The sequence below is a fragment of the Rhinolophus hipposideros genome (genome assembly GCF_964194185.1).
Source record: "Rhinolophus hipposideros genome assembly, chromosome: 9".
Taxonomy (NCBI): Eukaryota; Metazoa; Chordata; class Mammalia; order Chiroptera; family Rhinolophidae; genus Rhinolophus; species Rhinolophus hipposideros.
The window spans coordinates 3,878,167-4,124,117 of NC_138055.1; the positions used below are offsets into that span (position 1 = coordinate 3,878,167).

The window sequence follows — 245,951 nt, forward strand, 5'->3', positions numbered from 1 at the left end:
CCCTTTGCCCCTCTCTCTCAGGGACCTGGCAAGGCAGAGGCCCCTGGGGTGTTTTTATTTTCCTGGAAGCTGAGAGTACTAATGTGGGCTATGTACTTCAGTGTGTTTCATAAAACCCATAACTGTGTTATTTAAAAACCAATTTCATTTTCTTTTAAACATGGCAAAGTCACTGGTCTCAATTCAAGGACTCCGGCGTCTGAGGTTTGACGTGGCAGATGGGTGGCAGGGAGAGAAAGGAAAGATGAAATGCTCTTTGGACCACTGCGATCATAGGGAGACATCTCGGGTGGCAGGGGGAGCTCAAGGGGTGTTTAGGTTTAGTTTCAGGCTAGGGAAACTTGTGTGATGTCACTCTCAGAACTCTGTGGGCAAGGACCCCACCCCAGACCAGAGCAGAAAGGTGGGGGTCCAGGCTCTGCGGTTCCCTGGGATTTGCTCCGGAAGCCCCCACCCCTTCAACCCAGTAAATGCCTCTAGAGGCTCTTCTAACACTTACCACGGAGTCTGGGTCACAGCCAGGTATGTAACGTGACCGGAACTTGTAGAATCTGGACGCCTGGGCTAGGAAGGCAGAGATGTCCTGTCACTTGCCTGATTGGCAGCCAGCCCCTGAGCAGGACCTTATGTGCTTACAAGACCTGGAACTGGATTTGTCCTTCCTGGTGCCCTCTGATGCTCCGCACGCGTCTCTCCCCAAACACGAGGGCCTCTGTCACCTGCAGTAGGTATCCACCACCCGCGGGGAGGGCCCAGGCTGTCCCTTTCTCCCCCACCCCATGCTTCCACCATCCCCCTTGGTTGATGATCTCCCATCTCAATTTCACTTCGGGGCCTTTTCAGTCCCTTTGCTCAGAACTTCTCTCCCTATCGTCTCATATTTCAAATCTCGATGTAAATGCCACGCCCTGGGGAGACTGCCTGTCTGTGGATAATACTGAGTCTCCAGGCCAGGGGCTACAGACACAGGACAAGAAGCACCGTCCCTGGGCTCCAGGGGCCCACAGACTGGTTCATCTGACCGACCTACAAGCACGCAGTGACAGGACAGTGGGAGAAGCCCCTCGAGAGGGGCACGAAGCGTGCCCGAGTGCCCAGAAGGACGGGGGGGCCCTCCCTGGGAGGTCATGAAGGCAGCCGAGGAGATGGACATGGGCGTTGGTGCCCAAAGAATGGCCCTGAGTTGACTACACAGGAAAGAAAGATGAAGAGTATTAGAGGCAGAAAGTGTGGGATGGACGTAGGCAAGGAAGCAAGCGATCTCGATTTGGGGGCCGCTCCTGGGAGGGGGACAGATGACAGCTGGCAGGTCTTAGGGACATGGGATTCCACACCAGTCATTCATTCAACAGACAGTTATCCCAAGCCTACGGCACTCCAGGCCCTGTGCTAAGCGCTGGGTCCTTGCAGGGTCCCAGCCCGGGTGAGCTTCCATTCCGAGGGTGTGAACAAAACGCAAACAGCCAACCTCGGGCACTGCGTTGGGGAGCGGAGACAGGCTGGCTTGCCCTGGGTGCTGGGGTATCCTCCTGGAGGAGGCTTGAGGAAAGAGCCTGGCCCCCAGAGATCTGGAGGCTGTCCTGCTAGAAAGGGGAGGGACTGCATGTGGAGATGGGAGAGGAGTCAGGGCTGCCCGCCCAGGGCTTTGCCCCAAACCAGCAAGTCTCACCCAAACAAACAGGGGCACCATGCAGGAGCAGTTTGGGGAGAGGGGAGCTGGGCTGTGATGTGAACCTGAGATACCCACTGGGGCGTCCAGCGGAGGTGAGGGGGAATGGAGGTGTTGATGGCTGCACGCAGAGCTCAGGCTCAGTTCAGGTGGAGAGTGTTAAAGCCAAGGTGGTCGCAGGCCGGGCAGCCCCACAGGGAGGAGAGGCTCAAGCGTGGATTAGGGCAGCAACAGAGCCCACGCAGGAGGGCAGGGAGGCGGGGACCCGAGAGCCGGAAGAGGAGGAAGGGTGACCGACGACACGGTGACCCTGAAACATCCTCTTCGATTGCATTCCGTGACATCACAGGAACTTTTCCACAGTACATTTCTGGGGGACATAAGTAGATACGAGGAAACAGCAACACTGATTAATTATATCTGCATACAGCTCTTCTGTTATCTATTATCCTACCTGACAGCCTCCTGAAGGTGGATGGTACAAATACGAGAATGTTTGTCATGCCCATTTTACAAATGAAGAAACTGAGTCGCAGAGAAGTCAAGAGACCTTCCCAAAGTCACATACTAGCAGGGGCAGGATTTGAACACAGAGAAAAGGGTCCCTGAGACCAGATCCGTTTTCCCAGGACACTCCCCCACCGAGTTCCTGTATGACAGCTGCAGAGCAGGGACCCTGAAAAGGACACCCCCCCCTCCCAACGAAAGGCTGTTATTGATGAACACGTGGTTTCCATCCTCTGGTGCTCAGAGCAAACCAACTGCCCTTCCGGCCCCTCACTTTGCAGCCTACGCTAAGGACACAGTGCCGGTCTCCTCCCGGGGCAACACAGGGCTTATAAGCTGTGAACTGACAGACGGAGCCTTTCATGGGTCTGAACACGCTGCTGTCCTATGGAGAGGAGACTCTGAACAAAGGTGACTTGGGGGGAAGATGCTGGCACAGCCAGAATCCTCGGTCCATGGAGGAGAGCAGTATTTTCTCAGGACGTCTTTCCTCATTCGTAGTCTTGCCTTTGTCCCAAATTGCAGGACTCCTCTAAGCTAGCCCCCCTCCCCTTGCAATTGACCCTGACCCCTGCAAATGCAGGAAATAGATCTTCCTAGGTGAACAGAGAAAAATGGCACCTAATTAAGATTAGATGTGCTTTTGCTGTTCTTTGAAACTTTCTTCCCTCTGCAAGTTAATAATTTCTATGGATCACCCCTTTCAGGGCAAATAATTCACTGTGGAAAACAGTGGCAGTGGGACTCGTACCTGATTTACCTTAAATGGCTTTGAACTTTAAAAATACCTCCCTTTCGCTGTGGAGTTGAGATAACTCACAATTCTTATAATGACTGTAATTACAGCTGCTGTGTAGTTAGTACCAGGGAGATACTAGACACTTCACATCCATTCTCTCAACTTCCCAGAAAAACCTCTGCAAGCCAGGAGTTATATCCCCATAGAGAGATTAAAGATGGATATCTCAGGGGTTAGATTACTTACTTAAGGTCACACAGCTGGTCAGAGTTGACCTAAGATTTGAACCAGGCCTGCCTGCTCACGCTTCCTTCATCCCCCCCCACCCTCCCCGTGAGGTGTTATTCAAGGATACTGAGGTTAAGAAGGCCCTCCATTTCATCCCCACCCCACTGGCTTTGCAGGTGAAGATACCCACCTCTGCGGGGAGATGACGACAGCTTCCGGATTCTTAGACGCTGGGGGAGGGGCTCGTTTTCTTCCCATGTGTGCAGGATGAGTGAGGGGATGGGACGCCTGTGCTCGGTGGATGGGGGCAGGGAGGAGCGTGGGGGGTGATGGCCAGACCTAGGCAGGCCTGAGACCCACGCACAGGGGGCAGCAAGGAAAAGGAACGTGCCTGGAAGGAGACCAGATTGCTGTCAGGCTGAAAGAGCAGGCTGGCCTGGGTATCGTTCCAACAGTTTCTGTCACAAGACACCCCTTCCGGCCACTTGCTGCTCTCACTTGCCTGGATGTTAGGAGTTTACAGCTCTTCTAACGGGTGGAATCGGTTGTAGATTCAGCTCCTGCAACCCCCTGGGTTTTCCAGAGCTCTGTTCTCTGCACCTAAATCACTCTTCAGCCAGAAATCAAATAGAAGCAGCAGCAGTTAGGGGGCAGGGAGAGGGGGCAGGGAGAAGACTGTGCAAAGGCCCACTCACCCCTGCCTTCATGGGCCGCCTTCACCAGCGTCCTTAGACCAGCTGGAGAACGAACCCCACACCCCAAACACGCCCTTCCGCCTTCCTCTGCCCAGACAGATGGCCGCCTCCTCCTCCTTGCCTGGCTACGATGCTGCCTCCTGAGCTCACTCTCTACTCGTTCCTTCATTTATTCATTCATCCATGAACTCGAGGACCACTTGCTGGGCCCCTAGGGTGTGCCAAGCCAAGGACCAGGGCCCCACAAGGGAATTGGGCCCACATCCCTGCCCTTTGCAGAAGCCCTGTGGATGGTGAGCAAGAGAGGTAGGCAGACCAACAGGTACAGGTGAGGGAGTGAGTGTGGTTAAACAGGTGTGCGTGGTTCTGAAGGTGAGCTATGGAGGGGTGGCCATCTTCATACCAGGGGAGGTGACAGTGAAGCTGGGTTTTGGAGGCTCGTTTAGAATTCATCACAAAGTCTTCCTGCAAGTACTTGGTCCACTCAGACCCCTCTCTCCTCTCAGGGCCAGTGACATCCACCATTATCCACAATCTAGTGTGGAGAGCCACAGAGTCCTGACTTATAGCCAGGCCAGGACTCCTCTCTGCGGGCCCTGGAGGAGGGCTTGTGACACCCCAGGCCAGGGCCAGCTTCACAAGTGTGTGACCTGGGTAGTCACACAGTGTCCAGTGCTCAGAAGGGCCCCAGGCTCGGGCGCTGCCTTGAGATTCGTAATCGCTTGGGAACAGGGAGCCCTGCATTTTCACTTTGCATTGAGCCCTGCAAGTTATGCTGCTGGTTGGTCAGTCGTGGCCCAGCCTACCCCTTACCTCCGACAAGAAAGCCTGGGAATGGACTTCACAGTTTCTTGGACACTTGACATAATTTTAGTGAATATTTCACTGTATTTTCTGGCCTCACCATTCATTGGTGTTACTGCTGCCCCGGGAATATAATTCCTGGCAACAAAGAATGTCCTTGTAAGATGTTCTTTTTATTGAGACGTGCAGTATCGTCAATGAAGTTTCAGACACGGGCACCGTGTGGATTCGGGAGTGATTATTCCCATTAAGGAGAGGTTCTCGTTTTTAGAAAATGATTCCTGGTGGAATTCTTTAAATAGCCAGCTTTCCCAGTGCGTTGTTAATGTGCTTCAACATATTAAAAATTAGTTACACGGTCTTCTCAGGTTTGTTTGTGTAACCAATCCGGCCTGCAGAGCGCCTGCTCTGTGCCGGCCTGGAACCAGTGGGGGAAACGTGGTCCTTCCCAGAGGATCCTGGGAAGTTTTCCCAAAGCACGGGGACATGCAGATGGGACAAGACAGGCGGCCCTGGAGATTGCCAGGCAGGAGCGGCAGGAATGGGAATTCCTGGGAGAGGAAGCTTATCTGAGGTGCCTGGGACTCTGGGAGGAGACCAGGCCCTGCGGGGAGGGGTCTGTCGGGTGAGGAGGGGGCGGGTTTGGTTGTTGGTAGAGAGCAAGGGTTTTTGTGCTAGTCTGAGGGCTGAGGCCCCCCTAGGCAGTGGGGAGCAGGGCGTGTCACCCTCAGCCCTGTTCTAGGAAGATAACTTGGCCCAGCTGGGAAGACATCAGACTTTATCAGCCTGGAGCTGTAGTGTGGCCAGGAGATGGCTGTAAGGACCCAGGGGCAGGGTGGCGCCTGGCGGAGGCGGAGGTGCAGGGAGTGGGGGAGGGGCCCAGATTCAAGAATCATCTCCCGCGTGGTACCAGACAGAGGACTGGGGATGGAACCAGGGGAGGGTGGAAGTGACAACAGCCATCTTGTTTCCATCTCGGGGCCAAAGCCAGACTGAAGGCGAGAGCATTGAACGTTCTAGACCAAGAGAACTGCTGAGGACACAAGGATTCGGGAGAGAAGACACAGCCTAGCACAGGTCAGCTTCCTAGTGTTTATTCTTCCGGAAGTTCCCCATGTGGGGGCGGGAGGGGAGAGAAACTGTCCAGAAGGAAAATAGGAGAGAAAAGTCAAAGATGGAACTGGGCTGGGGAAGCCTGGCTGAGAAGGGGCAGAGATTGAGGCTGCAGGGGTGCAGGGAGCTTGGTCTGGGAACACGAGGCAGGGTTGGCCGTGGCCAGAGGGAGGGGTGATGCAGATTACCTGCCAAGGACCCCCCACCCCCCATTTTACAGAGAGGAGGCTGAGTTGTGGAGAAGGAAAGGCGTGTGTCTAAAGTCACTTAGCAAGATGGCTGCAGGGATAGGAGAGAGCGCCCAAGCTTGGGGGTCAGTCCCCTTTCCCCAGCCATGTTCTGTGGTGGGAGGTAAGAGTGGCCTGGATTTGGCAGAAGTTGTTGTGGTTCCGCCCTGCACCTTTTACCTTCTGGGCACTCCGCACGTGCTTTCATCACCTGGAGTCTCAGTGTTCTCACCGGAGAGCAAGGGCCATCGTTCCCTCCGGCTCTGCCACCCTCCTGGGGTCCATGTGAGGGTCAAACCAAGTGACGTGCGCGGGCAGTCTTCTGTGCCAGCTCCAGACGCAAACCCAGGCAGCCCGCTTCCCGGGGCTGGCTTGTGTGCTGGCCCATCTGGACGGAACGCGGGGACTGGCCACTTCCCCTGCTGGAAGTGACTGAACCAGAGAGGACGGGAAGACCAGGGCGAACACTTGTTCCCAAGGGAACCGGGTCTCCCTGGCAGATTGGAACATTCTCTTCTGCTTTCACACCACACTGGGTCAAGGAGACCTAGGATGAGCCGCCAAGCGAGACGCTCGTGTCACAAGCCTCTGTGGCCGACGAGGAAATCAGCATCTAAGTATTGTCCAAGATCAAGGCTGTTCCCTGGAGGGCCCGGAATGGGGGCAGGTGTGCACCTGTTGAGAAACGTTCTTCCAAGCAGCTCAGACTCAACAGTGGTCGTGCCCATGACTGAGAGGGACTGCATGTGATCGGAACCTTCCGGCTTCTATTTAGGAAATGTGCAGCATGTGAATAGGACTGATTTTCCAGAAGAAACTCTTTTTCTTCTGTGGGCCAAGCAAAAAGAGCACTGGGCATGGAGCCTGGCAAAGGAGGCGCCCGTCCCAGTGCCTGTGTGATCCTGGGCCGGCGGACACTTGGCTCCCCAGGTGCCACCCACAAGGGATGGTCAGGATGCAGTCTTCACGCGTGCCCGTGGACGTCTTTAGGGCAGGGCTCAGGGGCACATGGCCCACTGCTGCCTGCCTCAGGCTGCTCTGACTCCCATCTCACCCCCTATGGGGCGGGGCGTCAGGAAGTGGGTTCAGTGTCTCCTCAAGAGCTTTGACTGGGGGGGGGGAGTCGGCAGCCACTTCCTCCCCCAAAGGGAATCAGGCTTACTTTTCATGAGCCCCTATTGCGATCAGAATCACCGCTCATTTACTTTTGTTTTGCAGAAGTGGCATGGGGACTCAGGAGGTTAAATAACTTGCCCAGATGTCATCCCCCCCACGAGGGAAGGCTGATGGAGGAAAGGCTGGTGTGTGGGCCCAAGGGTGAGACTGTGGGCGTGGGGCCCAGACTCCACCATCGGCTGCCTTTGAGGGAATTCCAGTGTCTGCGGGTTTCGGTGCTCTTGGCAGGAAGAAGCAAATGACAATTCCAGACTCCCCACCTCACAGACGTAATGAGAGCTTCTAGTGAAAATAGGGTCACTGCTATCTCTGGACTTCTTGGTTTCCAAAGCACTCAACCCTCATTATCAGCTGTGGGTGGGAGGGGGGCAGGAATCACCCACCTTCAGAGGTGAGGGCCGTCAGGGCACAGGTAGCCGGCTGGCTAACCAAGTCCAGAGACAGTTGCAGCTTACCTGACCCTGAGTGCAAGCCCCTTTGTCGGGTCCACGTGACCCACTGGGCACATCCCTTCCCCAGGGCCTTACTGTCCCAGAGCTAAGCCTCTGGAGGCAGCGCTTTGTCTCCAGCTCCGAGCCGTGGTCCTGACGGCACGTGTGCTCCTGTGACCTCGGTCAATGACCTCTTTGAGCTTTGGTTTCATCATCTATAAAGTGAGGATAAGAGCTCCAACCTGGCAGTGCTTGCGGTGAGAGATGATGACTTCCAAGCCCCCAGCCCAGGGCCTGGCAGACCCTTGGTGCTCAGCTAACAGCCATTTGGGTTGACGTTTGCAAAGGCAACACTTGATGTGAACACGAAGGCTCTCGGCCAGCATCTCGGGGCTACTCACGGGATGTCCGCTGCCTTCCTCAGGCCCTTTCTTCTCCCTTCTTTCTCTCCTGCTTCCATTCCTGCCTCCCTCCCTCCCTGCCTCCTGTCCTTCCTCCTCTCACGCATGTATTTGGAATTATACCTTGCCAACTTATAACAAGTATAACGCAACTACTAAAATGGGGACAGGAAAGCGAAGCCAGATGTCCCTGGGGGCGGGGGGCAGTGAGTGACACTGCCTTCCTTACGAAGAGCCTTGTGAGGCATGCAGCCTCGCCTTTACACGTAAACTTTGAACGCAGGGTCGAGCTGCCTGCGTCTTCTGTGTGGAACGAAGTTGTCAGGGCAGATCTGCTGAAGGGGCCTCCCAGGTGGGTGCTGGAGCTGGGGAGACTTGTCAGGATCCTTCCCATCACCCATCCACCCTTTTATTTCCCGGCGGGGAAGCTGAGTCCCGTGGTCAATGCATGCTGGGAGGAAACATGAAAGTCACGAAGGCTGTACCTGCCTGGCTGGGCACACACGTGATGACAGACAAAAAAGCACGCGTTCTTGGGTGCTGTTGCCTCTACGGGAAATCTGCATTGGTGAGAATCATCGTTTCAAAGTCCAGAGACATGTTGTCAAGACCCAGTAATTAGTGGGTGTTCATCCGGCAGTTGTTCAGGGACTCGCTGCTCTGACCCACAGTCGGGGCTGGAATGCACATCGACGCCACCACTTCCCACCATCACCCACTTAAAATCAGACTTTGGCTAAGTCACACTTAACCTGAATCTCAGTGGGGTGTTTTTTGTGTGTGTGTGTGCGTGTGCATAATTATAAAATATACATAAAACTTCCTCTGTCTCCTTACAGGACTTCTTTTTTGGTGACCTAATAAGGAAGGATGTTAACGTATTCCCTAAAGTATAAAAGTGCTGCCTGGTGCCTTTGCCTGTGGTTCTGAGGTCTCCCCTTTCCCTATCGACCGGCTATGAGTGAGAAGGCCCAGAGTTCTGGGTTCCACTTTGCAGCGCTTCAGCCCCGGGTTCGTTTTGTGAGTCTTCCGTCTTCATTACATGCCTCTCCTTGGAAACCTAGGCACACGGCATTTTGTTAATAAATTCTTCCACTCTGGCTGTCTTCTTGGGCGATTATAGCAGGAAGTGGCTTTCACCCGACGGCTCTTCTCTGGTTCCTCGTCGTCACATGTCCAATATCATACAGAGACCAGACCATTAAGCAGAAGGAAGGGCTTTAAATAACTTAAGAACTACCAAACAAACGTCCCTGTTTTCATTTCTTTTAATAAACAAAAGTTCCTCCCTCTCTACTAAATATAGGCCAGAGACTGTATCCACTCCTGCTCATCATGAGTAAGGGGGGAGAAGGCAAAGCTGTCATGTGGTTCTCCTTTTAAAATGTTCCATCTTGTACTTTGGGGTCCTCACGTTTTGAGCACAAGTCTCAGGTTTAGCAATAATTGTCCACGAGGTAGGAACAAAGCTGTGGGGTAAGGTTGTCTCTGCTTGGCTTAGTGTCGTCGCGGATACCAGGCACGAATCCCTTAGCACAGCACCCACACAGGACAGGAGTTCCTTACATGGGGTTGCCACTGTAACACCCCAGTTCCATTATAGCACCGGAGTTCTTGCTCCACATACGCACTAGTGTCTGAGGGCTGCTCTTAACAAATTACAAACCCGGAGGCTTAAAACAACAGAAATGTGTTCTCTCACAGTTCTGGAAGCCGGAAGTCTGAAGTCAAGGTGTGGACAGGGCCGCCTCCCTCTGCCGGCTCCAGGGCAGGTCCTTCCTGCCTCCTCCAGCCCCTGGGGGCCCAGGAGTTCTTTGGCTGCAGATCCGTCACTCGAGTCTCTTCCCCGGCCTTCCATGGCCTCTTCCCTTGCTCTCCCCTGGGTGTCGCTCATGACACTGGTCATTATATCCAAGATGCTCTCCTTTGAGGTCTTTAACTTAATTCCATCTGCAAAGACCCGTTTTCCACGTAAGATCACATGCACACGCTCTAGGCGTTACAATGTGGACATATCTTTTGGGGGTCATCCTTCAGGTACAATGTGCACGTATAGTAGCAGGTGTTCACCTTTCTTTCTTGGGCCTCCGTCTCCCAGGTAAAAAGGGGGAACAGTCCCCAAGAACCCGAGTCTCTGGCACTGTGATTTCGAGTACTCCCAGTTTGGCCTCTGGAACCCTGGGAATATTGGCCAATGGCTGTTCTTCTGTGCCTTGGTTTCCCCATTTTTTAAGGTAAGAAGTTGGTTGAGATCAATGAGAGAGAAGTGGAGAGTGAGAATCACTTGGGACATTTTCAAAGCCTAAATGGCCAGGTCCTGGGTCTAGTCAATTGGTATCTGATGGGGAGGGGGTGAGTGTCACTGGCCGGTGCCGAAAGCTTGTCTGGGGTTAATATTCCCTGGGTTTTACTCACTTTATCGAAGCAGAGGCAACACAGCAGTCAGCTGTTCACTGGTTGAATTGGTTAGTTCTGTCTCCCCCCCACACACCCCATTATCATATCACTGAAGGTAGAGCTTTGGGGAAATGGAGGAGCTTAATGGGAAGACATATCAAAGTCCCAGGAACATAGAGACACTAGAGATGGGCTAGGTCATTTAGAGCTGTGATTATCACCCTGCAGGTATGGGGCATGGAATCAACTTAGTGGTGGAGACCAACATGTAAAAATATAGAATAGAAACTATGAAACTGCATAACTATTTTTTTCCATGAAACTCTGATTCAGTTGCACGTATGTACACCCATGTCTGCAGGGCTTGGGTTTCTGTGTATAATTTGTTTCTTACTGTGGATCAAGGTCAAAACAGTGTGGAAGCCACTGCTGTGGGGGTAACCCTCAAAGGCAAGTGGTGGGGTCACAGAACTGTCCTTCCTCCTATTGGCAGAGGACCCACCGAGTGGGTACCCTCCTGAATCTCTGCTGTCCTCAGGAGACCCCCAGGCTCTGGTTTTGACTGACACTCGGCCCCCGAGAGAATAGGTACTGGTGGGGACAGTGGGAAGGCGAGTGGGACCAATCCAAGTTGACCAGTTGATAGTAGCTGTGTTGAGAAGGATTTGCAGAGCAAGGTCAGGCTCAACCAGGAAGAGAGCTCGGATGGATTACTCATGTCTGCCTGGGAGCAAGGTGGGGATGGGGGCACATGTGCCTCACAGTTGCTCTCTGTCTGCGGAGAAAAGGTGGGGCTTGGGGTTAAAATCTTCCTCCTGACACTGACTTGAGATATAATTGAAGTCCTCTGAACCAGTCTTTCTTCATCTATAAAGTGAGAGAGTGGGTGAGATGAACTTGAAGATCTCTAACTTTGAGATTTCTATTGGATTAATCTGGCAGGATCTGTCTCCATTGGATTTTGCTTGAAGTTGGTGTGTGTGTGTGTGCGCGCGCGCGCGCAGGGGGCAGGGTACTGGGAGAGGAGTCCCTTCAGCTCTGGGCACAATGGATGGTTTCCTCTGACTTGAAAGTGGGAAGGGACTCAGAGAACTGGGTGGAGCCCCTGAGGGCAGGCTCCAGTCTCCTTCCTCCCTGCTTCTGCTCACAGGGCTTTGCACACAGTCAACCTTGGACCTGCACTTACTGAATGCCTGCTGTATGCCAAGGACACCTGCTTAGGACCTCCCCAAACCAATCTATAAACCACCCCTGGAAGACTCACGGGGCAGAGGAAGTCTGGAGCAGGCGTGGGGTGTGGCTGGGGTCTGGGGCACACAGCAGACTGTGTCTGCTGAATTCATCTCATGCTTCTGGGTAACAGAGTGACACAGTTCATGTCAATCACCTTAGTCACCCCAACAAGGGAAAGTAAACTGTTTCTGTTCTATCTGCCTCATGTTCTCCTCGGATATATTTTTACCCCTCAGACTCTATTTATAAATGCCGGGAGCCAGTTCTGTGCCCAGTGCTGCAAACATGCCCACCCTGGGATTCTTCATCTACCCCCTCTTGACCCAGGCCAGTCCAGCACGGGTTAGAGGGTAGTGTGCTTACAGGGACCTGGGCTGAGCTCCAGGACACGGTGTGGGCAGGGTGCTGTCCCTGACCCCAGGGCACTTTCTGTGGTGGAACAGACAGACATGCCCCCAGATCCTGGTGAGTTTTAGGCTTATTGACATCTCTGATTTCATCCCCTACATCCCTCCCACCCTACTCACTCGCCTCTAGCCACACTGGCCTCCCTGCAGTTCCTGCCCCCGGCCCTTTGCACAGGCTCTTCCTCCAACTGTACTGCCCTGCCTCCACAGCTTACCTGGGGGCCTTCCTCCCATCATCTAGGCCTCTGCTCAGATGCTACCTCCTCAAAGACCTTCCAACCTCCATAACAGAAACATCCCCTCCTGTCACTCTCAATCCCCTTAAGCTTTCCCCACTGTTTTCTGCCTAGTGTTTGCTATGGACTGAATTGTGTCTCCCCCCAAATGTGACCGTATGTGGAGATAGTGCTTTTAAGAGGTAAAAGGTTAAGGTTAAATGAGGTCATGAAGGCGGGATCCTAATATCCTCCTGACACTGACTTGAGATGTAATTGAAGTCCTCTGAACCAGTCTTCATCTATAAAATGAGAGAATGGGTGAGATGAACTTGAAGATCTCTTCTAACTTTGAGATTTCAATTGGATTAATCCGGCAGGATCTGTCTCCATTGGATTTTGACTGGAGTTGGTGAACTGGTAGACTTTATAAAAAGAAGACAAAGGAGTTTTCTCTGTTTCTCCACATGCACGCACTCAGGAATGTGAAGACTGCGGGCACAGTGAGAAGGTGGCTGTCTGCTCACCAGAAATCGAATTTTCTAGCACCTTGATCATGGACTTCCAGCCTGGAGAACTGTGAGAAATAAGTGTCTGTTGTTGAAGCCCCCCCAGGCTGTGGTATTTTGTTAGCATGGCCCGACCTCATCACTCTCTCTACCTGTTCCGTGTCTGTTTCTATCGATTGTTTCTTACCTAGAAGGAAGCTCTGTGGAGCCTGGGACTTAACTTACCTCGTTTGTATCCTCAGGACAGTGCCAGGCTCAGCTGGTGGTAGGCACTGAGTGTATAGATCAAAAGCTTAGTCTGTCCGTCAGCCACATGGCTATTATTTCTGTCTAGCAACGCTAGGCGGAGTGTGGGGATGGGATGATGGCAGCTTCACAGACGCAGAGGCTTGGAGGCAGGCCACGAACCCGGCAAACAGGGGCAGAGGGTCTGGAACAGAGAGGGAGCAAAGGGGTGATGGGGACGCAGAGGCCACATCCTGGGGGGGGGCAGGGAGGCCCTGCACTGGGCCATCAGGGAGGGGCTAGAAGGAGTACCTGGGGCAACAGGGAGCCATTGGGGGGGCCACGGGCAGGTCAGGCCAGGTCTGCCTGCTCTGTACAGGCTAAAGTCACGGACCCCTCCAAGACGCTAACCTTCCTTGGAATGCGTCAGGACAGCTAGGTCCCAGGGCTGGGGGATGCTTCTTACGTAAGTGCAAGCTTGATTGTGCTTTTGTTGTTTTTAATAAAAGTTTATTGGGTAACAATGGTTAGTAAAGTTACGTTGATTTCAGGAGTACAATTCTGTGTTACATCATCTGTATATCACACTGGGCGTTCAGCACCCAGAGTCAGTTCTCTTTCCATCACCATATATTGGTGCTTCTTGAGCGAGTCCAGGGGGATTCTTAGCCCCTAGGATTCAGTGGGCTTGGGGGTGGGGCCGGTGGGGAAGTTGGATTAATGCCACTGAGATAAGCAGCTGTCTGGCATTGCATGTTTTAACATCCCTTCCTGACTCTGGCTCCGGATCCATCCTCGTATCTTCGTGAGACAGGTGGGCCGAGGCCACAACCCTCACATTCACAAATAAGCAAGTGTCTTTCAGGTGTTGCAACTTGAATCTTGTCCAGTGCATGATATCAAGTTGGAAATTTAATGCCAAACTGCAAGTTTGCATAGCTTTCCAATTTTTAGCAAGTTTATCTAGTGCCAAGTTGAATCCCTATTGGAACATAGAAGTGCACAAATAAATACACATGGGTGTGCACACACATACACCTGCACGTGTACATAAACTGAAGCCTCCATTGCTGTGGGAGGAGTGAGGGCCAAGCCAGTGATTGGCTGAATGAGACGCCCCAGATTTGGTGTTCATGTAGGATGACACACTACCAAATATAACAGGCATGACTTTTGTAAGCACTCACCCTGTGGGCCCCGTGCTGGGTGCTGGGAACAAGGCAAGGAAGGCACGGACCACGTTCCCCTCTCTGCTCCCCATCTGCTCCTGGGTTTAGCTGTGTTACAGGCTTGGTGTCTAAATAGCTGCCATCTTAGACTGGAGTCTTAGAATGGTCCTAGGGGCCAGTGTGTCTTGGGGTTTTGTTTGTTTGTTTGTTTTTGCATTTTCAGGAGATCTGATATATCCTACCCTGGGGGGTATATCCTTGGGTAAGCAATTGTCTTGAAATTCTTTTCTGGTCACTGTCAGGCAGGTATTCAGAACTTCTAAGTTCACACATTTTCGCCCATACTTCCCTTTCCCCTTCCTCCCTGATTTACAAACCTTGAACCATCTTCGAATTCTCCCAACAAATTCATAATTATTACAATTACCACTAGTTCATGGCACCCCTCGTTGTTATCATAATGATTCTCATTTCATTATTATAAATGTTATTGATAACTGCTAACTACTTGACTACAATTCTCGCCAGTGATTGCCACGAGGTAGTTGAAAGATTTTTTTTTTTTACCTGTGTCCTCCCCAGCGGGTGAGACAACTGGGGCTAGAAGGCTGTACTCCAGCCACCCAGCCTATAATTTGTCCACAGGCCCCAGTGGTCAGCCCTCTGCTGGGCGTCTTCTCCAAGGTCAGCAGAGCTGTGAGGTGGAGGTAGTACAGCGGCCTTGGACCTGGGTTAGTTTAGGTCACACAGAATCACTTACCAGCTATGCTTCCTGAGATAAGGTAGGTCTCCGAATGTAGGCTGGCCTCAGTTTCCTCATCTACACAATGGGGTTAATTACCTGCCTCCTAAGGATGAAAATGAAACACTACGGAAAGCCCTTAGCATAAGTCTTGGCATTTAACATGCACGCATTCAATAAACATTACTATTGTTGTTACAACTTAAAATGCCTACCGTGGTCCCTGATACATGGTGATGCCTAACACGTGCTCTTTAATTTGGAACCTGCATCGATGTGAAGCAGGGAGGCGGGGGAGGGGTGAAGCAGGAAGCTCGACTGATTCTGTCCTGCCGCTCTAGTGTTCAGCTAACTCAGCTGGGCAGCGAACAAAAGGGATTGCTTTCGAAAGTCCTTGAAAGTTTTCCAGGAACTATGGTAAAAAATTATGTGCTGAATATGGGAACAGATAATTAAACTCTACTTTCTATCCCGCAAACACAGGGCACGGAAGGAGGAGCAGGAGTTGAGAATGACAGTAGAGCATGAAGGCTGAAGGTGGCATTTCCCATTGTCATGCCACAGGGAAGCCATGATGCCCAACCCGCTGGCGGGTGAGGGAAGTGAAGTCTGGAGAAGAGGCCATGCTCGTGAGAAGACCAGGTCCAGCCTCAACCCTCCCTCAGGGTAGGAGCTGACGGACTGACGGATAGGCTGGCTTGGAGAAGGAGGTGGAGCTCCATGAAGGAGGAGGGCTGGCTGAGGAGCGGAAGACAGGGAGTGTGTTATCGTCAGGGGCCGCTGTCACAGAGCTCCACGGTGGGCGGCTTTAAACAACAGACATTTATTACCTCCCAGTTCTGGGTGCCAGGAGTCTGAAATCAAGGTGTGGGCAAGGCTGTGTTTTCCCCAAAGGCTCTAGGAAGCAGGCTGTCCCCTGCCTCTCTTAGCCTCTGCTGTAGCTGGCAGTCCTAGCTCTTCTCTGCGTCCCTTGTCCCACAGCAATCTCCTCTGTGTGCGCCTGACTCTGTGCCTCTCCTCTGCTTATCAGGGTCCCAGTCATACTGGGTTAAGGGCCCCCTACTTCAGGATGACCTCATCTTAGCTTGATCACATCTGCAAAGACCTTCTTTCCAAATAAGGCCGCATTCTGAGGTTCTGGGAAGGATTTAAATTTGGGGGGACATATCCAACCCCATCCAGGGAGGGAAATGAAGGGGAGAAGGAACAAGGGGAGGGCTGATCACAAACCTCGCTTCTACCTGCCTTCCTGCCCCTGCACTTGGACTCGGCCCTTAATGTCTCACAGTGACCCCCAAACAAGCCTGGGGGCGGGCAGGGCCGTAACACCCCAACCTCATCATCTCCCAGCCTCCCCGCCACACCCACCGGATCCTGCTCCACTGCCCAGTCCCCAGGCCAGAAACCTGAGGCTGCCCTAGACGTCCTCCTCTTCTTTCCTCCCTCCGCCTCACCTGTCACCCTGTGTCACTTTCACCTGCCCTACCCCATGGGTCCCACTACTTCCTCCATCCTGGATCACTGTTCCAGCCTCCAGGGTCGGGGGCTGCCACCCCTCCCTCAAGTAGCAGCTGAGTAACCACCTACGACTGGCAGGCTCTTGCCCCAAAACTTCTTGACCTCTGATGCCAAGACCTCTGCCAGGTGGCTGTCTCCCAGGTGTGCCACCTGCACTTTGGGATCCAGGTGAGCCCAGGGCAGCATTCCAGGGGGTGGACTGTCTCCTGCCCACTGTCCCCGGGCAACGGGTCTGTTCTAGCACCCACCGCACAGCTCACGTGGCTGTGCCACCCAGAGGAGGGCTTCCATTCACTCACCTTATGTCCCCACTGGCACATAGCCTGTGCTCTGGGACTGTCCACTGCATGGATAACCCCCATCTTATAGGAGGAGAGACGGAGACTCAGAGCAAATAACTTGCTTTACGTCATTCAGCCAGTGGGTGACAGCCAGGTTTCAAAAGTGCCCAATCTGAGGTGGCTGGGCTGCCCCACTCCTTTCCCCACTCAGAAAAGACAAGCACAGGGCCCCGAGGGGCGTCCTGGAGCCTCGTCATCAGCCCCCCGCCCCGAGGCCAAGGTCCAGGGCATGTTCAGGGCGGCACACTGGGGCAGCCGAGAGTTACTGAGCCTGTTCCTTGCGCTCCAGATCAAACTTGCAGCTGGCTTCTCCAGGTGCGGCAGCCCTGTGACCTAGCCATCAGCCTGCCCTGTGGCCACTGCTGCTCTGGCCTGTGGCCCCTGGTTGTCCGCCAGCCTCCCTGCCCACTAGGGCTCACAGGTCAGAAGGCAGAAGAGTTGGGAGCCCTGTCTGGCCCCAGCATTCTCCCCTGGTTGGCCTCAGCTCTCAGTCCCAGCCAGCTGCTCGCCCCCCCTGCCTCTCCCGCCCGTGCCAGGCCACGTCTGGACTGTCCTCCTAGGGCAGCGTCCTAACCATCGCCCTGCCCCCCGTCCCACCACACCTGGATTCAGTTGGTACATGGGTACGGCTCTTTAAACGTCAAGGATTCTCATCGCCTGCCAACCGTTTTCCAACTGCTTCAGGAAGCATTTGGCCTCTGCCTCCGTTTAATGCTTTCACTGGGGCAGAGGATTCATCCACCCACCTTCTCGCCTTCCTCCCTGCATCCTGAAACTTCTGTGACCACCTGCCACTCTCCAGCCTCGGGAGCAGGCGTGGCCTGGGGATTCCGACCTGATGAGACAGAACGTCCCCGAGAGCAGCCTTTGACCAACGAGGGGCAGGGAGTCGGGAGAGAAGTACCCCAGCTCTCTCCTCTTGAGTGGGACAAAGGGGAGTTGAGGTCCACTCAGTCCCCCAGAATTATTAGCGCGGCTGAGCCGGGTGGCCACTGTGGTGCCCTGCTTGGTTTCCTGCCCTTCCCAGCTTACCTTCCACACCCCACAAGTGTTTCCTGGGGTCGCCTCCTAGGGTCATCTTCTAGCTAAACTCTCACTTGAATCCTAGCTCACGGGTGGCTTCTGGCTTAAAACTAAGCTAAGCCACCACGTCCCTCGTCTCCCAGCATGCCTGTGTCCGAACCCCGCTGTGCTTTCGTGCCTCCACACCAGGGCTCCCTCGGCCCCTGTCCTGAAGTGCCCTGTCCCCCACAGCTGCAATCGGAAAGCAGTGGAGCTCAGTCTCAAGCCGCACTGCCATCCACCAACTACGTGACTTGCAAATAACCTAACCGCCTTGAGCCTCAGTGTCCCCATGCAGAGTGGAGGTGACAGCAATCCCGCCACCTCACCTCAGGGTTGTTGCAGGAGTCAGTGAAAGGATGAGGTGAAGCCTGTCAGTGAGAATAGGGTCTCCCCGTGGGCTCCCAGCCCCTGTTTATATCTCTTGCCGGCATCTGTTCTGGACCCAGCTGCATAGCAGGACCCCACGATGCTGCAGTGAAAGCCAGTTCTTCCTCACTCTGCTCCCCAGTACTTACCGCACTCCCCCCACCCCATGCACTTGGCTTTGTCCCCTGAGAGACAAACCAGGCTGCTGGGCCGACAAGTGCAAACTAACGTTTACTATCACTCTGCAGAAGGGTTCCAGTGTCAGAATCACTGCTTCGCCAGAAGAAGCCTGGGAGTGACAACATCAGCAAGTGTGAGACAGGAAATCAGAGGACCAATTCCACCCTGGCGGGTCCTTGGGCCTTCCAGGCGTAAAGGTGAGACCGACATAAGGGCTTATGTCGCCCCACGCTCCGGAAGAAGTTTTTTCTCCTTGTAAAGGCCATCCTACATACTTGTGTAGCCGCTGACTCATTCTCCACAGAGGATGGAACGGCTGGCTTAGAACCTGTGATGCTGTGGGTGGGAAAGTACTAATTAGGGTGCGTCAGCTAATAATAGAAGCTTTGGGACAGAAATATTCTCAGGTGGTGAGGGCTGGGCTCCCGCTGGGGACTGCATGTGTCTTCATGGGGCTCCGGGTGGTGCGGGTTGTTCCTGGGAAGCCCCTGTCCCCCCCCTGGCCATTTTGTCACTTTACGTCCACATCAACCTCTTTTACCAGAAAGAACCCCAAAGTCCCAGAGGTGACGCCAGGAGCCCATGGGTATCTGTGAGGCCTTGAACCCACAGTTTCTGACTCCAAGGATGGTCAGGTACCCACTCCTTCTCCCCCTGCTCCCCAAAGGTATCGTGCTGGGCGATGGTATGGGGAGGCTTTCCAGAGGCTCGAAGACTGAAGATGATGCGGGGAGGGGGGGGGGGCGCAAAAAAAATGTATCCAAGTGGATATTTCGGTCAGCGTTGCTCAAGCAGTAGTTTGCGGTAATCGGAAGTGTCTGGACACTGATGGGAACCACTCTGAGCACCTCTTGTCATTGCAGAAGTCAAACGTGACTTGTGTTCATCTTTTGTTATCGGTACATATTGAGCATGACAATTCTAATACAGTTTTCCTTTCTTAAAATGTGTCTACATGTTTTTGGCACCCTCTGTGTATGCACAGCTTTTTGTATGTCAATCATTCCTCAATGGTTTCTCTGGGTTTTGAATTCTGCCTTTGCACAGTGCACTGTTGTTCGCTGGGGAGGTAAGAAAACGTATTGGGGGATAGAACCCCTCCCCAAAGACTTTTGGACCATGAACTTGTAATAATGCCAGGACGGAGACCCAATTAGAAGGGGGGGTGGCCAGAGGGGGTTGAAACATCCCGGGTTTGGAGTCAGACAGTCCTGAGTTTGAACTCTGACTCGAGCCCGCGGCCAAGACCTGGGACAAACTATCAGCTTCCCGGGCTTTTCAAAAGTCCTTTAGAAAAAATGAGTAATGGCATCTGCCTCTCGGGTGGGCAGGAGGCATGAGATTTACTTACACGATGACATGACAAAAGTGTCGAGTTAGACTGGGGTGGGCACATATGGTGATGGGTCCCCCGTCCTCACATGCCATTTCCGTCCTCATCCTGATCCTCTTCAAACAGCCCTCAGAGCCTTGCCCATCCCGTGAGCGGTGCCACCCTGCCCCACGGGCGTTCACTCAGCCTGCAGAGCAGGGTTTGCCTCTGAAGGGATTTGGGATCGAGGACCGGGCTGGTCTCCAGTCGGTTGTCAACATGGCATCCATAACACGGAGGGTTTGTCTTTCCTCTTCCGCTGGTTTAGAAATGCAGGTGCACAGCAGCATACGCTTTTCCAGGGAGAAACTTTCAGACTTCTGGAAATCGCTGTACTTGAAACAAAAAAGTCAGACGGTCGTTGACTACTGCGTGGCTGGCTATACCGGAGGGGGAGCCAGGAGGCCGGAGCTGCAGTTCCAGGGGCCCCTTGACCTGGAGCAAGGGCTTTCCGTCGAGTTCGTGCAGGAAGGGCCCTTACAGGTCAGAGAGGGAATGGGCCTCCCTGGGACACCCCCACCAAGGGGTCTGCCAAGAGGGCTGCCAAAGTCTGCATTCAGCCTTTCCTTCTCTGTCCAGCGGCAGGTCTCTAGGGTGCCGGGGAGCATTCTGTCTTGTTCTGTTTATAAATCAGGTGAAAAGTGTTGCTTCGGAATAGAGGGTAGGGGTGTGGGGTGGGAGGCAAAAGAGCAGGATTCACCCCAAATTAGCAAAAGGTCCAAACTAAAGCATGATGCGTGGGACTAGACACTCAACTGGGGAATGAGGACCAAGAGCTAAGATGAGGTCCGTTGGTGTAGGGAGTGGCATGACTTCAGCGCGAAATATATACACAGTGAGTGAATGAGAGGGGAATGAATGACAGCTGAGTGGCTGCCAGGCCGTCTTAGAGAGAGAAGCTCCTGATCGGCTCTTAGGGTTGAAATCTGTCCCCCAGAATTCATATGTTGGAGTCCTAAGCCCCTTGACGTCAGAATGTGACCTTATTTGTAAATAAGGTCTTTATAGAGGCCACCAAGCAAAAGTGATGTCATTTGGGCGGTCCCTAATCCAATATGACTGGTGTCCTTATAAAAAGGGGAAATTTGGACACTGAGACACGTCCAGGGAGAACGTCCTGTGAACATGGGGGCAGAGATCAGGATAAATGCTGCAGATCACCAGCAGAGACCCAGAAGTTGGGAAAAGGAGCGAGGCTCTGGGGAACTCCTGTAAGGTCACAGAGCTGCGGGCAGCGCGACTGGGCGTCCATCTGGCGCCTGACCCCAAAGCCTCGGCTCGTCAGTCTGCTGATCAGAGCAGAGGGCTTGGGCTCTGTCGGGGTGGAGGGCGGGTTCCTGGGGCTGTTGTATCAAAGCACCTCAGAGGGGTGGGTTGGGGGGCTCACAACACAGCCGTATTCTCTCACAGTCTGGAGACCAGGCGCCCAGAATCAAGGTGTCAGCGGGGTTGGTGTCTCCTGTGGAGGAGGACAGCCCTTCCCAGGCCTCTCTCCCAGCTTCCAGTGGCGCCGACAATCCTTGGGCTTCCTCGGCTTAGAGCCTCCATCTCTGCCTCTGTCTTCACACGGCATTCTCCGTGTGTGTGTGTGTGACTTCTCTCCTCTTCTTATAGGGACACCAGTCGTATTGAGTTTAGGGCTGACCCTGACCCCATAGGACCACATCTTAACTGTTCCATCGCTGTATGTGATGTGGGGCCCGAGAGAGGAGAGGATGACTCCAGGAACCGATGGATTCTCCCGCTTCCAGATGGGGCTGCTGAGCGGAGATCAGGGCCTGTTGAGGGAAGGTGCCCAGGGACATCCAAGGAGATGCGTAGGGGCCGCTCGTCACACTCTGAGCTTGTCTGTGTCTGGCAGGTGTTTCCCAGATATACTTACTGTGTGGTCTCCGAGTGACAGGACGGGGCCTGGCCACCCATTTGGTAGGAAGCGGAGCGACTGGCTGTGATGCAGCAGCTGGCCCCACGGCTTGACCCTGCTGGGATCTTGACCTCTGTGGCCTGTGTCCCAGACTCCATTCCTGACCTCCAGCCACTCTAGACCAAGGGACACTGTGCAGGGCTCAGACAATGTGGGGTACTGGGAGGGCAGCAGGCTTTCTGGGGTCATGAAAACTGGAGGGTGAGTTCTGTCTCAATCCGTACAGCTGGAGAACCATATAACTCCTCATCCAAGCTGGGGCACGTTTGGGAGGCAAAGAGGGCGTTATTAACTATTACCCAGGACGATAGACATTAAGGGAACCATCCTAAGCCCCTGACACACCCCAGGCATTTAAGCCCCCTTCTGCCAACCCCCAACACACGCGCTTCCTCTGTGCTGAGGCTGTGGGGGCCCCTGGAATCTGCACCTGTCACCTCGTGTCCTCTTCCAGGCCAGGTGTGGGCGTTTCTCTCCTGAATCGTGGCCTCCACTTCCCAGCGGACCCCACCTTTTCCTGCATCCTTCACATCACCACGCAGTCATCTCAGAGCACAGACTTGCTCATGTCTCGTCCCTGTGCAGAATTGTTGGGCAGGTCCCCTGCCCGTGTAACCTATTTCAAACTCCAGCCAGGCCTCGCAGACCAGGAGGTTCCGTTTGTCAAGTTCTCTTCCCAAGTCTGCTCTCGTCCAGGAGGATACATTTTAATCTTTCTGATCTGGAGTTCAAGTTCTCGTCCTTAAAACAGCCATCATTAGGTGTTAAAGTGAAAACCAATGTCATCTCCCAAAGCTCCACGTTTCATACCCTGTAGGACAGACCATGATCCCACCATCTCTTCTGTCCTGCTCTCCACCTGCGCCCCAATGTGGCCTGCCTCAGAACCTTGGCTTCTGCTGCTCCCTCAGCCAGAATATCCTTTCTTATCTTTGGAAACCAATTCATCCTTCAGCCAACTAGCCCAAGATCACGCAGCTGCAAAGTGGAAGCCTAAACACCTGCTCAGGTCTTCTCTGCCTCCACCTGTGTCTCCACCCCAGGCAAGCTAGTGCCCTGTGCATCAGTCTTCCAACCTATAAAATGGGAGCACATGACCCACCTCCTGGAACTCTGGTGAGAGCCAGCAAGATTGCAGATATGGAGAATACTTTGGTGTTGGACGTGGTGCTGGAGACACTGTGGCCTCCCAACCCCCGTGGCAGGCATGCACGGAGGCCATGCTAAAGGCTGACCCTCGCTTTGGGTGGGTTAAGCCAGTGTAGACAGTGATTAGGGCTCTCCACTGTGCAAACAGCCAAGGCCTGGGGCCAGGAGGAACTGCATGGATCTGGGGGTAACTGTGGTTTGTTGGACGATTCCCATTTTACATTCGAAAAAATGGAGGCCAGGAGAGATGTTGAGTAACTTGTCCAAGGTCACGTGGCTGTTAAGGGGTGGACCCACATCTCAAACCCAGATATTCCATGTTCCAATCCAGCCTCCCTGTCCACTTGACCAAAATGCAGGTGAAGAGAAATGTGGACACTGGAATGAACTGTAGCCATTGCTCCCTTCTGTGGCCCACCTTTCCCAAACCAGAATGTATCTCTTTCAGCATTCATTTCTTCATTCACCTTCTCACTCACTTATTCATCCATTAAGCGTCCACTTGGCTCCAGGCATACCATGCCTTCCTTCGGCACACACATGCTGGGCGCTGCCCACGTCCAGACTGGAGTCGGCCCAGGCTCCGTGGGGAAGTAAACAATCACCTTTATTATGGGACAGAACACCTTCCATTCTGAGAAAGCTCTGTGTGGTGAGTCTCCACAGGGAGGAGTAAAACATTTACTTGTAGAACTTAGGGGAAGTTTCCCAGAAAAGGAGGCATTTAAAGCGAATCTTGGAGAGCGAAGAGGATTTTTAACAGGTGAGTTATGAGGGAAAGGGCATTCCAGATGGAGGGCAGATAAGGGCACAGGGAGGGCGGCTTGGACTGGAGTGCAGGATACCCTGAGGGAAAAGGGCATCTGCAGGGCAGCAAAGTTTGCTTAGAAGCACTTCGGCTGGGTTTTCCTTTGCATAACCACTGCCCCCACCAGGCCCCAGGCTTTGTGCTTGCTCAGGAATTAGGAGACTGTGAAAACAACAGACAGCTGATGGCAGCTGCGGATGATGTCTCTGTAATCTGAAGTAATGAACAGAAACTTGCAAACAGTATTTGAACATGTCTACAGGAGGAGCCCCTCTCCTCCAGCCAGCATCTGCCTGGGTCCGTGCGGGGCACAAACAACCTGAATATCCCCGCTGTTGATTTCAATACATACGTGGCCCATGAAATTATTATGAACTTTTACCCCAAAGCCAGTGACATTTACAGAGATTACAGTAGGAATCCTCTCGCAAGCTCTCTCTCTCTCTTCGGCTCTCTGAATGCTGGTCCCCTGGGCAGTCCACTCTACCAGGCTGGTGTTCAGGCCAGCAGAGGCACTAAATGGGGGGGCACCACCCTGAGCTGGACACCACTGGGCTGAACCCAGAGAGGAAGCAGCCAGAGCCTCCTTAGGGCACCCAGAATCAGCCTTTTTGTTTTGCATTTGGTGAATTCTGCATTTCCCTGGTGGGTGCTAGACGGAATGGAACAGGACCACTTAAAATGAATATGTGTTAGTTTTGCACTGGATAACAAAGCTCATGAGCTAACCAGTGATCCCTCACTGAGTGCTTCCGAAAGGGTCAGGGATGAGAGGTCCCTGGTATTTTGGGAGCCCAACGACAACACAAGTCACTTGTGGCAAAAGTCTTAATAGAGGCCAGAACAACACCGGTCCCCTGCTGAAAAAAAGTCCAACACCTTCTGCTGACCCTAGATGTAATTTGTGGCATGTTGGTATATGTTGAAAGGAGCACTTCTTGATTGAGTGTGCCTGGGATATTCTTTGTGCTGGGGAGGAATGAGAAGTTATAGTGATTTATCAGTTTAAACGTTTACTTTGAAGTCCGTTTGCACCATTCCTCCCCCGCGCCTGTCAAACACACCAGGACGCTAGGGATAGGCCACAAAACATTCCGCTGGTAAGGGACGATGGTAACTCCATGACGGTAATGTCGACTAGGCGACGTTAACCTCCCAGCTGCGCGGGCCTGGGAGTTCTGAAATGCGATCCCCGCAGCTGAAGTTATAATTGTTTTATGTCACATTGACCCGGCATGTTTACGATGTTTAACAACAGCCTTAAAAAGTCCAGTGACATCTGTTGAGAGTTTAATTGTGAGTGTAAAAAAAAAAAAATCATTAAAGGCACAGTCAAGAGATCAATTTTCATACTGTTTAAGCAACGCGGTGGCCATCAGGCGGTGGGGAATCTGGCGACATGACGCATTTCATCTCCCAAGTCACAGCGCTCGCTCGCGTACAGGAAGGCAGGAGAGGATGGAGACAATTTAAATAAAGTAGGAGAGGGAGACCGACAGGGGCAGGGGAAGCGGGAGCAGGGAAACGAGGGATCGGCGAGAGCAGAGAAGAGAAACATAAAATGGACATTTTTCCTCCCCCGGGTAAGTATTTTTAACCACGGCCCTAGGCTGGGTGCCCCAAAGAGGGGGGTGGGGGCACCCCGTTATCCTCGGGTTTGGCTGGGGGGACGGAGAACAGGCTCCCGGGCACCCCACTCGGAGCGCCCCACCAGAGTGATGCCAGGGCGAGCGCCCCACGCCGCGGGCCGGCGAGTTTGCACCCTCCGCGCCTCCACTTTTGTTCTGCTTGGGGCGGCAGTGCGCACGCGCGGGCGGGGCGGGGGCGGGGCGGGGCAGGGGGCGGGGCGGGGGCGGGGCGGGCGGCCCCGGCGCCGCCCCCTGCCGCCCCGGCTGGCTCCATCCGGGCACTGCCGAATTAGCATCGGGCCGAGGCACAACTTTGCCGCGGCCCAGTGAGATCCAGGCGCGCGCGCCGGAGGAAATATAGTCCCTGCCGGCCCGCGGCTCGCGCAGGCGGGGGCGGGGCGGGCGCTCGCCGGCCTGCGCGGGGCTGCGCGGGGCTCCCGGCGCCGGGGGGCCATGCGCCCGGAGGCGCCGGCAGCCCGGGGACCCGGCGCAACTTGCCGGGCATCCTGAGGAGTTGGGGTGGCCGCGGGCTCGTCGCCGCGGCTCCCGGCAGCCTTTCTTCCTCTTCTCCAGACTTCCCCCATCCTTTTGGGCCGTGGGGGAAGGGGCTGCCTCCGCGAAAGGCAGCCTCCGGGGAGGCCCGGTCCGCCCCCGCCCGCTCTCGCCCCGGCGGAGCCGCGCAACTTCCCGGGAGCCGGGGCCAAAGTGAGCGCAAAGTGGTGCCCAAGTTGCTGGGATGGAGCTTCAGAGCCGGCCCGAGGCGCTCGCCGTGGAACTCGCGCGCCACCAGGTAGGCGGCCCGGGGCCCCAGGCCGGGGGGGGGGGGCTCCCGGGACCCGAGTCCCGCGTCCTGCTCCTCGTCGCGGGCTCTGCTTGACTGGAGGTGCCGGGAGGGGGCTCCTTCTTTGAGCCGGCCCCAGGGGGGGAGAAATGGGGACGTGCAGGACTCCCTTCTGGGCTTCCCCTCTACCCTCCTCTCGCGCAATCCTTCACAGTTATTTTCGCGGGGCGTGGGGCGGTGGGACCCGTGGGACCCGAGCCCGGCGTCTTCTGTTTCTCGACACAGGGTGTGCACACTGAGGGTGCCGGGAGGGGGCCCCTTCCTGAGCTTGCCCCGGGGTGTGTGAGCGTGTGCGCGCGGCCCCCCTGCGGCCCCCACCTCTTTGCAATCCCGCACAGTTTGCAAAAGTAGTTTCGGTGATTGTTGCTCGGCTTGCAGCGGCGCAGCGGCCGGAGCCCGAGCGGTATTGCGGCGTGCGCGTGTGTGTGTTGGGGAGATTAGGACGCGACTTGAATATTTATGAGCTTTGCTCGACACGGACTCGCCGTGTTTACTTGGCTCTTTGTTCCTCCCCCCTCCCCTGGCACACACTCACACTCACACTCATTCGCACACGCACCCCGGCCTGCAAACTTGCACGGCTCGGGGCGCGCCGCCGGGTGGCCTCGGCCCCCGCCCCGCCCCGCGAGCTGCCCCGATGAGGCGGCAGCCACAGGTAAGCGGCCCCGCGCGGCACTAGCCGACCGCCGCGCGTGCGGAACGCGGCCGAGGAACTTGGGGCCCACGGGCTGCGGGGCGGGGGCTGCGGCCCGCGGGGCTCTGGGCGCACCCGACCCCCCGGGCGGCCTGGCTGAGCCCGCTCCTTCGTGTTTCCGCAGAACGGCGACCTCAAGAAGCAGCTCCACGAAAGGCAGCCGCGGATCGCCGCGCTCAGCGACAAACAAGTAAGCGAGCTGGAGCCCGTACCCACTCCCCTGCCGAGGTGGGGACAGGGGTGGCGGGGCACTTTGGCAGCACCCTACAAAGTGCGGGCCTCGGCGCCGCGCGCGCAGACTCCCAAAGGACTCCGTGTGTCATCCTTAAAGTTACCCGCCTCCCCCCTTTTCTGGAAAGAAAGAGCTGGGTTCCTGGAGGCCGAGGGGGGAGAGCGCAGTGGCCGAAAGATCGAAGCTGCACTTAAAAGGCGGCGAGCCGCCCGGCGTCCATTTTGAGTTGGTGGACATGTTTTTGGAATGTGGGCATTTCTCCCAGTTCGCTGCCCCCACTTCATGCTGGTGTGAGGGTGGGGGTCACGGGGGCGATAATTCGGGCCTGGACACCAAACTACTTGGAAGCGATCTCTGGGTTCCATCGCAGATCTTATTTACAGAACAGTTCCCCTGGGCTCCCCCTCCCCTCACTTCTCCAGCATCACTTTTTATTCTTGGAACCTGACGCCAGCTCTCGGGAACAAAAGAAAGGAGCCCCCGGGACCCCCCAGTTCTGCCCCAACTTTGGTCTGCGGGCATCAGGTGTAGATTGGGACCCACGAGAAGCTCCTCGCGGTGGGGGACATGGCCGCCGACCCCCTCCGGGCCCCTCGGGGAGGAAAAGTTGTCCATTGTGACTTAGTTGCGCTGAGCTCGGCGCTCGGGGTTTCAGCACCACGAACAGATGCCGCCGGAGCGCGGCCGGCTGCGCGCCCCCGCCCCCTTCCTCCCCGCCCCTCGCGCCCCTCCCCCTCCGCTCCCCCCTCCCTGCACACGCACTCCCGCCCCTTCCCCGCGCCGCCCGGAGCCGAGAACTTTGAGCGGCGCAGCCAATGGCGCTCTCGGGGCTCCGAGGCGGGCGGGGGCGGGGGCGCTGGCGCCCCTCTCGGCTGCCCTCTCCCCTCCCTCCCCCGCGCCGCGGGCCCGCCCCCGCCCGCCCGCCGCGCCCCCTGGCCATCGATCGCGCTTCCTTAGGAATGCCGGCCTCAGTCGTCAGCACCAAACTTGGACAGCGCCGCCCCCGCCCCCGCCCCCAGCTCGGCTGCTGATCTGGTCGCCTCCTTTCCCCAACTCCTGGCCCGGGCGGCGGGATCGGAGGACCCCTCCTCCGAGGAATTTTTGGTGGTGGTGGGAAATGTGGACGAGCCGGCGGCGGTGGCGGCGACCCCGGAGAGGGAGAAGTCGGAGGCCGGGCGTTCATTTCGAGTCTTTAAAGTTGAAAAGTGGTGGGAGGGGGCGTGCGGAAAAGGAGGGGGTCGGGGTTGCGGAAAGAAAGATGGCTGTTCCCGCGGGTCTGCGCCTGGTCGGGGGCGCCGGGCTGGACGGGAGGGTTGGGACCAATGCATTAACCCCTTTCTGCCAGTGCTGCGGCCCCCTCCCCGGCCGCGCGCGCCCGCGTGGCCCACGCCCCCATCCTGGAGTGGAAGCTTCCATTCCCGCCGGAGGGGGGCCCGGCGCGCGGCCCCGTCGAAGTCGGGGAGTTCGCGGGGGGAGGGGACCCAGGCCCGGCATTACCATTTTGATTGCTTTGATGCCATTTTTGGAGGGGGAGGGGTTGGAAACCCTTCTCAGCTGAGCACAAAGATATTTAATCACTGCGTAGAATCAAATCAGATACTTTCCTTACAAAAAACAAAACCCACCAAATCGGGTTCAGTGTGATAGCTGAGGGTTCCTAAGCCCTTTTTTCACTGTGCAAAACGGCAAGTTGTTGACTCTTATGCTCCAAGTAGAAGATTTAAAAGAGAGAGAGAGAATCCAGTAATCCCGCAGCTTTTATTGCAACAATGTCTCTTTATGTGTGTGCTTCTATGTGGCAATAGTTTTACTATTCCGAGTGGCTTTTCAAAGCTTAGATTTGATCATTTCTGTATTGTAGCAACTATTTCAAGGCTGTTTAAATTTTTATGATGATAGTAAATGAGTAGCTATTTATTATCTGTCATGCCGGAATTTAGATGAGGCTGAGAGAAACCTTGGAAAATCCTGTTAGAAGAGTGTGGTGCAGCCTCGGGAAGGAGCTGTCCTACTCCAGGCTGCCTCTGTTTTTAAATTTGAATCGGGGAAGGATGCTTGCGAAGGGAATGTACCTCCATCTTTTTGTGTGTCTGAGTGTGTTTAAAAAGAAAGACAACGAGGAAAACTTTGGTTCTCCAGCCTTTTCGAAATGTTTCTCTTTAAATGACTAAAAATAACATCTGGTAAGCAGCCAGGGTTTGGCCTGGCCATAGGAACTTGTGTTTGTAACTGTAAGTGTGTTGTTTTCCCTTTTCTCTTTGTGGCATTTTATGTAACAAGGGCTCATAAAAGAGGGAGGGGAGGGGGCTGAGGCCGAGCTGCAGCATGCTAATAAAGCTGCCTGGTCTCTCCCAAGCTCGGGAGGTGAAATCTTCGCCTATGAAATGAGTTGGGTAGACTTAACATTTACTCGCCTCTCCTTGGGAGAGTTTGGTGGTGATTGGCAGCTTGGCGGGGGAAAGGTCGATGAACTAGCTCTTGGAGGTGAATCCGGGCCACATCCCAGGTCTTGAAGACGAGGCAGCGGGGCTCTGGGGCTCTGCTGGGTCACCCCGGAACCTGCCCAAGAGGAGCTGAAATGCAGGAGCAGGGATGCAAAAGCCAGTATTTCAGAGTTTGTTTTCAACTCAACATAAAATTAAAGGTAGTGTTCATTGATAGATTTGCTTAGGGAGAAATTAGTACCACCTGCACCTACAGAGATGTGTTCTTGCGCTTGGAATATGGGATGTAAAGGTTAAGTTTCAATTAAAAGTGCACACGTGGATGATGAACTAGAGTGAAATGAACACATGACCCCATTAGCCACATCTGTTAGAAATACAGTAGCAGCCGAGTAATATCTTTTGGTGTACAGCCATCAATTTCCCATTCATGCCCTTGGCACTGGGATTTTTTTAGTTACTTGTAGAAGCATGGACAAGTGTTTAAAAATGTTTACTGAGGACTCCTAGAAGTAAATAGGTTGGTTGTTGGTCCGAAGTAGAGACCTACAGGTTCTTTATAACGCCCCAATGTTTCTCCCGCCATTGGTGGACTAGGGGATAAACAGGAAACCAGCTTCCATGGGACCTTGCTATTTGAAAACCAGAGTTCCTATTTTTCCTTTGAAAAAAGAAGGAGGTGTGGCGAGTTGGTCAGAGCTGAGTTGTGGCCCAGCCGAAGAGGCCGGGCTGCGTTCCCAGGTGTGGCTGCACCCAGCTGTTGGGTTGTGATTTCGGTGGAGCCAGGACCCCTCTTCTTTAACGAGATACGATGTGTGAAGACTCCATTAGTTGCTCCAGTGGTTTTATGCCATGAATTTGCAGCACATGCAGAGAGGCCGTAACATTTTTATCTAAATTGTCAAGCAACAAGCACTTCTGTGTAAATAACAGACCCATCATAAACACTAGAGGGTGTTTTTTTCTCCCCCTCCTTCTTTGGAATTCTCAGCACAACATTTGGGTGCCACATATAGTGGGCATCTCCAGGCCTGAACTTCAGGTAAGTTCAGCTTCGCCAGAGAGTGAGAAGAGCCTGCTGTACAAGCTGCAGTCCATGCTGGTGTGGCACAGACAGACAGACAGACAGACAGACACCGAGACTGTGGAGGTGGACGGGGGGCCTTGCGCTCTGCTCCATTTGTCGATTTGATGGACTCTGGATTCCAAGGGGCTGTCCTCAAGTACAGCAATAAAGATATGTCTTCTTGAGAGGTCTTATGTATGTGGCATGCATATGTGGGTGCTGAATCATGTCCACTGTGATTCACTGGCCACGCTGGACACCATCGGGATTCCTCCTCTGAAGTGTCCACCAGGCGAGAGTGCAAGGTGGAGTCATTCCGAAGGCTCCCCGACTGCTTGCCTTGCTGTAGTACCAGTAGGTTCTGTTTGCCAAGTTCTCTTCCCAAGTCTGCTATCCTCCAGGAGGATACATTTTAATCTTTCTGACCTGGAGTTTAAGTTGTCACTCTTAAAACAGTCATCGTTATGTGTTAAAGAGAAAACCAATGCCATCTCCTAAAGCTCCGCGTTAGAAAACCAATGCCATCTCCTAAAGCTCCGCGTTTCATACTCTGTGGGACAGACCATGGGACCGAGACCACAGCGCCCCTTCCCCCCCATTGCTGCCCCTTGCACAGCCAGTCTCCTGGGCCCACACTTTTATCTGAACCATATTCCTGGGATCCCTCTTCCCCTTCATCCTTCCGCCACCCTGAGCCTTCCCATCGTCATCACTTAAGAAAACCGAAGGCTCAGCTTGAGATACAATTCTCATATCATATAATTTACCCACTGAAGTGTACAATTTAGTGGGGTTTTTTTGGTGTAGTCACAGATACTTGCAACCATCACTGCCATCAATTTTAGAACATTTTTATCCAAAAAAGAAACTCTTTGTATCAGTTCCCTCCCTCTTTCCCCTCTCCCCACCCATCCCAGCCCTGAGCTACCACTCATTTCTTTTCGGTCCCCATAGAGTCGCCTGTTCTGGACTTTCCGATGAATGAAATCGTGTGATAGGTGGTCTTATATGACGGGCCTCTTTGGCTGAGGTCATGTTTCCAGGTTCACCCAAGCTATAGCCTGTGTCAATACTTCATTCCTTATGGCTGAGTGCTGTTCCACTGTCTGGCGAGACCACATTCTGTCTCCAGTCACCGGCTGGGGGACCCTTGGTTGTGCCCACCATTTGGCTGCTGTGAACAGTGTACTGCCTTCACCCCGGCCCCCTCTGCTACGTTCTCCACCAGTGTAGTTCTCCACCAGTGTAGCTACCTTCCAACCTGCCCGGCATCACGGCGCTCCCTTGCTTGAGACCTGCCGGTGGTTTTCCACTGCTCTCAGATGAAACCTGAGGTCCCACGGGGTGGGCCTGCCCACCTGCTCGGACGCTGCTGGGGCGCCCTCTGCCTCACTTGTGCACCTGGCAGTGCAGCCCCTTGGTGGCTTTCTGGCAGCTTCTCCTCGCACACACGAGAGTGCTTGCCATGGCTGTCCCAGCCCTCTCAAGTCTGCTGTGCTAGACTGTAAGCGCCATGAGGGGCGGGGCTGTGTCTGCCTTCCCCCTCCCCCTGGATTCTCAGAGCATGCTTCCGAGGGGCAGATGCTTATTACTGACTTTGTAGAAAGATGCCTTAGCAGTGACGTGCTTAACTGTCCTGGCAGAATCCCCAGCTTGTAGGAGGCATGCAATAAATGGTAGATTTTTAAAAACCATATGTTTGAAATGAGAGGACACACAGATGAATGAGACCAGCAGCTCCCTGCCCTTGGAAACCTCACAATACAGTGAGGCGTAGAGAACCGTGTTTCAAGGAAATTTCAGAGAAGTTCTGGGACAGTCTTGCTGTGGGAGCCCCTGGGTCACATCTGGCCTGGAGATTGAAGACGGCTTCCTGGAGGAGTTTGGGAGAGGGGTCCTCGAGGGCACCAGGGGTTGTGGGCAGCAAGAGCTGGTGGCCACGCCCACTAAGGGGAGATGGCCTGAGGAAATGAGGTGCTGGTGGGTTTCTGTAGAAAAACAGTGCGAGAGAGCAGGAGACAGCAGCGGAGGCCGGCTGGGGCTGATGGCGGGATGAAGGGCCTGGATTTTATGAATAGGAGTCAGGATGATGTAGGACAGGGCCGAGGGCAGATGGGGAGGCAGGAGAGCGAAGGAGACCCGAAGACCCTCCCTGCTTGGCCCGGCCGGATGAGCTCCATAGGTGTTTGTCACCTGCATGGAGCCCCTGCAGGGACGGCGGGCCCATGTATGACGTGGGAGAGGAGGCTGGGAGGTGGCTGGACCCATAGCCCTGGGTGACCAGCACATAACATACTGGGACAGCAGGAGCCGCATGTTGACCCTGCACCTTCTGCCTTCACCAGGGATTCTTGGAGCTGAGAAGTAAGGGGGGAGGGCACTCTGGGAGCCTCCAGAAGCTGACCCGGTAGGCAGCTCTACTCAGTTGGTTTAAGGAAAAGTGTGTGTATGCGTGTACTTATACACATGTTTATATGTATTGGTTGCACTTTTATTCTTGATTTTAGTTTGACTATAAAGTATCTAATGTACTGATATATACCAATAAATATAAAGTTTACGTAACATACATAAAATTGCTTAATAATTTGTCCAGGGTTATGTTACTAAAATGAGAGGATCTGTTTTTGAAGTAAGAAAAATAACGACCATTCTTCTGCTAATGTGAAGTGTAACTTAGGAAAGTGGTGATCGACAGTCTTTCTATCATTTCTGTAACATTTAGGAGACAAAGAAGAATTCTACTTTTAAAAAAGTTTTTATGGGCCGGTCCGGTGGCTCAGGCAGTTAGAGCTCCATGCTCCTAACTCCGAAGGCTGCCGGTTTGATCCCCACATGGGCCCGTGGGCTCTCAACCACAAGGTTGCCAGTTCACTTCCTCGACTCCCGCAAGGGATGGTGGGCTCCGCTCCCTGCAACTAAGATTGAACACGGCACCTTGAGCTGAGCTGCCGCTGAGCTCCCGGATGGCTCAGTTGGTTGGAGCGCGTCCTCTCAACCACAAGGTTGCTGGTTCGACTCCCGCAAGGGATGGTGGGCTGCGCCCCCTGCAACTAGAAACGGCAACTGGACCTGGAGCTGAGCTGCGCTCCCCACAACTAAGACTGAAAGACAACAACTTGACTTGGAAAAAAGTCCTGGAAGTACACACTGTTCCCCAATAAAGTCCTGTTCCCCTTCCCCAATAAAGTCTTTAAAAATTTTTTTTTTATTGCAACAGAAATATATTCTTCTTGGGGAAAAAATTCAGTGTAGTCTTGAAAATCGTAAAATGTAAACACCCCCCTTCTTCCCGCCCCTCCCCCCAGTTTGTGGTTTTGAGGTGTGTCCACAGGGTATGTTCTGTGCACACACAAACATCTATCACATGGGTAAACATGCCTCGTGGATGCCCTAAACATACGATTCCGAAACTTACTTTTTACGCCTGACATTGGACTATGGACAACTCTTGGAGGCAACTCAGTTGAATTCCACAACATTGAACGCGTTCCTGCCAGGTACTGGGGGTATGTGAGTGACAGTGGCATCTGGTTTTATAAGGCTTTACACTTACAGAGTGCTGTCCCTTGGTCTCTGCTTGCAAACATTGTCACATAAAGTTGGGGGGCAGGTTATCACAGTTCCCCATACTGTGAAGCCCAGTGAGGTATCTGCATGAGGTGTGTCCCCACCAGGTTCATCCCGGACGCAGATGGGGTGATGTGCTGTGATGGGGTGTGTGGGGATCGCTCCGAGGAGGTGATGTCCACGCCTGTACAGGAACGTGGAAACAAACTGCACACACAGCGCCTTGGCGGCCTGTAGCTCCGATACCTTCAGTGGGTCTCTTCCTTCACCTCCCTGAGGCACGTCTGTTTATTTGATTGTCAGGACAGTCCCAGGACTTGGGTCAGGCTGGGCAGGGGAGTCCTCCCTGCTGGACAGGTCAGAGAAGGGCGACGTCCCAAGGTCAGAAGCTGGGGACCATCTCACCGCGTTGTTGAGATGAAATCAGATAATAGACGTGAAAGGGCATCGAAACTGCAAAGTGAAGGGGTAGGTTTGGAGAGAACTGTGGTCTCTGTGTCGGGCGCTGCTCTGCCCTGGGGGAGCTGCAGCCTTGGCACTGCAGCTGGTCCCCTTTTCGGGCAGCCCGTTGCTCGTCACTCCTGGTAGAGGTGCACAGTGACTGCCATCTTCTCCCTCCAGTCCAAGGAGCTCCCTTTGATATTTTAGCCTCTTAAAATACCTGCTGTTGGAGCTCTACAGTTGATTTCAATTAACTTTGAATTCTTTCAATGGGATGACTCTGATAATAATTTCGGTAGTCCCACGACGCCTCATTAGAGCTGCTGGCCACGCGGATTAGCCCTGTGATCTAGCAAGTGTTTCCTCCAACACCTTTGTCTGATCAGGAACCGAGTCATGTCGGTCCCGTGTCTGTTTCACCTGTGTGAGCCGCTGGTGACTGGCCGCCGCAGCCCGCCAGCCTGAGGAAGCGCGATCGGTCACTCTTCAGCGGTGGGGGCTCTTGACACAGAGCAGTGTTATCTCTGCACACACTGGTCACTCGGAAGGTGGGGGACAAAGGAGGCTCATTTGGGGGTGTCTGTTGGCTCAACCTTTGGCCTTGCAAGAGGTCAGGTCTCCAGAGGAGGGCGTAGCATGACCATGCGGCATCTTCCCTCCACTGTTTGGAGTTTGCAGTGTTTAAGGGAAAGGACCCTGGATTTGATTTGAGTGCCACTAAGAAGGCTTTTAGAAACGGGAATAACTGTATCGCCAGTCGGGCGGCAGAGTGCTGGCACGTGGTACGTGCTCGGGAAATGACAAGAAGGGCTCTGGGAGGATGAAATGACAGAGACCTTACGCTCTGGGCCCATAGTATGTCCTCGTCAAGTGGGACTTGGACAGCGTCTGTTCTCCCTCAGCTTTCCTGTCTGACGCTAACCCCAGGCCCCTTCTCATGATCGCCACAGGCCTCATCACTCAGCACGCACACAGATCTGCGGAGAAAGCCTGCTCTTAATTCCCGTTTTGTTCAGGAGGTAGCTGAAGCCCAGAGAGGTTGAGTGGCTTGTTGACGTCACACAGCTGGCCAGTGGAGGAGCTGTGGTCCAGTTCTGGGCCGCTGTGGCTTCATGGTCTTAACCCCTACACTGAGTGTGTGGGCGAGAGATGACACCACTCTAAAGCGTGGATAGCAAACCTTCGGTGTGTCTTGTAACTCCAGGACATGCGACCAGAAGAAAGTCAGTGGAGTCAGTGTGTCAGAGGCGATCACTGGCAGATGGATGGCTGATCCGTGACACTGAGTGGGAATTTCACTCTGAAGTCGAAAGTCCTAGAACTCTGGAGGGGGTCTGGGTCTGCATCCAGTTTCTGCATCTCCCAGAAGGCTGCCTGCTGGCTGGCCCCGGGGTGGGGAGTGTGCAGCTGGCTGCGTGCGGGCCGGGGTCTCTGCAGTGTAGGAGCCGAGCCAGCGGCAGGTGGGAGGTTTGGAGGGACCCTAAAGCCAATTCCTCCCACCATTCCACGAAGAGTCCCACGTCCATCAGCCCACCTTGGCCTGAGCCCCCTCTGGCATGGTTGCCACTCTTGTTCTTACCGTTGTTGCTATTTTACACTTTAAGGTGGAGGCATATTCTCACTTTGAAGTGGCCGCTGTTCTCCAAAGGAAACCAGTCTGCATCCTTAAGATTGTTTTTTATTGGCAGTTACTTATTGTTTGGTGGGAGCGGATTCCAGCGTGCAGTGAGGAATTGCTGATGCAGTTTCCTTCTGGTTACAGCCTCTGCTGCCCACGGCCGGCGTCCCTCGCAGTCTCAGATAGGCTACACTTTTGTTTTGCTTGGCACCTGTGTTGGTCTGGTTAAAACACAACCGAAGGAAGAATATCCATGGGGAATTTTAAATTTTTCTTGGTCCAGGGTTGAGTGGAGCTCTCAGCTCCCATGTGATGGAGCAGGGGGAGATGGCTTATCTTAAGGTGGGACAATGCTGCTGCCCAGGGTGGGTTGTCCTGCCCATTCGTGAGGACGCGTGCCCCACGAGCCGGGCGCGATTCCCGACAAACAGCAGGCAGCTGAGTTGGAGGGAGCTGTTGTCAGTATTACTTTGTTAACAGTAATACGAGAAACGGAAAACTGGCCGTGCCCCAGAGACGTTTTGCCGTGGACGAGTAGACAAGCACCTGTAGTTTTCTGACGGGACGGAAACGTCTGCGTTGCTTTTTCTCTCCATGGACTGGTATGTCCACACCTGGGATTGGGCCCTAAACCTGGGATTCGGTGGAAAGTGAGGGTGTATGTCCCTCAGACTTGGCCTGGTGGCTTAAAGCATAGTACGTGAGATGCTTGGGGTGTTTTCAGGGCACGTTTGCCAAGCTCCCTTCTTACAGGTGGGAAATGATGGCCCTGAGTGGGGGACGGGGACGACACCCAGGAAACCCCAGAAGCCCCAGGGGACTCCAGGCTCCTGACCACACACCACAGCCACACAAGAAGCCTGTTGTTTTGTTTAAGCAATTAAATTCTGTTCACAAGCGTTTTCTTTTAGAATCCGCTGCCCGGAAGGGCGTCCGCTGTGTGGAACGTGCTGCTAAAGTCCTGCACTAAATGTCCTCGTGTGGCAACAGGGCCACCAAGAAAGGTCCCTGGGGCAGCACCCTAGTGGTTTTCTGAGCGGCTGTGAGGCTTTCGGAGCTGTGGACTTCCGATTTGCACAAGGAAAGGACAAGCAACTTTGGCAGGCCCCACTGCATTCTGGAACTGCCCATCTTAGGAAACTTACGAAATCAAATTGACTGTAGATCTGTAGGTGGATGTACATTTCAGAAAGACAGTGCAGAAAGAGCAGGGGCTGTTTGTCATTCCGCCTGCCTGCATGCGTTTCTGCTCTCAGTCTACACAGGGGGTGCTGGAGTCACCCTCCGAAATAGAAAAGGTGCTAAAAGGTGGTAACTAGGGGGAGGGTCATCTTTAGGGGCAGTGATGACTGCCTTTTAATCTTCTGAGCGGAGGCGGCAGAAAATTACTGGGAATGGCAGGTGGGGGTCTGTTGGGTCCTCCCTGGGGGTCGCCAGCAGGCTGCCCAGGGGTGATGCTGTCATCAGTTTGGGGAAAGGCGTTTTGCTCCAGGAAAGAGAGAAAGGCAGGGATGGGCAGGGGAGAGAGCAAGAGAGGGAGATGTGTTTCTCTTTGATGTCATTCAGGCGGAAAGCCAATCTGCACATGTAAATGAACTTGAAAATGCGATTAAAAATATATACGTATTAGAGACTGTGATCCAGGGTTCAGTGGGAGATGCAGGTTGCGAAGTGACAGCAGCACTGCGTACAATCAGCGGCACCAGCTCTTCTCCGTGATTAATGCGTCTCCGGGGTAATAAATGCACCATAGACAAACGCTGGGGTTACTTCTCAAACTACACTTTGGCAGTCCCGCCGCATGCCGAGTTCTCTTTCCCCCCATCGCCCACATCCTTCTCCCTGTTGCTTCTGCTGGGGGGACACATGCTCAGGAAGGTCCCTGCAAGGAAGGGCTGGTCCTGGTTTGACAGGTGAGGGGACAAAACAGAGTTACGGGTGTCACTGTGGATGCAGTCCCAGCTGCAGGGCCTGGTAAATGGGCACATCCAGGGGAGCTGCAAGGAGCCGCCCTGGCCAGTGTCTTAAAGCAGGAGCTGGCCTGTGGGGCTCCCCGGGTATTCAGCGTAGGGGACTGGAAGGGAGCAAGGTGGCAGAGCTCCCTGTGTCTCAAGCCCTTTCTTCTGGGTGTGCCCACGGGCTTTGATAGCTCGCGTGTGTCCAGAAGAGGGCGCTCAGATGGTGAGGGCACCAGCAGTCACTGCTGGTTATGGTCTTGTACCATTCAGCACATGCCTACTGTGTGCCCGCTTTATGCCAGCGCTGTGCTCGGTGCTGGGGACACAGCAGTGGACAGAATAGGCCCTTGAGATGTGCTCACAGTCTTAGAGGGGGAGACAGGTAATAGGAAACAAAAAACGAATTACGGAATAGATTAGAAGGTGCTCTAACCAAAAGTAGAGCAGGGTAAGGTGTGTGTGCGTGTGTGTGCGTGTGCATGTGCGCGTGTAAGGTGGCTGTTAAATAGGGGCGTCCAGAAGGCAACATTGGAGCAAAGGCCTGCAGAGGTTGGAGGAGTGAGCCCTGGGACTTTGCAGGAAGAGTGTTCTAGACAGAGAGAACAGCCTGTGCAAAGGCCCTGAGGTAGGGCCTGCCTGGCGTTACCAGTGGAGCCAGTGTGGCCAGCAGAGAGTGAGTGACAGGTGAGTTGAGGGAAGACAGCCAGTGGGATGGGGAGGCGGGGAGACTGTCCTCTCCAGCATGACTGACCCTGGCCATACTGTGTAAGGGGGCAGACTGTTGACTAGAAGCTGAAAGTAACTGGAAGGCCGACTTTAGCTTCCAGTCTGGAGGGTTCCCTGAAAGTGAGAGCTGTCTGAGGGTAGACTGGTGGTTCTAAGACCTGTGCCCACCAATTTGCACCTGGCCAGTGGAGGCAAAGCCCCACCAGCGGCAGTGGGATGGGAGGCCAGCTGGTTCTCCCTGAGCTCAGACTCTGGTTCAGAAATGCTAAGGCTTTTCAAGTATTTCATCACTGCCCAGTCACAGGGAGCAGCTCTGACTAATGCTCAGAACGGCCGACAAGTGGTCCTGGGAACACCATGGCCCACAGCGGAGGGCAGTGTGGCCCAGCACCAGCCGTCCTCACGTGGCTGGGGTGCCAGTGCCCCTGGCTCCTTTGATTTTTCAAGAGAAGCCAGAAACCCGTGCTTAGGTGACAGCTCCTGAGGCTTAGCTGTGGGCCGTGCTTGAAGGCCTTTCCTGAATGCTGCCCGCCCAAGGGGACACTCTGATGGCCCTTCTGAGTTCCCTCCCCCGCCCTCGTCACCTGACTCCTTCCTCTTCACTGTCCAGGCCCAGCTGAGGAGGGCAGTCGCCCTGCCCTGGCCGACAGGGTCTGATGTCCCTCCTGCGGGCCAGTGGCCTTCACAGCTCTGTCACACTGGGTTGTAATCTAGTCATTTCCCGCCTGCTTCACCTCTGCGTCCCCATTCACCATCTAAGTAGGGGGGGGACTGACTCAGTCACAGCCTGAGTGCTCAGATTCCACAACCTCAGGATTTGAAGGTGGCACGCGCCTCTGACTGGGAGCCCGAGGTCCTGGACACCCCAACTCCTGTTGGGGGCAAACTGTCAGTTGTGTGGCTAGAGGGCCGCCGAGGGTTTTCAGGAGCATTCATCTCTCATTTCGATAAGTGAGTGGGGCTCAGAGATGTGTCTGTAAAGAAAACAGCCCCACCGCCCGCATCCCCCGTGACAGGACCAAAGTCGGTGCCTTGCTGAAGTTATTTTATTAACGGGTTCTGCTGAGTGGGCGTGAATGCGGCCCCAGGCTCATATTGCGGACCTAATTATGAACACGAGTGACGGTACCAAATAAGCAGCCTGTAAAGGGAGAAGAGTGTGGCAGCCTGCTTTAAAGTGTCCTTTAATGAACTTCTTTGGTACTTGTATCTTAGCAACACGTTTTATTACATCCTGGTGCAGCTGGACTGGCCACACAGTAATTTATCCCCCCAGCTCCCCCGATTCGCTGTCTTTGGTGGTGGATGGAGGAATGTACCGACCCTGCCTTCCCAAGGCTGTGTTTGCATCTCTTTGCTTTGTTTAGTTGATGAAAAAGGCACACACGGTGCTGGGAGCCAGGGACCCGACTGGCTGGCAGGGGCTGGCCCGGAGGGGACCACGGTTGGGGCCCGGAAGGTGGCCGGGCGGCTCTCCTGGAGCTGGGCTGCCCACAAGTTCAGATGCCGGCACCGCAGGCCGCCTTGTTCCCTTCCCAGCGCTCCCTGGGTTTGGGTATTTTTATCTGGACTCCTTTCCTGCATGACACTGATCTGGATACCGTGGAAGTAGAGACGTCGGCAGAGCTTTCATCGCAATCAGCAGCTGTAAGTGGGGTTGGGAGCGTGTTCTAGATGAAGTGGCCATGGGGGTGGGTGAGCAGCGCAGAAGAGGCTCCAGAGTGGGGGCTGTGGGGCGAGGGCCCTTGCGGCCCGACCGCGGCGCGTGGTGAGCTTGGGGACCTCGGCCAGGCACCTGGCTTCTCTGAGCCTTAACTTTTTTGTCAGCTGAGTTCGTGTCCTGTGGCTGCTGTGACAGATTACCCCGCACTGGGTGGCTTTTAAACAACAGATATTTGTTCTCTCACACTTGGGGAGGCTAGAAGTCCAAAGTGAAGGTGTTGGCAGCGCTGAGCTCCCTCCAGTGGCTCTGGGGAGGGTCCTGCCTGCTGCTCCCAGATTCCGGGGGCTTCGGGCTCCTTGGGCCGTGGCCGGACTACTCGAGGCTCTGTCTCCGCCTGTCTTCACTTGGCCATCTTCCCTTGTGTCCGTGTCTCTTCCCTTGTAAGAACACTGTTATTGGATGTAGGACCCGCCCTAATCCAGTACGACCTCAATTTGAATTACATCTGCAAAGCCCCAATTTCCAAATAAGGTCCCATTCTGAGGTTTTGGGGGGGACACGATTCAGCTTCCTACATCGGCCAATGGAAGCTAGTGGCACCTACCTCAGACCGTGGCTTGGGGTCCCGAAGGTGGTGGGTGCTCAACGCTAAGCCAGGGCCCGGCGTTTTGTAGGCTCTGAGAGCGTCTGCCTTGCCACCTGTTCCCACAGCCAGGAGCTGAGATGGAGAAGGTGCTGAAACCGTGCTCCGTCGGCAGCGGTGGGGCGGCCGTGTTTTCTGGTTTGAATGTTTGCAATCAGGACCATGCCGGAAAATCTAGGGTGCATCATCTGGTATCATTTGTGGCTCACCAGAAGTAGAGTTTGACGCGAATTTGCATGTGCAGCTCTGAAAACCAGCCAGCAGGTGGTTCCACCCTGATTTGTTCTCATTCAGGAGTGGGGAAAGGACGCTTGAGAACAAAATAGGTGGTCGGGAAGAGTGGGCACCTGCTGGGCGGCACATACAGCCCCTGTTTGCCCCGCAGGAACCGGGGAGCCCCTCTGCTGGAGGCAGAGGCCATTCTTCCTGGCTCGCACCTCCCAGGCGCTCCGTGATTTGGCACAAGTCACTCATCCTCACGGGCCTTAATTTTCACATCTGTCAAGTGGCCATAATGAAGGACCTTGCCTCCAAGACCTGTGGGGAGGCAGGTTTGTAAAGTGCAGATTGCCGTGTGTGTGTGTGTGTGTGTGTGTGTGTGTGTGTGTGTGTGTGTTTGGAATTGCTGTCTTGTGGCTGCGGCCTGTCCTCCTGGTTGAGCAGGAGGCTCGTCCACTTCCTCTCTGGGCTGCTATCGATCCTGGCAGCACTTCCCTGTGACAGGTGAGTGTGTGCCGCGCCCCACCCCTTCATTTCTAACAACGCTGAGTTCTGCTCCTATCTCCGATTTACGTGGCAGGAAACAGGCTCAGAAGGTACAATTACTCGTCCAAGGGCTTAGCCCTGGTGCTGAAATGTGAACCCAGGCTGGCCTGAGTCCTGAGCCCCTGCGCTGTCTGTATATCAGCTGAAGGTGGACCCCCGGCCTGCCCAGGGGATCAGCAGTGCCAGCGTGCTGCCAGTCCCAGCCTGGGGACACCAATCATGTAGGCTCTGAGAGCGTCCACCTTCACACCTGTTTCCTACAGCTTTCGGGGTTCACCCAGGTCCCCGCTATGCTCCGTGTCACGTGGTCCTCAGCGTCTCAGGCCAGGGCGGGCTGGGTGGGGTTATCCCTGTCGGCCTGAGCATGGAGAAGCAGAATCCTCTCTGGTCCTCAGGGCCCTGGGGGGTGAGGCTTTGATCTTTCTGAGTCAGTTTCTGCATCTGTAAAATGGGATGAGCCTTCAGTGTCCACTGCATAGAGTAACTGTGAGGGTGAAATGAAAAAGCAGGAGGGGGATCGGCCTGCATCTCTTCCTCCCTTTCACTGAACCCTCTGCACAAAGGCTGGAATCCGGAGCTCTGATGTCTGAAGCGTGCCCGTGCCTGTGCCCGAATGGAGCCCAGCTGCAGGGCTCTGGATGGTCACTGAGCCTGTCTCGACCCATCATGGATGGGACCCTGGTGACAGCCCAGAGCGCTGGGCGGGTGGGGCTTTGACTTGCGACTCACAGGCCTAAACAGGCTCAGGAAAAGGGACCTGCATCCAGTCCCACCGCTGGCTGACACAGCTCTCCTTCCGAAATGTACAGAGCTCGCCTCCCGCGGGCAGTTAGTGGACTTCTGCCTGTTTCTTCTTGTTAACACATCACAGATCTATGATGTGTTAGAGTATGAGTGGTCAGAGTTTTTTATTGTGGTAAAATACACATGACGTAAAGTTTACTATCTTAACCATTTTTCATGAACAACTCAGTGGTGTTCAAAGCACATTCCCAGTACTGCGCAAACACCACCACCGTCTCACCCCAAGCTGATACTGGGCCGGTTAAACCTCCCCCAGCCCCGGCGACCACCCTTCTTTCTGTCTCTGTGAATCTGACTCCTCCTGGGTCCCTCACAGAAGTGGAATCCGCCACGATTTGTCCTGTTCTGACTTATTTCACTGAGCGTGATGTCCTCACGGTTCGTCCACGTCATGGCAGGTGACACTGCTTCATTCCTCTGTGAGGCCGAATCCTACGTAGCCCATTGGACGGACCACATTGTGTTTGTCCACCATCTGTCAGTGCACGTTTTGGCTGCTGTGAGTAGTGCGGCCGTGAGCGTGGGTGGCAAGTCTGTCTGTCTGAGTCCTTTCAGTTATTTGGGGTCTGTACCCAATTGCTAGATTGGACTTTTGCTTTTCATCCTAGACAAACCCATGTGGAGAGGAGTCTGAGGGCTGCTGGGCCAGCTCGTGGGGAGACAGTCCAGGGGTGGCCACCTTCTGTCGGACCCAGGGGTCCGTAGTTTTGACATCACCGTCTCCTAGGGAGTTGGGGGTCTCCCTCTGGCTTCCCAGCCCCTGGCACATCTCCGCCCTGGGGAGGTGGGCATGGAAGCACCATGAAGGCTGTTGGCCGCTTCTGTGGGCACGGAGGGCCGTGCATGTGTCCTCAAGGATTCCTCTCACTGGAGACTTGCCTTGGCGTTAAAAACGCAGACATTAAAAGGGTAGCCTGGTTGTGGTCTGTCCACACTTTACAGTAAGTGATTCATTCTCCTTTTTTCCCCTCTTACGATGATTAGTCAGCGTAGGTGCAGGGCCGATTCTCCGGGGTCGTCTCACTCATCAAAACTAACATCTGTACAGCAGCGTCTCGGTGTATCAAACATTAACCCGTCGGAACGTCTCATTTCACGGGCGAAAGGGCCGAGGCCTGAGGGCTGGTGGGTCTCATCCAAGGCCCCCGTGAGTAAAAAGCCAGAGTGGGGCGACCAGGTGGGGTGGGACGCAGCCTCCCAGAGCCTTTGTCGCCCAGCCCCAGGCCACGGCCACTTCCCACTCATTCCTTGAGTCCGGGATTCAGGAATGTCACTATCGAAAGGTGCCCCAAAGGCTGTCGATGGCATGTCTCTTGAACTGTTTCTTCAAACTGTGTTCCTGAGCTGTGGCCTCCGGCCTAGGCCAGGTTGAGGTCCCGCACTGCCCATCTCAACAGTGTAATCATTTGCCAATTGGCTAAAATTTGGAATTTGTAGCAATCTACAGTCCTCTCTCGATTAAACTTCTTTTTCTGGCCTGGGTATTTCTTAAACTTTTGGTGTTGGGCTTTAGCGGAGGACAAAATGACATGAGAAGTAGCAGACAAAAGAAGTAGCAGAAGAAATTTATGGTTAGTTGTGGTTATTTTTAAGACATGGGAGGACTTTGTTCTTTTGTTTTTATGTGTTTTTGCATGCACATAAATGCAGTTATATTTTCACCATAAAGTTTTTCCTGGATGGAATGAAATGTGTCAGTAGTTCATGGTGTTCTAAAAGCGATTATCTCTAGGGTCTGCTTCCCAAATAAGTTTGAAAGACGCCGACCCGATCCTCCGGGAATTCCCTCTACATCATTCCCCCTGGTTGAGGCCTTCCTGGGACAGGGAGCTCGCTACCTCCAAAGCAAGTCCATTCTAGGCCTGGACAACTGGGCTCCAGAGTTGTCTCCCTTATTCTGAGGTCCGTTAGTCCCACCCTTTCATCCATCCATCCACCCACTGGGAGAGACCTTTATGGTCCATGGAGTGTGTGTGTGTGTGTTGGGGGGAGGGAGCTCCATAGAATTAAGAACTATAAGCCTTAGTCTGTCCTCAGGGAGCTCCCCATCACCATGGAGAGCAGTTATGTAGAGTCTGGGGATTGGGCACGCTGACCAGAGACGGCAGCCGCCAGTGTTCCGGGAGGCCAGAGGACAGGGAGATTGCTTGCTCCAAACCTTGACTCTGAACAACTCTGGTTTCAGCTCTCAGATCCCACCTCTGGCCCTTGTTAGTCCTGCAACACTGAGCAAGTTATTGACCATCCTTCCACTTCTGCCTACTTACCTGTGAGGTGGAGACAATGTGAGCACTTGCCTCGTAGAACTGGAAGTGTGAGGTCAAATGGTGGGTGTTCGGAGCTTGGCACGGAGCCTGGTGCATGGTGGGGTCTCAGGAGAAGCGACTTCTCTTATGTCTCTGGCCAGGCCGTTTTCTTCCGATGCCGAGATTCCGAGGCATCCATCTCCCTCGGGTTCCCACTGGCCCTTCTGCCCCCAGCTCACCACCATCATCTTGCCAGTTTCACCACGTAAACATTTCTCTCACTTCCTGCCTCTGCTTTTCTAGTTCACCTCTCAGCAGCTCTTCCGTGAATTATCCCAGTAGTTGCCTAACTCCTCTCTCTGCCTCAGTGTCTGTCCTCCACACTGTTACTAATGTTTCCTAAAGTTCAGCCTTTATGTTACTGCTCTGTGCTTAAAAACGAACTCCCTCCCTCCCACCCAGCACCCCCACTGCCCACAGCGATCCCTTCCAGTGCTCTCCTAGCCTCTGGCCCAGGCCTGAGTCAGACAGAAGGGCTGCCCTGCTTACGGCTGGGCTGGAGCCTGGTCCCCCCCAAACAACCTGCCCTCTGCCCCTGACTGCGGGAACACTGGCCCGTGGGAGGCCCCTGGGACTCCAGGGAACACAGTCTGGAAGCCGGTGACTTGAGGAAGAAGATTCAGAACTTCTTTGTCATTGATAGACAGGCCTTTCGTTATCTGGCCTTAGATCACTTCTATGGCCTGATGTCATGACACGGAACCATCAACCATTTCCCAGACATTCTAAACACCTTTGTACCACCAGACCTTTCCCCAACGCAGCTCTACTGCGTGGGTTGCCCGTTTCTCCTGAACAAGATCCTGCTCCTGCCCCAAGGACGAGATCAGCTTCCCAGCCTCGAGAAAGACACCTCTGGGTTCATCTGGGTTGGACCATAGTGGCAGTAATGATGGAGATGGTGGTGGCGGAGGTGGTGGTGATGATGGTGATGGTGGTGATGGTGATTATGGTGATGGGGGTGGGGATGATGGTGATGGAAATGACGGTGATGGTGGGGATGGCGGTGGGGATGGCAGTGGTGACGGTTGTCACTCCTTGCTCAACTCAGGGAAAGATTGTGGAGACTGGGGCATGAAAGAGGGGCCAGGTCTAGCTCCTCAGATCATTCACTTTGCACACTTGGGTAAGGTATGGGAGCCCCTAAACCTCAGTTTTCCTACCTGTAGCTTGGGAGAATAATCTTTATAAGCTATAAAGGTCTATGCAAATATTCGTGGTTTTATTACCATTCAGAGGACTGCCCTCGATTTTGATCATGTGACATCTTTATGTAAAGGTGAAAAAGAGGGAAGAGGGTATAAAATCGTCTGTGAGGTTAGACTGTTTCACTTACATTTTATGTCCTTGGTACTTAGACATTTCTGTTCACCTGCATTGTGCTTTCTTAGGTGAGTCTTAAAACTTATTTCTTTAAAAAGTTTTTTTAAACAAACACAGGAAGTACAAAAGATAATCTAGCAAGCCTCGTTACCTGCCCTCGGGGGGTGGTGTGCTGGTAGGACGGAGTTGCGTGCCCCAGGTCCCAGCCCTCGCAGGCCGCTCTCCCATGTAAGGTGGCTGGCCCGTCCTTATAGTCTCCGCTCTGGTGTCCATACTGGGGGCCTTTGTCACTCAAGGTGATGCTTCTGGGCCTCCACCTGCGTCAGTACCACTCCCCCAAGGCACATGGCCCCGACAGCTTGACATCCCTGAGAGCCAGCCTCTGAGGCTGGAAGCAATAGGTGCTCAGCTCTCGTTTCCCATTTGAGGTCCTTAACTAGACACCCCCCTCGTTTGCCCTGGCTCCACTGGGGCTTCGTCTCATGATTCTCCTGGCTGTGGTCTCTTGGTCGCGGTGTGGACACTGGCTTCCCCTCTAGCCCAGGTGCTTCCTTCCTGACATAGAACCTGCTGCTCTTCTAATACATACTCACCCCTAACGAGCCACTTAAAAAAATAAGCATTGATTTCTAGATAAAAATTGCAATTAATTTTAAATGCCCTCTGTAAACCTTGTTACAAATACTTGCCAGAAACATACAAAGTCTGAAATTAATTAAAATCGACAGCGTCATTTGATGCGGGACGCGCCTCTCATTTTTCAGCGATGTACGTGAGCCGTGTGGGTCTTGCTCGAGCAGAAGCAGTGACTGCAATATGCCAGGCAGAGGCCAGTGAGGACTAGCTGAGCTGCCTGGCCCTGTGCAGGAGTGGGCAGAATGTGGGTTCGGAGGCATGCAGCCATGGCTGGCAGCCCTGCGTCCTCTTATGGTAGTTGGATGACCTTCTGAGCCTCAGGCTCCCCATCTGTGAAATGGGTGTGGTAATACCAGCCTAACAGCATCTCTCGAAGGTGATGGTGAGGCTGGTCCTGCTCAGAATCAGTCTCCCCGCTCTCCCTGCTCCAAAGCCGCCTTGCAAAGGCTCAAGCTGCACAACAGTTGTTGAGTTGTATGGATTCATTTGTTCACTCACTCCTGCCATGAGAGAAGAAGAAACTTGACAGGAAACAGAGATGGCAGGGATGCCACCCTCTCGTCTGGGCAAAACCTCGGCGGCTAAGAGGGGGCAATGACCTGGGCTAGGCCCGGCCGGGCCGAACCAGGAGAGAACCTGGATATCTATCCACCAGACTCCCATCCTCTCGAGGCTGGGGGCTTGGCGTTGGAGCGCGCTGAGGGCTGGCTGGGGAGCTCTGTGATCCCCCGCCCGCCCCAATGGGGGCCCCTTTCTCCTGTGCTGTGGCTGTGCGGGAGTGCGGAAGTTCTTCAGCAGGATTGCTATAGTAACTGGGTGCATTTACATTAAGTTGCATTCATGGTCAACCTTTTGTCAGTTTCCATTCCAGAATTCTCAGAGCCACTCCAGGGTGTCCTTGAGCAGAGCGCCCTGTAGCCCTTTTCGTTTCCTTATTGGTCCCTGTGTGGCTGTTGTTCAGGGCCCCCCCCCTTCTGAAGAAGCCCAGGTGGGGGCCAGGCCTACCAGACTGGCTCCTAGGGCCCGCCCTTTACTCACCACGAATGTTAGCAGTCACTTAGCATCTCTTAGTACCTCGGCTTTCCCGTCTGCAAACAAGGAGAGTCGCAGGTACCTGATCCTTGGGTGTGTTCATTACCCATCGAGCTGGGAGTCCTGTTGAGTGCCAGGCCGTGGTGCTGTGCTGGGGACCGACAGCACAGGGTCCCTGCTCTTAACAAGCCCACAGCCAGGCCTGGGAACAGCTCAGAGCACCCCAAGTGGATGAGTGAAAGCGGGGAGCTCAGAGGCCTGAGGGGGTGCTAAGAAGCCACTGGTCCAGCCAGGGGGTACAGGAGGCAGCGTCCCTGACAGGGGGCAGCGACACAGGAAGAGGACTTAACAACAGATGGTGGGAGCGCGTTATGACAGTTTCCTGCCTTCCTCCCTCCCTCCCCCCTCCCTCCCCCCTCCCCCTCCCTCCCCCTCCCCCTCTCTCCCCCTCCCTCCCTCTCCCCCCTCTCTCCCCCCTCCCCCCCTCCCTCTCAGTCCCCAGGTATCTCTTCCCCTCTGTCTCCACCTCTCTTCAGAAGCTTTGGACAATCAAGGCCAGTTCCTCATAAGATTCCTTCTGTGTCCTTGGTCCCAGATACAAATAAATGGCACCCCCCCCCCAATGTGTCTGCAGGACATTGGCTACAGAGGAGAGAGAACAAAGCCGGGAGTTATTTATTTCTTTCTCACTTTGCAGAAATGTTATTTGAAAGCCGCATGGCAAGGTGGAATGGTTTGATTTGATTAGCAAGTCTAAATGTATTAGCAGCAAGACAGAAACGATATTACAATTACTGGTAATTAGTGTGCTGATGACTCTGGGTGGCAGTGCAGTGTGACAGATGTGCTCCCTGGTCCCGGGTTAGACTGGGAGGGCACGTTCCCCTGGTGAAGGGACTCGGCTCCCTGGGGGCACAGGACCCGGGCCCAGTTGTCCACAAGTCTGACTAACAGCTAATTAGTCACTTCACAGAAACACGTGTGCAACACCCGCCTGTGTTGTGTAATGTGACTTCGTGGTGTTCGGAGGGCAGTGGGCTGACCTTCGGGGAGCCAGAGACCTCCGCTACCCTGAGTTGGTGACAGCAGCAGTGGATTCCTCCGTCCTCCACTCATCTTTCCACCGGTCTTTGTCACAGCCCAGCCTGTCTGAGTCCCGTTAGCTCAGCTTGTGACCTGTCTCCCCGACAGCAGGCCTGTGCTGTGTCCAGGGCTCAGCCAGGACCGCAGCAAGGACACCCCCAGTTCCATCTGTTGATCTATGCTGGGTGCCTGGTAACACTGTACGGTGCCCCCACAGACTTAGGGGACACCGGGAACTATGTGACCGTGTCTTTGTAAGTTAGTTCATCTCAAGATGTCTTGTCAGAGACTCTGAACAAGGGTGGGGGATGGGATAGAAACGCCCAAGACTCTACCTGTCCTCTAGGAGGTTCCAGTCTTCCCACGCGGCCCCAGACATGAAAATATCCTGCAGAAAAGACAGGTGCTTCCTGTGGAGTGACGAAAGTGTTTGGAACTAGGTAGAGGTGGTGGTTCTCCTACTTTGTGGATTTAGTAAATGCCCCTGAATTGTTAACTTTAAAATGGTTATTTTTTATCTCATGTGATTTTCATCTCAATTTTAAAGAGGCCTGGTGTTTAGGGAGGCTGGAAGCCCAAACACTGTAAACTGAGCATATCACAGAGGCTTTAGTGAGATAAAGTTTCTGAAAGCACAGAGCCAGTAAATGGAGAGGAGCCTGTATGTCGAGTCAGCATCTGAGGTGGGAAAGAGCTGGAAGGGTGAGGAGGGGAGCGGCAGGCACACCCCTGAGGCGTGGGGTATGGTGAAGACCAGAGGAGGTACAGTATGTCCTCTGGATAAGAGTGAGAAAGAGGTGGAGAGAAAACTGAGCAGACGTGGGACCACATTTCCTCTCTGCCTCCCTCCAGGGGAGGGAGGCGCTGTGGGGAGGGGGTTGTGTGTGCCAACTTGATGGCTGAGAGGAGGCCACCTTGCTGCCCCACCTGTCCTAAGGCAACCCCTTCCCTCCTCCTCCCCTCCAGCTGCCAGTGCATATTAGAGACCATAGCAGCCTCTGGAGCGTGGCTGCCCTTTCCTGGACATCACGAGTGGACTTGGCCTCAGCTGCAACAGCTACCAGGGCCACTAAGAGGGGCAGCCCCCAGATGGCAGCTCCTCCCCATCCCTCATGACCCCCAAACTGTCAGGAAAGTCCTCTGGGCTCCAGATCTGGACCAGGCACTGCAGGTGCATCAGAGTGAGACAGTCGTGGGCTCTTGTTCCAGAGCAGCCCCAGGCCACGTGGTGGGTGTCTGAGGGACAGAGCTTGAGGACATGCTCTCTGAACTCAAAGTGTGATTTCAGTTTAAGGGATTATTATTATTATTGGGAGTGTGGGGGTGGCAAAGAAAATGCTTAGCTGTGAGCTGTGAAAATGTGCTCTCCTGCCAGGGGAGGACCCAGGAATGGGCAGGCCTGCCTCCCTCAGGGTTCCGGGCAGGGTCCACAGAACAGTGACCCAGCCAGTCCCCCGGTGGCCCATGTTTGGTTCCTTGGAATAAAACCATGGTCCCGAGGCTTCCTATGGGAGGGGTGAGGTGGGTGGGATGGGCAGGCCTTCCTAGAAGAGGAAAAGAACAGTCGATCAACATGTGAGCAGATGCCCAGTCCTGCCCACTGAGAATGCTATCCGTGCCCAGGGCTGGTGAGTACAGGGACCAGCAGGACTCTTACGAAGTACTCGTGGGCCAGAAGTTGGAGAATTCAGAAAACAATTTGGAGTCATCTGGTCCAGCTGAAGATAGATACTGACGTCCTCTGACCAGAAATCCCGCTGCTAGATAGATGCCTCAGGGGAATGATTACACAGGCAGACCAGGAGACCTGCAGATTCCTAGCGGCCAAAACAAGCAGAAGCGGTGCGGACTGAGGTCCCACTGATGGACGTGGATAAGCAGGTCCGTGCATGCCCTGTGTGGCGGTGAGAGAAGAGCCAGGCCGTCTGCAGCGACACATGAGCTTAGGAAGGTGCAGTTGAGTCCAGGACGGAAGTTGCAGAAGAAGACTTTGGTTTGATTTCATTTATATAATGTTCAAAAACATGCAAAACAAAACAGTGTGTTCTTGACAAACATATTTGGTAAACCAAAACAAAAGTCATGGAATGACAAATACAAAATTGTAGTTACCTGCACGTTGCGGGGAGGGCACTCTGGGGTATTTCAAAAGCTAATGTCTGTTTTCTTTGGTTAACTTGGGTACTATGTACACAGCTGGTATTGTTATTTTTTAAATGTTACTTGTATTTTATCATTTCTAGTATCTCTTTGGTACTTAGTAAGCCATGTATACATTTTTAAAAGTAAACCGGGTATGGAGTGTCCTTCCTCAAACCCACAGTGAGAGTCTGGGCCTTAGAGCAGGCTGACCGTCAGGGCTGCCATTGGCCACACAGCCCCAGGGACAGGGCAACTCTGGCTTCTCAGAGGAAAAAAAGTTGTGCAAACAAAACGGAATGGTCAAAATTGCATGAGCCGTGTAAACTGTGAAACGTAAGTCAGAGATTTGCTTCCCCCCCCCCACAAAGTAGCATAAAGAAGCCACATTAAAAAATATATATATTTTTTCACCAAGATAAATTCTGGAAGTGAATCAAAACTAATCAGCGCCCTCTGCTGGGCAAGGCGGGATTGAGGCGTCCCGGCTGCCCGCGTTGGTTCAGCACCACGGACAGCGCCGGCGCCCGGTTCCCTGGGCTCGTGCAGGTGTGGGCAGCTTTGCGGACGCGCGACGCCAGCCCAGAGACCTGCGCTGCAATCCTGCCTCTTGCACTTCTTACCTGTGTGGCCTTGGGCGAGTCTGTCAGGGCCCTGGGTCCTCAGTTCCCACCTGCCTTCCTTGTAGGGGGAGATGAGGCAGGCGAAGCTTTGCTCCGTGCTCTGAAAATGGTCGTCCTGGTTAGAAAACGCTTTGTGCTATGGAGGGGCAGGGGCCCCTTTACACAACACAAGTGGGTCTGGCACACGTGTCTCTAAAGCGTCCAGTTAGCTGAACGTGATCAAGGGGCCGGGGTGAGCAGGGCAGGGCAGGCGGCACCTGCCCAGTGCTTGTTGGAGCCATGTGACCAGACTCTTGACACACTTTCGAGGCTGGCTGGTAGGGCTGGGGGCGGACAGGAGCCCCACGGTGGCCCTGTGAGGCACCTGCCCATCCACCACCTGCACTTCCCGCTCAGCACCAGCCCCACGGAGACGAGAGGAGTGAGGCCAGGCAGGTGCCAGCCTCACCTTGGCCTCATCCTAGTGGTGGGGCCGGTGGAGAGAGGAGAGGGGTCTCGTCCAGAAGCGTGGACCACTGACCCTCACTCCTTGGAGAGAAAGGTGTCTAAATGCACTTTGGGGGGTAGGCAGGTGGTGGTGGCTTCCGGAAGTGTCGCTACTCCCTTTTCTTAATGAAATGAGAAACAGGGCCTTCGGCCGAGCATGTGGAAGGGGGAGCAGAGGAGAAGGTGGGGAGTCATCGCCCAGGAGAGCCGGCCAGGCCGTGACTCTGTGCTGGAGGAAAGGAAAAGACTGACGGAGATGGCCGAGTTCCCTCAGCTTTCAGTTCTAGGGCACCTGCTTCTAGTCGCAACAACACCCATTTGTTAATTCACATTTCTTTTTGATGTATCTGTTCAGTGGCTGGGCACAGAGCGGTGTTACATGAACTAGACTCCCAGGGAACATTATGCCGTTAATTGAAACAAATCGGTTGGCATCTGTATGTCTCCATACAACACTCTGCTCTTATTCAATCTAAATCATATCCACACTCGCATTTGAACTGTCAACCCAGCGTGGGTGGAAGCATGCCTGCTGTTTGGAGAGTTATCTTTCTCTCTCCTCCCATCTCTCCTTTGATTTCACGTATGCTGTTCAACGTGAGGCCACATCTGTGGGACTTGGTGACAAGGGCCTGGGAGTGACCGGCTGTGGGCAAAGTGCATTTGTCTGGCGTTAGAGCTCATGTAAGTGGTGTGGATGCAGGACTTGGTGCCCTACGGCACTGCACATTCGGGTGTGTGCGTTGTGCACATGAAGTCACGAGCCCGGGTCCCATCAGGGCGTGTTGACACTGTCCTCACAGACGCATGCGTTTACCACATTGCACACCAACGCCCCAGGGCCAAGAATGGAACTGAGGTTTCTCTCCTGTCTGTTGTCATAACTGCTGTGGCTCCAACCCAAAGCTTTAGTGCTTCTGAGCAAGGAGGGGTCAACCTGCTCCGGGGTCCAGGGACACAAGCCCCACCCCCCAAGCTCCAGACTTGGCTGGCTCCTCAGTGTCCAAAACATAGGCACCTAGCTGTGTTTTTGCATTTAATTCTACCTGTGTTATCCTTTCCTGTGTCCTCCTAGCTTATTCCTGCTAATCCTTTAAGGACTGGCACCTCCTCCTCCGAGGAGCCTTCCCTGACTTCACAGTGCTGGCCTAGGTCTTCCTCAGCTGGTTGCACAGCTCTGGGAGCAGGAGCCATGCAGCCCCCACCCATAGTGCCCCACCCCACCTCTCACCATGTCTTGCCAAAGCTGGGAACACAGTAAACGCTTGATATCTGTTAATTGTTTCAGATTGGTTACCTTCCCCTTTCCTTAGCCACACAGGAGAGGATCTTCTCCAGTCCTCACTGTGAGAACCTGATGGGGTGTTTGGAGTTAAAACCCACGAAACTGTGGGGTCCCCTTAGAATGGTCCCTTAGGCGTTTTTAACTCTCAAGCTAGACCACACAGTGCCCTCAGCAATTCGCTGAAGTTACCACTTGAGCATTCCTACCAGAACCTGGTTCTTGCGGCTCCCACTCACCGTAAGCTCTGATTCTCTGTGGCCGCCAAGGAACCTCTTGCCTCCTCCCGCCTGCCTCCCTCCCTGGCTCCTCCCAGGCCTTCCTCCCCCTGCCTCCCTCCACCTGGCCTGCCAGGTACCAGGCCTGTGCTAGTGCCGAGTTGTCTGTGGAAGGATTTCCCTGCCTCGGGCAGACACTCACGCAGCTCCTGTACACGCTGCTATGGGGAGAGAAAGGGCTGGGATGGTCCTGGTCGCAGGAGAAGGTCAGCCCCCCCAGAGCTAGGCACGCCGAAGTGTCTGTCAGTGTTTGGTGACTGACTAAGTGAGAATTTGTGAGTGTGGGGACTGTGCCCTGCTCTGCCCAGCACATCCGAGCTGCCCCACGCGGAGGGGTCTGGGCTCAACCGGGTGGCCCAGGAGAGCCGCCACCATCCTCCATTTACTCGGGAAGCTAGGAAGCCGTCTCAGCCAGACTAGGTTCCGGACTTCTTTGGCTTTTCCAGTCTTTTCCCCTTTACCAAAAGGATAAAAATGCACAATGGGCCAAAATGTCCAAATCTATAACTCATTGTACATTTTCCCCAAAATAAAAGAAGAAATATTAAAGAAAGAAAAAGTGCTTCTTAATCACCTTTCATATTTTCATTAACGACATCAAAGTGATTAGGTCTGGAAAAACCAATCTGAATCATAGTCGTGGGGAAGAAGGTGAGAAGGCGTGTGGAGGAATTTGAATTTCAAAGGCAGGCCTTTATCTCGCATTACTGTTTTCTGCTGTGAGGGCTCCCCCAGGACCCAGCTGTGTCGGCCACTAGGGGAGCGGTGAATCAGAACAAACGTGCCATCCCTGCTCACTTGAAAGAGCTCAGTGCCTGCGGGGTGTGGGCAGCCCCACTGTGAGCCCACGGTACCCTCTTCCTCTCGCCCACCCCGGGATTCCCGTGCTTAGTGCCGCTGAGCCTGCTTCCTTGTTCATTTATTTGGCAGCAGTTGTGGGGCACCTGTGGCCGCCTGGCTTTGCACTGGGCCAGGTGGGGACAAGGTGTGTAACGTGGAACCCACGCTTAGGACGCTCTCTGTCCTGCGGGGAGGCAGACCCAGCCCTGCATGGGAAGCACGCAGTGACCCAGAGGACAGTGTCGCCTGGGTCCATCTGGGGGTGGGGGCAGGTGGGTCTGTTCTCCAGTGGGTGGGACAGTGTGGGGGCAGAGCCAACCGAGGGCCAGGCCCTTCTCAGCTGCAGAAAGGCACCGGGAAATCCTGGAGTCAGTCAGAGCTGTGTAGGGTCATTCAGGCATCTGCAGGTAGCTGGGACATAACGGGTGGACGCATATGATGGCTCCACTTCCGCCAAAGCTGGGCATGCCAGAGTGGAAATGAACAGCTTCTGCCCATCTTCCTGACTCGAGGGTTTACTGTGTGCGCGTGTGTGTGCGTGTGTGCATGTGCCTGTGTGCACGTACGTGCGTGTGCATACGTGTGCATGCGTGTGCATGCATGTATGCATGCGTGTGTATGCAGGAAGCCTCAGGCACCCCAGCCACCGAGTCCAGCCAGACCTGATTGGTCCCAAAGGGAGCTGAGATCCTGCAACCAGCTCGGTGCATGGAGTGGGGCTGTGCACCAGGCATCTGCTTTCTTTTATTACCTAGAAAATAGCAAAAACAATTCAAGGGAGGTCATCTTGCAGATGGCTCGTCAGGTGAGAGGTGTGGCGGGGGTGTCAGAGGCACGACACTGAACAGGCTTTGTAGGCGGGTGACGGTGACTTAGGTTATGAATGAGGGGACACTGGGAAGTGATTCTTTCTGCAGGTGTATTCGAACCCCCTTCCTGTCTGGCCGGGCCCTGGAGGCAGGGAGGGGACACTCGGAGGGAGGCGGGATAGTCCCCGGAGCTGATCTGAGGAAGGGTTGCGTCAGCGTGGCCAGGGGAGCTTCCACCACATGGGCGCCCAGCCCCATCTTTGCCCACTGAGCCCACGACTCTAGGGAGGGCTTGAGAATCAGGCCGGTGGCAGCAGTGCCGGGGCTGCTGTCTGCGCTGAGACCTGGCCTGCCCCGCACAGGTCAGAGGTGAGTCAGCCTGCACGTGTGGCTGGGGTCACGCCAGCCTTGCTGCTATACTGACTTTCCTTAAGGGGTAGTACGCCTTGGGGGGCCATTGGCAGTTGTGCAGCCGCAGATCTGGAGGGGTGGGTGTGAGGCTCTCGCCCGGCATACCTGGGCCTGCCTGGCCAGCCCTCACCTGGCACACCTGCCTTTGGTGTTGCCGCTCTGCTTGACTAGCATCTGCTCAATGGCTCTGCTGAATGGACTAGGAGTGGCTGGAGTCTGCCCTGGCGAACGTGTGCAGAAAAGGGTGCCCCTGCCATCCCCGCAGAGCAGATCACGTGGCCAGCCCTGCTTCCAGGGGTGGAGAAGGACACAGAGTCGCATTGCCCGACTGGTTTTGCCATCAGGCCCCTTCTAATCTTTTCCCCCAAGGGAAGCATGTTGGGCTGGGAGGCAGAGATTCCATCCAGCTTTCTGCTGAGCCCGGCGTGTGGTCTTGGGCTGGCTGCTTAGCCTCTCTGGGCTCTGGTTCCTCAGGTATCAAACCCTGGGGTAGGGCTGTGAGCTCCAGACCTTTCCAGAGCTCAGCTCCGGTGGTTTCATGAGGTGACCAGCTTTGGTAGGACAAGGATGACAGAGCGATGACCCTGAAGGCTTTCCAGAGCTCATGGAGGAAGGAAACAGGGTTCAAGTCTCAGCTTTAACACTGAGTAGCTGGATATCCTCGGGCCAGTTACTTAACCTCTCTGTGCCTGCATTTCCTCATCTGTAAAATGGGGACAACAGATACCCTTGGAGGATTGTGGCAGGGAGCAAGTGAGATAGTGGGGATTCAGCACTGTAATAAGCCCCGCACAAACGTTAGACTTTATTATTTTTATTAAGCATGAACTGGGTCCTCAGCCTTTCTCACACCTAACCCGTTATCAGGAAGCAGCTCCACTTTTCAGTTGGTGATGGATGTCCAGCCCCTCCTGACACCACAGCTCATGCAGCTTTCCTGGCGTCTGACGACAGTGGGCGCTGCGGGCGGTGGGGAGCCTGTGGGGGAACCCACAGTTGTTTGTGCCGCTGGCTGTGAGGTGGCCTTATGCTGGAAACAAGCTTTGTTCTGGGGATCTGCTAACTGGCCAGGCTGGCCCATCATGCTCTGACTCTGCGTCACTTAGCTCCATGAAGCCACAGGAAGTGTCCATGTCCGGGTCCTTTAGTGCAGCGGGATAAGGGTATGTAGGAGCGGAGTTTAGTGCCAGAAACAAACGAACATCACAGCGATGGGAACGTGTCAAAGGGACACAGAAGCCAACTCAGCGAGCTCCTGTGGCCCCAGTGGGGACAGTCGGAGCAACAAACGTACTATTGCGTTGTAACCCAGAGTATAAAATACCGACTGGTCCATCCTGATATAAAGACGTGATTAAATAACTTAGGGAGAAGAGGCAAGCCTCCCACACAGGATTCCACATAAATCACGTAGATACTCTGCCCTCCGGGAGGCAAGGTGTGACGCCCACGCCGTAGACGTGCGAGCTGCATGTGGTGGCTTCCTTGCAAAGAGGGCAGTGTGGACAGGAGGGAGAGGGGAACTTGACGGTGGAGAAGCCCGGCGGACACACCTCAGCCAGGTGATCAAGGTCAACGTCACAGTGTTCAGGCTTATTGACAGCTCAGTGTCTGAGGTGATGAGAAGGGCACTTCCCCTCCGCGGTCTTCCTCCCAAACCCATGACCCTGGTCGAAGCCTGAGAAACACGCCAGACAAATCCCAGCTGAGGGGCGTCCTGCGACATTCGTGCCCAGTCCTCAAAACTGCCAATGTCACCCAAAACGGGCAAGCCTGAGAGACTGTCACAGCCCGGAGGCGCTAAGGAGACACGACAACTAGATGTCACGTGGGGGCCTAGATGGAAAGGACGTTAGGTACAAACAAAGGAAACCTGAATAAAGTGGGGACTAGAGTTAAAACAGTGTATCGGTGACGTTGGTTCCTCGTGGAGACACGTGTGCAGATCAGGAGACGTTCACGGCAGGCGAACAGTGTAGGGCGTGTGGGAACTCTGCGGTGTCTCGGCAGCTTCTCCTAAGTCTAAAACTAATCTAAAGTGAGAAGTTTTTCTCCAACGCATTTTTAAACAGTATTCAGGAGCTAGCAAGCATCTTTGCTGCTCTCTGCGGTGGCCAAGCGTCTGCTCCTGCTGATGGTGCCTGGGCAGGGCGTGTTGACGGTGACCCCTGAGCAGGAGGCACTCCCACTCCAGGGGACGCAGACCGCACGTTCCCGTGTTCCCCTCCCTGGGGAAGAGAAGGGGGGTCCAGTTTTCTTTTGCGTGCGTGGAGACGTGGTCACCTTTGCTTTTGTACTTTCCGGGTGTGTACAGACACTGAATGTGCGAGGGGCAGGGGAGGGTGGCTGAAGCCTGGTGCGTCTGGTGGAGGGCATGCTGGCACTCCGTCACACAGTGGGCGCCACTCCCGGTCCGCCTTTGCACCTACTGGGTTGCCCGGCCACCCTGGTCCAGAATGACCATAATTTTATTGGGTCTTTGCTGGTGGCTGTGGCAGGTGGCAGCAGTGTTCCTATGCTAGGTCCGTAACGCTCACGCGGAGCTGGCAGGGTCAGCGGCTTGCCACAGCTGCTTTCCCCTTGGGCCCCCAGGGACAGGGTGTCAGGGTCCAGGCTCAAGGGCACAAGATCCCTTTTTGTCTCCTCCCTCCCACCTGGCCTTGTACCTGTGGTCCTCCCCACCTGCTTGGGCGTCCTGAGGACAGTGGCTGGGCCCATCTGTCTCCAGTGCCCAGGCCAGCCCTTCCCACGTCGACGCAGGTGCGACCAGAGACTTTTGTGAGACCGGCCTGTTCAGGAGCAGGAGCCAGCTGGTCCCCCGCCCCCGCCCCTACCCCTCTGTGGGTTGTGTGGCCGTGGGCGAGGGACTGCCTCTCCCTGAGGCTCAGGCTTCTCTGTGAGGGGCTGAAACATGGCGTCCACAACCGCGCTAGGCCCACCGGAGTTGCTGAGAAGGGCTCCCGAACTCAGCGTCTGCACGGTGCTGGAAAGAGGCGGGGGCCTCTGGGGTGAGCGCACGTCCTGCGTCCAGGGCACGTCAGTACACAGCTGAGGTCAGATTCATGGACTTGGACTGCGCTTTGTTTTTCTAGAAACGTGTGTATTCGGCTGGCAGGTTTCCGGTCTGCTGAGCCCTCACCTGCCTCAGGTGCTGGAGACCCAGAGGAATCCTGTCCCTGGCTCTCCGTTGACAGCAGGAGGAGGCAGGGCTCTGCCCTCAGTGGGTGCAGGGATACGGGGAGGCCAGAGATCTGGCAGCTTTTGAGGACGGAGGTGGAGTTGACGTGGGTCTTTGAAGGGCAGCTGCTGGAGCAAAGGGCTTTCCAGGCTGACGGGACTGTAGGAGGGCCCTTTGGAGTTTGCAGCATTGCCCCAACCCTGCTCTGTGCCTTTCTGTCTTGCTTAGTTCCACACAAAGACACAGCCGTGCCCTCCATGAGGGGCAGGTGAGCAGGCAGGTGGAGGCGAGGCCTTTGGAATTTGGATTTCTGGATGGGGCTCCATCTCCTGTGGGAAGGAAGAGATGTGTGCAGGGGGTGGGCTGCTGTGGGGTGGGGGTGGGGGCACTGGAGTCCTTGGTGGTCTCTCAGTGCCCCTCAGGTAAATGGCTGGTGCTGGCGCCCAGGCTGCTGAGACGGGCTCGTCCACCCCTTGGCCTGGCATCTGGCTGGGGCTCCCAGCTGGGGGTATTGGGGTGGAGGGGCTGCCTCTAAAGATTGGCCAAGGTCACACTGCTCCAGGGACCGTCAGCTGCCTCCATTGCCTAGTCTTTTTAGCCCCCACCTTCCCCAAAATAAATTAATTGAGGAGACCCGTTTCTTGTCCAAAGTCACATTAGAACATTTGCTGCAGGCAAGAACTCCCCCCAAAGATTTCACCCTGGGAAGTATCTCCCTTTAAAATGTAGTGATTAGTCACTGTGGCTGAAATTAGCATAAACAGTTCCTGTGGAATGGGGGGAAGGGGCCGTGGGCCTGCTGGAGGTTGGAGGCGGGGACTGGACGGCCCAGTGGTCAGGCCTGAGCTCTTAGTGGGAAGGGCCAGTCCAGGGGTGTGGGAGTCAGGGCCATGGGGGCTGCCGAGCCCGGTGGGGCCTGAGGGTGGGACAGGCAGTTTATGGGGACTGAGGTGGACCACATGAGGTCCCCATCCTCTCGGACCTGGGGCTCTCAGAAGAGTAATTTGACTGTTGACTGTGTCTCCGGGGGTCTGTGTTTTGCGGAAGATAATGGTAAACCATTGTTCAGGGCAGGCAGAGGGCTGGGACCTTGATCAGTAATAATATTGACCAGTATATTAGCCCGTGCTGCATGTTTGTACGCACATGCAGCCCTGCGTTTGTTTAATCTTCCCAACTGCCCTGGGAAACACGCATTCTCTTTGGCACGTTGTGTTCAAGGGAATGTGAGGCGGACAGGACGCCTCCCCCAACACACACAGCTGGAGAAGACGGGTGTCCACCTGTGAGCACAGGCCGCCTGGCTCTGGAGCCGCTGCCTGCTGCCCGCCAGGCTTTTCTCCATTACAGGGGATTCAGGGATTTGCGTTGAAGGCCGGTCACATGTGTTTATAAGTTAGTATTTAAAAATGCCCCGTGGGGCTGGCTTTGGGTGCCGTACTTGGAGAGAGAAGCCTTGAGCAGAGGGCTGGGCTGGGCCCCTTCTCTGAACTCTGGTGGCCTCCCCCTGGCGAGGGTTTCCTGGCTCTGCCCCAGGGCCGGGCCTGTGAGGGCGTTAGCCAGACACACCCCCATGGCACCCACAGGGAACGTCTGAACACCGCTCTGACCTTTGAAAGCACATTCATACCCCTTCTCTCCTTGAGTGGCACCTTTCACTTGGGGTGATGATGACGACGGCCGTTACAGTGGCAGCCAAGAAAGGCTCGGAGAAACTGTGCTTCGTCATCTTGGGGCCATCAAACCCAGCTCTCTGGTGAGGTCTTCAGAGCAGGCACTTTCTTTCCGGGTAAAAACAAAAATCTGTTGGCATGGGGACAGCAGGAGTCGCCGTGTCCTCAACACCCTGCGTGTCGTGTCCTGAAACTGTCGAGTGTGACAGTCACCTTTACTCATCAGTGTGTCTCCTCTCTGGGCCACTGCCAGACAGTGTGAAAATAGGCTCGGTGCCCAGGCTCTCAGGAGAGGTCACTACTCATTGTCAGATGACGAGAGGGCTGGGAACCCATTTCACAGCTGGCAGTGTCCCCGTGCAGGGGGCACTCGGCTTTGAGTCAAGACCTTGAATCTGTTGCAAGGTGAGACCTGAGGCCTGGGGCCCTGCACCCCCAGACCACGCGCTTTCCTCATCTGCAGAGTGGATGTGGCAATGGCTGCTTCCAGGCTTGCTGAGCGAACCAAGTGGCCATGACAACACTTCGTAAACCACGCAGCCCGTGCGCTCTAAGGAACCACGGTTAGCGTTGTCGTTGTGGTCCCCTTGGTGGTTGGAAGCAGAATCCCACAGCGTGTGATCCATGCTGGTGCCAGTAGGGGGTCCTTGGGAGGCCGGAGTCCTCTGGCCACATGGCGAGTGGGCTGTCTTCCTCTGTCCCCCCACCTCTGCCCACACCACTGTTCTGTGAAGTACTTCACCCATTTATGTACCCATCCAATGTCAAGTGTCCCCAGTGAGCAAGACACTGGATCACATGTGACCCAGCTGGTATTACGCTTCTCAGGAGAAACAACCAATAGGATGGAGGCTTCACACACACACACGTGTGTATGTTTCTATGAGAGATTTATTACAGCGAACTGACTCTTGCAGTTATGGAGGCTGAGAAGTGCCAAGGTCTGCAGTTGGCAAGCTGGAGGCCCAGGAGAGCTGCAGGTGTAAGTTCCGGTGTAAACGCCGGAGGCGCGAGACCCTAGAAGGGCTGATGTTTCACTTTGAGTCCGAAGGCAGGAGGAGACCCATGTCCCAGCACATGCAGTCAGGCAGGAGGCGTTCCCTGTTCCTCAGCCTTTTTCTTTGTTTAGGATCGGATGGGGCCCACCCACACGGGGGAGGGCAATCCGCTTTACTCAGTCTACAAATGCGAATTTTAACCTCATCCAGAAACACTCAGACACACCCAGAATAAAGCTTGACCAAATGTCCAGGCACCGCTCAGCTCAGCCAAGTTGACACATAAGATTGACCATCACACAGCCTTTGAGGAGACAGACCTTCAAAAGAGCCAGCAGCTCCAGGCCACGCAGGGCACATTTCCTCGTAGGGGCTGGAAGCCTGGAGAGCCACAGTGAGTTCCAGCGGGCGGAGGAGCCATGGGGGCAACTGGAAAGGGAGTGGCCTTAGGCCTTGAGTGACAGGAGGGCGGGCTGTGTCTGCATGATGTACCGCGGCTGCCGGCGACTCTAATTTAGGCAGTGAGAGAACAAAACAAATATGTGTTGACATAATCTTTTGAAGCCAGCGTTTGACACTGAAGTTAGTTAGCTGTGGAGGCAAGGTTGAGGTTAGTTAGCTAGTTAGCAAGGTTAGTTAACAAGGTCGAGGTTAGTAGGGTCAGGACAACTGGAAATAATCAGCAGGACATGGAAAAATACATCCGGGAAGTGGGCCCCTTGGCTCGTGGAGGACTCGGCATCCAGGGTTTTCTCGGAAGGTGGGTTTTCGCAGGCAGATGTTTGTTTAGCACTGACTATATACCAGGCCTTGGGTGAGGCATGGGTGCACAATGATGGATAAATAGTGCCCTTGGAACTCAGGGTTGCCTGTGGAGGGGTGTGTGAAGCTGGGCACACAGCGCAGCCTCTGAGACGCTGGTCGGCTGTCCCTGCACAGAGCCCCTGGGCCTCCCACTTCCCGGAGCTGCCCTGGCTTACTTCTGACTCACCCCCACCTGCCTTCACCCCACTTACACCCCATCCCTGCGTCTCCCTGGACACCCTGGCCTCTTTCCTACCTCCAGTCTTAAACCATTTCTCTCCTGGGATATCTTTTTCTCCTGTTCACCTGTGGGCCATCCATTCATTTTTTAGGGAGCTTTGGGGGGGGGGCGGTATCTTCCATCTGGAGCACAGTTAGAAGAGCGGAGAACGGACTCAGTGGGGTCATCAGGACAAAGGTGTGGAGGCAACAAGGGGCTCAGAAATGAGAGGCTCCATAGCTGAAGCATAAACACAACGCAGGAGCGTGAAAATTGGATCCGGACAAAAGGCCACCATTTGTAGACTGATGACCCGGCAGAAAGATTCTCGGTGCCTTGTCCTGAAAGGGAAGCAGATAGTCAGCAATCATAGTACATTCAGGGGGGCTTCTAACAAGGAAAAGACCAAGACAGAGAACAGATTGAAGAGGATGAGGAGGCCATGCAGGAGGCAGGAGAATCTTCCAGAACCTTTTGTCAAAATCCTCCCAGAAGTCAGGCAATATCCAGTATCCAGGAGATCAGAACAGGCTCTGGAAAGAGGAACTGCCAGTGACCAGCAAAAACCACTGGAAAGAGAACACATGATGGTGGAATTGAATCATCAACAGGCGGGTTGGGAGAGCCCTCAAAAAGTAGAAAAAAATGGTCAATGGAAGGGAATGGATAAGAGAAATTAAGAAAATTGGAGGATCTCTAACTGACTGCCAGGAGTTCCAGATAAAATGGGGAAATTTGTAAAGCAAGACCGAAGAAATAGGAATGTACTCCGTAACTGCAGGGCACAGGTTTCCAGACTGAAAAGGCCTTCAGAGTTCTCACCACAATGAGGGGTCCACACCACACATCACCTTGAAATTCCAGACACAGGCTTTGAATATGGGGAGCGGGAAAGCATGGTCACTAAATGGAATCTGGAAGCCAGAGCTGCGTGCTCAAAATGCCAGCAGGTAACCCAGAATCCTGCTTTAAGACATGAGGCGCCTTGGAACTGTGTGTTCACCGGCTGGCTGACTCTCAGAAAGCTCCTGGGTCAGATGGCCCACCAGAACAAAGGGATTAGACCCAGAAAAAATGGGATCTAAGAGTAGGGGAGCGGCCCAGGAGGTTCAAGAGAAAGCCATTCAGGTTGGAGCAAGAAACAAGCTTCTAGAAAAAAAAACAACTGGCACCTGGTTATTTATACAGAAGAGGGCTTTGTAATTCAATCAGAGAATTGGGGGGAAATTAGCAACAGGATATTCAAAAACAAGCCAATGAAAACTCAAGAAAGAAAAAAGTTTGTGTAGGGGAAGGAGGGTGGACTACCGTGTTTCCCCGAAAATAAGACCTAACCGGAAAATAAGCTCTAGCATGAGTTTTCAGGATGACATCCCCGGAACATAAGCCCTGATGTGTCTTTTGAAGCAAAAATCAATATAAGACCTGGTCTTATTTTCGGGGAAACACAGTATTGATGTAGCTGCATCATTTAAATACAAATAAAAATGAATTTAAATGCTCCCCTTGGAGGCAGCCTGGAGGATGAGAAGCGGTAAAGCACCCATGACGTCACACACTAGGTCTTCCACGCAGACTAAACAGTGAACTGTGTGTGTGACCGTGCTTTTAAGGTTTATCATGTAAATAATCGGGAAGAAAACTTCTAAGAGTCAATACTTGCAGAGTACACAATCCGGTTCTTAACCCTCAAAAGGGCTCAACACATACTGGTCGGCTGTGTTCTCAGCCTGGTGTGTGGAAAGGGTGGTCCCTTTGCACCAGAGGCCAGGGGCCAGGCCAGGCGGCGGCTGTGGGCCAGCGGAAGCGTCCTGGGAGGTGGGCCTGTGGGTTGGGGGCAGACCAGGGAGGAGTGAGCGCAGAGGGGAGGGCTGTGCTCAGCGGTGGCTGTGGACCGCGGTGGGGACAGCAGCAGCCACCAGGTCCAGTGGCCCCCGGGGTACAGTTCCCACCGGTGGAAGGAGGACATGGCGTGAAGCTCTTACATGGGGTGATGCCGTTCTCAGGAGAGCCCTTCCTCCAGTCCCAGCCCCCGGGAGACCAGGGAGGGAGGTCAGAGGACCACTGCTTGGCATGACCACCCTTCTCTTATTTCTCTGTTTCTAAAGAAGGCCTAGTGAATTCCAAGAGTGGGAACCACGGCCCTGGGTGGGCCCAGCAGCCCCGGGGCAAGCTCCCTGCTGCCTGCATCTACCCCAAGCAGCACATGGGGGTCCCCCCAGGCCTCCACCCCAGACAAATCTCAGTATCTCTGCCATTAAACAATGGCTGAATTGCCACCTGCAATGAGTAAATTAAATATTGACGATTTCATTGACTGTTAGATTTAATTTGGAGCCATCTTGCTGGGCTGTAATGGGGCTGGAGATGACTTACTCTTTAATCCTGGCTGTCATCCCGTTAAGAGTTGAGTAATGAGGAAAAGATGTACTTGTCGGGGCGAGGAAGCCCTGACTCTCGGGCCCGGGTCAGGCCTTCGCCCCATAAATTTGGCGTGGGGCGGTTGGGGCTGCTTGCTGGACAGCCCTCCTCTTTGTCCTTCCTACTCAGCTCCTCCCCCAGGTAACATTTAGAAGCCTTGCTTTGTTTCCCAGGGGGGAGCCTGGGTCTCTGGCTGTCCCGGCGGCCCTGGGGACTTTGCTTCTCGTGAGGTGCAGGCCGCATGTGTTCAGTGCCGCTTGCTGGTGCTGTTGGGGCTAAGATGCTCGGTGCCCTTCCTTGCAGGCTCCTGATGCTGCGGGAAGGAGGGGCACCTGGCACCGGCAGGAGCTCGTGGAGCTTCGGTCACTCTCCTTATCTGCAATGTTAACAAATAGTTGTTGAGTGCTGACCATGGGCCAGTGTCAGTTCCAAACACCGTCCATGTATCTTCTTGCTCAGTGGTCATAACCGCTGTGTGAAAACAGGTCATGATTGCCCAGATGGGGAACTGAAGACCAGAGAGGTTCAGGGACGTGCTGAGGTCACACAGCCGAGGAGTGGTGACAGAAATCTGAGCCAGTGCTGACCAGGGACCGAACCACCACCCTCTGCCCACTCAGGCCTGACCCAGCTGGGGTGTTGGGCTGTGAGTGGTCCACACTGTGGGTGCTCTGGCTTAGTTGTGGGCTGGAAGCGCCATCCAGGCCACCCGCCCTCCTGCCCCTCGGCACTCTGTCCCCATGCTCCATGCCTCACACCTCCTTGCCTGGACTTCCCTTTTCTTCTCCCTGGGGAGCAGAACCCCATGCCGTCAGTCATGTTCTGCCCCATTCCTCCAAGGCCCAGTGCCCGGCCTCCAAGAAACTGGCCCCGCAGCTGCCCCTGCAGTCAGGCACGATGGCTCTTCATTACTGTCCCAGGGCACATGCCTGGGTCCAGTGGATCTGGTATCTGAAGGCTGGTCTAGCCAGTGCAGCCGCCTTCTTGCTGTGTGGCCTTGAGCAGGTCACTTCACCTCTCTGAGTCTATTTCAAAAGATGTTAATATGGGTAAGAATCCTTAGCCCACACTATTGCTTGGTGGAGTAGCTGAGAAGGACTAATAGTAATAACAGCAGCTACCACTTACTGAGCCTGTGCTCTGTGTTGGAGTTTGTCCTGGCTGTGTCACATGCCTTCTCTCTAGTCCTTACGAAAGCCCTGCCATGTACACGGGGGGAAATCAGGCCCAGGGGGTTCTGTGTCCCTCGGGTATTGAAAGACAGTGCTGGGTCTGTGGGATCGCTCAGCCCAGACCCTGAGTTCCATCGCCGCGTACATGGTCCGCGCTGCCCTCGTCTAAAGGTCCCAGCCCCCCAGATGGAGCCTTCTCTGTTCCCAGCTTCCTCGGTGCCACTTAGGTGTTTGCATTCACAAAGCGAGGCCCCCCTCTGCACATCCTGCCCAGGACGTGGCAGCCAGCCTGGGTTCTGACTTCACTGGGTTTCACAGTAGCTGGTCAGTGGGTGAGCTGCCCCTCTGGCTGCCCGTCTGGGGCCGCCTCTTCCTCCTGAATGCGGTGGCTTTGTTTGACCTTCCAGTGGCCCCTAAATCACGACTGGCCCCAGAAAGAAATACACCCGCCACACAGGATACATGCGATGGAATGCTGGACACTTCATTCTTGCTTAGCTGAGGTGTTGACAGATGTTCCTGAAAAAGGGCCAGAGAGCATGTCTCCTCAGCTCTGTGTCCCTTGGGGCCCCTTTCGTAGCTCCGTAACAGCCAGTGCAGGGGACAGCAGCCGTGGACAGTACGGGAAGGGTGGCAGCACCGTGTCCCAATACAGCTTCATTTGGGGACACTGAAAGGTGACTCGGAATTTCCACGCAGCACAAAGTATTATTCTTCCTTTGACCTCCCCCCTCTCCCCATTTAAAAATTCCTAGCTGTGGGTCATACAGACCATGGGCCAGAGTTGACCTGGGGCCATAGAACCAGACCGGCCTTCCAAGGAGCTGAGCCGTCCTTGTTAAACACAAAAGGAGCAGATTCTGATTCAGGTTTTCTCATGTTCTCTCCCTGCAGGGTCCACAAGTGTCACAAGTGTAGTGGGGGAGGGTGGGAACTGACGGGGTGACTTGAAAAGGGGTGTTGTGGCCTTTGGCTCATGATGGTTTTGTGATGTGCGTCATCATATCCCGGTTACTCTGTAAACCTGAATAACCCAAGAGAGGCCCAACGGATGTCTGCAGTGAAACGGGGGGAATGCAAGACAGCAAAGTGTGCCAGGACTTAACACAGAAATACAGCCTTAGGTAGCTCAGGTAGGCTGGGTTGGCGGGAGGGGGCAGCTGGGCGCGGGGGCCACAGGGCTTGTTCAATCACTGTAGCTGTTTATCGAGCGCCTCCCTGGATGAGAATTCAGGGCTCAGAGCCTAACTGAGCCCCCTGCACACAGGTGGGATTCAGAACAGTCACTGAGCATCTCTGACACGAAGGTGTTCAGGTCCAGAAAAGAGAGGGAGGGAGCAGTGTGTCGTGGTAGCCACAGATTCTGTCCGACTGGGAAGTAGTGAGCAAGCACTGGGCTCTTGCGAAAGTATTTTCCGAGGGGATTTGAAAAAAAAGAAACGATAGCTATTCAGTGCACTCAGAAGAAAAACACCTTGACAGCACTCTTAAAGACCCCTGTTGGCCTCCCAGGAAAATGGACCCTTTCAGGGGCGGGGGAAGCACTGTGGGTCACACGGCTCTGCTGTCGGGTCCTGAGAAGAACCTTGTTGGATGGACTGAAGCTGAAGGATCCCTGACTCCTGGGAGGAGTGATGCGGGGAGGGTGCCTGGCTGATGGGGGAGGTGGCACCTTCAGAGCCTTTGCTCCAAATTCAATAAGACGGATTCAGGGATGGGAGCCAGCCCGACCCAGTGCCAAATCCACACACCTGGAAGCTGCAGGTCTCAGGAGGTGGCTGGGGGCCTCCCCGGGGAGTCTCCTCCTTCGCAGGAAGCCCTGCTCCAGTGCCCACCAGGACGCACTGGAGGAGAAAATGTTCAGAGATATTGACTGTGCTGAAAGATCCACTCCAAGGCTGGCATTATGTTGTGAGCAGAGAGACGAATTAATAAATTAAGCAGGAAAAATAAAAAAAAAGGGAACATGGGAAAGTGAAGTGAGCGCAGCTTAAACCCAGTGGAGCCTGTGACTGGTTGGGTTGGCATGAGACAGTCCCACGGAAGCTGCTGCCGTGACATTTTCCAGTTTGGTTTCTAAATTGGTGGAGCTTGTGCTTCAAAGAAAACAAACTGGGAAACCACACCCAGAGCTAGCAAGTGCCTCCTGTCCCGGGGTGGGCCGTCAGACCCACCGGAGCGTCTTTGGGGTCCTCTGTCTACATGGAGGGTCCTGTGGGGACCTTCTCGTCTGACTCCAGTGTGTGTGGGCTCCTGGCACCCTGCCCTCCCCAGGCTGCTGGAAAGGAAGCCCTAGGTGTCTGGAATGGGGAGGAGCTGAGTCTGTAGGGCGGCTTCCCGAGGGCTGACTGTGGGGGGCCCTGAGAGTTTGCAGTGTCCCCCAGACTTCAAGCTCACTGTGTCATGGAGTGAAGGAATGAGTGAGTGACACAGGCCGAGGGAGGGCAGTGATGGGCAGAAGGCACAGCACCTGGTGACCAGGAATGCAGCGCCTTCCCACCCCCCTGCTGGCACTGGAAAGTTCTGGTCCCATTGGGAGGCCACAGCCCTCTGGGAACCCCAGGATTTGGGTTCATCCAGGCTGGACCCCTCATGCTTGTCACAGCTGCCAGCCGAAGTCCAGGAAAACGGGCCGCTTACACTTCCCATCCTGCCAGCAGTATTTGGGGGGATCTCAGAGCCCCATCACTACCTGTCCCCTGCCCCCCACTCAAGCCCTCCGGATGGCGCTAATTTCCCTGAGGCTCAGGTGCACAAACCTAAGTGGGGTTTGGGGCCAGGGCCTCCAGCGGGGAGCCAGAACCATGCTGCTGGCTGCTGTCCTGGGTGCTGGCCTCTGTCCTGGGTGCTGACCGCGGTCCTGGGTGCTGACCGCGGTCCTGGGAGCTGGCCCACATTCATCCTGGGAGCTGGTGATTCCCCAGGAAGAAGAAGCTTTGTAAACTCGGCTCATATTCGAGGGTGGGAAGGGCTCAGGTTCCAGGTGTACGTCTGCATGCGAAGCCCTGAACCTCACATCGAGCTGCCCAAGTGAAGTCGCCTCATTTCACGGGGGGGAGGGGTACAGGCCCCAGGTAGAGCCGCAGAGGCGCCTGGGTCAGGCCCATGTCCCCCACTTCCACTGGCTCCTGTGAATGCCAGGTTGTCCATTCTTTCTGGGGACAGCAAAGAGCCTGCGGGCTTCCTAACATAAGGAGAAAGATGAGGAAATAATTTACAAGTGAACTAGAGCTTAATAAACCCCAGGACTTCCGAAGCACCGCACATGCTCTGGGAGCCTTCCCACTCGTTTTATTTAAGTGCAGTAACCCGAGGAGCTAGTCACCTCATGGTCACCAGCAATTTACAGGCAATTCAGTCAGGAGAAGGGAGGGGGACAGGCTGTTCTCAGCACCTTCTAGATGCGTAGTCAGCCCCTTATGCAGAAATCTTCTACAAGGTCAGCATACTCTCCAGTTTATGGAGGAGGAAACTGAGACACGGGGGGGACACGGACCAAGGTAAGAACAAGTGTGTGACATGAGGGTCCTGCTCTGCCTGACTGCAGAGCCTGGACGCTGCCTTTCCCCAAGTCCTTCTTTCCATGTCCGTGACTTTATTTCTAGCTTCAGAACATCCCCGCCAAGTGGGCTGGCAAGCGGTTTGTTATTCCTCGAGTCACACTCATCAGGAGTGTGTGACCACCCGGCCCTGTGGACGGTCTTCCCAAGCAGACATCCCCATGGTGTCCCATGATGCACGGTTATTGATGGGGGACCCAGAACGTGCCGGCCTGACCCCGTCTCACCGGCTTGCTGGTTGGCAGCAGGGTTCAGAGGCCGGATTTGGGGCCATGTGTGGCCGCACATTTTACGTGATGGTCAGTGAATTTCCTAGCTCTGCTGATGCCTGCCTGTGAGTCCCCAGTTTGTCCCCTCACTGGGGCACTAATGCAGACGTGCTGTTCATGGCCGGGTCTTAGCCAGGTCCTCCCGGCCGCCCACATGATAGCTCCCAGAATCCAGAGGGTCTTTAGATAACTGGGGAGGAAGCACGGCTTGCGATGGATTTAGAGGTGAATATGACGTCAGAGGCTGGAGTCTTGGTGCTTCCCAGTGTGGGTGACCAGCCCCCAGGAGGCCACCCGGGCACCTCACACCCCAGAAATGAGATGCATGTGGAAATGAAGCTTATTTCCCTTGAAGAGGTTTTCAGCTTCTGCACAGAGCACATTCGCTGTCAAAGTTCTAACAGCCTGATAATGCAAGCGCTCTATCGACACTCCCTGATGCTTTGGAAAGACGATGGTTGGGTGCACAGCCCTTCGCAGTCTGCAAAACGTCCTCCCAACCCACACTGCACTTGATGCTTACTGGACAGCGGTGGTGTAATTCCCATTTCACAGATGAGGAAACAGAGGCTCACGGGCTCAACAGGTTAATGACAATGAATAATAAGTAAGGGGTCAGAGGACCCGGAGCCCTGCACACCCACCTCCAGGGCTCCCAGATCGTTCCTTCATGGAGTCAGACCCTTCACATCGGACCTCAGTGATCGAACACTCCAGCCGCACCCCCATCATACATTAGAGAGCTGAAGTCCAGCCAGGGTAAAGGGTTTGCTGGACTTGAAGCAGGCCCCTGCACACCCACCCCCTGGCTGTTCTAAGATGTGTGTAGCTCCCTGGGAAGCTCGGGTGGTCCTGCCGTCCACATGGCTGCCCCTTGGGTCTCAGCCTTTGGGTCTCAGCTCAGAGGCCAGGCTTTGTCCGAGCTGTGGGCACCTTCCTCCAACCCTGAGCCTTTGAGGAGGGTTCTCTGGGCCACGTGCCTCTTAAAACAGTCTAGAGCAATCACAGTCTTAGGTCAGGCTGCCTGGTTCAGACTCGGCTCCCTCCACCTTGCAGCTTGGGCATGTCTCTAACCTCAGTTTCTCCATATGTTGAATAGGGATGAAAACAGTACTTTCTCACAGGTAGTCATGGGAATGAAATCAGCTGCACCTGTCTTGGGCCTAGACCAGGGTTGGACCCAGGAGAATTGGTCAGAGTGCCCGGTGCCCTGGTGGCTCTTCTCTTGTCCCTGGGTTCTATGCTCTGGGGTCCTGGTGCTGAGGGTGGCCCTCCGAGGCCCTGCCAAGCCTGGGAAGCTGGCAGGTCAGTCCTCTTCCTTCAAATGCTGCTAGCTCACCCTGTCCAGAGACTGGACTCTGTCACTAAGCCCCCATGGCCAGACTTGAGAAGATCTAAGCCCTGGGTTGTCTGCCTCTTTACTGAGTCCAGCTGGGAAAAGGAAGCTGACCCCTCAGATGGTGCCTGCACAAGTACAGGTCCTGAGCCGGGCCTCCGAAGCCCTCCTGGCCCCTGACTCGCTGTCCCTCTGTCGGCTACTCCCTGGGCCCCCAACGCGACACTCAGTGCTAGGCCTTTGCCCATGCGGTGCCCTTTTCTTTCATGGTCTGGCTCACTGTCACCTCTGGAAAGGTGACAGACTCCCTCTGCCCCCACACACAGAGGGCGGACGGATCTGTACTGCACTGAACGGAGCTCCCGGAGGACAGGGCTTCTCCTAGTTCATCTCCACGTCCCCTGTGCCTGGAACAAAATGCTGAATGAATGAACCGATGGAGGATTGTCCCCATCAGCAGGTCTGTCCCCAGATCGATCGAAGGCCCACCTGCCGCCCCTGTGCCTGGCACACAAGTGAGCAGTGCAGTGCTTTGAACGAGGGAAGGCATCCAGCTTGAGGCTTGGAGCGGTCGTGCTCGTGACTTTCGTCCCCTCCTCCCACCCCGTTAGCACAGGTAATGGAGTTGGCTGCACGTCACCATTTTACATACTGTGTCCATCCACCACAGGGTCAAAGAAATGAGGCGTTCTCAGCTTCAGTGGGGAGCTGTGATTTTCTGGTCTTTCCACCCCTATGATAAGCAACTGAAGTGAAACCAGAGCCGAAGGAGAGGGGTGGGGGCTGAACTTCCCCCCGGGTGCAGGAGCAGGACGCTGAGTCACAAAGGTCAGGCTGGCCGGACCCACTCCTGAGCAAAGGCAGCGCCACAGCAGCTGAGGTCACCGCGGAGCCCGGCTGGCACGTGCCCAGTGCTGTGCCACTCACAGGGAGGCCAGGACACGGGAGGGAGCCTGGGTGCCCTCCATCTCCCCTGAGGGTCTCTGGAATTTCCTTCCTGTGTATCACAGGCTCAAAGCCGAGGGACCCTGGGCAAGTCACTCAGCCCCTGTGGCCCTCTGTTGCCTCACGTGTGGAAGGGAACAATAATTGTGAGCACACAGGGTTCCTGGAGGATTAATCAGGTCTGTGTGATACACGGCAGAGGCTCAGTAATTTGTAATTGTTACCATTCAATAAACCCTCTATTCATCAACACATATTTGTTGAGCCTTTAAACATTAGAACAGGCTGAAGTTTAGAAATCAATATGTTATTGTAAATTAAAATTAAATTCCACAAATGCCAATAAGTTGGCTGCCCCTCGCCCCTTGCAGGTGGAGGTGGTGGCCTCCACCACAGCCCACGCTTGTCTTGTCCACCTGGAAGGGTGAGGGCACTGGGGTGCCTGCCCCACACCCAGCCTGGCTGGAGCGAATGCGCCGGAGAGGTTGGTCCCAGTGGTGGGGGGAGGCCCAGGAGCCCTGAGGGCCGGGCCCGCCAGTTCCCTCAGCAGGTGGTAGGGAAGCATGGGGTGTCCCACTGTGCCCACTACGCGGTCCTGGCCAAGGGTGGGGATCATGGCCGAGGGTGACCCCACTTTGCCCCCAGGGGCCTGAGTGAGGGCCAATCTGATGGGGTCCCTCTGGGCTGCCCGCCTTTGTCCACACACTGTATCCCTGTCTGCAGGAGTGTGCAGGGACGAGCCCACGCAAGGGGGGTGTGAGGAGCCTGTGCTTCTGTTCAGCTTGAACAGAGGGACCCCCCACGGGAGAGCCGGGGCCCCACCTCCCCGCCCGTCCACGCTGTCCTCAGGCAGCCCCACTGACCCGGGTGGCCTCCTGGCTGCCTTGCACCCCACAGCGCTTCTGCCTGCGTCTCCCTCCGGTTGTCCCTCCTAACTTGAGACCCCAAAATCTGAAATTAAAATGTCCCTCCATCCTTTTGGGCCCTGCTGCTCAATGTGGCCTCACGATTCCGACTTATGAACACGAGGATGCAGGCGGACACACCTCTGCAGTGCTCGTAGCAGGGAGGAGGAGGAAGATTGGAAACGTGGGTGCTGGTCCTTAGAGCTGTGCCGGCTGCGCTGGGTGCAGGCTCGCCACGGAGTTGAAGAGCTGGGCTTCGTTTTGGAGCGTGGCCAGAGGCTTGCAGCAGGCCTGCTGGAGGCTGGCTGCGGGACGGGGTCCTCTTGCCAAGAAGGGCTGTGAATAATTTCTTAGTGATCTAAACGCCCGGCGCCGGCCAAGGCTGGCCGTGTTTTAAGGACCTCTGCATCTTCCCTTGACTGTTCGCTTTTACAGGTGGGGAAGTTGAGGCTCAGAGTGACAGTGGCTTGCCTGCACCCCACCCCTCAGCCCCTGCTGTGCCTTTCTTGAAGAGGGTGACTTGTCTTTTCATGTCTTTGTCTCTCCATCACCCAACTCTGGGCTCGCTCTGGGTTTGTTAATGACTCGTGTCACCCTCCTTCTTAAACCCCCCGGAGCTGCACAGGTCTCCATGCCTTCTCACTCATGTCACCTGTGTCCCCCCAACCCCCAAACCCCTGTCACCTCCTCCTTGGACTCCCGGCCTCCATTTGTGCAGCCTCTGGTCCGTCTCACAAATCCCAGCTGTCCCTTCACTGCCCTGCTCACACCTCCCCCCAGATGCCCTGTCACCTGCACCATCACACCCTCTCTCCCCGGGGTGACCTCTGGAATGCTTGGACCCTGTCCCCACGGTCCTCCCGGCCCCGGCCACGTCCCAGCCGCGGCCCCTGTGGCCCTGTCTTCTCCTGGGTGTCCCTTGCCATCGTAATCTGTGGCAATCCTGCCCTAGAGTGTCCTGTCACCTCCCCGTGGGTTCCCACTGAGTTCTGCACCCAGTCCTGTCAGAGCTCTGTTTTCTCCTGGGACGTCCTAGGAAGAGGCAGGAGGCTGCAGGTGATGGGAGCCCGCTCTGCGAGGTGGCCTCCTGGAGGTGGCACCCTGATGGACATAACTGGGAGTATCCACTCCAGGGGCAGCAGGTTAGCCGAGTAGTTGTGTCGCTGCCGAAGGGCTGGGGGTGGGCAGGGGTATCAGCGTCGCCCCCTCCCCCGTGGGTGCGGTCTGCACACCGCAGGCACCCCTCCCACTGCCCCCCTTTTCGTTTCTCTCCATGAGGCTGGAGCTGAGGCTCTTGCCTTTCTCTTAATATATAATTTTTTTCTTTGAGGTATAATTTACATACATTGAAATTCACGGATCTTAATTGTACTGTTTGATGCATTTTGACAGTTGTATATGCCAAAGTGACTTACACCCCACCCGAGATACAGAACCTTTCCCTCCCCTGGTGGCCGTGGGCCCCTCCCCAGGCAGCCCCTCCCCCAGGCAGCCCCTCCCCCAGGCAGCCCCTCCCCCAGGCTGCCCCTCCCCCAGGCAGCCCCTCCCCAGGCAGCCCCTCCCCCAGGCAGCCCCTCCCCCAGGCTGCCCCTCCCCCAGGCAGCCCCTCCCCAGGCAGCCCCTCCCCCAGGCTGCCCCTCCCCAGGCAGCCCCTCCCCCAGGCTGCCCCTCCCCCAGGCAGCCCCTCCCCCAGGCTGCCCCTCCCCAGGCAGCCCCTCCCCCAGGCTGCCCCTCCCCCAGGCTGCCCCTCCCCCAGGCTGCCCCTCCCCCAGGCAGCCCCTCCCCCAGGCTGCCCCTCCCCCAGGCAGCCCCTTCCCAGGCAGCCCCTCCCCCAGGCTGCCCCTCCCCCAGGCAGCCTCTCCCCAGGCTGCCCCTCCCCCAGGCTGCCCCTCCCCCAGGCAGCCCCTCCCCCAGGCTGCCCCTCCCCCAGGCAGCCCCTCCCCCAGGCTGCCCCTCCCCAGGCAGCCCCTCCCCCAGGCTGCCCCTCCCCAGGCAGCCCCTCCCCCAGGCAGCCCCTCCCCAGGCAGCCCCTCCCCCAGGCTGCCCCTCCCCAGGCAGCCCCTCCCCCAGGCTGCCCCTCCCCCAGGCAGCCCCTCCCCAGGCAGCCCCTCCCCAGGCAGCCCCTCCCCCAGGCTGCCCCTCCCCCAGGCTGCCCCTCCCCCGCTCCCTCACCTCAGGGAGGTCTGCCTGCTCCTGCACTGTCTGTCCTTCCTGTCCATGGACCTGTTCAGCCATTGGCCTTTCAGTGTCGCTCTGTTTCACATCGGGCTTTCGAGGATCCTCCCTGCTGCTGGCTCACAGGGGCGCCCGGCGGAGGGGCACACCTGGCATGGACGCACCTCAGCGCGTTTGTCTCCAGTTGACGGACATTTGGGGTGTTTCCACTTGCTGGCAATGCTGCTTAATGCTGCTCTGAACACTGGTGCGCACGTCGTTTTGAAGACGCGTTTTCATTTCTCTTGTGTCAATACCTGGGAGTGAAATTGCAGGGGAAGGGCGAGGGCTCAGGTGTATGTTCCTGAGAAACGACCAAACTCTACTCCAAAGTGTCGCACCGCCCCCACCCGTCCCCTCCGGCAGTTTGTAGTGAGCCTGAGCCGCTGCTCCTGGGTCCTGGCAGAGCCCGGCCCCCTCACGCCCTCTGCACCTGAGCTCGCTGGGTGTCCCCTCTCTGCTCAGCTGTCAAGCCTCCTTCCTCCCTGGCACTTGGTCCTTCCCGGTTTTCTCGTAGCCACCACTTTTCTCCAGTCCCTAGAAAAGTCTGATTTTTATTCTGTCTGGGTGTATCTCCTTGTTGCCCGGGAGGAAAAGGTCTGCACGCAGCTGCGTCCTGACCAGGAGTGGAAGTTCACGGCTTTTGTCTTTCACTGGGATCGTTCCTGGAGCACCGCTCGTCCAGTGGAAACGGAATGTAATTTTAAATCTTCCAGTAGCCTCGTAGCCCAGAGTATCCTAAATGTTATCCTTTCAACAGGAAACTAAGTTTGTAAACTCTGAATGGGGTAGTTTACCCTTTTTTCATACGAGTCTCTGAAATCCCACATGCATCCTACACTTACAGCGAGTCTCGGGCCAGGGTACGAGCCCTCGCCCGCAGCAGGTGGCTGTTGGAACGAGAACGCAGAGGCGGCTTTGGGGCTGTGGAGAACGGAGTTCGGATTCAGACTCTGCCTCTGACAAGCCCCTCCACCCGGCTGAGGCCTGGTTCCCTCATCTGTGGCGTGTGTGTGTGCGCCGAGGGGGGGGGTGCGCAGTGAGAACACGAGCATCACAGGCCAGGGAGAGCGGTGGCCCTCGCGGTGGCTGGGGACCAAGTGCTTGTGTCTCCCACCATGTGACCTATGCCTGTGGCCACATGACAACCTGCCCTCCCCCCACCTCCCTCAAGAGGACGGACCGTCCTGGGGACATGGGGAGGCGTAGGTGGGTTCTGGGTGGCAGTCAGCGTACGTCCGCACAGCACCTGCTGCAGCCAGCCTCGCTCATGTCTTCTCACCTGTGCTCAGGTGGGTCTGAGCGAGGCCGGGACACTTCCCTGAGGTGCACGAGCAGAGCCCACTCAGCATAAAGTGGGCCTGGCGTCCTGTTGTAGAAAGCGAGGCTGAGACAGGGGCTTTCTCTCCTGCAGAATGAGCTTGCTCGCACAGTGCTGGCTTTGAGGTGCAGCGGTGGGGGCCACCAGAGCACCTGACGTGCAGTGTGCTCGTGGCCAGGCTGTCACCACTCCTGTGGCCCCGCCATGCTCCCTGCCTTCGCCCTGGGTCACCTCAGTGTCAGGTTCAGCTCTCTTCCAGTGACCTGCCTAACCATCTCCCCTGGGCACTGGTGGCCCCGTCACAAACGTCAGGAAACTGAGTCAGGAGATGAGGACACTGGTCCAGAGTGACCGATGTGAAGGCAGCATGAAGACTGTTTCCATTTCGCCCGAGGGACACCTGGCTCTGCGGCCCCTCCCCTCCTGAGCTTGGTGTGGTTCCTGCCGCACGGGGCACGTGCACAGAAGAGTGACATCTGTGATCCCCCAGCCATCATCTCCCAGTCCCTAAAGTGCTGCCACCAAGTGTCACGATTCCCTCTGCCCTTCAGGGGACAGGCCGGTGCAGGGACGCGTCTCTGAGAGGGAGGTATGTTTATTAAATGCCTCCTGTGTGCCGGGCACTGTGGTGGCTGGGACATGTTACCCTGTTCTGTCCCAGCCCCCCTGCAAGTCTGAGATGGCCGTGCTAACCCCGCAGGGAACAGGAGCTCCTCTCTGTGTGTCCTCCTTTCCTCCCCGAGTCCCCGTGTCCTACTACAGGACGAGGTTGGGAGGGGTAGGGTTGGGTCTTGGGAGGACTGTCCACTAAAGCTGGAGGGCCAGGTCACTTCCCCTCCCTCGTTGTCCTGAGCTGCATGTGGGGGTCCTGAACTCATCTCACAGAACTGTGGAAATCCCACGGACACACAGGCTCTGTCAACATCAAACACCCTCCCCTTCCTTGTCAGCGGGACCCTCCCGTCCACTCCGTCCCCACTGGCTGAGTGCTGTCACGGGTTCACAGCGCAGCCCAGCACAGACTGGATGGGGACCTTGCCTTGCTTCCATCTGTCCACACGGCCTGGCACGGGGTGGTCGTGCAGTCAACAGCTGGGGAGTTTTGATTGGTGCCAACGGGTTCAGAAAATAGTGGGGATCTAGTCCTGTTTTCCTGCCTGCTCAGGTAATCAAACCAGGAGCCAAACCTTGCGTGGGCTGCAGGCCCTCCTCTGGGGGCGCCAGGAGCCCCCAAATTGCTGGGATGTTCTCCCTCTTGGTCTGGGGGGAGACGTTTGTCACAGTCCATTGAGCTGGACACTCAGCCCCGCGCCGTTCACTGCAAGTAAATTGCACCTCAGTTTTACACTGGGGGGTCCCCTTTGGAGAGCCAGGACGCTGGGGAGAAGGGCTGCCCTCCCCGTCACCGCCTCTCCCGAGTGAGGAGTGCGTCATGGACTGTTAGGGGGCTTCCCGGGGCGCCGTGCTCATGTGTGCCCCTAAATTAGATTCCGGGCCGTCAGAGGAGGCAGGGTGACGAGGACACGGCCAGTGGGAGTGCGTGTCAGCCGCTCACACGTGGAAATTAGATTTCCTAAATGACTGTTTATTTTGCGGAGGTCCAGAGGTCTGTGGGGGCAGAGGCCGTCAGAACCACTCCCATCGACTGCATTTTATAATCACTGCTTTGCTGTGAAGACGTGTGCCTGGGGGTAGTGGCCTTGGGACCCCAGGGCCCAGGCCGTGGCTCCGGGGCCCCTGCCGAGGAGCAGACACACGCTCCCCAATCTCGGATAGCGGGGAGCATGAGGTGGGGGGGCAGGCAATCTGTGGGGACCAGGGAATAGGGAAGGGCATGAACCAACCATTCCATGCTTTCCCTTGCCCCAGGCCCCAGGGAGGCAGCCCCTCTCCTCTCCCGGCAGCCCTGGGGACAAGCCCACACCCTTCCAGTACCAGCTGCATGTTCCAGGGGACAGATTAGAGGGATGGAAACCAGCCCCAGGGTCTTCCCAGTGGCCTGTGAGGTTCCAGCCCAGCCCCTGGGTCGCTTCACCCATCCTTCTCCAAGACTAGAGGCTGCCTGGCCTCCTCCCAAAGGGCCTGGGTTTGAAGAGATGACCCCTTCAGTGGGGGTGGGGCAGCCGGCTCTCCTGCCTAGCCAGGGGCTACCACCCAGAACACCCACATGACTTTGGACATGCCTTGGGGGCAGGGCCAGCAGCGAGGTGGGTGGTACCTCCCCCTCGGGAAACTGGAGCCCCCCTGCCAGTGGCCTGGATGGGGGATTCCACAGGGGTCCTGACTGGCCCCCTACCTCCCCCAGGCCAGTTCTCTCTCAGACATACAGTATTTGTTTCTCAGTTGAGTTGATGTGACGTGGCCGTTTTAGCTGGTCTCATGGACAGTTCCACCACAGAACTCCGAGGCTGCCGTCTGTGGGGACGTTTGCAGCACGCCCCCCGCCCCTGCCCCACACCTGTGGTTGTCAGACATTTGTGGCGTTTTTTGCACAGCCCCATGGTCACAGACCCGAATCCTTAGAGCACGATGCCATTTAGAGTGTGTGTTTCCTACTAAATAGCGTAAAATTACACCCTTTCAAGTTAATTAAACCACTTTGCCACACTGGGGCCTGCTGAAAGGGTGTTTGAAATGTCAGCGCAGGGTAGCCACTGTGTCTTCGGGGGCTTTCCGACTAAGAACGGCCTCCCCCGCAAAGACTTCTGCGTTGGTTAAGTGACCCTGGGCAGCCCGCCTCGGCTGGCCTGCTTGGCCAGGGTCACTGGGACCCAGCTGGGCTGGAGCACCTGTGCCCAGCAGCCGGGCAGCGACCACCTCCTACCGTTTTCCCCTCAGTGCACTCGTAAGTGGGTTTGCTTTGAGCGGGGCCGTGTGCAGCCTCCCCGGGGCCAGAGCTTCAGAGAATGATTCCCCTTGTGGGGCTTGAAGAAGCCGATTTTGGAAGAGGACTCTTGTTTTAAAGACCCAGCATTCGGGTCTCCTGAGAGACCCCTGGGTGTGTTCCCTTCTCCCAGGAACTGCCATGACTGGGGACCGTCCCCGAGACCCTGGGAGAGAGCAGGATGCCCATGGCAGGGCCTGGTGTGGGTGCCATGAGCAAGACCCACAGCCCATCCTGGGAGGGAGGTTCTAAACAGACCTCTGCACCTCCGGGGGTCAGTCGGGCATCCTGCTCCTGCAGGGAGACGGCCGGCCTGCAGTCCATCCTGTCGGAAGAGGAGAGAAGGCGCCCCCGGCCCCCCTGTCCGATTGTCACCACATTCAGTCCTTGGTGTGCATTTGGGAGTAGAGAAGCCAGCCATTGGGCTGACTCACAGGGCCCCTGCGCCAGGCACCCCCCCACACCCCGTCCTTGGAACAGGGAGGGTGGTTCTTGCTCCCGCTGCTTTAGAGGTCAGGACAGGGATGTTTGGCGTGCTGCAGCCTCGCCAGGGATGGGCCCTAGGGACGTGCCGTGCCACAGCTGTAGACACAGACGTGAGCGGGGAGGAGCCCCTGCTCCTCCCAGGGGACGGGGCAGCAAGGCTGGTGTGCGTTTCCCTGGGGTTTCCTGTGCCCCCCAAAGCGCCCCTGATAGTCCTTGTGGACGTGCATGGGGTTAGTGGGAGCCGACGCGGGGCACTGAGCTGGGCGTCACGGCCGGGCCTGCAGGAGCACGCCCGCAGCACGCGGAGCTCTGTCGTTCCCACAGTGGCAAAGGCGGCAGGCGGGTTTCATCTGTGAATAATAAACGGGCTTCACACGACAGTAAAAGTGGTGCTTACGTTACATTAATATTTATGGGCCCTGAGTGAGGCTGGAGTGTGGTTGTTGTCTGCCCCACACTGCAGTGATTCTACAAAGACGCAGTCGCACAGCCGCCCGGCTCATGCAGGGCCGAGCGTGGGGGGACAAGGCCGCCTGCCCCTCGGGTGTCCTGCGTCCTTGGAGGCCTTGGGTTGCTGCCCCACTTTCCTCATCCAGGTTGGAGGCGGGAGCCTCGCAGGGTGCGGGACGCAGGAGCCCCCACTCTGGTCAGCTCAGCAAACCCTTTCCCAGCCAGTGGAGGGCTCCCTTCCCTGCTGTCCTTAGACCTGAGCCCAGCACTAAGGACCCCACAGTGAGCGGTCCATGCCACAGCTGCCTTGACCAGACCCCTGTCCAGTGTCCCCCTCTGGACACCAACCTCCCAGACAAGTTTAATCAAGGTCACAGGGAATGTGCGTGGATACAGGGCACTCAGGAACGGGGTCCTGTCCTCCCACAGTCAGGCTCCCAGGTAACTCCTGCCTCATTGTGCATCGTGCAGGTGGGGCCCCGCCCCCGAGGTCAAGTGAGGAGAGCGACTCGCGTGCCCTTAAAAATGCTTGCCTCCCTGTGGTGTAGCCTCATTCCACGGGACCGCTGTTGTGTGATGGTGTCAGCCCCTTAAGAGTCGGTGACCCGGCCTCCTCTCCCCCTGCACAGCCCGCACCCCCTCCTCCTCCCTGAGCTCCAAGTCCTGAATCCTCTCCTCTGGCTCAGTCTCAGCCCAGGACTCACCTTGAACCACAAGGATGTGTGTGGGCACCTGGGCAGGGAGTGATGCCAAATCTGCAGGGACATTGGGGATTGAAGGCATGGGAGCCCCAGGGTCACGCCTCCCCCCACCCAGATGTCTGGCCTTCCCAGCTGGTGGCCCCGGGCTCAGGGGTCTGGTGAGAGCCAGGCTCTGCCGTGGGCTGCCCACTGGGCAGCGGGCAGGACCTGCTACCCCGGGCCTTGGTGTCCCTCGGCAGAGTGTTCAGTAAGTGTGACCGCACCCCATGGCTTCATTTAACAAAACTCAATTTCCACTGCCTTTCCCATGGGCTCCGCAGAGACTCAGCAAAGCCAGGCCGAGCTCCCGCCCCGGCAGGCGTGGTGCTAAACCTGCCGGTGGACGGTGCCTGAGATGCGGTAGAAGGTGTGACTGCTGCTGTCGCCCTTGGAGGGCTTTAGGGGCTGACCGTCAGGGTCAGAACGGACTGGAACAAGGCAGAGTGGACTCTGGCTCAGAATGCCGCGTGGGGGTGTCCTGTCCTAGAGGCCAGCCGTCCTGAAGGCTGGCTTTCTGTCCGCATCAGGAGCACATTTACATGGGCAGGACGAGGCCACTTCAAAACCCCTCAGGTTTGTTTACACCCATGCCAAGAGAACCACTGGGAAGGTGGCTCTGGGAGTCTGGGTCGCTCAGCACAGGAGCTGCAACCAAGGCAGGAGGTCAGGGGGCAGGTTGACACGTGTGTGGGGAGTGGGCAGCGGTGGAGCTGGCCCTGGCCTGGCAGCCTGTGGGGCAGTGGGATACACTCCTACTGTGTGGAGTGGCTCTGGGTGACCTTGTGTGCAGGTAAGCAGGGGGAGCCCTCACCCCTGCCCCTCTCATTCCTGAGCTTCTGCTGAGCAGGGTCCCCAAGTTAGACCCTGGCCCTCCTTGTCTGATGGCGTCCATCAGATATTTCACTGGCCTCCTGCTCCGACCAGGATCTGGGCTGGACTCCAGGACACAGGGGCCTCAGACCGGGCCCTGCCCTCCAGGAGCCACCGTCTAGCAAGAGAGCAGAGAGTAAAAGGCCAGTTCTGTTCCACTGGGTCAGGGGCTGGGCTGGGAGCAGCCGTTTTGATGCTGGGCGCTGCCCGTCCTGCTCACCACCCCATTCCTGGGCCAAGACGAGAGCCAGCCGGCCACTCGGGCTGCTGTGAGATGTTTGCTGGATGAACGATGGAGCGAAGGGATCAGAGGAGGGCATCTGTCCTCTGACGGGAAGAAGCCGGACACACGGTGTCGCCGGTTTCCTTGCTACCCCCCTCCCGGAGCACTTTGAGCACCTCGGCACCAGAGCACTTTGATTTTGGGGAGAGACAAGTCCGTACGTTCCATCTTAGAGATGGGAAGTGGGCGCTGCAGAGCACATGGGACTCCCCAGACCTGCCCCACAAGCAAGGGGCCACTCCAGGATTGGCACCTGGATGGGCCGAAGCTGAGATCCCGCCTCGTCCTGCCCCGAGAAGCGGGAACTCTGTCTGTGACAGATGAGGAGGCTGGCGCCACACGCAGCGGGTGTCAGCCAGAATCTGAGCCCACCCCAAGCCCCGCTGTCCCCACCACAGGTACAGTCAGCCCCGACACCTGTCCCCTTAGCGCCTCCCACCTGCCTCGCCGTGTCTGAGGTCTCCGAGGCCACCCCAGGGATTCCACCGATGCAGGAAAAATGTGAAGTTATCTTTGACTTTTATGGCCCTTTTTCCCCCCTGTAAAAATGCTTAGAGCTGTAAATGTAGTCATAAGGAGCTCATTTATCTTGACAAAAGTGCAGCCATAAACTATCCGGAGCTCATGAAATAGCCTGAGATGTTTTCTGCTGCTATCGATAAATTCCAACACGGAGCAGAGAGGTCAGCCCCTGCCAGATAAAGTGTCTTCTCAGCTTGTTAATTAGAGGCTTATAAGGACGCAGAAGAAGAACACAGTCGGGCGTGGGCCTTTGAGACAAGAGAAGCTAAAAGATGGAGATCGGAGGGTGTCCAGAAACCCATTTAGCACAGACGGAGAAGGGACAGTGGCTGGGAGGCGACCTCGGTGTTCCAGGAGGAACCCCACCATTCGACCCTAAGGCGAGAGGCCAGGGGACCCCACGCGGCAGCTCATTCATAGCAAATTCCTCCCCAAATACTCTGGGCTCTGACCCGGGGAGTCACCCCGTCTTCCATGCTCCTCCTAAGATGCTCCTTAAAGCATAGTGGGGCGTCTGTGTCCTGGGCAGCGGTGGACATGCCGGTGTCGGGTTGGGTTGGAGTCAGGCAGTGTTGTACTTCATGGAGTCAGCTGTTTGTTCTGCGGACGTCCCACAGGCCTGGCGGGTTGTTTCGTGGTGACTGACTGTTGAGAACAAGGTCAAAGCAAAGCTCCCGTCTTTTTCCCCCATTGGTGGAAACGCCAGTACGTCTGCTGAATGAAAGACTCAGCAGCTATGGGAGTGACGTAGGAAGATACAGCGACATCGGGAAATCCTACATGCAACCTGAAGTGAAAGTAGAAAAACGGGTGACAGAATTCTACGTATAGCGACATAAAATTTTCACTGTAAAAAAAGGAAGCTAATGTGCATTCTTTTTCTTTCTCTAGTTTCCCAAATTTCTTGTGTGAGTATGTGTTACTTTTGTGAGTAAGAGCTAAGAATTAAAAGTGCAGAGCACTGTTAGCTGCCCCAGCTGCCTGCCCCTGCTCGGCCAGGCTGGTGGCCGACTGCGTCCCGGCCTGGGTCCCGTCTCAGCACTGCCCTCCCCTGTCTTCCAGGCTTTGGGAACCATCACTGCAGTGCCTGTCACGGGTCCTCAGGTCAGCTCCTTGCAGAGGTTGGCCGGGCAAGGAGCGGCAGTGCTACCTCAGGTAAGCCGCCCATGGGTGGGCCCCAGGCTGTGTGTGTCCGTGTGTCCTGGCGGTCTGGGAGCCCAGACCCTCAGCACTGGGCTGGGCAGGACCCCCACGCTCTAGGAGTCCCTTCCCTCTCCCGTCTCCTCTGCCCGTCCTTCAGAGACGTTCGGACCAGACCCAGTTTTTCACACAGTGAGGAATTGTGAAATCAATTTAGTGGGTAATGACCGGGATTATTTTTTAATGGAGTAAACTAGGCTGGACTGGAATAGAACAGAAAATAGCAAGACGCACCATAGCTTCGTCTCTTGAATAACTCATTTCTGGACTGGGTCCTAAGGTAACGAAGATTTTACACTATGGGGTCACGGTCAAAAAAGTGTGAGAAACTCTGGACGAGATGATTCATTTCGGGAGGCAGCACAGGTGCTGGGCCAGCTGCCCTGGGTTCCGCCCAGGGCCCCTGACCAGCTCTGCACTTTGCACAAGTCACCTGGCCTCTTACGCTCCTGGGCTGAGTGCCCTGGGTCAGTGCTGTTTTCCTAGGCGTTCTCACTTGCACACGCACCCTTCACTGGTGACAGTCCGAGGCCCCACACGCCTCTCTCCACCCCAGCATGTGCCCATACACACAAACACGCACACACAGGCACATGCTACCTTCACAGTCGCTCATCAGGGCCTGTGTACCGTCCCCCCAACCTTCTTCCTCTCACCTTGCTGACCCCCTCCCAGCAAACATCTGGACTTGCCGTTAACTTGGCGGCCTCCAGGCGGGTCAGCTCAGGCCAAAAGCTGCCCAGTGCACACCTGGTCCGGCTGCTGTCTGCTGCTGTCACAGGAGGCCACACGGGGAGCAGAAAAGCAGCCTTTGGGTTGGGGGGCAGCCTGGCAGGGACCAACCACAGCCCAGAGAAAGAGGGGGCACAGGGCAGAGGGCAGGGAGGACCCCTGGAGGCTCCGGCTGGTGGAGGCCCACTCAGGTCTGCCCATATCTCTGATGGCGCAGGCTGAAAGGTCATGAACTCTGGGGTCCCTCAAATATGTTTTCTCCATGAGGCCCACACATTTGGGCCAAACCTTGAGCCCCTGGTGAGCTTGTGGTCACAGTCCAGCCCGTGTTCTGGGCCCGGCTTCCCTGCAGTCAGAGCCGATTAAGTAGCAGTAGCGGCCGGTGCAAACCAGGGTGTGGACAAACCCAAACCACCGGGGAGGAGCTGGCAGAGCACCGAGCGGCCCTCCCTGGACGTGAGCCAGAGGCCACAGCTGCGGTCCTGCTTGACCACCACTCACCCCATCTGCCACTACTCTTCAGAGGCTGGGAACAGCAGTCCTGGAGTGGGCCACCATTGGCAGCCGAGGCCGGCAGAGGCCAGAGTCTCTCTGAGGTCTTCCACACGCAGACACAGCGTTGGCGTCGGGCTCTGAGCCTGTTGTCAGAGGGAGCTTGCTGCTCTGCGATGTGATGTGGATGGAGTCCTACTCAGACTCTCCTGGGACCCATCCTCGCCTGATCCGCCAGTGCCCTCCTCTGGTCTGCGCCGTGTAATCTGAGTTGAGCCTGGAGGGACTCGGACCCAGAGAGGCCCCTCCTGAGCCCCGTGGCCAGTCAGTGCCCGCTTAGGGTGCGGCAGCCTTGGCTCTGAGCCAGGTTATGTCAGTGCCCATGCTTTGTCCTCCCCGAGTCCTGGCTCTGCTCAGGGCTGCCCCTGCACCATGCCTGGTGTCGCCCCGCCTGTGAGTGTGTCTGACCGTGCACATGTCCCTCTCTCCCCAGGTTAGGCCAAAGACTCTGATTCCAGACAGCCTCCCCGTCACCCCGGGCAGGGATCTGCCCCCCAAGCAGCCCCCAACATTCCAGAAAGCCACCGTGGTCAGTATCAAGAACCCCAGCCCAGCCCTCCCCACTGCCAACAACACCGTGAGCCATGTGCCAACGCCCGGCAGCCAGCCCCAGGCCCTTGCCGAGCCCGCCGCCATCACCTCTTCTCTGAGTAGTGCCGGGGTGGCCTACGCCATCATCTCCACCGCCCCCAGCAATGCCGCCGCCATCGCCCCCAGCACCGCCGTGTCTGTGGTCAGCGACAGCGTCAAAGTACAGCCCCTTCTCATCAGTGCCGACAACAAGGTGAGGCTGTGCCCTTGGCCTGGCTTCGGGTGTGCCCACACACCTGGGAGGGGAGGCAGCTTCTGACGTGGGCGGGGCAGGAAGAAGGACCGGGTGGCAGAAGGAATGAATGGGGTATGTGGGAGCAATCGAGGGAGTGGATCGACGCATGAATGAATGGGGGGGGGTATAAGGAAATGATCAAGTGAGTGAATCAGTGCATGAACGAATGGGGGTACAAATAAATGGGTATGTGATTGAAAGAATATGTGGCTGAATGAATAATGCCAGTGGGAAAAGAATGATTGGTCAGTGAATGAAGTAATTCGTTATGAATAGTTAATGAACTGACAAGACCTGTGGCCGGACGGCTGGCTGGAAGGGAGCCCTGGATGCTGATGGGTGTCTCCTGCTGGAGTCAGGGGGCCAAGGACTTTTTTGGACCCCAGGTGCCTGAATGGAAAATCTGTGACTTCTTGCCAAGATTTAAAACTAAAACTAAGATCCTCTCCCTGTTTCCCTCCAAGCAACTTGTGACTGCTTTTTTGGGGCTGCATAGAAAGTACCACTTCCTCCCTTGTTCCCAACTTGGGGTCCGCCAAGCTGCCTCCCTCTTGTTTATGGCCGGTGTTCCTCCTACTTCCCAGCCTGGGGATGTTGGCACTCCTCTTTGAGGCAGCCGTATGTTTATTGCATACAGTATGTGTCTGGGAGTATTATGCTCTCGAGCCCTCCCACGCATGGCTGGTATCTCCAGGGATTCTAAAAGCCCAGAGTTATCACTGCTGGGGTCAGATGGCAAGTGCCCACGAGGAGACGTGCACCCCAGGACAGAGCCTGCTCCAGAGGGCGTGCTTAGCAGATGTTCGTTGGATGAGTGGACCCATTTCACAACAGCCTCCCCAGCATTTAGGGTTGTCATTTTAAACACTTTTTGCTCATTTAATTGGTGCAAGCAGTTGCTCATTCTTGAAAGTTGAACTATTCGGTTATTATTAAGCTTCCGTGTTTTCCCTGTGCTTTTCGAGAATTCTGACTCCCGTGTGACTGACTCATTTGAGGATATTTTTTCTACTGGGGCTCTTAATGTTTTTCTTCCCATGAATATAAAAAGGGGCATTTTTTTTCCATCCAGGGAATTCTTGGGCTTTAAAACTGTGGTACAAAGAAGAACAAAGAGCCTGCCCTTAAACCAGCAGAAAAACAGGAAGTTTTTTTTTTTTTTTGAGGCTCCTCAAATTCACCAGAGAGATGCCACACGTCCTTAGGGGAGAAAACCACAGGTTCCAGTTATCCCTGTCTTGGGCCAGACCCTGAATGGCTGATGCTGGTGAATCCCCTTTCCTGGATCCATGAAAGAGCACGATTCTTCCCCAGTTCCCTGTCTAAGAAAATGCATGAAATAGTTGAGCCACAGATGAGGAGATTCCGGCCCAGGGCGAGGCTGGGCTGCAGAAGTCAGTTTCAGACTTCTCGGCCTCCGACCCTTCGATCACACCCGTGATAACCCTGACCTCTGGTGAGGGCTGGCTGAAGTGGGGCCACTCTGGGTGACGCTTAGCGGGGTCTGGAGCCCACCTCCCCCTTCTCCACACTCCCCACCCATCCCTAAGCTTGGCAAGGTTCCTCAGAGTGAGAAAACATCATTATTCCTACCTGCCCTCCCCCCAGGCCAGGTTTGAGAGCCTCGGACACAGTGGCCTGGGGGCCCACGCGGCATGGTGGGGAGTGGACAGCCGGGCAGTGCAACCAGACAAACCTGGGAAGTCCCTGCCCCTCTGCTCCCTAACCTGGAGACCTCAGGCAAGGAGCACGTCTGAGCCTCTCAGCCTCAGTTTACCTGCATTTGAGCTGGGTAAAGAAACCAGCCTCTCTTGTCCTTGCTGCCTGAATCTTCCCAGCTTCCCTGGAGGTAGGTATTTCAAGGTTGCTGAGGTTCAGAGAGGCAAAGTGGCCTCCCTGAGGCCACACAGCTGGAACAACGGTAGCACAGGATTGAGCCTGGGCCCTCCTGGCTCCCAGACAAGGCCCGTTCTTGTGCAGACCCTTCTCAGCATGGAAAGGGCTGTCGGGAGGCGCACGGCCTGAGGGCTGGCACCCATAGCCTGGAGAGCCCGGTGCAAGCCTCCTCGTCCCTCTGCGATCTTGCCAGTCGAGGCCCCGCGCCCTCTGGGGTGAATGCAGCCGTGGACCCTGCCCAGCCAGGGCCCTCCCGACTGCCCACCCCGCCCCTGCTCACCCCTCCTCCCCTCACCCCCCCACATCTTTCAGATCATCGTCATTCAGCCTCAAGTGCAGACCCAGCCCGAGAGCACGGCAGAGGCGCGGCCGCCCACAGAGGAGCCGTCTCAGGGAGCTCAGGCCACCAAGAAGAAGAAGGAGGAAGACCGGCCCCCGAGCCAGGAGAACCCTGAGGTGGGACGGCCGTGGTGTGGGGGCCACTGCAGGACATGGCACTGTTGGGGGGGTAGAGACGGGCCTCCCTGGGGATGTGTGACAAGCCCAGGCCACAGCCGCCCTGTGCAGTGGGGGCCCCAGTGGGGACCCGCCCAACGAGCCCAGGTTTCAGCTATTGCATCTCATGGATGTGTTCTCTGAGCGGCAGCGTGGGGCCGTGCTCTGCTCAGCACAGGTTCTAGACCCAGACTGTCTGGATTTGTGTCCCAGCGCTGCCGGTTTCTGGAGGTGTGACAGGGGCAGGTCACATCTGATTCCTGTCTGTAAAAGGACAGATGCACGTCTTCTCTCCTGGCAGTGTTGTTGGGAGGATGCCAGGAGTCGGTGTCTGCCCAGCTTGGCAGACAGGGTCATGACCAGCAGGGACCAGAGGAGCAGGCAGGGTCTCACCAGAGGGGCAGGAAGCAGGAGGGATGGCATGTCAGCGGAAGGGTACCGCCGTGGCAACCATACGGAAGCAGGAAGGGACTCAGCGTGCCCAAGAAAGTCAGCTGGTCTGTGCGGACTACGTGAGAATGTCTACACAACAGGCTTCAGTAGACTCCAGAGCGCGACCCTGAATGTCCTGGAGGCACCTGCCAAGATGAGCGTCGGTCCGGGGGTAGTAGGGAGCCATAGACTATCTTGGAGCAGGGCAGGAGAGTGACTGGATCATGTCTTTTCCTGGGGATTCGTAGAGTCAACTGTTCACCGAGGTTGAGATGGAACCAAGTCCCCTGTGGCTCCAGGCCCAGTTCTGTCTCAAGAGAGACAGTCAGTTCGGTCCCACAGCACCACGTGAGGTCCAGGCTCGCAGCCCAAGGCTCCCTCGAGCTCCCATCCGTCCGCTGTGGGGTTTTGCCACACCCTGAACACTCAGGAAGGTTTTCTGGGTGGATTCGCTTTGTTCTCTCAAAGTATATCTTGGTCAATTATTGTGCATTTATACAATTAGTATAATTACATATAACTACATAATTAGCATAAACACATGTAATGGTTTAAATTGAACTTGCAATTACCACATGTCCTGGTGTAGAAATCCTTATTAAAGTTTCTCTTTAAAGAGGGCTAGGAGCCGTTGTGCTGCAGGACGAGGGACTTGGTGGCACCTTTGGACCTATTGGTGACTAGTCCAGGTTCCAAGCACATGAGGCCAGAGCAGCCCCAGAAACTTCGTCAGATGCGCCAGTCAGGAGGCCGGGTTGGTGGGTGGGGGCACAGAGGTTTTGTAAAGAAGCAGTGACTGGTGTCTGTCTCAGCTGTCACCGTGGCTTCGGGACAGTGGTGTCGAGTTCCCCGTGCCCTGCAGGCCTGCTGTCGGGGCCTCGTGCAGCCTGGCGTGGGCCAGCATGGTGGTCACCCGGCGGTGCTAAGACAGCACACGAAGGGCCGCAGAGGGGATGTCGGGTTTACCAGAGCCCCAGAAAGGCTCCTGGGCATCGGAGGAAGGAATATTTCAGTAGCTGTTGGACCCCAAGAGGTGTGTGCGAGGCATAGCAGGTGGTGAGAGTGACCTGGGAGAGCGCTCACTGCTGGCTAGGCGGGGCTCAGTGTGGGTCAGTTGGTCCTCATAGTGACTGAGTGACCTGTGCACTAGGACCTTTTGTGCTGATGGGGAAACTAAGGCCCAGAAGTAGTGACGGTCAGAGCTAGAGCCACACCCAGGCAATCTGGCCTCGGCACTGCTCCAGGCATCCCAGGCCCTGTGCCATGCTGGCCCTCCCCACCTCGGTCACGTGAAGGGGGATCAGGATCTGGAGCAGAGCTGAACTGCCAAGGTTAGTCGTGGAGAGGCCGACTGCTGTCTCAGGCTCTCTTCCCGCCCTGATTTTCCCACAGGCAGCTCCTAGCCTTTCCTCCCAATAATGATTATCAGTGTGAAAGGCTCCCTATTACGCACCTTCCCAGGTCGTCACAAGGCTGGCCTCACCCTCCTCCAGGGCCCCTGCACTTCCAAAAGATTCCAGAGGGTCAGTGGACTATGGGACCTATCACCACTCTTATACCCCTCTTTGCTGTGGCTGCTGGGGAGCTCACAGCCAAGTTCATGACCTACCTCCAGCAATTATATAGGACTTCTGACCTGCAGTATGAAGCCAGATATTATCTGCCTTCATCTTATTTCCCTACATTTATTCTCCCTTCTCCTTACTTCCTTGTTTATTTTGTTTCCTATTTCAATGTGTTGTATGTATGCACTAAAAATCCTTTTTCTGGGATCAGAATGGATATCAGTAATGAGTGCTAATCTCAGGTATGTCCTGCTCTTCCTGTGACAAAGGTCAGAACTTTCTCTGAGATCCATCATAGTTTCCTTTTACATGGTTGCGATTACTCCACTCAGTTCTGAAGGACACCAAGTGACCGCACACCCAGAGGTCCCTGGGGCTCTGGGGTATCCTTGTACCAGGTACGTGCGGGACACACACGTGGATGGCTGTCCTATTGAGCCCACACAGCCACTCCCCAATAGGGGAGATGGGATCACGTCCCCTATTTTAGTATGTCCAAACCCCAAATGCCTCACTCGAGGTCGTAGTAGGAGCTTAGAAGTTGAGCCTAGTCTTCGGCCTTTCTGCAGCCCCACCTGATTTCAGTGTATGTGAGTACACAGATGACAACTATTGGAATAGTTAGAAAACACTTAGCATAGAAGGTTGAGTCTGGGCAGAGTCGGTCACAGTCAGACCGCGTTGCTGTCAGGTGATTTCAGCTTGGTCTGAAGCTTGCGTGGGATTTTCTGCCGTGCAGTGAAATGGCAGGGTGGGCCGTGGTTCCTAATGAGGCTGTTCCTGTCTGAGACAGTTTGTGACATCCATTCACGTGCCATGCGTCTTCTGAGCCTCACGGTGGCCCCTTGAGGTGGGCAGGAAGCGGAAGCTTGGGCATATGAAGTAACAGTGCTCACCTGAGGCATCGCAGGGACATGGGCAGTCACCCCAAATCTCTGCCGATAGCCAGCAGTGCCTGCTGTCCTCCTCTCCCACGTCCTCAAGTAGGTGGGGCAGGAGCCACAGTGCTCGTTTTAGAGATGAGGAGACGAAGGCCCGAGAGGCGGCCATGTTTGCTGTCACGGGCTCCTGGCTCCTGTGACCTGGACTCCTGGCTCCTGACCTAGGATCTGTCAGCTACTTCTCAAAGCCCACGGCTTCTTTAGGACAGCTGTGGCCTGTGCTGTGCCACCCGTCATCCTGGCCTCAGGAAGCGTCTGACCACCGTGTGCCCCGAGGAGGCCCAGCCAGAGCAGGCTTTCCAGCCCTGTAGGAGCCCTGACTGTCACCCCAGCCGCCTCTCTGAGCAAGACCTGTGCTCACAGAGGCTCCTTCGTCCACGCCATCCCTCCTGCCTCGTCTCTCCCCGGGCTCTGGTCTCCCCGCCCATAGACGCTTGATCCTGGTCTGTTCACTCTGCAGCTAGAAGAGCTTTTCCAAAATTCAGAAATGACCAAGTCACCCCCCTTCCTGGATCCCTCCAAACACACCGCCATCAGGATGGTTCATGAATGTGCTTGTCTGCCGCAGACCTGCAGCCGTCACAGGGAGAACGGAGATGTCGTCGTGCTGCACTCGGGTGCAGAAACTCCCGCAGGGAACAGGACAAGTGCCGACTCCGGGCTCAGCCTCGGGCGAGGGGACCAGGAGGGGGCGCAGCGCACCTGGGCAGTGGGTCCCAAAAGTCCTTCGGGCAAGAGAGGCGTGGAACCAGGCTTTTGTGCTCATCGGGGAAACCACCTAAGGGAAACCACCTAAGCCCGGGCCGCAGCTGCACGGGGGTGGGGGTGGGGTGGGAGCCGGGAAGCCACGGCAATTGCAGACTTCCTACACGGGAATTGTGAGCAGGAGGGAGAAAGAGCAAAAAATAAAATAAGCAGGGAAAAAAAGAACTTGTGCCCCAAATGAGTCTGTTGACAGAATTCAAGAACACACGAAGAGATCCAGTTGTAAGAATGACAAGAAAATCAATATTTGGAACCTGAATTTATTCCAGATGAAGCTAATATTGTGGAATACTCGCCTCACGACGACTTTTACATAAGGTTGTTTAGGATACTCACAGAAGTTTACAAAAGGAATAACATCCGCTTGAAATACATAAGGAATAATGAAGGAAAAAAATTACGGAAACACGGTAGGGCAAAACCACAGATTACCCAAATAAAACAAGATCAGATGAATATAAAAATATTTGAAAATCTGGTAATGAAAACCACAGTGATTAGTGGAATTATAAAAACCTTACTAGACAGGATGTGCAGAGATAATTAGTGCTTTGGAATGTGGCACCAGAGGTATAGCACAGATATGCAAAGAAGTTAAAAAAAACTACATTCATAGATATGTGAGCAGGTAAGAGACGGGCGGGTGGAGAAACCTCGACGTTCATCTCATGGAAGAGTGGATGGTGGGGAAGGGAAGAAGCAAAAACTGGAGAACGGAAGCTAAAAACTAGGACTGAGGTGCACTGGTGTGAGTTCTTAGATCAAAAGTCGTCTCCATCTATCAGGCGGGATTAACAAAAGCAAATCTAGAAGGCGAGACATGTATATCAAAAGATACAAGAGAGAAATCATGGAAATTACTACCGTGTTTCCCCGAAAATAAGACCTAGCTGGACAATCAGCTCTGATGCATCTTTTGGAGCAAAAATTAATATAAGACCTGGTCTTATTTTACTATAATGTAAGACGAGGTATGATATGATATGATATGACATGATATGACATAATATAATATAAACTATAATATAATACCGGGTCTTATATTAATTTTTGCTCCAAAAGACGCATTAGAGCTGATGGTCCAGCTAGGTCTTATTTTCGGGGAAACACGGTAGGGCAAAACCACAGACTACCCACGAAGGAATGACAAATGCACGGGGGGCTTCCAGCAGCAGTAACCCCCAGAAGACAATAGAGAAATATCTGCAAACTGCTAGGAAGAAATAACTGCCAGTCATACCCAGTGAAGTCATTTTTCAAAAGCAAAGGCAGAACAGAGACATTTTTAGACATAGAAAGATTAATGAGAATTTTATCACCCTCAAACCACTATTAACACAATTGTGTTTCAAAAACAAACAAATAAAACCCTGTGCTTTAGCAAGAAGATGGGTGAGGCCAGGGCAGGGTGGCAGGTGTGAGAAGCCACTGTGAGCACAGTAATTATTAAATGAAAGGTAAATTTAAGCATAGGCTGCAAAAAATACCCAGTTTTGTTTTTCAAAAAGGGAAAGGGAAAATTCTAGGCAACAATAACATGTTGGTCAGAGGTGATGTTTTAGAGGGAATTCGAACGTGCTAAGGTCAGTGTTGTTTGGAGAAGAAAGATAGAAATGTTGACTAACCTCAGACTTCATTAGAAAAATGTATGGTTAAGAACGTATGCTTAAAACACCTAGGCTAATCACTCAGTATAATAAAATGCCACCTACAATTTTTAAATCAGCAAAGGAAAAAGAATTTAATGGGGACTTTTTTTTCCAAGAAGACAAGGAAAAGAAGTAAAAAGAAAGGATGACAAACTGAAAATACAAAATAAAATGGAGGAAATAAATCCAAAGATAACCAGTAACCATAATCAAATGAAATAAGGTCCTACTCTTTTTTTTTTTTAAGTTTTGTTTTGTTTTGTTTTGTTGGGGAACAGTGTGTTTCTCCAGGGCCCATCAGCTCCAAGTCCATTTTCAGTCTTTAGTTGCAGGGGGCACAGCCCACCATCCCATGCGGAAATTGAACCGGCAACCTTGTTGTTGAGAGCTTGCACTGTAACCAACTGAGCCATCAGGCTGCCCTCCCATCCAGCCGCCCCTCCGGCGGCTCAACGGCAGCTCGTTGTCTTCAATCTAGTTGTGGAGGGCACAGCTCACTGGCCCATGTGGGAATCGCACCGGCAACCCTGTCCAGAGCTCACGCTCTAACCAACTGAGGCATCCGACTGCCCCAGTAAAGTCCTACTCTTAAATAGTAGAAATAAAAAGAAAACAAAGACTTCAGAATAACAAGATCCACTTATATGTTGCTTATTGTGGGTCTACCTAAATAAAAACCACACAGAAAGGTTGAAATACAGCAACAGGAAAGATGTATTATGTAAATACTGTAGGAACATCCATCAAGATGATTTAACAGTCCAAACTTGTATGCCCTATAACTACATAGCTGTACGGTATGTAAATAGATGGCCAAATTATAAGGCAAGTTTGACAAATCCACAAAATGCAGAGTCTGGAACACACGTCCATTAGAAACTAATAGATCCAGCGGAGCAAAGACTTGGCTGAGCTCCCGGTAGAAATAAGACAATGACTTAGAGTTGAATCTCCCCCTGCCACCACTGCGAACTAACACTGAGCAACAAGTAAAAGGGTTTTTTCTAATTTTGTGAATTTCAAACTCTACCAAAAAAATCTACAAACTGAGAAAGAAATACGTGTGAGTGTGGTCAGGCCTCTGAGATCAGAGCCCTGTGGGGAGCAGTGGCTGGACTGGTCACGCACCACAGGGCCGAGGAGATGCAGGTTGCAGAAAGAGTCAGCCACACATGCTCCTTGTGGGTCCATTCATGAGAAACTGGCTGGAGGCTCGACCTCGACACAGTGGGGACCACTGGCAGCAGCAGTGAGGCAGGCACCTCATAGAATTAACTAGCGTACAGCCGAAACGGGATAGGGATGTGGGAAGAGAGTTTAAAAATGACATGCTCCCATAATGTACAAAAGACTCGTCTAAGGAAAATTGAGAGAAGGAGGGAGAGAGGGTGGGAGGTGGAAGGAGCTCTCCAGTGGCTCGTCTGCCATAGTTGGGACTGTCCATGAATCAGAGACTATCATTTAAAACTGACAAATCGAGGAGAACTGTATTTAACAGCATAGAAGTAAAAATTAGAAAGGGGGAATGAACAGTCACTATTTGAGCTGATGTAGAGGGCCCAAGAGAATTGATGTAAAACTCCCTCAGACAGGAAGAGATTCGGCACGGTGGGCGTGTAATCTTAAAGTACAAACACCAATAGCCTTTACAGAGACACATATCCACCTGTTAGTAGACGCTTTACATTTACAGAAAACCCCATTTACAATAGCAACCAAAAGATTAAATGCTTAAGAGCAGTCATAATATTAGGTTGATACAAAAGTAATTGTGGTTTTTGCAATTATAACCTTTTAAACTGCAGTTACATTTGTACCACCCTAATACAAATATTCAATACCCACTTGAATTGCTTAAAACCCCTGAAGACAAAAAGGGATATCCATGGCACGGATAGGAAATTTAAATATTATCAAGTTGTCGTTATGCCGTAAGTTAATTTATAATTTTAATGTCATCCCAGTAAATATACCAACTGTTCCCTCATTCTCAGAACTACTTGAGATGGTTTCTAAATTTCCCATGAAGCAATGAGCAGAGCCAAGGAAATTGAACGGGAAAACAGGGAAGGGATTCTGGCCCGACCGGACTACTGTAAAACCTTCATAATTTGAGTGCAGCATTAGCTTGTGAATAGATAGGCAGATTTAAGGAGTAGCATAGAATGTACAGAAATAGACCCAAATATACTACATGCATATGATCATTTAGTACATGATTAAATCAGCTCCCGAAATCAGTGAAAGGTGGGAAGATGGAATTTTCAGTAAGTGGGACCAGAACAAATGAGTGGTCATATAGAAAAAGTGAATCGGCACTTCATACCATATACACCAAGATACTTTCCAAATGGATCAAAAATTTAAATGGGAAATGTGGAACTATTGATACTAAGACAAAACCCAGGCAACTTGCTTTATAACCTCAGAGTCTGCAGCCAAGATTCAAAAATCCAAACGCTGCACAGGAAAACACTGATAAATTCCACGATATACAAATTTTTTAAAGTCTACGTGGTTCAAAAAAGCCCCAGTGGAGCCTAATTCCTAACTCTGTATGTGTGAGCTGCATAGTGACTTCCTCCCAAAGAGGACAGAATGGAAAGGGGGGGAATCCCAGTGGAGAAGCCTGGCAGACACCTCAGCCAGGTGACCAAGGTCAATGTCACAGTGATAATGATGTTGACAGCCTGTGCCCCTCTTAGGATGTGATGAGAAGGGCACTTCCCCTCCGCGGTCTTCCTCCCCTAACCCATGACCCTGTCTAAGCCTGAGAAAAACGTCAGACAAATCCCAGCTGAGGGGCGTCCTACGACATTCCTGCCCAGTTCTCAAAACTGCCAAGGTCATCAAAAACAAGGACAGTCTGGAGGGGCTAAGGAGACATGACAACTGGATGTCACATGGGAGCCTGGATGGGATTCTGGGACAGAGAAAGGCCATTAGATTAAAACTAAGGAAACCAGAATAGATAAGCCAGCTCCATAAGCAGGTGCTGAGCAAATGTTTGTTGAATGAGTAAATGGATGAGTGAATGAATGAATGAATGAATGGGGACGGTGGTTTGTAACGCTTCTCTCTTTCCTTCTCAGAAAATCGCCTTCATGGTAGCGCTAGGCCTGGTTACAACGGAACACTTGGAAGGTACGGTCTACAGGCTGGGCCGGAACTGGCCCACAAGATGGGGTGGGGGCCAGGCCGTCCGTCTGCTGAATTGGCGTTAGACAGAAGCAGCGGTCAGAAGGCAGTGCCCGAGCATGAAACAGCTTCTGGGAGGCCTGCCCCACGTGCCAGGCGTGGTCGTCACAGACGGAGAAACCCTGCCCGCTCTCCCTGGTTCTGTGACTGCACAAAATCCAACGTGGCAATTTCTTATTTCAGTGGAGGGACCGTGTGCATGCCCAGCACCCCATTTAATGCCTACTCAAGCTTGGGCAAGTTACTGAGCTTCTTCTCTGTGCCTCAGTTTCTTCATCTGTAAAGTGGGATAATGACCAAACCTTGCTTGTGGGATTGGTAAAGCACCAAGAGGAGTGCTCAGCATGCCACCTCCCGGGCCAGCGAACTGGCCTGTGGGCTTACCCGTATGTCTGCCTCGGTCGAAATCAGAACCTTACTTTATTTGAGCAGGAGGTCAGCGTGACTCTGCAGGGCTGTTTGACTTACAGATTAGCTGTAAACACCGTCACAGAATCTTAGGGCCAGGAAAGCACCAAAACCAATCCTCTTGTTGTACGTGTGGGAAAGCTGAGGCCAGAGAAGTTGACTCACTTGCCCCGAGTCACACAGCCAGTCAGTATCAGGCGCAGCCTGGGATCCAGGTCTCCAATCGCCCAGCCCAGTTTTCTCCACGGCTCCAGCCTCACCAGCTAAAGTCGTTTTATAAAGTGCAGTCACCCACCCACATAAATCTGGATTCCAAAAGGAAGACTAATGTGCTTTTCCTTCGTAAAACTGAGGAGAGGAAGGGAATGACCTGAGTCCCACGGTGCCCGAGGCACTTACAGTCTTTAACCTGAGGTAGAGGCTGTCTGCATTGTGGTAGGTGAGTAACAGGCCCAGGGAAGGGAAGAACCTGGCGAAGCCACACAGCTCTTCGGGGGCCACCCCTCCCACTGCACAGCTGAGTTGATGTGCGGGGGACGGGGGGCCCAGGCCTGTCCACAGTGGCCTCCCTTTGTGTCTGTCCCCTGGGGACTTGCTCTCTGCAGGCAGCTGAGGCATGGATGTGGGTGGGGAAGGAGAGGGACGCGGCGCAGCCTCCCAGACCCCAGGCCCCACTGACCTGGCGCCAGGTGAGGCAGTCCCGTCTGAGCAGCCCCTGCTCGTGAACTCCCTCTCCTTCTGCAGGGCAGCTTCGGAAGGCGTTCGCTGAGCTTTCCATCTCCTGTTTGAACTTGAGTGTGAGGAGTCCAGCTGTGCTTGGCTGCCTTTGAGAGCTGTTTATGCTCTGACTTTGGAGCCATGGAGCAGCGTGGGGCTGGCCCAGCAGTCATGTCAGAGGTGCTGTGTCCAGGTCCCAGTTGTGCTAAGCACTGGGTGACCTTGGGCAAGCTCCTTGCCCATTCTGACCCTCAGTGTCTTTATCCACGTCTTCAAACTTGCAGAGCTGTTGTGGGGACTGAGCTCAAAGGAAATATATTTGTGATGTTATGATTTATATAAATAGTCCTCATTTTGATTACTCTCCCCCCACCCATCTTACCATAAATAGTTATTTGGACTTTTTCTTGTTCCATAGAGGGTCTGAGGTGCCTTACAGGAAACGCGCGAATAATATTTTAAAAGTTCCGAAGGAAATATCAGGTTCAAGTGGCAGAGATTAGAAAATAACATGAAAACAACTACACAACAACAGCAGGTCATAGGTCCCACCTGGTTGTCACAGCAGAAGGAAGAGACAGACAGACAGATAGTCACGGGGAGAGAGAGAGAGAGGAGACACTCTGTGTGTAGTGGTCCTGCTCACTGCATGGACACACCAGCCTCTTGGAAGAATTCTGGGGCTTCGCGGGGGCACAGCCTACCTGAGCAGCAGGTGTGCTTCTGGTCTCCCCAGGAGCCCTGAGCCTTACTCTGCCCCTCAGCCAGGCCAGCCTCTGACCAACAGGCATCTGTTGTCCCTAGGGTCCCAAGAGAGACAACTCTGGGCCACGTGGTGGCACACAGGGGACCTTGTACTGAGAGTGGGTACCTGGATTCCAGGTACCTGCCAATGGTCCTGCAGCCTGAGGCCAGCACATCTGTCTTGCCTCCGAGTGAGTGATGCCTGGAGGCCCCAACCCCCCTGGGGCTACTGCGGGGAGTGGATGCTGTGCAGACAGAGAGGCCCCGGGACAGGAGGGGACAGTCACGCCCAGGGCTGCGGAAGAAGCATGCAGGGTTCCCAGGGCAGGAAGGATCCAGTAACCGCTGCGTCTGTGCCTTTCCAGAAATCCAGAGCAAGCGCCAAGAGCGGAAGAGAAGAAGCACAGCAAATCCTGCCTACAGCGGCCTCCTGGAGACAGAGGTGAGGCCCGGCCTCACTGCCCCAGGGAAGGGGAGGCTTCCTGGGGCTGGCCCCCCTCACCTGCCCTTCTGAGGTGGGAGTCCAGGGGATGACAATAACTGAAGTCATTCTTAACCCCCTGAGTTCAGAATTAACAGAGAGACGGTGCAGGAGATCCAAATATCTGTCATATTCCTCACACGGGCTGCATGGGGCACAAGGCTTGGCTGCAGGGTACAGCGACTTCCTGATTCTTCACCTGATGATTAGGCATGTCGTCCGGCCACAGGCAGTGGGGAGTGACACCCTGGAATTGTCCCCTAGATTGGAAGCTACATCAACGCCGGGGGCAGCCTCCCTAAGTGGAGTGCCATTCTCCGCTTGCTGGGGTGTTCGTCAGTCTGGGCCAGTTCCCCCAAATCCATGGCTGGTGAAACTGGGAAAGGGGCTCTCCCACAGAGCAGTAACTCCTGCCATTGCTTTGTGGGGAGAGCTCACGTGTGCCAGCGTCCTCTGGCTTCACGACCCGCCCACCTTGTGTGGCTTGTACCCTCCCCCTGCTGCTGCTCAGAGAACACGCTGGAAGTGTGTTTTCAAACCCGTCCACTTCCTCGATTTTCTGGGCGAGCCCTGTTCCTGAGACAGTGCCTCGAGCCTGTGCCCCATTTGTAAGAATGTCTCTGAGTTGTCTCTCGACGTCCACCCACCAAGGAAATGGTGGGTTCTTTGTGTCATAGGGACCCTGTTCCCTTTGCCATGTTCATTGATGAAACCATCCCCTGCTCCCTGGATGTGTAAAGCCATAGCCTAGTCTCTGAAGTCTGTGGCCAGGACCAGAGATGGCCTGATCAGCAAACCCAGGCCCCTCGCAAAGCCTGTGACCTTGGGCCCTGGGTACATAGTAGTCTCAAGAGTAGCCCTTCCATGGTTCCTCCCGTGGCCCACAGCACAGCACAGCCACACCAGAGACAGGTTTAAAGCCAATCGCACACCTCTAGAACAATCGGAACAATCACAGCCAAAGCCACCGAGAACCACCAAGGTCTAGACCAGCATGGTCTGAGTGGTAGAGCCACCCTTCTGGAAACTTCCATGTACACATGATGCTTTGGCTACTCTTTGTCTAGCACCAAGGTTCCTGGGCCACATGCCAGAAGTGGGGTGTAGGGAGCCAATGCATAACACCCCTCATTTCCCCACCTGACTCCAGAACCAGCTGAGAAAGAAGACGCAGGAGACAGACAGGTGGACAAGCAGATGTCTGCTTTGTTACTGATTTGCGCCAGCGTGGGGTTGCTAACACGTCCTTGCTGAGTGTGACCGATGTCCCCATGAGGAGGGCAGAGATGCATTCCGCCCTGGTGAGGGGCAGAGCCTTGGCTGACTTTTGCCCCCCGCTGACCCGCCTCTCCCCTCTCCTGCGTCCCCTGTTTCTGCCTCTGGCCGGGGGTGGAGTCCCGAGCCTGGGTGGGGAGCCTGTCCCAATGAGCCCTGGGCAGGGAGTGGAGCCAACGAGGGCCCCTCACACTCACGGCTGGCTGGTTTGGTGTTGTTTTCTGTCCCCTGCAGAGGAAGCGGCTGGCGTCCAACTATCTCAACACCCCCCTGTTCCTCACAGCACGAGGTAAGCATGGTGGGGCTTCAGTAGGGCTGCTCTGGGTCTGTGGCAAGGCGGCTTTGGTGGTGCCACTCTGCGTGTCCACGGCAGTGACGTAGTCGCTTTCTGGTGACAGTACATCCCTAGGCCCTGCACGCCGTGGCCTCCTGGGTCCTCCCCACCGCTTTGGTGGGGAGGGCTGGTGGAGAGTGTGCCCATCAGGCAGGTGCAGAAACTGAGGCTCTGAGCAGTACTGTGGCCAAGGGTCACCCCCAAGGACAGACCCAGGCTGTCCCCTCTGTCCCTCTCCTGGGTGTGATCCTGAGCAGAGAGCCAGGCCCCGTGGTGCCAAAGGCCACTGGCATGACGTGCCCACCTCAGGGCTGACCTGGTCGGGGTGAGGATGATGGGCCAAGAGGGGCCTCCCACCTCCACGCTCCTCCCAGCACCTGCAGCTCCAGCTTGTGCTGCGTGGCCTCTGCGCTGTGGCCCAGCCCCCTGCTCCCACGCAGCCCTGGAGAGAACCTCCCTCCTCCCCCACTGCAGGCAGCAGCAGATCCCCCCCCCCCCGGCTGAGCTGCTGGCTCTCGGCCCACACCTCACACCCCCTCAGTGCCTGCCCAGGCTGCACGTGGAGTCCTGGGTTCCCCGCCCAGCCCGCCCTCTGACTGTGTGGCCAGGGCACATCCTCCCCACAGGCCTCAGGCTCCTTCCATGTAGCAGGGCGCAAGGCTCCGCAGCTCTGGCAGGCTGGGACCTGGCCCGAGACCTTCACCCCAGGTTGTACAGGCCCCACCTCCTGCCAGCCTTGCCCCATTGCAGGACCTCAGAGCCCAAGAAACACACATCCCCAAGTACAACCAGGAGGTCGCTTTTTATTTTCAATTTAAAAAAATAAATAGTCTTAAGGGCAGGAAATGACTGCCCGCTTGTTGGGACTCTGTGGCTTTCAGCATGTCCCTGGGCGTTGGTTTACTAATCTATAAAATAGACCCGTAACAGCATCTGCCGCTCAGCTGGAACAATGGCACAAGGGACAAACCTGACAGCACTTTGTAAACGGGAAGACTATGCACACACAGGAGCTGGTCTTCCCCCTGGACGGTATGACCTGCAGACAGGTCTGACCCAGAAACTAAAAGGAAAACCATCTTTTGTGACCATTAAAATGTGTAGTTTGGCTTTACCTACTGGAATGCGAGTGGGTGACAGACAAAAAGGAGTTGAAAATAAGTCACTTCGAGATGTCCCTAGAGTGATGGTTCCCTCCACTGGACACGTTACTGCTGCCATGTTCCTCCGAGAGCTCAGGGGCCACGATGAGCCTGTCCAGGGGTGGGTCCTGGCTGTGACCAGGGCACAGACCCTACTCGCATCATGCCCTGGTGAGAAGCCCCAGCCATACTGGGCCTTGTGGACTCCAGTCCTTTTTGGCGCTCCTCCCATGCCCACTAACATGTTCTCCACCCTTCTTCCCTGTGCTAGCCAATGAGGAGCCCTGCTGGAAGGTACGTGTCCCCTCTCTTCCTACCTGGGGGGCGGGCCATGCTTTGCACAGTCCAGATAGGGCCGTTCCTGGCCAGGAAGAGCCCCCAGTGTCCGTCTGCCCTGGAGCGGAGCAGAGGGCCGTCGGGCTCTGTCCTCAGTGCTAAGAGCTTTGTACCCAGTCCACATTCCCGCCTGCCATGGGGGGCAGCCCACAGGTTCAAGCAGGAGCCCTCCTTGCTCTTACTGAGGATGCAGGGACCTCAGGAGCCCCAAAGCCCGAGGACAAGCAGCCAATGCTGGGTGCCAGGTGGGCTCTACCTGGCTCTGCCTGGCCTGACTATGTGACCCTGGGCAGAGCTGCTCCTCTCAGGTCCTCACTGCCCACCCCTCGAGAGGCTAAATTTGGTAGCCCCCAGGGTCTGCCCCCCATGCCCACATTTCTGTGATCCTGTGAGGCCCCAAACCCCTATGCATATACCATGTCCCTGTCACCCAGGATATGGGCTGGGCGTGACCTCATTTGAGGGCATGGTCTCAGAATTTATTCAGTGATTTTCTTTGCTAAGTTTCAGATCTAATTCTACAGACTTTCCCTCTATGCCTGTAATGGTCCAGCCCCTAAGACGCAATAGGTAATAGTGTAAACTCCGGTTAAATCACGTTATTTACCAAGAGAACGCTGCAGTGTCACAGATCGGTGCTGGTGGGCCTGGCACTGTTTGTGTGCAGCCATCCTGTGCCTAGCCAGTGCCAACGTGAGGACGGGACGCCGGGAGCCTGCGTCCTGCTCCAACAGAGCTCACAGTGCTGGAAGGGCCTTGGTTTCAAGGGAGGAGACCCAGATGCCAGTCTGGTCTCCACCTCTGGCTCCCTGTGACCTCGGGCAGGTGGTCCACCCTCCCTGGGCTCTTGAACTGAAACGAGAGGTGAGGGCGGGGTCTCTGAGGCCTCGTTCCAGTCTACTGCCCGCTCCTTAGGGACAGCCCAGAGATCCAGTGTCCTTGTGTTAGGGGTCATCCCAAGTGAGAGCCCTCTGCTCCCTTCCACCTGGGAAGATGGAAGATGCTGCTGACACACGGACAGGAACAGACATAACCTGCAGGGAGAAGGGTTCTGCGGGGTGGTAAAAGATGGTTCCGATTGTACAGGTCATTGGAGGACTGGTTATGAACGACTCCTCACTCTCTCAGGGCTGCCCACGGTGCAGCTGAGACTGGAAAGGTAGTGAGCTCCCTGTCCCTGGAAGTGTGTAAGCAGGGGCTTAACAACTAGATGATGACAAGGGACATTGGAAGTTCCCTCATCCCAAGGAGAGGGGAAACGAGCCTTTATTGGGTTCCCACAGATCGTGCCGTCTGTGCCTTATCCTGTTGAGTCTCCCAACAACCCTTGGGGCAGTTATCATTAGCCTGCGTTACACTGTGGAAACAGACTGCAGTCACCCACTCGGGATGTAGGACACTCCAGGTTAGATTGAGGTGCTATTAGGAGGATTAAAGAGGACCGTGAATATGAGCACCCAGTCCCAGGCCACAGCCTGCCTCCCCGCGGCAGTGGACTCATGAGGACCCTGTAGAGGGGAGCTTCGTGAGCACTGGCCTCCCCGCCACCCCTAGATATGGGCCTTTCGTACAATTCGGACCCCAGCAGAGCCTGTTTCCTAAGCCACTGCAGGACCCCCTGCCCTGCCCCCCATACCTGGTGTCCTGGGCTCAGGGTGGAAGAATCAGGATCCAGGGAGCCCCTCTATGCCCGCCCTCGGCGTGGTGACCTGCCCCCCCAGGAAATGTGACCCCTGCTCCTCCTGGTTTCCAGGCTTCTTCCCCTACTGTCACCCTCATCACCTTGGGGCTTATCGCTCTCTCCCAGGCCTGCTGAGAAAAACTAGCTGGGTCCCAAGCAGATCAAGGTGGCAGCTGCTGCCCCCCCCACTTCCGGCCTGGCTGACCCCCCCCCCATCTTCCTCTTTCAGAACGAGATCACCCATGATGAGCATTGTGCCGCCTGCAAGCGAGGAGCCAACCTGCAGCCCTGCGGCACCTGCCCGGGGGCCTACCACCTCAGCTGCCTGGACCCGCCCCTCAAGACAGCACCCAAGGGCGTGTGGGTGTGCCCCAGGTGCCAGCAGAAGGTACGGGAGGCTGTGTCGCCTGTGGGTGAGCCCCTCCCCCTGCACAACATCTGAGGCTGCTCAAACCTGTGTTCCCTGGGTCCCTGTGGTGGGTGCAGGCGGGGTGAGGTTTCTCGGCCTCGGCACATTTGATGATGCAGTTGACACCTTGGGCTGGGTAATCCACTGTGGGGGCCTTCCTGTGCAGTGTTGGGTTTGAGCAGCGTCCCTAGCTAGCTAGGTGCCGATAGCACCCCCCATCATGGCCCACTCAGACACTGCCAGTTAAAGACCACGGGTGTCCACTGAGCAGAGGTGTCCCTCTGACGCTCTCTGACTTAATGACTCCACCTCAGAGCTCCAAATTCCTCCCAGGTAGAGTGGGACTGGCAGCGCAAACCACAAAAATAGTAATGACAAAAATGAAAGCTATCAAATTAGCAAAAACAATAACACTCCCTTCTGGTGATGATGTGGTGAGACAGGAACTCGTACACATTGCAGTATTTTATGAAGTGATTTAAAAATGTGCATACCCTTTTTTAAAAAAAATAAAATAAAATAAAGTGTGTATACCTTTTAAACCCAGAATTTGCTTTGGGGAGTGTTGTCTAAGGAAATAATCCAAATACAGATAAAATTCTGTGCATAGAGAAGTTCCTCAGCCTTTTATTTATAAAAAGGAAAAGATAGAAATAGCTTAACTTTCCAACAGTAGGAGATGGTGAAATAAATTCTAGTGTTTGTACTCAATGAGATAGGATGTGATCACTGAAAAGAATTTTTTACAAAAATTTTGTGATTCTTTGGGACTTTTTCACCACATGGAATTAAGTCTTAAAAAAATAAAAATAAAAACCAGGCTTTATAGCTGCTATATAGTTTGATTATCAGCTATTTAAGAAAAACTGTGCAGGATAAAAACCTGGGGGAAACAAATACTTCCAAGTGTTCATATCGGGTGTGGCTGGGTGATAGGACAAGTAGTGCTTTTTTAAAGTATGCTTTTCCACAGAATGTCTTCCTTGTAAAATCACAGGGGAATTCTCTTTATTTCAAAAAACACTAACTGGTGAATTCCTTCATCCCAGGTTTTGTGGAGACCTCGGGAGAAGGGGGCCTGGGGGGTGTTTGAGGGGCTGTCCCCTGTGGGGGCTGCTAGCCCTGCATTCTGACTGCCTGGAGGTCATAGCCCTTTGAGGGGATATGTAGAGGGAACACATTTCTGTTCCTCATTTCAGCACAATGGTTGGTCCTCACTGGGTCCCTGATTTCTCCCTGGTTGCTCTCAGGTCCCCGGGACATGTTTGGGGTCCTGGCAATAAGCAGGTTCCAGCCCTCGTGGGGCTGCTGTTCTTACTGAGCAGCCTGTGAGAGCCAGACCATGTGGCCCCGTCCCCTGGTCGCAGTTGAGGAACCTGCAGCTCAGGGAGCTCATGGCTCCCCCACGTTACACCGCCAGGGAGGGCATGGCAGGTCCCAGCCTGTCTGCTTGCTCATTTCCCCTCTGCTCTCCAGGCCTTAAAGAAGGACGAAGGTGTGCCGTGGACCGGGATGCTGGCCATTGTGCACTCCTACGTCACCCACAAGACAGGTAGGACCCCCTTGGGGGGTGGGAAAAGGCCTCTACTGCCTTCTCTGCAGCCCCACCCCCAGCCTCCAGAATCACCTGGGCCCCAACTCTGAAAAGAGGGACCCTGGGATTGGTCCTGTGTGCAGCGCACTTACTGTCGGGGGATGGCGTTCTAGACCCCGGGTATCCAGGCAGGGCCACTGGCTGCTGCAAGGTGTGGCGAGAACAGCCTGTAGGCATAGACCCCTTCCGCTCACCCACGGCCCTGCCATTGCTGACCTGCCCCTGTCTCCTAGTCAAAGAAGAAGAGAAGCAAAAGCTGCTGCAGAGAGGCAGCGAGCTGCAGAGCGAACACCAGCAGCTGGAGGAGCGGGACCGGCGCCTGGCCGTGGCGGTCCAGGTGGGTACGAGGGGGGCGTGCTGCCCTTAGAGCCACAAGACACAGATCCAAAGCTTCACTGCCCGGTTACTGAGGCCCCAGAGGAAGTCAGGCTCGCCAGTGTCCCTCAGGGAGTTAGGAGGTGGAGGACACAGCTCTGTGACTCATTGGACAAAGGGGTGATTGAGTACCCAGCCCTGCTCCTTCTCAGCTCTGTGACCTGCAAGGCCCTGGCTGTTTCTAAACCTCAGTTTCCTCTTGTGTAAAGTGAACAGAACGATTTCTCCTCTGTAGGGTGGTGATAAGCAAGACGACGGTGATGGTGGTGGGGATGATGATGGTAACAGCAGTGCCACACCCGGGTCAACTCTTTACATGTACGATCTCATTTAATAACTGGTTATTCCTGTCTCAGAGTTTTGGACACAGTCTCAGGGCGTTTAAAATTATTTGCTTGAGCAACAAGTAACTTACACTCTAACTCGAGGTATCAGTCCTTAGTGCTTTACTGTATTTCCATGATTCACCTAAAGGCTAGAAAAAGACAAGAGCACAGCAGGCAAGAGAAAGAGCAGAAACCTGGCTGCAAACTAAAGGTTTTCAGCAACTGCCATAGCCTGGCCAGAACCGGCTCTGCGCCTCCTCCAGGAGGAGGAGAAACCCACGTGGTCAGCTAGGTGGCGGCACCGTGAGGGAAAAGACTCCCGCTCTATGTCCAAAAACAAACTTCGGGGCATTTGGCTGCTGTTTAATTCCATTTGGGGCCGCTGCCTGGTTTTTGTGAGGCCCTCTGCCTGGTTTCTTTTAGGCCGCTGCCGTGGAAGGGGCGGGGCTTTGGGAGAGAGGGCCGCGGGGTGGCTGCCCCAGGAGGCCAGCACAGTTGAGTTCTGAGACCCTTCTCTCTGACCCCCTCCTCCCTGACAGAAATGCCTGGAGCTCAAGACGAGCCTGCTGGCCCGGCAGAGGGGCACCCAGTCGTCCTTGGACCGCCTACGGGCCCTCCTCAGACTGATACAGGGCGAGCACTTGCTGCAGGTCACCATGACGACCACCAGCTCCGCCCCGATGCTGCCTGGGCCCTGGACCAAGCCCTCAGCAGCAGCCATGCACTCTGCCCGCCAGCACCCCCAGGGACACAACTGACCCCGAGGGACCCGTCTTCACCCCTACGGAAGTCACTGGGACCCTGCTCACAAGACCTGAGGGTTCTGCCAGCCTTAATTCATAAACACTATGAATTTCAGACAAAAATAAAAGCAGAAAGAGAGACAGAGGAAAGAAGGGAGGAGAAGCTGGGTGAGAGTCCTAATCCTAGATCCCGGACAGGTGGGGATAGTCCTAAACCCTTTGCGTTCGGACAGCACATCTGGAAGCCGGGTGGGGCCCACGGTCGGCCTGGCTGTGGTGGACTGCCCAGGCCTCTGGCTTCCGGCACAGCGACTCCACGGCCTCATGCAATGGTGTGAAGGGCCAGGGTCCCCAGCTGTGGGCCACCGCCTGTCCAGTGTCCTGCGGGGAAGGAGCCGAGAACGCAGACGTAGCTGAGTAGAACAGGTAGTCGGGACAGAAGTGGGTAGCGATTCTAGGTAGGACTCCGACGTCCCTCCCTCGCAGGGGCCCAGCTCTGGGCCTGGGTACTCCCAGCGCCTTTTCAGAACAGCCGCGCCCCTGTCTGTCAGTATTATTAGCGTTAAGAATCGCAGCTGTCTAACTTGAACCTGTGCGACGTGTGTTCCGAGGGGACGCTGCAGCGTTCACCTGCCAAGGCCTCCGTCCCATCCCCGGCATTTCGGGGTGCCCTCACCGCCATGCGCCTCCTTCCTCTTGCTGATCCTTTGGACTCTGCTATCGATGTATTTTTCTCATGGAGTTTTTGGGCAAGAGGGAGCTGCAACCATGCAGGGGAGGCATTTGGCAGGTTTTCTATTTTGGGTTGAATCATTCAACTTACAACTGAAGCCTTTTATTTTCTCCTTTCGAAGAGCCGATAAAATATTCCATTCCTCTTTTCTTGCCAGTACAGACACTATGCCAAAAAATAACTTTACATTTTTGTGTGGCGTTTTTATTGTAAGATATTTAATGTGAAGGGGGGACACTCGCTGACTTCTTTTTCTGCTCACAGTGCTCTCTGCTGCAAAGTACAAATGGGAAACCCTTCCTGAGGGGCTGCCAAACTGGAGACATCCAGGAGAGGTTTTAAGAAGTGGGGCAAGGGTGGGGAGGAAAAGAGGGTGGTGGCCTCAGGAGGGTTCGGCTTTGGACACTCGAATCCCTGTTCGTGCTGTGTCCTTGAGAGCTGAGCGTGCATGCGCTCGCAGTCTCGAAAGGGCTCCCGCGTCCTGGGGTGGGGGTCATGCCAGCTCATCACACCCACCAGCTTCTCCAGTCCTGACAGACTTACCGCAACAGGTGAGCGTCTGGGAGCCACAGGGCTCCCACCCCCAGTAAATCACACGGTGCCGAATTGCATTGCACACACATGTATGTGTGCACACGGCCCCAGACACGCACACACACATGCATGCAGACAGGTGCAGAGCAGGGAGGCTGGCCAGAATCCTACACAGACTGCCACATCCCTCCTCTCATTGTCACGACTCCGGGAGAAACTGTGCTGTACGATACAGATCTATTTTAATACACAACACTGGGTTGAACAAGATTTTTATATTCTTTTATTGATGAACAAAGTGAACTGTGAGACACACGTCTTCTATATTGGTTGCTGTAGATGCCAATTATGCATACCGCGTGGCTTGCGATGTAAATGTCTTCAGGTTCCTTTTTGTTGGTTTGTTTTGTTCTTGGATGGATTGGATTCAATTTTTAAAAAATGTAATGGGAGGATATGAAAGGTTGGACCCAGGAGGGGTAGCTGCCGACGTGTCTTGAGACTTAGCTTTTTGGACCAAGGAGGCCCGTCGAGTGCATAGTGAGGATAGAGAACAGTGTTCGTCTTAAATATGCCCGTGTAGTTTCCTTCTGTACGACACATTAAACTTGATCGATGATTTCGGATCCCTGTGCTTTGTTTCCTTGCTTTCAGCAGAGAGGCCCCTGGGGCACATGGGCAGGGAGGTGGGCGTTGGAGAGGCCGAAAACAGGGAGGGAGGGATGGAGGAGAGGAGAGCTCCGGGGCGCCGTCTACACCTGATGCCGCCACCACCACCACCACCCCGGGAGTGGCAGATCCCCGTTAGGACCAGGATTGATGGTCACCAGTGACAAACCGTCCAGGCCGGGGGCGGTGTGGAGCCCAAGGGCGCTGTCCACACTGCTCCCTCACTTTTCTTCTTCTCTGGGAATGTTGACATCACCCGATTTTTCTGCTTTGTGGGCACAGTGACATATGAAGCCCTCCAACCACCCTGGGGCTTACTTTGTGGCCGTTCAACACAGCAGCCAAACTGGAAAGTCCGACCCCCTGCATCCTAGCTCCAGACACTGTACCTCTGGTTGGCCCTGGGCAATCAGCTGTTGTCAGAGCGTGACTGTCCCCTGGAGCCCCGGGGGCTGAGAGAGGCTCCGGGAAGCGGGGGCAGGACTGCCCAGAACCGTCCTCTTCCCCGTTGGCCCAGGGTCACAGTGAGCACTCCAGCCTCTCCTGCCTGATGGCTGAATGCCGAGGGCCCCACTGCTCTGCTCTGGCCTGTCCCCTCCTGAAGTCCTGGGCTGGCCTTGTCCAGCCTCCTGGCTTGTGTCTCTATGTTGGTGGCGCCCCAACTTTTATCTCCGGTCTGGATGTCTGTCACGGACTCCAGCTGCTGACATCCAACAGCCTGTGACCAGTCCCATCGGCCGTCAGCAGCGTCACAAAGTTGGCGTGGCCTCCACCAGGCCAGCCTCTCCTGCACCTTCCCCACGGAGGGCATGCGGCCTTCCCAGTGTGTGGGCCAGCACCCCAGGAGTCACCCTCGACCCCTGGGCATCGGCATATCTGTCAGCTGTGCCCTCAGAACAGAAGCAGGATGTGACTGTCACCACCCACACCAGCATGAGCTTGTTCTCAACCCATCATCTCAACTGGTTCTCACCTTAGCATGGCCGCCCGCCGCCGCCCACAGCAGCCAGCGTAACAGTGTCTCAGTTAAAACTCTGCTATCGCTCCTCACCTCGCTCAGCAAAGCTCAGGCCCCCCGAGGCCACAGGGCCTGCCTCCTCGGGCCCCTCTGGCGCATTCCTGCTGCTTTCTCCTTGCGTCTCTCCGTCCCTTCTGCAGGGCCCCCTCGCTCTGCCTGGACCCCACTGAGCATGCACCTGCAGCCGGACCTTTTGCACATGCTGTGTCCTCACCGGCATGCCTTTCCCTAGCTGTCTCCCTCACTCCCCTTCACTTTAATTTTTTTTTATTAGTGGGGAATATTGGGGAACAGTGTGTTTCTCCAGGGCCCATCAGCTCCAAGTCAAGTCGTTGCCCTTTAGTCTAGTTGAGGGCGCAGCTCAGCTCCAAATCCAGTCGCCATTTTCAATCTTTAGTTGCAGGGGACGCAGCCCACCATCCCATGCGGGAATCGAACTGGCAACCCTGTTGTTCAAAACTTGCGCTCCAACCAAGTGAGCCATCCGGCCGCCCCTAGCTGCCCCTTCACTTACTTGGAGACGACCACAGTCCCCTCTCGGGGCAGCTGTCCCCCTTAACTAAGAAATTTCCTCTCTTCTTTAGACTTATCACCGACTTCAATTCACCTTTGATGGTTGGTCAGCTTCACGAAGGCCGGGAGGCAGGTCAGTGTCACCAAATTCCACCATCTCGAACAGTGCGTGGCACACAGTAGGTGCTCAGTAAATACTCATGGAATAAATGAAGGTGCCTTCCTCCAGAAAGAGCTGCTGGGCCTTGGGGCTGCCCTCTGCCAGTTCAGCTGCCAGGTCCACTCGGCCTGGTGAGGCTGGGGTGAGGGGGCGGATGAGAGCTGAGGTCAGGAAAGTGAAGAGACGGCCCGAGATCCTGCGTTTCGAACCCAGTGAGCCCGGACTGCATGCCATCCTTTTCCTTCAACTCTGGGCCTCCAACACGCCCTGCCTCCCTCCCCCTGAGAGAGGAGGGGTCTGGGGGTGTTCGCGCAATCACCAGCTCCCTGACCAGGGTGGGAATTCCCTGCAAAGACGTGCCCCTCACCACCCCTCCTCCTTCCCAGTGATGGGAACCCCCTCCTGGGGAAGCGCCTCCATGGGACAGCTCTGCCATTAGAGAGGGGGCCCCAAAGTACGTGGACATCTGCCTCCCGAAGCTTCGCCCACCCAACCAGTGCCCAGGTAACCTGTGCCCATGCACCAGGACAGCCGGCCTCCAGCACCTCCTCTGAGCAGCTCCGTCTGTACCCCCGCCCCCCCGTGAGCATCCATGGGGCCTCCCAGGATTGGAAGGTCCTGCAGGACAGGTCGTCAGATGGTCACCCTCTAGGTGGCCTCTGCTCACATGACAACGGTGATGGGGACTCACCCCTTCCCAGAGGGCGCTGCCTGCTGGGACCCTGTCTTACTTTGGGGGACGGCCGTAACAAAGCACCACACACCCCACAGCTCAAACAACAGAAATGTATTCTCTGCCAGTTCTGGAGGCTGGAAGCCCGACATCAAGGTGCCAGCAGGGCTGGTTCCTTCTGAGGCTGTGGGACAGACTGTTCAGGCCTCCGTCCCAGCTTCTGGTGACCAGGTCATCTCGTCCTCTTTTCTCACCATTTTCCTTCTGTGAGGTTTGCATTCCCTGGCCTATAGACGCTCCACACTGCTCCCTGCCTCCATCTAACATGGCTTCTCCCCGTGTGCGCATCTGTGTCTAAATTTTCCCTTTTCATAAGGACACACCACACTGACCACACAAATGATGTCACTTAAACCTAGACCTCCTACTTCCAAGTAAGGTCACGTGCACAGTACAGGGGATGAAGGCTTCATCTTTGGGGGAGACAACCATAACAGACCCCTCTCCTTCCCACGGCTTTTGCCCCCAGCAGCGCCCGGCACTGCCTCTTCTGCCTCATCTGTCCCCGCACGACTCACGGGTTGGAGAGCCCACGGTGTCACCCTGCTGACGAGCCTGTTCCCCGACCACTTGCTCTGTGCCTGCCCACCTGGCTCCTTCCTCAGACCGGCTCTGGCACATCACAGACCCTCACGGGGAATGGAAGTGCAGGAACTTAAAGTGACACACCGAGGTCACAGCCAGCAGGTGGCTTCAACTCCATGCCTGCGCTCCCAGCCACTCTGCTACTCTATCCACTGGGCACTCGTCACCTCTCAGGGAATGAGTGAATGGCTGGAGGCGACCCCACCAGGCCGCACAAGTGCCCAGTCCTGACCAGGCCACCTTGCCAGGCTGGGGCTGCTGATGGAGGTCTGGCCGTGGGGTGACTCCACGGAGGCATGAGGGGACAGAGAAGGGGGCACAGGCAGGCTAAGCACGACTCACCACACGCTGTCCCCCTGTCAGCCCAGAGTGCTCCTTAAACTAAACTCTGCTTTGCCTCCAGCCCCACCTGTCAGGACCCCCACGGCTGCCTGAGAAGAGTTCCTGCAGTTTCCTGGTGACGTTGCCGGGTGGGTTCCAGTCCCCACCCCAACGTCCTTCCAACTATGGCCTGGAGCTCCCCCAGGAGACGTCTGAGCAGGTAACTGATTGGAGAGGAGACCACCTGGCCAGGCCAGTCAGCACGCAAGCCACTGCCACTCAGCCCCCACCCCCCACCTGCAGGATCTCTCCCATACAGGACCCTGGGAGGAGCTGCGCCAGGGCACAGAGCGTGAGGTGCTGGCCACAGCTGCTGTTACTTCCACTGGCCTCCTTCCATATGGTGAGGCCCCAGCACCCACCCCCAAGGATCCCTGGTTTCCAAACACAAGGGAGGGACTCCACCCACCTGCAGGGCAGTGCAGCTCCAAAAGGGTCCCGTTTTGATGTCCAGTGACAGCTCTTGTTCCAGTAGCAGCAGGCAGTTTCCCAGTGTCAGAGAGGCTGAGGAAGCCTGGCTCCAGGTGGGGGCTGCGCAGGTATGCTTCTGTCCCAGCTTCCTCCCACACCTGGGTGAAGTCAGCAGGAGGAGCTGTTCCGACGGCCTCCACCAGGGGGGCTCTGCCCGGAAGTGGAGGGGGAGGCCCAGCCAGGAAAGGGCCACATCGGGGGCTGGCGCCGGCTCCCACCAGCCCCAGAGGGAGTCCCTGTGGGCATCTCTTTCCAAATCCATGTTCGGAGACTTCATGCGGGTAGTCTGAGATTGGCCATGTGGGAGTATTTACACCACAGAAATTGGCAAACACTGCAAATCAGGGTTTTATATTCCTAGAGAGCCAGTGGTTAAACACTGACCTGCACATTACTGTGTGTGTGTGTGCACGTATGTGTGTATGTGCACTTATGTTATGTGTGCACATGCATGCAAGTGACAGAGAAATCAAGGTGTGTGTTTCTCAGGTAAGCTTGTGTCCAGCACTAGCCAAAGTTGCTGGGTTTGAAATGCAACCCTAGATTTCTTACAAAATTTCCAGACAGATGCTAATTCTCTCGCCTTAGCAGTGGACCCAAAGTCTGTGGCTCTAAACCAGCAATTTCACAAGGAGGCTTATGTGTGTTAATTAACATCTCTTCCTGCATTGATGTAAATGAATCTGGCCAAATACTACAAAACGCAATTAGACCAGCTTTTTTGGGGGAGGAATCAAGAAAAATTGCTCAAGGGTCGGCCCAGTGGCTCAGGCAGTTGGAGCTCCGTGCTCCTAAGGCCGAAGGCTGCCGGTTCGATTCCCACATGGGCCAGTGTCAGATGGCTCACTTGGTTGGAGCGTGGGCTCTCAACCACAAGGTTACCGGTTCGACTCCTGCAAGGGATGGTGGGCTGTGCCCCCTGCAACTAACAATGGCAACTGGACCTGGAGCTGAGCTGCTCCACACCTAAGACTGAAAGGACAACAACTTGACTTGGAAAAAGTCCTGGAAATACACAGTTCCCCAATGAAGTCCTGTTCCCCTCCCCCACAAAAAGAATTACTCAAAACTTGGACACAAGGCATGCCTTTAATGTCCTTCCAGAGGAGTGTCTCTCAAACTTGTTTGAGCATGAGAATCCCCTGGTTGAAATTCATTGTTGGGCTCACCCCAGCTATGCTGATTTGTTAAAGGATGGGCCACATAATCCATGCCATGCAGTAAGAGAGCTCTCTGGAAATGTCACTGTCACCATCAGGAAAGAAGCATCCAGACCTCAAGCCGTGTGAGCTTGAAGCCCCTGGGAGCCATCTCTTACTTTTAAAAAATGTCATTAATTATTTAAAGCCTTAATTTCCCTTATGTGCCCACCCACCAGACTCAGCTTACCTACAACCCTCAGGGATATTTCCTGCATACCCAATGACTGTGGACCAGCTCTGCCCGGGAAACCCAGCAAACTTCACCATCCACCAACCAGACTGCCTTCAAAGGGGTCTGAACCCCAGCCTTGGGGAGGGGAGTTCTTCCAAATTGTTCCTTCCTTGGGTCCTCTGATGCAGCCTTAGGGTGTTCTAGATATTATTTTACACCTTCATAGTTATGGCCCTGATATAACTAGTGGTTGTTTACACTAAACTTTTCCTTTTCAAATTATGGTGTGGTTTCTGCTTCCTGATTGAACCTTAACTGACATGCCTTATATCCTGAAACCTTGCTAAATCCACTTATACATTATAGTAGCTGTTATGGCTTTCTACATAAACCATTATGTCATCTGCAAATACAGACAACTTTACTTCCTTCCGATCTTCATGCCTATCGTCTTTCTTGCCTTTTCGCAATAGCCAGGACCTCCAACACAATCTGAATGGGAGCAATGAGAGTAACCATCCTTGTCTAGTTTCTGACTTCAGGGAAGAATTTTCAATAATTTCACCATTAAGTATGTTATTTAGTAGACAGAAGTTCTCTTCTATTGTTAGTTTGCGTAGATATCTTTTATATCACAAATGATGATTAAATTTTGTCAAATACTTATACTGTATCTATTTAAAAACCATGTGGGTTTTATTCCTTTATTTCGTAAATACAGTGAGTTATACTAATTTTCAAATGACAAGCCACCATGGAGTTCCTGGGATAAACTCTACTTGGCCATAATCTAGTATCTTTTTATACTGCTTTATTTGATTTGTTAATATTTGCCTTATTTATTTCTTTAAAATTAAGAGGAAAAAGTACTCCTTTATATAACTCAGATATTTACAATTTCCAATGTTTTTTATTATTTCCTAAATGTCCAGGTTTCAATCTGTTGTCATTTTCTATCACCTTGAAGATATTCCTTTGGCATTTTTCCCCTCTTTCTTCTGCCTCCCCCTACCCCACTCAGATTCAAGCTGTTGTTTCTCAGCCTGGTTGTGTAGGACCCACATTGGTATTACAAGCCTTGCTCTCCCCCCCCGGCTGAGTCAATCAGTCACCAGTCGTTGGTCGGCCACTCACAGCAGCTCACAGCAACTCTTGCCAGCTGCTGGCTGCTCACAATGGCTGCCGGCCATTCACGCTGGCCACCGGCCGCTCATGGTGGCACACAGCAGCCCGCGGCAGCACACATGAGGGGACAGAGTCCGAGACAGCAGTTTCCAAGCTCTCGACCTCACATGGAAAGGTGCTAGCCCAGGTAGTAGATGGACGTAAGCTGTTACCGGTTAGCCAATTGGCCACTGATGTAACTGCCGTGCCTATGTTGGTTGGTTGGCAGGCAGAGAACCGGACGGGGGATTGTGGATTGTGTGGATCCTACTTCCTCTGTCTTGCCCAGCCGCCAGCAAGAATGGGTGTAGGAAGACCCCTTGTTGGGGTACTGGCAGATGTTTGCTTTTGTGTCTCCAACCCAGCCGCCATCGAGAATATAGTGGTATGACTCCCCACCTATGGCTCCGTGGGTGTTCCTTTCTGGCCTCACCATGTCCTGCGTTCTTATGTGGGGAGCGGGACCAGAGTCCCTGTATGACACAAGGCGCAGCGAGCAAGATATGGTGCCGGCCAAAACTCTCCAAAGGATGGTGGAGCAGTTTGTGTGTGTGAAAGCTCAGCTTCAGGAGGCCCATGAAGAGTGGCGCCCGGAGCAGGAAACGTAATCTGCCTGGGAGAAATGTGACCCTTCGGTGAATTGATGGTCCTGTCTAACATCCAGATGGCACGCCACCCTGTTGGCTGTGGCGGGTGTCTCCTGATTTTTGGTGGTCTGCTGCTGCCTTAGGCTCCGAGGGTTGCGGACGTCTTACACTGAGCCCTCCACCCAATCAGACGCCTGGCAGGAGCGAGCAGGATTCTGGCCGGGTAGGAATGGAGTCTGACTCTGGGCAGGAGGACAGGTGGTCCCCACACAGTGTGTGGTAGCCGGTAGTCACTGTTCTCAGGAGTTGGACCCCCGAGGAGGGGTGGGAGGACATGGACGGCTCTCTGGCCAGCGTGGAGAGGGCCTGCAGGCTCTAGGTGAGCGGTTGCTGGAGGAGCAGGTGAGTGTGGGCTGGACGTTCCTCACCGCCTTTTGTTGTAACATGGAGGATGGGCTTAATGAAATAGCTCATGTGCAGGAACAGCAGCCCCAGGGGGGAGGCGGTGGAAGCTCGGGCCGCCAGTTAGAGGAGATTCTCACTGTGGTGCATCATAACTCGGAGGAAGAACTTGCTGGAATAGACCAGGTGCAGGACCAGGTGTCCCAGTGGGAGGCGCTGGAAGCCTGGGTCCACTTGTTAGAGGAGGAGCCCCACAGTGGAGACTCTGGACAACATGAGTGGAGACAATGTAGCTCCCAACCCCCACCCCTGGCCCATCATGAAGCAAAGGGTAAAATGTGAGCAACCTTTGGGCCCCGGGGGCGTTGCTGCCGGCAACCCAGCTGTAACTGAGTTCACAACCTACACCCCTTACACTCCCACTGAGTTACAGGAGCTGGGGGGGCCGTGCCGACAGCGCCCTGGAGAGCCAGTTTCGGCTTGGCTACTACGTTTATGGGATGAGGGGGCAGACAACATTCTCTGCTCCCCAGGCGAGATGGGAAAGCTAGCCTTTGTGACAGAGCATCCGTCCCTGCGACAAAGGTTACAGAACTGCCATAGGTTGGCCCACGACCAGGGCAACCACTCTCTAATGGAGTGGCCCACTGCTGCAGTACGCACAGTATGGGGACAGGCTGGTGAGCTGCCAGACTCTGTGAGTCAATGGCAGTCATATACGGAACTTACTCAAATCATCCGTGAAATGGGTATGAGACATGCTATGTTCAACCCTAACATATGGGGGCCGGATGACGAGCTTTTTACAGCCAGCATGAGAACTGGTTTTGGATACTGTACCTGAGAGTGCTTTTGGATCCTTGGTTGCCATTCTTACGCCCCACGTGGGGCGGCGGATCCATGAAGTTACAACTGTCATGGCCACCCTGGGGGATGTTGAAAGCTGGAGGCGAAGGAAGTTAAGACAGGAGGTCCGTGCAGTTGAGACCTGGAAGCCCAAACCAAAGGTAAAGTTGCAAGGTCACGAGCCTCAGAGAGTAACATGCGCACAGATGTGGCGTGATCTCGTGGCAGCAGCGGTCGATCAGGAAAAAATAGACCGACAACCCAATGTACTGTTGTTGGAACTTTGGAAATAGCTGCATCCGGAACAGAAATTCCGGCGAAGCCTAAAGGAGAAGTCTGGGAAAGCACGACCCGTGTCCCTCCAGGACTTCATGCAGCTGCTTGAGGCCGACTCCTTTCAGCTTGATTAGCGGTGGGGCCAAGGTACCCGATCAGAGGGGACGAGCAGGGACCGGAGGCCCCACGTGGAACTGTCCATACATTGGTCCCCTTTTAATGTGCAGAGGGTTTTGGCCCTAGTGGACACTGGCGCAGACTGCAGTCTCATTTATGGGAACCCAGAACTGTTCCCCAGACAAGCAATCTGCATTGATGGCTACGGGGGAAAGACTGTGACTGTGAAAGCCTTTCCTTACCACTGGGTATAGGAAGGCTTCCCCCTTGTACCTACAAGGTTTATGTCTCCCCCGTTCCGGAGTATATTCTAGAGCTGGACGTGCTACATGGCCTCAGCTTACAGACGTGGGTTGGAGAGTTCCGTCTCTGGATCCGGGTGGTGAAAACGGTGACACACAGGCATGCTCACCACCCTCCTCAAGTGTAGCTGCAGCCCCAGCACGTGGTTACAGTATGACAGTACTGTCTGCCAGGAGGGCAGGAGGAGATTGGTCGTACAACTTTGGAATTGGAGAAGGCACATATTGTGAGGCCAACACACAGTCCATTTAACTCCCCAGTATGGCCTGTCAAGAAGTCAGATGGGGGGACTGGCCCGGTGGCTCAGGTGGTTGGAGCTCCATGCTTCTAATGCCAAAGGCTGCCAGTTTGATTCCCACGTTGGCCAGTGGGCTCTCAACCAAAATGTTGTCCGACTCCCGCAAGGGATGGTGGGCAGCGCCCCCTGCACCTAAGATTGAACACGGCACCTTGAGCTGAGCTGCCGCTGAGCTCCCGGATGGCTCAGTTGGTTGGAGCGCATCTTCTCAACCACAAGGTTGCCGGTTCGACTCCTGCAATGGATGGTGGGCTGCGCCCTCTGCAACTAGTAACGGCAACTGGACCTGGAGCTGAGCTGCGCCCTCCACAACTAAGACTGAAAGGACAACAACTTGACTTGGAAAAAGTCCTGGAAGTACACACTGTTCCCCAATAAAGTCCTGTTCCCCTTCTCCCAATAAAACCTTAAAAAAAAAAAAAAAAGGAAGCCAGATGGGACCTGGCGAATGACTGTGGACTATAGGGAGTTAAATCAGGTGACACCACCCTTGCACGCGGCAGTGCCTTCAATACATGATTTAATGGATCGTCTGACTGTCAGCCTGGGGACATTTCACTATGTAGTGGACTTGGCCAATGCTCTTTTCTCCATTGACATTGCACCCGAGTGTCAAGAGCAGTTTGCTTTTACTCGGGACGGGCGGCAGTGGACTTTTCAAGTCCTTCCACAAGGATACTTGCACAGCCCCACTATCTACCACGGGCTCGTGGCCCGGGATTTGGCACAGTGGGATCGTCTGTCCTCTGTGGCCTTGTTTCATTATGTTGATGATATTTTACTAACATCTGATTCTCTTTCAGATTTAGAGCAAGCAGCTCCGTCTCTTCTCCGCCACCTGAAGTCACATGGCTGGGCGGTGAATGAGGAAAAGGTCCAAGGCCCTGGCTTATCCGTCAAGGTTTTGGGTGTCGTGTGGTCAGGTAAGACAAAGGTTATACCTGAGGCGATTATTGATAAGATACAAGCCTTTCCCCGGCCGACCAAGGTCTCCCAACTGCAGACGTATTTGGGTCTGCTAGGATATTGGCGGGCGTTTATACCCCATTTAGCACAATGGCAAGGCCCTTGTACAACATGATTAAAAAGGGGGCCTCATGGGATTGGACAGAGGCTATAGAGCAAGCCTTCGTTGCCACGAAACGGGCAGTGCAGCAGGCACAGGCTCTGCAAGTGGTAGACCCTGGCCGCCCATTTGAACTTGACGTTCATGTAACCGAAGAGGGGTACGGATGAGGCCTCTGAAAATGGCAGGAGCGTCGCCGGTCGCCAGTGGGATTTTGGTCCCAATTGTGGAAAGGAGAGGAAGTCTCTAATAGAGAAGCAGCTGGCTGCTGTGTACGCAGCCCTAGTGGCCACAGAAGCCATCACAGGAACGGCATGGGTGTTGGTTCAAACCACCTATCCTGTCCAGGGGTGGGTCCATACGTGGACCCAGGGACCCAAAACGGGGGTGGCACAGACCACGACCCTCGCCAAGTGGGGTGCCTACTTGGAGCAACGTAGCACTCTTAGCTCAAGCCCTTTGAGCACAGAGCTACAACAGGTCCTGGGGCCTTGAAGCTTGTGGCCCAGGCTGAGCCAAGCACTCTGCCTAGAGGGGAGGACTTGGAGCCCTCGCCCTACAAAGAAGGACAGTCCCCAGTGCCTGAGGATGCCTGGTTTACTGATGGTTCTAGTCGAGGAGCTGCAGCCGTTTGGATGGTTATTGTGTGCAGCCCGAAACAGACACCATTTGGTTTGATACTGGGACGGGCCAGGGTAGCCAGTGGGCTGAATTACGGGCTGTGTGGATGGTAATCAGCCATGAGCCTGGGCCCTAGTTATTTGTACTGACAGCTTGGTGGTGTTCCGGGGCCTAACGCTGTGGCTTCCTACATGGAAACACCAAAACTGGTTGGTAGGACACCGTCCATTGTGGGGACAAGCCATGTGGCAGGACCTCTGGGACCTAGGGCAGAGAAAGGCAGTGACTCTAATGCATGTCACAGGTCACTCCCCTTAGTGTCCCCAGGTAACGATGAAGCAGATGCCCTAGCACGGGTCCGATGGTTAGAACGGGCTCCTGCCACTGACGTGGCCCATTGGCTGCACAGGAAATTGCAGCACGCCGGAAGCCAAACCATGTGGCAGGTGAGCAGACGCTGGGGTCTGCCTTTGAAATGGCAGGAGATAGAAGATGCCTGCTATGATTGTGCTGTCTGTGCCTAGGACAGTCCCCAAAGGCGGAGGCTCCCCTGGGAGACACTGCAGATAACGCGAGGGAGGGTGCCCCTCACTCGCTGGCAAGTGGATTACATTGGACCCCTGCCTAAGGCCCGCAATGCGATATACGCGTTTACAGCAGTGGACACTGCTACGGGGTTGATGTTTGCCTGGCCTTGTCCGGCTGCGGATCAGCGACATACAGTGGTCGCTCTTACACGGCTGTGCGCCCTCTATGGGCGCCCCCAAGTCATTGAAAGTGACAGGGGTACCCATTTTACGGGGCAAGAGGTGCAGCGCTGGGCTGCCAGGATGGACGTGCAATGGTTGTTTCATGCTCCGTGTAACCCACAAGCAGCTGGCATAATTGAACGCTACAACGGCCTTTTGAAGCAAGGTCTCTGGGTGTCAAAACACCCTCCCACGATGCGTGACTGGGCCTCGCGTCTATGGGATGTCCTCAGAGTCCTGAATGAGAGACCACGGAAGGGAGGACCGGCACCAGTAGAAGCTCTGCTACATCGAACGGCCGCTCCCATTCAATTACAAGTTACCACCAGTGAGACTCGGGTAAAGCCAGGCTACGGCAGAAATGGAAACATTTTGCTGCCAGCACCCACATGCTTGACAGCAGGGGAACGGCAGCAATGGACTTGGCCCTGGTGGGTCAAAGGCCACCACTGTCGATGGTTGGGCCTGATAGCCCCATGGGGGGCTGGTTTGACTCATGATTTGCAAGTGACGCCAGGGGTGGTGGCTGAGTGGCCACCGCAAGTGACTGTAGTATATGGAGGTCCCGATACCGGGATGATTTTGCAGGGAACCTATGTGCTCTCACTATGGGGTCCCCTGTTCTGTTACATGTTGAAACTACGCAAGGGACTCCAAGCACTGCCATAAAGGTCTGGTACCACAAACCGGGAAAGGTGCCAGTGACAGCGACCCTCCTTTCCCAGGACAAAAGGCTAGCGTGTATCCTCCCAGATGGAAGAGATTTGCCATTGTTGGTTGCTAAGACTACTGTTTCTTTCTGTCCGTAGGTACCTGTAGGCTAAAATGGCACAGGGACCCTTGCAGAAGATGCTTGTCATGTAAATTGTGAGGCGAGACCCTATAGAGGTGGAGTGTGGGGACAGAGTCTCAGAGAGGTTTCCCGGCTCTGGGCTTAAGGGGAAAGGTCTGGCTCAGGTAGTAGATGGCCGTCAGCTGTGGCTAATTGGCCGTCAGCTGTAAGCAGTTAGCCATTGGCCACTGATATAACTGCCGTGGCTGAGCTAATAACGCGGCCAGCATAGAAAGAGCCCAGCAGCTGCCGGAGAGCTAGACCCCCGTGGAGCGGTTGTTGGTTGGTTGGTAGAGAAGCGGATGGCGGATTGCAGATTGTGTGGATCCTACTTCCTGTGTCTTGCCTGGCCACCAGTGAGACTGGGTGCAGGAAGACCCCTTGTTGGGGTACTGGCGGATGTTTGCTTTCATATCTCCAACCCAGCTGCCAGCGAGAATATAGTGGTATGACTCCCCTATTTATGGCTCCGTGGGTGTTCCTTTTTGGCCTCACCATGTCCTGTGTTCTCATGCGGGGAGCGGGACCAGAGTCCCTGCATGACAACACAGCAGCCCATGGCACCTCATGCTAACCTCCGGCTGCTCACGGCAGCCCAGCTCCAGGGAGAGCTGTTGTTCACAATCTTAGCTGTAGAGGGCACAGCTCACTGGCCCATGTGGGAATCGAACCGGCGACCTCAGCGTTAGGAACACAGTGCTCCAACCATCTAAGCCACCGGGCCAGCCCTCTTTGGTATATTTTGTAGTGCAGGTCTGTTGGTGAAAAAATTCCTTAGTTTTCTTTTTCCTGAAAAATGTTTGTATTTAACCTTCATTCTTGAAGAATATTTTTGTTGGTATAGAATTCTGTTTTGATACGTTCCCTCTCCTTTGGGCATTTTATTCCTTTATCATATTGGACCAAGGTATTCTTCCACTGTCTTTTGCACTTCATAGTTTTGGCTCATGAATCAGCTGATATCCATTGTTGGTCTTCTGTTTGCAATGTTTCATTTTTTCTGGATGCCTCCAAGATTTTTCTCTTTATTTTTGGTTTTCAGAAGTTCACTATTGTGTGTTTAGGTGTAATTTTTCAAGCTTGGGGTTTGCTAATATTATTGAATCTGACAATGTATGTCTTTCACCAAATTGGGGGTATTTTCGGCCATAATTTTCAATTTTTGTGTGCTCTATTCTCTCTGTCTCTGTCTCTGTCTCTCTGTCTCTCTGTCTCTCTCTCTCCTGCCTCTGAAACTTCAACTATGTGTATGTAAGATATTTTGATCTTTTCCTACAGGCCCCTGAGACTCTGTTCATATTTTTTTCAAACTTTTTATTATTTGTTCTTCAGATAGGGTAATTTCTATTGGTCTAGCTTCAAGGAACTGACTCTTTCCTGTCATTTCCATTTTCCTAATAAACACACCAGTGTTTTGTTTGATTTTTATAATTTTTAAAAATTTCAGATACTATATTTCTAGAATTCTAGAATTCTAGAATTCCCCTTTGTTTTTTCATGATTTCTATGTTTTTTACTGAGACTTCCTATCTTTTCATTTACTGTAAGCATATTTCCCTTTATACACTTCAGGATGCATGTAATAGCTACCTTTACATCCTAGACTAGCACTGTTTCCAATAACTGTAACTGTATCATTTTAAGTTTGGTCTCTGTTGACTGTTTTAGAGTGGGTTACATTTTCTTCTTTCTTTGTCTGATGAATAATTTTTATTGGGTCCTGGACACTGTGAAAATTATGCTGGGTTCTGTTGTATTCCTCTGAAGACTAGTGGTTTTTGTTTGTTTGCTTTAGCAGGCATTTAACTTGGATGGACTCATATTGCAAACTCTGTCAATCGGTCGCTCAAACCTCAGTTCAGTTCCTTTATCCACAGCTTGTGTCTGTCCTGCACATATGTGGCTCAGAGATCCGGCAGAACTCTGAGCAGAATTTATGCACAGATTGTAGGCTGCCCCTCTCTGGCTTCTCCTGTCTGGAATTCCCTACTCCTTTTCTAGTGATTGTGGTTGTTCCAAACTCTGTCCTCTGTTCTTTGAGCCAAAACGATTGTGAGTTTCTATTGGAGATACAGGCACGCTAACAGAGGTGCCAACTTTGGTCTGGCTCAGGTTAAAAGCCACATAATGGAAGCTCATCCTGTGCCATTTGCTTTTCCAAGTGTTCTCTTCCCTCCAGGACCCATTCTTGTCCAAGTCATTGTGGATTTAGTTGTGTTGTTTTATATATTTTGTCTGGAGCTCACAGGTGTCTGTGGAAAGGTCAAGTCCTGCAGGAATTGTTCAGCCATGCCGGAAATGGAACACTTAGGTATATTTTGTACATGTAGAAAACATTGCAGAAGTAAAGGCCCCTTTGTTCCTCTATGAGGAATTTAGTATGTCACCTTCCTGTTCACTTTTTAACATTTCTTTTTCTATGTATGTCGTTCAAAAAGCATAACAACGTTCACTTCATAAACTATATACTGGATTGGGGAGCTTTTTAATTTTATACAAGTGAAAGCACACTGTAATTATCATTCTGCAACCTTTTGCCCTCTCAAAGTACTATTTTGAGGTCTATCCATGTTGAAACATACAGATCCAGCTTATTCATTTTAACTGCAGGACACGACACAGTCAGGTGGCTGTGATTCCAATTTGCCTGCAATTCCTTCCACTGACGGCCATGTAAGCTGCCTCTAACTATTTTCTCAGACAACAACACAGCACTCATACTCTTGCACCTACCTTTCCAGCTATTTACCTAGACATGCCAATTGCTGGATCAGCTTTAACTTTACCAGCTTGTTAAATTGCTCTTCAAAGTACTTGTAACAATTTCCACCTCTACCCACAGAACGTGCAAGGGCCCATTCCTCAAAGTATTAACAATGATTTTCTATGGGTGATAAAATTTCAAGTGACGTTCACTTCTTTTTTCTTTTTTTACACTTTCTGTCATTGATTTCCACCCCCCACCCCCAGCAGTTATATTGTCCTTATAACAAAGCAGTAAAGCTTTTTGTTATCAAACCAACAGAACTTGCTCTTCCTCTTGTATCCCTTCCATCTCAGGGAAGACCACCACCCTCAGCTGCTCATGACTCTCTCCTGTCTCCCTCCCTGCACCTGCCTGTATCCTGCACATACTGCTTTAGTTCTAAAAACATTTAGTGCGTGCATTTCTTTCCTTGTTTTCCACCTAACTGTGAGACTGACACTGCCTGGCACAAAACAGGTGCTTTAAAGTACGTGGAATTGCAAAGTGGACCCTGCCTTTCCTATTACACAAATGGGGAAAAGCTCGAAGAACTTACCCCAGTCACACGTCCATGGTGTAGGACAGAATCCCAAGCTGAGCCTTCCAACTCTGAACTCCCCATCAGGTGAAATGACTCGCCTAGGGTCACGCAGTTGTGAATCTGAGCTGGTACCAGAGGTGGGGTGCTCAGTCCTTGCTTCCCCAGTGACTGCCCTGGCTCTCTTCAGGGCACACTGACTGCTTTGATTTGCTTCAGACTTTTTATGTTCTGGACAGGATACAGTAATTCACTGCATATCAGCTACAAGTTCTGGGCAGCCTGCCTGCTCTCTGGAGTCACTTAAAATCTGTCATTCCTGTAAAAGTGAATGTTTGGACAATTTATTCCACACCTCCTGCCAACACAGACACCCTGGAGTCCTCATTTCAGCGTCGCATTTCATTGTTTTAAGCTGCAGTGCGCTGCATGTGCTTCTGAGACATTATCACCGATAATGTGGGAACGATCAGGAAATGGTGCTTTGATTCAGGGAAGGGTGACAAGGCCACACCATGCTGCAGCTAGGATCCCACAATTCTCGTTTGTGAAGGGAAGACTGTTACCAAAGCAGCCACGGGAGAACATCTCAGGACCCCCTCAGGCGTCAGAAAATTGGAGACGTATATTTCATGAACGTAAACTTTGCGCTGTAAACCTTTCTGCATAATGCATGAGACTTGATTTACTGTCGTTGTTCATGCTGGTGTTCACATTGGTGTGTACTTCAGGGGACCATAATTTTTATTTCAGATTTTTCTTTTCCTACAACAGCACTCAGAGGCCGTTTTAGCATTGTTCTGAATTGTGAGTACAAGATGCCAGGTAGCTTTTCCAGCGGCTGCGGCCAGGGGACAGGCGGGGCTTTGCCTCGGGCTCCAGACTGAGTCCGTCTTTGGGATCCCGCTCAGGCTCGGCCTGGGCTCCCTGTGCTGGGTGGTTGGTCAGAGCTGGAGGGTTGTGTTTAGAAACAAAGAATAAAGAATGAAAGAAAGGAAAAAGGCTTTGTAGCAGAGCAGAGAAGAAATGAAACAATAATCACTTTCTAAGATGCACAAGAGAATTATTCTAGCTTAGGCTGACCGGGAGAGTGAGCTAAAAGGAACAGAAAAGACAGATGAAGAATGGGAACGGGGTGGGGAGCCCAGGAACTGAGAAAGGGAGATGCAGGCAGGCCAGTGAAGAAAGAGTGGGGAGGAGACAAGCGAGGAGTCCAGAAGACTCGCTCACATCAGCAGGCTCTGATGGCTTCCGGAATGCCCAGGGCTCAGGGCTGGAGCCTGGAGCAGTGAGGGCACAGGCCGTGGTCGTCGAGCTCGGTGAGGCTGGCATGGGGTGAGCAGGGGCTGGAGCCTCTCGAAGTCTGTGAGCTCCAGGGCACTTGCAAACCGCTGCCCTCTGCTTAGGGCAACTGCAGCTGCTGAAGAGAAGTACGCGTGGGCCGTACTGACCGAGGGCCGTGGACGGCCATCTGGGGGCACCAGAGACTGCTTTCAACACAAAGATCGAAATGATTCCAGTCCAGGAAGTGTCCAAAATACTGTGGCGGTGCCCACGTGGTGTTGTTTGACCGTGTTCAGATAGGAAACAGGTACGTGGCGGTTAACCTGGCTCAGGGTGGTGCCCAGGTGGTGAATCTGTCTAAGTCAGAGTGACCTGTGAGCAAATGCCCTTGGCCACAGGCCCAAGGCAGGTCTCCAGTCAGTCGGCCTCACCCTGAATGTTCTGAGCTCGGGCAGGGAAGAGGGGTGTCACTTAAGTCCCCTCAAGCCCCAACCAAGAATACCTACGTGGCTGGGCTGCCATGAGTCCCAAAAGGCAGGAGGGGAAGGTCCTTCTGCAGCACCCCTGGCACTCAGCAGGGACCCAGCAGAGGGTGGCAGCAGTCCCCTCGCCAGCTTGTGGCCCTGCATCACTGGTGTCACCGTCCTCTGACCCCTGAGGAGGCACCTACCTTGGCCCCCGACCACATCTGCCTTCCCTCACCCAAGGAAGACATAATTCCTTGAGCAACAGGGTCTCCTATCCCAGCACCCCATGACCCAGCTCCATGTCCTCTGCTGCAGAAACTTCAATAGGATCTATGTCCTTATCACTGAATGGCCAGGACCACAGGGCAGTAACGCGTCCTGGAGCCCTCAGGAAGGCCAACTGCTTTACTGCCTTAATTCTCCACCCTGCCCATAGTCACCCCTTTGCCAAGGAATTTGCAGAGCCCTCCCACTGTGACCCGGCCTTGGCCATGAGACTGGCTTTGGCCAACAGGGTGTGAGCACATATGACAGCAGCCAAAGCTGGGAACCTGCCTGTACTAGGTGCTTGCACTTCTGCCTGCGTCATGGGGACACACCCCATTCAGCCACTACAGGGAAATGTGACACCTGCAGGACAGCTGTCCCTCCCCAGCGGCCCCACATGTGTGAGCGGGTCCCGACAAGACCGGAATCGCCCAGCTGACCCACTGACTGCCGGGCCAGAGTAAACAGCTGCTGGTTTGTCACACAGCATTATAGCTGCAATAGGTGCTGGATACAAGGCCCTAGCCAATCAATTCCCATGTTCAGTTAAGCCATATCCGGTTATAATTCGAACAGATCCATCCTCTTGTCTCAGCCCACAGCTTAAAAACCAGAACCACGGAACTGCCACTGGAAGGTTCAGTAAAAGTTCATTTAATGGCAAATTTACAAAATACACAATGCGAGCACAGATGGATAGACCTCAGCGTGATATTGCCAGCACCAGTGGAGTCTCCAGGCCAGTGCCAGGGGACGGAGGTGCCGCGGGCGTGGAGACGTCTCCGGAGGAGGGGCTGCCTTGTTCTCTTCCCCCAACCATGCTGGCGCCCAGCTCCCTGCGGGCGTCCGGGGCGCTGAAGACCTTTCCGTGGTACTCGATCAGCAGCTCGGTGAACAGGTTCAGGGGCACGAGAGCACTCAGGGAGGACGCCCCCTGGGACGGCCAGATTAAATTCAGCCCAAAGACACAGGCCAGATTGGAGCTGTTCATTTTGTTGAAAATGCTCTCCCGAGACACCTGCAGGACACATGCGAGGCAAGCGGAGTGACCCGTGGGTCCTGGCAGTGGGCAGAGCGCTGGGCTGGGAGCCACCAGCCAGCACTGAGACCTTTTGCTGCTACCTCCCTGCTCCCAGCCTGTTTCCCCATCGTAGAGGGAAAGGATCAGCCTTGATGTCCCAAGGGACCCTCTGGCTCTGCCCTTCTTCTGGGGTCCCTCCAGCACCCTCCGACTCCTCTTGTACTCCAGAGGACTCAGTCCACTCAGGTGGTGGTGGGGTCTCTGGCACAGTGAGCAGGAGCATGGCCTCTGGGTCACCTGCCTAGATGACCCGGGGACACAGCCCCTCCCTCCAGAACTCGCCTGGCTGAGGAGATGACGTGGGAACAGAGGCCCCCAGTAAAGAAGGTCATGGGCAGTAACCGAAGGCAGCCAGGGATGGGAATGGCAGGGGCGGACCCGATGACCCCGCCGGGCACACGGCGGGTTTCTCAGTGGAGTTACTGCCCACGAGGCCTTGCATGAGCTCCTCTGGGCCAGGGAATGGCGTGCCAAGCTGAGGGAGGCTGTGACCCCAGACCCTGGGCTGTGTGGGCACTGACGTGGAGAGCAAGGCCTCCCGCCAGCACCCTGCTTTGTCCACTCACCTCGTGCAGGAAGCCCATGAGGTAGTTGAGGACGGCGTAGTTGTGTTCCGGAAGGCTCTGCAGGATCTGGCGGCAGTAGGTCACCCGCAGGCTGCTCTCCACACCTGCGATGGCATGAGGGTCCTTCCTGAGTCCTTCCCGGGGGGAAGGCACCGGTGTAGGGAGGACCGACTGTCCCATTGTTGGGCCTGTGGCTCCCATTTACTTCCCGGCCGTGTGGCTGTTCTCAGCAAACCCCTCTCTTCTACGAGTTCCACTCCCTTCTTCACAATGGGTACTGTAGCTCTGACCTCCCAGAAAGCCCAGAAAGCCCAACCACTTTATAGATGGGAATAGTCTAGGCCAGGGGTTGGCAAACTCCAGCCCGGGGGCCAAATGGCCTATTTTTGTCAATAAAGCTTTACTGGCACAGACCCACACCCATTTGCTTACATATCATCTACGGCTGCTTTTGCATTAACAGCAGAGTTGAGTCCGGCCCGCAGAGCCTAAAATACTGACCATCTGGCCCTTTACAGAAAAAGTGTGCCGTCTCCGCTCTAGACTAACTTACCCTGTGTATGATTCTCAGCAGCTCAGGCCCCACCCCCACCAGGGGCCTGAACGTAGCTGCGCCGGCTCTGAGACCCCCAGTTCCCTCCTAAGTGCACCCTCCACTGAGCTCCGGAAACTTCAAGTCGAAACTCAACAATCACTGACTGGGTGGTGAACACACAATGTGTTGTACAGATGATGTTACAGAATTGTACACCTGAAATCAAGGTAACTTTACTAACCACTGTCACCCCAATAAACTTCGATTAAAAAAAAAACCTCAACAATTAACAAGCATTCCATAAGCTCCTGCTGGAGAGGCCCGCACACTCACACACATGCGCGCGCGCACACACACACACTCACACTCACACACACGCACACGCACACACACACACACACACACTCACACACGCACACGCACACACACTCACACACACACACTCCTCCAGCGCCAGCCTCCCGCTAAGCCTTGGGCAGGGTTACCGTGAACACTCTGTGCTTTACAAACACAGCCCCCGCTGAAAGACACCAAAATTCCCTAGTGTGAACGTTCTTGCTGGCTTTTAAATAAAAGCCGTTCTTTCGTGACCTCAGGCTGTCGTTGGGTAATGTGAATGGACCTGATGTGCCAATGTGCTTGGAGTCCGCCATCTTTTCCTGGAATCAGCTTTCCAGCCTCAGCTCATCTTTCTAAGAATTATGGTCCCAGAGCAGACCCCGGGGCAAGGTCCACTTCCAGCTCTCTCTATGGTCCCTTCAAGAAAGAGTGTTGACTGGCGAACAGCAGGGACCAGCTCGCTGTCACAAAGCCACCGTGGATGAAGCACTCACTGTGCGCCGGGAATCACGCCGAGCACACCCTTGGCCTCCTTGCTGCTCAGCCCAGCTACAACTGACAACCCGACCTCACCCATGGACACTGGTGGCCTGGCTGAGGTTGGCAGGGGCGCGGCAGGAGTTCGGGTGGGGCAGCCCCCTCTCCCGGCCCGCAGCGCCAGATGGCACCAGTAGGCCAGGCAGCCCCCACGCCCAGCTGGCCCTGGGCTGCTCCCCCTGGGGCAGGTACGTACTTGTGATCCCAAGGATCTGCTCATAGGCCTTGAAGGTCAACAGCGGCTGGGGCAGCTCTCGCAGGAAGGTCTTCAGGATCACGGCAGGGATGTGGACGTCCCCATAGTCGTCAAAGTTCACGGGCTTGCCTGGACACAGAGCAGCCTGCCTCTGAGCTCCGACCCTGAGCTGGGGATTCCTGCTTCAAACCGGGCTCTGATGCAAAATGGCTTTAAACCTCCAACAGGAAAAGCCTTATGCTGGAGCCACATGTCCAGGTGATGATTCTGTCTTCTCCTGGAAATGGGGGTGCTGTCACCCCACCTCCTTGCTTCTCCGGGGTGCCTGGCAGAGGCTGGGGCGTGCTACTGAGTTCTCTGCTGTGTGGCTTGGTCCCACCTAGGATGCCATCGCTCTGAGGTCGGGGCCCCGACTCTCACGGTCCCCAGTGCCCAGCACACAGTGCTGAGAAGGGCCAGTCCTGTCACCTGATGAGTGGGAATGACAAGAGTGCGTGCAGTAGTGGGGAGACCTCCTTGTCAGTGAGCTGTTTTACTGATGTCCCTGGCGTGCTGACCTCTGATGCCATGTCCCCTTACCTGCAGGTGATACAGGGCAGCTGAGGAAGCCGTTCTGTGCCAGCCAGAGGAGCTGCCTGAGGGAAGCTCCATGAAACAATGCCCTGCCCACCTGACTTGAGTGTGTTTGAGAAACCCTAAAGGCAGAATGGCATCAGGTGGCCTCCTGCCCCCGGAGGCTACGGGCCTGAGCACAGGACTGCCCTGGACAGGTCCCCCAGCCCTGGGGTTATGCTGCCCTGGGTATTGGGGCCCTGAGGCCCTGGAGGGCTGTGCAACTCGGGGGGAGGGAGGCTCGGGGAGGGGTCTCTGGGGGCCGACTCACCTTGGTTGTACAACCGCTGGATCTCGTGGACAGTCTGGACATTGGCCGACCTCCGGAACAGGCCCTCTGTGTGTAGTCCTGTAGGGAAACAGCCTCCAGGCATCTCACAGGCCCCAGAGGAGGTTTCCAGAACGTTCCATGACTCCCCCTGCTTGCGCGTCACCCTCTGTGGCTGGCAGGGAACTCTCTCCAGTCTGGTTCTTTTCTCCTCCTCACTATTCACTAACCCCCCTTATTTATTCCTCTCAATTTATATTCCCCAATCCTAATTCCCCAATTGCCCATCTCTGTGGCCCCCAGGAAGGGAGACTGGAAAGAGACTGACACCAAAGTCAGACAGACTCGGGTCCAGTCCAACTCCGTCTCATCCAGCTGTGTGACCTTGGAGAAAGTACTTAGCCTCTCTGGGCTCAGCTGCCTTGTCTGCAGAGTAAGGCCTCAAGCCCCTGCTTCCGAGGGCTGTGGAAAGGATGGACATGATAATGTGGGGCATGTGCCAGGCACCCAGGGGGCTTCCAAGCCTGTTGCTTCCCTTTCTTCCCATGAGTGTCTAGAGCTGACCTGTCCAATAACGCAGCCACTCGTACCTATACATGGTGATTTAAATTAAAAATAAAAAAAAATCCAGTCACCAATGCACGAGCCACATAAATGCTCTTTTGGGCTACTGCCATGGGTGGCTAGTGGCCCCCATTCTGGACAAAACAGATACAGAACATTACCAAGTGCCTTGGGCCCCCAGGCTCCCCCCTCTCCCACTCCCCAGTCCTTCTCCATTCTGAAGCTGAATGAGCTATTCAACATGTGTATGAGTCTCCGATCAGCCCGTGTGGAGCCTTTCCCTGTGCTCATCAACCAGAGGACAGCTTCCTGTGGGCTCTTGCCAGGACCCACGTGGTCTGGCCACTGCTTCTCCACTCTCCTGCCTGCTGCCCCTTTAAGCCCTCCATCCAGCTTCTGGTTGGCTCCGTGCTCCTTCCTTCCCTCAGCCTTTCCATGCGCTGCTCCCCTCTAACTGGGGGCTGGTCCCTCTCTTTATTGCTGAGTGACTGTAGTAGGCAGAATTATGAGCTGGCCTCCAGATTCGTCCACACGCACCTTCTCCCAAGTATTCAGTCAGACACTAATCTAGGTGCTGCAGTGAAGGAATTTTGCAGATGGCATTCAGGTCCAAGGCAGTTGACCTTAAAATATGGAGATTATCTTGGGTGGGCCTGACCTAATTGGGTGAGGTTTTAAAAAGAGACCAGGTTCCTCCTGGCAATAGAAATTTGGAGTACGGGGTCGGGGGAAGGCAGGGATTTGACACGTGGGACTGTTTCCATTGGTGGCAGAGGCCACATGGGACAGAAAGAGGCCTGTGGCTGACAGCCAGCAAGGAAAACAGGTGTCTCAGAACTACCACTGCAAAGAACTGAATTTGGCCGACAATCTGAATGAATGCGGAGTGGGTTCTTCCCCAGAGCCTCCCAGAAGGAACACAGAGCGGCCAGCACCTGGTGTTTAGCTTTGTGAGATGCTGCGCAGAGAACGGTCCCCGAGGGACCTGGACTTCTGATCTACAGAAACTGTGAAACCATAAATCCATGCTGTTTCAAGCCACCAAGCTTGTGGTGATTTGTTACACAGCACAGCAAACTAATAAGGTGACCTCCTGCCTGAGTGTCAGAGCTCAGGTTTCCCTGATCTCTTTGACCAGCTCTTCCCTGTCACGAGAGTCTGTGGTTGTCACATTACAGCTCTATGGAGAAAAACGTAATGAAGAGAGCTCTCAGTACACACCGTGAGCCCAGAAGGTGGGACCGTGTGCTGCGGCCACTGTGCCAACCCCAGTGCCTGGACCAGCGCTGGATACAGGGCGTGTCCAATGAGTGAATGGTTAATTCACAGGTTCATTCAACAAGTATATACTGAGCTCCTAATACTTGGACTGCTTTTCTTTTTTTTTAACGAATAAAGGAATTGACATATTTAAAAAGGGAGACCCCCTTTCAGTTTCTGACTTTGGTCTTCAGGCACTATCTTTTGTCCATTCCTGAAATACATAACAGAAAGGGAAGTACGACAAATGACAGCTAGCCCAAGCAGAGACAGCTTCAAACACCAATCAGATCCCCCAGCTACAGAGATGCCATCTCATAGAGCTTTGTTAAGACTAGCACACACAGCTCCTGGGTCACGCCGGTGACAGACCACCAGGGGCCCCAGCAGTGACAGCTCCCACTTCCTGTCTGATGCCTACAGCCCTGCTCCTGGAGACGGCCATCCCTCCTTGGTAGCCGTTCCTCCTCCGTTAGGATAAAAGCAACCTCCACACCCCTTCCCTGTGCACCGGAGCTCTGGCCTCAGGAATCGAGGAGCAGCCAGTCTCAGCTCCTCCAAGTAACCCACCCCGCTGGCACTGGCATCTGCAAATCAAGCCTTCCACGGATGGCTTCACATGCGTCATCTCATTTAGGCCCCACAACAACCCTGTGAATCAGGTACTGTCATTAACCCAATTGGACAAATGAGCAAACAGAGGCCCAGAGAAGGTAAGTAACTGGCCCAAGGTCACACAGCTAGCACACAGTGGAGCCAGGATTCAAACCCAGACAGTCCAGGTCCAGAGCCCATAGCTGGAGCCACTGTGCCTGAGCCCATCCCATCCTGTCACCCACCTTGCACAGGTTCCCGTCCTCCAACTCCCTGGCCTGCGGGTGCTAAGGACCCAAGACAGGCCTCCCTGGCAGCTCTCACATCCCTGGGCTGGAGCCAGCTCTCACTCACCTTTCTCTTTCAGGTATGTCACTGTGAACTTCAGGACAGGGGGGATGAGTTCACCTTGATTTTTGTCTTTGAGGCTGAGGGGAGAGGAAAGAAAGCACGAGTTTTCACCTGGGCGTGATGGGTGATCACAGCAATCACGGGGCTTTGGTCCTGTCCAGACGCCTGTGAAGACACAGGACCGAGGAGCCATGCAGGGAGAGAGCTGCAGTTGTGGCCCTCAGGAAGCAGGTGGTCTGGTGGCCAAAAGAGAGGCACAAAGAATAAAAGTGATAAAGCAGCATCTGAGGGCTCCCCCAGAGAGATGCCCATGATACGGGGGGGACCTGGGGGTGGGAGGCTTCACATGGGGCGACTACTGAGCTGGGTTGTGGGGGACAAGTAGGAGCCTCAGAGGACAAAAGAGGGGGAAGGGCATTCCAGACAGAGGGGAACACACAGGGGAAGGTCCAGAGGCATGAGATGTGGCTGTGCGGGCAGAAACGGGGACCTGGCCTGCATGCTGACCAATCGAAAAACACACTTGATGAAAACCTAGTCCGTTGCCTCAGACGAGCTGTTAACACTTGTTCTCTTACTGTGCTAATTTGATACAGATTCACATAAGGAAACTTTAAAAATATGTATAAATGCAAAAGAAACACACACACACTTACCGCAGCCAGCGGAATCAGGGCTGAAGCCAGAACTTTCAGGTCTACACAGCTAAAGTGTCATTCTACTGTCCCTACTGTCCCTATTTCACGTTTTTCTCTTTCCTTGTGGGCTGAATTTTCTTGCCCCTTTGAGAAACTGTGCTGGATTGAGGCGGAAAAGACTCTTAAGTCAGATATCCCCGGCTGGAGTCCTGCTTTGCCACTTATTAGCAAACAAAAAAGTGTGTTTTTCTGTTCTGAGGTATTGTGTTTACACATCAACTAGGTTCATTTGGTTGACTGTGTTGTTTGAGTTTTCTAGACTACTTATTTTCTGCCTATTCTATCAATTACTTACAGAAAGGTATTGAAATTGGCTATTAGAACGGTGTGTCTTTCTCCTTCCAGTTCTACCAGGTTTTGCTGCATGTTACTTTAAAGCTGTTACCAGTCTATACATTTTTAGGATTATGTCTCCTTTATTGTGATGAAATCCTTGGTCTTACTGGATATCTTTTTCATCCTTTTACTTTGAGCCTATAGCATCTTGTATATTTTAATATTTTAAACAACAGTAGGATCTTCCTTTTTTAAATCCAATCTTAGAATATCTATCTTTTCATTGGAATGTTTATGCCACTTATATTTAATGAAATTTCAATATGGCTAGGTTTAAGCCTACCATCTTGCTAATTGTTCTTTGTTCCTCTTCCCTCCTTTCTTAACTTGGTTTTGCATATTAATTAAATATATTTTAGGATTCCATTTTATCCCCATTAATATATTAGACATATTTCTTTATTTGTGTTGGGCTTGTTTTTACAACACATATATTTAATACAATATGGTCTACTTTCAAATAATATCATACTCCTTTACTTATAGTGTAACCACCTCATAACTGTATAATTCCACTCCAACCCCGTCCCCTTTGTTGTCACTGTTACACATTGTACAGTGCTCCAAAGTATTATTAGATTGGTGCAAAAGTAATTGCGGTTTAAAAGGTTAAAAATAAGTGCAAAAACTGCAATTACTTTTGCACCAACGTAATATTATAAACCCCACCTACTTTATTATTCTTGTTTAAACAATTTATTTTCAAAGCTATTCTTAAAACAAGAACATAAATGTATTTACTATATACTCCTATATTTACCATTTCTGGAACTCTTCATTCCTTTGTGAGGATCCAAATTTCCATTTGGCATTATTTTTCTTCTGTCTGATGAGCTTCTCTTAATATTGCTTATGGTGTAGGTCTGCTGGGAATATATTCTCTCAGCTTTTGTTTATCTGAAAAAGTTTTGTCTTTCCATTCACTTTTTGAAAGATATTTGTTGGGTATATAATCTTCGGTTGACAACTTGTTTCCTTAAAAAGATGGGAACTTTTAAAACTTAAGAGATTTTGCTCCATCGCCAGCTGGTTTGCATATTTCCAATGAGAAATCTGCTGTTACTCTTGTCTTTGCTCCTCTGTATGGGGTGTCCTTTTTTTCTGTTTGCTTTTAAGTTTTCTCTTTGTCACCGGTATTAAGCAATTTGATTACAATGTTCCTTGGTGTAGTTTTCTTCACATTTCTTATGCTTGTGGTTCACTGAGGTCCTTGGATCCGTGGGTTTTTATCAAATTTGGAAAAACTGAGGCCATCATTTCTTTAAATATTTGCCTGCCTTCTCCCTTTCTGGGACTCCAATTATCCATATACTAGACGGTAATATTAATATTATGGCACAGGTTAGTCTTTGTTTTTTCTTTGTGATTCCTTTTGGATCATTTTTATGGTTATGTTTTTAAGTTCACTAATTTCCTCTGTGATGCCTAATCTTCTGTTAATCCCATTCAGTGTGTTTTTCCTATTAGAAGTTATATTTTTCATCTATAGAATTTCCACTTGGTTTCTTCTTAAGATGACTCTTCACCATGTTTGTGTTTTCTACCACCGGCTTAATGATCTTGTCCGCAAATTCCATCATCTCTGTCATCTCTGATGTGATCATTCATTTTATGTGTTCACGTGACTGGACCACGTCGGGGTGCGTGTATTTGGTTAAATGGTATTCTGGGTGTGTCCATGAGGGTGGTTTTGGATGAGATTAACATCTGAGTTGTAGGCTGAGTAAAGCACACTGTCCTCCCTAATGTGGGTGGCCCTACCCAACCTGCTGAGGTCCTGAACAAAAGAAAAGGCCCAGTGAGGGAGAATTCTCTCTTCCTGCCTGTCTTCAAGCCAGAACATCCATTTTCTCTTGCCTTTGGACTCTGACTTGGAAGGGGACCCCCACCACAGGCTCTCCTGAGTTTTCCAGCTTGTCAACTGCGGCCTTTGGGACTTCTCAGCTTCCATAACCACGTGAGCCAACCCCTCATGACACATCTTCTATTTGGTTCCGCTTCTCTAGAGAACCTAGACTACTACACTGGGGGCTGTTTCTATTGATTGAGCTTTTTCCTGGTTATGGATCGGGTCTCCCTGCTTCTGTGCATGACTTGTAATTTTTCTTTGGGAATTTTACACTGTTGGTTGCTGAATTTTATTGTGTTTCTTTGAATGGAGATGAACTTTCTTCTGTCATGCATTAAGTCGTTGGGCATTTTCCACTTCCAGTCTCAGGAACCTCTTGCCAGAAGCTCCGAGCCAGCCTGCAGGAAGTGTGGCCACCCTGAGAATGTCAGGCTGGGAGCCTTGGACCTTTGGCCCCTCCTGACTAGGCACCAGCTGGACACCACTGGTGACTTTCCCAATGCCACACGGAATGAATTTGCCTGGCTGAGCTTCACCTAAATTCTAAGCCCAGAGAAATCAGGATATATAATAAAATGGCTGTTGTTTGAAGCAGCTGAGTGCTGGGAAAACTTGTGACACAGCAATAGATAACGGGAAAACACAGTCATGAATGGATAAGGCCAGGACTCAGACCCAAGCGTCTGAGCCTAGAAACCTGTGCTCTTGTATACCGTGTTTCCCCGAAAATAAGACCTAGCCAGACCATCAGTTCTAATGTGCCTTTTGGAGCAAAAATTAATATAAGTCTTATATTAAAATAAGACTGGGTCTATAATAATATAATAGAATACAATATAATAAATATAATACAATACAATAATAATATAATATAATAAATATAATACAATACTGGGTCTTACATTAATTTTTGCTCCAAAAGACGCATTAGAGTCTTATTTTCGGGGAAACACTGTATTATCTAATTCCCATTGTAATTTTATTAGCCCAAATGCGAGATCGGAGCTGGACACTGTGAGAGGCTAGGTGACCAGCTCAAGGTCCCACAAGCTGTGAGGTGGCAGCCCGGGAGGCAAGGTTGGCCTTGAATCAAATCCATGTTCTTTCTGCAGAGACTCATCAGGTGGATGTGGGATCAGTGCTGCTTTCCACTTTATTCAAGATTAGCAGAAGACTCTTACATTGGTCCACACGAGTGAGGATGATTCGTACTTCATCAACAGCAATGACAGGTCTCGGCACGTCCTGATCTCGATGGAAAGTTGGGCTGCTTGGTGATTTCTCTTCTGCTGAAGCTGTACGGCTGGGACACCAAACAGCAATGCGGCTGGTGAAGGGGCCCTGAGGACGGCCACCGCCTCTGTGGGTTGTGCTGATGTAAGAATGTGGGCCAGACCCTCCCCGCCCTTCTCCAACTTGGTTTCCTGTGTGCCCCTCTGAGGGAGGAGGAGGCCTGGGTCCCAAGCAGTGTCCAGGCAGTCTCTTCTCTGTGTCCGTGGGGAGGGAGGAACATGAGGACAGGTTCTCTATCTCCCAGGGTCTCCAAAGCTGTGGGCTCTTTTCTTCCTGTTTCCTTTGGGACTAGACACACCCATGCCAGTCCTGGCCCTGCCCTGAGCTGAGTGGCCCTCAGCCTGTCTCTTAGCCTCCTCAGACTCAGTTTCCCCATCTGGAAAGCAGGAATGCTGGCAACCTCCCTGCAGGGAGCTGCAAGTATTAAACAGTAAAGGATGTGAAAGGCTTTGTTCAACTGCAAGCCAAAGGTACTGACAATTAAAATCATTGGAATGCTAGGGGCTGAGCAACTTCTCAGGACAAACACAGGTAGCCCATTTCACAGATGAAGAAACGGGCCAGCACACTGCAGTGACTTGCCCAGGGTCACACAGCTAGAGCATGGGTCTGTTGATTCCAAAGCCTGAACTAGTTACTGTTCCCTACTGAGGGTCCCAACTGAGACCCACTGAGCAGGCTGGACCCTGATGAGCTGTGATCGCTGTGGTCGCCAAGAGACCCCTTTGCCTACAGCTAGCTGACACCTTGTGTTTTACAAGCAGACTTCCAAAGCAGGAAGGGGGCCTGTGAGATCATGAGAAACTGAGATTCCAGAAAGGGAGGGTTTGCCCAAAGTCGCAGGGCTTCCAGTCAAGCATGCTTCTGTCTCTGGGCATTTAAAAAGCACCGACATCCGCCCTGCGCCTCTCACAGCAAAGCACAGAACAGGGACCCTGACATTAAATTACTGCTCTCGATAGAGCAGAGACCACAATTTGGATTTCCGTTCTCCTCCCTTCCCCTCCCCTCCCTGTCCCTCCCCTCCCCTCTCCTCTCCTCTCGTACTTGCTGGCTCAGAAAAGGGTTTACTCAAGGGACTGACTGAGTCCGTGCAGAGAATGACAATTGCTCCAGGGGACTCTGGATAAAAAGTGCCTGTGCTCCTGGCTGGGTGGCGAACCCCAGGGCAGCAGTGACGAATCCTCACACCAGGTCCCTTCGCGCATCTCCGGGTGTGCGGTTCCAGGACCAAGTCTCTGCAAGGACGCATGGACTGTGCTAAACCCACACCCTGAACTAAAGTTCCGAGGTGCACGCGGGTGGGGGGCTCTAGGAGGCGAGCGCAGTTCCCCGGTGGGCACAGCATGCTCCGGGCCAGCCGTCGCCCCCCGGGGGGCACTGGGACTCACAGCACATAATTCTTGCTCGCGCCCCCTCCCCTTGAGTAACTGAGATCCTGTTCTTTCCCTGGTTTTGCATGCAAGGAATGCGCAGAAAGGAGAGGTTCTGGCTTTTTAAAAGCAGTCGGAATAGGGAGGCAGGAAGGGTATCCTGAAATTATAGTGATAACACACGTGTGGAACAGGCCTGCCTCGCTGGACACACAGGCTTTCCCCAGACCTCCGACCGGTCATTGGCCTCACGTCCCTTCCCAATGTCTGAAACGGGATGGATGGCTGCAGCTCACACCACTGATCAGCGGTCTCAGCCACAAAGCCAGCCGGGAGGGCCTGGGCGCCCACAGAACTGGGCCGTGTACATGAACATCAGAGGAAGCACCGCGTTGTGACAACCTACTGTGCGCTGGGCGCACTGCTAAGCCGACTGACTTCATCACAGTGTCCCCGTTTTTATAGACGGCAACACAGACTCAGAGAGGCTAATTGTTTTATCTGAAGTCACGCAGCCTAGGGTTCAAACAAATCAAATCTGACTTCCCAGACCTCGTACCTGCAATAGTCCACAGGCTGTTAATATAAATTCTGAAGGGGGTGGGGGTCTGGTACACAGTGGGGCTGCTGGGAGGTGGCAACAAGCCCAGGAATGCTGCGATCCACTTCTGCACAGCTGGCCCTCTTTGTGAGGCAGATGAGGAATTAGAAACAGTTTGTATCATCAGCTAGACCGGTCCTGAAAAGTCTAATGGAGTGGGGGGTCCTGGCAAGTCTGGCTGGCACATGACTTAGAACCAGAGCCTAGGGAGGTCCATTCCCTACCCGTGGGGCCATTCCCAAATAGCATCTTACGCTGTCTGCACAGCCACCTGGTGCCAGAGACCACAGACAGGTGTACCCCGAGCACAGGGAAAGGGCAGAGAAAGCAGACATCCATCGCCTCGTCCCCTGCAAAAGCGGGCCCTGGCTCAGACGAAACCTTCTGCGCTGGGAGAAGCAGAGGCCAAAAGGGCCACGTGGTCCTGCTCACTAATGCGTTAGCAACCCTGAATCCATCACCATCAGATCACTAACAAAAAAGTGCAAAACGAGTACCTTGAAAACTACAAAACATCCCTTAGAGAGATTTAAAAGATCCAAATAAACAGAAAGACAGCCCGTGTTCATGGATTCAAAGACATAAGATTGTGAAGATGGCAATACTCCCCAAATCGATCCCCAGACACAGCACAATCCCTATTGAAATCCCAGCTGCCTTTTGCAGAAACTGACAAGCTGATTCTAAAAATTAATATGGAAATTCAAGAGACCCAGAATAGCCAAAACCATCTTGAAAAAGAAGAACACTTCCAATGTCAAATCTTCCTAAAAGCCTTGGTTATAAAGATAGTGGGGTACCAGCATATAGATCAATGGAATAGAACCGAGAGTCCAGAAATAAAGCCTCACATTTACAGGCAATTAGTTTTTCACAAGGGTGCCAAGGCAATTCAATGGGAGGAAAAGTAGTCTTTTCAAAAAATGGTCCCTATTTGTATTGAGGCATCAGGGAAGGCTTCCTGGAGGAGGGGAGTATGAAGGAGGAATGAGAGCAGGGGAAGCACTGGGCAGCAGGAACTGGTTCACGTTGTCTGCACACCCTGTTGTTAACCTGTGGCCCTGGAGGGTGAGGAGGGCAGGGTTTCAACTCCAGTTACAGAGAAAGAAACTGAGGTTGCTAGCTTGTCTTCCCAGAGCTGGGATGTGACCTGCTTCCCCTCCCCCACCCGAAGGTGGCCCCTCCCTCTTCCCACTAGGCCATGGCTGCCCAGATAGGGCTGTACTAAATACATATGAACGTTTCCATTTTCCCACTTCAGGGAGGGCAAGCCAGCAAAGACCTCTTGAATCTCTGATTTCCCCGTTAGTATGTTAACTTAATTAGCTGGTTCTAAGGTGATAGCTTTCTGTTGTGTGCTATAGAACTTAACTTAGCAAATTAACATTTGTGAATAGGATTTGGTTTTGAATTTTAATGACTTTCATTCATTCATAGTCCAAGCAAATTACATATTTGGTGCTTTATTTAATATGTTTATTGCCATTTTATTACAGTCATTCACAATAAAACAGCATAAAATATTAATTTAAAGAGGCAATTGCATGGATTTTCTCTCAAAGTGGCACACGCAGAATGTTTTCAAAGGTTGTGCAATGATCCTCATCATTCCCTAACAATATAATGAACTGATTTTTACAGTGACAACTGGTCCTGGAATAGGAATGACCCACGGCCCGTATAAGGGACATTTCTAATATCTGCCTTCGATCTGCTAACTGACAGCTCTGGAGTTCAAATGCTGTTTCAGCACGTTCTGAAAGGCACCTGCTCAAAACACAAGGCCCCAGGGCCCCCTGATGAACTTCACAGAGCCGAGAGGGCCACACATATTACTAACCATTTCCCGTACACTGTACTCGGGTGGATGGCTTTAGGAATTGGGTATGGCTTTGGTTTTTCATTTTTAAAGTTTCATTAGACCGTAAGGAGACAGAAAGAGTTGTGAACAACAAAATAGCCAATCTGAAAGGCATTGCTGGATTTGTCGGGCTTATTAATGATGGAAAGGCCAGTGGCCTCGGCCATGGCTACCAAGGACCCCTGGGCATCAGAACACACCAAGAGCAGCAGAACCTCAGGACGGGCCAAAAGCATCAAGGCCGACAACAGAAGACTCAGAAACAGGTAAAAGGGTCACAGATGGCTTGGAAATCCAGGGCCTGCTGCCTGGGCCTCCCTGGGACCCTATTCTGAGATCTGAGTTCTCACCAACGCCCCCAGAGGGGCCCGAGGTCACTGCAGGTGCGTTCCCCATCCCGCATTCCTGGGGGCCATTAGGAGGGGTGGGGATCACATCAGCATATATTTAGTGTTTAAAAAGGAAAAGGAAGGGTCATTTGGTGAACTTTTGCTCCAGATATGTTTAGGGGAACATCCATCCTATTTGAACACACACTGTATTCGCTAAGGGCTTACAAAATGCCTCTTTAAGGGAACACCACAACTGTGTGTGTGGTTGAGGAGGCAGGGGTGCGACCCGACCGTCTAGAGCTGCGCGCTTAAATAAAGTTAGAAATTCAGCACCTCAACTGCACTAGCCACATTTCCAGTGCTCGACAGTGACACACGGACAATGCAGACCATGTCTTGCATTGCCGAAAGTTCTGGAAAACACGGTCTATCTTAGCTGCTGTGACACACTCGAGGAACCCACTCGCACCTCTTCACCTGCATGCCAGCCCCACCCCTCCTCAGCTCCATCTCCTGGGCGCGCTCGCGGCCAGCTCCCATCCCAGTCCCTGGAGGCAGACTCTGGCTCTGGGAAGAAGATTTAGGCACAACTCCATCCCCCACAACCACACAACCACCCACCTCTCACTGCCCCATGTTAGTTTCCTACGGCTGCTATAACTACCTACCATAAACTGGGAGCAGTTCAAAACAATACTAGTTCAGGTGGTCAGATGGCTCAGTTGGTTAGAGTTCGAACTCTGAACAGCGGGGTTGCTGGTTCAATTCCCACATGGGCCAGAGAGCTGCGCCCTCCACAACTAGACTGAAGGACAACAACTTGGAGCTGATGGGCCCTAGAGAAACACACTGTTCCTCAATATTCCCCAATAAAACTTTAAAAAAAAAAAAAAAAAAAAACAATACTAGTTCATTATCTCACTTCTCGAGTGGTCGGAAGTGTAAAATGGGTCAGCGGGGCTGTGCTCTTTCTGGGGCTTCTAGGGGAGAATCCGTTCCTTGCCTTTTCCAGCTTCTAGAGGTGCCTGCATTCCTTGGCTCGTGGCCTCGCAATGTCCCAGCCTCTGCTTCCTGCTTCCGTCCTCACATTTCCCCTCTGACTCCGACCCTCCTGCGTCCCCCTTATAAGGACCCTTGTGATGACACTGGGCCCACCCAGGTAATCCGGGGTAACTCCCCATCCAAGGTCCTTAGCCTAACCACAGCTGCAAAGTCCCTTTTGCCATGTAAAGCGCTATCTTCACAGGCAACAGGACATGGGTGTCCTTGGGGCTCAGTGTCCTCCTCCACTCTAGGCCAAGAAGACGAGGGTCCCCAGGGCTGTGTCTGCTTCCCCAGAGCCCGTGAGAGAGGACATGAGGAGCCCCACAGCCAGCTGCCTCGGGAAGGACAAGGAACAAGAACGGGGTGGCATGTAGGTGTCCCTTTACCCCGTGGCCCAGACGCGGCCCAGAGCCTTCTCATTTCTCAGCCTTCCAAGGTGCTTCAAGGTCCAGCACACAACTTAAAGAGTCTTAAATTTATATGTTAGAAAACAAATCACATGCAAGTTTCCAACAAGAAATGAGTAATTTCTTGAGAAATGAGTAATCTCCAGGATCCCACCCCACCCTCCCGGCTCTGCTTCCCCTGTACACCGTGTACATCAGACCCAGCTGCCCCACGTGGCTGCAGGATGAAACATCTCCTTTGTCCTCCGCCACTCCAGGTGGCTTGGGGCCTGGCCTCCTGCCAGAAGCAGAGGAGAGGAGGATGGACAAGGTGCTCACCGCTGAGTGAGGGGACAGCTGAGGACTCCCCAGGGCAGCCTGCTCAGATTGGAGCTGCGACAGAGCAGGCCTTCATGCAGTTTGGGGCATCAGTGAAGGCTTCCTGGAGGAGGTGTCACTGAGGTGAGTCTTAAAAGAGACGAGTTGGTCTGGCTGGGTGGCCCAGAATCCTTTACAAGTCATTAAATGTTAAAAGATCACATTACCCAACGCATTTATTTCAGAAATACAAGCTGAGAGAAGGGAGTGAGTTCAAGGTCATGTGGCTAATGAGGGGTCAGAGTCGTCAGGAAGGACAGGGTGTCACAGTAACAACAGGCCCTAAACCACGGCAGCTGAGCCCAACAGAGGTTTACTTCTCACTTGTGTTCTGTGTCTGGCGTGGGTGTCAGCGGGAGGCCTGCTGTGGTCACTCAGGGATGCAGGCTGGGAAGGCACCATCTCAACCTGGCTTCCGTCACCACGAGAGGCAAACTGCACACTGGCACACTGGGGAGGCAAACTAAAACTGCCCTCCCATGTGACCCATCCCACAGCTGCTCCGGTCTCAGTGGCCAGAGCAAGGCACGCAGCTACGCTTCACTTCCAAGGTGGTGGGAAGTGTCCCAGCCCTAACCTGGGGCCAGAACTGCCTGGGAGCAGCAGTGACAAAAGCTGGGGCAAGAACCCCAGATCCCTGGTCCGCTGCCCATTGTTGGGTCCCCTGCGTGCAGGTGCTCAAACACACACAGCAGGGAGCACGCAGTCTCAATGACAAGCTCACACTTCAGTTTTCCTGCAGGTTAAGCCCGACTACCAGAGACGAAGGCCTGGGAAAAACTTCCCCACACACAGACGCGGCCCACGGTCCCACAGAGGAAACAAGAGCAGGCCAGGCTCACTTACTATTGCAGACTGACACCAAACTGCTGGGTGGGCAGAGGGGGCCGCGGCGGCGGCGTCTTGGCAGGAGGGAGTGGCCTACCCTTGTGCAGGTTCCGCAGCTTCTCGTCGTACCTGTGGACACAGCAGAAGCCCGGTTCTCACCTGGCAGGGGAGAAGCCTAGGACCACATGGGGCCACCTCTAGGGCTGTCTGGGGGCCAAATGCCCATGAACATCTATGGGACATCCGAGTATCTCATCCGTCTGGGCCCATGTGCCACACCGCATTCTCTCTCTCTCTCTCTCTCTCTCTCTCTCTCTCTCACACACACACACACACACTCACACTTACAATCCCCCATTGCCATGGGGTGTTCCCACAAAAAGCAGGAAGGATGGTCTAACCCCTGTCAAATGTCCAGTCTCTCCTGCCAACCCCTGGCCAATATTTCACTAACATGTGTCCGCACAGGGGCTTCCCTCTGCTGGTAACAGCCTTCCCTGGCTTCTCAATATAGCCAACTGCCCCTTTAAATCTCACTTTAGGAGTCACCTCCTCCTGGAAGCCTTCCGTGATATCCCCTTTCCACTAGTCCCCCCCAGCTGGGTTAAGTGCCTCCTGCATCCCCTGTCATCACTGACTTGTGATCCCCACTACGTGGGAGTGTCCTGAGGGCAGGGGAACTCCCCACACAGCTCTATATCCCCAGCACCCCAGTACTTTGGTGGCCAGAGGGGGCATAACATCTCTACTCCCCCTGTAAGGCTGCCAACCTCACCTGCACGCAGCTTGGCAAGCGCCCTGCTCCCTCACAGGAGCCCCCCAGACAGGGAGATGTAAAGGGCAGAGGCACCCAGGCAGGGTTACAAGGTGCCCAGGCAGGGTTAGAAGGTGCCCAGGCAGGGTTAGAGGCATGGGCTGGACTGGGCCTCGCCCTGAGCTGGCCCTGAGCCAGAGCCACTACACGCCTACCTGGGCTCCTTCTGCTCCCAACACCCTACATGAGAGTCTGTGGAAAGGGGGAACACCGCTGCTGTGTAAAATAAAGCAGCAGACACACCAATTAAGCTTTCAGCAGAAAGCCCCGGATGGGTTGTTCTCCAGGGCACCTGCGACAGGCCTGAGAACATTTCACTCTGTACAGTATTACCCACACACGTGAGAAATAGCCCCAAGTCTCTGCTCAAAAGCAAAAACGCTAAAGACCGAGGCAGCGAACAGCAGTGACCACTATGGTTATTTTTTCAAATCCATTTTGTAATGGAGGTTGAGAAAAACATCGGGTCCATGCACACAACTGCCCTCAGCCTCGCTTCTCTGAGTCAGTAATCAGCATCTTTACCGCACATTTTTGTGGATGCCACAGATTTCTGAGCCGGATCTGGCCGGCTGGTTAGAAATGAAGGCTTCAACCTTAATGGGGTGGGTCCAAGACGTGTGGACATAAGGACGGTCCACACTGCCGCTCTCGTAACAGGGTATGACTCACTGCAGAACTTCCGGGGGAATGGCCAGCTGGTCGTATTGGAGGTGTTCACGGAGCTCACTCAGATGGTTGAAATAGGTGACTTTTTTCCCAAACTTGTGACTGAAAAAGAAGAAGCGAAGAGAGTGAAAATGATTAGGTGGTAACAGAGAGGCCAGGCGTGGCAGGGAGGAGCAGGAAAACAGCGGTGGCATTTTTCGTATTAAGAAAATGTAACTGCTGACACAATTTCAAACCAGGATATAACAGAAGCCGCCCATGCCTGCAGATGTTTTGCTTTCTGAAGATCTCAGATGCATCAACCACTCTTGGGAGTCTCATCTGCATAAAAATAAACACCCGCCTCCAGTATGAATCTGCCCGTGAATGTGCAGACACAGGAGATGGCGTGGGGGCCAGGGAGCCAGAGGGTGCAGGGAGGGCAGCCTCCGTGGGGTTTCCCAGGCGGCCAGCCCCTCTCTCTGTGAGGGTCCTGTGAGGGCAGAGACCACATCCGAGTCCTCTGCGGTTTCTCTCCTGGACGGGGTCACTCTGGGGACCACAGTGGGGTGAGCACGGCTGCCAAGGCCAGACGAGCCCCGGCCGAATCAACTCAGCACCTCGCAGGGCCTCAGTCCCCTCTCCTAAGTGGGACTATTTACACAAACCAGTCCACACTGTCCTACACCCGGTAGACATTACTACCTGTGTCCATTGTTATCATCAGGCCTCCTCGTTTCCTGAGCTGCAAAGTGGGGAAAGGACAGGAAGATGGAATGGGTGGGATGTGCTCGGCCAGCGTCCGCACCTGGCAAATGATCACTACCTACCAGACCGTTTTCACAGCGTCACTGACGTATCACCGAGTGACACAAAACGGCACGTATTTCATGTACACAACTGGGTGCCTTTGGACAAGTGCGTACAGCCTGACGCTACCTCCACAATCCAGGTGACAAGCATATCCATCACCTCCAAGGGCTCCTCAGGTCCCTTTGCTTCTGTGTGTGGGAAGGAACATTTAACATAAAATGCACCCTCTGAGCCAATTTTCAGTGCAGGATACCGTGTTGGTACCGCCGGCTCTGGGCTGTCCACATGCTTAGAACCTCCGCATCTTGTAAAACCAAAACTGATTTGTTTCATCCCAAGCCCACTTGAGTCCAGAGGCCCCGGGGAGGCCCAGCCACACGCACCGGCTCCCCCTAGTGGATGAGGGGGAACCAGCCAGGGTGCCAGACCCCCAGCCATCTGCACTGAGGGGCAAAGGAGACCTCACCACCGCCTGGGGGACAGAGGTGTCAGCTTTAGAGCTGCAGGGAGGCCCCTCATGCCAACACAAGAGCCCCTTCATCTTTCTGTGTTTTCTGGTGTCCTTCTCCAGCCAGCCAGGCATTTGCTGGACACCAGCCTCTGCAGATGGAAGCGGGGCCATGCTTCCTGCTTCTCACACCTGGAAAAGGCCTCTGGGCAGCTCATCCAGGGACGCCAATGAGGTGTGCATGGAATTGCCAGGCCCCACCCCAGAGGGTCTGAGGCAGGGGGTGTGGACCAGCCCCGCCCATGGCAGCAAGTGGAGAGCCACTGAGCTTGCCCACCTCCTCTATCCTTGGATACAGACTCCAGGGAGTCACGTGGGCAGCCAGGGCACAGCCGAGACATGGCCCCGACCCTGATTCCTGTGGTCCTCTCCTGGCACCTGCTTATGTCCATGCCTGAGGCGAGAAAAGGGGAGGAACCACACAGGCTTGAGATTCCCAGCAGAGCCCTTACTCGCTGTGTGACCTCAGGCAAGCTCCTTAACCTTTCTGAGTGTCAACATCCTCTCCTCTGGAATAGGGAAAATACAGCTGACTTCATAGGATTGTTTTAGGGTGCCTGGCACATAAGGTACATAGGATAGTATAATTAAATTAATCACAGAAGGATAATAAGAAATTTTAAAAACACTAGCAGCTAACACTAAACATTTGTTAGTGCCAGGCAGACCCCATTCTAAACACTATGGATATGAGTTGTTATAACAACAGAATGACTGAAGTAGCATCGAGAACCACACGGGGAAACTGAGGCAGAGAGAAGGTGCCTCTCTTGCCCAGAGTAATGGGTAGGCAGGGGCATTGCAGTCAAGCCTGGGTGGTCTGATTCCAGGACCCCACATCCTCTAGGCTGCAAACAGCAGAAACGGGTGATTTTTTTTCCCCCAAGAACTTTAGAGGTTTCTAGAACTCTTAGAGCTTCTGTAGAATGAATAACAACACTAATAAACAGAACACCTGAATGGCCTTCTTGGGCAGTCAGGTCACTAGGACTGGCTCTCTCACTGAGTCAAATATGGCACCAGCAGTCTGGTCCTGGTTAAACAACAAAGCAGACGAACAAAATCCCACCTTCCCAGTGGGTGCATGTCTGCAGCACAGGCAACCAGGTGAGAAAGTTGGCAAGGAATTCTAGTAAAACGAAACGAGCTCTCTGGCCCCCAAAGTCTCTCCCTGTGTTCAACGGGGAACGAACTCAAGTCCGCTATTCCAGGAATTCTCCAAGTGGAGACAGCAGAGCTGAGAATCACATCTGACCCCCAAGCTCAGGTTTCCTGGAAGAAGTGTCAAAAGAAGGGCCTGACCCCGATGGCATACCACCTCCTAAAAAGATTTTCATTCCAGATCAGATCGAAGCCTTCCCTGACCTCCCTGATTAGAGGGTCAAGCAGGATTTATTAACAAGGAGGGCATCTCGGAACACCCAAAAGGCCATCTACAAACTGGGGATTCTTCTCAGCCCCCTACCACCTGGCAAACACACCTGCTTGCGTCTGCAGGTCTCAGGACTCTGGATTTGGCGGGGGTGGGGGTGGCACAGGGCTCCTCCTGAGTCACATCTCACCATGAGACGCTCTGGGAAGTTTCTTCTCAAGTCCCAGAGAGGCCCAGAGAGCAGAGGGGGCTCGGAAGGCAGGACTGGGCCTCTGCCAGCAATCGGGGGATCGCACAGTACATGTGTGTGTGCGTGTGTGCACATGTGAGCACATGTACGTGTGTCCGTGTTCACCAGGTGAGAAGAGAGGGTCGGTGGGAACTTGAGAGGGGCCAGAGTACGAACAATATAGACGGTGGTGAGCAGAGAGGCCACGTACCTGATGAGGGGTTTGAAGACTTTCCACAGGACTTTGATGAAGTTGGTGGGGTGCACGACGTAAAGGGCCTTCAAGTTCTTCTTGTACCTGAGAGGGAAGGTGAGACGACTTCAGAGCACGAGACTTGGACAGGCACCCTGAGCTAAAGAACCGCTTCAACCGTGAGCCTCAGAACCTTCGCTTCTCGCCAGAGCCAATTAAAGGCCGTGGACGACTTAGAAAGGGTCCAAACACGGGGAAAATCAGGACCCCGCCCACCACCGCTGCCAGGCGTGCACACCGCGCTTTAGGTGGCGAGACCGGAGCCCCCACTTACTGCTGCTCGCTCACGCCAAGACCAAGGGCAAGGGGCACACGGCACACACGGAGGGCATGTGGCCACAGGTCTCAAACTGAAACTTCACAGACCGTTCATCCCCACTTCTCTGCTAGGAATTGATCCGGGGCGAACGAGCGGTTCACTGTGCAGCTCATAACAGGCTGCGAGGTGGGCCACAGGGCGCCCCACACAGGGGGACGCGAGGCACCCTCTGAAAGACAAGGCGCTTCTTAGCTTGCCTCCCTTCCTCCTTCCTGAATAATTCAGTCCAGAGCCATGAGGCTGAGCCAGGGCAGTTGGCATCCACCCAGGGTGGGGACAGAGGTAGCAGCGCATGTCGGGGTCTGAGAGGGCCAGCAGGGTGGCCATGGGACCTGGCGGGGACCCCGCCTGCCACCTGCTTTTGTGCTGCCCACAAGCTAAGAAGGGCTTTACATTTTTACATGGTTGAAAAAAATTAAAACAATAATAGTTCATGACATAATATGTGAAAATGGCTGAAGTTTACAGTTTCAGCACCCACAATGCTCTTCCTGGAACATAGTTCTGCCTACTTGTTTACGTGCAGTCTGTGGCTGCTTTCATACTATACGGCAGAGTAGTTGTGACAAAGACCTGATGGCCCGTAAAACGAAAATATTGACTGTCTGGCTCTCTAAGGACACATGTGCCCAGCCTAGGTGACAACACTGGGCAGAGCTGCTGGCCCGAAAAGGAGGTGACCCCACTTCCCCCAGGCTGCTCACAGGACCACCCTGCCTGGCCCCTGCTGTCCTGCCCTTGCCACTGCACAGCTGTGACCCCTCGTGTCGTCTGGGCACCCCCTCACTTAGCCCCCATCCTGAGGTCCGCCTGAGGGCCCAGGGCACGTACTTCCTGTCAAACTCCTTGTAGGTGGTCTGCAGCCACCTCAGGGACGGTTTGTTCCGGCTGTTCAGCCCGTAGTGGAAGTAGACGATGGTGTAATCGCTCTCCACATACTGGTCCAGCGTGTACTTCAGATACCTGGGCACAAAGCACAGACTTGGTTATGAAAGTCACATTCTCGTTATTAGTTAACCACGTAGGCTGGGGTCACCCAGTGGGTGCCAGCACTGAGACTCCACCCGCCAGGGGACCCAGTCCTCATTTGTTAGATGACAACGGAGACTCAGAGACATCAAGTAACTTACACCAGGTCACACAGCTAGTGAGTGGGTGTGGTAGGCCGAATATGGCCCCCGAAGGACATCCACGTCAAATTCCTGGAGCCCGGGAACATGGTCTGACTTGGAAAAGGGTCATAGCAGGTGTGATTAAGTTAAGGATCTTGAGAGAAGGAGCTAATCCTGGGTTAGCCAAGTGGGTCCTAAATGCGTCACATGTGTCCTGATAAGGCAGATATAGAGGAAGAATCTCGGAGGGGAGACGGCCACGTGAAGATGGAGGCAGAGCAGAGCCACGCAGCCCCCGGCTCAGGAGGGTACAGGATGGCACAGAACCATCAGAAGCTAGAAAAGGCAGGGAGAGACCCCTCCTCCCCGGAGCCTGAGGGAGTGCGGCCCTGCTCACACCCTGATTTCAGACTTCCGGCCTCCAGGACTGTGAGAGAATGAATGTCTGTTGTTTTATGCCACCCAGTGTGCAGTAATTTGTTACAACCATCACAGGAAACTAACACAGAGGATGAGCTGGGATTTAAACCCAGGACTGACTCCCCAGCCACCTCCATCTCAGACTCCCTGCTGCTCTGTGCATTTCTAGAAGCAAGCAAGTCCATTCTGGGTTTGCTCCTAATATTTTTGGACGTTAGAGCAGGATCCTGACTCTGCTCAACCTTTTCATTTGACGACATTCACAATATGGGCTCCACAAGTCTCCGTGGCCACTTCTAAGGGCTGCACAGCCCTCAGTGCCCCCCGCGGCACACCTATGGACACACTGGAAAAGGCCTCCTCCATGCATCTGCAGGGGGACGAGCCATGCAAGGCCCATCCCAAGCCCCTGCCAGCACTGTGGCAGGGACTCCTGACATTGCACACACCAGGTCATCGTGTCATTACCTAGAAGGGCACCTTGTAATTAATCCAGCCTGGCGTGCCCCCAGGTACTCAGGCCTGGCCTCTCTGAGGCTGTGGCTGGGAGCTCTGGGGTCCACAGTGGACAGGACTCCCCAGAACCATTCCCTCGGGAGAAAACCCCAGCAGACTCTGGCCGTCTGTAAGCGCTGGGCCGGCCCTGCCTGGACACCACAGTGGATCTTCACCTTGCACGAAAGGATATCAGCTTCTCCTTTGCTGGTCTGATTCCTAAACATTGGGGAGCCCTCTGCCCAAGGCACTGACCATCTGGACTGCCAGCCTTACACGTATTCCCTCAATCCTCCCGATGACCCGGATGGGAACCATTATGCCCATTCTACAGTAGAGTTAGCTGAGGCTGGCAGACAACCAGTTAGGGACAGGGTCAGAATGTGAACAGAGCAGCTTGGCTCCAGAGTCCACTCTCTTACTCACACTTTCCCACCCCCAGAAAGCCACCTGCTCCCAACCATCCTCTGCCTTGATGTATAAAAGCTGACCTCACATGGTACATGATTTCAGCTCACCGATTATAAAAGCAACTTCAACTCCCAGACACCCTCCAGCACATTGTCTCAAATGCCCTCTGGACTAAGCCACCAGGACATAATTCACCAAAGTCACCCGTCATCCAGTGGCCCTCACACACAGAACCCAGGTCAAGATACCCAATGTCACACAGAGTCCCCGGGCCGTTGAGAACTCATCACTTCTGAAAGGCTGGTTCCGTCTGCCTTTCTCAACGTGTTTGTCCAGAAAAAGGAAACAAGGGGAATGTCTTTGCTCAGTTCACTGTCCACACTGGGCACTCCTAGTAAAAGCAGGCTCCTTCCCTCCAGCCCAACGTGCCCCCCAATTCTTTCCGCAGTTCTTGCTGAGTTCTTCTCGGTGTCCAAACACCTGCCACATGTGCTAAGCACAGGAAGTCATTAACTAAATTCCTGGTTGAGCTTCAAAGACGTGGCCTTATATCTTCACCCGTTTCAAAAACTGGAGCCCACACCTGGCCACAGCACAGCCATCGTTCGCAGGTGGAGAGGAAAAATGATGGTCCTCTAGGCTGGTTTTTGCCTAAAGGCCGTGGAAAAGGTTAAGTCTTAGGGCTCTTCCTCACAAGGCTGAAAAGCCCCGGGGCACCTTTGTCTTAAATCAGAAAAAGGTGCTCCTTCCTCTAGGCAGCCATCTTCCAGCACTGGGTGAGAAGAGCGCCAGCTGGATGGTGGCCCCTCAACAGCGGCTGTGCTTGAATCTCCATCTAGTAGTGAAGATTTCTTGGGCAGGGGCATGAAAGAGCACACAACGTACCAACTGTTGGCAAACGTCCTTTTTCTTGCATTGAGGTGAAAATTCGTAACGTAACACTAACCACTTTAAAGTGAGTGGTTCAGTGGCATTTTAGTATGTTCATGTTGCTGTGTGACCACCATCATCTCTGTCTGGTTCCAAAACATTCTCACCGCCCAGAAGAAAGCGACCACCACCTGCTTTCTGTCTGTCGGGGGTGCTTCTGTCTTTACAAGAAAACAAATCCTGAATTCATTCCTGGCCCAGTGGCACCTTCGGTGAGGGCTGACCCAGAGATCATGGATGATTTGATGCCACAACAGGAAAAAATTGACAAGGGAGTGTGTTAAATCTCGGACGACCTCAGGATAAATGCTCTCCTGGCACTGGGCGTCCCCTCTCCCTGGGGGCCCCAAAAAGCACTGAGCCTGGGCTGTAGAAGGCGTTAGCTCCCCCAGGGAGGCCAGCACCTCCTGGGAGGGCCAGCTCGCCATCTGGGGTAACCTGCCCCCCAGGATCCTGGCTGGCCTCGTGAATTCTGTGGCGATCTCACCACACGGCAGCAGAACCGGCTGAAGATTCTCCCGGGCGCCTGTCCCCAGCAAGGTTTCTGCCATCACCATTGTGTGTTCAGCTGCTGTCGACAGATTCTCTAACAGACTAGATTGGATGTTTGGGTCCAGGGATTCTCACGAAACAGCCAGCCCAAAGGCTTCCAGGTGCGTCTATGATCCGACTGTGCCTTTGTTCATTTCGAGCTCGGGCCTCCGGGTCACGGCCGCTCTGCACCGTGCTGGGGGTGGGAAGGCCGGTGGGTTTTAAGAGTCGGGAAGTGGGACCCGGAAGTAGTGCGGGCACAGCCTCCCCGCCGCTGTGGCGTTCTGTCCCCAGCCGTGAACGAGGCCACCTCTCTGTCCCTCAGAAGGGCACACAAACGTTTCCAGGGATGCCCAGACGTGGGCCGGGAGCGAAGCAGAATCAGCGTATTGTCAGAGAACAGCTTCCGAGGCACGGAGCACCCACGTGCGCCCCACGGGCAGAGGAAACACCTCAAACGTGGTGTTTAAGGTCAGTCACACGGGCGGGCCCCTCGGCCACTGCCGCTAACGTGGGCAGGGACTCTGCTCCAGTGGACAGGATGCATGGCTTCAAACAGGGGCCACAGTGGCCTGCAGAGCAGGCACTGCCCTCAGAACATGGCTTTGTCTCCCCAGACGGAGCTTGTCATCGGCCGAGGTCTCCCGCTCAGCCAGAAGGCAGTTCCGGGCGGACGTTGCACGTGGTGTTTTGCCAGCTCCAGCTCTCATGAAGCTCGCTGGTGCCGCCGGGGAAGGGGGCAGTGGAAGCAGCGTGGCCGTCTCACACAGCGTGCAGCTGCCAGCAGCAAGGGACAGGATGGAGGGGTGATGGTGGCCAAGGCCACACTCAGGTAAGTAGAAGGAGCTTCCTTCTGAGCAGCAGGAAACTAAGCAAATGCAGAGGGCATGTGGCTTCGACAGGGAGTGAGGAGACCTAAAAGTGCCCTGAGGCTTAGGGCCAGAGCTCACGACGGTGGACCTACAGCCACCCTGGGCTGAAGACGGCAGCAGTGCGGCAGGGTGGCTTGTGACCTGGCTGTTGATGTGACATCGTCTGGGGACCCACTCATGAATCTATGTACGCTTGCCTTTGACCTGGAACACCCACTGTGCTGAGGGTGATGGAGGGGCATGTGCACAGGTAGGGGTACACACACGGGAGGGGCCTGGCACACGGGTGGGGGCGGGCGTGGAGCGGGCGCACGACGGGACTTACTCTAGCAGACGCCTGTGGTTGAGCTCGTGGGAGGGCGGCATCCGGCAACAGCTGAACGTGACGATGCGCCTTCCAAAGCGGTCCTCCCCTGCAGGAAGACACAGGTGTGAGCCTGGCCATGGCACCAACACCCAGGGCTGCCTCTCGGAACACCCGCAGGCATTACCAAAACTAGCAGCCTCCTGCCCAGCCCAGCTGAGCGAACAGGCGCAGCTGGCCGGCCACAGCCAAGGTGGCGTCTGCGGAATAAGCACCTACTATGTGACACTGCGCACCTCAGCCAAGTTCATCTTCACCACCGGCCTACACGTGGCAAACAGTCTCCCCCACTTTACAAATAGAATTTTAGGGTGCAGTAAGTCACCAGTGCAATGTACACAGCGTGCGGAGGGCAGCTGGGATTGAAATCTAAACATGACTGGCTTCAAAGTTGGTGTCTGGCCACTCTGCACGCTGCCTCCTACAAAATTAAAGCACCTCCCAAAGGCTCCCCAAGACTTTGGGTCCTGGGTTGGCCTGGGGGACAGTAGCTCCTGGGTGTGGCCTCAAAGGGTACAGGAGCCCTCTTAGAAGCGTGGATGTTTGGTCCTGGCCCGTCATGACCCGGGTCACCCTGCGATGTCTCAACAGCATCTGTGCTCACCTCATACAGGACAGCGGGGTGAAGGTGGGTACTCCTTGAGGGCTGGCCCCTGGTCTAACCACCTGGGCCCCACAATCCAGGCTTGCTTCTCATGCCTGCAGCTCAAATTATGTCCAATAGTCATGTATCAATTGACTGAAAGACTGATTACAGAAAGATTATGAGGAACCTGAAGAAAACAAGGATACCCTGCTAGAAATGTACACGACTTTAAAACTCACTTCCATTGGAAAGAAGAATTTACATCTGTTTTCAGATGTTCACATGAAGTGAGAAAGGAGAGCAAAGCGTTCTCATCCCCCTCCAGCTCTGAAAGGTAATGAACCAAGATTACACATGTGCGTGCATAGACTCGCATGTACACACACACACACACACACACACACACACACGTGCACGTGCTCTGATGTTCCCGCCCCGGCCGCCCGGCCAGGACCCCCGTTTGTTATTCAGGACACGTGCGATTCTTCCCAGGCGCCTGGAAGCCAGTGTGATGCTCAGAAATCTGGAGTTCTTTCAGTTTCCAAATGCAGCAATCCTCCCATTTCACGGGCTCGTTAAGAATTCTGGTCAGGCTTTCCGTTCGTGTAGGAAGCACCCGTTTGAAAGGGCTGCACTGGAACCCACACACTTATTCGCTTCCCTTGCCAAATGGGTGTTTTCACGCACAAACCCTTCAATGGCTGTGCCTGGGAGTACAAAGTATTTTCCCAACAATGTTCTACCGTCTGGGAGGCCAGGGCTCCCGGCAACCCCCAGTCTGTGCTCGCCTATGGGGCGAGAGAGAAAAGGACAACTATGCTTCTGAAGTTGTGAAGGTCAGAAAACCCAGCAGCACTGTCGTGCCCAGGATCAGAGCACGTGCAAGGTCTTAGAGATGCGCTGAACAATTGGGTGAATGAAGTATCAGGTCAACGAGCATTCACGGAGGACCCACTGTGTGCTCAGCTCTGTGAAGAAAGACCAGACACGGCCCCTGCCTGGCCCTACAGCCCAGGGAAAGGACAGTGACGTGGGGAAGGCGGGGTCTCTGCCCAGCTGCACAAGCCCCTCTGAGAGCCTGCGGAGCCCCCCGCAGGAGCCCCTGGCAGCCACACCTACCTCTGCAATGACTTCTACCTGGGGTGGGACACGCTTCCCGGGGAAAGGGCACCGTCCTCCACAGAACGGCCCTCCCTTCAGACGTGAGAGGCAAAGCAGGGGTCCCTACAGGACCTAGGCCCCCCCACTTCTGACTGGCAGGGTACAAATTCGCAGGTTCCCACTACCCCCCTCATGATGGAGAATTCACTAGAATGACTCACAGAACTTGAGAAAGGGTCATACTTATAATCACAGTTTATTATAAAGGGTACAAACGAGGACCAGCCAAGGAGGGAGACAGCCAGGGGGGGCCCGGGGTGTCCCGGACATGAAGCCTCCCTGCCCTTCCCCCAGGGAGACAGGAACACGGATATGTCATCACCACCCAGGGCGGCCCCACTGTGCCCAGTCGTTACTGCACAGGCATGACTGACTGCACCATGATTCCGTCCATGGGTCCATACGTACCACTGACAACTGACTGCACTCGGTCTGCAGCCCCCCCCCCGGGGTCATGAGACCCCGCTTCTAGTCCCATGGCTGGTCATTCTGGCACAGCAGCTCCCTCCTGAGTCGTCTGTTAGCAGAAACCACCTAGGGATCCTCCACAGGCACCTCTGTGCCAGAAACTATCACGAATCACAAAGACACTCCTGTCACTTGGGAAATTCCAAGGACTTAAAAGCTACCTCCCAGGAACCAGGGACAAAGGCCAGCCACATTCTTCACCAGAGCCCCAGACCCTGCACCCAGCCCAGCTGTGCCAGGCAAGAGATGCAGAGGCCAACCTCCAGGAAGAGTGAGGTTCATCCACCAAGGCCACCCTACCCGTGTCCACTCAGTGTCCTGGTGGAACATGGGTCAGGTGCGGCCCCTGCCCGCAGACAGACACCGCCGTAGCTGAGATGAGGAAGGAAGCAGAGCGTCCACGGCTCCACGACAGGGAGAGATGGTCAGGAACAGAGCAACCCAGTGTCTGATGGACACAGAGAACTCAGAGAGAGGCGTGGGAGAGCGTCCCAGAGGATAGGGGACGGGTGTGGGGATGGGCATACCCCAGCCAAGTGGGGGACAGCAAGGCGACCCCAGGGCCAAGGGTGAGCAGCAGGAAACTTCTGATGAGAAGTCGGACACCTGATTCCCAGAAAATCTGAGAAACTTGGTGTCCAAGAACGAGAACCCTCTGGGCAATGCCAGGACACAGGAGGTCTTCAACAGATGCCAGCGCCCTCCTCAGACACACAGGCCCCACTGCCCTCCCCACCCTAGTTTCCTGGTTTACCGATGGTAGGTGGGGGTCTCACGGCCTTTCAGTGCACCTCAGACCTGTTGCTGAAGAGGGGACCCTGGCAGGAGAGCGGACGTGCCACGACGGCTCTGGTCATCTGGCCCAAAGCACGGAGGGGATGTGGAGACAGGGCGAAAAGGCAGGGAGGCTCAGAACAGTGAATTCCCTCCCACCTGAGAAGTCTCTCAGCCAGCAGTAGGGTGTGAGGGCCGCTGACCAGGCCCTGAGCCCCTCCCACCCTGCCCTCTGAATACAAGAGCACAGCATGTGCAAAGGCACTGAGGCAGGGACATGGAGATGGGATAGAGCCAGCGCCCACACAGGACCCAGTTCCTTCTCCCCACGGGCCTCTTGCTTGTATAAAGCACTGATTCATCCAATGAACACTTATTGAGCACCCACTGTTTGTAGGATCTATTGACCAGCACGACTCTGAGCTGTGAAGGTGCACTACTACTAAAGGCTTTTTACTCCCCTCAGAACAAAACGCACAACCAACCCACCATTTTCTTTTCAGATCAACAGATTTCCCAATGTCCAGCCAAACTAACCTCACAACATTATTCAGATTCAACAAACTTTCATGAAGCTCAGAGCAAGTGCAGCCGTGGCAAAACTGGGTTCCTTATACTCTCCCCTCTACAGGTGATGCATTTGAAAAGTTACATAATAAAAAGTGAAAAGAGGAGGGAGGGAGAGAAGAAAAGCAAAGGCCCACCGGGGCAGAACTGTCCCCACTCACCAGCCGGGAAGCCCTGTGTAGCCTCTTTGCTTGTGTGCAATATGGGGATAACAATAAAACTGACTAGCAGGGTACAGGGAGGATTAAATCAACAGCTTGAGCAAAGTCTTGGTATAGTGCTGGCACATAGTAAGTGCTCAATAAACGTGAGCTGTTACCTCATGCCAGGCAATGTTGGGTGCTTACAGGTGTGCTGTGTCATCTACAGGTGAGGAAACTGAGGTCCAGAAAGGTCAAGTGAGCGTCAGAACTTAGTTCAGTCGCAGCTGGCTGGCTCCAAGGGCGGCACAGCCAGCCCGGCCTCCATTACTTCCCCTGCCCCTGGGAGCCCCACATCCCCAGCGGGAGGCCCTCCACGCGCCCGCAGCCGTGAGGAAGCCCGGGGACAGCCAGCCCTGCATCTTATTAAGCCGTCACCGTGGCATGTGCCTTCACGACATCAGTCAATATGAGTAAATGCCCCTTCACGGCTCTCCGGTAACACAGGCCAGCATATCGAAAGCAAGCTTCAAAATGATATAATAGGAAAGGAAATGAAAACTATCAATAAAATGGAAATTCTGCAAGGCACCGGCTTAATTCACGAGCCCCATTTCTCCCCTTGCTGTTTACAACCCTACATCGTTCACTGTCTCCGAGACGGGAGAAGCCCAGTTTATGAATAAAGAAATGATTCCCGGAGCCATTACCTCTGATCCGCTCCAGACAATCCATCACCTGCTGGAGAGGGAAGGACAATCACAACGCATAATGAGGCAGCAGCAACTGTGGGGTGACTGGGGGGTTGTCTGTTTGGGGCTTGGTTTGAAGGCTGCTAACCTTCTTGTAGAAGTGAAAGGAGTTTTGAAGACATTCTGTCTGTGTCCTGCAGCGGGGCCCAGCTGGGTCTGACGGGGTTGAAAGGAAAGAGCTGGGTGCTGGGGCTGTGATTTGTCATCAGTGTTCCTGTGTTTCTCTTCTCTCTGCCATTCGCTCCCTTCTGGCCTCGGCGATTACACCTCCCGCCTCCTCTGATCCTTCCCTCTGCCTACGCTGCTTTCCGCCATCTCATGTCCCTTCTGAGCACGCAGCTCCCAGGCCCTACCTTCAGACAATGACCACTTCTTAGCATATTTAAATCAACTTTATTTACAAAACATTATCTTAAGAGTTAAAACTCTACAAAGCTTCCATTTGGCCAAATACAGAATCCCTTAAACAATGACAGGTCATTCAATATTAGATGAGTCTTTGGTTTCTGGCTGAAGTTCTGATATTCAGTATTAGAGGAAGTGGCACCCGGGAGAGGAAAATTCAGGGAACTCCTTGGTGGGAGTGACATGTGGTTACCCTGCAGCAGAGCCCTGGGTGGGGGTCCGAGAGGGGCGGTGCTACTTCCGAAAGGAGCAGGGGGTCCCAACGTTCCAGGTCCTCAACTGTCCCCCGGCCCACTGGCCACACAGGAGTGTCAACACGACTTAGGGACCAGGGAACAAAGCCGGACGCCAAGGTGAGGCCCTGGGAGGAGGGGACACAGGACTGACCCTCAGTGAGGGAACACCCCCCCGGCTGCTCCATCTGGAAAAGCTTCTGGCGATTTCAGGGACGTTGGCTTTCCCTCTAATAATGTTCTCTCTCCTCTGCCATTGAGTCACCCAGTTCAGAGCGTTCAGATGTCCCCGCTTTAGTTCTTTGACTATAAAATCAATTTCACCCAGGTGTAGAGCTGGTTCTGTTCAGCTTTCCTCCAGCCGCCTGCCTGCTCTATTCCTGGTGACTTTCTGGTTAAGACAGGCATCTTTCAAGGATGGCCTGAGGCCGTTGGCCATTGTTCTTTTAAGACAGTTCAACCTCTCAAGAAGCTGGGGTCTAAATGGGCGAGAACTCTGCTCCAAAAGAAGAGACCTCTCTGGAATCCAAGGACTGCCGCCCGAGCCACCCCCCCCCCAAGGAAATGTGCAGCAGTGAGGGCAGGGGTTCGAGTGTTCAACTGTGACAATTTTATATAACGTCTCTAGGAAGAGCCTGAGCACACCCCGAGGCAACCCAAAGTCCCTTAACGGTGCTGAAGGACCCACAGCAAACCACGGGGACACCACCTACGTCCCACCAGGAAGGAACCCTGTCCCGGCCCCTGGGGAGCCCCAGCGCAGCAGGTGGAGATGAGACACATAAAAGCAGCAGCCCAAGTTACTTCCCAGGGACCCTGTCTCTTAATTCAACATTTCCTTCTGCGCCCCTGGAATCTTCATCCCATTCTGCAAGGCCCCTTCCCAGATAGGTTTCACCACTCCTCCAGCATGACACAAAAAATCTCTCAAATTCGCCCCTCGTCTCCAGGCACTGCCACATTAGCTCAGACCGTCACCATTCTTGCTCCTGCCGGTCCCCCTGCCTCGTGCAGCCGCCATCAGCATCCTCCACAGCGCAGCAAGAGGATCATTCTAAATCACAAACCCCATACATGGGTCCTTTTTATAGTTCCCCAGAGCCATCGCACCCAAGTGCAAACGCCCCAGCGTGCCCCCCAAGGTACCAAAAAACGTGGTTCCTGCTATGCAGCCCCCTCTCAACGATAAGGTGAAGAAAGATCCAAGATAAGATGTACTTCGTTCATAAAGACTAAGGCTGAACGGGCTAGATGGAGAAGGCCCTCTCTACGAGCACCAGAGAAAGCTGTGCGGTGGTCGGCACTGTACTAACACGAGACAAATCAGGCAAGGAGTATGAATACAGGAGCACTGCCTGACGTAAAGAAGGCCACTTAAGAATGACAAAACGGGCAACACAGCAAGAAGACATAACACTCCTACGTGGATATGCCCCTGGAAACAAAACGTCAAAACCCACGGAACAAAAGCAGACAGAACCAAAGGGAGAAATGGACAAACTGCAATCACAGGTGCTTTGAACACGCCTCTGTCAGTAACTGAAAAATGCAGACACGAAGTTCTCCATCTAAGGGTGTAGAAGGTCTGGACACTATTCATGAACCTAACCTAAATGAAAGACCTAGAACACTCCACCCAGCAATGCAGTATACACAAAGTGTGATCACAAAATACAGTGAATGTTTGAATTTTTAAAAAAGTATTACAGTAAAAGACACATTGCCATTAATCCCCCTCAAAATACTCCCCTCACTTCTAACACACTTATCCCATCGTCCTTGCCGCTCTCTGAAGCAGTTGGAAGTCCTCTTTCATGAGTGTCTTTAGTTGTGCTGTCATGGCTGCCTCGATGTCCTGAATCATTTTGACTTTGGGGAAGAGCCAGAAATCACATGGGGCCAGATCCGGTGAATAAGGTGGATGAGGACACACCGTAATATTTTTTTTAATAAGTAAATGTCTTTTTTTTAAAAAATTTTTATTGGGGAGTATTGGGGAACAGTGTGCTTCTCCAGGGCCCATCAGCTCCAAGTCAAGTTGTGCTCCAATCTAGTTGTGGAGGGCGCAGCTCAGCTCCAGTTGCCGTTTTCAATCTTCAGTTGCAGGGGGCGCAGCCCACCATCCCATGAGGGGATTGAACCGGCAACCCTGTTGTTTAGGGCTTGCACTCTAACCAACTGAGCCATCTGGCCACCCCTGTAATGTTTTTATTTGACAGAAATTGCCATATACCAGAAGCAATGTGTGACACGGAGCGTTGTCATGATGGAGGATGATTTATGGCACGCTTTAAAACACACCTTCTCTCAACCGTCGCTCATACCCAACTGACTGCACTGAGCAAGTTGAAACTCGTCCCACACTGTTACTAAGGGTCAGTGTGTCACTTCCTATATTGAAGACCCCTGCCTTTCCGCTCCATGGCACTCGGCAATAGCATTCATCGTATTTTTTTATCACACCTCATATAAGGCCGTGGTTCTCAAACCTTTTAGGCCTCAGAACCCGTCAATGCTCTTAAAAATTACTGAGGACCTCAAAGAGCTTTAAAACAAAAATGTGGATTATTTCTATAGAAATTTACCATATGAGAAAACTAAAACAGAAAACTTTTAAGTACGTATTTATTCATTTTAAAAGAATAATAAGTCCACTACATGTTAACCTAAATAACGTATGTTTTATGTCTGATGAAAAGTGACTATATTTCCTGCCTTCCTTTTGTGGGCCCCTGATCTATGAGTCCGTGACCCCCAAATCCAGTCCAGCATTCATCCCTTCTACCGAAACCCTAAAGGTTTTCTAAAAAGGACTCTTGGGGCTTGAAATGTCTCGCTGCCTCTCGAACCCCATCCTTTCTGTGCTCTTCCTGCACTCGGCAGCACCAAAACGTTTTACCATTTGTGTCTCTGGGGACTTCAACTACCGAGAACTGTTCCTTTCTGCTCAAGATTCCAGACGCTTGGGGACAGAAACTAAGAGCTACGGAGCTAGGAGCAGGGGACAGAGAAGTGGGTTGTTAAGGTCACTGCCTGTGATGGCTAATTCCAGGTGTCACCTTGACTGGGCTCAGGGATGCCCTGGTGGCTGGTTAACATGATTTCGGGGAGTGTCTGTGAGGGTGTGTGCAGAAGAGACTAGCGTTTGAATCGCAGACTGAGTATGGAAGACGGTTCTCACCAGTGCGGGCGGGCATCATCCAACCCGCTGAGGGCCCGAATAGAGCAAAAGCGGGGAGGAAGGGCAAACCTGCTCTTTGTTTGAGCTGGGACATCCATCTTCTCCTGTCCTCGGACACCTGTGGACGCTAGTGCTCCTGGTTCTCATGCCTTTGGGGCTCGGCTGGGACTGACACCATCTGCTCTCCTGGGTGTCCAGCTGTAGGAGGCAGACCTGGGACTTCTCAGCCTCCATAATCGGGACCAATTCCCACAATACATCTCCTCTCATCTGCATCTCAATAGATCCTCTCGGTTCTGTGTCGCTGGAGAGCCCCGACTCATACACAGCCCACATGAGAAACACACCCTGAGAGGCCCAATCCCTAATGCCTCAGGTGATGCCCTCTTGCCCTCTGACTCCCCCCTGGGCACGGGGCGGCTTGTCGTCTCAGTTTCGGTAGATGTCTGTGGCTTCCATTGCCATGTAGCATAACAGTGTTGTTGGTAAATAAAACAACCCATTTCATTTTGGCCTCTGCTCTTTAAAGAGTAGTAGGGTGCTCAGGGCGGCCGGGTGGCTCAGTTAAAGCGCGAGCTCTGAGCGGCAGGGTTGCCGGTTCGATTCCCACATGGGCCAGTGAGCTGCGCCCTCCACAACTAGATTGAAAACAACGAGCTGCCACTGAGCTTCCGGAGGGGAGGCCGGGTGGCTCAGGTGGTTAGAGCGCGAGCTCTCAACAAGGTTGCCGGTTCAACTCCTGCATGGGATGGTGGGCTGCGCCCTCTGCAACTAAGATTGAAAACGGTGACTGGACTTGGAGCAGAGCTGCGCCCTCCACAACTAGACTGAAGGGCGACTTGGAGCTCATGAGGCCTGGAGAAACACACTGTCCCCCAATATTCCCCAATAAATATAAATTAATTAAAATTAAAATTAAAAAAAAGATATGTCACTAATATATTTGAAAAATAAACATAAAAAGAGTGGTAGGATGCTACCTGGTAGCTTCTAGAACACTTGGGCAATTGTCTGACAGGTATGTCATTTGCTTTTTCAAACCACTGGCAGGAACCTTTGTTCCTACTGAAGTTTTCATTCTGTGGGCACAGCCAAGCTAGACTGAAGCAGCCCCGATGAGCCCACCCCATGCCACAGGGCCCACAAGAAGGCTGGCACTGTCAGTGTTCCTGGGACTCACCTGCCACCTGTAAGATGCCATGTCTGGCCACATCGTAGAAGGGGTGATTCATGCTCAACACAGGGTCCTGGCCTGCGCCAGCTGGGGGCGCCACTGAGGGTCTCCTCACTGCACCCAGTGTGGCGGCCTCTTCCTCATCTCTCTGTAGTTCTATGGCAGACAATGAGGATTAGAGGAAGTCAGCTGTACTCTCTAGAAAGGAGGAGAATGAGGGAGCCTCCTGAGGGTTTTTTATAGGATAGTCGCCATGCCTCAGCTGTGTACCCACTATGCACCTGCTCAGTGTACAGCCACTATGCACCCAATATACACCCACCTCCGCTGTGCACCCACTATGCACATGCTCAGTGTGCACCCACTATTTATTCACCTGCCTCTCCTGCATACGCACTATTCACCTACTATGTACCTACCTCTCCTGTGTACCCACTATGCACACAGCTCTGCTGTATACCTACTATGCACCAATCTCTACTGTGCACCCACTATGCACTATGGAAGGAGAAAAATGAGACCCGAGGGCAGGATGTTGTCCTCCACACTGACTGGAGTGGAAACTGAGGCTCAGAGAGATGGAATGACTTCTCCAAGGTCACACTGCCAACCGGCAGCAGGGTGTGGACTTGAACTCGATTTTCCAGCTCCAAACTCTGACTCAGGCCCTTCTTGAAAGCTGCTGACACTGACAGCTGGCGGGAAGCCATGGTAGGGGGTGGAGGCAGACACTGGAGTCGCTGCGCTACGAGGCAGAAAGAAAGCGCCATCCTCCGAAGTAATGTTTAGTAGGGGCAGTTCCTTCAAACAAAACAACTCGAGCTTCTCTCAGAAATGTTTTCAGGTGGGAAAAGAATGGGAATTTCAAATGTCAGGTTAGGGTGGACTTCGGCCCTCAGGTGCACTGGGTTGAATAGCATCCCTTCAAAATTCACATCTACCTGGAACCTATGTGACCTCATTTGGAAACAGTGTCTTTAGAGGTGAAATTCATTAACATGAGGTCATACTGGATGAGGGTGGGCCCTGAATCCAAAGATCAGTGTCTTTACAAGAGGAGAGGACACAGGAAACACCAGGAAAAACACACTTGTACCTATTTCGGCTAGCTCCTCCAGGTCCAGCTGGGACATGCTCGGCTGGTGGGCAGGGTGGTCCAAGCACACGGCCTCGACGTCGCCTCTTGAGGATCTGGACATGGGGTCCTTTCAATGCCCTGAAGAAGAAGCACACAGAACCCCGGGGGTATTTCACACAAGGCCCCTGGACAGGGAGCGCTCCCGCTCACCAGCCAGTCCGTGTCCCGGGAGAGCAGGACGGAGCGCAGTGGGGGTGGGACACAGCTGGAGTGGGAACAGCACCTGCAGGACCCTCCCACTTCTGGGACACGGTCAGGCTGCTTCACCACCCCCCTCGGAGATAGGCAAGCTCACTCCCATATACATTGACGGAGCAGGCAACTGAGGCTGGCAAAAATCAACAGGCCTGCTTGTGGCTGCACATATAATCACATGACTGCACACATAACCACAATTAACACTAAGTAACCATAATTAAAGCTAAGGCTACCAAATGGTTATTCTGTGCCTGGGAGGCTGCTTCCACACCTGCGCCAATCTTTATGTAATATTCATCCATAAAAAGGAATAAAGTACTAACACATGCATGAACCTTAAAAACGTTACGCTAATTGAAAGAAGACAGTCACAAAAGATTATATATGATTCATCTTGTATCAAATATCCAGACTAGGCAAATCCATAGAGACACAAAGCAGATTATTGGCTGCCAGAGGCTGGGGGAGCGGGATTTAGGGAGGTAGCAGCTAACCAGTAGGTTCTTTTTTGAGGTGATGAAAATATTGACTGGGGTGATGGTCGCACATATTTGTGAATACACTAAAAACCACTGAACTGTGTACACTTTCAATGGATGAATTGTATGTTATGCGAATTACATCTTAATAAAAGTATTTTTAAAAACTAACAAAATGGGGTAAAAATAGCAGTGAGTTTGGCCCATTTTTTAATAGCAAAAAGAAATGTACAACATTGTTTTTAAAATGCTGTTTTCTATGAGTTCTGGGATTTAGGGTGGTAAATCCATTTCTTTTCCCATGTTTGTCCTTTTTCCACTTTAGGAACATCCTGCACTACTCTTAACATAAGATAAAGTTATATGAACTAAAAAAGTATGACTGATAACATAAGACTATTTCGTGAATATAAAAAATTTTAATACCTAGCCTTCTTCAAAGAACATCCCTGTTAGCTAAGTGCTGTTTTTCATCTCCATTTTACAGATGAGAAAACTGAGGCAGAGAGAAGGGAGTCACCGACTTGGATACACAGCCCATTAGGGGCAGCGCAGTAGGACCGCAAAGCTCTCTGGACACCAGCCAGGCAGTCAGGGAGACCCAGGGGAAGGGGAGACACGTCCCTTTTCCAGGGTGGCCGCTCAGAGCCGACCCATCATGCCACAGCTGCCCACTTCAGGGGAGACGTCAGAGCTTAACAGCTGCCGATGTTTAAACATTGGAAAACAATTTAAAATGGAAAAAAACCTGTGTGCCCAAGACTCCGCAGTTCCTCATGGACACACACCCAGTAGACAGCAGACTGTACAGCCGTGCACCGGAAGACGCGGCCCAAAATGCTCCGGCAGAATTACTGAAATAGCCCCAAGCTGGAAACGACCTAAGTAGCCACCAACAGGGAAGTGACATATAAACTGTGGACAGTCCTACAGGGAGATGACCTGAGGTGTGGGACAGCCCTCTGCCGCTGCGCTTCCCTACGTGGGTGGTCTCACAATCACAATGAAGCACAAGGTCAGACGCAAGACGATAGATTGATTCCAGTTTTTAGAAATTCAAAGCCAGGCAAAGCGAACCTCCGGTGACAGAGGTCAGCGAAGCGCTTACCTTGACAGGGAGGGGCCCAGGTGCTGGGGACATTCTGTTTCTGGATCAAGGTGCTGTTACGTGTGTGCTCACCTTGTGAAAATTCAATAAATTGTGGGAGGGAGGTTCTGATTTTGTCTGGCAGTTGGGGAGGTCTGCTGGGAAATGATGATGGAAAGCCTGCGAGGAGTCCCTGGAAGAAGATGGAGGGTGAGAGTGGATGGGAGGCTGGGTGGCTGCAACCCAGACGGCAGTGGGAGGGCAGGGAGAGGAGGCCAGCTGTGCAGTCAGGGAGGGGCCCAGGCAGGCCTCACCACTCGCTGGACAGCCATGTCTTGGAAAGGGCCTCGGGGCCCTGGATACAGAGGAGATCTGATCTGTGCCCCCAAAAGTGTTCACGCCAAGAGAGGGGCCCAAACAAAAAGCAATCAGCATGAGGAAGAGAGTTAACCCTCTACCGGAAACGTGTAAAAACAGACAGAGGGGAAGGAGCTTGCTGAGAGCACGCATGGACAGGAGAGGCGCCTCTCACAGACGGGCGTCAGAGGCACAGCCTCCCCGGGCCACGCTGCCCATGCGGCACCCAACAGGACAATGCCATGGACACAGGCTAGGGCCAGAGCCCTACAGGAAGGGGGCTCTCGGCTGCACAGAGTGAACAGTTGTCCTCTAACTTGCTTGCTTTCTCTCACACACATTCTCTCCCTCACATGCATGCGCGCACACACACATACAGCCCATGCAATGGGGTGAAGCTCCACTCCAGGTACCAGGGATGGAACGTGGGCCCTTTTCCCGCCCAATCACTGCACAAAATTCCCTGAGCCGGAGATCAGTTCAGGAGTGACCACATGACCCCAGCTAGTCCAGTCAAAGTGAGTTCTAAGACTTCTATAAAAGCTACTGAGAAGAGAAACTTTCTGCTGAACCCAAACCTGAGAGGATATGGGCCCAGAGCTACCAAAGGTCACCAGGTGAAACTTGAGAAAAATGACCCCAATGGTGGAAGACAGAGCAAGAGCTGGAGAAAAAGTCCCTAAGACTCTGTGCACCTAGATCCAGCTGGGCCTGAATGCGAGGAGCCAATAAATCCTCTTTTCTACTTAAGCCAGTTTGGGTTATGGATGACCTGTCACTTCTGACGAACTGATATTTCGAACAGAAAGCTGGTATTTTTTCTTTGGAAAAACCAGTGTATATTGAAACACTCAATGACACCTGCCTCGAAAGTCTCTACTTCAAGAGAATAAAACGATCCCTTTCTAATCTGCCATCCGCGGCGGGACCGCCACCAAGCTGCAGATTTTCGTGGAAACCCTTCCGGTGAAGCCCACCACTGTTGCGGTTACAACATAAAATGTGAAGGCCAAGGTCAGGGCTGAGGAAGGAATTCCTCCTGCTCAGCAAAGGCTGATGTGTGTCGGCGCGCAGCTGGAAGGAGGACGCACCTGGTCTGACGACCACCAGCAGGAGTCCACTCGTCATCGTGTGTGGAGAGTGTGTAGTGAAGTCTCACCCCCTCCCAAGGAGAAGAAGTGTAAGAGAGAGGGAAGCTGGCAGCCCTCATACACCCCGCAGTGGATGAGACTAGCAAGAGCAATCGCCTTCAGAGGAGTGGCTGCAGTTTTTAGGCCCAGCCACGTGGACAGACAGACGTCATCGTGCTTCAGCAAACCGGAAGACAAGCATGTCACTGTGTACGAGTGAATAAAAGACATGAACTGATGACACCAACAAAGAGGGAATCCGACGATCAACGCCGCACCCTTTTTCTTTTTGATTACGGTACAAATAAATGCACTTCGTTTCTAGGAATTCTTTGGGGGGAATCTGGCTTTAGCAACAGAGGTGACACGCACCAGGTGACCTCATCCCTCCAGCCACGGGACACAATTAGAAGTGGCCACACCAACAGCACTGATTCGGCAGGGTCCCGCGAGGACACCGCGTCCCCTTGATCCAAACTTCTGTGCTGGGCAGATAACACACGCTTAACGACCCTGGTCCGCTCCACGTTGCTGCAGTTAACTGCCCCCAGCCCTCCTTTACTCCACAGTTCATTTCTAAAACGTGTGATGACAACATTAAAGGACTTCATTTAAGGAGGAGGAGTCTCCCACACCCTGTGTATAATTTTTATTTCTGCACATTCCCCTCCAGTCTTTCTCCACAGGCACCCATATTTTATACTCATCATCAGACTTCACGTACAGTTTATAATCAACCCAGAGCACCCCAGATCCTGGAATTTTCAGCCCAAAGCCCAGGCCACCGAGGGCACGGCCCAGCACCCTCTGGGTGGGAGTTGGTATCTCTTGCTGCAATGAGGAGGGGGACTCAGGCAGGAAAGGAGCGTGGACAACACAACCGTGTCCAGATGTCAGGGGATGTGCTCTCGTCAGAAACTCTCGTGGCCACCACCTCAGTCAAGCAAGAGAGCTTAGCACTGCGATAGTGGGACAACCTGACCTCGCTGCCAGACCGAGGACACAAGGCCTAACCCGAATCGAATGAAGCCTCTAGCTCCACTGTTCTAAAGGAAATACCCCCAGGGGATCAAAGAACATGAGAAATGACACCATGAGGGTGAAAAAATCAGAAAAATCTAGAATGAGACATTCTGTAAGACAACTGGCCTGGCCTCTTTAAAAGTTGATGTTATTAAAACAAAGAGAGAAGAGAGAGCAAGCAGGGGAGGAGGTGGGGGGAGCACTGCTGCAGAATGAAAGAAGCTAGAGAGACACAACAACCAAATGTGACACGTGCACCTTGACAGAATCTGGTTTGTAAAAGAGGACGGAAAACGTTCCTGGGACAGCTGGAGAAATCTGACTGTGGCCTGAAGAGTTGACATTAGAGGAATTATTGTTAATTGTCTTAGGTGTGAGAATGGTATCAGGTCATACAGGGGACCGTCTTCATGTACAGAGCATGCATGCCAAAATAGTCAGCCCGGGAGTGCCAGCGGTCTGCCACTTACTTTCCAATAGTTCAGCTCAGAGAGAAGGAGGGAGGGGGAAGGGAAAAGGGAGAGGGAGAGATGGGGGGGTGTCTATAAGGAATGGTCCCAATTTCTGAATCAAGGTTAGGAGTATATGTGTGTTCTCCGATATTTCTCACATGTTTCTGGACTCTGAATTATTTCACACAATCAGCTGTAGAGCGAAGAAGGGAGGGAAGGGGGTAAGGAAGGAGAAACGCAGCCCAACCTTCACATCCATCAGAGAACAAAACAGGCCAATGGATGAGGACAGAAACTGTGAAGGTCATACAGCCCCAGCCTCAGGACGCCTCCCGTTACCCCCACCTTTTTCCAGTTTCTCTTACCTTGGCACAGGTAAACCTAGCTTTTTTGTGTTTCCCTTCAATGTCTGTTTCCTGGCTTGTGCTGCTTTCAACCAGCCTCCTCCCTCCATCTCCTGCGGTGTCCCCCCTCCCCCATCCCAGCAGTCACAGAAGCCCAGGACCCCCCCCCCCGCCCCCCGCCGTGGACTGTGCTGCCACAGAGGCTGTGTGACCTGGCCGAGTTATGTCCTCTCCGGGCTGAGACAAAACAAGAGCCCTGCCCTGCCTCTCTGCCTGACTTGCTGCTTGGACGTTGCTAGTGGAAGACCCTGGGCAGGTACAAAGAGGGAGCCCAGGCCAGAGTGAGGGAGGTGGGAAGAAGTAGAGACCCCCAGAGAGAAAGGCCCCCCGGAAGCCTGGCAGGTGAGGTCTCAGGACAGCCTTCTACACATCTCACACATCCGCGTGGACACACACACACACACACGCACACACCTGCGTCCTGGCTCCTCTGCCTGCACGTCTGGGACCTCGCCTCCAGCAAGCCCCTCACTGTGACACTCCTGCAGGTAGACAATTCCAGGTCAATGACCCCCAATGACCCACATCTCACGCCTGCGACTGGTCATGCCACCAACGCCGCCGGGCCTGCGTCCCCTGTGTTCTTCCGAGGTCAGCTGACCCTGGAGGCCACAGCTTTGGCTTCCGGCTTCCCTTTCGAGGACAGGGGAGGCAGACGGGATGGAAGCATACAGCCAGCTGGCTGGTGCCCAGTGCACACACAGGATCGGGTTTGCTCCCTGGCAGGATGCAGGGCACAGAGTGCCAGGCAGGGGGGCCCAGCACGACCCCCCTGCTCGGGAGCCCACGACCACCTTCCAAACCAGCCATCCCCAAGCTGGCAGGCAGCTCACTAGGGACCTGGGGGGCATTGGGGGTGACGCCCAGGCCCAGGCCCCTGTCCCAAACCTGGCCAGGAGCCACCCCTACCTGCAGTGAAAGTGAGAAAAGAAACTCAATCGTCTACACCCACAGCTCTGGACTCGGCCAAAGCAGCTGGTCTGCAAGGAGCACGGCAGGAAAGCCTGGTGAGCTGAGGCCTTTGCACACGGCGGTCATTTGTCCCCAGGCCATCCCACCCGTCTGGCTGCCAGGCGCCAGGCTGCCAAGGGCTATGGCTGCCCTGGGGGGCAGTCCTGTGGGGGACTCCTGCCACCCTGGCATTCCACTTACACCTCACAATAGACAGGAGGGGCTCTTCTGATGATGGAAAGAGGCCACCCTGTCCCCACGCCCCCCACACTCCCAGGGCTTCTAGAGTCCCACGCACCCCTTCTGTAGGCTGGCTGGAGGGCTAAGCCTGCCACACTCCAGACAAACAGCTTGAAAGCAGTTTTCTGGGGCAGCAATTTTCTGGCCAGAATGCAGGGGTTCCTCCTGGGGGACCCGCCGGCCCCAGGCCAGGAGGACACTCTGGCTCATTCTTGCTTCAAAGCCTTGCAGGAGGCAGATCACCAGGGTGAACGCCTGAAATGGACGTAGGCCTTGTCCTGTCCTCTGCCCTTGGGCAAAGCCTCCCTGTGGCCCCCAGCGCCCAGCACCACAGCCCAGGTCCCGGGAAAAACCGCTCGGAGCCTCGGAAACTTAGAAAGCTTTGTTTTTCCTCCAGACTCTGCTTTAGCCAGAGTGACATTTACTCCTTTTTTCCTTTATAGACTCAAAACCTTAACCCCTATTGCCTATCTCCAAAAGCACAGACACCGTTATCTGTTTGAAGTTTGCACGCTTGGGCATGAGTGTGGTCCCCCACAATCCATGCTTTGTTATAGCAAATAGCTAGTCGGAGGTGGGGGGAATCTGTGATACGGGGGAGCCCTGTGAGCCTCCACTCCCCCCCTCCAAAGTCCTACAGTCGAGAGTAAAACATGGCTCTTCCCACGGACCTGGGGCTCCCCACGGGCTTGGCTCAGTGGTCAGAGGGGTGTGTGTATGTGGGGGGGGTACGTGCTGCTGCTGAGGGGTGGCCAGTGTCCTGCTCCCACCAGGCACTGCACAGTCTGTTTTCTCCACGCCCAGGAGCCCCAAGCGGTGCTGACTGGCTGGAAGGCACCCAAGGGAGCAGTGGGCTCTTGCACCCAGGTGGGTGGCTTATGATGCCCAGTTGTTTGGTAAGACACCAGCCCAGATGTTGCTGGGAATATATCTGCGGGTGTAATTAACACTTTATAGTCAGCAGACTAGGACAAACCTGTGCCGGACGGAAAACTACGCATTGTCTACTTCAGAGAACACCCTTCGGGTTATCTGACTTACCTTTGGGAGCTGTGTTCAAGTCTGCAAGTCGTAGATAACTGATAGCAACACAAAATCACTCTTGTCTAGAGACATGCAAATTCTGTCCCTTCCACGAGAAGTTCAACTGACATCTCTCCCTTCCTTTCTACCCCCCAAATCTGCTCCATTCACATGTTCATTTCAATATTCCTGACCTATAAATGCCTCTGTCCTTCAGATTCTCTTTTCAACCAGTGACTGCATCTGCTCGGTTCCGTACTGACTTAGACAAAATCTTCCACACAGTGTTCATTTTTACATCAGTAAGACAGTCGTGATTTTTTTTATACCTTTCTGAAAATTATCTTTTAATGTAACTTTGCTCTGGGCACCCAGCCCCTGGTAATGAGCAGGCACTGAATGAAGGAAAGGCATTTCTATCCCTGCCTTACCGGCCAGAAAACAGGCTCAAGTGTGGGTTTTTTTAAAATGCAGTCTGGTTACCACTGCACACTCCGCCATCTGGAACATTCTGCCGTCTTGCCTCCTGTGGCAATAGCCACAGAAACATTGCCCGTATGAGGCTCTCCTGGACCCCACCCTGACCCCACCCACCCCAGGGCCTTTGCACAGGTTCTTCCCTAGGTCTTGCACGTTCTCTCTATCCCTGTGTGGTATTTTCTCCTAACAACAAATAAGTCATTCCAACATTAATTCTCTGATATCTGAGAACAACTGGGTGTCCTACAAGTCAACTGTATTCTGACACTAACTACCGAGAGTTACCACAAGTTTAAAGACTCAGTTCTACAAGACTGGCCCCATTTCAGACGCCAGTTGCGAGTCCCAAGTCCCCAGGCGAGCTGCACTTCTGTCTAACTTGGCCACATTCAGGAGTTCCCACCACCCCCTCAGGGTCAGTAATTCACTAGAACCGCTCATAGAACTCAGGAAAGCACTTTACATATGACGACCGGTTTATTATAAAGGATACGATTCGGGGACAGCCAACAGAAGGGATACACAGGGCAAGGTGTGTGGCCGGAGGTGTGCACAGAGCTCCCCGGCCCTCTTTGGGTGCCCCACCCCCACCCCCTGCCCAGCACATAATTTTGTTCATTGGCCTGGAAGCTCTCTTTGTCTCCCCGTTTCGGAGTTTTTATCCAAGTTTCACTACAAGTTTCATGACGTAGACGTAATTGGTGAAATCATTGTCCTTGGTGACAGCTCACCCTCCAGCCCCTGCCCCTCCCCAGAGGTGGGTGGGGGCTGATAGCTCTAACCTTCTAATGTGTGGTTGTGTCCTCTGGTGACCAGCCCCCATCCAGAAGCTACCTAGGGGCCCACCCCAGTCACCTCATTAGCATAAACCCAGGTAAGGTCAAAAGGGGTTCCTTATGAGTAAAATTCACTCCTATCTCTCAGGAAATTCCAAGGGTTTCAGGAGCTCTGTGCCTGGAACTGGGGACAAAGACCAAACATGTCTCTGTGTTACACCGAAGTCCCCACCCGTTCTCTTTCTGACTGGTGCAGAGAATTCTCCCTTCCCACCAGGGCGTCAGGCCGCTCCCACACTCCGCTGGCACCTGTACCCATCACTCACAGCTCTCCAGCAGGTAGGAGCGGATACTAGCATCAGGCATATTTCATCCGATGGACGTCACCGGGGGTGAACGTCACCGGAGGTCTCCCAGGTTAGTTTCCGGTGGACACAGCTCCTGCCCAGACTTACTCAAATGGACCCCTGGTACCTGGTACCTGGTACCACGCCTGGCACATGCTCCATAAAGGCTGAAATCAGGTGAAAATAAACCCGACATTTCAAATGGACCCTTTGTCCTTGGCAGTGGGCTTTGGAGCCAAGCTCCCTTGGCTCAAACGCCTCTCCCTCCACCTGAGTCCACACACGACTGCTTCCCAGCCTCTCACTGCCAAGCCTTTTCCCTCGGAGCCTCCCCTGGGAGGGGGTTGTGGGCACTGAGGAGCCATCAGCGCGAGGCGGCGCCGGCCCGAGACGTGGGGCAGGCCAGGCTCAGCGCACCATGGATGTCACGCAGAAGAGGTTTCAAATCAGCCACTGTGCTATTTATAATTCATAGCAAAATGGTTTGTTGCTATAAAAATATATTTGCACATTACACAAATAGACCTTCACAGCAATTATCTTAATGCCGTAGCTACAAATTAACACCTACTTACCTCGGGCAAATTAGTACCAAATCTCATTTGAGTGGCACAGTAGATGGGCAGGGCATACAGAGAAGAGCTCGCTATGGCATTGGCACAGCCTGGCTCTCATATGGGAACAGGCATTCTGCAAAGGGGAGAGCGCCCCCACCCTCCAGGCCAGCCCCATAGTCCCAGGGAGGGCACCGCGACCCAGAGAGAAAGGGGCTGGCACAGAGTCACCCCTGAGGCAGGGCATGCAAAGTTTGGGTGGGAGGGGCAGGGCTTCTTGCTCGTGGCTGAAAAAGGGGTCACCATTGAGTTGGGATTCCAGGGTCTCCTAGTGGCACCTCATAAAAAGTAATTTTCACTCCTTTGTCTCGGCTCTCACAAATTTATTGATAGACTCTCACTACCCAGTCTTCATCACAAACATCACTGGTCCCTGACGCTGGTGAGAAGGCACGTACAGACTAGGCTGGCGGCGAGGCGGAAGCTACTGGAACTTGGGCACGACACCTGGGTGACACCTAGGTCCAAACCAGCTGTGACCTGCTACCTGACCTTGTCAGAGGCCTGCCCACAAGCCCCAGGAAACCTTGGCCTCTGAAAGGGCAAGGAGGTCTGTAAAGAGCCGCTGGGGCTGCCCACCCCCTCCTGTGGTTCCTGCAGACACCAGTGTCAGACTCAGGGCTGCTCCCAAAGCTTTCTGGGTAAACGAGGCTTCCCTCTCCCCAGCATCCCTGGTGCCCTGTCCAGGGACCGAGGTGCTCATTCAGGTGTGCACAGCCCTCTAGCTGTGAGGTACGGACCCCCCCCCCCCCCGGCCTGCCTGATTACCTAAGAGTGACCACCCTATCTCCCTCTTCAAAGGTTCGTTGGGAAAGCCAAGCCGAGCCAATCAGCACATGGCAATTTTCCCCAAGAAGACACAGTTGGGGCCTCTGCCATAGTCTCCATCATCCATACTCACCTTGCAGGGTAGGGGCCCCCTGAGCCTTCTGCTCCCCTCCTTAAGGGACATAAATCCTGTGCTCTCCACCCCGAAACCCAGACCTCAGACTAGACCTCTCCCCCATCTCTGGACTCAAATATCCCAACTGCCTACTCCACACATCCCAAGACACACTCAGAAATCCAACAGGTTCCCGTAGTTCTTAGAATAAAATTCAAAGCCCTACAAACACCTGAAAGACTCTTTGTGGCCTGGCCCTGCCCTCCCCTGGAACCCACCTCATACCACCTCCACTCCGCCCCATTCTCTCTGCTCCAGCCACACAAGCCTCTAGGTTTTTCCTCAAACACAAAGCTGTTCCTGCCTCAGGGCCTTTGCACATGCTGTCCCCTCTACGTGGAACACCTGGCTCTGCTCCTGCGGGGCTAAGTGATCCATAAATGGTTTCCATCGTTATCATAGGCTCAGGTCCAATTCAATAATTCAGTCTGAATTCAAATCTACCTGCTCACTGGCCTCCTTAGAAAGTGAGGTGGGATTCACAGGGCCCCAATAAACCTACTCTGCCCTTCAGATGCCTCTTTACAGAAAGATCTGGTTACAGTTCAGCCAGGTCAAATACTTTCCCTTAATGTGGCCAGAGAGAAAAGGGCCCCAGGTCCCAGGGGAGGGTCAGGCCACTGCAGCTCCCAGACCAGGGACCTGGTTCTGATCCCTCTATGCTCCCATCCAGAGACCCCTCTGTCACTCTGTAGTGTTGGCCACCAGCCCCTGTACTGATCACTGTAAGTGGGTTGGGGGTCTGCGGCGAGTGGGTGGGAGTGGGAAAGCACTCCCTGGGGGAGTGGGTGTGAGTGGGGGTGAGCGTGGGCTGGCTTCAAGCACCGGAAGCTTTCCTGTGGATGACAAATGCACCAGCCCCCTGCCTGCCAGCGATGCCTTTGCTTGTTCTAATTACATGACCTGGTGGGGGAGGGCGTACCTCTCCAGGAGTTTCTGGACTCCTGACTCGCCAAACCAGTTTCTTCTGATGGACAATCATGGGCTCCAACTGAAAATGAACTTCTCGGCTGCCCTGCTCTGTCCAGGGTCACCAAAGAAAACACTGCTCGGCTCTTAGCCTGGGCAGAGACAGGTTCCACACAAGTTCATTCCACACACATCTCCTGGAAGATTTTCTCCTACCATCAGGCGGTGGAACTGGTACCAATAAATGCAAACACACATAAAGGTGCCGCGCCCCATTTTAGGCACTTTGCACAAATTAAGTCATTTGATGCTCCAATCACCCTATGAGCAGGTATATTAACATTATCCATATTTTGCAGATGGGGAAACCGAGGCACAGAGGGGTGAACATCTCTAGTTAGCAACTCAAGGTCAGGGAGCCAGCTGCTAACTACCGCACTGCCAACATTATTCCCTCTGAGTCTCAGAACACCCTGCGGCTATGATGCCCCTGTGTGAGGTGAGAAGCGGGACCACAGAAAGTGACTTGGGGAGAGTCCTCAGCCAGGTCTGCTGCCTTCCAGGGACCCAGAAACCTGGACTGTGGCCAGATCCGGCGGCCAGGAGCTCCAGGAACCTGCACATAAAGATCGCTGGGGCAGGACAACGTGATCACCTGCAGTGAGCCCCACTGGCAAGGGCATCTTGGAGGCTGTCCCCACTCCCACGGGGGCGGGCCCAGGCGGGGGCCTCTCCCCTGTACCCCCAGAGGCTCGGGAAGCCTCTAGATTACACTTGGCAAATCTTCCTTGAACATCAATTTTAATCAAAGAGTTGAGGGAAAAGGTAAGTAATTTATCTGAAAAGAAATCGAAAACGTCTCTTTTAGATCCCCATGCTAATTTCACATAGATTGGCAGGGCAGTCACTGGCAGGCTACGAATGTCTCCACCAGAAGGCATACCTCGGTGCCCTGGGAGGTGGCTGAGCCCGGTGGGGAAGACGTGCTGCTCCACTCACGGGTTGGGTGACCTCGGAAAGTCACCTCGGTCTCCTCATCTGTAAAAAGGGACAGTAACAGTCCTTGCCCTGCCTCATGAGGCTGGTGCGAGTGACGAATGAGGCAATGAAGCATGCAGCTAGGGCTTAATAGCCACTAGCGATGGTAACCATGACCATTCTGGGGAAAGATGTCCAACGGGGTCATTTATGGGTCAAGAGGCTTAATCCCCAAGAGGGAAAGTGACCTGCTCAAAAACTATGTCTCTGACTCCCCCTGCTCCTCTTTCTCACCCTCTTGCTGCCTCAGTTTCCCTATCAGTGAGAGAGAGTAAAATCGGGGAATGGGATGGATTTTTAAATGTGGTGGAAGACGCGTATCAGGCGCCTCGAGAATGGCCTGAGCTCTTGCAGTCTTCTCTAACTGAAGCCACCACCCAGGGCATGCCCACCACCAACTCAGCCTGGAACTAGCTTGTTAGGGAGATGCCATATGTCCATGGGATGTCCAGTTAAGTAAGTTTCCAGACCTTAAAAGACCTCGCTGAGATCATATTTGAATGACCCAATGACGTTATCTAAGTAAATTGCTACCAGCTTCACCTGTCAGGTGCTTCACAATCATTTCCACCCCCACCTAAAATGTGAGTTACCTCCAGCCACCTACTCTGTGTAATCTCAGTGTGCTACACCCTTCCCTGCCTGCCTCCTACCATCTTCCAGCTCAATGGTCGCCTCCTCCAGGAAGCCCTCCTTGACCACTCACAAGCCCCTGGCTTCCCTCTATCACTCAGAGACCAGGATCTGGGTCCCCTGTGGGCAGGGACTGGAGACGGGGCTATCTACAAGGACTAGCTGGTCTCTGGCACGTGCCATGTCCCTCTTCAACCCCCACCCCTGGCCCTGGTGTTGGTTTGAGGAATGGTTCCTCACTGCATGAAAGGAGGAATTCACAAACAAGATCCTAAAACTGCCAACAGAGACCCATTAAAGGATGTTGGCTGTTGAGTCTTAAATTTTGAGTTCTCAGCTGGACAAATGTCAACATTGCATTTCACAGCCCTCTCTGGAATCAACACAGATGACACAAAACAAAGTCTGATGACTCGTCGCCAGACTGCCATGTCCCCAACCCCGCCAAACAAGGACTCACAGGAATTCCTTCCCTCCAGCTAGCTTCCTCGTAGAGGGTGCTCCAGGGGCCTGAGCACCTTCCAACACCTTCCACCACAATGGGGAACTCCCAAGCCAGCAGTGCCCCAGTGGATCCCAGGAATTCTCAGGATGGCGCCATGCCAGGGTGGAGAAAAGTGAAAGCAGCCAGGGCCTCTCCCGTAACCGGCGATTCTGGAGACTGGTCACCCACTTGATTTAAGTTTTTGGCCTATTAACTCTTGAGGTTCCATCCCGTGTTGACCGGGCCCGCACCCCCGGCCCTGCCCCTGAGTTTGAATCAGCGCTGCACCTGCTCTGCCTGTTTTCTCATCTTTGCAACAGACGAAGCCTCTCGCCTCCCAGGTTCTGGGAGAGGATGCTGATAGTGTGCGGCGTGCGGACCGGCCGATGGGAGACCCCGAGTCAGGGGAGGAAAACGCAGGATCAGCAAAAGTTTGGGCGGCGACAGCCCAGCCGAACAAAACCAAACACAAAAACACCGGGAGAGAAGTGAGGGAGCAGGGAGGGGGAGGGGTGCAGGAGAGGAGACGCGGGGAGCAAGGAGGGAGGGGGAGGGCAGGAGCAGGGGGAGAGGAGGGCGCACTCGGGGAAAACCAGCGAAGGGGGTCGCGGGGGGGCGGGGACCCGGGTTGGCGCCGGTCTCTGCACCGCGTCACGTGGCGCCACGCCCTGCCTCGGTGTGCCCACCTGACCAATGGGCCTGCTCCGGCCGCCGGCGCACACCCTCAGAACCCTGCAGCGTCCTGACCGGGGCACAGACGGTCTCCCCCCCGCGAACACCGGGCCTTACCTGGATGCAAATCCCAGTGGCGTCTCACCTGGGCTCAGCTCTGCGGGCGACTCACCTGGCCCCGCCCCGGACGTAGCTCCCGCGCTGGCCCCGCCCCTCGGCCAGTCCGCGCTGGGCGGGCGCTACGGGTTTCCCTGGAGCTCTGGACGCCCCGGGGTCCGCCGAGGTCTCCGCTGGGACAGGGCGGGGCCGGGACGCATGGCTCCGCCTTGTGGGCGGGGATGGGGTGGAGAATGGGAGCCCAGAAGCTCCTCGCGCTTCGCACCCGCAGCTCTCCTGACTCCGGGAGTTCTCCGTTAGTGCAGCACCCACGCCTTGGGGCAGGCACTCTCCTTTCAGATCCATTTTCCCATTTTAGGGGCGTGTAAAGTGAGGCGGGAAGGGGTGAAATCTGTGAGGAGTTGAGAGGAAATATTCATTCAACAAATGCTCCCAAAACGTCTTTGGGGCCAAGTGCTGACTTCCCAGGACCGTGATAGGGTCCTCATGGTGGTTTCAGAATCCCACAGTGGTAGGGGCCGGGCAATCCCAAACTTGGCTCTGACCGAGGCTGAGGAGCAGGGAGGACTTCCCGGAGGAGGGGATGTGGTCAATCCTCGGGCTTCCTAAGGGCCATTCAGGGCTGAGTGCTGCATCTCTGCACCTGGGCGCAGTCACTGCCCCCCCCAGCCCCCCGCCCTGAGGCAGGACTCATATAATCAGGAAGGCGCAGGCTGGAGCCCGGATACCCTAGGAGGATGACTGGCCCTCCAATGTCATCACATTCCAAGTTGGGGAGCAGCTCACTGAGGTGGAGTTCTCAGGATGGGTTTATATCAGGCCCAGTACCTCTGTCACCCACTTTTCTGGCTGCACTGCTCAGTTCCCTCACTGCCTCCTCTCCATCTCCCTGATTTCGGAAGGTTCACGCCCCAGAGCTGGGTCTGCACCTCTTCTCATCTCTCACTCACTCTCCAGCCTCCTGCTTTCAATATGTCTATACCCAGATCCCATATGATGTCTCCTGACTCCAGACTGCTGCCTCTGACTGTCCCCGACGTCTCCGCGTGGAGACCTCAGCCGGCAGCTCAGGCTCCATTGTCACAGAGTTCCTCTCCCGAGCTGCCCCCCTCTCACTATTCACTGGCCCCATCCAATTCTTTAGGGTCATCCTTGGTTTCCCTTTGGTCTCCTTGCTTCTGCCCTCCCTTCAATCTTGTGTCACCAGAGCAGCCAGGAGGATTCTTTTCCTCTCCTTCCTCTTTTAGCTGCTCTTCTGGGGTCGGGTGCGGGGTGGGGCACTGGCAGCTCCATAATCCCAGGCTGCCTTGTATGGAAAGTGGCATGCCTGCTGGCAGCCCCGGAAGCACATGTGACTGGCTCAGTGGTCCCCTGCAGCCAGTCATTCAATTGCAACAGCCAGTTAGGTGAACTGACTCCTCCCCACTTCTAGAGGGGGAGATCTAATTGCAGAGGCCAGTTGTCGTCATCTCATCCCTTTGCCACAGTGACTGGTTCAGGTTCTGAAGTAACTGGGCCTAAGCCAATCATGCATGCCTTGGTCAAGACACAGTGAGCAGTTCAGGCTAGTCCAGTTGGCGTGACGTGCTGGACTTTGCCTGGAAGTTAGGGGAAGAAAAAATCCTGCTCTGTCCTTTCCTCTCCCCCAAACTTGATAAGGAAGCTTGGTGCACTAAGGGCACAAGGCAGCCATCCTGTGGCCACAAAGAGATCTAGGCTTAGGGATGAAACAGAGGTGGCAAGAAACTGGATCCTTGGGGCGGACGGGTGGCTCAGTTGGTTAGAGGGCGAGCTCTGGGCAACAGGGCTGCCAGTTCGATTCCCACATGGGCCAGCGAGCTGTGCCCTCTGCAACTAGAATGAAGTCAACGAGCTGCCACTGAGCTCCCAGGTGGCCAGATGGCTCAGTAGGTTGGAGTGCGCGCTCTCAACCACAAGGTTGCCGATTCAACTCCCGCAGGGGATAGTGGGCAGCGCCCCCTGCAACTAACAACGGCAACTGGACCTGGAGCTGAGCTGCTCCCTCCACAACTAAGATTGAAAGGACAACTTGACTTGGATGGAGCTGATGAGTCCTGAGAAAAACACATTAATGTTCCCCAATAAAAAGTCCTGGAAATACACACTGTCCCCCAATAAAATCCTGTTCCCCTTCCTCAATAAAAAAAAAAAAAAGAAAGAAAGAAAAAGAAACTGGATCCTTGAAGATATTGCAGAGCCCCTGGATCAAACTCACCCTGAAGCTCACGTACCTCTGGACTTTCTCATTAAATGTGCCAGTAAATCCTCTTCTTGTTTAATCTAATTTGCACTTTCTATTTCTTACAAATAAAAGTGTCACCTGATAAAATATCTTTATACCTTTTAACCAAATGACAAAGACTGTCTCTCCTGACAGCACTAGCAGAAAAAAAAAAAGGAAAAAAAAATCCAGGGAAGGCCTCTGATTAGTTAAGCATGAGACACATGGCCATTTTAGGGGTGGGAAAGGAATCAGACAGACCAAAATTTGATCTTCTCCAAGATTAAGACAGCTTCATCCCCATTTGCCAATGATAGCCACGAAATAAGTGGATATGGGTTAGTGCACTGAACGTTAGTTGTTACCATTGCATGGGAGGCCAGATTCATGAGGCTGTTGGCTCACTGCAGTACCCCCAGTACCTAGCTCTGTTCCCCGCACATAGTAGGTGCTATCCCCAATCCATATGAATGAACGAATGACCTCAGTTGCATGCTATCATCACCCACGTAGCTGCCTTTTTCCGTGCAAAGAATCTGTGACCATCCTCGCCTGCGGGCCTGTTCTTCTCACACTTACAGTTTATTACTTTGTACTTCCTTGCTCCCAAGGGACTTCAGGTGGCGAGACAGCACAGGAAACTGTGGTGCTAACTTCAGGCACACAAACGAATCTGAGCCTCTGAGTGGATCAGAATCGGGGCCTATTTCTAGGTCAAAACTCTTCTTCCCAGTGACTGACACACTTGATGGGTTTTTAGTGCTTTGTGCTGGATTCTCTTTTCCTTTTGTGGAATGTAAACATCTTTTTTTATTATCAACCTAAGATCAGTCTCCCAAGAAAGAGGGACGATTGGCAGGTTTTGTGTTTTAAAAAGCACTCTGGACACAAGTAAGTGAAAACACCCCCTAGTTGGTCTCAGGCTGGCAGCATAATTTCATGGTATTGAAAGATGTCAGGGAGAACGCCACGCTCCTGCCATTGTGTTTCATGCAAATCACATACAAATTCCACAACCATAGTTTAGTGATATTAAAATACACACAATAAAGCAATAATACAGAATGATTGCAGGGAAGAGAACAGGGTGAATTCTGCCATTCATAATAAAAGGAAAAAGAAACAGAAAGGAGCTGTAAAACCCAGGCTCCCTTTCAGGTTCTTCTGTTTTCCCCCCAAGCACGTCTAATCAGTAACCCACCGGTTAGTCATTTCCTTTTGTTGCTGTAACAATAATTCTTTGCATTTCAAATGCTTTGCATTAGAAGCGAAAGAAGAATAGTGCAAAATGAAAGAATTACATCTGAATGGTATTATTCCCAGCTTTATTAAATTTGCTCTTACAAATGTTTATGAAGTCGGAGAGTTGGTTCTCCCCAAGCAGCAAATTCCACATTAATAGGCACTGGGGGATGGAGAGCTTGAAGGAAGAAATACAGATTCCTGGTCCCAGGTCTTGGGCTTCCCATTTGTTTTCTCCCAAATTAACTCTCCCTGCCAGCTGCTTGAGCCAAGACTTGGTCTGCTTGGAACCATATTAAAACCAAAATTTCCCCACTGAGTGTGGGTGTGACAGTTGGCTTGAGCCAAAAGACACCCAGGAAATTGTGGTCCAACCCTCCCCCGCCCCTTAGGCCAGGACCTGAGACCCCATGAGGTCAGGGGCTTTCATTGCTGCTGTGTCGCCGGCCAGGAGCCCAGGCCAGGTTTCCTACCCACGGGCCCCGGCCCGTGTTTCAGAGCAAGTGCATTTGGTTGTTGGCATGGACTGCAAACTGAGTCCAACCCCGCAACTATTCTGCAGTGCTCTCTGGGATTGTTTGGTCCTAATTCTTGAAACACGTTTAATTTGCAACAGAGCAGGCCACACTCTCGATGCCCTCTTTGACATCAGGGTGGGATACGGGTCCTATACTCTGGCCTATACTTTCAAATACCCTTACGAGTCTCCTGGCCTAAGGTATCAGACAACACCTTTACTCAGCCTCATTTGCACCAGCGCTCAGACAGTGACTTAGGCACCACCATTGTGACATACACCCTAAGAGAGAAGTCAGCCTTGGAATGTATTATACTCGAGAGGGAACAGCATGATTCTAGTTTGGGTGGGGTGTAGAGGCTGCAGCGGCTACAAGTTAAGTACCTGAGATATGACTGGTATTGGTGCTGGTGGCAGTTGTGGGTTTGGTCCAGTGCAACTGGAGTATCTCTGTGCCAGAAAATCCCCGAGGGTGGGACCATCCCCGAGCGGGGGAGTATCCCTGTTTCCCCATCAGGCCTGTCCTGTGTGGTGTATTGAGGCATTATTTCTGGAAGGCAAGCCTCAAGCTTGGCTCTGCCCCTCCTGACAACTCTAGGAGCCCCCAACGTCCTTTAATAGTCTCCTCTGTGTAATCAGTCAGAATCTGCTTCCATTGCTTGCAAGTAAGAGCCAGCCCTGCCTGACCCACTCTCTCCTCATGTGCTATCCTGTCCCTCCTCCCCTTCCAAACACAGGCTGACATAAATCCCCACAGTGGAAAGAGAAATGTTAGCGCGAGGAATGCTTCTTGTAATGCTGTGGATGATACTTTACATTTTCATAGCTTTTGACAGCTTGGTAAAGCAGTTCTGAACTCTCTGCAAACACATCAGTCACACCCATCATGGAGGTGAAGTGTTCTTGGGGGTAAAACCATCAGTTTATTGTTAAGCTATTATCACCTTCAGGTCAAAACCCGTTAAGTACCTGGCTGCCCAATACATTGTCATCTGCGCAGAGGTACTTAATCAGGGACGCCTGGTATCGTTTACAATCTTACAGCAACCCCTGTTCTCTGTGTGTCCATAGTGCACAGACAAGCAGAAAAATATCACCAGCCACAGAATTTTGTATCTGGAAAGAGTCTTGCTATAGACGGGAAAACTGAGGATGGGGTGACTCGTCCAGTACCACACAGCAAGGCAGTGACCGATTCAGGATGAGTGCCCGGAGCCCTGGCTCTGCCCATGAAGGGTATGCAATACACATAAAGACGTAAACACCACATTCCAGAATAAGCCTTCTCCCCATTCAGAGACCACCTTCCTCCCGAGTAGTTGGGACAGGAGTTTATTAGTCAGGTCGAGCCAGGTTATGCTGCGGTAAGAAACACCCCCCAGTCTCGAGGCTTACACTGACTTAGGTCTCCTTCCCACTCATGCAGAACGTCCGCAGCCCCCTGCGCCCCTCCAGCTGGAACAGTCTCACCTGGGACACTGCCGGTCACCACGCTGATGGAAGGAGAGCTCTGGAGGGTCTCCCCTGGCCATGAAGTGCTCCAGCTCCAAAGGGCCCCAAGGCTCTTCTGCTCAGAACTCATGGCCAGAGCTGGTCACAGAGCCTCACCAGTCACAAGGGGACCAGAAAGTGGCGGCTTTCCATGTCCTCAGAAGGCAGAGAGCAGAAGGGCATCATGATTTCAGGGGCTTGGGTGTGTGTCCTGGAGGCTTCCTGCCCAGTGGCCTCCCCACGTCTCCCAGAATCCCCGGAGGCCACTGCCCACTTCACTGCTGGGTACTCCTAGAGCTCGGGACCACGGTCCCCATGCTGGGAGGCGGGGAGGACCCCACAACGGGCAGTGCACACTCCCCGAGGGAAGTGCTGCTGAGAGCCGTTCTATGAATGTGACTCCTCTGGGGAGCTCTCTGATACATGTCAGTGGAATCCTACTTGTAGTTTGTCCTTTTGACTGGCTCAGCTCACTAAGCATGATGTCCTCGCGGCTCATCTTGCCGCAACTTCCCACCTTTTTAGGCTGAACCATATTCCATGGTGTGGAGAGGCCACATTTTGCTCATTTGTTCATCTGATGGACACCTGGGTCGCGTCCACCTTTCAGTGCTTGTGAATAGGGCTGCTATGAACGTGGGTGGACAGGTATGTTTGTCTGCTTTCAGTTCTTTTGGTACATACCCAGGGAGCTTTCTTTTTTAATTATAGGCCAAATATTACTTTCACAATCAAATGGAAAATCACAAAGAAGTCAAAACTTTAGAGGATGTCCCTCCCCGGCTCACCCCTTCCTAGCCTTTCTCCCTTATAATGGGCTTTCCTTCCTTCTTTGGGGGGCTTCCTCTGCTGCAGGCAGCTCCCCAACCTGGCAGGAACCCTCCTCTCCCCACCCCCAGAGCACACGTTCTTGTCCCACCTGTGATTCCTGAACAACAGCCCACCCAGCAGTGCCTCCCCAAAAGCTGGAGTTAATCCTTTCAGACCGATACCAGAGGGAGCACAGCAGGTTCTCCAGAGGGACACCCCAGGGCCCAAGGGCACCCCCTCTGAGGCCTCCTGCCGGTGGGTGACTGTTGTGGAGTGCAGACATCCCAAACAAATGTTAACTCTCAGAAAGAATAAGGTGCAGTTGAGGGCACTGGAAGGCTAGTATTTTCTTGAATGCCACCTCTCCAGGAGACCCTGTCAGAGCAGGGGCTCCTGCCCCCATGGTGACCCTCCTCCGGCTTCCAGGATGGTGCTGGGGGTCTTGCCGCCAGAGGAATGTGCCCATCACCCAGCAGAGTGCTATGGAGTGAACTGTGTCCCCCTCAACCCCCAGCGTGAATGCATTGGCAGATGGGACCTCCAAGGGATGAAGGTGAAATGAGGTCATGAGGGTGGGGCCCTGATCCGACAGGATCAGTATCCTATAAGAGACATGAGGAGCTCTCCGTCCACAAGAGGACATGCGAGAAGATGGCCATCTGTGAACCAGGAAGAGGGCTCTCACCAGAACCCGACCTCACTGGCCCCCTGACCTCGGACTCCAAACATCCAGAACTGTGGGAAATAAACTTCTGTTGCTTAAGTCCTCAGACTGTGACACAGGTTACAGCAAATGCAGGCACAGGCCTTGGATGACCCACCTGGTCAGATGGCATTCACAGAAGGGCTCTCTGGGGAGACAGGAGGTGGCCTCCTGTGCAAGAAACCTGCCAGGGTGTGGCAGGGAGGCTGCGCCCCCAGGGACACGTGTGCCTGAGGGATAAGACTGAATAGTTTTGCTCTTGGCAAATGCACCAATGCCACCGTGGGGACAAGCCAGTGAGCCTTCCCACAGCAAGGTTCAAAAACTAGAGCCCAGAGCTGGAGAAGGTTACCTGTCTGGGAGTCACACAGCTGCAGGGGTGGTAAGCAGGTGTCACCCATCCCTTCCCCGTAGGGTGGCAGGGCTTTTCAAACAGGTCCTGCCTCCCTTCCAGGCTCCAGTGCTTCTGCTGGGGGCAAAGGCAGGGGCCAGACTCCCCACATGGTCCCAGGGGCTCCTGACAGGCTGTCAGAGTTTCCAGATCCTCCCTCTGGGGCCTCCGTGCCCCTCTGTCAGGATGAGACAGAGAAACTGGATAACATGAGCCTATCCCTTCAGGAGCGGGGAGTGGAGGTCCAGGTAAGGTCTCTGAGGGCAAGGACCCTGGCAGGACAGCTGTGGGGTCCGCATGACACGAGCTCGGGAACAGGGCAGACAAGTTTTATTCCACCTTCTTGGTGCCCATGATCACCCCTGGCAGAGTGAAGGCAGGCTGTTCAGAGGAGTCACCTGCAGGACAAACTATGGCCTGAGGTGAGTGGGGACGGGGCAGGCAGGTCTGCTACCAACCCCTGTGGCTCTGGGGGTCATTCTGGGGACCTGGCCATGCCACCACATTCACAGTCTCTGTGGGTGTACATGTGGGAGGGTTGGGGCAGGCTGGGGCGGTGGAGGGGGTAGTGATGCCCGTTTCACGCACATGAGGTTGACCAGTGCACCTGGTGACCTCGTGAGGCAGGTGACACCTCCAGCACAGACACCCCAGAAGGGAGCGGTGCTGGGCCGGGGCATCGATGGTTTTTCCAACGAAGAGGGCAATGCCAAACTGGCCAAGGCTGACTGGGGACGGGACAGAGTAAAAAACTCTCACTCGCTCGTTCACACGCACGCAGCACACAGGCACAGCACACACGCGGGCTCAGTCCAAACGTGAGGCCCTCACACGACGCTCTGCTGGTCCCCGACCCCCTCAGACTCCGAGGCACCAGAGCCACCGTGACGGCCAAAGTCAATGAAGATGCCTTCGGAATCCGAGTCCACGGATTCCAGGATCTGGTCCACTAGGTTCTCGGGGCTGGAGGAGGGCGGGGAGCTGTGGGCCAGGCCTGGGCCAGGCTCCGGGGGCTGCGTGGGGGGGTACAGTCTGCTGGGGCAGGGCCCCGACTGGGGGCCTGGGGAGGCTCTGAAGTCCCCCGTGGGGCCCTGGCTGGGCGCGTCGCCGAAGCCTTGGGGGTCGGGGCAGGACGTCATCTCGGAGACGGAGTGTCTGCGGATGCCCGTGGCCCCGGCCGCTGTGCCCTCGGCCTCGTGCTCCACCACGGGGTTCAGCAGCGGTGTGTTGTAGCTTTTGGAACGTACCACCGGGTTCTTGGCCAGGATGTCCCCCGAGCGGGAGCGGCGCAGGAGGTGCTTCTCTGCAGAGACAAGAAGCGTCAGGCACCGAGGCAGCCACTTGGCTGACGTAGGTGCCTGGGTGTTCCAGGCCCTTCCTTCAGCCTGATGCAGGCAGCTCCTACTGTGAGCACCTACTGTGCACCCAGCTCTGCGTGAAGGGGCCGCTACAGAAAAGGCCCGACTGGTTCGGATCCTGGGCCCAGCCCTGCTGCTCGCTTGGCCCAGTGCGCGGAGCGTGCAGGTTCCCACCCTCGTCTCCTCAGTGCCAGCTTCTCAGCCTGGACAGGTGGGGGCTGGAGGTGCCCAAGGCAACCGCCCGGGGTTCAGGTGCGCACCTTGCCAGTGACCTGTGCACGTGCCTGTCTCCCCACATGTGGGAAGTCAACAAGTCAACACTTGCTATGCGCCTGCACTTTCTTGGGCAGACACGGCCCCGGTCCTCAGAGCCGACGTCCTAGGGTGTGTATGGTGGGGATGACAAAGCCACGTGGGGGGGCCACAGGACAGGCAGTGGTAAGTGCCACAAAGGGGACAGATAACAAGGGGCCCTTCCAAGTGAGGTCAGGGCTGGGGTTTTATTCTCCATGTGGGGGAAGCCCCTGGAGGGCGGGAGAGGATGGAGGTGGTGGCCGAGGCTGCATGGGGGCAAGTTTCAGGCTCCCACTCAGGACCATGCAGCTCCGCAGTGACCACCAGGTGGCAGGGCTGAGCGTGGTGAGCGGCTGGGCCTTGCGGGGGAAGCCTCCTCACTCTCACCCGGGGTCCCGTGGAGCCAGGCAGCTCCAAGGCCCCACCCGAGCTGAGCCCTGCCCGGTAGGCGGATCTGACACCCGCAGGTGGGTGGGACACTCGCTGTGGCTCTTGCCCGCGGTCCACTCGGTCTGAGATGCCCTTCCTGCGCTTCTGCCCAGGCCTGACTCTTTGGTCCTTCGGCTTGGCGATCACCTCGCAGTCTGGCCTTCTCCGAGCTCCCGGACCACGGCCCTGTCACCTGGGCACGGTCACCTTGGGGACTTATCTGGGGACTGTGCACTCACTGGTCTGCCTCCCCTGGCAGACAAGAGCCTCTGAGGGAGGGGCTGGGTCTGTACTAAACCCCCAGGACCAAGAACAGGCTGGTGCGCAGGAGGCGCTCCGTGGACACTGCTGAATGGACCAACGGGCCGTCCATTAAAGAACTAAGGCGGCAGGTTTGTGCGGACACGCCCGGCAGCCCCAGGGCGCCCATCCTGCCCGTCCCCCAACCTCACCCCTCTCCTGTGAGTCCCCAAACGCGCAGGACTGTTGGTGCTGTGTCCTCTGCCTGGGCAATTCCTGACCTCCTCGGGGTGTACACAGGCCGTGCTGGGCTTTCAGGGGGGTCATCTCATCACCACGGATGGTGTCTGCCCGCTGGGTCCCCCTCAGCCCTTGAAGGAGGGACCCCAGGTGACCCATCTGTGTGTGTCCAGGGCCCGGCCCAGCACGTGGCCTATTCACTGGGAGGCCTGGGCCCCTGGGCAGAGATGGATGGACCCAGGGGTCACCCCCCTCCCACCGAAGGCCCAGGAGACCCCTACCCAGGATGCAGGAGTGTGTGAAGGGGCCCTCACTGGAGTAGAGGCCGTAGGTGCCAAGGTAGGGTGTCACCACCTTCTGGATCAGCATCTCCAGGCGTAGGTAGTCCTTGGTCACGCCGCGGGACTCATGCACGCCCTGCGAGAGGGAGGGAGGGTCAGAGCACAGCCTATTCTGTTTCCCTTACCCAGCAAGCTTAGCGCAGAGGCACCACGGATGCCCCTACCCCCTCCCATTCCCATGGGACCCTGGCCCCCAGGACAGTGTCCACCAAGGCTCTCTTCCCAGCCTTCTTTCAAGCTGGAGCCTCCGAGTCCCTCTCCTGCTTTGACACCCTCCATGGCTGCCCGCGGCGCAGAGCAGCTGTGGGCCTGGGAGACCACGGTGCTCTGGAAAAGGACCCTGTGGCCAAGTGAGGTTGGGCACCCTGCCCCTCAGGAGAGTGCCCTGCACACTGGCTTCCTGGAGGCTCTGGCAAGTCCTGCAGGGAAATGCACCTGGGTCCCTGCCCTCAGGCCCTCACCCCATGGAGGGCTGTTGGCAGGAAAGGCGGCCCCACGAGGCCAGGCCAGGGTCCACATCCAAGATGGGCAGTCAATGCCCGTCCACCTGGCAGCCGCCCCTCTCTCTCACGTGCTCCATGCTCCATCTCCTGCCAGGTCTCGTCCAGCTGCTCCCTAACAGGGACTCGGAGAGCTTTGCATGATCTCTGCTTCCTCCAGTTTTGTTCAAGTCAAAGCCTCAGGAATGAAGCTGTCCACAAGGACGGCCTTGGTCTTGCTGATCAAACTCTGTGTCCCCAGCACCCCTGGCAGAGGGCCAGCACTCAGCAGGCTTTTATCGAGTGCTTGCTGAATGAGTCATGTATGAATGAATGAATGAATGAATGAATGAATAAATGAATGACAGACATCACTTCTCAAGGGGCTGCGAGTTGGTTAAGGGAGAGGAGATACTCAAGTTAGTGTTAAACAACAGTTCAAGACAGCAAGAGAACCCAACTCTATGCTGCCTACAAGAAAGCCACTTAAGCTATAAGGACACATGTAGATTACAAGGAAAGACGTGGAGAAAGCTATGCCAGGCTACCACTGACCAGAAAAAAGCAAAAGTAGTCGCTATGTTAGTTTCAGACAGGGCAGATTCCAGACCAAGGAAAGTAACAAGGATAAAGGTCATTACATAACGATAAAGGGGCCAATTCTCCAAGGCGCCACAACAATCCTTAACATGCATGCCCTAACAACAGAGCACCAAACTACATGAGACAAAAACTGACACCACTACAAGGAGAAACACAAATCCACTGTCATAGGTGGAGACTTGAACACCCCTCTCAGAAGCAGAGAGATCCAGCAGGCAGAAAATCAGTACGGACACAGTTGAACTCAATAACGCCATCAGAAAAAAAAAAAAAAAAAAAAAAAAAAAAAAAAAAGAAAACCAAGATTATGGCCGGCCCGGTGGCTCAGGTGGTTGGAGCTCCATGCTCCTAACTCCGAAGGCTGCCGGTTCGATTCCCACATGGGCCAGCGGGCTCTCAACAAAAAAAGGCAAAAAAAAAAAAAAAAAATAACGCCATCAGTCAACTGGATACAACGACATCTACAGACTACTTCACCCAACAATGGCAGAATACACATTCTCAAGCTCATACGGAACATTTGCCAAGATATGCCACATTCTGGGCAGTAAAATACACCTTAACAAATTAAAAAAAAAAAGAGAAAGAAACCATACAATGTCTGCTCTCAGTCCACAATGGAATTAAACCAGGAACCAGTAACAGAAAGATATCCAGAAAATCCCCAAATACATGAAGATGAAACAATTCACTTCCAAATTACGAGTCAAAGTAAAATTCTCAAGAAACTTTTAAAGATTTTGAAATAAATGAAAACGAAAATATAACTTATCCAAATTTATGAAGTGCGTTGAAAGCAGCCAGTGCTGAGAGGGAAGTTTATAGCACTGAATGGCTATATTAGAAGAGAAAAAGATCTAAAATCAGTAATCTAAGCTTTCACCGTAGGAACTACAAAAAGAAGGGCAAATGAGGTCTGCAGTGAGCAGAAAAAATAACTCTCAGAGCAGAAATCAATGAAATTGAAAACAGGAATTGACAGCGGCATCAAAAGCTGGCTCTTTGAAGAGATCAATAAAATCAGTAAGCCTCTAGACAGAAAACATAACAAAAAAAGAGAAAACACAAATTACAATGATCAGAAATAACGGGGGAACGCCATGACAGACCCCATGAATCCAGCTCTGTTTGAACATGGAGGGGTGGGATTCCATGGGTGCCGCTGGAAACCATCCAGATGAACGTGAAGGACCCCAGATTTTCCTGAAACTGTCTTTTGCCCCAGCAACAGTGACGCTGGTGAGGACACACTGCTGACTTGTCACTTCACCAACTTCATGCTGTTTCATTCCCAGAATTTGTTTATGAAGTCCGGTGAGAAAATGGGGGCCCAGGGTATGCCTTATTTGTATGCGCTGCGATGCATGGCTGTTTCCCGGCTTTTGGGACCCAGAAGGAAACGTGACTCTGCAGGTGAAGCACAGGGCACACAGTAGGCCCTCAAAACACGGACCAGCAGTTGTGACTTCAGATCCATTTGGACTCAAAAACAGTGGCGACAAGTTCACAGAGGGGCTGGGATAAGGTCATTCAAAGTGTGGGTGGGGATGAGGTGGGGGTGCAGCGCAATGTCAAAGGTTTGGGGCTGGGGCTTGTACCCACTAGGGGCAGGACAGTCTGCCCAGCAATGGGGCCAAGCCCAGGAAGCTGCATGAGACACAGTGGCCATGAGGGGGCAGCACGCCCCTGCTCATGGGATCAAGGCGGGACCTTCCTTACTCCTTGGCCCGTCCTTTCACTGCCTACCATCAGGAAGGAGCACCTGGGGGACTTTATATCTATTTCTCCTCGTTATCTGTGAGCCTGCCCTGCCAGGTAGGTGGTCTTACTCCATCACACAGATGAGAAAAGGGGCCGAGAGACAAAGTCCCTCAAGGCCCCCAGCTTCAACCCAGCCAGGTCTGACCTGAAAGCCCTCCAAATCGGCCTGGCATCCGTGTAGTTGCCAGGATGACCACAGCTCCCACCCAGTGCAGCTCGACCCTTCAACCCTCCCCGTTCATCGGCCCCTTTCTTGCTCTGGAATCTTCAGTGGCTGCTCTGGCCCCAGGACCAATATCACAGACCCAAATTTAGCAGGATGTCCACGTGCATGGGGGATTCAGAACAATGAGCAAGGCTTTGGAGCTGGTCAGACCTGGGTGAGGCCAGGACTCTGGCCTGATTAGCAGCTCCTGGCAGGGACTCTATTTCCCCGCCTGTAAAATGGGGTGGCTGATGGTGCCTACCCTGGTCGTATGACAGTGAGATAAGCCAGCAAAATGTAGAGTGCTGTGCTCGCCTCCGGGCTCAGGATGTTTGCAGAAATGCCCAGTCTGCAGTGGTGGCTGTTGGTGGCCCATCAGATCCCGTCTTGGGAGGGCCACTTACCCCCCACTAATGGGAGTGTGGCGGCCAACAGGTCCCAGCTGCCCTCACGGATTAAAGCCATGTGCACTGGAAATGTCTGGAACCACTGTGCGGAGTGGGGGGAGGCGGCCCACAGCCCCAGTGACTGACTGATGAGCGGCATAAAGGCCCAGGCCCCTGCCCCCGAGGACAACTCTAGCCCAGTTCACATTCCTGGGCTCCCGTGGGACCAGGCTGAGGCCAGCCTTCTCCCGAACCCACAGTTCTGTCCAACTCCTGCCCCTTCCTGCTTCACTCTCCCTCACAGGTACCCCCGTTGGTAAGTCACATGGACCCAAATCCTTCTATCGGGCTCTGCTTCTAGGGAGCCTGGCTCAAGACACACCATCTGCGCCTGAGCCTGGCCTCAGGCCCACGGATGCCCCTGACACAGGTGAGCAGTGGCCTCCTGAGGCCCCACCCACCTGTAGTATCAGCAGCATCTGCACGATGGCGGGAGGCACACGGGCATGGGTGCGGGCCAGCGCGTCCTCCAGCTTCACACTGAGGGTGATGGTATTCCGGAAGTGCAGCAGGGCCAGCTGGCGAACCGACGGCTCCTTGCCCTGTGGACACAAAGCGCCGCAACCCCACCTGCTGTTGTCATGTGAGACACACCATTTCTGGGGCCAGACGGGAATGGACCCACTTACCCTCAGGCAAGGAAAGAGTTACTGTCATATTCAGAGGCCCTACTATGCGCTGGGCACGCCCTACTATGTGCTGCTTAGAGCTTTACAAAGCCCTTAGGAGAGAGCTGTTCTTATTTCCATCTTATGGGTGGAAAAACAAGTTCTGAGAGATCCAGGAATGTGCCCAGGTGTAGACAACCTGTGACAGTAGGCCGGGCAGTCTGGAGCGAGGCGAGGGAGGGCTGTCAATGTGGCCCAGGGGTCCTACGGCTGCAGGGACCACTCACCTGCACTGGATAGAAGATAGCCTGCAGTGTGGGCAGCACGTCGCTGAAGAAGAAATCCCACGTCTCTGCCAGCGAGTCTAGCAGCTTCTGTCCTGTGGGAACAGGAAGCCGTCACAGCCCATGCCAAATGGGCTCGACAGACACTTCATGCCCTTCCAGAAGTCATCTCTCATCTGCAGAACGCAGGAGCCGAGTGCCAGGCTCTGGAGGCCGGCCTGCCTCACCCCCATGAGATCGACAGCACAGAGCCCTTGGCAGCTCTGTGGCCTGGGACCCACTGCTTAACCTTCCTGTGCCTCAGCTTCCCCATTAACAAAACGGGACAGTGACAGGGCCCACCCACCTAAACAGAGTCCGGTGCAGAGGGCTGGTGAGTGTTGGCTACTAGTTTCCGGGCCTGCCCACACAGGGGCCAGACCCACACAGCTGCGCCCCCAATGCAGGAGGAGGCGCGTCCGCTCACGCCCTCTCACCTGATTCACCTAACGACCCCGCCAAGCAGTGGAGGAATCCATCCTCCCCTCTCTCCCTCTGTGTACGCAGTCTGTCTATCCACCTGATAGACATTCACAGAGTACCTACACTGTGCCAAGCCAGACAAAGGGGACCCAGTGGAGCCCCAGTCCCATCACATGGTAGGGAAGCAGGACACTAAACAGTAATTAGGAGGAGGACAGCGACTGGCGACATCACTGGGCAGATGAAGAGACTAAGCCTCCAAGGTTCAGGTATTTTTGTCTCTGTCTCTCGGGATTGGGACCCTGCCACCCCAGGCTGCCTGAGGTGGGACCTAGGGAGCCAGGGAGACCATGTCCAATAGCAGCAACATGTCCCACATAGGAGAGGGAAGAGAAGGTGAAGTCAGGCAGGGAAGGCTTCCTGGAGGAAGTGCTATCCAAGCTGATTTAGGAGGATGGTTTGCCTGATTGACTGACATCCTTGGTGTGTGAACCATGAAAGGAGGTGTGGAAAGCAGGCATTTGGACAAGCTCTGCAGGTACTTCTGCGGGTCCTGGGAAGGAATGGTGCTATCCTCAAGGTGGACAGTCCCTGGGGGATGGGGACAGCCAAGGTGCCCCCAAGCTGGCTCTGGGCTCCCCCAGGAAATACAAAGTGCTAACCCCTCAACCTTTCCACTGGAAAGAGCAGAGCTGGGATGAAGGGCTGCTAGGGCTGGGATGAGCAGACCCTGGTACGTGTCACTAAGACCTCCACCTGGTAGCCAGATTAGCAATCGGCAGAAGAGCAAAATGGGGCACCGGGGTATCTCTGGGTGAAGAGGGGAAAGTGTCCCATGCTGGCCTCTTCACTGCTCATGCCTGACTGCTGGAGGTTATCATGGGAACAAGGGGCTGGAAAACGGTCTTGGCCTCTTTTGTCCTCACTTTCCTTGGGCTCTGGGCCCCACTCTCCCCAACCTGTAAAGCCCCCCAGGTCTATGTAGGTGCTGGGGCTCTGGGAGGGGAGCCTGGCAGGGCTGGCTCTAGGAGGCCCAGTCCCACCCAGCCGGCAATGAGGAGGTCTGGCCTCAGTGCTCGGCCTGTCTGCTGGCACTGGGGTTCCCTGCCAAGTGGCCAGCTCCCGGTCCTCCCCAGGGGCGACACCTAGGTCTGTGGTGGGACGGGTGGGTGCTTGCAGCCTGAGAGGCTCTGCCTGAACACAAAGGTCCCTTCAGGTCCTGCCGTTGCCGGCAAGAAGAAAGGCTGCTCAGTTCCCTGGGCCGGCTGTGGGGTGGCCCTGGGCTTGGGCCAGGCCAGTGTCCACTGAGCGCAGGACATTCTCCAGCTCCTGGGGTAGAAATGCAGCGGAAAGCAGATGTTGTAAAACACGGAGTCCTGGTCTGGCCAGAGCCGCATGCTGACCGAGGCCAGAAGGCGGGGCCTCGCCTGCTGGCCAGGCTTTCTATTGAGGACTGTGGTCTGGAGGCGCCAGGGTTGACAGTCAGGCGGCACTGGGTTGAAGCCTCGCTATGGGGTCCCAAAAAGTCCTGCACTCTGAGCCTCAGTGTGGTCCTCTGTAAAATGGGCACAATTACCATTCCACATGCACAGGGCTACAAGACGCCACAGAGCAGGTGTTCAAGTGCCGGCTGTTGGTGCGATGACGTGTGAGATGACGTGTGAGCCGTGTCCCTGCCGACGCTCAGCAGGACACAGGTGCTGGCTGCGGCCCAGAGCCGGTTCTCCCCCGGGGGTAGGTTGGCCTTCCTTTTCAGAGTGCTGATGTTGGCTCAAGTCTCAGTCTGCCTTGGAGAGACCCCAGGGACAGTGAGGGGTTATCCTGGCTGAGACCACCAACCATGTCAGATGTGGTCCAAGGGAGGAGCCTTCATCTCCAGGCTGGCCTCCATGGTTCCCATTTCCAGGAATTGCTCTGCTTAGGAACCAAGTCCCAAGACCTCCACAGAGGCTGGAGAGGGGGCAGGCGGCAAGGGCCTGGGATCACCCCACAGGAGGCCACCAGCCCCCCCCTCCCCCAGCAGAGGCACAGCTGAGGACATGGTTGGCTACAGGCAGCAGTCTCACGCAAGAGCTCTCCCTGGGACCCAAACTGGGGTGGCAGGCAGAAGGGCAAGGCTCTGAGGCTGCCCTCAGGGTGTGGGGTCAGTTACTACTCCCACTACATGGGCTGAAGGGGGCCAGACATCTATCTTCCTGAATAGACCTCACTTTGAGGCCCCACTCAAAGGCCACTGTCTCCATGCAGCCCTCCTGGACTGCCAATGTGGAACCAATCTACTCTTCTCAGGGCCTCCCTTTGCCTTGCCATTCATCACTGGACTTTCACCATCTGGTCCATTCTGTGTCCCCAACTAACTGTGAGCTCTTCATGGGTATGGTCTCCTCCATTTCCAGGTCCCCAGAGGCCACCTGAGGCCTGACACATAGTGAGCACATGGATGGAGCCAGTTCAATCCCATAGTGCTAAGATGGGGACACTGAGGCCAGAGGGAAATGACGCATCTGTGGCTGGGTGAGAACTGGACACCAGGCCCTCTGGCCTCTGGCCTGGGACTCTGGGTCTGTCCCTGAGGCCTGAGGAGGTTGGACGGGGCTGGCACTCCCTGCTGGGTAGCCTGGTGGACATGGCCGCTGTGGGAAGGACTCCAGCAAGCCACACAAAGCTCCTCTTCTCCAATGATCCCAGATACCCTGGGCTGGAGCTGGTGGGAGGTGCAGGCACTGCTGGAATGTGCCGAATCAGGAGAGGGGCGTAGGAGGGTGTCTCCGCCAGGTGCCAAATCCTCACTGCTGTGTCCTGTCGGCTGAGGTGCTGCCTCCCTCAGGAAGCTGGCAACAGAATCCCCAGTGGCCTGTGCCTCCCGACCTCCAACATGTGAGGTTCTTATGGTGCTTCTCAGGCTCCTGCCTCAGCAGCTTCCATCTGACATGCACAGAGGAGGTGCAGAAGGAAGAGGGGACACACTGTTCTGAGAGTATGCCAGGCCACCGGGCCTCAGTCTCCTCCTCTGTGAAATGGCCTAACACCCCTTCTTCCCAGGGTCAGTGTGAGGACTCGAGGAGGGAGCTGGAGCAGCAGAGAGAAAAGTGCGGGCTCAGGAGCCAGACTGCCATGTAGCAACCATGTGGCCTGAGCAAGTTACTGACCTCTTTCGTGCCTCGGTTTCCCCATGTGTTCAGTGGCATCTCCTTCACAGGTTGTTGGGGGATCCAGTGAATTAGCAAAGTCAGGGCAGAGTCTAGCAGAGTAAGCATGAGCCCAGTAGGCGCTCAACACATATTCATGGACCCTGGACTCGGCTCACAGTAGGCCCTTAGCAAAGGGTCCTCCTATAATTTAATCTCTCTCTACACTAATTCGCTCCTGCACGGAGGCACACACTTCGGTCGTCACCCCAGGGCCCATGGACATGGGGAGCCCGAGGGTGTTGGGACCTGGTACGCCCTGCTAAGACTCAGGGCCTGGAATAAGAGACGGCGTTGATCACGACCCTCCCCTACTTGCTGACGCCTGAGCCAGGCAGAGCGGCCAGCTGGGACTCACGGGCCCCTAGAGGGCACAGGGTGTGTACTCTGGAGTCAGGCTGCCCTTAATGGCAGTGTGGCCATGGATAAGTCACCCATCATCACTGCACTGCTCCCCAGCTGTGAGATGGGACTAATGACCCAAAAGCCTCATGGAGTGGGTATGAGCATCAAAGAAGAAAACCCACCTAATGCCTGGCAGGGAACCCAAGCTCCCTGCTCCAGCCTCTTCCTTTGGAAGAATCAGGGTAACCTCTGCCCTAAACCAGTTCCCCTCCAGTCCTCAAAGATCCTGACAGGGGTCCCCCGGCTGCTGCGGGCAGTGGCGCGACGCAGGGGCCTTCTCTCTGACATCTCTTGGCTCTCCTGGGCTCTAGCAAGTGGGGGGCAGATGTTCTCCCCAACGAGGTCCGATCTCGGCCCTGCTGCCCTGAGACATCATTTCTGCTCCTTCTAAATCCTCCCAATCAAGAGAGATCACTCACCCAGAACCCTGGGGCCCAGGCAAGGCGGGCAGTGCCAGGGCTCCCAAGGGCACCACTGTGGTACCACCACGTGTGGCACTGGCACCAATGCCCAGCAGTCACGCCAGCAAGCAGTGTGGCCACTCACCCTCGTAGAAGCGGATCTTGTCCCTTAGGATCACCATGCCTTTCGTCAGCAGCTGGTTCTGAAAGGTACACACAGCGACGCTGTCATTGCCCCATGGGGGTCCTGGCAGGCAGGCCTCGCAGAGTCCAAGCAAGGGGGAGCCTGGTCTGTGAACTGCCATCACCAACACGAGGCTTAAACCACAGGCCTCATGCACACGACCCAGAGGTGGACACAACCCAGTGCCTTCCCACGGACAAATGGGCGAACACGGGACGCATTCCAGACGATGGAATATTGTTCAGCTGCAAAAAGGAGTGAAGCAGCGACACACGCTACCTCATGGATGAACCGTGAAAACACTGTGCTCAGCGGAAGAAGCCAGACACAGAAGGCCACACATTGTGCGAGCCCACCTAGTACATGAAATTTGCCGGAACAGGAAAATCCAGAGACACAGAAGGCAGGTTAGTGGGTGCCAGGGGCTAGAGACAGGAGAATGGGGGCTGCTTATAAATGTAGGGTTTCTTTTTGGGGTGATGAAAACGTTCTGGAATTAGATAGTGGCGATAGGGAGCTGACTGGCTCCCTATACTAAAAACCCCTGAATTGTATACTTTAAAGGAGTGCAATGTGTGGCCTGTGAATTATACCTCGATAAAGGTGCTAACCATGGGGTCCTCACCCCTTCCAGGCAGCCCAGGCACCTGGCTCTGAGCCTGCAGGAGAATGTCCCCGCACAACCCCTTCCTGTGTGACCTCGGCAGGTCCTCTCACCTCCTAAGCTCTAGGCTCCTACGTGCTCACCGACTCTGAAGGCCTGCGGCCACATGGAGTGTCAGGAATGGCAAGTGGAGGGGGGGTTCAAGGATGCTGACACCACATGGCTCAGGGCACCAGGGCTGGCAGAGACGGCCCGCACGGACATCTGGGGGCCTGCACTGACATTCCAGAAGGAGGAGGACAACCAATAGCAAAACCACCCAGGTGCCAGACACAGCACAAGGACTTCACTTGGATCTTATCATTTAATCTTCACAACAATCCGCGGTGGCTAGATGGGGAAACTGAGTCACGGCGCAGCCAAGTCCTTGGAATCTAGTGCTCCATATGTCCCCTGATAGTAGGTGACCCCCAGCCCTTTGGCCAGCACAGGAAGCATTCCCACCCTGGCTGGAGGGCAACACCACCTACCTGCAGATACTCTGTGAAGAAGGACCCCAGCTCCGTCTTCAGCAGCTGCCTGTGGGTGGAAGGGGAGACGAGAGTGAGGAGGGCGGGAGAGACTACATGGTGCCGATGAGGGGGGCCTGAGTGCTGGGCTGGGGGCTCCCTTGGCAGTGGGGCACCAACCTGTTCAGCCCAACATGAGCGGTGGGCACGTCCACCTGTCCCAGCCCTACTGGGGGCTGGACGGCCACACGCTTTCGGGGTCCAAAGCTGAGCTCATCAGCACCAGCCCTCACTCCCACTTCACAGAAGAGGAAGCTGAAGGGTCCCCAGGGAAAGAGAGAAAGTGAGGCCCATAAGCGTCTCACATGCTGCCTCCAAGACCCAGCTCCGTCCCTCTGCCACCTGCCCGAGTCCCAGAGCTGTCGAGTCCTGGCACCCTCGTCTGTGGCTCAGGAGAGGAGAGCAGGAGCGGTCCGAGGTTCCCCTGGGGTCACGGTTGATCCTTGGTATATGTCACAGGTGCTCAGTAACGCCCTCCTTGCCCTCTCCCCTGCCCACGTTTCGGGGTCCAAGTGTGAACACTGATTAAGGAAGGAAGGGCGGGAGGGAAGGTCTCCCCTTCAGGGCCCAGCTCACTGGGGCTAGAAAACGGGCGTGGTTCTAATGGAGCCCTGCCTAGGGGCGACTCCGCCCCACCGCTGGCTCCCCAGAGCGTCCTCCCTACTGCCGGTGCCCACCGGCTCTCCCAGCCGCTGACGTGGGGAGTGGACGCGACTCTGGAAGACGGGACGCCGCGCAGCTGCATGGTGGACACCTCAGATCCGTGCCGTCCACAGGGCTGATGGTGAGAGGCCAGTTTGGGCCCCTCTGCCTGTGGCTGAGAATACTGCCAACGGCTTTCCCATCAACCTCTGACGCCTGCATACAGCAGGTGCTCACTAGTGAAAGTTTAATCAATGCATGGATGACTTCCACGACGGCTAAGAGTTTCTGTGCCAATTCACTAGGATTTCATCTGGCAGCTGACAGGGCCCTGGCATCCCCTCCTTCCGGGCCCGTGAGAGCGGATGTCCCAGGCAGGGGAAGAGGAGGTCACACAGGCTAACTCCAGCCAAAGCCCTGCACGGGGGAACCTGTTCATTCCACAGATGTGGGAACTGAGGCTCTGGGAGGGCAAGTGATGAGGCACCCAGTGGGGCCTGCTGACTGGCTCCCGGAAGGCTTCCTGGCCTGGGCTGCCTGTGGGGAGGGGGACCCACGCTCCAAGGGGAGGCCCAAGGCAGCTGTGCATGCTGCGAATAAAGGGACACCACCCGCGGGAGGGGTTGTGGGGGGAACAACCTGGCTGTCACTGAGGGGAAAGTGACAGGCAAAGGCTGAAGGGTCAGAAGGCAGAGGCCCTGGCCGCCCTGTCCAGAGGGGCTGCTGGTTTCTGGGAGTGGCAGGGCTGACAGGCCCTAGCCCTGGAGCTGGGGCAGGGCTGGATAATCTGCATCTGGGCCAGGAGCCCAGGAGGAAGCAGAAGGGGCCTCAGGACCAGAGCAGGCGGCCGAGCTCCTGCCCCTGAGCTCCTGCATGGCCCTCAGGACTCACAAGATTCTCACAGCCCAAGGCAGACAGTAGCTGTTAGAGTCCTGGGAGACAGGCCGCCTCAGACAGAAGCCTGTGGGGACAGGGCGGGCGTGAGAATGCAGAACACGGAGCAGCCGGGACCACCAAACACGGGGCCGGTGGCCTTTCAGAGCTGAGCACAACCAGGCGACCCGCGGCTCGATTTTGTTTAAGATGGTGGGACAGGTGATGGGTTCTCATGAGCAATGCCACGTGAAATCATCAGGGTAAAAAGGTCTGGGTCCTGAGACCCAGAGTAACTTATTCTGTAAGGCTTTTCTCTGTCTGGAAAAACGACTCTGCAAGTGTGTCCCTTTGCACACCTGAGAAGAAAGGTGCTCAAGGGAACGGGTCAAGAAAGAGGATGAGATCAACAGACGAAATGTCTTGACGGTTAAACGTCTGTGCTTCCAAGGACATTATCAAGAAAGTGAAAAGACAACTCATGGAATGGGAGAAAAGATGTGCTGAAATCAGCATCTGGCAGGGGCCTCGATCCAGGATATATAAAGAACTCTTACAACTCAACAATAAAAAGACAAAGACCCCGATGAAAAAAAGGGCAAAGGAGGTGAACCAGACACTCCCCCCAAAACAGAAAAATGGCTAATAAGCACGTTTTCCTGTGCTCAATCATTAGCCCTCAGGGAAACGCAAATCAAAAACAACCAGATGGTACTTCACTCCCACTAGTAATTAGAATCAAAAAGCAGAAAACAACAAGTACTGGTGAGAAGGTGGGGAACTGAGTCCTCGTACGCAGCGACAGGGGATATAAAATGGTACAGACGCTGTGAGAAACAGCTGGGCGGTTCTTCAAAGAGTTCCCTGGAGAGTTGTCGTATGACCCAGTCCTCTATCCCAGGTACAGACCCCAGAGGAATGAAAACACAGGTCCACACACAATTCTGTACACGGATGTCACAGCAGCACTACTCATAATAGCCAAAGGGTGGGAACAACCCAAACGCCCATCAACAGACGAATAGGCAAACAAAACGGTGTGTTTTCCACACAATGGAATATTATTCAGCACTAAAGAGGCACAATTCTCGAAACATCACGTTCCGTGAAAGAAGCCAGTCACAGAAGGCTCACGTACACACTGGGTCCACTGACAGAAGTTATGCAGAACAGAGCACTCCATAAAGACAGAAAGTTGACGGGTATTTGCCAGAAGTTGGGGGAGAAGGTAATGGGGAGTGATCGCTAATGGGGGTGAGCTTTTTTGGGGTGATGAAAATGTTCTGAATTAAACAGGGTGATGGCTATACAACCCTGTGAATACATGTATACTAAAAACACTGAACTGCACATTTTAAAAGAGTGCATCATAGCTCAAAAAATACATATACATATAAAATGGGCGGGGGGATGAAGATCAGACTTCAAGACTTATTATGATTCACCACCCCGGCCCTACCCATGCCGGCCCGGGCACAGCCGAGGGACCCCACCCGCTCCAACCTCACTAACAAGCCTTGAGAACCGAGGGCAATCGATGGCTCCGGTCACAAGGTTCTCATGGGATTGAAGCTAATGACCAATTATGGATTTAATGCACAATTAAATTCCCTTAATTTAGTGTGGCCACATGATAGAAAAGAGCTGGGGTGGGGGCTGGGCAGGGGGCAGCCGAAGGACCCACAGGCTCTACAGTAAGGGGTCTGAGTCCCAGCTCCACTGACTAGTCCCATGACCGCGAGCAACCCACAACCTCTCTGTGCCTCAGTTTCTTCATCTGTAAAATGAGACAATAAAGGGCCCACTCCTCAGAGCTGCTGTGAAGAGCTTGAGGCCTGGAAAGCTTGTGGCATAGGCTGGCACAGAACAACTCTCAATAGAAAAACCCTTGTATTATTACTGAATGCTTCTCAGCATTTAGTTTTGAACTGTCTACAAAGTTGCCCCAAATAACCTAAGTGGCCAGGAGTTTCACATCTCATGTCACCCTGACCTCTATGTTTCTTAGATAAAGGTCCCGGGGCTTGGTGCTAGGTGCACTTCTACCCGCATCTCCAGCATAGTTCTGAGGGAGGCCACCTGTTCTGTGCCAGTCCCCAAGGGCTGGGGACAGACACCCGTGGTCTGGGGTTACAGTCCCTGTGAAGAAGAGGTAGTTGAGAGCCACTGCTGTTTATGCCTCTGGAGGGGAAGGGTGTAGAAACTGCTGGAGGGCTGTCCCTGGTGCCTTGTTCAAGAATTTAGAAACCTTTTCTTATTTTTGGTTGTTAAAACATCCAGCAGATTCTTTAGGTTTGCTACAAACTCCTTTTTCCCTAGACAAAGGCATATTAGGAAAAGGGGGCTGTTCTGGGCCCCACTGAGACCCCCAGTGACTTCTGAACCCCACTGAGACCCCTGGTGGCTTCTGGGACACCCCCCTCCGGGTGGCCAGATGAGCTTGAGGAAAGCTTGAGCCTGGCAGAAGCAACAAGCTCCTGCTTTCCACATGGCTTCACTAGCTTCTTTCCCTCCCTGGGCCTCAGTTTATCCATCTGTAAGGGCCCTCCTGGAGTGGGGTGACCCGTCCCAATTACCCTTTTATTCCGGCCTTGAGCAGATAAGAATGTTTGCTGTCTGTTTTTCCCAGATATTCTTTTGGTGCAGAGACAGGGTAGTGTGGCTGGGGTGGGAGGGGAACAGCACAGAGGTGGCAGCTGTGTGACCCTGGGTGAGTCTCTTGACCTCTCTGAGCTTTGGCCTTCTCCACTACAACACAGAACTCTACAACGCAGGGGTCCTTGAAGATTTCCTGGAAGGCGGTCTGTTGGGGGCTCCTTCACAACAAGTGCTCATTCCTCAGCTATTCACAGGAAATGAGGGGCGTTCGCTGGCAGTAACAGCTTTTCCGGGAATGACACTCCCGTCATTAGGCAGGTGGGTCCTTCCTCTTTAACAGAATGAATATCTTTCCTGATGCTCAACACCAGTGGGGAATGTGGGTGTTATCTTGAGCCACTGTCCAAGTCCCACCCTGCTTCCCCTGAAAAGAAGTCCTCAGGAGCGGTGAGGGTGGCCATCAGGCCCTAAAGCCAAGTAGTGTCAAGGTCCACAGAGAAGTGACTGCCGACCTCGGCTCTCGGGGTGGAACGCTGGACGTGGCTGGTGGACCTGGCGCCTGGCTGGGGCCTCCCACCCTAGCACAGCCCTTCCTGCCACTCACAGACCCAGGCCCGGGACAAGACAGGATGGAACGGCTACTCACCGGACGCCTTCGTTGAGGCTGAAAAGCTCCTGGTCAGGCAGCCCCTTGCGCTGGAAGACGGCAATCACCCCGTTATGGATGCTGCAGGAGGAGAAAGGCATGCTGTGTCCCGAGGCCCTGCGAGCCCTCCCCGCCTCCCCTTCTGCCCTCCTTCTGCCCCTCAGCCCTCCTGCTCTGCGGGAGGAACAGAACGCGCCTGGTCAGAAGCAGAGCACCTGTCCTTTCTCTTAGAAGGCAGGCCCTGGAGAGCAGGGAATGAGCGTCCCTGCGGGACCTTGTCCACACCAGAGCTGTTCCCAAGATCCTGGGTCCCCAGCCCCCCCTGAGCCCCAGGCACCTCCTGCTCACCTCTCCAGGACGTCCTCTGAACCCCGCACACCCTCTGCTTCCTTTCCCGCGCTCCTGAACCTTCCACGCCCAGGACAGAAACTAGGGCCACCCTGATAGTCTTTCACCCCCAACATATCTCGTCCTGCTGGCTTTCTCACCCTGGGCTTCACGCTGCCCTCTGCTGGACCCCGCTCACCCTGCCTCCATGAGCACCGCAGGCCTGGGATGGGTACCAGCCCGGCCGGGGAGGCTGCAGGCTGCCTCGATGCTCCACTCAGGTTCTCTCTGCTGCCTGCTTCTCCCCCTCTGCCATCTATGTACCTAGGTCCTTCACTCAGATCACAGGTGGACGTCAGCTTTGACAGCACCTGTCACTGTGGAACCGCACGTTTGTGTGTGGTTTGTTTGCTTGTCACCACTATCTACAAAGTGCGAGAGCACAGGGCTCTGTGTTATTCATGACTTCCCAGCGCCTGGCTCCAAGGGGCCGCTCGGTGAGTACCTGGTGAAAACTCATCGGGGCTCCCTCACCTGCCAACCCAATGGACCCTGCCGTCACACCTGTTCCTCCTCTCCCTTCCAGCCCAGGTACCCTCCTCGCTTGCCTGGACCTCTGATGACGCCCACCTGCCTCCCCAGAACACCCACCGCCTGCAGCAGCCAGTCGTTTCCCTGCACAGCAGACAGAGTACAAGTCCTGGACATGGCAATGGAGGCTCCTCAGAGTGGCCCGTCCCCACATTCCCAGACACCCTACACTCTAATCCCAGAGTACTGGGCCTATCGGGGGTGCCACACCTCTTTGTACCCACTGCCCTTCCTGCCTGGAGGGCCCCTCTCCTTCCTGTCTACTAGACAATCAGCTATTCATACTGGAGCCTCGGCTCAGAGGCCACCACCTCCAAGAAGCCCTCCTGACCGCCACGCCTCCCCATGTAGATTTGTGGGATCTACACTTTGCTGATTCACTTTCCTGTTAGTCCCCCCATTAGCCACATGCTCCCAAGGGTGAGAACTAGATCTGGGTGGCGCCACCACCTCCACCCAGGACCTGGTCATGGCTCTGACACTCACTACTGCAGACTGGCTGGGTGTTTGTTGGTGCACAGGGGACAGCTGATTACATCACAGAGTGGGCAGCGGCCACTGAGCTTCTGGCTTTTGCCTTCACCAGCTCCACCCTTCCCAGCAATATGGACTGGCTGCCCACTTTCTCAGATGAGAAAACTGAGGCTCAGAGAGGCCAACTCCCCCACAGGAAGCCATAGAGCTCACCCAACAGCTGTCCACTCTCCCCCTCCAGCTTCCCCACAGGGAGCCAGGTCTGGGCAGGGTTTCTGGCTCTGTGCCCTGGAGGGGGCAGGGTAGGGTGGGGTGGGTGAAGGAGGCTTTGAGCAGCTGGGCCCAGCTGGGCCGGGCACCTTGACCACACTGCACACTTGTCACCTGACCCAGGGAGTCTGACTACTCTTGGGTCTGGCGTCAGTAGGCAGCTTATTTGTGTGGCAAGGGACATGCGTCCTCTGACCTGTTTCCTGCCTGTGAAGTGGGGGTCAGGAGATGCCTCCCAAGTGCTGTGAGGATGAAACGATGGCCAGGGCCCAGCCTCAGCATGTGGTCACGGCTGGTATTATTGTGTTTCCTCGCCTCTGTTATAAGTCCCTGGTGGACCCAGCCCCGCGACTGTGTCACATAAGGCTACTCCCCGTTTATAGACCAAAAAAAGACAAAAATCTGACGGGATGTCTAATGGCTGCCAGGAAGCCAGCTGCCCTACAGCAGCGGTCTCCCTGGAATCCCGACAGCTGGGAACACACTCCCAGCCCCGTGGGGGCCGTTGGTGGGTGGGTGGGGTGGACAGGCATGGCCCAGGGGCCTTATCTGCTTAAGGAGCCTGGGAGGGGAGGGAGGAGGGGCAGTGGGGTGGAGCCAGCCACTCCAGAAGCTCAGAGGGGCCTGGCGGAGTTGTCCCTGGGACCCAAATCAAGCCCGCGGAGCCTGGGGGCCTTGGAGGCCTCAGCAGGCCCCTAGGCCTGCTCCTGCTGTTCTCATAGATCTACTCTCACCAGCCTCTCGGTGTCTTTCCTCCTCTTCCATTAAACCTTCCAGAGGGATCCCAGCCCACTCTGGTCCCTACACCGTGTGGCTTTGGATGGTAAGGCCGGCTCTCTGGACTCCTCAAGGGGTCTGGTGTCCTCTGTGACACTTTTACCACCTCCCCCCACCTCATGGCCTTCGAACTTGCTGTTCCCTGGCCTGGAGGCTCACCTTCCACCCAACCCGTCCTCAAAGCCTTCGCGGCCCCCCAGGAGGCCAGGTCCCTCCTCCCTCACCCGTGTCGGGAGAGTCTCGGGAGAGTATCGTAACCCATCTCCTTGTTGGGAAGGGGAGGTCTATTTAGTCCACTGTTTAGCCTCCTTTTCCCGACGTGGCACTGGGCAGCAGAGCATCTCCCAAGGATGGTCAGTGACCCAGTTACCACCCTTCCATTCTTTCACCGAACACATGGGAGCAGCCTCGCCCAGCGCAGGGTCACCCGCAGTTCTGCCATCCACACTCCCCACGGCCAGCCCCTAGGCTGGTTCAGGGGCACACGTGACTTTGAATCCCAGCTCTGAGCTTCCTGGCTACATGCCTTGCCCAAATGCCTTGATCCCTCGTGCCTCAGTTTCCCCCATTCATACGATGGGATTCATGGTTGCAGCACCTAAAGGAGACAATGTGGGGAGGAGACAGCACCGCGCCCTGCAGGGCTGTTTGTCAGGGTGTCAGTCAGCAGTGACTTCAGGGAGGGGGTGTGGCTCCCAGAGCATCCACCACAGCGCAGCCATCTGCTCTGTGGTTTTCTGTGCCTTCCTCCTACCACCACACGAAGTGGGGACTGACACCCCAAGCTGTAGAAGAACACTGAGGCTGCGAGAAGCCGAGGGACTGCCTGGGGTCACACAGCCTCGCCCACCCCCACCCTGCCCTTGCCCAAACTGGGGGTGGGGGCCAAGGGGACACACAGGTCCCTGCTCCTTCCTGTTTCTCTCCAGATGAGGTTCCATGTTCTTTCCAAAGTCCAAGTTGGGCAAACAAAAAAATACTTGCTGAGACACTGGGGGAGAGGAAGGGTGGGGACAGCAAGAGGACCTCATGTGACTTATCCCCCCAAAATAGAAGTGAAACTCCAGCTGCCCTGGCCCATGCCTTCCCAGACCAGAGGTGGGCAGGCCCAGTGGGGCAGACAGCCTCCGGGGTGCTTCTGGGCAAGGCCCGAGTGGAAGCCCAGGACAGTGCTGAGACCTGCTGGCCCTGCAGCTGTTGGGGTAGGGCTGCCCAGGATTGGGGGAGGGGGGCCTGCAGTCAGGCTGGGAGAGCAAGGGCTGACTGCGGGGCTTCTGGGGGCACATGCCTATGGCCACCCTGGCTTGGGCTGGGGGCCAGTGTGGGGCTGCGAGTGGGTGGACCCCAGCTGGGTGGGTCTCTGGCCCACCACCACCTCTGTATTGCCCACCTGCCCATACAGGAAGCCCCGGCAGAGAGTGAGTGGGCAGGGGTACATCCAAAGCCTCACCGCTAGGGGGTCAGGCCAGTGCACCTCCAGGGATCCCTGGAGGTAGAGCCCTGCCTTCCTCAGGCCCCTACCCTGCTCTGGATCTGGCCTTGGGAGGCCTCTGAGCACGCAGAGAGAAGGGCAGACCCCTGCAGGTGCCCTCCTCACTCTCTGTTTGGGGCCCCCAGAAGGCTGAGTGGAGCCGGAGCGAGCCTGGTACTTCCTTGGGCCCCTCCCACTGGTGTTGATGCCTGGCTCCTCGGGACCTGGATGAATGGGTGAAGGCAGGCAGGGGTGATGGACTCCACTAGGTCCCCATGGGCCCCCTCAGGCTCCTCCCACGCTAGCTGCCACCTAGGCTGCTTGGTGCCCTCCCTGGCTCTCGCCCTCCTCCGACCCGTCCATCCAGGGATGACCAGGGCCCTAATGTCCTCGTCTGTACCCCAGAGGGCCACACCCAGCCCTGAGAAATGAAGCTGAGGACTGTGGGCTCTGCTCCCGCAGCCCCGCAGTGATGTCTACACCCAGGTCGGAGGCACAGGGAGACAGGCTTCTCGGAACCCAATCCTGACCCCAGGCTGGGCCCCAATTTGACCCTCTGGAAAGTGGGGATGAGAACAGGTCTATGGACAGATTCACCTGCTCCTCAGCAAACAGGTATCACTCTCACCCTGGTTTCAGTACACGTGGCTTAAAATACCCCCCACCAAGGCTCCGGGCTGAGCAGGAGGGGCCCTATGCCCACCCCCACTCCTCCCTGGGTGCCAGGCAAGGGCTTAGAGCTTTTCTCTATAGGTTCACCTGCCCAGGTAGGCAGGCACCTGTTTGGGCTCTGACCCACCTGTCTGGGCAGGCTGCAGAGGGGACAATGCTGTCCTCCCATATCTGCCTGGGTCTCACATTCCCACCTTCCCAGCTGTGAGGCCCGGTTCTGGGTGCTGTGGGTGGGAGAAGTGGTGGTCCAGGGCGCATGGGGAGAGGAAAGGAAGCCCAGCGTACGCATGTCCTGTAGCTGCTGTAACAAAAGGCCACAAGCTTAGTGGCTTAAAACAAGCCCAAGTTGTTATAAGTTCTGAAGGCTGAAAGTTCTAAATCACTGTCATGGGGCTAAAATCGAAGATATTGGTGGGTTGGCGCCCTCTGAAGAACCCAGGGGAGAATCCATTTGTTTCCTGGCCTTTTCCAGCTTCCAGAGGTGTCCACAGCCCTCAGCTCAGGCCCTTCTCTCCATCCACAACCTCTCTGCGTCCCTCCTCACACCTCCTCCATGGCCTGAGCCCCGGGCCTCCCTCCCATCAAGACCCTTGTAATGGCACTGGGCCCACCTGGATAATCTCCCCATCAGAAGATCCTAAATCACACCTGAAGTCTCTTTTGCCTTGTAATGTAACATGTATTCACAGGTTCTGGGGAAACTGGGTGTGGACATCTTTGGGGGCCATCGCTCTGCTGACCACAACTGCTGCCTCAGATGGGCAGGGCGCTCAGGACGCAGGGCCTGACCCACAGCGAGGGGGTGGGGTTGGTGGGGGAGAGGTGGCGGGGTGAGCCAAGCACAGGACCCCACCGGCCTCCAACCTTCACTCTCAACCAACCTCCTCTGGCCCCTCAGAGGCCCCCATGAGGTGGTGACAGAGGCGCAGCCTTTGGAGATAGACCCGGGCAGTCCCCACACCTCTCTGAGCTCCATCTGCAAGATGGTGATCATGAGTTCCACCCTGAGTGGCTGCAGGGATGAAAGGAGCTTCTCCAGACCTGGGGTTTGGATGCCCAATCCTTCCCCCACCCACATGCACACACAGGGTGGGGTGAGTGCTGCTGTCTGAAGGGTGGGGTGCTCTTGGCCACTCAGCATTGCTGGGAGACCCGGGTGTGGAACACAATGGGGGGGTGGCCAGGGCCCACTCAGGACCAGGGGAGTGCAGGCCAGGGGGACCGGCTCCAGGCTCTCACCCGCAACACCACCTGGCCCAGCCCCACTGGGAAAGAAACTCACGTGTCCCTGATCAGTGGCTTTAAGTCAGACTGGGTTCAGACCCCGGGCCCTGTAAACTGAAGACTAATCATCCCAGCCTTAGAGGCAGGATTGTGGGAGTGCCTGACAAGTGTCACACGCACCGTGTAGACGCACACTCTACCTCGCTCCTGGCCTGTTCAGGGCCTCCATTATAACGTCTAGAAGGTGGGGGTGGGTTCTGGGCTCTCAAAACCTCAAGCATTCGGGCAGATCCAGTCCTGCCAAGGAGTAGGGCTCCTTAATGGTTGGCACCCTATGGCCCAAACACAGGTGTAGGGGACAAGTACTGGGGCTTGGGGAGCTCCCTCCCACTCCGCGGCTGGCCCCTCATCTCAGGACATGACCTTCCTGGAGTTGGAGGCCCCCTACACACATGGGTCCAGATATAGTGAGCAGGTGGCTGCTGGGGGGTACCCGGCATGCCATGTCCAGGCCATTGAGGATGGAGGGTACAAGGGCCTCCAAGGGGGAGCAGCAGGGGAGCCTTCTCACCACTCTCCCCGCAGCCTTTCTGTAGCCCCAGCACTGGGCTTGGCACAGCCTGGCATCTACCACTCTCTCAAACCTTTCCTGCACACTGATAGAATCAATGTTAGTGGGGGAAGAATGGACGACCACAGGCCACCAGCTGTGTGTGGTCAGCACTGGAGTGCCACGGGCTTCATCTTCTCAGCACTAAACCCAACTGCAGAGACCTCATGGGTTTACGTGTGTCCTTGTTCATTTCCTGACTTCCTCCAGCAACTCAACACTCCAGGAGGCTGCAGATTCTCTGCTAACTCCATGCCCTGGGCCAGGCTGGTGAATGAGTGAATGAATGAATGAATGAATGAATGGCTCAGTGGGTGCATGGATTCCATTCTCACAAGGGTGAGTTGGGTATTTTTGCCCCATGTCCAAATGAGGAAACAGAGGCACAGGGAATTGAGGGGATGTGCCCAGGGTCACTGTAGTGGGTTGAAAAGTGTCCCCTTGAAATTCATGTCCAGGGCTGGCCTGGTGGCTCAGGTGGTTGGAGCCCCGTGCTCCTAACGCTGAGGTGGCCAGTTGGATTCCCACACGGGCCAGTGCGCTGCGCCCTCTACGGCTAAGATTGTGAATAACAGCTCTCCCTGGAGCTGGGCTGCCCGGAGCAGCCCAAGGTTGGCGTGAGCTGCCGTGTGTTGCCGCGGGCTGCTGTGTGCTGCCATGAGCAGCTGGTGGCCAGCGTGAGTGGCCGGCAGCCATCGTGAGCGGCCGGCAGCTGTCGAGAGCTGCCGTGAGCTGTTGTGAGCACCTGACTGACAATTGGACCGACGACTGGCAACCGACTGCCTCAGCTGAGACCGCAAGGCTCGTAATACCAGCATGGGTCCTACACAACTAGACTGAGAAACAACAGCTTGAACCAGAGTGCGGGGGGGGAGGGAGGCAGGAGAAGGGGGGAGGTGGGAGAAGGGGGGCAAAATTAAGAAAAAGAAAAAGAAAAAAAAAGAAAAAAAATCACGTCCACCTGAAAACCTCAGATCTCATTTGGAAACAGGGCTCGCAGATGTGATTAGTTAAGGATCTTGAGATGAAATCATCTTGGACCCTAAACCCAATGACTGGTGTCTTTATGAGATCGAGGGGGAGGTCTGGACATGGAGACACAGAAGGCCACATGAGCAGAGACTGGAGTGACGCAGCCATCCGTCAAGCATCCACCAGGAGCTGGAACAGGCAGGAAGGACCCTCCCCAACGCCCCCGGAGGGAGCACACCCCTACCCACACCTTGATTTGGGGCTTCTGGCCTTCAGTGCTGTGAGAATACATTTCTGCTGTTTTAAGCCACCTAGTTTGTAGTGGTGTTATAGTAGCCCCAAGAAATCAATGTGGTCACACAGATAAATGGGGGTGCATCTTGGGCTCAAAATGAGGAGTCAACTCAGCAAGGCAGAACTGACTGCAGACTGTCTGGCCTCCCACTGCTCTTGCTCAGGGACCGGGCAGGGGAAGGCACTTTGCCCTTCCTTGGGTTAGTCCCCTATAGAGAACAGGGCTCTGGCTCGGCATATCCTGTGTGGGCAGGTCTCCAGGGGCTGTCCCCGTCTGCACCTCTAAATGGGGGGTGGTAGTAATATCTCCCTCCCTGGGCTATGATGATGGCAAAGGGAGCTAAGGGACATGAAGGGAGCTGGCACATAGGAGTGTGGGACGGTGACAGGAGCTGACTCGGAGCCTTGCCGGTGCTAGCTGTGGGGAGGGAGGCGTTTCTCTGCAGCTGGCCAGGCCCAGGCACAGAATAAGGCTGAGGTTCTAACGTTCCTGTAAGTGGAAAATGGTTGAGAGACCCAGGTGGCCTCTCCCTACAGGCATCTCCCTCAGCTGGAAGACTCAGAGCTGGTCCCAGGGCGCGCTGACCACGGTCTGGGTGTGCTGACCACCCTCCAGCAGACTCCAGCTGGGGGGAGGACAGGGCTCACGGAGCTGCAGTCAGTGTAAGCTCAGGAACCAGCAGACTCCTGAGGAGCCCTCCCGAACCCTAACCCTACAAGCCTCCCCTGATATGAGTTTTGGCTTCAGTTATGAGTTACAGAGGACCACTGTGTGCCACGCGTTGTGCTGAGGGCTTTAACACTCATCTTTGCATTTAGTCCCTACAACAGCCCTGTGACGTAGGCACTCCTATTAACTCACTTTACCGGTAAGGAAATTGAGGACCAGAGAGGTTAAGTGACTTCCTCAAGGCCACACAGCAGGGAAAAGACAGAACTGGGTTTTTAACTAAGTCTGTTTGACTCCTTCCACTAAACCACAGCAGAGACACAAGGAGGGAGCCTGCTTCTATCTCCTCGATTCTGGGAGAGGAGAAAACAACTCTTAAGACAGTGTGCAGTCATTGGTTCAATGAGATTCCCCAACGCGAGTCCTTCTTTCACTATCCCCACATGGGTGCTGTAAGCAGGAATGTGCATGCCCACCGACAGATAGGGAAACTGAGGTAAAGACGACCCAGCCCTCAAGCAGTTTGCAACTTGGTAGGGGGCAGAAGACAGGAACGTGGACTACCGTTGTCCTGCCTGGAGCACGGAGGAGGGTCTCAGGCTGGCAGCCCCATGCCCACCACGATGCTCATGAAGTGTGGCCAAGACCACAGCCGGGAGCATCTGGCACGACTTCTTGCCAGGTGTGTGTGGTGTGGGGGCCCCATGTACAGCCCCCCTGAGAAGCCTGCCTCATTCTCTTCCCTCCCTTCCCCTTTTTCTTTTGGTGAAAATATCTGGTTTTGAAAAGGGCCTATGAGCAGACACGCTGGGGAATCCCACTAAATAAACCATCTCTTTTCCGGATCCCAGCCGAGCTCTTCAAACAAAGCTGGGGGGGAGGGAGGGAGACTTCCCACGCCCGTCTGTCTGTCTGGGAAGGGACCCGGGGGAGGGTCGTCTAAGGAATGCTGGGCAGCTGCTGCACCCCTGCTGACAGCTGGGAAGACAGGGAGGCCGCTCGAGGGAAAACCACCCGCCCACCCCACCCCCCTACCCCCCGGCCAAAGGGACCTTAGCGCAGACACAGGAAGCACAACAGCAACACACCCACTGCGCCCGAGAGGCTCATCTGCTCATCCGCGAAATGGGAAAAATACTTCCTGCTCGATCACCTCCCAGGTTGCCATGACCACTGGAGCGGAGACGCGGGAAGACCCCAGGTGGGAGGCTGGCAGGCGGCTCCCCGCCCACCCCGCCACCCACCAGCCGGGCACTGCGGGACCAGCCTCGAGTCCGCGGTCTCGTTCCTCCCTTCTAGAAACACGTTGCACTAAACTTCCTTCCCGGACCGCACAACTCGGGGAGCAAGTTCTTCGCAAACTATTAAGGCCGCAGTGCCCACTGCACCCTTCCGGCAGGGGGCCCGCCCTCGCCCGGCTCTGGGGCCCCGGGCCCGCCGGCAGGCCGGGAGGGCGCGGCCTTACCTGTTCCAGGTGGCGTTGGCGCAGGCCCGGCGCTGCTGCGTGCCCCGTTCGTCCGCGGCGGCGGCGGCAGGCTCTCTCTTGCCCAGGTCACTGAGGCTGGGCGAACTCATGAACTTCAACCTGCGGAGAGTCCTCATAGTGACCCTGGCGGCCCGCTCCGTACCCACGCGCGCCCGGGGCCGCTCCCCGCGCCACGCCGCGGGCCCCGGCCGGCGCTGCGCCCTCTACGAGGAAACTTGGGCGAGAGCAGGAAGCCGAGCGGCCCTCCGGGATCCCGCCCCGGCCCCACGCCTCCGCCCCGGGCCCGGCGCCGACCGGCCCTCCCGGTTAATCATTGCTCCGAGCGGCGGCAGCGTGCAGAGCCTGGAGCGCGGCCGGCAACGCGGACCCGGCGCAAACAGAGGCTGGGGGCGGGGCCGTGGGCGGGGCCACGACGGAGGGCGGGGCTTGAGGCCGGGGTGGAGCGTGAAAGAGGGCGGGGCTCGGCGGGGCCTCGGGCAAGGGGGCGTGCGTGTGGGCGGGGCCGAGAGATGGGCGGGGCCATGAGCTGGGGGCCAGACCGGCAAGGCCTCAAAGACCCCTCAGTCGGCCCAGCCCACATCCCGCTCGACACGCTCCTCTTTCGAAGGCCACATGTACCCACAGGAAACCAACAGGCACGGTACACACAACCCAACCCCAAGCGCCCGCGCTGCCCCGCCACTGTGGACACACCCACACGATACTCAGCGACCCGTGTCCCCCAGAAGTCCCCGCTTCTCGATGCCGCAACCAAAGTCACCCCCTCCTCCCCAACTCTCCACGCAAAGGCTGTGTCCACACAGACCTCTCAAGACCCCTCCACGTGGACACAGACTTCTCTGGTTCTCATGAAGACTGGGTGGGAGCCTAAGCACCCAAGCTTCTGGGATTCCCATAGGGTTTCTCCTGAAACCATGCCTGCGCTGAGCAAGTCCTGGTATCACCAGAACCCCAGCACCACGTCTTTCCATAAATGCTTCCCGTGTGAATCAGTGGGGGAGAGGAAAGGCTGATCCTAGAATCTGAGCAGAAGGGTGCTCAGAGGGCTCCCCCCACTCCCATGTTGTACAGAAGAGGGAAACTGAGGCCCAGAGGCCACTGGGTCACCTAACCCAGAGTATGTGCATCTTACACTCCACCTTTGATGGTGGAACCAAAGCCCCTGCCCCCTGGGAAAGAGGTTCCATGCCACAGGGTGGGGGTGGGACACAGCCGCCCACTAGACAACTCAGTCTGACTCAATGTAAGGTGACATTATGGTTTTCACTTAGAGACAGGAACCTGCCCCCCAGCATGGAGGCAGTGGGTGGGGTTTGCCAAGGTCCAGTTGAACAGCCAAGGAGCTGCTTCTGTGGCTCCAGGAGCCAAGAGAGCCCCACTTAAGGTGTACAAGAGCCTTGTGAGGAGACACTGTCCAGTTCAAATCAATCAGCATTTCCTGAGTACCTACTATGTTCCAGACATTACCCTCGTTCTAGGGAGACAGAGTCAAGACCAACAAACTCCCTGACCTTGAGATCAAAATTAAGGGAGTGGAAAAAGGAAAATAAAGAAAAACGATACACACCCCACCCAAGGATGTGGATACCTTCAGCTCCCAGAGCTGCCATCCCCAAGGCTGAGACCCACGTGACCTGACCGGTCACCCCTTCCTCACCTTCACCCAGTCAAGCCCCTGCTGGTTTCTCACCCCTTTAGAAACATCTATGGATTCTGCTCCCTTCACTTTCACCGTCATCTCTCCAGGCAGAGCATCTACAACCAGGATGACAGATACCTCTTGACGGCCACACAGGTCACAGACAAGCCTCTCTTCTTCCTGGTGGACAGAGCCATCTTTGGTGGCACTCCTGTGGGTGCCCAATGCCCTGAGGATAAAGTCCAGAGCCTGGGGTCCTTGTAGGGGCCTTCCCTGCCTGTCCCCTCGCTTCCCCAGCCCCAGAATGTCTTTCAGCAATGGTTGCCTCCCCTTCCCTGCCTGCCTTCACCCTGGGTTAGGCTCAGGCGTTGCCCTCCGGTCATGCGGTGACTTTCCCAGGAGGGTGACTGGCTTAGTTCTACGTCCCTGCTCCCTGCACACAGGAGGCACACAGTAGCATTTGGCTGAATGGCTGCATAAAGTCTTCTATCTTACAGGAGGGAGGGGTTAAATTAGACCAGATCAGAGCAAATGCTTTGTGAAAGGTGCTCACAGGACAGGTAGAGATAGAACCAAGGTAATGGCCGCTGAAGAGATGCAGCAGAGCGTTCTCCGGGTGGGAGGGGGTGAAAGAGGCTTTCTCAAGCTGGACGCAGGCTCTGGGGAGAGGGCTGGCTTTGTTTGCTCAGCACACTGGGGTGGGTGGGAAGAGCTCTGGCAGACAGGGCCCGCTGGCAGGAGGGGCAGGCTGGATGGGGAGGAGGCGGGGCTGCTCAGGATAAGAAACCCAGGGAAAATGGGAGACAGGAGGTGGGGAGGACAGGGGGTCTTGGTGGAAAGGAGGCTGGGGATGCAGCCAGGGTTTGGGAGAAGTGGCCAGCAAGAAATTCCAGAGGTAGGAATGGCCCAAGGCTTTAAAAGACATCTACAGTCAGTGCTAAGAAATTATAGCTGTAACCTCCCAGCCCCAGCTGGACCTTTGTAAAATCTGTCTCTACCCAACAGCCCAGGGCCAGGTGCAGCAAGGACTCAGATAGATGAAGGTGCTGATGCCTTTTGTGGGCTGGTGACAGGCAGAGAGGGACTTGGTGCAGTGGGAGTGGTGGGTTTATAGCAGCCCTCAGGGCTGGGATCGGAGGCAGAGACCACGAGGGGACAAAGCCATCACAACCTCCGAGTAGGGGCAATTGGGTGCCAATGGCCAAGTCCAGCCCCTGAATGTGTTCTGCACAGCCTGCAGGGTGGGGAAAAAAACAAAAAGTAGAGCTGCATGCAGCCAAGGTTTTACAATGAAGAGATTGACACGGAAACCCTGATTTCTGGCTTCTCAGGAAGCATCAGATGACCGGCCTCCTGGGCCTGAGGCCCCATGTGATGGCTCTCACTGAGCTGCTGCCTCCGCTGGCAGGCACCGGGGGCGGGGGGGGGGTTTCAGGAGCCCACCAGTCCCCCCACTCACTTATGGGGCCTTCCAGACCTGATAAGGGGTCGGGGATTAAACAACTGTATTAAGGGGTGGCCCTGGGCAGGGTGTATCTGTGCCAGGGACTCAGGGAAGGAAAATGCCCTCTGTTAAAGGGAATGGGAGACTAGGGGGTCCATACATGCGCCCCTAAAGCTGCCAGTTACCTGATGGCATCAACCATGTCCTCTCCCACCCTAGGACCCTAACTTCATTCCAAACCCCCTCATCCCCACCAGCAGGGTGTCAGGAGCTGGTACAGGGCCCTGGTCAGCCACGGGGCCCCTACTATTCCCAGGACTTGTCCTTCCTGATGGAAGAAAGAGCCAGAACTGGGGTCCACCCGGCCCTGCTATAAAGTCAGGTGACCTTTAGGCTTCAGTATGCCCATGTGTAACATGAATGAAGAGCAGGGTTGGGGGCCCCTGCCTCACCCCACACAGCTGCCACAGGTGAGTTTGAGGGGTGAAAGAAGGACCCATAAAGCCTAAAGGCCACATGCTCCCTGTAGACATGGCAGGGGACAGTGACCCTGGTGGCTTTGATCCCTGTAGTATGACTGCAGTAACAGGCTGGCTCAGAGCTTTCATCTTCACAGGACGGCCTGGCCCCTGCTGCGAACCTGGGGATCAGGATCTTTGGGGGCAGGGCCTGCCTGAGGCTAGCTACCGAGCATCTCAGGGGCAGGTCTCATGGTCCCCGGGCTCTGCAGACTCCTGAGCGCGGCTCAGCCCCTTACTTCGCAGACGGCCAGCATGATGCTCAGGGATCCAGGGCACTGCAGTGAGTGAGTGCAGCTCTGGAACCTGGGACTTGGGACTTCAGGTCCATCTGCAGGAATTCATGAGCTCCATGTCTCCAACCCATGTGTGAAGGGGGGAGGCGGGAGTTAGTCCACCCCCAAGGGGCCTGGTGGGGAGGGGGTTGGGGAAGCAGCTTAGAGGCAGGGCAGAGAGGGGACCACTTTAATCATACTGTCTCATCCAGTCCTCAACAGAGCTGCCAAGAAGGGGTTACAGAGAAACTGAGGCTCAGGGAGGCCAAGGTACATGCCCAAAGTCAGCAGGTGGCAGAGTAGAAGCTGGATCCAGGCCAGCTGAGCGGGAGAGAGACAGCCACCAGCTCTGTCACTCCTGCTGGCGCTGACCTCAGCCCTGCCCACCCCCAGGCACTGCGGGCTCCAAGGGGCACTTCTGCCCCCTGGTGGTGAGGCCTGGTGCTCCCCAAAAGCTGACGAACCGTCCTTCCTGCTGGCTGGGTCGGGGCTCTGCACCCTGGGGTCCTGGATACCCAGGGAGGGGCTTAGCAGTGTGCTGGGCAGAAGGAGCTATCCCATCCTTTCTCTGAGATGGACAGGAATGGTGACACACCTGACCCACGAGGGGGTGAGGTGGGACGAGATAATTCATAGTCTTGGGGTACACGCCAAGGGCCGGTAACGGCTGGCTGTTCTGGTCACATGGCAGACAGATTCCCGAGCCAGGGCTGTGACACTAGGCGAGCCCACATCACCCTTGGTGACTGCAGCATCGATTGGGGTTAGGCTGGTCATTTCTGAGGGCTTTACAATGTACCAGTTCTCGGTGACCACCCCAAGGCCAGAAGACTGGTCATCGTTCAAGACTGAAAGGGTGCTGGGCCCATCAGAAGCGAAATCTGTTGTTTCATAAATGGGGGGACCTCATAGAGACTCCCTTGTACCAAGCCTGGGTGGGGGCACCAACATCAAAGAGGGTGGGTCCTGGCGGGTCCCACTCTCAAACTGCTCCAGAAAATGTCCCCTCTAGTGGTCTCAGAGCCAGTATCAACTATTCCTATCCCCGTTTCACTGACAGGAAAACTGAGGCCAAGTGGGGTTAAATTGTTGGTTCAAAGGCTGTCAGCTAGAAAGTGGTGGAGCTGGGATACTGAACTTCTGGCGAGAAAAAGCCCGCCTCCCTGGTGCTTTAATAAACATCACAGATGTGTTTATTGAGCACCTACTGTAAGCCAGGAACTGTTCTCAGTGCTGGGAATAAAGCAGGAGACAAGAACATCAGGGTCTTTGCCATCACGGGTGAGCTCACTGTCCCATCCTAGCTCTGCCACCAACATCTCCAAATATCTCCGGGTCTTCCCCAGCCTGCTCCCAAACTAGAGGTTTGAAGACAGGCGATCTTCCTTCAAGTCTTCTCTTTACCAGAACCCCACCCTGCACATTGGCACCGGGACGCCATCGGGGGCCCTTCCCCACGTGGGTGGTCTCTGTCCTCTGCTCTCAGAACACTCCCTCCCCAGTTCTGCGGAAGGGGAGGGTGTTCTGATCAGCAGAGGCCCCCTGTCTTAGACATGATAACCCCACAAATGCATCCACGAGACTGTCTCTCCAGGCCTCAGTTTCCTATCTGGGAATGAGGTCTTGAATGGCCAGTTCCCAAGGCCCTTCCTGGGCAGCCATGTGCTGTATAACCCTGATTCTGGTCTATAAATAGGTGCCCCGTGGCACAATGAGGGTATGGGCAGAGAAAGAGTGTGGCACGGCAGAGATTCCAGGCTTCACAATCCCCCAAACTGTGTCTGCTCCCCGTGGCCACCTCCCCTGCCAGCCTCTTCACCTCCCTTTACCTTGTTCTCCTCCGTAGAATGTGGAGCTAAAACCAGGTACCCCCCAGCATGCGTGTGAGGATTAAAGGGGTGCAGTGATCACAACAGATGCTTGAGGAGCGCTTACTATAGTCTAGGCAGGCAGTAGCACCCACCCTTAATTTCCATAGCAATCCTACAAGGAGTAATCCTATAGGGAGGCAGCCACTTCCATCACCCCAGTTTACAGGTGAGCCAGCTGGGGGGTCCCAAAGCTGAAGTGACCGGTCCAAGGTGACATGGCCAGGTCAGGATGCAAACTCAGGTAGACTGGCTTCAGAGTCGGTGCTCGTGACAATCCTCCACATTAATGAGGTCGGTGGGTGTCTGCCAGGGACCCAGCCCAGAGCGGGCCCTGAAGAAACAGAAGCGGCCATGTCTTGTCTTTCATCGACATCATGAACAGAGGCAACGCTGGCAGAGTACACGGTGGGGAGAGCTGGAGGTGCCCGTCCCCTCCAGCCTCTGTCCACAAAACGACCCTGCCTACCTGAACTAGCAGCACACACTTGAGTTGGGCACAGAGAAAGTGTCAGTCTGCTGGGCTGAGTCCTGGGGCATCCAGGTGGCTCTCCTGTTGTGGATAGCTGTGTCCCCAAAAGACAAGTTGAAGTGCTGACCTCTGCTACCTGTGAATGTGACCCTATTTCAACATAGGGCCTCTGCAGGCGCGATCAAGTTGGGATAAGATCACACTGGAGCAGGGCGGGTCCTAAATCCAATGACTGATGTCTTTATAAGAAGTCCACCGGATACAGAGACAGAAGGAAGATGGCCAGGTGGAGAGGGAGGCAGTGACGCAGCCACAAGCCAAGGAGTGCCGAGGACTGCCAGCAGTCACCAGAAGCTGGAAGGGACAGGAAGGAGTCTTGGCCCTGCTGACGCCTTGATTTTAGACTCCCAGCCTCCAGAACCGTGAGACATACACGTCTGTCGTGAGCCACCCAGTCTGCGGGCCTTTGTTCAGGCAGCGCTAAGACACCAGTACGTCGCCTTTCCCCAAACAGGGCCTGCTCTCCGCCAGGCTCTGGCTTTGACCTCCACGCCTAGAAAACCCCACGCCCCAACAGGGAAAGGTCTAGCCCCCGAGCTCAGCAAACTGGACACACCCTCATTCCCCTCCTCGTGTTTTCTCCAATAGGAACACAGACTCCAGGGGACTGGGAGGGGCGCAGTGACTTCTGCCCAAGGCATGGCAGCCCAGGCCCCTGCCCACACTGTGCCAGCGCTCCATACGCATGTCCTGCCCTGAATATTTGCAGCAGCCCTCCGAGGCAGGCCCCATGACCATCTCCACTGTGCCAGCCCCTCATGACCATCCCCACTCAGACATGTAGCCTGAGGCCACACAGGGCAGAGTGGGACAGACCGGCCTTGACTTCCAGCTTTCTATTCTCCCCAAGGTAGCTTTTTGGCCAGCACCATTTTCTTAGGAGAATCCTTCGGAAGAAGGAATACTATTCTGGATATCAGAACTCAGCCTGATAAGCAAAAGCCCCAGGAGGGGGACCCTGAGGTGACGGGGAGGGCTTGTTGGGGATGGGGGCCTCAGGAAGTGGTTTTTCACTCACCACCTCGCCCTTCTTCCAAATGGCCTGTGAGACAGGACTTCATAGGCCCAGCCAGACTCGGGGCCAGCCGGTCAGTAGGACACAGTGTATCACAACTTGGCCTGCTTCGCTGTCTTGGTAAGTAAAGCCCAAGTTGCCCAGTGAGGAGGTGGTGCCTGGTCGTCTGGAGGTGGGGTTTGCTCATGGTGAAGGGTGTCCACCCAGGAAGGCGTCCCACTTGCAAACCCCTGCTTCTGCGAGAACGCGGTTCAGAATCCATGAAGGGATAGACTTCATGAAGGAGAAACTGCTGCTGAGATTCTCTGGACGGATGGGGGGCCCCATCTCCCCTGGGGGGATGGTGAGAGGGACCCCTACTGAATACTTGCCCCAGCCAGCAGGCCCACAAGTCCTCACTGTAACCCTGCAGGCTGGGCGGCCTCATCTCCCACCTCAGGTGGACACTGAGGTCCCAGATCCTGATGTCACCTGCAGGTCACAGGCTGGGGAGGGGCAGGGCCAGGTGGATGCTGGGGTCCCCATTCCAGTCCCTGGCTTCCCCCAAGGTGGGCTGTGGACTGAATTTAGGCATCTACCTGGAGGCGGCTGTGGCCTTCCCTACCTGAAGGTTGGGCAGGTACAAGTCCCTTGTTGTCCTCCCAGCCCCTACTGAGCCAGCAAGCACAGGCCGGTCCCTGCCCACACGGCTCGCCCACCTTTCTGGACCCCCACGCTCCTGAGGGCTCAGGACTCCTCCACTGCCACCTCTTCCCCAGACGAGCCTCCTGGCCTGAGTCTCGTAGCTGGAATGCACCTTTGGGCTAGCAGTCACTCGGCCCCCAAACACGTGACCTGCACCCCCTGCTCTGGGGCTTCAGAGGAGGCCCTCTGCCTGCAGGACGAACTCCACATTTCCCAGCTTGGCGTCCAAGACTCTCCACAGTCTGGACACAGCCTTCCATTCCTTCTGTTCCTGCTTCATCTCCCACTCAGCCCTTCCGGGCCCCTTTCTGCCACCCCCACCCCCAACGAGAAGACAAAGCTACCGCTTATTCTCCAGACTTGCTGTCTGCTTCCCACTGCGGGCTTTCACCCATACTCTGCCCTCCGCCCAGGCCGTCTTCCTCCCTTCCCTCCAAATGGCCTCTCGTTCAGTGACTATCATAACAGCAAGAGGCCCGACAGGGTGGCGACGGGGGGCTGGGCTGGGGAGCAGACTGCATGAGTTGGACAGTGGCTGCAGCAGTTCAGAGCTGACCACTGGGCTGTTTAATCGTTTAACTGTGCCTCAGTTTCCTCATCTGTAAAATGAGAATGGGGGGGAGAAAGAAACTGTCCTCTCCCTTGAGGTTCTTTTCACTGGTCTAATAATCAACTACACATGAGATAGATTAACAAGAGAAAATAACCCAATTGAATACATAGCTATGTATGGGAACCCCACTTACGTGAGAGAGTCAGAGACCCCACATGAACGAGAGGTTCGGAGACAAAAAGGGAACGGGAGTGTATAAGACATTCTGAGCTAGGGATGAGGAAAGGCATCTTGAGGCTTCAAAGGGGCGTGACAGGGCGATTAGAAGAGCAGGTGCTCAGTAATTGGTAGTCTGCCCTGCCATATAGGTAGGCCAAAAAAGGTAACCTCTGATAATCTCTTGTAAGCAACGCTCCTACTTCAAGTTCTAGGTAGCTAAAGGGAGGGGCCGACCTTTCTCTTGAGCCCATAGCTAAAGTTACCTTAGCCTTGCTCAAAACAATCCACATACCACAGAGGCACATCTTGGGGGGACTCTCTGAACCGCCACAGAATCATGACACTTTTCTCCCTGGGTGATCCCAAGGCTGCAAATGTGTTCACAGCTGTGAACTGCTGAGACAGGGTCTGGCACATGCACGGCCATTGTCACCGGCTGGCCTAACTCGGTTCCAGGCTTCCCCAGGGCCCCAGGGCCCCACCCTAGGGGCCCCCACTCCAGCGATGCAATGCTTTCTTCTCTTGACACAACTCAGCTGACAATCCCCAGGCTGTCCTCCCTGTGCCGTGTGTTAGGGTCTCAGGGCTGAGCCTGCCTCCTCCATCAGACGCGGTGGTCCCAGGGCCATGGCTTCTGCCTGCAGAGGCCCAGTGGACCCTGACAAAGATGCCTTCGTGACCTAAGTCTCATCAGGCTCCCTGTCGTCCTCTGCTGGACGAGGCCCGACCTTGGGCTCCCTTTTCCTTGTTGTAGAATTCAGTTTGAGCAAGAATCTTGCTGGGGCAGTTTAGGAAAAGCCCCCACCCTTGGTATCTTATCACCTGGCCTGCCTTCAGCAAGAATTCTGTTGACTTCATCGCACAAGAATCTCGAGACCCCAGCCATCGTCTCTTAGGATTTTCCCGCCCATGGACCCCACTCTGCCCCTTGGCTGTGAATTCTCCCACTGTCCTTGTTGGAGTTGAATCCAGTCTCCCTCCCCCACCACAAGACCTCTTCCACAATTTGGAAATGCAAGGGGTTCATTTGGCCACAGAACCTGACCTGACCTGAAGTGGGCTATTTAGAGTCTGAGGCCATCCTATTGGTGCAGATTGTGTAGAAACTGTCCCCAGGCCTGGTTACCCTGACGCCAGGGGCTGGTGTAGCAGGCTGCATGATTATTCAAAAATCCGACAGGAATTCGCAGATCACACCGGGCCCAGAGGGTGTCAGGTCAGGGAGTGGGGATCTGCACAGATGGGAAGATGAGTCACAGAGCTGGCAGGTAGCAGGGCTGGATTCCCCTGGACTCCTAAGATGGCCTGCAGTTTAGCAGAGAACTACAGGCTCTGCAGGTGCGAAGAAGCCGTCATCCATGGGGAGTGTTCCATTTTGTACTAACCACTCAAAGACCAAGAGGCTGGATGATTTACAACACCGGAAAGCTCCTTCCTACACATCTCCTAGAAATGTGGGGCAGAAACATTACAAAGACCTTCTAAATGTGTAACTGAGCTTGTAAGAAAGGGAAGAAAATCACCAGGGGCCAGACTGATAATATTAATATTATTACTAAGATAATGTTATCATAACAGTTATATTCTATGTAATATTGATTGTACCAAAGGCCAGTATAATGCTTGAAATATGCAATGATACACAGAATGGTGGTCTCCGTGCCTTAATATACCAAGCCCTCTAGCCTTTGCAGCTGTGGACAAACCGGGGCACTGTGAGAAATCTAACCTCACAGGGAGATCTGATCATAAATTCCTCACTGGGCCGGTCGTGGCAGGTAGTCACACGCTTCTTAGTACTTCTTAGTGACTGGTTACCTTTGCCTTGAACCATTGTTTCTGTGGGTCTAGGTTCACACACTTTGGAAATGCCTCTTTTCCAGATCCCTGGAAGGCTTATCCACCCTCAAGGGAGCACAAACACTTTTAAACTGTCCTGTACCTTGCTTTCTCCCACCCCTATGTCATCTTCCTTGTGGTCCCCTCCTTAAGTCCAAATGCATAAAACCAACGGCAAAACGTTATTCTCAGGAGCATCTGAGATCCTGCTCCCCAGCACGGTCGTCCGTTTGGTTCCAATAAACTCTTATAACAACCGCCCCCACTATTGTTATTCCCATTTCACAGATGAAGAAACTGACCAGATCCCGTGCTGCTAGAGCCAGGATTCCAGCCCAGACAGTCCGGCTCCAGAGCCTGTATTTTTTATTTTCAATCTAGCTGTGGAGGGCGCAGCTCACTGGCCCATGTGGGGATCGAACTGGTGACCTTGGTGTTATGAGCATGCTCTCTAACCACTGAGCCAAACGGCCACCTCCAGAGTCTATATTCTTAATTGTTCCATTCTACTAACTGTACTCTAGTGTAAAAGTGGTCCCAGGAAAACATTGTGAGCTAAAAGCCTGGGCATTAGGGAAGGTATGGCAGCCTTGGAGGGTAGGGAGAGGGGTGTTGAGACAGAGAAGTTAAAACCAGCAGTTGGGAGATAAGACCCCGAGCAAGCAGGACGCAGGGAGATGCAATTGGGCGGTTCACACAAAGCCAGGGGTCTCAAGGTGTTACAGGAAAAGAGGGTCCTTGGCTTCACATAGGAAAGAATTCAAACATGAGCCGATATAGAATTTAAAGTAGGTTTATTTAGCAGAGCAAGTAAGAAAACGAAGGCCACTCTGCAAACAGAGTGACAGTCTCTAATCGCTAGTAGAAGGGAGTCCTCTTCCATATCCCGGGCTAGGGTTTATATGTTTTCTGCTTCGACAGAAAATTCACTGGTATGGGGGAAAGGCGGAAAGAAGACCAACGGTAAGTTTATCTCTAAGTTCAGTAAGATGTGAGAATAGGGGCAGGTTGGTTTTTAACTCTTGTAAAGCACAACCTATGTTTAATTTGCTGTGGGAGTAACTGCAGGGCTGGTCCTAATGGAATGTCTAGTTCCCCGGAGCGATGCTCTGTGTCATTGATTAATGTCTGCCTGAGTTCTGTGTCTGGGAGCACATAGGCAGCCGGCTTGGAATCGAGCCTCCTAGTTCCTTCTTCTGCAAACAGTCCTCATGCCCCTCCCCTACATTAAAGAGGCGGCATGCCCCATAAATGGGTAGGTGAGCTCGAGACAAGAAAAAGCGTGCAAGTCTCCTGAGACTCTGTAGCCATGGGGCCATGCTCCCATGGGTAAGGTTTGCTATTACATTACCTTCTTGGTGGAAAAAGCCTAAACAACAACATAAAAGTGGCCCCCGGCTGAGCGGGCAGGCCCACAGGCCAGGTCTCCTGGACTTCCACAGATAAAGCCCGGTGGGAAATGAACTCGGGATCTCAAATTACACATCACACAAGGAAACAGGCCACCATGAGGGAGATAGAACAAATACGACAACTGTGGGGATGAAATTCTCAAGAGCTTCAGCCAAGAGACTATTGGAAAGAGGCTGCAGAATGAAATTACTCAACATCATCAAAGACATGAAAGAAAACAAGACTAGAACAAGACGTGAGGACAGGGAAAAGTGACCTCACAGGGTGATCTGATCATAAGTTCCTAACTGGGCAGGTCACGGCTGGTCGTCACGCCTCACGCATCTAAATTCTTTAGTAAAAGGCTTCTCTTTGCCGTAAGCCAGCCCCGTCCATCGTTTCTGTGCATCTAGGTGAAAGCCCCTTCCAAATGCCTCTTTCAGACCCTTCCTTCTAAAGGGTGACCACCCTCAGGAAGGCGCAGAATCTCCTGAACTCTCCTGTAATCCCATCCCCGCCTTGCTTTCTCTCCTGTCATCTGCCTTAGCTCCCTCCTTAATTCCACGTGCATGAAAGAAGCTGCAAGCTGCCATTCTTGAAAGCACTTTTCTCCGTCTACTGAGATCTTTCAGGTGTATCCTCTGTCTGGCTCAAACACATTTTTATAAGAATGATGTACAGGTTCCGACAGTCTCATGTCCACAGATGTCATAAAGCCGCGTGCCTATTAGGAAGCCAGTCACCGTGGTACCAGCTCACTGGGCACCCACCTAGGTGTGAGAGGGGACAGGACCTGGGAGAAGGGAGCGTCTGCAGTTTGTGTAAAAGTCCCAACGGACTCAAGTGCCTGGGCCTGTCTGGGAGGGTGGTGGGCCCCGAAGCCCACTCCTGTCTGGGTCACAGTGATCACACATGGCTTTGCACAGTGTATCTCTATAGACTTCAAGATAACTGGAGCTTTCCGCCGCTCCATGCCTAACAGGAGCCCAACTGACAGGAATCATATTCACGAGCTTGGTCCGGAAGATACGCACCATATCACCCCATCACCCTAGATCAGAGCCTGCCAAGCAGGGGCCTCGGAGTCCCTGGAGTTTTTCAGGATCTGGAAACCTCCAAAATTGCCTGCCCATGAGTGTGCCTTTTGTCGGGGAGAAGGGTGGAGCTTTCATGGGCTTCTCTGAAAGGGCTGGGACCCCACCTTACAGCAAAGCTGACGAGTAAGGGGTGGCAGGTTAGCTCAGTTAGTTAAAGCGTGGTGCTAAAAGCACCAAGGTTGCCAGTTCAATCCCTGCATGGGACACTGTAAGCTGCGCCGTCCTTAAAAAATATATATATGTATATACACATATATACATATATATGTATACACACACACCATGTTTCCCTGAAAATAAGACCTGGCCAGGCAATCAGCTCTAATGTGTCTTTTGGAACAAAATATAAGACCCAGTCTTATTTTACTATAGTAGGTCTTATATTATAGTAAAATAAGACTGGGTCTTATATTAATTTTTGCTCCAAAAGACACATTAGAGCTGATTGTCTGGCTAAGTCTTATTTTCCGGGAAACTGTATGTGTGTGTGTGTGTGTGTGTGTGTGTGTGTGTGTGTGTGTGTGTCTGAAAAATGAGCAAGGCCCAGTCTGGATGAAGCATCTGTGATACCCAAAGAGTTGGAGTGGAGGAGAGAAAACACACCTGGCTCTATTGCAGACCGAGGCGAACTCCTCAAGGATTTTGAAGGTAACACGTGAAACTTCAGTCATCTCAAGATTCTGGGGCCTCACTGGGTCCCGCTGGCAGACCTCCTGAGGATGCCCCCTTCCTCTCCCCTGCAGCCAGGAGAGCCTGGGGACCCTGCTGCAGACACCAGGGTCAGGCCCAAGCACGGAGCATTGAGAAAGCTGCTCAGCACACCACACGGGGAACCCTCTTGGAGGCCCCCTAGGAGGATCAACCTTTGGGTCTCATTACCAGGAAAAGCTGTTTTCATCTTAAGGGCATTATGAATCCAGTGAGTGATCCTCTTTCCCTTTTTGCTCTTCTTGCTAGGACGCTCAGAGTCAAAACTTGGTCTATTATCTCAAACATGTGGTAAACTTCCTGACACGTTTTTTTTTTTTAAATCCAGCTACATGGTGATACTGATTATAGCAATAACACAAGCACAGGTATTATCACATTACAAGCATCTTCTAATAGCCAGGCACAGGTCCGAAGGATGTGCACACACCATCAGGCTACTGCAGCACCCTCTGATGCAGGCACTGCCGTTCCTGCTCTGCAGACAGGGCTGACGCGGCTGTGGGAGGGGAGGTGGGGGACAGCAGAGCGGCAGAGCATCACACAGGGCATCTCCCCCGGTGGCCCACCGGGCAGGGTGGCAGCAGCAATCAGACTCAGCTCCTAGGGTGGGAGGGGAAGGCGAGCAAGGAGCCTGGGACAAAGCCTCCCCCAGAGGTGTGTGGACGGACTGAGCGCTGGGCGTCCCTCAGACCTGCAGCCCTCCTCCACGCTCCCCTCCTTACACCCCCCTCCTTACACCCGTGGCAGGGTTCCGACACTTTCCTTGTCCATCAACCTGGTTTAGGTTTAGGAACTGACACAAGTGTCTAAGAAAGGGCAGTTAACAAAAGCCACCTGTCCCTCCTTTCCATCAACACCATAAAAGCAGGAGGAAGGAAGAGTTGGGGCCTCCTAAAGGAGGCTGCTGGGTGATTTTGTTCCCAGCCCCGCCCCACCCTGCTGTCACCCACAGGGAGCCAGGCTTAAAGGCCTCTGGAGTTCATCTAGCCCCGCCATCCATTTTATAGATGGGAAGACCGAGGCTTCGCACCGGGGTAGGACACTCAGGGTCCCCACAAACAGGGCTGCCCTAATGAATGGAGAAAAGCAGCAAATGCTAAGGTCCTACTGGGTGCTGGGCACCCCACCACCCTCCCTCCTGGGCAGCCCTACCAGTCAGTCCCCACCGATGAAGAAAGCGAGGCCCAGAGGAGGGAATGACGTGCCCGCTTGCAGGGCGGGGCTGAGATCTGAGCCCAGCTCTGCCCCACAGGCCACTCACCTCACTCACAGTCACTCCTGCCCCTGCCATCAAGCCATTAGTAACCATTAGCACCTCAGGCATGCCAGAGCCTGTCCCTGGAGGCTGCCACATTTCCCTTCCCCAGAGAGTCACAGGAGGGCAGTGACAGAGGACGCAATGGACTGAGGCTTCCAGGACTCTGGAGGACACCCATTGCCTTGGGGATGTTCTGAAGAACCTCCAGCAGCAGTGACATTTCAAACAGGCCTGGAGGGGTGACCGCGCCCAGCAAGGGGGTGGGGCACAGATAGGACAGGAAGACGACTGACCCGCAGCGCTGATGCGGGCGCCAGCAGGGAGAGCCACAGGGGCGGCGCCGGCCTCAGCCACTAGCAGCATCGTCCGTCCAGGTGTAATGTCACAGTAGTCCACTGGGAGGGGCTCTGGAGACCATCGGCCTGCATCCTCCATCCACTCTTTGCCCCAAAGCACCTGCTGTCCCCAGCCCTGCCCCCCACAGGGGAGAACAGGGTTGGTGCTCAGACCTGTGGACTCTCCCTTGGGGACGGGCCCAAAGCCCACCCACAGAGCCCCATGAGCTGACCTTGGGATGAAGCCAGGAGAGGGCATTCCAGCGGGACGGAGGCCAGAGGTAGGGCATAGGGAGGAGGGAGCCAGGTCTCCAGGGATGTGAAGGGCGTGAGGCCCACAGGCAGGGGCCCTGAAGGCTGACGACAGGCGCCATGCTGCCAGCCTTGGGGTGCGTAAGGGCTTTTGGAAGGAAAGGTTTCAGGAAGACCACCTTCTGGGGTTCAGACCTCCCTACTCCCAACTCTGCTCCCCATCCCCTCCCCTTCACCCCAGGCCTCGGCAGCTCCCAGGCTCTGCCCAGCTTGAGTCTCCCACCTGGGTCCATCATAACCAGAAACGAGAACTTGGGGACATCACGTGGGAATGATGATCTGACCTCACTAAGTTGTGGTGATGGCAGAAATGACTGTGGATGTGAAATGGGAGGCAGGGGCCTCTGGGAACCCCCAGTCCTCCAGGATGTGAAGAGGAGGCTCTGTGAGCACTAGGATGCGGGTCCCTCGAGGCTTGTTTAGCTGAAAAGCCCCAGGTAAATTTGGGAACCCTTGTCTACAGGCTGGTCAGCCTGGCTGGCCTCAGATCCAGGCCCTCTGGGGACCCAAGAGCACTGATGCAGTCACCCCACATCTTGCAGCCCACTGCTCATTCGCTTCATGCTCTGAACCTCAGTCTCTCCATCTGTAAGATGGGAAACCTTGCTCAGGACCACCCCAGTGAATGGCATGAGCATCTGGGCGAGACACACTGGTGCTCTCCCCACCTTTCATTGGTGGCCACGGATGGTTGTTACTGAAGAGGGTAACCCCATTTCATTTGCTCTGACTGCAGTGGCTGGTGGGGTGTGCCCCAGGGCTGGGTGGGGGTCCCGGGGCATGAATGGGTGACTTGTCAGCCACACTCGGACACAGCTCAGGGAGGAATCCTGTGGGTCCACGAGTCACCCAAGGGACAGGACCTGGGCAGAGCCACAGCCTGACAGGGAGGGAGCCAGGAGCCGGCGGGTAGGCTCCTCCTCCACTTCTTCTTGGCAGTTTCTGGTTTTGAGTAACTGAGTTCTGGGCTCTTTTTCTGTGGTTCCCAGCGTGGGTGACAGATGAGGTGGGGATGGAGGTGAGAGGTGGGACATCTCTGCCTGGGCAGCAGAGGCTGCCAGGTGACCTCACAGAAGCTATAAACTGCATGGCTCCTCCCACACCGATTCAGCCCACAGGCATTTCCCCTGACTCCAGGGGTAGGTGACAGGAAGAGGTCTCCAGGGCTTTGCTGCAGGGAGGAGACAAAAGGGTGAGCATGGAGTCGTAAGCTCCCAGCCCACTGCAGGGAGCCCAGGCTGTCAGCTCCTGGGGTGTCTGAGGGGAGAGGAAGGGGAGACAAGTGCCTCCCTGAGGTCTCCTGAACAAATGAAAGTGGAGGTCAACACCCTAGTGAAAGGTGCTGTCCTTGGAGGCCAAGCCCAGTTCATTTCCACATGCTTGCCCTTCACTCTGGCTGTGATAACCTTCCCCTAGGCCTGGTCTGGTTGGCCAACTCCTATTCATCCTGCAAAGCCCTACTTAGAGTGACCTCATCTAACAAAGTCTTCTCCATAAGCCCTGCCCCACTACACATACCTCTGTGTTTGGAGGACAGTACTGCCTGGCCATGGGCTACAGGGGGTACATTCCCTATGCACCGGACCCATCTCCACAATATTCCCAGGTGGGGCAGGCCATTTGCAGTCCCCTTCACTGAGGACACAGGAGCTGCAAGGGCAGTGCCAAAGGCAGTTGGCACTTTCCCTCCTTTTCATTCAGTATTTCCTGAGAACCTAACATGTGCCAGGCCCTGAGTGAAGTGCTGGATTTGAATACAACCTTGGCTAAATCTTTTACCCGATGCCGGCCTCAGTGTCTACCATGTTTCCCCAAAAATAAGACCTCACCGGAAAACAAGCCCTAGCATGACTTTTCAGGATGACATCCCCTGAACATAAGCCCTGATGCGTCTTTTGGAGCAAAAATGAATATAAGACCCGGTCTTATTTTCGGGGAAACACGGTATTTGGTCTTCACAACAGCTCTGGGAGTCAGACAGAATGTGGGGGGAGGAAGGGGAGTAGCCTCAATTTACCAATGGGGGACAGAGGCATACACTGGACACAGTGGAGCCTAGAGCCCAGTATCCCAGGCTGCATCCAGGGTGACAAGCCCACCCCACCTTCTCTGCATACCTTGCCCTGAGAACACACAGGGGGCAGGGGGCCCTTACCCTCTCCTGGTAGAGCCAGGGAAGAAGAGTGGGACCCTGGCTGGGGTCTGGGCAGGCCTCCTCCTCCTCCCTCCTTCCCTCTCCCCCACCTACGGCCGAGGGCCCATCAGAACCCAGGCCAAGGTGATGGTCGCCGACCTTGACGGGCAGCATGGAGGCCTCTTCCCTTTGTTGGGCTGGTTCTTCTTACCGTCAGATAAGGCAGAGGACACCTCACCTGCGCTGGCCGCACCCCCTCTGTGACTCAGTGCCCCCTGCCTGCCTCTCACACCGCAGCACTGGGGGCCCAGGGCACCCTGAGTTCCTCTCAGACCTGCCCTACTTTGTCTCCACCACCCCAGGACCGCTGCCAAGGCTCCCTCGGGCCTGCACCTGGGGTTGTGTCTGAAATGACCTCCTTTTGGCTGCTGCTTGGGGCTCCTTCCGGTTGGTCTTGTGAAATGAAATGCGTTTCCCATTTCTGTGGGTTGTCCTTCTTAGAGCCCTGTCCCCAAGGCCCCTCCTGTGCTTCTGTCTTGTCACCCTGACGGGCCGCCCCAGGCCGTGTTGCAACCACAGACAACAGACCAGTGAGCCCAGTAAGGACTCCGGGGGCTGAGCTTTGGAGTTAGTCCCAGGAAGGTGCTCATTTCATCTACGATATCAAGTTCTCACCCCCACTCTACAAATGCCAAAACAGAAGCTGGGAGGCTCGCTGACAAGCAATGGCTACAGGAGAGGCCAAGTTGGGCTCTGGGGACTAACAGACCTGGATTTGAAGTGCAGCTCTGTCACTCACTATGGCGTGGCCTCAATTTCCCCATTCTGTAAAATGGGGTCACAGCAGTACCTGCCCTATAGGGTTGGGGTAAGGATCTCATGGGCTCCTTAGTGCAAAGTACCTGCCCTCCCACCCCACTATCCCATGGCAGTGGGTGCCCTCAGGGGGGTAGTGGGTGCCCTCAGGGGGGCGATGCAGCTCTTATGATTCTATCAGGAACCCCCCAAGCCAAAACTGAAGATCCGGTCCAGGCCCTCTCCCTGCAGGGTCTCTCACTATTCCTACCTCACCTTCCTCCCGGTGTCTAGCTACACAGCGCTCACTAGCCCTGGCCCAACTGCCTCCCTCGCAAACCCGCCCTCCAGCAAGCTGCCACCTTTGCTAGCCCGCAGGGTGGGCCAGGGGCCTCCTCTGGGCTTCCCTCTATGACAGTGCCATCACCCATGGGTCTGTGTCCCGTCAGCCGCCCCCATCAGACTGAGGGTCCAGACTGAGGGACTGTATCGTTCTGGCAGTTGTCTCCCGTGGTTTAGCGCAAGGCTCTCAACACTCACGCAAAGTCACTGAATGAACTCTAGAAAATTTGAAAAATACACAAAAGTTGGAAGAGGAAACAAGCCACCAGAGACAGTTATTGCGACCCATCTCAGGGCATTTCCTTCCAGCCTTTTCTCTGCGCTGGGCTGTGACACAGCCGGTACAGGATAGCCCCATGAATCCAAGCCTGCCGCCTGCCCCGTTCCCGTGAACAGATCAATGCTGGGTTGGCAGAATGGATGTGAGGCCTGACAGAGGGAGTGAGCTGCTCGTGGTTACAGCTCCCAAAGGAGAGGCTGAGGCTGGGAAGCCAGCCCCCTGACCCCCAGGGCTCTGCACCCCTCTCCCTCACAGCAGTGTCAGCCCCAGAAATCCTGGTTTCCCACTGTCATGCTGAACGTCTTTCAAGGTCAGGAAAACGGAGGCCAGGTCTACAGAGACAGGTCACATGGAGCACACCGTACAGGCTTACTCCTGTCTCTACCACAGGTTCCTAAAACCCCGCCCTAGCCCGGATGTCCATCACTCACTCCTTCCTGCTTTCATTCATTGGACACTCCCGAGGTCCCACTTTGTGCCAGGCCTCAGCTCGGCCTTGGGATCCAGAGACGAATCAAGCAGAGAAAGCCTGGCCCTTGGAGCCCCAGGCTGGAGGGGAGGAGAGCCGGGAACAGATCATTCCAGCAGGAGGTCGTACTACTGTATCAAAGACCTGTGCAAATTCCCGCATCGGATGGTGGGCTGCGCCCCCTGCAACTAAAGATTGAAAACGGCGACTGGACTTGGAGCTGAGCTGCGCCCTCCACAACTAGATTGAAGGACAACGACTTGGAGCTGATGGGCCCTGGAGAAACACACTGTCCCCCAATATTTCCCAATAAAATTAAAAAAAAAGAAGTGAGCAAAGATTCCAGGGGGAGGGGCACCAGACTACCCTGTCTGGGGTGGGCACGGCGCAGCCCTGAAGGCTTCCTGGAGGTGGGCACCTTCCAGGAGGAGCTTGAAGAACCAACCAAAGGCCCCAGATGAAGAAGAAAGAAGAATTCCAGGCAGAGGAACAGCAGGGGAGGCCCCGAGGAGGAAGGAAAGGCAGAGTTAGCAGGAATATCACCTGCTTGCATGGTCAGGCAGTGAGGGACAACAGGGACCCGGTCTAGAACTTTGGGTGGAGACGACCCGGCCATCAACAGGGTTCACATCAATAGCTTGCGTGTGACTGGCTCCCTCTCACAGCTCCAGGGACCGGTTCCCTTCAGAACTCAGCCTAGAAAAATCTCCACCTTCAACCATCAGATACCAAGACCCTGGGGCTACTAGCTTACTTCCTGGGAGAGCCAATCGCAAAGCCTGCCGGGGCTTCTCTGGAAACCAGACCCATTACAAAGGCCAATCGATGCCTGTCAGGCGGATGTGAGGATATGACAGAGAACAAGGACACAGGTGTGACCCTCACTTGAAAAGGCAGAGTTTACCCCCAATTCACCAGAGACTGAGGCTCCGAGAGGCGGAGCAATCTGCCAGAGGTCACACAGCGGGTACATAATCAGTAAGTGAGCCCAGGCGTTGACTCCAGCCCTCTCTGGTTCCATGACTCCCACCACATGGGGTCAGTGTCCCCCACTGGTCCCTGGGGACGAGAATGCTGGCCCCTGGCCAGTGCACCCAGAATGTGTTTTATGAATGAGCGAACAAAAGAATCAGAAACCCCTGCTCGTCCTCCCATTCCCCACGGCAGTAGGAAGACGCCATCTGCTACTGTTTTTTGTTGTTGCTGTTACTCTGGAAATCAAAACGACAAAGCTGAAGTCGCAGCTCCACATGGATTTAAGGAGAGATACCCAGGCCCTGATTCAGGGCAAGAATCCCGCCTGGCACGGTGGGGGCAGAAGTCAGACAGATGAGCCCCAAATCTCCGCTCTGCCACTAGCAGCTGTGAGACAGGACCATTGGCCCTTGCTCTGAGCCTGTGTCCCCGCCACGAAAGAGAGGTGCAAGAGGACCTACCTTGTTGCATGTCATGAGGACTAAGGAGGTGCAACCCTGCAGGGTGGGTGCCGACGGGATCCTGGGCTCGATGGCCTCCTCTGCCTGTGACCGTGGCCCAGACCTGCAGCCTCCCGCTGGGTGAGCTCTGAAACACTCAGCACTAACCTCGCTGGATGCCCTGGCCTGTGGCAGCTGAATGGCTTACACATTAGGAGGCATCCACGTGGGCAAAGGGCAGAGGGCCGAGTAGGGTGCAGGCAGGTGGCTCAGTGGGCTGGCTCCCCATGACTCAGCAGGACTCGGCGAGGTTGCGGGCCTGGGGGGGGAGCCGCCCCAGCTGTACCCCATTCAGGGAAGCCCAGCTGCGGGTGTTTCTGATAAATATTTTATCACGGCTTACAGAGCCGTCCCCAGGAAGGTGCCTGCAGCCTCGGAGCCCGCAGAGCACCCCTTCCTGCCCGGATAGAAGGAAGTGGCTGGGTGGGGCATGGGGCAGGGTCAGGAGCCCAGGCAGCTAGCTCATTCCCGCCCTGCTGTGGCTTCAGGTCGGCTCAGCTTAACAAATGCCCCGTGAGCCTCACCCACTTCTGCCCCGCGCTGTGCTGGGTGCTGGGCACTGGGCTCGGCCCTGCCCACGGACACTTCCCACCATCCTCTTCACCATGCCTAGAGCACCAGCCTTCTGCTCCTTGGCCCAGTCAAATGTCCTAGCCTGCTGGCCCAGTACCACTGCTACCTCCTCCAGGGAGTATTCCTGGCTCTCCCCTTTCCACTGTGTGGCCCGGGGCGGGCCCATCACCCTCTCTGAGACTGTTTCTAAAACGGAGCTGATGATCCCCACTCATTAGGGACAAGATGAGATTGTGTAAATGGTCCAGTGCCTACATAGAGACTCATTCTATTTGAGGGGACCCAAATATCAGGAATCAAATCAGTAAATATTATGGAGCATGTCTGGGGTGGCACACAGCAACTTATACAGACTGGCTTATAGGGATCCACAAGTTAACTGGGGAGATAGGACCTGTATTATAATAATCAATAATAATAACAACAACAGTAATAATAGCTACTGTGTTTCAAGCCCCTGCCAGGTGTCAGATACTCCATATTACATCCCCTCGTTTACTCCTCCCAGCACCCCTGTGATGTGAGGTTCTCACCCCCATTTCATAGCAGAACAGGAACCTGATACTCAGAGAGGGGAAGGGCCCCGCCCGAGGTCACACAGCCTGGCGGGGCTGCCCAGCTGTTCTCCTGGACCTTAGGGCATGATCTCCGGCCAACAGCTTTTTATAGCTTTTTACATCGCTGTCCAGGTGGAGGAGTCAAAGAGAGGGGGCTGGTCCAAGTCAAATGATGGACCATCCATAGGACAGGGCATTGTGCCACCACTAAACTAATTACTGTTGTTATTTTGAAACTGCTGGACTATTTAGCAACAGGGAACGTGCTTGTAGTAGTACATTAAGTGAAAAAAAACAAACACACCAGGATATGAACCTTTACATTTAGTGTGATGACACCATGTAAAAACAGTTCTATGTCAAGATGCATTTATTGAAAAAAACACTAGAAAAGATACACAATGATGATGATGTTCTGGGGTGAGGCTACAGGTAAAATTGGGGTCTATTTTCCAGACTTTTTACAATATGTTCATTTTATAATTAAAATTTTTCCTTAGGAATAGGGTTGGTCCAACTTAAGGGCTTATTGGACACCTCCTGTCTGCCCTCCTCCACTGAGAGCTTTCTCCTCTCACCCTCAGGTTTGGTCTGTGGGGGGGACAACATGGACACGACTGTCGGTCACGCAGAACTTGGGGTGACATTCCCTACCTCTCCATGGGTCAAAGCCAGGCTCGGAATTGCTTCCCTGCCTTCCCTCTCCACGTTGAATCTGCTATACCAGGGACCGTCACCACCACCTACTCAAGTCCTAGACTAACAATTATAGGGGCTCATAAGACAGTGAGCTCCCCGTCACTTGGAATAAGCAAGCAGGGGCAGCAAGAAGTGGTCTCAATGGCTGGCTTTCAGTACATCTTAATCAGACCCAAAGTCTTAACAGCTGTGTGACCTGGGACATGATCCTGACCTCTCTGTGCCTTGCCTTCCTCATCTGTACAATGGGATCATACAGTGACCTCATAGGGCCTCGGAGGGTGAAATAAGGGCAAATATGTAAACTTCTAAGATGCCTTCCAGGTGCATTGAGAGGGCTGCATAGGTGTTGACTATTATTATTTCACAGCTTTACCTTATCCACCCTTAGTAGCTAAGAAGGAAGAAATAAAAATTCCCATTTCACAAACTTGAAAACTGCAGAACAGAGATTACACCCCTCAGACTCAGAGCGGTATGAAGTGGTAGAACCAGGACCAGAATGCGTCTTCTGGTGCTGAATGGGGGCCGCCCTCCCTGTCTGGGTCCTCTCCTCCTGGGTTCTCTTCTGGGCTCTAGGCAGAGTGCTTTGCTGGAGAAGCTGCTTTGGCACCACAAAAGACCTGCTTTAATCAGCCCAGTTCATCGCACAGAAAAACAAAAGCTTAAGAACCTTCCGGAAAATGAGCAGGACTTCCACAGGGGCCAGTGGAGCAGGTGGTTCCTGATGGTAAGGCGTCTTGGTGCTGTGCCCTCACCGTCAGGCTTGTAACACAGTGGGGTGGAAAATGGGTGTGTACACCTCATGCCAGAGGCCCTGGGTTCGAGCCCTAGACCTGCTCCTTGCTGCCTGCATTTCTGGGCAGCCACTTGGCCTCTCTGAGCCTCCGTTTGCCATTCTGTTACCAGGCCTGGAAGTGATCTCCTGAGCTGGCTGGGAGGGGCAAGTGGGACAGTGTCTGGGGGAGGCTTCACACAGGGCCTCGCACACAGTAGGTGCTTGCCTTCCAGGGGTAAACCCAGGCTTTGGAGTCAGAACCAAGAAGAACAATACTCTGTGCTGAAATGAGCTGCCTATTTTTCTCAGTGATCTTTGGTGATGCGAACTCCACGTCTGGCCCCACTGCTCTTCCTTGACGAGGGGAGATGGGCACCAACGCAGCTGAGGGTTCCCCGCGCCAGGCACTGAGTGGCCCTGTCTGCATGCTCTGGCGACTTCAGAGTGAGTATCGACACTAAGATTAGTACTAATGCGGATGGTAACCCGGGGCCAACGCCAGGCCAGCCTCAACACAGGCTCACGGCACCACAGCGCTGTCACTGCAACACCACGTTACGGCACTCCCACTTTACAACACAAGCGGAGGGCACTGTCCTAAGCAGCTTACACGAAGCCACGCAATCCTCACAACGCTATGCAGTACATGCTGCAATTATCACCACTTTATAGATGAAGAAACTGAGGCACGCAGAGGTTTAGTAACTTGCTGAGGTCACACAGTTGGTCAGAGGTGGGGCCAAGATTTGAACCCCAGCAGCCTGGCTCCAGAACCCCTGCTCTTAATCACCTATACTCTTTATTCCAATCCCCACTTTGCAAATGAGAGAACTGATGCTCAGAGAGGTTAGGTAGCTTTCTCAAAGGCACACAGCTGCTAAACGGTGCTGCCGAGATTTACAGCGGTGGACCTGAGTAGATATGGTCCCAGTCCCAGGCTGCTCCCCTGAGAATTAGGGATTCCTGAGTCGCTGGAACTGTACTCACAAACAGACTTCAAAGTCTCCCTCCCACCAGGTGCTCCCGAACCAAGATTTGCTTTTGAGGGGTGTCGTTAAAAGAAACAAGCAACAGAAAGCTACTGTTCCTACTGTCAACAAGAAGCCAACTCCTTGTTCCACTAACCTCGTCTTCACAAGAGCCCAAGGATCTGATTTGTGTCTCCTGACTCCAACCCGGGGAAGCTGGTTCTCCTCAATACCTGGACTGCTGTGGGCCCCCCTGGGCCTCCTGACCCTAAACCAAAATGTCCAGACGTACTGTTTCACTTCAAGGACCACTGACACCATCGTCTTACCCAGTAGCTCCCCATTCAAATTGTGTCTGTGGCCTCCCTCCTTCTATTGGTCTCACGGGGGACCCGCTTGCCATCTGCCAAACCTGAGAAGGCCTGTGTGAATGAGTGAGGGAGTGAATGAATGAATGACTTTCCCTGTACCTCTATGGGCGTCTCTTCAGAGTTCTGGTTTCCTCACAGGTGTCCCGAAAGATGATTTTGTCCACGGACACCCACAACTTGGGATACCTGGGGAGGCCCTGGGCTTTCTCCTCGCCCAGCCCCTCCTGGGTTTCTGCTCTCCTGACTGTGCCGCGAGTCACCTGGGACACACAGGCTCCACCTCCCAGCACCTGCCTTGCGCAGGAGAGCTGGCCCGGCAGCCCGGGCGGATCCCACAGAACCCCACCGGACTCTGCCCAGGCGATTCTGCTTGACCATCACCAGGTCTTTCAAGCCGTCCATTAGAAACACAAAAATCCATTAGCTAAAAAATGTTTCTGCACAGGCCACTCTTCCTGCTGATGAGAAATTCAGTCCATGCGACTATCGCCATCCCCAGACAGTTAAAACAGCCAGATACACAAGCAGTGCCAACCACTCTCCAGACTTTTATACCCACATTCATGGCGGGCTTGTGATGGGTCGGGCATTGTGCCTCTGCTGCCCAGAAGGGGTGGGTAATGATTCCCAGCTTGGGGATGAGGACACTGAGCCCCAGAGCAGAAAAGTGACTTGCCCAGGGCCACCCAGCCAGCCAGTGGTGGCCGTGCACGCTGACTCAGGTCGGCCTGACTCTATAGAACCCCTCCTACAGGACCCCCCGGACCCCCAGTGCACACACACAATTTAAACAAAGGGCTCAGAATCCCAGATCATGTGGCAGGAAAACCCCTTGGGAGGCCCTAACCTTTCTGACTGATGGGGACTTGAGATCAGAGAGGGGAAGTGACTTGCTCAGGCACACAGCAGGGCCATGGTCCCTAAGATAGGCCCCTCTTGGGTTCACCCCACTGTCTATAGGCCAAAGGGAGCTATATGACCTTGTCCTGTCATCCAATGCCACCACCCAGCGGGGCTCACACCTGAAGGAGCATCAGAATGGGGTGGGGGAGGTGTGTATAAAATGCAGATTCCTGGTGCCCCATCAGAGGTCAGGACAGGGGCCTGGGAACGGGCATTTCATCAAGTACTATCATGACTGAGGACAAACCAGGGCCCCGTACCCCTCTCCCGGAGCGCCTAGCTTACCCCTCCGGGAAGGGTTCTCATGCGGGCAGGGCCTGCTGCAGGAGGTCTGAGGGAGGCTGTTCCCCTGCAGTTACAGTCCAGGGGATGGCCTTTGGGAGCCCGGGGGACTCGGGCACAGCTGTGCTCTCACCAAGAGCGTCACCAATCACCTGGACAGCGATGACCATCCCATGCGATGCTCAGGGCAGCTGCACACTGATCTCACTGCTGCCATGCCCCAGATGGGGAAATGCAGGCTGCCTGCAGGAAGTGGCCTAGCCAGCAGAGCTGAAACCACACCCTGGGACCCAGGGGCCAGGGACCCTCCTGTAGCCCAGCCAGTTCTCCCCATCTTGGCTCCATTAGGAAAAATCTTAGAAAGCGTCAGGCCCTGCTCATGTGAACAGGGGCTGGTGCATGACCTGATTTTGCTAGAGGCCCAGACCTCTGACCAGGCAGATCTGCCCAGTGTGCCACTGCTCAAGAGATGTGTGTGTGTGGGTGTCCCAGGCTCTGAGGGCACAGACCCCCTCATGGCCTGGGGCCCCCTCCAACCCTGGGGCCTCTGACCTCAGATGTGCCGGCTGCCCCAAACCCATTCCCACACTCTGCAGGGCCAGCTCCCTGCAGGAAGGTGGCAGAGGCCCAGGCCAGAAACAGGAGGGGGTCCCCCACTGCTGAGCCAGGACGGACTTTTAAAGGAGGTGTCTCCCTCCCTTACCATCTTTGTTTGCTCTATTAAGGGGGGCAATGGAAAGGGAGGGACAGCTCCCATGGGGAGCCCAGAGTGGGGGAAGGAAGATCAGGAAACCAGGAGGCTGGACAAGCAGCTGGCAGGGTCAGGCAGAGACCCACCCACAGAGACCCAGAGAAACTCAGAGATAGAGAAGGAAGTGGGGAGGAGGGGAGAGAGAGGCTGAGAGAGACAGAGAGAGAGAGAGAGAGAGAAACTGGGAGAGAGAGAGAGAGACAGAGAGAGAGAGACACTCGGGGGGAGAGAGACTGGGAGAGGATGGATGAGCCGGAGAGGTCCCAGGAGACCAGGTGGGAGAGGCTGGACCCTCACCCAAGGGGGCCGCCCACCCTCATCCCACCCCAGGTCTCCGCATTTGGCGCGACACAGACACACACACACACACACACACGCACACACACACACACGCGCGCACACACGCGCGCACACACACACGCGCGCGCGCGCCACTCCGCCGGCGCCGCCCTGGGCCCTGGCCTTCCGCAGGGACGCGCGTGCCGCCCCCGGCCCACCCGGTCCCCTCCCCCGGTGGGGCCTCCAGGGCCCGTCGCCGCCGCTCACCTCGGTACCCGCGCCACCGCCGCCGCCGCTGCCGCCGCGCAGAGCCGGAGCCCAGGACCGCGGGAGGGGGACGCAGAGGCCCCGCCCCGCCCCGCCCCGCCCCCCGGGCCGGCACAGGGCGCCCCGCGCGGGCGCGGCCACGGGCACCCGGGGTCTGCAGGAGACCAGCGCGAGGCGGCGAGGGGCCTCGGTCACGCCCACCGCCCGGGGCCCGCCGCGGGCAGGGCCCGTTCGAGCTGGAAGTTGGGGGCCGGGGCGCCCTCCCCGGATTCCCACCCCGGTGCACTGCGCAGGCTGTGGGCGGCGCCCACCGAGGAAGGGGGCGTCCCCGGTTACGCCGGCCTCCCAGATCTCCGGCCAGTAACCCACCCCTCAGCGGTCCTCCAACGTCCTCTGAGCGCCCCCCCCAAAGCCCCGGCCTGTGCGGGGGCGCTGGGAGCCAGGAGGGAAAATCGGACCGTTAGCCTCGGTCTCTGCCCTGGGCTAGGGGACAGAAGGAGCAAACAAACGCGTCCAGCATTTAAATAGCCCAATGGCTATGGTTCTCAAAGTGTGTCCCGACCTGCTCCATTGGCATCATCCCCGAACTTGTTAGAAATTAGAATTTTGGGGCCCCACCCAGGCTTACAGAATCTCGGGCTGGGGCCTAGGAATCTGGGTTTTAACACGACCTTCAGGTGATTCCCAAGCTTCCTGAAGTTTTAGAAGTAATTGCCCCAGTGGAACTAGCCAATACCCCATACCCCCCATTCAGCACCCACATCTAGCACCCCAGGGTGTCTAAAAAGGGTTCTTTTAACCCTTCATTTAAAAAAGGTTCACCCTGTCTCCTTCGCGACACTGTATTGGGGTGGGTGGGGGTGGCTCTTGGACAAGGAATTCTCTGGCGGGATTAAGAGTGGGTGTTGCGTGGAGACCAGGAAATCTTGTACCACCAGGCGCCCAGCGGCCTGGCTGGGGCAGTCCCGTGGTAATGGTTACTGGTTCTTATGGGTACACGGTAGTGAGTGTTTTAAAGTTTTGAAATGCAATTGTGTAAATAGCCATATTCATATTCAGTGCTAAAACTGTTCCCTCCCATCATTGCGCTCCTTGGAAGTTAAGCCATCGGACACCCAGAAAGTGTTAAAGCCACCCAGAAAGTGTTAAAATGGGACAGGCCAGGTGGCAGGCCTTCTTAGTGACTAGAGTCTGGGAGAGGGAGTGCACAGATGGGGTCCCCAGGATCCTGGGGTGAGCACATCCAATGGGGCCGTTGGTCAGGGCAACCCCGAGGTGGAGAGGGCATCTGGGCAGAGGGACCAGCTGGAGCAAACCCAGGGCGAGGGCGTCCTTCTCTGGACCATCCACAGCAGTGCCCCCTTCACTGTCTCTTCCCTTGCCCTGCTCTGTTTTCCTTTTTATACAGGGGCTTGGCATTACGTCCTACAGTTGATTATTTCTTTATTGTTTAGTTTGTCCAGTAAGACATAAATTCCCTGAGAGAGGGGACTTATGTCTTTTCTTTTCCTAAGGTATCCCTGGTAGTGAGGACAGTGTTTGGCCCCTAGAAGTTGCCTGATAGACGTTTGTTGAAAGAATGAGTGAATGAATGACCCGGTAATGAATGGTGTGGTCACTTTTCATTGTGGCATCACCTTCCCCCTGGATCCATTTGCTGTGCAGCTCTGTGCCCACCCTGGTGAGCGGCACCGCTCCTCCTCTGGTGCCTGGTGGGGTCTGGCCAGTGGGAGGTGCCGCTGGAGATCAGAGGGAGAGGAAAGAGGTGGGGGTGCTCCCTCTCACTGCCCACACGCTGCAGAGCTGGCACTGACTGTGCCCTTGTGCAATCACAGCTCCTGCCAGGAGGCCCCTCCACGGCTGCAGCTCCCCACAGCTTCCACTGGAAGCACCGTGTCCTCTGCTTGTTCCTCCAGCCCCAGGGATGGAGGCAGCTTCCCGCAAGTACCGGCCTCTGTGGGTCCCTTCACCTGCCTGTACCTCTGCAAGCAGACCCTTTAGTCACAGGCCTTCTTTGGACCACCTTGGGTCAACTCTGTCTCCTGCTGAGACCCTAACTGAAACAGGTGTTATTTTTGCCACTTTATGGGATTGGAACCTGAGGCTCAGAGAGGTTATAAAACATACCCAGCCAAAGACCTTCATAGACATCTCACCAAAAAGATATACAAACGGCCAAAAGCATGTAGTTTGCATATACCCTGATGTCAACTGTGGGCTTTGGGTGATGATGACAGGTCAGTGTGGGTTCCTCAGTGGTAACAAACTGCTGGGGGACGTTGAGTCGGGGAGGCTGTGTGGGGTGGGGAGAAGGGGGATATTGGAAATCTCGGTACCTTCCACTCAGTTTTGCTGTAAACTTAAAACTGCCCTAAAAAATAAAGTCATTAAAACAAAAAAAAAAGCTCAGGATGAATGTAGCAAATAAGGACAGAGTCAGTATTCGAACCCAGGACCGCCTGATTTAAAGCCCAGATGTCTGGTTTAGGGGTGTTTTGAGCTCCTCTTCTCTGAAGGGCCCAATGAAGCCCTGGAGAGCAGCACACTGGTGGCTACATGACGCCCACCTGCTTCTTCCAGCA

The 245,951-nt window shown here is 54.6% G+C and overlaps 3 protein-coding genes across 7 annotated transcripts; 1 reads left to right on the top strand and 2 right to left on the bottom strand.

Moving 5' to 3' along the window:
- The first annotated feature begins 25,727 nt into the window (after positions 1–25,727).
- Positions 25,728–109,910, top strand: PHF21B (PHD finger protein 21B). The gene is made up of 13 exons (XM_081059030.1): positions 25,728–26,028; positions 26,898–26,963; positions 84,265–84,357; positions 86,120–86,470; positions 88,721–88,864; positions 97,348–97,399; positions 99,688–99,764; positions 101,313–101,367; positions 102,826–102,848; positions 104,801–104,959; positions 106,457–106,532; positions 106,808–106,911; positions 107,815–109,910. The coding sequence occupies exons 1-13, from the start codon at positions 25,975–25,977 to the stop codon at positions 108,031–108,033; spliced, it is 1,473 nt and encodes a 490-aa protein (XP_080915156.1). The 5' UTR covers positions 25,728–25,974; the 3' UTR covers positions 108,034–109,910.
- An 18,474-nt stretch (positions 109,911–128,384) lies between these two features.
- LOC308501669 (rho GTPase-activating protein 8-like) lies at positions 128,385–180,846 on the bottom strand. Of its 2 annotated transcripts, none has more exons than XM_081058373.1 (13): positions 180,690–180,846; positions 166,263–166,382; positions 165,173–165,322; positions 155,687–155,774; positions 151,422–151,553; positions 150,230–150,316; positions 147,121–147,219; positions 145,653–145,763; positions 134,659–134,732; positions 131,890–131,967; positions 131,007–131,135; positions 129,400–129,503; positions 128,385–128,770 (listed from the first exon to the last, which is right to left on the bottom strand). In XM_081058373.1, exons 2-13 carry the CDS (start codon positions 166,363–166,365, stop codon positions 128,456–128,458), a joined length of 1,470 nt encoding a protein of 489 aa, XP_080914499.1. In that variant the 5' UTR covers positions 166,366–166,382; positions 180,690–180,846; the 3' UTR covers positions 128,385–128,455. The 2 variants fall into 2 exon arrangements, with proteins under 2 accessions (XP_080914499.1, XP_080914498.1); XM_081058372.1 differs by having other exon boundaries at positions 180,662–180,792.
- Positions 180,847–188,370: 7,524 nt separating this feature from the next.
- On the bottom strand, positions 188,371–243,469 carry PRR5 (proline rich 5; the record flags this gene model as incomplete). 4 transcript variants are annotated; one of them, XM_081058375.1, is made up of 9 exons in its annotated part: positions 188,371–189,360; positions 190,900–191,035; positions 194,855–194,995; positions 195,349–195,440; positions 199,947–200,004; positions 201,120–201,168; positions 205,918–205,998; positions 215,735–215,854; positions 243,370–243,469. In XM_081058375.1, the coding sequence occupies 8 exons, from the start codon at positions 215,842–215,844 to the stop codon at positions 188,885–188,887; spliced, it is 1,143 nt and encodes a 380-aa protein (XP_080914501.1). In that variant the 3' UTR covers positions 188,371–188,884. The 4 variants fall into 4 exon arrangements, with proteins under 4 accessions (XP_080914501.1, XP_080914502.1, XP_080914500.1 ...); XM_081058376.1 differs by lacking the exon at positions 243,370–243,469 and adding an exon at positions 236,903–237,432; XM_081058374.1 differs by lacking the exon at positions 243,370–243,469 and having other exon boundaries at positions 215,735–215,871.
- Positions 243,470–245,951: the final 2,482 nt, after the last annotated feature.

Bases quoted from the DNA above. Each gene is read 5' to 3' on its own strand.
- PHF21B (XM_081059030.1), top strand. From the start codon at position 25,975: ATGGAGCTTCAGAGCCGGCCCGAGGCGCTCGCCGTGGAACTCGCGCGC. The intron at 99,765-101,312 runs GTGAGGCCCGGC...TGTCCCCTGCAG, and splicing joins GCGGCCTCCTGGAGACAGAG to AGGAAGCGGCTGGCGTCCAA. The intron at 102,849-104,800 runs GTACGTGTCCCC...TTCCTCTTTCAG, and splicing joins ATGAGGAGCCCTGCTGGAAG to AACGAGATCACCCATGATGA.
- LOC308501669 (XM_081058373.1), bottom strand. From the start codon at position 166,365: ATGTCCAGATCCTCAAGAGGCGACGTCGAGGCCGTGTGCTTGGACCAC. The intron at 131,968-134,658 runs GTGAGTGAGAGC...GTTTCCCTACAG, and splicing joins GACATACCTGAAAGAGAAAG to GACTACACACAGAGGGCCTG. The intron at 131,136-131,889 runs GTGAGTCGGCCC...CTCTGTGTCCAG, and splicing joins CCAGCGGTTGTACAACCAAG to GCAAGCCCGTGAACTTTGAC.